At 42.5% G+C, this 286,894-nt stretch overlaps 7 protein-coding genes across 28 annotated transcripts in view; 5 read left to right on the top strand and 2 right to left on the bottom strand.

Moving 5' to 3' along the window:
* Positions 1-54,962: 54,962 nt before the first annotated feature.
* Positions 54,963-91,764, top strand: DPY19L4 (dpy-19 like 4). 4 transcript variants are annotated; one of them, XM_054816380.1, is made up of 19 exons: positions 54,972-55,395; positions 58,832-58,939; positions 59,924-60,048; positions 60,692-60,782; positions 62,552-62,673; positions 63,534-63,679; positions 65,516-65,639; positions 66,209-66,343; positions 67,627-67,758; positions 67,848-67,946; positions 69,161-69,234; positions 71,055-71,213; positions 72,891-73,010; positions 74,131-74,251; positions 76,780-76,836; positions 79,973-80,055; positions 81,848-81,980; positions 82,292-82,450; positions 85,489-91,764. In XM_054816380.1, the coding sequence occupies exons 1-19, from the start codon at positions 55,257-55,259 to the stop codon at positions 85,651-85,653; spliced, it is 2,292 nt and encodes a 763-aa protein (XP_054672355.1). In that variant the 5' UTR covers positions 54,972-55,256; the 3' UTR covers positions 85,654-91,764. The 4 variants fall into 4 exon arrangements, with proteins under 4 accessions (XP_054672356.1, XP_054672359.1, XP_054672355.1 ...); XM_054816381.1 differs by lacking the exons at positions 59,924-60,048; positions 60,692-60,782 and having other exon boundaries at positions 54,963-55,395; XM_054816383.1 differs by lacking the exons at positions 63,534-63,679; positions 65,516-65,639.
* A 4,987-nt stretch (positions 91,765-96,751) lies between these two features.
* Positions 96,752-156,868, top strand: LOC129203675 (neural-cadherin-like). Its single transcript, XM_054818495.1, has 33 exons — positions 96,752-97,196; positions 114,891-115,085; positions 115,535-115,760; positions 117,069-117,273; positions 117,664-117,775; positions 121,423-121,672; positions 122,596-122,738; positions 123,094-123,266; positions 123,608-123,776; positions 125,086-125,256; positions 128,572-128,744; positions 128,870-129,037; positions 129,983-130,232; positions 132,720-132,847; positions 134,031-134,217; positions 134,384-134,527; positions 136,268-136,551; positions 137,521-139,138; positions 141,076-141,169; positions 141,960-142,144; positions 142,757-142,989; positions 144,015-144,292; positions 145,704-145,918; positions 146,182-146,313; positions 147,152-147,275; positions 147,413-147,545; positions 147,628-147,808; positions 151,150-151,316; positions 151,980-152,244; positions 153,041-153,221; positions 154,639-154,892; positions 155,842-155,996; positions 156,413-156,868. Exons 2-33 carry the CDS (start codon positions 114,956-114,958, stop codon positions 156,812-156,814), a joined length of 7,530 nt encoding a protein of 2,509 aa, XP_054674470.1. The 5' UTR covers positions 96,752-97,196; positions 114,891-114,955; the 3' UTR covers positions 156,815-156,868.
* A 2,536-nt stretch (positions 156,869-159,404) lies between these two features.
* Positions 159,405-186,598, top strand: INTS8 (integrator complex subunit 8). 4 transcript variants are annotated; one of them, XM_054815419.1, is made up of 27 exons: positions 159,406-159,662; positions 161,215-161,389; positions 165,576-165,716; positions 166,128-166,199; positions 167,339-167,390; positions 168,387-168,569; positions 169,050-169,157; positions 169,866-170,021; positions 170,511-170,611; positions 172,049-172,190; positions 173,376-173,446; positions 173,585-173,760; positions 174,532-174,665; positions 175,277-175,387; positions 176,076-176,277; positions 176,831-176,952; positions 177,951-178,135; positions 179,620-179,653; positions 180,357-180,413; positions 180,497-180,558; positions 181,628-181,746; positions 183,422-183,525; positions 185,035-185,085; positions 185,785-185,858; positions 185,942-186,006; positions 186,111-186,154; positions 186,392-186,598. In XM_054815419.1, the coding sequence occupies exons 1-27, from the start codon at positions 159,533-159,535 to the stop codon at positions 186,506-186,508; spliced, it is 2,988 nt and encodes a 995-aa protein (XP_054671394.1). In that variant the 5' UTR covers positions 159,406-159,532; the 3' UTR covers positions 186,509-186,598. The 4 variants fall into 4 exon arrangements, 3 of the variants coding, with proteins under 3 accessions (XP_054671395.1, XP_054671394.1, XP_054671396.1); XM_054815421.1 differs by lacking the exon at positions 159,406-159,662 and adding an exon at positions 160,129-160,569; XM_054815420.1 differs by lacking the exons at positions 185,785-185,858; positions 185,942-186,006; positions 186,111-186,154; positions 186,392-186,598 and adding an exon at positions 185,591-185,778 and having other exon boundaries at positions 159,405-159,662.
* Positions 186,599-186,605: 7 nt separating this feature from the next.
* Positions 186,606-201,220, bottom strand: CCNE2 (cyclin E2). Of its 4 annotated transcripts, none has more exons than XM_054815423.1 (12): positions 199,863-199,895; positions 199,349-199,387; positions 199,147-199,255; positions 198,913-198,972; positions 196,790-196,941; positions 194,596-194,731; positions 192,001-192,147; positions 190,649-190,744; positions 189,765-189,899; positions 188,845-188,956; positions 188,325-188,479; positions 186,607-187,911 (listed from the first exon to the last, which is right to left on the bottom strand). In XM_054815423.1, the coding sequence occupies exons 2-12, from the start codon at positions 199,360-199,362 to the stop codon at positions 187,810-187,812; spliced, it is 1,218 nt and encodes a 405-aa protein (XP_054671398.1). In that variant the 5' UTR covers positions 199,363-199,387; positions 199,863-199,895; the 3' UTR covers positions 186,607-187,809. The 4 variants fall into 4 exon arrangements, with proteins under 4 accessions (XP_054671402.1, XP_054671401.1, XP_054671398.1 ...); XM_054815422.1 differs by lacking the exon at positions 199,863-199,895 and adding an exon at positions 201,167-201,220 and having other exon boundaries at positions 186,751-187,911; XM_054815427.1 differs by lacking the exon at positions 199,863-199,895 and having other exon boundaries at positions 186,606-187,911; positions 189,765-189,839; positions 199,349-199,535.
* Positions 201,221-209,672: 8,452 nt separating this feature from the next.
* TP53INP1 (tumor protein p53 inducible nuclear protein 1) lies at positions 209,673-221,962 on the bottom strand. 6 transcript variants are annotated; one of them, XM_054816434.1, is made up of 5 exons: positions 221,855-221,962; positions 218,550-218,833; positions 217,730-218,081; positions 215,535-215,568; positions 209,673-213,150 (listed from the first exon to the last, which is right to left on the bottom strand). In XM_054816434.1, exons 2-5 carry the CDS (start codon positions 218,659-218,661, stop codon positions 213,133-213,135), a joined length of 516 nt encoding a protein of 171 aa, XP_054672409.1. In that variant the 5' UTR covers positions 218,662-218,833; positions 221,855-221,962; the 3' UTR covers positions 209,673-213,132. The 6 variants fall into 6 exon arrangements, with proteins under 6 accessions (XP_054672409.1, XP_054672411.1, XP_054672407.1 ...); XM_054816436.1 differs by having other exon boundaries at positions 217,730-218,078; positions 221,855-221,934; XM_054816432.1 differs by lacking the exon at positions 215,535-215,568 and having other exon boundaries at positions 221,855-221,959.
* Positions 221,963-240,892: 18,930 nt separating this feature from the next.
* NDUFAF6 (NADH:ubiquinone oxidoreductase complex assembly factor 6) lies at positions 240,893-261,938 on the top strand. 7 transcript variants are annotated; one of them, XM_054815944.1, is made up of 9 exons: positions 240,893-241,109; positions 244,558-244,657; positions 245,550-245,672; positions 250,626-250,682; positions 252,241-252,343; positions 255,465-255,598; positions 257,385-257,486; positions 261,238-261,294; positions 261,795-261,938. In XM_054815944.1, exons 1-9 carry the CDS (start codon positions 240,928-240,930, stop codon positions 261,921-261,923), a joined length of 987 nt encoding a protein of 328 aa, XP_054671919.1. In that variant the 5' UTR covers positions 240,893-240,927; the 3' UTR covers positions 261,924-261,938. The 7 variants fall into 7 exon arrangements, with proteins under 7 accessions (XP_054671919.1, XP_054671920.1, XP_054671922.1 ...); XM_054815947.1 differs by having other exon boundaries at positions 240,947-241,083; positions 244,558-244,661; XM_054815950.1 differs by having other exon boundaries at positions 241,064-241,083.
* Positions 261,939-273,281: 11,343 nt separating this feature from the next.
* PLEKHF2 (pleckstrin homology and FYVE domain containing 2) overlaps positions 273,282-286,894 on the top strand; it is a 22,767-nt gene continuing 9,154 nt past the window's right edge. Inside the window, exon 1 of one of the 2 annotated variants that reach the window (XM_054817752.1) lies at positions 273,282-273,414. The gene's annotated coding sequence lies outside the window, so the exon portion shown is untranslated. Of the gene's footprint in view, positions 273,415-281,395; positions 281,415-286,894 lie in introns of those variants that run through there. The other variant, XM_054817753.1, reaches the window with a different exon arrangement.

The raw sequence follows: 286,894 nt of genomic DNA, 5'->3' as shown, positions 1-286,894 counted from the left end.
AGCCTCCGCTCAGATTCAGTTTTGAGATCAGAACACGTTCATACTACAGCGCCCGGTTCTGAGATCACAACGCGCCGCTGCGCTGCCTCCCGTTCACACACGCCGATCGCGGTTCTTCTGCTCGGTACGCTTGCCATGCCCTTGCATCCGGCAATGCATCTATTTGGGGTTTAACTCCTTGGCATAGAAATGCCTTTGGGATCTTACTTTCCATCAATAGAATTAGGAGACGTGAAGCAAATCTGTGCGAGCGCTCCTTCGGGTTTTCTACCTGCCTGGGGTTTACTTCATCACCTGGACCAAGGCTGTCCCGCCTTTTCCTGTCCCAGTCCCCCGTCCTTCCCTTGAATCCGTCACTACGTCCTTTAAGCGAGTGCTGAAGTTTCAACAATGAGCTTTAAATAACATTTTCTGGATGTCAAAATGCTGGGGGCATAGTCCAGAACACGCTCATTCACGTAACTGGGCATGCCGGGAAGCACTAGTAAAATGGAAGTTGCTCACATGCATAACTGCTATCAGCGCTGTGCCCTTGGTTAATCAGTAAGCAGGTGGCAAAGGTCTGTTTGTCCATGTTTTCCTGAGCTACTTTCACTTGCTGTACAAAATGAAAGAGACCCTGTGCGTGTGTGCACGTGTTTGTGAGCGTGCCTGTCACCTGAACATGTCACTGGTCACTACAGCCTGGGTGTCCAAGTCCATTGCTACGTCTCCAGGCTGGATTTCTGTGAGGAAGGCATAAAGCATGCTACCTAAATGCATATTATTTATTCATAAATATATATTTAATGTACTGATACTTTTCTTATTTTCAGCACCTTCTTGGTAACTGGCAACTAAAACTCAGATCATATTGTTCTACAGGTAATGAAAAAGTGCGATCTTGTTTCCCCATGCCAGAATATTTTAAAGAAAACACTTCTACCCTTATTCCCTAATTATGCAGTATCTTTTCAAGTGAAATAAAGGCAGGCCTACATAGATGCAGTAGATGGATCTACTTCAACTCCAAGGGAGATCTATATTCAGAGCACTTCTGAGGAGGTAATCTGGTATTCTGTACAAGCAAAACTGCAATAAACCAGTACAGCTTATTCCAGCCTTTTCTTCTCCTCCCACAAAAGCAAAATAAGCTATACCAGCAAAAGCTCAGTGCTGCTTGTGATTACATCTACACCTGGGGCTTTCATGAGCCCAGCAATGATAATCACAAATCGCGCTTCATTGCTTCCCTAACCAACAGCAGCGCTGGGAAAAGTTTGCAGGATAGAGCAGATCTGTGCCACAGATAGGGAGCTCAGAGCGCAGTCATTAGCAGAATCCTGATGTCCTCGGATCTTTTTTAATACAAAACTTTAGTGATGACTGATTGACAATCAACTGGGTAAGTATCTGCTGAGGATTTTAGGACTAAACCTACTGAAAATATTTACACTGAATGCTACTAATCAGGATTAATAATTTTACCACCTCAACAAAATGAGTGTCAATAGATTTGCCTATGTTAAGGAGTTATCACAAGAAGGGCCTTTCAGATTATGTTCTCCTAGAGGAATCAGGAACCTCAACCATTACTTCGGTATTCTAGCTGCTCTCTTCACAGTAAGAGTGGAAGACAAGAGAAAAGCTTAAACGCTGGAGAAGACAGGATACCCTATGTCAGATCTGAAGTTCTCCCACAAAGGTTTGTTTATGTAGGAAAAACTACACCAAGGTGGGCTCAGTATGAATTTACATCGTGCTCACATCTGTGGAGCAGATCTCGTCATGTCAGCACCCAGCGTCCTTTCTGGAGTCAAACCCCAGTCCATGCCAGGAGCAGGTCTAAGCTGTCTGCAGCCAGCAGCAGATGTTCCCAGCAGAAATCACTACAGCGGTTTATGAACTGTCAGCTGTTTGCTAGGGCCTCTCTGCAGAAATGAGAACAACAACGGGTTTTGCGATAAAGTGGCTGTCGTACATACAGGTGCCCTGATGTGGGGTTTGTGAGCACAAGCGGCAGGGTTGGCTGCCAGGAAGAGGTTGGGGCTTCTTCTGTTGTAGCCATCAGGTCATTTGGCCAGGTCCTGAGTTAGCTATAGCAATGTATTCTTATTTAGATTGAGAGAATCGCAGCCTGGTTATCGTACTTTGTCTTCTACTTCTGGTGATGAGTTCTGCAGCACTGCTTTTACTTTAGCAGTTTACCACAATAATTCCAATAAAAAAAAAAAAAACAAAACAACAAACAACCCCCAAACCATTAAGGATAGGGGCAGGTTCTTTTAAAAATAAAAGAATGAAAAGAGTTGCAAAACCGTTGACAAGATTTTTCTGACCACTGACACGTTTTTCTGAGCAATAGTTTCACAATGAGCATTGCCGCGATTCTTTTCTTTTTTCCTGATACATTTCTCTGTATTGTCTGTTTCTGTTCTGGGATTGCCAAAATTCCCACCTCAAACTGTTGCCTAAGTCATTCTATTAGCAAGATGTTACAGTTGCAAACAATAATTGGTTCCTTTATATTATTATTATTCATCTGCATTCTCACTTTATCTGTTCACATTTTTAGAAAACAGTCTTTAAGATATTTTTAGTATTTTAATATTTTTACTTGACTTTCAGATATCCCTAGCAGAAGACGAAGTCTGAGTTTCATAAACGAGTACTAATCGTATTGATTATGTGGCCATCTATAAAATTTTGATATGATTTTATAGCGTTTCCTGAGGATACATTTTACTTTCAGACTATAAAGGTCAATTTATGCATCTTACCTTTTGTACTGATCCTGACAAAGTGGACAACTGGATGTGAATTCTGAGCTTTAAACCTATTAAGGACAAAGAAAGAAAATGCTTAAATCTTTTGAAGTCCGCAATCCAGTGTAATCTCAGTCCTTCCACTACATGTATGTGTTCAGGATCGTGCACATGTTCTAACCTGTTAGGGAAACCCAGTAACGCAATCGATGTGAAATGAGAAATAATATTTAATTTGCGCAGGTGTTTACATTTCAAACCCTTATGCCGGAACTGCGTGATCTGTGATCTCAGACTTTGGTGTTGTGTATAGAAATAAATCAGATATTGATAAATTCGTGACAGAGACTATGTTGCATCGCAATGGTAAAGTATTTATAGTGTTGTTTACAAAACAGTAAGAGGGCTTCGAACTGGCTGAACCCAGTGACTAGGAGGTCCTCTCTAGTCCTTTCTTTCTCCCGGCATTTCTCACGTCTTTTATTTTCAACAGAAACTTTTGTCAAATCTATTCAATATGCAGAGCTTCTCTTCATAACAATAGTGTCAATGAAGGATGCTTGTGCAAAGTAAATTAATTTCCTGTGCACACTTTAAATGCAGAATGGGGAGAGGCCAGAATACCATCCAAATAAGACGAGATTAGATTCCCCAATAATTGTTTTGTAACGTGCGTTTAGAATAGATTTCCAAGAACAAAAGACATTCCTTTAGAAACAGCTGAGGTTGCTAAGTGACACAAAGGTATTTACTGTGTCATAACTTGTAAAAGCCAAACACATTAGAACAGGGGCATTAACAAGCAGAAATGTCGTGAGTCTTACCCTGACTCCCGGGGTAAATATAAACCTGTTGGCCAACAGTTTTACGTGGTTTTGGATGCCCAGCCTGAGACCTTAATGTGGGTGGGAAACACTAGTTGCCTTTGAAAATGCAGGCTTTCATCCTTAAGAAATTCAAACACAAGAACCTGAATTCAGATATATGGGATTTGTTTCTTTCAGGTATTGTTTCTGTTTATCCCCAGTCAATTACCTAAGAATTCGCATGTAGGGATACTGCTTCCTAGCAAGGCTGGGAACTACATCATCAGTTGTGAGGCTGTTACTTCTTTTTTGCTGAAGTTATCGCTGTTTCTTACATCTTTTAGACACAAAAAGCAGTCTCTAGGGGAAAAGCTAGACCTGACACCTTCTACCTTCTCACCTTCTTCTAGTGTCTGACACACCAAACTGCTGGATCCCAGCTCGTCCACGTGCTCGGGACACATTTTCCCTTTGGAGGGACCACAGGACCTTCCTTTGGCCTGATAAGCTGATCCTTCCCTTTCCCTAAGCTGCAAAACCTCTTCTCCCTCCTCTGACACGCACAAGACGCTGCAGATTCCCTGTGCCTGCCCCAAATGTGTAAAGGTGCCTGGTGTGCAGGGATTGCCTCAGAAGAGTGCATTAGGCTACCTGTTTATTAAGAGCTGTCAGGTTGCCTTGCCCAACAGCCTCTGCTAGTTTAGGAATGAGACAGCAGGCGTGGGAAACGAGCCTGCAGACGTCTCAGGGATGCACTAAGCTACGGGGCAACCAGGGCTTTGTTTGTTTATTCAAATAATTGACTCACTTCCAGCTTTCCTAATAACCGGAATGCATTTCAATGGTAACATTATATTATAAGCAATGGGACGGTGTAATCCATCGTGTGGGCTCTTATAGATTTTCCATATATGCAATTCCTGTGAATAATTTCCGTTTCTCTGATCTTTTCAAATATTAAAATATAGGAAGCTGAGATGAAAACGAAACATTGAACCGCCCCCAAAATCTATTCACCTTTTGTCAAAATTCCTTGCACATTTCCGTACGTCCTGACAAAATTCCCGTGTTTGCTGTTATATCTTCAATCGGCAGTTGTTTGTTAACCAGACGTGTCTCTTCACAGTTCTGTTAGAACAATCCTATCTACAGTCAATACTGAAAACCCGCAATCAATAAGCTAGTATATAATGATTACAAGTAATGCGTCTCACTCAGCATGTAGGCCAAAAAAGAAAAAAAAAAAAGCCTGTTGTCTAATTGTGTTTGAAGTAGATTTGTCTAAAATTAAGGGAGCACTTGTCCCACAAGGACCGGAGCCAATTCTGCTGAATCAATGGAACCTGGGCATGACTGCCAGCTTTCTTCATTGAAATCCCTCCTTCAAGCATACTTCTGACATTAAACCATTAGAAAAAGATGATTGTTAGTTAAAAAGAAAAAAGAAAACCAGGAACCACCTGAGATCTGATAACCCCTTCTTGTTTTGAATCAGAACTGTGATGTTTGCGTAATTCAGGGCCCAGACTTGCTCCTCGCAGAAGCATAATCAACCCTTGGATGAGAAACCTCTTGGGGCAGCTGCTGTGGTTACAGATACAGCTACATTTCCTTCTTTCTGCTGCCTGACCCACAGCTCGTCTATTTGTTCCTTTTCTTTGTGGTATTACTCATCTCATCGTGAATTCCTCAGTTTTCCTACTTGCTCTAGTCCTGCACAGCACTATGATGCCCAGTAGTGGTACTCAGTATCAAGGTTGATCTCTGCCATTTTTCTCTGCGAGACTCTGTGATTAGCAAAAGATTTTAAACCCAACAAACTTCATATCCATTTTTCTGAAGACATATTAGCCCCTCAGAACAACACAGGTAGGTCTAGCTTCTTGCAACATCTTCCCTTCTTTGCTCTAAAAAAATTCTGTGTGTGACAGCCTGATTCCACTGTACCACTCCCCTAATATAGTCCTTTTGGTCTGCTTGCAATCCTTTTTTTTGTGGTTTTTTTTTTTCCCCATTAACTTTTAAAAATCCACATGCATTTGTGAATAAGTGGCTTATTTCAAGCTTTTTTTTTTTCTACCCTGTCTGCTTACTTTATCTTCCAGCCACCTATTAGGTCAGCCTGATTTTCCCTTATTAAATCAAGCCAATATATTTAGACAATGAATTTCCCAATAGCAAAGTCAACAAACAAGATCTATAAATTATTACACAGTAATAATTTCCATCACATTAGCAACTGTGTTTTCCTGTATATTTTGTTTAGAGCTAAATTCACCCTCAGTGGATAATGAAAAACAGCCCTTTAGGTTGCAAACCTTTCAGCATACACTGCCCAACATAATAGATTTCATGAGATCCTTGGGTGCTATTATACATGCATAATTTAGAGTAAGTATCACAGGTCATGTCACCTCCTTCTGATGCAGGGCTCTCAAGACTTTTGGATAAAAAAAAATATCTCTGGCTTACAGTAAGAGGCATGTAGAGGTTCCTACCTCATGTACTTTTCCTCTCTTCAGGGTCCTGCTGAATGGCCACAGTTCACAGCCAAGGGCATCCACACAAACCAGCCGTGATTTTAAATCATAGAATACCAGGTTGGATGGGACCTCAAGGATCCAACCTTTCTTGGCAAAAGCACGGTCTAGACAAGATGGCCCAGCACCTCTGCAGCCTGTCCACATATTTTTTGTATAGCGGGAACAAAAACTGAACACAGTATTCCAGGTGTGGCCTGACAAGCGCCGAGTAGAGTAGGATAATGACTTATCTCTGCTGGTGATGCCCTTGTTGATGCAACCCAGCATCCTGTTGGCTTTCTTTGCCACAGCAGCACACTGTACACTCATATTGAGCTGCTTGTCCACCAGGACCCCCAGGTCCCATTCCACAGAGCTGCTGCCCATCTGGGTAGATCCCAGCTTGTGCTGCGCTCCTGGATTATGTTTTCCCAGGTGCGAGACCTTACATTTGTCCTTGTCGAACTTCATAAGGTTCTTGTTAGCCCACTCTTCCAGCCTGTTCAGGTCTTCCTGCAGGGTGGCTCTCCCTTCCAAAGCGTCCACTTCCCCACTCAGTTTGGTATCATCCGCAGACTTCATCAGGGTGCACTTGATCCCATCACCCAGATCACTTATGAAGATCTTAAATAGCATTGGGCCCAATACCAGTCCCTGGGGGACCCCACTTGTGTCCAGTTGCCAGTTTGAACAGGAGCTATTATTTACCACCACAGCTCACTGGCTCCCAGTGTGGCTTAACGCAGCTCTGCTAGCACAACCGTGAGAGCTCCAACGCTGGCATGGCAGCGGGCATGCGGGGTCAGAAACCTTAAAGCAATATTGTTCCTACACGTTTTGCATTGTGAAGCTGTGGCTACTGCAGCAGGCACAAGCAAAGGTATAAAGACGTGCGAGGCATAAAGGCTGCAAGTGTCCCTTTATATAGCACCAAGGGGCTTGAAGCAGCTACCGCAAGAGCACGTAGATCACTTGTAAATCCCAACAAAATGCAGTCAGTGCTCAGGGAGTATTGAGGAGGGCTAGCTGTAATTTTCCTGACAAAAAGCACTTGAATCTTTGTGACTCACCCCTCTGAAATACAGTCAGATCTTTCAGCAAAAAGAATGTAACGTGGGAATCAAGATGTCTGGTAGCAATGATCGTTGTGTTGTAGCAGTCTGCTGGAAAGAGGAAACCCAGCGTGAGGCAGGAAAGATTTCTATTTGGCTTTAAAGTATTGAAAAAGTTTCTTCATAAGCAGCAGGAATTTTGTTTTGCTGCTCTTAATTTAAATGATGCTATTGGGAGGGAAGAGGGGACAATTACTCCAGAATTGACTATATATCTTTTTCAGGACTCTAAAAATGCTGGATCAGCAGAAATAAGCAATGGTGGGGTAGAGGAGGGCAGGGCTGAGGGAAGATGATGGGACAGGAACACTGAAAGTGGGTTTTACCCATAAAAACTTCACACCATAAAACCACGGACTGAGATTTCTGGCAACCTTAATGGTTCTTAGCAGTACTGGCTGTGCTTTTAATTCTGTCCCAGGCGTGAACAGGAGACCTCCAGCAATAAGGAAGGAGGAATGGGAAGGCATTGGAAGACCAACAGCATTCAAATGGTGCAAAACTGTCCTCACAGTACAGAGTAGCTGACAAGATAGACACTTTAATATCAACCAGTATCTTCCTTTTCAACCCTGCCTCAAATCAAAAGCAATCGCAGGCCCACACTTCATATTTTTTAGGTAGAAAGGATTCCAGTTATAGCTGGAATAAGTTACAACTCAGGTTACCTTTGTGGTGAAATTAAGCCCAAAGAACTTATAAACAGAAGCCTTGATTGCAAAATTGATTTAAATCTGTATAAAGTAAATTTGCTGGCACAATTCTATGTCAGCCATGAAGACAGGACCCTGAAGGCCAACATTTCTAAGGCAATTTGTGCAAGGAAGAAACACCCTTTTCAATTAATGAACCATTTTATAAAGCACTTAATAATATTAACTTTCATTATAACTTTCCTATAAAATACACATTAGGTCACCATCTTCAGTTAGGAAGTCATCACTCAAGTTATGTACCATTGGCATTATGAGTTCATATATTTCAGAAGTTTCCTCCTTTGCTCTTTTCACAAATTTACCTACATGATCCATTTTAAAATGGTCCCTACTTTAAGTCTGTGTTTTTTTCTGAATGTCAAGCTGCAAGAGGAAAATTCCCCACCGCATTTGCCAAAATTCGTTGTTGTTGCAGCCTGGTGGGTTTTACTACGCTCACTTGAATAAGATAGTAAATTGGGCAAAACAGTGCTAAAACCAGAAGTTGCAACATGGTTTGTGAAGACACAAACCTATAAATGAGCAACAAAGCTAGGAACCAGGGAAGCTAGATATGATCTGTCTATATGCTGAGACTACCTCAAAATCATACCTGACCTGGAACACACCCACACAGCAGAACAAAAATAACTTTAAAATATCAAAAGGAGTAACTCCCGTGGCAGTTCCAGCTTTGTGATGACTTTCTTCCTCACAGCTTTCCTACTCTTCGTATTTATGCAGATTCTAATCAGCACTGGGCATTGCATAGTCTGCTACAGCAAATGGTGGTACATCGGACTAGGGATTGCACTGCAGAAAATAAAATGTTAATGATGATGATTAATGTTTTCCTGGAATTCCCATACGCACTCTTATTATCACTGCTGCCATCATTCAGCTGCTGAACTCTCCGTGCTATGCTCATTGATGCCTCTGCAACTGAAGTAGGTAGGATATTAAACTGGAGAAATTTCTTGAAGAGAGTGTGAATCTAAATTGCTCTTCATGAAATCATTCTGAAAGAACTGTGCAGTCCCAAAATCCCAAAAGAAAAGCTCTTCTCAGATACCAAAAGAGGAAGACGGTTGCATTGCTCAATAAGAAACCCCTTGACAATGACGAGCAGAAGGGAGTGACCACACGAATATTTCCTGTGCTGAGGTACCCCAGCTTTCGCGGGGGTGTTGTAAGGTGACTTGTGTAACTTGTGGGTAGTCTGGCCGGCACCTCATCATGGACATGCCATTTGATAATGGCCTAACCTGGCTAAGCCAACCTAATGGCAAGGTGCCTTTGGAAGCCCTCCCCCAGCTGCACCCCTCTCTGTGTTTCTAACACATCCCTTGTCCTGGCCCTGGGGCTCTTTGGAGCCACAGCCAGTCATACCAGAGGGCTCAGCCAGAAGAAAACTAAGCCTGCAAAAAAAGCAATGAGTTTTATATCAGTTTAGTTTTCCGCACTGGATTATTTATGTTTGATGCACGTCCCTAGGAAAGAGCTTGCAGAAAGCATGGCTGGCAGGCAGGAGCGGGAGCGGGACTTCTCCTTTCAGCTGTAAGTTTGGTTTAACTGAATTATAAACCTGCGGGTGGATTTTCCCCAAGACACTGACTTTGGCAGTGAAACTCTTTTAAGAAATGCCTGCCCTGCTCCGTGCCCAGCTGATTGCTCCCGCCCTCATGCTGAAGTTCACAGCCTCCTCAGATGGGCCCGTGCAATCATCCTCTATAGGGCTAGACTATAAATTGGACTGTGGCTCAAGGTACGTAACGTCTCACGCAACAGTGATGAGCTGTGGTGTAAGACCAGGAGTGAGTAGCTGGAGGTCATAGGGCAGGAACTTCTTTAACCAACGTGGTTGTTGGAGCCAGTCTCTCATGAAACTACAGTTGGAGGGATGTCAGAGGATCACGCTCCTTGAACTCATCAGCGCCTGCAATTCCTCTGTGCTTATTAATTAAAGAAAATGCTCTGTGTGGCGGCTACAGTAGTGGATTCAGTTTTCTCCACAGAAAACATTCTGCTGGGGGAACAAATTAACACATAGCTATTACGGCATAGCATCGTGGGCTTGTATGTGACAGCATGGTCGTACTTTATTCAGTCTTGCAGTGTAGACAGGCTTGCAGAAAGGACCCTAATACAATTGCAGTACAGTTACTAGGGCTTACTACTGCCACAGATCTTTGCAGAATGGAGCCATGCAGATCTGGTCAATGTAGACTCATTAGCTCATGTTACAATGAGCTTCAAAATCCATTGCTTTAATCATGACTTAGGAATAAACAGAAATCCAATTTCTTCCATGCTGACAATAAACCATACTTTATGTGGAGGGAAAAAAAAAGCCGTTAGGAGTGTTTATATTTAGAGTTGGGCCGAAGTGCCTGAGGGTGTGGTCTTCACAGGCAATCTCAGTGTTTCACTGGGAGTTTCTGTGCAGACAAGCCTCCAAAAGAGGTGTGATTCTCATGCAACCGTATGACTTGCAGAACTGGTGTCTGAGGCAAGAACCAATCACCACAAAAGAGCTATGTCGTTGAGGCTGGTGTAAGGGACGAGTGAGCTTTTCGGACCTCTCCTGCTGAGAAAACTTCATAAAATATTTTACTTATAAAACAATTTCTGCTTGGAGAGCGTGGCAAAGTTCAAACTAACTATTTTGAGTGAACTCTTTCTCCCATCCTTATATGTTTGAATTGCCCAGCTCACAATGAATGTCTTCTCTTACTACAACCCAGACAAAATATGTAATGGATTTTGGCAGATCCCCTCCCACCCCTGCCAATATCTAAAGGAGACTAATACTGCTGGTGAAAAAAGTATTAAGAACTTCACACACATAGTTTCTTATTCTGATAATAAGACAAACATGAGTATCATGGAAAGCATTTTCTTTCCGAACCGATTTGTTGTATATATATTGCTGTTTGGAGCAACAAAGAAGACACTGTAATGTAAAAATGTCAGTCCTCAAGTTGAATTTGTAGTTGCAGTTATCTGGTTATATAAAAGGAGATGCTGAAGAACTGTAAAACTCTCAGATATTTATTCAGCTGAATAAAAGGCTGAATCCCGTACACACTTTCCTAGCCATGTACATGTGCATGTTTCTCGTATGTCATTTAATGTGTGCTGCGTTTTATAGCATAGTTTGTGTAATTCTTAACTTTGATTTACTGTATGATTTCCTGAGTATGTAACAATCCCGAAATAAGTGCCATTTTGTGGGTAGCAAAGTATTTGAGTGCAGCTCACCACCACCACCACCGTGTCAGCTAGATCTATTGTGCCACTATTAATGGCATATTCAGAAGAACTCTTACTCTACTATTGAAATTCTTCTAAGACTGTATTTAGCTTTGGCAAATGTTTCCCACGTGTCTTTGAGTGGCAGTCCATCTTTTGATGTTTATATTTGCCATCTGGAGATGTCAGCTATGTTCTACAGAAGAACTATGAAATGGTGTAAGTAAATCTCAAGAAGTGAAAAAGAACATTTTTAAAAGGTTTACAAACAAATGTACCTATAAATAGTATAGAAAAATGAAAGTTTTATTCATGTGTAATGGTATGGACATACTTTTTTGGCAAGTCACTCTACTATCTGAATTTTTTTTCAATCCTATTGCTACAGATAACCAAAAAGGAATTGTAAGCAAATTCTTTAAGAGAAAGAATATATACTGTAGTTTTTAGCTTGTTCATTTTATGCATGTGATCTTATGTTCAGTACTTCTTGCAGTACACCTTATAATGAGGCAGATTTCCTGATTTTCGTGGATTTTCCACACACAAAATTTGTGGAAAATATTTAAACAAAGGATGATCTAGATGTAAAATATAAAAAACTCCTGGGTTCCTTGGACAGGCAGATGCAAGAATTATGCATTATTCTTATGGCTGTTGCCATTACTATTCATACTTGCAATGATTTGAATGCAGAATGTGTATTTCCTTGTACTCGGCTACAACTCAGATGATAAGCATCAGATGAGATTAAATATAACCGTGTAAAGGATGTAACCTCCTGTTATGCTGCAGTAGGTTTGTTTTGCCACCAGCTACAGCAGGATAACCGCTAACATGAAATTCAGATCTGGGCAGGTAAAATGCTTCCAGTTGAACTTCATAATTTCCATAATGTGGAATATTTGAAGCTATAACCATGTTAAATAGAACTAGACATAACCGATAGCAGTAAACCACAGAACAATTAAAACTCAGTTCCTAGAAATGTATTAATGTTCTTTTCAGTTATTTGTACTGTTGAGATAGGCAGGGCCGTATACAGTACTCAGAAGCGATACACATTCATCTATGTTTATATCGCCAGGAAAGGCACTGCCATCTGCCCTTAGCAATTCTCTCTCTACTCTTTGCTCTTTGTAAGATGAGCCCAGCTTCAACGTCATGTTAAGATTTATTGCTAGCGATCTGCTTCGAGTTGTTTTCTGGTCACCAGCAGTTTGTTTGGATTCCCTTTTCTCTTCGCTGTTGGCTAGTGGCACCGTGGGACTCGGGCTTGTCAGAGTTATTTTATACATCATTAGCTCAGCAGTGCAGGGGACGATTACTTTCCCATAGAAAAGTAATTCTTTCTCAGAATCTTGGCTGTTGAGACAATGGCTTTTGCAAATTTCCTTGAAAGCTGAATACTCAGGATTTTATTCTTCGCTGCCTCACACCTCTTGCTGTCATTTATAGTCCTGCCAAAGAGCACTCCTGAATCAGCGGCGCTGCATCTCCCAGCCTTTGAGACCACCTGCTTTGTAATCGTAACGCCCTTGTACACGAGTCTTATTTATTTATTTTAATATATAATTTCAAGTTCATTTCCTTTAATGATCAAAAGTCGGCGGCGTGGTTTAGCCCTGAAAAGGAACGATACCACAGCCCTTGCTGCATTACGGAGGGTAAGTAGGGCAGAGGCCAGCTGGGCGGCAGCCAGCGCCTGACTCCAGCGCTTGTAGGCTGGGAAGCTCCAAGGTGAAACATAATTGGACACGCTCGAAAACTAGAGGCCGTAAATAGAATAAAACAAATAAACACATTCAGAAAAATGAGGGCTGCAACAGCTGAGCTCTTTCCAAACATTCTTCCTGGTTTTGTGTTGTTTTTTTTTTTTACAAAGTCGTCATTTCATTTGTATGGTAATGCAAGTTCTAGCTCTCGGCGCTGCCCTTTCCACAGCCGGACACGTGCTCATTATTCTGCCCTATTCCTTCTTGTGATGTAATTTGCTGAAAGGCTCAGGTACAAGGCTGTTAGGGTCCATGAGTTTGGCCGGTGGGGTCAGGACACAGCGATTCTCCGAGCGTATTGGGGTGCTCGGTGGCCAGCTGCTGCCATTCGTGTGCCCGGGGACTCATTTTCAGAGCCTGAGAGCTGCTCTGTCCTTGAAACCTGTGAGAGCTCAGAGCATTCAGCACTGCCCCTGTGTTTCTCCAACATTAGGGTTTGATTTGTAGAGTAATTTCTCCAAAGTCCTGTTCTGTTCCTGCTTTGCAGGCGATCTGATACTACAGCCGTGCCTGCTGTTAAAGGGGAACCCAGGCTTGCAGGGAGCCAGGTACATTGTAATAGCAGCAAAGTTGTCAACCATCCCTCCGCACCCCAAACACTTCAACGCCCAGGTGGGCCCACATATGCGCTAATATTCGTTAGCACAGAAGTCTATTAACCAAGCTGTCAGTCTGACTCAAAGCATTTTCCATTCAATTTTTATGTTTATGTCCTCTGACTTGTCCACCTTTCATTTTTCCCCGATGAGCTCCTGCCCCATCGTGCAAGGTGTACATCAAATATTAGGAAGAGTGTATATATGGGATTTGGTAGCATTTTACCTTCATCCACAAAAACCTAAGGTGACCCAAAAGTCATGCCAGCAATACTGTACTTCTGGCCAAAGATGTCTTTTGGTGTGTTCCCACTTCCAGGGGTCACTGGGGTGCCTGTAGTGTAGAACTATGCTGGTAACCCTTCCAAGTGTACACCCTCCCTGAAGGACTAGACAAGTCACGACAGAGAATCAAAATTCATACCGATGGAGACCAAGCTGGTAACACCTAGAGCAACTCTTCCACATGCGTTTCAGAGAAGTTTATGCAGGTAAGTCTCCGTAAAGGACTTCTTAGGTTGAGATTTGGAAGGGGGCAGAGAGTCCTTTGGTGGAAGTGTCTAGGGAGTGAGTGCACCTCATAGCCAGTGGGATCTTTTTGTGATAGAGACAGGTCTCAGACCACAGCTCCACTAAGGGAAGCACCAAGGCACTGCTAATTACAGGTATTCCTTTCTCCGACAATTGTCTCTGCCCCTGCCAGTGCTGCTGCAGGCCGCCCCTTTGGTATGTCAGCTTAAAAAAGTAACCCTGGGGGAAAAAATGTGCTGACTTTTCAAAGCTGGACCAGGTTCTCAATCGGTCCCACAAAGAGCTGGGTTGGCTTCCCCGACGGGGCGGTGCATTGTGATTTTGGGACTGGGGACTTGTGGTCAGGACAGATGGAGAAGGATGGAGGGGGGACTCTGTGGTTTTCCTGCCCGTCTTCTTGGTGGTTACATTCCAGATATGGAAATATATTCTCACTGGAGCAGATTTACTGGGGCACTCGGGAGAGAATGACTGTTCTGGAGTTGGTGTGTAAGGGTGAATTACCGTATAACATGCACGGGAACTGTGGAATGAAATGTCCAAATGTATGAGCACCTCTGTTTATCCTTACAAACACACTCTAAAATATTACTTTGCGAGAGACTGCAAGAAAGAAGCCAGAGCAAAAGGAAAAACCAGAATCATTCACAACTGTCAATTAGAAAGTGATGCAGTACGTCAAAAAAGTAGAGGCTTTATGAAAGCCAACTACGCACTGCAGTCATTTGTGCTTAGTATCAGCTTGTATCTATTGCTATACGTAAAAGGATAGCAAATAATTAACATAAAACTGGTTAGTTATTACTTGGGCCTGGAGCCAAACAAACCATGTTATAGCTGATTTACCATAAAGGCTTATCTGCGCTCGCACTGTTCCCACCCGTGCTCCGGTACCAGAGCAGCCTTGGTTGTGGGAACAACTGCAGAAGCTCTTGTTGGACCAGGCAGGGGCATTTTTACTGCCATGTGGCCTAATCTGGTTGTGCAGCCATGTGTGTGCAGCGCACGGATGTGTGTTTTACGGCTTTTCCTCAGAAATGGCTTTAATATGCACGCCAACAGTCTGCGTATAAAAATCATTTCCATCGAGTGATTTTGGGATATAGGAAAGACAGATTTCAAGGCTTGTTATTATGCTACTGTGATGGGCTTTAAAAAGGAAACATTTTTCCTAGGATGTTATAAATATCTCATCATGCCATTACAATCACAGGCTAGGAAACTATCGCAGCTACGCATGAGAAAGGCAATACTGCAGTAATTAAAATCTCTCACTCTCTTTTGTTTTCCTGATGGAGAGCTGCAAGAAGGAAAACCTGCTAACGTCCAGACATTTTCTTGCCCTTTTTTTAAAACCGAAATTGCTTGTTGTTTACCTTAGAAACTGAGGCTTTGTTTATGGTGTGTTCTGTGCTGTGAAGCATATGGAAATGCAGGCAGTCCCTGCTTGAGAAGGCTCCTTTCTCGCTGAGCTACTCCGAGGCTACGTATTCACAGGGGGACCCAGATTCAGATTTGGGTGAATAACCCAGCATGCGCACGTGTCTCAGAGGACTCAGGCATTTGAAAACATAAGCCTAAGTTTCTAAAAGTAAGAAAGGAGTTAAACAATAAACCATATCAGGTAGCCTGTTTATTACCAGATGGCTATTTCCACTGCTGTTCTCCATAAAGTCGTGCCAGCACTTTCATTTTAAACACTGTTTTTCATTAGTTTATATAACACAGCTGTAAATATTTTTTCAGGCTGAAACTCGGCATTCAAAGTCACAAGGGAGAAACTGGGAAAAAAACCCCACCACTGGCTATGCTGCTTTTGAAGGATATAAAAGTGGAACTGCTGGGAGTGTTGCATGGGACAGGTACGTTCAACTCAATAAAAGCTTTGGATTAACAAGTGGAGGACGTACAAAACCGTCTCAGCAGAAGTCCTCCACAAGGCAACAGTCCTGGAAAAGGCCAGGGAATGGGCCTGTGCAGTGAATCTTCGACTGGAATGGAAGAGCTCAATAAACAAAATACCAATATAGTAGTGCTGAAAGAATATAATTAGTAACCACAGTCTTGACTTCTGCTCTCTGGTATTTCCATTGTAAACATGGATTGTCTCCATCAAGCATGGGATAGCCACGGATATGACTCCGTGTCCTTGTATAAGTAACACGGATCAAGGATCTGATCACTGAGGTTGAGATCATACAAGACAGCTAAGCCATCTAACAGCCTGGTAGAAAACTAGCCTCTTTTTTTTTTTTTCAGCCAGCCTAGTTTTCTGCCAGGTTAGTGAGCTCCGTGAAGCCTCCAAATGCTAGAGCCAACACAAGCGAAATGGCCGGAGCAAAGACCCTCTTCACAGTGCCTGTTGACGTTGCTCAGCCCCTTTGCATGACCAGCCTGGGAGCATCTTCCAAGGGGGACGTCTTCTCGGTAGCAGTGTTGAGCAGCTGCTTCTCCCTGCTCGTCCTGGACCCCGTGCCACCTCTCTGTTGGGCTGGCACAGCTGTTTGGGCAGCCAGGTGGTGAACTGCGCCGAGGAACATGCGTCGTTTTGCTGGGTTATTTCCTAAGGTGGTTTACTGCATGGTTACACAAACAGTTGGGCTGGGGCAACTCGGGAGGCTGTGGGGAGGCACGAGTGCTCAGCTGATGGGGACAGGGTAAACAGCAACTGCTTTAGCCAGTCCAAAGCGGTACTGACACCAGAAGCCAAACCACGGGCTCAAGTTATTACAGTTCTTTTCACTGGCTTCAGGTAACAATAATTAGTCCCCCTACTGCAACCCCAAATCTCAGTGAGGGTGAAATCAGTGAGCATTTTCCCCCATTATTTCAAATAGAATTGCGTTTAGAGTAAAAAACTCACCTGAGTTAGATGTTTATGAAGCTCCTATCTGAGGGCATTTGGAGCGGGTACTAAAAGGCCATTTGAGTAGAGTCTTCCCCATTTCCTGGCTTATTCACCAGCTTTATGTGATTATTTATATTCTACAAGAGCAGCTACTGGTCTCTGCTGTGACTAGGGATGATGTAAAATAATACTAAAGTACGTCCTTTCAATCCCAATCAAGGGAAAAAAAAAAATCTGTGGCTGATAGAGGCTCCTGAACACAGGCTGGGAAAAAAGCACTGGATGCCTGGGACACATCCGCTGAAAGCCAGCATCCAGCCCTCCTCTTCCCCATGCTTGGCCACATACTCCATGCTTGCGTAGCTTTAGCAGTTGTGCAGAGAAAGTCCCATGCTGGCTCCCCTAAAAGCCATCATGGACGTGCCCATCTGGGTTGGTCAGTACATCCATTAAAACCCCACTTGCTTTAAGCCAGAATGGAGAACAACTCCTTGGATGGTTATCCAAGGAGGTCCAACACCTGAGGATTAACACAACAGGCGTGTAGGTGTGTAGCAGGTGTGTAGCTCATGCTTTCAGCAGGATTACTAAAACCTCACTTATTTTTGGCTTGTTTTGGATCTAGGTGCCCAATATCCAGTGTAAGTATCGAAATTTTGGCCACGAACTCCCTAGGCGTGGCAATACTGAATGATAATTCCTGCTCAAACCTGCGAGGGTTTGGCTCTTTGAAAGGAACTTTCAGCACCCCTAGAAAAAAATCAGAGAAAACAACTTGATGTTTCTGGGAGGAAGATTTGTTTCCCAGTCCCTACATCTGAAAAATGCTTATAGTTACACCTAACCTCACAGAAAAGCTGTGAAGCTTAATCAGTGCATGCAAAGCCCGTCGGCGTGTACATGAAGACTGTTGCCCTGGCAAGGGAAGGGATGAGGTGGCCCAATAACTCTGTGATGAGTCAGTGACGTTACCTAATCCATAGTACAGCTGTGCCGCGTGGGATACTCGCTATAAACACGCTGCCTTATCACCTATTTACCGGGGAGGGTGAACTGGTTTGGGTAAAATAAGAACAGGAATAAACCTGTGTCCGACAGCACCTCAACCTTCCCTCCGCTTATGCTTTGGCACTCCCCGTCCTGGGTGAAATGAACTCCCAGAGGCTTTATTTTTTTTTCTTGAAGTATTAATTACTTAATTGAACAAAACGAGGAAGGATGAAAATAACCCAGAGAAACGTGGTTTTGTGCAGTGTTTCAACCAAAGTTTCCAAGCTGAAATACAGCAATAAATGTCAGGGACCAGCTGCTTCCTTTCTTACATGAGTCCATGTGGAGATGGTGATTCCCTCCAGATTTCCCCTTGGGAAACACTGGCTGAGAGCATTATTTACAAAAGAAATAAAGGATGTCAGCAAACAGAGGTCGACTTTATATTATTCCCTTCTCATTTTCCCCTTTCCAATCCACCAAGTGCTGTGGCTGCATTCAGGGGACTCATAAAACCATTTGGCCCGCAGAGGCTCTGGTTCCACTCCTCTCTGAAGTCACGTCCCACTTCCCACCACTGTGCGGGAAGGAGAATGAGGCCAAACATTTAAAGCATAGCAGAGGGGTTCAGCAGTTCAGCTTGGTTCTCCCCTCACCCTGTCCGTAGGGACACGTTACATGTCCTGTGGCACGTCACTGTTGCTCGTGTGTGGGTATGAGGATAAGAGCACCTTGTCACCTCTGGAGGATGCTCCGAGGTCCTTAGTGCTAGGTAAGGGAGATCATTAGAGAGAGATGCTTATGAAGTGCACAACTCCAGACATCCTAAGATTGCAGGCAATAAGGGCTTTATGTATTATTTTGATGATTATGTGGCGTTTATATTGCAGGAGCGATCAGACATGCTAGAAATTGTACATACTGATAGGGAAATATAGTCTCTGTCACTAGGGGACACTTTTAAAAGATAAAGGAGATGAAGCCTGGGGGAAAGTAATACTCTGTCTTACAAACATACACCAAGGTAATGATGAGAGCTCTTGCACACACTTATAGATCACACCCAGGGAAATACACTCATAGCAGAATTGTTAATCTTAGCTTTCCCGCTTGTTGTGTTTTGTTTAGAAACCCAGTTTTTGAGTCAGGAAAGGCTCATCAGAGTAGAAATGATGGAGGGAAAGGGGTAATCAGTAAGGGGATAAGAAAACTAAGGGAGACGGGGATAAAGAAGGAACAGAAAGAAAGAAGGTGAGTGCAATAGGAATGGGAAAACACACCAATGGAGAACGCTAGCATGAAGAGATGACAGGGTGCGGAGTTACGAGAAGAGCAGCATAAACTGCTGCCATTGGTAGTTTAGGAAAAGAGTGAAAAATAGCCAAAGTTTTAAACACATGTAAAGGCTGGGCTCAGGAGCTCTAGAGAGCATCAGAAGGGAACCAGTGACCACTGGGACTGAGGCAGGGATGCTACCTGAGCAAGGACAGAAGAGGATGCCGCTGCCCCCTCCCATGCTGCTTCCCCATCAGCACCTTTTTGTTAGGTCTGCTCTTAGAGTAGTTGTTCCCAAAACCACCAGTCTCAATCCGAGCAGTCCTGCACCCCGGTGCTAAGAAATGTGCAAAATACGGAGTCAAATCCATTTGCAGTTGTTCTTCATTTCAGTGAAGTCTGAAATTAAATTTGGGGCTACGTTTGGGTTTTAAGAGGCACTGATGCCAGGGTCAGGCGTTTCTTAGGTGCAGTCTGCCTTGTGCACAAAAAAGCTCTGCAAAGTCGTATCTCCCTGAGCACTCCAAGAAAGCCAAGCCTGCCTTTCCAGCAAACACCACTCCTGACTCTTAGTTTCTTCCTTACTTCCACTAGAGATGACACATCACCCCTTCTCTGATTTTTTCTCCTTTCTTTCCATTCCCCATGCACATGCACCCTCTGGTCTGTAATCGGTCCTAAGAAAGCTCTTTGATACTCAGAGTGATGCCTCCCATTCGCAACGCTCTGCAACCACACTACCCCTTCAGCCGTGTCATGGCTACTGCTGCAGTGCCAACCGCCGAGCAGGAGCAGGAAAATGATCCGGCTTTAAAGTAATGCTTTAAAATTGGGAGGAGAAGGGGAGAGAGGGAAGGAGAGGCACGGTTATTTTTAACCTGGATCGATTCCTTTACCCACTTCACGCTGCAACCTCAGAGACACTGGCAGCGGTGGAGCAGGCAACGGGAAAGAGCTGGTGCCTGGGGACTGTGTGCTGCTGAACCTTCCTTGCCAACAGGACAAGGGTGGCACACGCATGTGCTCTGCTCTGCGCAGCCCATGATGAGCTGGCCAGTGGCTTCTGTTGCTAACGCCTCAGAAATGTCTCCTTCGTTCCTCCTTCCACTCAGGGAGTTCAAGGCAGCAATCAGCTGGAGGTGAAAGCTTTTATTCCCACAGAAACCCAGGTGTGTATAAGCTCTATGTGACATTGTTTTAGCTGAGCTACGTTGGCCCGTCACACAGATGAGGGTCTGTTTGACTGTGCTGACTGCTCTTACAACATTATCTTGAGTTTTGTGATATCATGTGATGTTCATAGGGGCCAGCTGTTGGAATCAGATGATCATATGTGAAGCTCAGCTTTCTTTTTCCTTTCTTAAAGTAAGCTTGTAGCTGGAAAATGAGGGAAACCTGACAGCATGACACAGAGGCTGAAGCATTTGAAGGCCCATAAAACACGCTTCAAATGTACACATTTTGTAAAATCTCTTTATTTGTTGAGGCTTGATTCATGACTGCTGAATCCTCAGGACTGGCAATATTCATATAATGTAAAAGAGCTATAAACATTAAAGAAGTAAAAATGCACAAAGCTTCTACATCACCTGCCAGCTGCAGCCAAGTTATGCCTCATCGGGATTTATTGCAGCATCCTCAAGCAGAGCAAGTGGTGAAGTGGTACTATTACTTCTGATTACGAATGGACTGGGCAAGAGCATCGGCACTATAAACACCCCATTATAGAATGGGCTGCACGGTACAACACCTACTATATTAATAACATTCAATTCTTCAGTTTTAAAAATAATGCTCTCAGGAAGAAAAGCAATCGCATTCTAGTCTGACACCTGAAAGGAAATGTGGGAAGGAAATAACTGTAACTGGCACAGCTAATAATGGGTTATGATGTTACCCTTCTGGGAACCGGCGGGAATTGTCCTGCACTTTAGACTGGAATTAGCCTGATTTCTCAAACATAAATCTGTGTTAATCCTTCTAAAAGTTAAAAAAAAGCCCAGGCGAGCTTTTGGTTCCCACAGAGCTCCTCTGTGCCATTTTGATGGAAGAAAAGGGTCAGAAAGCTGCATCCACAGTTCATCTGAAGGTGCTCCTCATACAAGGGAGCCAGAGACATCCCTGCCATCCCTGCCCAGTCTCTCCCCACGTGTCGAGGGCAAGAAGAGGCTGGAGCAACCTGCCCTTCAGTAATCTTTACCTAACGTAATGGTCCCTCAAGGCCTTTGGCAACTCAAAGATTAGAGGGCTCATCTGAACACAGAAGCTGCACCACTTTAACATATCGTGGCTTTGATTTGCGTTCCCAGAGCCAGTTCAAGGTGTGGTTTCACAGTTTCCTATCTCTCTGTTCCCATCCCTCTGCCAGAGGTCTGTCCCTCACACTGGAACTGGTGGCCCTTGCTGTGGGTGCTCATCTTGGCTGCTTTTGTGCAAAAGCTGGGCAGTTTCCCACACACTCCATCAGCCACTTGTGGAAGGACATGGGACTTTCTCCCCAGAGGAGCTGGGGCATGGGGAAGTTCTGCCAGCTCGCTGCAGGAGGATGATGACCAGCACAAGTGCTGAGTAAACACCTGGGGTGGGGATTCCTCGAATGCAGCAGGGAGGGTTGTCAGCCTTTGTCAGTCAGCACTGCTGCTTCCACAGTCCCAGGGAGTTCAAACCCTCCTCTCCCACACCCCAGCAGCATGCCCAAGCCAGACAGCTGTGGGATAGCTGGAGGAGAAGGGGCACTCTGTCTCGTCCTGTGATTTTTTATCTGCTGATAAGAAAGAAATCAAGATTCAAGCAGAAGGAGCAAAGAGAGGCCTTAGATATCACGTCCTACTGGTGGATCTCAAAGTGGTTTTGGAGGTAAGATAGTTTTACACCCATTGCATAGACACTGCATCAATAGCATTGAGTAGGTGGTTGATTTGCTGAAGGTCACCTAGCAAACAAATGACATAACTGGGGAAAAATGTCAACTTAGACCCTTTCCAGTGACTCACTCACTTCATGACACTGCCTCCAGCTAAGAACCTCTCTGGCAGAGAGACACCATAGTTAAATGCTTGCATCTTCCTCCCATTCCCTGGCCAGGCATCAGATTTGAACTGAACCTGTCCTATCCCTGCCTAGGTCCCCTTCTACCACCCAGATCGTGCACAAGGGGACCTTAGATGACCCTCCTTGCACCCATACACCCACCCTGGAGGAGTGTGACGGGATGCACCCATGCTTCGAGACACACCAGTTTATCCATTCCAGGCTAACGTGGCTTCTTCGATTAAACTGATGCAACATTACACAAGGGCTACAACAGAAGCCCCCCCACAACCTCTGAGAAATAAGATAGCTGAAGGGGGGCCTAAAGCTTTGTTTAAACCTTTGTCCCCTTGCTTTTTCAGACTAAAAGTAGTGCACTAGCACAGCTGAAGATCCAACCTATTTTGTAGCAAGTGTAGATTGAATTAATCTGTCTCAACTCCATTTGTACAATGAGAGGCTTCTCTAATGGCAGGAAGTTGGCTGTTCCCATATTCTTCCCTGAGACAAAAGTTCTGGGCGCTGCTAGATGAGAAAATAGCTATGGCTTTTTCTAAAGAGCCAGTGAAATAAAATCACCGGAGGAAGTATTCCAAAGCCCTTTAATACAGCAAACTGTGTGGGCAAAGCAGTACAAGCAAAGATTACATCATCCCCAGAAACAACCAAACAGCTCTGTGAAGGTAATTACCAAGTATGATGTAAACAACTGGATAGGGGTATGTGTAAACTCTGCTAAATCAGAATACTGAGGGTGTTATCCTGGAGAACAGAATGAGAGCATTTCAAGGCATATGTTAATTCCTCAGCTCTCACCATTATTCCTGATCACGAGTGTTTCAATACTGTCTTGGGAAGCTGTGAACATCAAAGCCCAGAGATGCACACACACATCCATCCAGGTCCACCAGCTCTGCCGGGGAGGTATGAATCTCCAGCAAGCAGATGATAACAAATAGCAGGAAGCCCATGAAACTACATCTTAAGCCAGCTCTGGGAACGTGAATCAAAGCCATGATTTAAGTTACTTTGATTCAGCCCCTGTGTAGAGACTAGAAACTGAAAATCAAAGTGGGGCTTGGTACCTTTTTCAAGGAGGTAGCTCCATGGCCTAAATGAAAAGAGTTGGTAGCTCCCTCAGAAGCGCGGGTCCAAATCTCAGCCAAGATGCGGGGAGAAGCTCTGTTCTCTTTTCAGAGCTGGCTACACAAAGGAGTTTACTTTGAAATGTGGTGTCACAATGTAATTGTTTCATATAAACTCGTATGCAGGAGCAGTCTCCAAACAAACACGCAGCTTTTACTTCCTGAGTCGTTGTTTCCTCTTGGAGAAAGGGAGGGAGGAAACATCAGCCCATACGGTGAGTTGGGACCTCACAGTACCCGGTGGAGATGCTGGGCTGCAGGATGGCTCCCGTGGCACCCAGCGGGGCAGGTGACAGCGTAGCCAGAAGTCACCGATTTCCACCCAGACGTTCACATCGTCAGACCCCTGTGATTCACCTTTTTGGTAGTGTCATTGTTCAAGTACCCAGCAAATCACTATGAACAAACCAGCTCTCCCCGAGGTAACTGGGCCAGTAACTGGACGTAGGTGGCAATCAGCGTGGGCACATTTGGCGTGTCAGTGCTGGACAGCTGTGAGTTTTCTAACCAGGCACAACTCTCCCACACAATTTTGGCTGCCATTTTTCTGGCTTCCTCTTCCTCGCCGGCAGCAGTGCCAGAAGAATGAGGATGCAGAAGAGGAGCAGAAGGAGCTCAACATGGCTGAGCAAGGTGCTCTCCTGGAAAAACTGCCTTTCAAATGCCTTCTCTCCTCATCATGCGCTTTCCATTCCTGGTGGCAGAGCACCGTGCTGAGGGCTACCACTAGCCCACAGGACCTAGGCACTTTTCCTCATGCGGTTCACCTGAGAGTCACCACATCAGACTGCTTACTCAAAAGCAGACAGCCATCACCTTTCAGAAAAGTGTCGTTAGGGCAGCATGTGGAAATCCCCAGGTCCCGGGGTGTTGTTAGTCTCACCTATGAGGGTCCCTTATGTCACTGGCTTGGCTGGCAGCCCAGCCCTTGCTGTTGTTATCCATGAGCCAAGGCTCAAAGTTAATAAATACAACCAGGTATCCATAACTGAGTGCAGCCCTGGCCTCGATGGGGCAGACTGCACAAGTGCAGGATGACTCCTGCTCACCTGGGCCAGTCCCATCTTGGGCTACACCACTGATGGTACCTCAAGCCCTGCTGCTTTCCAGTAAAAGTTCATTTAGGGGCTGTCTGTTCTACTTCAGGCCTTGTGAAAAGCTTACAGAGGTCTTGGTCTTTACAGTGTATGCAGTTCACCTGCCTCCACTGCTGAAAAAAAAAGAGGACTGCCATCCCACTTAAGAGTGTCGTTAGCAGTGCCAGGGTTTCTCCTTTAGTTTCTGGAAGGTCCTGTCTGCACCCTCTCTGTATGGCTAAGACGTTGGTGGGACACCTGGATGATAGAAGAGTCCATTTAATGCCTGCAGGAGCAGCGAGAGGACAGCAGGATAGCAGTGCAGCACAGTGACAGGACAGCAGGACAGCAGTGCAGCACAGCTCCCCATCATCACAAGCTGTACAGAGACATCAGACAGGCTTCATGAGCTAAGCACCATCGGTCCACAGCTACGGCTGCCCCCTCACTGGACCAGAAAGAAAGAGGGACTCACCTCAGCTGGAGAGCAGAGGCTCAGATGCTTCTAGGCTGCCTTAGCAGCCTGTGTCGTGCACCCATTAGAGTGGCAATTTCCAGAGCATGCGTCAGACAGCCCTCCTACGCTGATGCCGAGAGCAACACCTTGGATACAGGCCTGACATAACACTAGGAATATTTGTCATGATTTGTGGTACATAGCATCACTGATACGGTGACATGACCTGCTGAGCTGTGTGGGACATTTCCTTTGCTATGAGGTGTGAGTCCTGCATGCTCGGCAAGCCTTTATTAATTTTAAATAGAATGGTGGATGTCAATTAACTGTGGGAGATATGTCAGCGTTTGTTAATGTACTCCTTTATTAATTTTTCATACCGTCATGGATGTGAGTCTGCGTTTCCCTGCAGGGCCCTGTGTTGGGAGGCAGGAGGTGGAGGAGAGGGGGAGACTCTGTATTATTGCTCGGTGAGATTTTTTTTTCCTGAGTGCATGAGTACGCTCATGAATGCATAAAATTGTGGAACTTGTGCATAACCAGTTTGAGTGCCTAAGTGCTGGTCTGTGGGGCTTCCCTCCCTGCCTGCAGCATCGTTCCTCAAGTTTTGTAGGCCTTTTCTAGGTCATGATCGATTTTATATGTTGGACTACATGTTGGATAATGCTGGTGTGTTAAAAAAAAAATAAAATTCAGCTTTAAAATGAAGACAAATATTAGACAAAACTTTTTCCCCCTGGAAAGTGCAATGCTTTAATGCTGTGCAAACAGAGCAAAGGGAAGGAGGGGAAATTAAAGGACAAGGGAGATTTCGGTATACAGAGCTGGGAGCTCTTGGCACATTGTGGAGAGTCTTCCAGTGTGTGTGACCAGCTTTCCCTATCTAGGAATCCTGGGAACTGTTATGGCATGGCTTTGTAATCTGCTCACAACATCAAAGGTGGATCCACCTCCACGAACCATTTTTGCACCGGTTCTTTGATCGGGAAGAGATCTGTCTTGCATTCCCCGACCTCTTGCTCCTCCCAGAGCATCACGCTCCTGTCCTGCACATTTCTGCATTTCTCAGAGCTTAAATGAGGTCACCAAACATTTCCTTCTTTGTTTTTCCCTTTCTTCACTCTCAGGTCCTCTCAGGATGCTTCAGGCATGGATCTCGTAGAGTCAGAGAAGTCAAAGGCAGACTTCATTCCTTCCCCACAGCAGCCAAGTTAAGGGAAAGGACTCACTGCGCCACATTTAGGTGCCACCTTGGAGCCTTGCCCCACTTTTAGGAGACTCATGAAATGGTGAACCCTTCCCACCTCTCCTCCTGCCTGATTTTGGACCTCAGAGCAGGATCCATAGCCATCATGGGGAAAAGGCAGCTGTCTCTGCCATAGGGGACGTGCTGGCTGTAGTCCAGCTGCATGGGCTGCAGTACAGACTGCGCTGCAGGACGAACAAATCACAAGAGGACAAGAAAAGCAGGTTTCTACAAAGGTTGGGGGGAACCCACTGAGATCCATATTTCTGTCAGATTATGTTAGAGAAGAGCTTGGCTGTAGTTCTGCTCTGCTGGTAGGAGATAGCTGCAAATTTGGGATCCCAGGGGAGGCAGCCAGGAGCTCCCCACTTTGGGCATCTGAAATGCCATCTTACCTCCCTTCTCCTTGCTCTGAGTCCCAACGGCCCTTAATGCTGCTTTGCGATGAATTTGAGGACTAGTGGAACTAACTATATCAAAGCCTTACTATTAGCATTCTGCAGCATATGTTCTACTCGGATGTCCTACAGTAGTTCTGAGAGAGAAATGCCACTTCAAAATTGTTAGCAATAGGAAATGCTCATCTGAGTTTCAAATGTTTTTGCACTGGCAGAGGTGGGCTGGCTGGCAGGCGAAAGGGCTGTATGAGGATTGAGCACGGCGACAGGGTGGTGGGAGAGGGAGGCAGAGAAGAGGATGGGGAGCTGGCTCTGGGGCAGGCAGGCTCCCTCTTGCATTCCGTCTTGGTAGAAAGGGAGATTGTAATGTGGGGTTGTTCTACAGTGGCATAAACCGGTCTAAAATGGGGCTGCCATGGGGTTCATCCTCCTCTCCAGCCATAGCTGTACTGGCCTTGCACACCCAGGGCTGGCAGGGAGGCAGTGCAGGGAGCTGAGCTGCCTGAATGCTACACCACGGGAAAAAAATGAGTCTTCAGACAAACCAGCTCCCTTACCCAGTCACTGTGTGGTTGCACTGGTACCAGTGCTAGTGCCAGGGCTGGGAGACAAGGAGGATGGCTGCAGCCCCAAATTACATCAAACTGAGGTCCAGCAGAGTTGTGTCCCAGCTTTGAAAGCTCCTTGAAAGACATCTGGCTCCCGGCTGACTTCTTCCTTCCTTGTCCATCCAATGTGCAGTGTGCTGCCGAAGGGGTGTTCTGTTCTCAAAGGCCACAGGTATGTTAATACATCAAATGGCTGGGGGCTTCTTCCTTGGCTCTAAGAGCAAGTGACATGGCTAAGCTCTGCTCATCCATCCTGCCTCTTGGGGAATGGTCCCTGTATTATTCATATCCCCCAAACTGGACTGGACCATAGTCTGCAGCCAAAATCATGCCAGGGAGTGCTCTAGTAGCATTTCAATGGTGTGACAGTGGGATGCAATGGCTTGGGAGGGCGGATGCCAGAGCAGGGGATGGTTCACATGCAAGGATCCAGCTGCTGAGGACCAGCTGCAACACAACATGGAGGTATGGGAGGAGGCCCACAGGGAGCCACTGCCTGCCACAGGGCAACTTATCCTGAAGGGTTATTCAGGGTCCTCTGAGATGCAATGTGCTCTGTAAGTATAGACACCCCCTGGCCCCAAAGTAAATATGTATCTGTAAAAATACTATGCGTTTCATTGGCGACATTGCTGTAAGGAACTGTGCCTTTCAGTGTTGTGAAGTGTTTGTGCAGCCCAAAGAGAACCAAGAGATGCTGCACAGACTGTTCTGTGAGGGGCTTTGGGGAAAGACCTTCAAATGTCCTGGCCACTCCACGCTGATATTTAAAGGTCAGTTGTATTCCAAAAGGTTACCTGGATGGGCATGGTGGAAATTTGTCTTTCTCATTAACTCACACATTCACTCAGCTGACAACTGAAAATGTGCATTTCCAGATTTGCCAGTTCAGGGTAAGATCAGCTGTGAAAGCCAGAGCAGCTTTTTGTGGGTCTCCCACCCTCTGCAGCGAGGGCTGCGTAAGAAAGGCTTGCAAGTCTGCAAATGGGGCTGGAGTTGGAGTAGAAATGCGCTATCTTGGGTGAGGAAGTTCTGCAGCCTTAGCAGGCACAAAATGTAACAAAACCTTATTTTAGTGAGTGAATTCCCCAGATGTGCCTGGGAACAAGTCGATTGACTACAAAAGATCTATTTATCCACAATCGCCATTTAGAGTAAAACGGTGCTTTGAAGTTTTGAAGGCACTTTCGCAATAGACGGGTTTGCCCTGGTGTCCTTGGCCAAAAATAGTCACTTCTTTTATTTTTGTCCTGCTAACATATGCCAGCTGGCTGCCACCCTCCATTCCTGACGCGGCTGCATTTCAGTTCTGTGTTTATGTAAAGTTTGTGCAGTGTGATTTAGGGTCCTTTGGGATGAAATGTACTGTGTAAATATAAACTTTTCTTTCCAAAGCCTTTCTGTAGCCATTAAGGGCCTAATTCATCCCACAAAGCAAGGGTTCACACCAATAGTTGACCAAACAGATGTGGCTCCTGGCATCTTCTGGCACCTAGTGGGTTCAGGCTCTGGAGGAAGTTTCCTTGACCAACTTCTGGAAATACTGCAGGGCTGCTCAGCGCTCCAGCACTTGGCTTTGGTTTGGACCAGGATTTTGAACATCCAAGTGGAAGGGTTGTTTGAATACAAGGGTTTCGTTTGGCATTTTACTACATAAATTGTCATTTGCAAAAAGATTGGAATCTGAATTTGGAGTTTTGCATGTTCCTTCACACTAGGCTGTGGGATAGTTTGGATCCATCTGGTTAATTTACCAATACGGCCGAGCAGGTGATAAGGAATAGGCTGGGCTACAACCATCTAAGTGATTCTCTTTCAACCTCATTATAAAGACTGAGATCAAATCTTAGCAATCGTCATGACTACTTCTTTTCTGGCTCTAGGTCAGATATCCCTGTAATTGGGAATAATGTGCAAATTTACTGCTTTCACAAACAAATCCAGCCCTGCTGAGGAATTGGGAGAAGTAAATCTGGTCCAGTGTGATTATATCTTGCCATCTATGACAAGTAGGGGCCTATCCCAGACTCTGTGCAACACATATCCACAACACACACTACACAATACAAAATGCAACAATTGCAACATAGCAAAGCAAATGATCTACAAGATATAGCTGCCTATTTAAATAGTGTCATGAATATTTCTCCATAGGAATTCCTGGGTTCCTTCAGCTGTAGAGGGAGTGGAAAAATGGGGACTGTCTAATACAGCTGGAAAGATAAAGAAAGTGGGAAGAAAAAAAAAAAAAGGTAAAGGTAAAGTTTGCAAATCCAGGGTGGTAAAGTCAAAGGTCCAGGATCACATACTTACGATATCCTTCCAGTGGTTTTTAATCAGGGATCTTCCACTGACTGCGGCAGGAATGACATTGAACAAAAAGAGATTTCCCTTAGTTTTTAGAAGCCACAAAGCATAAAGCAAAGCTCATGTGCCTTAACAGCAGGCAAAGCTGAAATTTCACCTGTGCCCAGCCAGCACCAGCTTCTGCCAGCCCAGGCTGAGCCTGTGACATGAAAGCCCGTGGGTAAGCAGGAAAGTCTGCAGCCCTCCAGCTACACCTCCCACTGCTGATTCAACTCAGATGAATGTCTCTGACTCCAAGAGCAGCAGTGGGGGGCAAAAATGAAAGTGGGTGTCTTTCTCCATGAATCTCGCAGCTTTGCGATGAATTCAGTTTCCAAAGGTGCAATGGCAGCAGCACATACTCTCAGGCTGGGCCTCTCATGTGCACTACGTATCGGCACCACAACCGCTGGAGCGGCAGGAAAGGGGAGCTGCTTCCAATAGACGCTGCTGAGGATGTCCTTGTCAAAACTCAAACATGAAAGGAGACTTGTGGGCATTTGTCCCCAGGCAAGAAAAATGAAGACCAGAAGGAACAGACTGACATCCACACTATGTCTAGTATAAAATGCTGGGAGCTGCTAATTAGAGGAGGGAAGTCTGCTCTGGCAGCCCTCCTCGCTTCTGGGAGCAAGTGCTGCTGAACGAACACCTCGGTCACCAGCAAAGCTTCTCGTAAACACTGGGATGCCATTTTGGAGATCACGAGATGCCTTTCTCAGACAGGCTGCTGGGACTTCACAAAGCAGGCGGGAACACTGCACCATGAATTAAAACCTGGAGCTGCTGAATTTACAAGCAGCAAGCCTAACCTGGACATTGAACAGTCGATATAATCCACATCTCCAGGCCAGAGTTGTAATCCTCCGTCATTTATGGGATGATGCACTTCTGCAGCCCACTGCAGCAGAGCCTGTCACTCTCCTGGCGAATAGACTCACCCCTTGTACCTGTCTGAAGGCAGAAGAGACCATCGGAGAGAAGAAGTCTTGGTGGTTGTACATGGCACTACCCCAAGTGAGGGCTGGAGGCAGTACAAGGCTGAGACACTGGATTTACCTTAGAAAGTAGAGACTGCAAGGCATTATTTGGGATTAGGGTGATTTGGGATTAGGCACTATTAGCAGTAGGCATTTTGCTGACGGGGTGTGTGTGACACCAGCGGGTGAGTGTGGGGCAGGGACAGTGATCATGGGGCAGGTCCCACCGGGCACCCCACAGCCCACAAATGGCCTGACTCTTCCCCACCGAGACAACATCGTGGAGCACATCAGTTCTCTCCTGGCTTTGTTATAGCTAAGTGACCACAGCATACACACTCTTTCCAGGAGACCTGGTGGGTTCATGAGAGGTGCCACCGCACCAGGGGTCCTCAGGCCAAGGTGAAAAGCAAAGCTCAGGGTCCCTTGGAGCAAAAGGAGGGGTGCTGGCAATTTCTTTGCAAGCTAGTGTGTGTGCGCATAGGAGGAAGTATACCCACACTGTTTACCTCGCTTTCTTTTAGTATGTTTTTGCCTTTCACCCCATCACTAATATCTCAATCCCCTACCCCAACCTTCCCACCACACATCCCAATTTCCCACACAGCATCCCAGATCCACAGCTCCTATTCTCCTACTGTCCATCTCCCCTAGGACATTTCTGTCCCGGGTCCAGCTCCCTCATGTCCATCAAACCTAGATCAACCCCATCCCCATCTCCATCTGCTGTCAAGTCCCACCAAAGCCCATGCAATCTCCTTTTGTGGTCTCCCTGGACCTGACTGGATTCCCACCGGGCTCCTGCAGCATGTGCTGGGAGGTAAGGTCTGCTCCCCATGTTACTCTCAACCAGCAGTACACAGGGTCTCTCTTGTTTTCCCTTGATAATTCAGGGAAAGAGGGATGTTTTTAAATTATTTTTTTCAAAGGTGCCCATGACCGTTTGAGGCTACCTAATCCCAGGGAAGAAGATGGAAGTGTTCTGCACCCTTCCCCAAGTTCTTTTTTGTCTTGGTGCCCACTACAGCTGCACCAACCTTACAGCACATTAGTTAAAGAGCAATTGCTGCAGAGGACCTTAGGAGACTACTTTGGGTCCCAATGGCTGGGCTCAGAACCAGTGAGGAGCAGGAACTGGCTGCAGGGGTGATGCTCACAGACCTCCAAGACTGGGGTGTCTGTGGGCATCATGCTGGTCCTTTTGCTCTAATGGGGCACTGTGAAATGTCAACCTGACATTAAAGCAAAACAAAAGAGTAAGCATTGACAGAACCCTGTCATATCCAGAGAGCGCTGAAAGACTGTACCACATATTATGCCCTTGTTGCTAGAGAGGTTGCTGCTTCACTCATGGTGAGTACATCATCATCACTGAAACATGGGACTGGTGCCAACGTGACGCATTTTTAGCGGAAGTGTATGAAAGGGAAACATCTCTTTTAAAACAACCCTCTTCCTCTCCCAGGAGCTCTCATATCTCACTTTTCCTCTCCAGGATCCCCTCTCCTCATTACACTCCCAATGTTTTCAGCTTTTTTTGCTTCCGATTTGGCAAAGAAAAGTTCATTGTTGTGTTGTTATTCCCGATGCGAGAGTTACGGCAGAAGAAGGTGCACCACAGGCTGGCAAAGGGGCCGTGGTATGTAGTTTGCCTATCTCTGGTATCAGCTGGGTTTGGGATGAGTCAAGGAGATAAGATAGGGAACAAACAAGTGGGAGAGTGAATAGGCTATTTGGTGGCGTGGTGAGGGTGCGTCTGCCGCTGACTCAGAGACCTAATCAATGTCTTATCATTTCTCACGCCTTCCAGCTCCAGCACCAAACCTCCAGGAGTTCTCACTGGGAGATGAATTCCTCCTCCTCATTGGGAAATGCACTTGAGCCCTCTGCATAGGAAACACCCGTGTCTTCTCCATGCGGCAGAAACACCCAGCCAATGATTACACACACCAGCTAATGGATGGACACGTGTATCCCAGCCGGTTGTACCTAGATACATAACGCAGATACATTATCCCAGGTTGCAAGCAGTATCAGCAGCCTAAGGAACAATTAGATATATTTTATAATGGAATTAGGAGATTATAAGGGAAATGGAGCCTCAAAGGAAGAAGTTCAGACATCCTGGAGAAAGCAAGCAGAGGTATGTAGGAGGACACATATTATGCTAAAACACGAGTCCATCAGAAGCAGCTGAGTCCTGTGTCACAAAGTTAAATGATCTCTTGGTGTCATTTTGCTAGAGCTATGAAGCTTCATCTGAAGATTCATTGTGAAGGTTGGAAGTCAGGTTGTCAAAGGAATCCTCCTGTCCTGAGAAGAAAGAGACAGGATGAGTGCTACCCCAGTGCCTTGCACGTGAACCTTGTTGGCTAGAAGGGAGCCGTACTGCAAGACTCCCTAGCACCAAGCTCAAGTGCGACCCTCTTTGGCTCCTTGGTGGGGCATCTCCTAAGGCTTTTTGTCTTCTCCTCCTCTTTTACTTCACCTGCTTTCTATGGCCCTTCAGTCTGGACAGGGCTATGGTGGTTGTTAGTGGTTGCTGATCACTTCAGACAGCCTTCTTTTCCTCCCTCAGGGCTCCTGACCCCTCCCCATCCTGGACCCGGCTATAAATGATGTTCCTTCTTCCTGCCTTGCTCCAACTTTTGTTCTCTTTGTTCTCCGTCCCTCTCACTCATTCTCCAAAGTGTTTGGCATATGTCTTTCATCTGCCTAGAGTGGGCTTCATGAGTATGCAATGAGCACAGAAGCTAATTAGTGACTGATGCCTCAGGGTTTTAATTTGAACCTCATGGTGCAGCCATGCCTTGAATGTAAATAAGGCACATGCTTTTGGGTGAGCAGGGGGGTCCTTTGAGAGCTTTTCAGTAGAGACCAACCTGCTGCTTAGGCCCAGGCATGACCTCTGCAAACAATCTCTGAAATACTCAGAAGACTTACTGTGCGCTACTCACAAACTGTTTTGAAAATTTCCTTCAGTGCTAGAACTTGCAAGACATTCCACTGGGAATATCAGTGAGCTACTTGAAACTGCACACGTGCATGAAAATTGTGGAATTTGCTATGAATCTTTAGAGAGGGAACTGTGGGCAAATTTGGCGGAGGTGGTCAAGCTTTCAGATGGCCAACTGACATCCATTTCTGACCTCACCTCTGACCCATATTTACTAAAAAAAAAAAAAGGAGTTTAAATAAAGGGAGTAAAATCAAGGAAAAGATGCTGCTAAAGCTAAAGACAAAGAAAACAAGACAACAAATCAAAATCAAATAAACGCATCAAGATGATCTCAATAATCTCAACATAAAACCAGTTAATCCTTATAAATGTTAAGAAAGGCTCTTTGGGAAGCAGCTGTGCCTTTGGTTACAAACATGCTAAAGTCAATTTGACATAGAAACTGGAGCTGCTTAAATAGTTTAGTTTTGAGACATTACTATCTAATGTTCACATCACAGAGCCAGTTATAAAGCCTCAGTCTTAGATTTCCGTTCTTGCAGAGTAGGTAACCCTTTCCTCCCCTCTGCAGGCAGACTAAATGACAGATTTCAACAGAACAACTCTAATAAACAATATTTTGACATGTATTATTAACCAGAAACTATATGGGGCAGCGCTGAGGGCTCTAGATTTTTTTTTAAAGCATAAAATACTTTTTCTTTATGAGCCAACATTTAATTCTAAAATATTTTCATCATAGTTCAGATTTTAGGGACGGACACATGCACGCATGCACAACAGCAACGTTTTCATGACATAGCGCGAAATCTAAAAAAGTCCAGACATTTCCTAGACATCAGACACAAACAGCAAACCTTGATAAAGAAGTCACTTCCCAGAGGACTGGGCCTGGAGCTGCAGTCACAGAGGCAGCAGATGTCCTCTTGGCTCAATGCTTCTCGTGAACAGACCTTGTTTGGGTGCTGGCAGGGAGGCAGGAGGCAGGGACCACATGACTGACAGAGTTTTGACTTCTTTTTAAAATGACTGTGCTTGGAGTTTTCTCTCAACAGGCTCATTGACCTTAAAGGTGAGATATCTCAGGCTGGTCCTTAAGGTTCATGAACTTTGCTTACTCTGCCTGGTGACATCTCCCCCCAGCCTGCAAGCAAATCCATTGCAAGACCTCACTTGGAGCTACCCCAGATTTGAACTTAGCAAGTGGCAGGTTTGGAAAACGTCCCATTTACGTCCACAGAATAAAAAGTATTTGGTGCCCTACAGAGCAGACACTGTATGTCTGCAAACATTCTCCTGAGCCTTCGTTCCCCTCCCTCCCCCCGTTTTTGTAAATAAAAAATTAAACGCGCAAGATGTTTCCTGAAGATTTTGGCATGGTCTTATCTGGATAAAAGGTCTCATGACGACTCTGTTGCCAACTTATAGAAATTTCAACACAAAACTATCCTATAAAAATAGCTGCTTGCCAGGGTTTGTTTGTTTTCTTCCCAACCATCGCTTGACATTCACCCATCTGCAAACTCAAAAATAAATGTGTACAATTTATTACTACTGTCATTGTTCTTCTCCTAAAGAAGGCAACTTACAGTCAACGTTCTATTTTGGAAATAAGCTAGAAGTAAAGCAATTCGTCTCTTGCTCTTTAAAAACCTGCCAGTTATTTCTTTGCTGACTTGGCCTCCAAGCAGTGCTGGGCAATGCTGCCTGACGCTTCCACAGCTGGTACCAAAAAACCTCCTGTACCCCACCAAGAACAGCATTTGCGGTATGCCTTTGGAGAAGGAGTGGCTGTGGGGTTTCTGAGGGGCTGGGATCTTACTGTCATCTCCCAAGGAGACTGGCCTGACTGCAGGGCAAGAGGACAAGGAGCAGGGGCTGAGCCCCAAGAGCTTTGCCCCAGGGCGATGCTGCCCTCGGCAGGGTGGCAGAGCCCTCGCCTCGTCTCCCTGTGCACAACCCTGCTGATGGGCACCGAGCGGCAGCGGAGCAGTACTGCCCCATTCCCCATTTTGGGGGAAAAGGGAAAGTGTCGTGGTGGGGGAGAGAGAGAAGGGAGCCATCATGTTCCTCCCTCCCCAGCTGCCCTCCCTTCCCACTTTTTGGAGGAGCAGTGACGGTAGCACCGCCCTAAACTGTCATTAGTTTATAGTAAATAGTAATAAAATTACATATTCTCTGTTCTGGGCTGCTGTGTCCTTGGCCTTGCCTGGCAGAGAGAAAGCCTTGTCCCTCATCTAGAAAGTTTGGAACCTGAGGGTGAACAATGCGGTGGGACTGGGAGGACCCACTTTTCTCCTCTCCATCACAGACTCATTTTGCAACAAGAAAAAGATGTCCAGAGCCATAGAGAAGCACCCAGTTGGCTCATCCTTTGAAAACTGGACCCTAAACCTTCTGCGCCTGAGCTCTCTGTCTCCAGTTGGCAATAAAAGCACTCCCCTGCGTCCTGTTGAGAAATGTATTAAAACATGAGGAGCACTTAGTGATGGGGCAACCAAGTCCCCATGATAACAACAGGGAGCAAGATGCTGCGGGGGAAGCTGTCCTAGCATGTCTGATTGATTGCTCTTGGTGGGACAGGACCACCATGCTGATGGAAACTGAGACCCTGCTGCCACATCGACTTTGCGGGGGCACAAGGAGCTGAGGGCTTTGGCCGGACAAAGCAAGTGGCAGGAGGTGAGCATCGCCTGGGGCTCGCAGCACCGGCAGCCCCAGCGAAGAGGAGGCAGGTCCATTGTTTTCTTGCTCTAAAGAGGAGGGAAAAGAGATCTGGATCCAGTCACTTGGTATAAACATTAAAGGGATTTTGCATGCTTATATTTTTTTCCTCGGAGACAAATTATGCTGCTTTGGGTTGCCATGGTTCCCGGTTTCCCTGGTTACCCCTCAGTATGGGGTGGGGGATGAGGCGAGGGAAGGAGGAGCCAAAAAAAGATGGGAGCCAATTGCAAAGATCCTGAACAAGGCAGATGACATCGGCAGGCTTTTTTCCCGGGAAAAAGAACACAAAGGCAGGATGGATGTCTCTTGGCAAAGACAGTGGCTGTGTTTTGCACCCTTTGATGTTTTATAATTCAAAAGGGGGAGAAGACTGTGCAACAAAATTAATCGTCAGTGAAAACTCACAGCCCAGTGTTTAATACTTCCTTAAACTTAGAAACAAGAGGCTCAGTGGGGGGAGGACCCTGATGCGAAAGAAGAAATCAGAGCGATGGGAGCACCTGGGGCCACGTGCGGGCTGGCAGGCGAGGCCAGGCTGCCTGTACCAGCTCTCACAAGGGGCCGGCACGGCCAGGCAGTAGAAGAGCGTTAATGTGACTCCAGGTCCAGAGAGAGCAGGTTGACACAGCTCTCCTCACCAGCCCCATCCCGCAGGGCCTCACGCAGACCGTCCCCTTCCAAAAATCAACAGGACAACGTGCGCAAGGAGAGCTTCCTTACATGGCCAAGCCCTCGGTCCTTAGTGAAGCCCCTATGTTGTTTTCAAGCAGTCAAGCTTTGAGTACGGACTAAATCAAGCCTGCCTGAACCCTCTTTATACAACCACATGTTTCAGTGGTTGGACAAGAAATCCAATCTGATCCCAGTGGCAGCGCGCCAATAATCCTCTCACCTTTCTCTTAATATCCTGTGACTCAGTGATATATGTCAGGCCATTTAAACCCTGGCAGTGGAGTTCAGGTGCTGTACCAATTATATTGAGTGGATGGGGAGACATGCTAGTTGAACGGGAAATAGGTCAGAGGAATGATTTAACTAATAAATTATATTAATGAAAAGTTCTTTAGGGAGCTGTTTGGTTTATAGTTCTGCAGAAGAGAAGAGGGTCAGCAGGAGCCAGGAGAAAAATGACAGAGTGGGTGGTGAGAGCACCTGGCAATAGACCCGGGTAGAGCGAGCGGCTGAGAAGATGGGAAACAAGATGAGCTGAGCACACCTGCTCTCTCCGGCACAGACCCGGCTGCACCGACACTGGAATTGTCTTCACATGGCACAGAGATGCTTGGGCTAGCTCACATCAGGAGGAAAACCACTGCCTTAACTGAGCTCTCTGCCCAGGTCAAAATAGGCAGTTTCTCGTCAAGGCTGATTAGCTGGGATACGGTGTCTCACCAGCACAGCAATACCGACCTCCAGCCCTGGCAGTAGCTCATTTAGACCCAGCCTGGGCGTCTTTACACAGCGTTGCATTCACCACATAGAAATACCTAAGGGCCTGTCCAAAATCCGCTGACGTCAAGTCTTCCCGGCGCTGGGCTTTGAATCCAGCCCAAGTCTGGTGTCTAGAAATAGAGTTAGCAAAACTGAAACCACTGCCAGGAACACATAGTATCCTTGGGTTGCCTTCATTAACAGTTCAATTTGAAACAATTCCTAAGGACTAATTTGCTGTGCTCTGATTGCTGGGGCTTGGAAGTGCAAGGGAGGGTTTCAGCAAAGCCGGGGGGGGGGGAGCAGAGATCCTGCTCCTTTTTGCAGGGTCCCGTGGCTGTATGTGTTGTACCTGCAGATAAATCAAGACAAGGCACGCTTTCAAAGGGTACTAATGGTAATTCATTAAATGTCCTACAGGGAGTGCAGGGCATTACTAGGTGTTGGGCAAAAATTACAACAACGAGTAAACAAGGTACCTTTGGAGTCTGGTCTCTGCCTGTAATAACAGAGAGATATCTTCAAAGTTATTTTGTCATCACTGCAAACGAAGACCTAGAGATTTGTGACATCTAATTTGAGCTGTTTTGAAGTTAGATGACTGTTGTCAGCCAGGGCCGTAGCTCCACTTGTGTTGAAGGGAGGAGGGTGGCTGGGACCACGTGCCTCACAGATGTCCCTCTTGGGCACCTCGCATAGGGTGGGATGAAGCCTCTCCTGGTGGTGCCTGTTTCTCTCCACCATTTTCAGACAAAGCCCAGCCAACTGATATCAGTTACCTGACTTCTGAGTGGACCGCATCAGGTGTACAAGCCCCACTTGTCCTGTCAGTGATGGCTGTTGGCAATGAAAGCTGTGTCCCCTGTCCCCAGAGCTCCTGATGAATGTGCCTGGGCCTGAAAGCCCTCCTGGCAGCTAAGGACATAACTGGTTGTGGAGGGAGACAGGCGCAGGATGGGACATCTCCCCACAGGGGAGACATTTTGGCTTTCTGGTTTCTCTCTGCTATACAGCATCCAGTCCACAGAGTTTATTTGTAGGTTGTGGGTGAATTTCATTTAGGGCTGATGCTGAGCAAACCACAGGAAAAGGGCCTTTATCACAGCAAATTTATTTTTGTAGCGAGATTTGAAGAAGTTTTACAGTACTAGCAGTTTGAAAAATAATCTTCAGCATTCATGAGATGTTATAAATTGGGGCTTTTATGTATTAGAGACAGGGTAATAAATGCCAAAGGGGATTTATTGGTTATTGCTGCTCTGATAAAAGGGTCATTAAGAGTTGTAAAAGTCTAAACGATAATGGGGAGATGTTGTAAATGCTGTAAGTGAATAGAATGAAAGAACATGATATACTCGTCAACTGAGGTCACTTCCTAGTAGTTTATAACCCTCTTCTAACCACTGAAGAGAAGTCTGTGTTTGCCCAGCCAGGCAACTGAAAATGCCCATTAGCCACTCCGGTTGTGGTACTGGGCTATCCGAACCAGCACCTTACTGACTAGCGTCCTGAGCAAGCCCAAGCCTATAGAGTAAGCCTATATAACATGTGGGGACTGGTCTCTGAAAGGGCACATATGGAGCACAGGTGTGCATCATATGTGGGACAGCAACAAGGGCCGTTCTGAGCGAGGCACTAAAACGGTCGCATGGGAAAACAGACCTACGTGCCCTGAATCTGCAGCTGTGATGGAGACAAACCCCATCCTCTTAAATGCAAAAGGAGTTTTGGCCAAAATACTCCTGCAGGACTGCCGACGACCTAGTAACACTATTTGCTTTATCTGCCCTGCACACAGTGTTTGGCCAATGAGTCCCATCAAAATTTAAATGTGAAAATGATTTAAAAATGAACACCATCAATTCCCACAGCTTATTATAAGCAGAGCTGCTGACAGCATCTGTTATTAAGGTCTCCAGCATGTCCCATTAGGAGCCTTGTTTTCTGTTGCTTATGATTTTGTCAAACTTGAACTGAAATTTTTCATTCCAAGTCTCTGTCTCCTGTTGAATTACTGTGGAAGATTTCAGGCAGATCAGCGCAGCTGTGTCCAGCTGTGAGGCTAGAGGAAAAGACATCATTCTGCCTATGTTAAAATAGACACCGGCAAATTTTCTTCAAGGAAGACTAATTTCTCTATACTCAGAAGTCTGTCATGGCAGTGTTATTTCTTCTCAGTGATCTGCTTTTTGCAATTTCATAGGAAAATTAAGGAAATCTGGTAAATTATGTTATCTGGGAGAAAAATAAATCAGCACATACCCAGTCAAGATGCTAGCACGTCACACCCAACTTCCCAGGGTGCTCCAGCCCAAGGTGGTCATGACTTTACCTGCAGTTACAGGTGGGAAGTGCTGTCAGTCCAGCACAGGTTATGCCAGAACTAAGGGGAAATGGTGATTTTAGGTCCTTAATGTGACCTGCCAATGCAGCCACGAAGAAGAATTCACCCCATTTGGATGCGGTGATTTATAGGATATAGGCAGAATAAATTACAGGAAGGAGGTAGAGGGAGAGGAGGATCACACCAGGGCAAAAAATTGCATATGGAGATGGAGTACCTGGACAGGAGGCTTCGAATTTTGCTGGTGAGTCGGGTGGGTTTCACTGCGATAGCGCCTGAGGGCATTGCCCGTGGTTTGCTTTCCCCACTCCCCTGCGTGGGTGAAGCCCCCACCCTCTTTCCCCTCCGCTCTGCGGCACAGTGGCGTTATTGCAGTCGCCAGGTTAAACATCCACAGATGGGAAATGCCAGGGACTCTGTGCACGTCTTCTATTTTTCTGAGCTACACCAGAGATACGATCATATGAAAAAACCCCGTAAGAATAAATAGCTCTGTTTTCAAAGCAGGGTTTGAAGAGTGTACAGTAAACACAGGCTGGGCACACTGAATACAGAGTAAACAAACTGCTCATCTTGGGCACCGGAGGAGGGGAAGACACCAGTGGGCGATTATGGGGCTAGAGATCATATCATAAATCATTTGCCACCGGGAAACAAATGTCGGTTGAGTAAGCATCTGTAATTCCAGCATTTCTTAACTTTCCCGTGTTTGCCTTTGCAACCTAATCGTGCTTTCGGCTCCTGTGATACATACGATATTGTGGCACGCTGTGTATCAAGACACTGCAGACTCCCTCTGACCTAGTAAGAGAGGCACGTCGCATTTATTCCCGTAACAAGACTTGAGCAGGCACACTGCAGACCTGTTCTCTGCAGCAGATGAGCTAAGGAGCTTGGCATTTCACCTGGCCTGATTTCCCCCCGTCGGCGCAGACCAGTCAAGGCTCCTTGTGGAACCTGATGGAATGCAGAAGCTCTACAGAGCCCAGCTTGGTTAGTAACTTATTTGCTCTGGCAGGTACCACAGCACCTTGAAATATTGATTTCACACGAGTAAACTAATCTGAAGAGGATTAAAAGACTGGCTGGCATTTGGGCAAACAGGATGGATATTTTTCTTCCTAGTGGGATCTATGAGTCATCTTTTATTTGACTAGTCAGACAACTTTCAGATATTAAAATACTTCTTGAAAATACTTTTTGAAAATACTTCTTGAAAATACTTCTGAACCCTTTACTTATTTTAATCAAAAGAGCATTGCTGTTGATTATACCTTGTTTCAAAAGCTTTTCATTTTCTGGTCAGGAGCCAGTACAATGATGCATTTTACAGCTATAAAACAGAAGGAATAAAGAATTTCTAAGCAACGCATGAAATGAGAAGTTATTCTCTGAATTGTTTGCAGAATACTCGCAAATAACAAATGTATGTAGAGAAAATAGGGATTGCTATGCATACTCAAAAGGGAAGAAGTTCATCAATGAAATAGTATGAGCAACTATAACTGTAAACAACATTTTAGAAACGAGCAACAGTATCAGAGCAGGCTTCTCAGACAAATATATTCAAGCAACCAAGCAATTATGACATTACTGAGAAAAAATCGGACAGGGCCCAGCACTGCAAAGGCCTCCGCAAATTATCAGCATCCTCAGAGAGGATAACCTCATTTCTAGGGCACTGCTGAGAACAGAAAGACAAGTTGGTTTTGTTTTCCATTTCGTTTTTGTCGTCTTGTTATTGTAAATGGTATGCTGTTGTTTTGGTTTCCAGCGCTTATGGTTAAGCTACTTATAAACAGCATGACTGTAACTTCACCCATGGAAATGATGGTGGATTTATTTACAAGATATTCATTTACACTTGGGTAATTGAGTGGAGAATTCTCCTCTGACCTGCATGTTCTCGCCCGGCATTCTTCCTGTTTGCTTGTTTTTAATTACTTCTAATATGCATACTAATGCTCTTAATAACTTTGCTCATGAAATCTACATCTGCAGTGGGCTTTTAATTTCCAGCTTGAATGTTATTGTTTTCATTTCCTTCTTTCCCATAACAAAGCAGCTACTGATGCTTCAGATGTGATCAGAGGATTTAAACGTCCCTTTGGTGTGCAATGGGATGCTCTCTGCTTTACCAGTACCTTCCTTTGGAGTGAGCCAGGAACACACATGGAAGAACCCCGTGCTTGTACCGGTCAGTACATTACCCACTGACAAGCCCTGAGCATCCTTCTCCATGAAGCCTAGGTGGGCCCTGAGTTAAGGTTACTAACTGCTGAAGCGCACTGTAAAAGGAAAATAAGGGGCTTTGTTCCAACCCATATTCTCTTCATCAGTTCTGTTTCTTGACTTCTGCATCCTTCTTTCCCTTTTCCCCAGTTAAAACAACCTCACAGCCTAGAAAGCAACCTACCACCTCTACCCTAAATCCTGACTGTGATTGTTGTTTCTTTGCTTATTCATATGGCAGTATGGGTTTCACAAATTACAGAGTAGCATGGAGCCTCCTATGCACTAACAAACCTCTCATCAGGAGACTAACTTAGAAGTCATGAGAGTAATATCATAGAATCAAGAATCATGGAATAGTTTGGGTTGGAAGGGACTTTTAAAGGTCATCTAGTCCACCCCCCCATGATAAGCAGGGACATCTTCAACTAGACCAGGTTGCTCAGAGCCCCGTCCAACCTGACCTTGAAAGTTTCCACGGAGGGGGCATCTACCAGCTCTCTGGGCAATTTATGCCAGTGTTTCGCCATCCTCATCATAAAAAATTTTCCCTATTCCTAGTCTAAATCTCCCCTCCTTCAGCTTAAAGCCATTCCCCCTTGTCCTATCACTCCATGCCCTTGTAAACAGCCCCTCTCCAGCTTTCCTGTAGGCCCCTTCAGGTACTGGAAGGCTGCTGTAAGGTCTCCCTGGAGCCTTCTCTTCTCCAGGCTGAACAACCCCAACTTTCAGCCTGTCTTCAGGCTGTCTTCTAATCATCTTCGTGGCCCTCCTCTGGACTCGCTCCAACAGCTCCACATCCTTCTTATGTTGGGGCCCCCAGAGCTGGACACAGTACTGCAGGTGGGGTCTCACTAGAGCACAGTAGAGGGGCAGAATCACATCCCTCAACCTGCTGGTCACAGGGATGTATTTAGGATACATTTGCCTTCATGGGTTTGAGTCTTTTCAAGTTTCTAGCTAATCATGAAACTTGGGGATTTGCTTTCTTAAAAAAAAACAACCCAAAGCAAAACAGAAAGATAACTGAGATTCTTCCCCAGGCACGTGACTTCTGGAATGTGAGTTAAAAGCAAGACATAAAATAAATATAAAGCTTTAGAAGTCACAAGAAGGAGAACCACTCCGAGGTCACATAGCAGATAATGATTGTGACAGATAACCTACACTGCAAAAAGCTCTAGGTTTGGTCCAGATTTTTAAACATAATCTAAATAATTTTCTGAGAAACTATGTTTAATATACATGCACTTTAAAAGCTCTTTAACTCTGCAGTACTATGTGGAATAAATAAGAATCAAACTCTATATTTACATACAGTAAATGTGCACAGTGATGTGTTTTGAAAAGGACGAGAGTTAATAATGCATGAAGGGTGCTACAGGTGGAGGAGGAAGTATTGGCCTGCGGTTGCTAAAAACTTTTGAGATGCAAAGGGAGTCATACAGATTTAACTGTTAGCTTTCCTGGGAGGTCCTTCTGGGGTTTGTTGGTAAAGTTGTGATTCACCTTGTTTTTAGCTGAAAATACAAAAAAAAAAAAAAAAAAAGGAGGTTTTCTGGAAAAAAAAATGAAAGAAGGGTTTTAATTTTTATTAACAATATACTAGACAATCCACATTGTAAAATCTCCTTTTTCTCCTGTGTTCATCCTATGTATCCATTACCTTCAATCCGTGCTTCTTGGTGTTAAGGCTTTTTCTCTCTTTCTATGCCCTGCCGTTGTGCTCCTCAGGCACGATTCATCTTGTGCACGTCCAGCTTCGGCAATAGCCCGGACTGCAGAGACGGGCACTTGCCGGGTGTGATTCCTCACACCTCTCCTAGCCAGCTCCCTCAGGGTGGGATGAACGGTCCCCAGGAGATGTCTCGCTCTGTCCATTAGCTCAGCTGGAGCTGGGATGATGAGCTGGAGGGGCATGCCAGACAGTCAGATGGCTCAAGATAGGGGTTAGGAATTCCACCCTTCTTCCCAGTAAGTCTCCTTTCCTGGTTTTCCCAGGATTACAAGGTGCCCAGGAGGAAAAGGAGGAACCAGAACAATCAAAGAAGAAATCTGATTCCACTGGGAGCTTCCAATGAAAAGCATTTAAGCCAAGCTCTAAAAATAGGGTGGAAATACTCCTTTGTGTCTCATTTTAAGTAACTCACATTTATAAAGCAGTGTAAAAGTGAAGGGCTTCACTGCCTTTCAGAGAGCAGAGTTTCCATGGAAAATGCTTTTAGTGATCACTGCCAGGTGGCATCGGATCAGATATGACAAGAGGCATTAAATCAATAAATTCTTATGAAACTGGAGGCCAGTGCTATTGGGAATAAAACACAAGAATAGCACAAGACTGGCTGAATTCTGCACTGATCGACTTGATGCAAATTAAGTGGCAAATTGAGGACTAATGAGGATTCAAAGAAGGTCCAAGTTCTCCCACAAGGCTGGCATCAGATGGTGCATGGTGCTCGCTAGGTGAGAAAGGCTGCCCTGCCCTTCTCCACCCTGAACCTGTTTGTGGGTAAATACATGAATGAATTCAACATCCCAAATGACTTCAGTATTTCAGGCTACTACCCTGACCCTCAACTCCATCTTTCTTGAAGCCTTGTTTATCAGTGCTAACGACCTATTTCAGGGGGCAAGTCTTTATCTTGGCTGATATACTGTGTTCCCAAAGGCTGATGTAACAAGGGTTGAAAATGTCTTGTGACAAATCTCTTCCATCCTCTCTAATTCCCATGTGAAATCAACTTGCATGTATCCTAGATTATATACCGCCGAGCAAGGAGACGGCGTCTTGGCACAAGCACGTTTAAATCCCCCAGGTGCAAGGAAGGAGAAACAAAGATTCATTACAGTAATAAAGTTTCAGCCTTCTAGGGATGAGGTCAAATGAGAGCAGCAGAGCGCTGGCAAACAGCAGAGGAGCATCTTATGTACATGCAAGCTATAAATAAGCCTTCCGATGTGCATCTGTTCAGCAGGATCCGTTGAGGGAAAATATCCACCCCATCACTGAACACTTCACAGGGCAAAAAATGTCCATTGGGTAGTGTTGTCGAAAAAAGATTTTTTTTTTTCTACCTGCATTTCCTTTCTTGGCTTATTTACCTTTGAACCTGGCCAGCAAGTGATGAGTCCTAACAATTTCTGTATGTTTAATCCAATGGAAAAATGCTATGTGTTACTGGTGCACTTAACAATTTTGTATTTACCGAGAATCCTTTCTTTGTAATGATGGAAATTCAGCATTTAGGGTAGGAACTGCTCACTGCAATCAAGTCTGGAAACGGCAAGGGTGCGCACCAGAATGCTGCCCACTTCTTTCGAGTCATTGAAAACACGCGTTCGTATCAATATGATTATATTACCACATATTAGTATGTTTTTGTTACAGAGTAAAAGCTACTGATCAAAATGACAAAGCAAACTGAAAAGTACAGCTAATATCTAGGTTGCAACATGTTGCCATAACATTTCCGAGAAATAGGAGCCTCCTGGGAGTGGTGTAGGTGGCATTCGCTCACCTCAGAGCCGCAACGTCTCTATCAAATTGCATTTCCCTGCCACTGCAAATGCCAGAGCCTGCCTTAATTTAGCCTCTGCTCTCTTAAGACCCTGAACTCCCTCCACTGCTCCCTATTGTGGGCACAAATGGCAGCCAGAATCTCCCAGGACCGGTCCCATCAGCCTCTTGCCCCTCCATTCAGTTCAGCGGAATTACATGACATACGCATTAGCTTGGATTTATTTTGGTATTTCTCCAAATGCCAACTGCAAAAACAGGGGTGAGGAGGAGGAAGGAAGAAAACTCCGCAAGCAAATGCAATACCTGCAGGCTGATACTTCCATTAACCTTTCTAAAGAAAGGCAGGCACACTCGTTTTCTAGCAGTCTATCTGTTTTCTCCCGATTTACATACGTAGTCTTTACCCTGGCCATAAAGTGTCTAAAACAAAAATTTATTGCAGGAGACTGGCTATTGATTTGCAATTCTGCACATCTGGAAGACATGAACCAAAAAAAGTCAATGCTTTGAACTAATGAAAATTTAAACTCTAGCCTAAGAAATTGTTTCAGGATAAAATTAACCAACATTTTGAACACTCACCATCTACGCTCAGTTTTAATTTATAGTCAAATCCTGTATACAAAACTCACCAGAGAAGTTTCAGTGATGTTTGTGGGACTATTTGAATTCAGTGAAGCCACATTGGGCCCTTACAGTGGTTAACTATACCCTCATGAAGCATATTCCAGGGAAGGGTTACGTGATTTCTGCTTCTCAGGGTCCCTAATGTCACTGGGATGGATACCGTATTCTCTCTTGAGGCTAGCCATAGTGTCTTGTGTGAATGAAACGAACTAGTCCATGACCAAGCAATTCAAGTAAGCTTTCTCTCCAGGATGGAATCCAGATTTCCCCCTCTGTCTCTTTGTGTTTTGTTCCTTCACATCTCTGCCAAAAATGACGAGTTCAAGGACTAAGCCTAAATTTCCTGTCAATTCCTGTCCAAGTCGTTGCTGTTGACATCTTGACTCACTGAAGAGGAAGGCATTATCTGCCTCCGTCAACAAACATCATTCACTTTGCAATTCCTAGGGCAGGACCAAACTCTTCACCTGTAAGGTCAGAGTTATGTAAAGCTGGGAAGGATGTTAACAAATGACTATAACATGATGTACACAGGAAAAAGTAGCGCAGCCAACTAAGCTCAGCCACAAAGCCTGGTTTCCCCAGATTCTCCCATCACAGAAACCATATAAACATTTGGCACTTTCACTAGCAATATGCACCAACACGTTGAATGTTTGCTTATCTGAACTCTCCATAAATTAATCTCTCCATAAATTAATCTCTTCATAAATTGCTCATTAATGATAGATCTCTCATCCACCTACCATCCAGGCTGTCTGTTTTACCTGTGCAGAAAGCACTTGCATCATCAACTCAAAAACGCCCAGAAAGATTTACAAGGAAGCAAAGAATCTGCTTTTATTTTGAGATGACTGTATTCAGATGAAACGTCAAGTTTAGCCACTTTTGCTTGAAGCAAATCCATAGCTTTCCTTCCTTCCTTCCCTCCACCTGCCAACGTGTATTTGCTTCTTGTGTAAGCATTGCAATAAGGTATTACAGTAACAGCCACTGTAACACCGGTAGTAACACCACTAATAATAAATATTTTGCACTAATATAGTGCCTTTTCTCTGGGGATCACACTGTGCCTTAAAAAAATCAATGTGGGCATCTCCTCCAGAGTTTCCATTTGAACAGAATAAGCTGAGAGCCCTGCCTAGCCAGCTCCTCTCTCTCATGGCATTGCTCCCTTTTGCTCCCCTCTCCATCTAGGCACGTTCATTCAACGCAATAAGGTTTCATCCCGAGCTAGCTGAATGAGCTAAGCAAGCTATAGGAGTTACCAGAAGTGGTACAACTACTTTCACTGGAAGCAGAGCACAAATTCAAGCACGGCGAGCGTTGCAGCAACGCAGCTGTGCTGCTTTCTGCGCTCAAGGTTTGACCAACTTGATGTGTATTGGATGGTGGGATTGTTCAAGGAGAAATATGCAACTGCGAAAATGAGTCCAAGGCGAGTGGCATAAATAGAAGGATGGGGAGACTTCAGATGGAGGAGGAAAATAAGAGCCAACCCATGGCTCGTATGCTTAGATTTGTAACCCCAGTTGATGGAAATGCACCTGGCAGGAAGAGGAAGAGTCGGTCTGCAAACAAGCTAGCAATATTCTAGTAACGTCGCGAGCTTTGACATGGGGTAAATCATTATTCTTCTTCAGATGACCCAGTTTTATCACTGGATCAATCTCTCATCTTCAGTAATTACTATTGAAATTGTAGGCAGTAACCCATTTACTCTAGAACAAGCAGGAAACAAACTATTCAAAGTATGATGAATCAGTGCTTTAACTAGCCCAAACACGATAGGCAAAGCTTGCTGCCGTCACGGGTGATTCCCCAAGAAAAGCATTTATGTAACTGTATAGTTATGCATCACTATACCGTGATGCGTGTCCTGCGTATGCGTTATGTCTATTTTTTCCATGCATTTTTCATAATGGCCCTGTCTCATAAAAGCAGTTATACAGACTGATGTAGGTGCCAGTAAAGGTAATAATTTCAAATGCAGCAGTTTCATTCAGACAGCACCAGTTCTGGACATGAAGTCAAAGCCCGGCAATGCCGACCAGGAGTCAAGAAAAGCTCAGGGAACAGCACTGCCCTTCCTAGAGGAATCACACCTCTCTCTAAAAAACTGCCTGGCTTACGTTTGCTCCTCAGAAAATTGCAGCTGGGATTTTCAGAGCTGCCTGAGAGTCGAGAATCCGCATCCCAGATGGAAGCTGCACCCTACATTAAGAGCAGCATATAGTGCCATTGACTTCCTTTCCTGCTGTCTAGGAAATCCTAGCAGACAACAAACAGTTCGGTAGCTTGGTAATAGCTAATCTGCCTGGTTGGAGTGTGTTTTGCCCTCATTGAAGTCTGTTTCTACTCACTCCACTGAAAAACAGCACCAGCTGCAGAGAGATGTTTGAGTCCAAGATGTTTTAATAACACTGGACGCAACTCCTGAGGAGGGATCTAGTGTCTGCTTAATGTTAGGGCCATGAGTTGTATTCCTGATTTATAATCTTCAAGCATCAGGCCAAACTCCCTCCTGCCTGAAGTTGGAAACCCATCAAAAGCAGTGATACTGCCATTCCTTCTGCCAGCAGTAACGCAGCCGGACAAGAACAGGGGACTAAAGGTGGGAGTTGCTGTGTTGGGATGGAGAGATGTGCCCGACTAGTGTATTTAATAGGACACTGAGCCACAAATACATTAACAATTGCACTGCACCACTTCTCTGAAAAATACTTAGGTGAAAAAACAAGCGTGATATTCCAAGAGCAATTTCCTGGATGTGATCAGTCATTCCTGCTGATGTCAGTGCCAGGGATGGGGCTTCAGCGACTTCCAGTCATGCTAGCCCTGCCCTGCAGAGACAACACACTGCCTGGGAAGTGACCTGGATTCTAGCGCTTGTTTTGCACCAGCTGAAGTGTTTGCTAAGCCCTCATTATCAGCACCTCTGCGATGCCACCAACTGCACTGTCATCGCACAAGTGTCACCGGGGACGCCGCTGGGAGCCGGGGAGGCTGCGCTGCTCACGGCCAAGCAGCTGATTAACGGTGATGATGCTGCACGGGGAGGCAAGGGGCCAGGCTGCCTTTCCCTCTTGGCAGGGCAGGCTGCGGTAGGAAGCAGCACCTTCTTCCTCAGAAATGCAGCCCCAACAGCCTGGCTCTGGAGACAAGAGAGCCTCCAGGTTCCAAAAGCTGCAGGGGATGGTTAAAAAAACAAAGGCTATCAAACCCAAGGGGAGGGAGAAAGGGGGAAATGCAGCTTTGACCAACCATAGGAAAACAAGCACAGGTCTGACTCAACAGAAGTGATGGTGAAAACAGAGATGAGAGCTGCTAGGAATGTCGTCATAAGCAATAAAAAAAAATAAACTGCGGTTTAGTAAGAGCTGACCAATGTCCTAGGTGGCAAAGCATGAGTCAAAGGAAGTGCCGAGCTGTGAGTCATCCACCTCAAAGGGCTTTATCCTTGGATAAAAGTCAAAGAGACAGCTCGGGGAGAAAAAAGGAGTGCAGGAAAGAACAGAGGCAATGGCAGAGCACTGGGCCTCCTCACAGAGCAGAGGCCAAGCAGAGGGCAAGGCTGCTATCGGCCAGTTACGCTCCCTTACAGCTATTTCTGGCCAGGCACATAATACGCTGCGTGTTTTACAAATACAAGGGTCAGGTTCCTGCCCTGGGGAACTTTGTCTACAGCACAAACAAGAACTGGAGCAAGAGTAGCAAGAGGGAAATGGTACAGAAAGGAAGTCACATCGCTAAGGGGGTGTGTGGGTGTTTAAATAAACAAACAAACAAAGAAATACCAAGGTTTTTTTCTCCTGCAGTCTTTTTACTGTGACTTTATTACTGATACAGTGCTCCACAGGCACTTGGCTGGAGGAACAATACAGCCATTAGCCAGCTGACGTTGCTTGGTCTTATGAAGAAAGATGAAAGCGAGAAACTAATACAGAAAATTACAGGTCAGATAAAGGCAACTATGATAAGGATCAATGCATTTTTGGAGGGTGAAAACACAAAGAAGGGTGAGGAGTTATTTAAGGTGGTACAAACAAGGGATGGAGAAGATGATGGGATTGTTAGAGGGAAGTAGAAGAGAAAGTGGACAGGATGAGAGGCTGTACAGCATCACACAAACACAGTCTGACTGAGTTAGTTCTAGATTACAGAGACGCATCAGAAGCGACAGGAAGAAGTAAAGAACACGAACATGCATGATCTCATGCTGCTCCAAGGACAATATTGGAAAATGCATCATTGAAGACAGGGTCAAAAAAGAGGCAAGGTAGAAGACAAAAGCGAAGAGAAAGGTGGATGTGGTAATCACATCAGTAGTGTCTGCCATTTTGGGGGGAGCTGCTACAAGGGATAAGAAAAAATTACAAAGGCCCCATTAGAAATCAAAACATAGATTTACCACCAGAGGATAGAAGCAAAAAGAGAACAGAGCCAAAGCATGCTTCCATGTCCCTAACTCCGTTTCAGTGTGCAAATCTAAATCTGCTCCGTTGATTCAATGATATTAACCGAGTTTTACAATGGAGCAGGTGACAATAGAACCTGACTCACTTATATCCTGGGCAAGGCAGGCAAGAGCTGAAGTGATCAAAAGCACTCAAAGCTGTGCTGAGATAAAGCAGGAAGAGAATTAAACAGATGGAAAAATCCCAAAGGTTCTACCTGGTTCTATATGGTTTGTGTAGTTTAATTTTCTGACTTCTTAGGTCCAGTTTTAAGTAGTGCTTCCCTACTGTCATTATCCCCAACATTCCCCCACTTATTTCCTTGCATTCCCCATATCATTCAGGAGAGCGCAGTGCAAAACCTTGGCCTTGCACACACTTCCATAGGCAGTATTTTTTACACCCTAGTAGAACATATACAGCTTTGGGGACAGAAGGGCCTGAAATAATTAAAATAAGCAAAACCTTGGGATACTGATAATCCAGAACCACAAGTTAGAAGACAGAAAATTAACCCCACAAAAGGCTGAAATTAGGAGAGCAGGTGAGATATCTGCAGTCATTACCTGATTATTGAAACTGAACTTTACAAAAAATTTTAGGCACGGGGTCTTCGACGTAGAAGAAAATATAATTTGTTTACAAAATAAAAAACACACATTCTTCACTTTTGAGTAATGACAAATATGCCCAGTATTAATGCTTTATACTAAAGTACATCTGTGTCTGTTTGCCTCCTGACGTCTCTAAAAGAGAGAAAGAAAGATTGTTAAACCAGAAAGCATCAATATTGCAGACTTGTAAACAAAAAGGAAAGTTATGTCTGTAGGGCTTAGAAATAATATGTACATAGAGAACGAATGCCATCATGCAGATACATGATGCATGTTTGTATAGAGAAAGCTTGGAAAAAGAACACAACATCCCCATATTTATTCATTGTTATATATTACAGCACAATGTTTAGGGCACATAATAAGCTGCCAAATGAAATAACTTTCATATAATATTAGTTACAGAAAGCATTTTGGAAGATTGAGGTGCAGCAGTAATAACATTTTCAACATTACTCTGAAAATTATTTCAGCGTATTCATTCTGGGAGAAAGAAACTTGCATGAAAGATGATTTTTGGTTCTCCCACCTTCAAATGTGCAATTTTTCCATAGAAGACCTTGGAGAAAAAATGAAAACCTAGTGAGCAGATTGGATTTTTCACTTTTTTGCTATCATCTGTACCGTTATGCATGTAAATAACTTGCGGTGCATTTATAGTTCTACTGAATTCAAGGTGTGGAATGATCCACATTGCTGGAGCATTAGTAGAAAACTGGAGTTGCACAAGAAACGTAACAAGGGACAGTATGAAACAGCGGGTACAAAGAAGGATTAAGAAAAACAAAATTTAGAGCATAACTGTGCAGTCATTTGGTTTATTCCTGTCCATGTATTGATGGTCTAAGAACAAATATTTAAAAGGATTATTGATGGTTTGATTGCAATGATTATTTGTGCATATTCCAGTAACTTACAACAGAATCAAGTTATGAAAAAAATAAACCACATCAAAACCAATTACATTAAAACCGCAATGCATAATTTATGGATCATTAAAACCATAAGCAACTCTTTTAACTATCCAATAAATCAACAATTGCAGAAATATTTTAGATTTTATTAAAAAATCCAGGAAATGTATAAATCTCATTTTACGCTCCAATAGGACACAGAAATTGGTTTAGTTTTTTCCTTGCAGCTGCTAGACAAGTAACCAAATCAGTTTCCAGCAGTTGATCGGCCACTGGCCCAACTGCACTGCAAAGACGCAGTCCCCAAGGGGCGATTCCCACAAACCTCTTCGACAGCTCCTCCAACAGTTTGCTTCCAAGAGGTTTAAATAAGCCCAGCTGCTCTGCTCAGCGATATACTCCTGCAGTGGATAGGGCCAGCTGCTGGGGTCACAGCCTCCCAACCCAAAATCGAGCCCGGGCAGCACGGCCCTTGGCAGACTGTGCCTGGGGAACTGCCTCCAGACACATAAACATGATGAGATGCAGACAGCACAGATCCTGGCAACCTCTCTTTATTTCACTCTGGTTATTTCTAAACCATTAGTTAGCAAATGTCCGGGTGTCTTCAGCAATCTTTCAATATTTGGTTGATACCATCCTGCTCCCAGAGATTACAATTCTGAACCAACAGTTCATGTTCAAGGCAAGACTCCCTCAAAGGGCAGCAGAATTTAGTCCAGAGCACTTACATGGGGAACGATGTGTGCACCCTGGTAGTGAACCTCGGTGCATCTCTAGACACATTAGAGATCCCCAACCTTTGATACCACAAGTCTGAATTAAGACGGAGAAAAATCTAAACTGATTTAGGTAAGCACCAGATCTTGCCCCAGCTCTCCAGCTTTTGCTAGAATGTATCTGCTAAGTCAACAGTCCTATAAACTCTAGACAGGGCCATATACACCACCTATTGAACAACTCACCGTGACCATGATGATGACTGGAGGTAAATCCCACACGAAAGGCTAGCCTGTAGTACAGCTGTGGTCTGTTGAGTGGCTGCCTGCCAACCCAAGACCATGCCTGTGCTCAGTCCATCCCCTAGAGCTGTAGCAAGACACTGGGAAGGAGACAACGTGGTGCGCCTTGGAAGATGTGCTGCTTGGGAGCACCCTTCCCCCTGGGCTGGGTCCTGCACCAGCTGTCTCGATCTTCTCTTTGCACAGCAGGTTTGGGCAAGGCTTGTAGGTCCACCCCAGCCCTCCCCAGGGCTGTGGCCAACCACCAAAACACAAATTCCTTCTGTGGTCCAAGCGGCCCACTCAGCCCTGAGCTCTCAGCCCATCACAGAGATCTGCAAGTGGATTTGGGGCACAGCAGGGTGAGAACTTCTGTCCTTGACAATCCCAACCCAAGAATCAAGCATTTGGGTCTCTGCAGTGGCAAATGCAATTAGTATCAGCAAGACTCCTTCTTAGTGGGACCTCCTGAGTCCTGCCCTGGCCTGGCATCCCAAATACAGCATAGAAGTAGCTTATATTGTCATAGCTGCAAGATCAGGGGATTGTCATATTGCAACAAACCCAGCTCCATGTACATAATCAGCTCAGCTTATTGTCATGGTCAGAACTCAGGACTTTCATTACCAAAAATCCAAGCTGCTACTTCTTTGGGGTGAAATCTGCTCTTTCTTGCAGCATCACTACTTGTGGACAGGTGCAACCAAACACTGTGCTTCACAGACTCCCGAAAATGACAAAGTTTTGACTGGGGGAGACCGTAAGGGCTCCTGCAATAAACAATGCAGGAGATGAGTGTCGTTGTAGATATATCATCCCATTCTTTGTCTCTTCCTTGGACCTCTATCTGTTGTCATTTCAAGCATAAAGTACATAACTTCACTTTAAAGATCCTTCATCACCAGTCCCGTCCTAACCTAGCTACTATCTCTAATCACATCCATCAGTGAACACACTGGCTTCCCCATCTCTTAAGTTACAGAAAACACTTTTCCATGCTATCCTTTATGCTCTGAAGGCATGCCCAGTTCACATTCACAAAATTACGCCATCCCTCCAAATCCTTCTTTTGCCAGGGTGCTGACAATAACCACCATCATCATTAGGTGGCTGGTATGCCAAGATGCCCACCTCTTCCTCTGCTTAAGGATGCTTCATCTCTTCCTTATACTTTTTCACTGGCCTCCCTTTACAAATACAGCTCTTTTTCCCTAAAAGGAGACTGTAACTCCATTGTGGGTGGGGGCAACTTTTATCCTGCATTTCTACAGCCTCTGCGACAATGGGGTGCTGGTACTGTGCTCTGGTAGTTCATCATGATGCAAAAAGAAACCCAGAACAGGTGCACATTGAGGCTCAACCAACCACTTCTCTCACCAGGCCCTTGCAGGTAGCCCAGAGTTTTGTGCATAAACATCAATCCCAGGCTCTCCAGATAATGCTGTACTGCTGAATTTGACACCTAAAAATCTGCACGGAGGGCAAAGCTGCGATGCTACAGCCTGAGAAGGTGGCCAGGAGGGAGATCTCCCCGCCTGGGGAGGGAGGCTCTTCTCGGAGGGCAGGCGGGGTGCCGAGCCAGCGGCACCCACCGCACACGCTCTGACTCGGGCCTCGCGGCCTGGGCAGGCCCTTCTGAAGGGGCACGGTCCCTCTGGAGCTGGGCTGGCGGGTGGGAGCAGCAGGGAACTGCTCTTCACTGCCCGTGTGATGTTAGTTTGGGGGCTGCGAGGCGGGGTGGCCTGACAGGAGGCCGGAGCTTCCCGCTTCCCGAGCGGGCCGGTGCGCCTGCAGCGGGAGCCCCGCTCCCTCCCGCCGGAAGCGCAGGCCAGGCGGCCGCCTGCGCCTCGGTACGCCGCGGTATGCCGCGGCTGCGCTCCGGCCTCCCCCCCCCCCCCCAGCTCTGCCACCACAGTTCCGCCGGAGAAGGCGCCCGACGGCGGGAGCAACAGCGGGGCGGCAGGAAGAGAGGGGCCGCTGCGCTCCGCTCGCCGTGTTATGCGAGAGCGCTCCCGCCCCCGGGGCCGACGAGAAGCGGGCGACGGCGGCAGGAGCGCGGGCGGGGCGGCATCGCCCCGGAGAGAACGGCGGAGGGCCCCGGTGGCGGGCGGCGGCCGCAGGCTGGCGATGGAGGAAGGTGAGGGGGGCGGCGGCGCGTGCGTCACCCTTATCCCGTTCCGCCGCTGTCGCCGGGGCCGCCCCGTCCCGTGCCCGGTGGTACCGTGTGAGGGGGCGCGCGCCCAACGGCCGTTTCGGCGGGGCCGCCGCCGCCTCAGGCCGCGGAGCTAGGGGGCGGGGAGGTCGGTCGGTGTGGCCCCGGCCGGCGCCTGCCCTGCCGTGCTGGGCCGGGGCCGGGGCCGCTTCTCCTGGCGCAGGTCGGCAGCGTGGCCGCAGCTGGGGCTCGCGGTTTGTGTGAGGTACGCGCCGGTAAAGTAACGCACGTACGAAGGTAGAACACTGGCCCGCAGGACACGGGGTTGGCCTCCCCCGGTAGTGCTGATCCCACCGCTGCAGCAGCTGGTGACAGTGCCGGCTCAGGCCAGGCCGATCCCTCCTCGGCGGACCCCTCGGGCCCCGCTGACGAGGCCTCCTCTTCCCCGCCCAGGGCAGCCCATCGTTTGCAGCACCAAGCGGGAGGAAGCTGGGTAGCTGGAAGCCCAGAAACTTGGGGTCTGTTTCTCTTTCCTCGCCTGGCATTGCCTCTGTGCAGAGCACCCCGGGGCAGCATCCATCAGCTCCGTGGATGCCTCCGTGAGTGTGCTTTTTTCTTTGGCATCCCTTTCGTTTCCCTGTTTCTATGTTTTAGTCTCTCTCCTCTCTTGTTTCACTTCTAGCCCCCCACACGATTTTTCACCAAGTCTCTTGTGCTAACCTCCTTTGTGGGCATTAGGAGATGGCATTTAGTTTTCTTGGGGAAATCAGCAGAAACATGACTGTAAGTAGGCACCCAGAGAAATGCAAGAGCAAAACAAGCACATGCGATACTGTCCCGTGCCATATTCCAGCCTCCCAACTGTTGTCAGCTCAGTTTATGAGCTGGACATGATTTCTGTGTATTTAGTAGTCTTTGGTTGTTTGTCCTCCATAAATATGTCCATCTTCTCTTGAATCTGTGTAAACTCTTCATTCACAGAGCATTCTTTGGGTAGGAGTGGTCTACACGAAGGTGATGTGCAATGAATTGGTTCCTTTTAGCCTGACTCACTGGGTTTGATAACTTCTTGTTCCAGTATTAGAAAAGAAGGTGAATCACTGCTTTCTATTCATCCTGTTTGTGCACTTCACTAGCTTGTAGACCTCTGGCATGTTTTTGTTGGTCATCCTCCTTTCCAGACTGAGGCATCCTCAACTTGGTTCCTTGTTCCTGGTATGGGAGCCATTGCACACTTTTGATCATCCTTGTGGCCCTTCTCTGAACGTTTCCCAGCTGTATCTTATCCTTCTTTAGGTGAGAGGACAAGAATTGCAGACACTGCTCAATTTGCAGGCGAAAAATGGATTAATATAGTGGCACACAGGAGCAATGAGTTATGCTTTTCTGCAACAGATACACAAAAATAAGTGGAATGCATGTTGTCTGAACAAGAGTTAAAAAAAAATGTACTGCGAACTTACAGGGAACTAGAAAGCAATCTCAGATGAAAAATTGCATGCTGTATAGAAAGGTACTAGAGGCTGTGTCATCAGTTCAAAATCCTAGATTACTTTTAGTTGTCACCTTGTCTGACTTTCATTTCACCCCATTTAAAGGATTCATAGAAGTGGAAACATTTTTCTTGTTTGAGGCAACTCCAAATGGAACAGAAGTAGCGTACTTGGATCTTTGTTACTGCTTTTAGAAGGGGAATATGTTGAGCAGTTTTCAAAACTGAGGTGAAGATCATTTGCTGACTGAGATGTAGCTGTTTCAGAATTAGAATTTTAAGTTGTTCTTTCTTCGGGAGTTTTCTATTACTGCTGCTAACTTGAGACTTTCTAAGTGCGTTACACTATATGGCTCACTTATCTGCAGAAAAGCAAAAGAAATTACTTTTCCTCCAGTGTTCTCACTGCCATTGCTTTGGTCATAACTAGAATGATAAGGGCAGGCTTTCCAAGCACATATCTGCCCATTCTAGTGATCTAGGGTTTTTTCCCCTCCATTTTATTTTGTGTGGTACAAGTGATTTTTAATTACAGTGCACTCAGTGTTTGTGCTGCTGATTAACTTCATACATGGCATGAAGTGATACTGGTGTATATTTCATTTTGGACTGACAGAATGATAAATGTGATACTGAACAGCCTAAACCTTGTTTTGTTTAATATCTTTCCAATTCTTGTCTTGTTTAAGAAGGTAGACATTTTCTGTTCATTCCATGAAAAATGTTATCATTGAGATCTTGGTTTGCTCAGAATAATTTATAAATCGCTTTGAAAATCCTGTTAAAACACAAATATAGGTGTCCTGATACAGGCAGACACCACTTTAACAGTTTATTTATATTACTATCTCTAGTTTCTAACTTTTAAATCTAATAGTTGGGAGTTAAAAGTAATCTGATTTAGACTTGAAGTAATATAGAATCAGAGTAATTAAAAACTTTATGGGATGTGAAGATTGACACATCAAGTTTGAAGCTGAATGGCTTTATGAAAGAGCTGTTTTAAGTCCAGAGTAAATCAGTGGCTACAAAATTTCAAGCAGTTGTTGGACAGTAGGTCAAACTGGAGAGCTAAAAATTCTGGGAGTGTCAGTTACGGTTAAACCTTTTCATCACACTTCTAAATCACATAAATGTTGTGGGATGTCATCTTTAATGTAGTAATTATAACAGACTTTTTGCGATGAGTTTTTGTATGGAGACTTGCACTCTGGTTAATTAATCTGATTGCTTTTCCGACTGTAAAATAAATGGACCAGGGCTTAGAACTGCCATTGTTAGTTGAGAAAAAACAGAAACCGAAGAAGCCCTGAAGTTATCTACGTGGCTTAGCGGACTGGGCTTTTTAATTATATGTTAGACTAAGAATTCATAAATCTACTTAGTTCCAGTAGATCTGGCAGGAAGAAAAAAGTGATATTATATTTACTTTATAAAAGCTTTCACCATATGCATAACAGGCAGCTTAATTAAAAATAATGGATTAGCCCAATTTTTATATTACAGTAACACACCTAGTATACTACTGTACTATATCAGCATAAAACCAGGATAAGAGTAGAATTAAATTGGCACCAATATCTCCCAGTGTCTGTATCAACATACAAACTACCACTTTCCTTCATTTATATAATATGTTCACTATGGAATAAATCTGTTAGCTTCCAGTTTGGGTTCTGGGTAATCCCAGAGTATGGCCTCAGGAGAAAACTGTTGGATTTTCTAAAGAATAAGATAGGAATTGATTTCTGTATTGTTATATTGTTATTTTAGTTATGCATATGACTTACTTTAATTGAGTCTTTTTGTCAAATATATCTGCTGTGGGGTTGAATCAGTAGCAATAACTGGCTGTTATGTGCTGCTGTGGATTTCTCAGAGTGCGATTTTAGGTATTGTGTTGCAATAACTTAAAAAAAATGTCTTCAGGGGCAGCAGACCTGCGACAGAGAAAGAAGCAAAACTGCACAGAATCTGACAAAATGGCTCCAGAGGAGAGAAACAAAGAAAACTCAAAGCTGGGAAGATCGCCAAAATGTAAGCTACAGAATTTTTAGCCAACTTCTGATTTTTTTTCATTATTCTTTTACATTTTATGGGAAGATATTTGTAGCACAGTAATTTATAACAGACTTATTTTGAATTAGGTTTTTGAATGTTTCAAAAAAAACTCAGGCATGCACATTAGAATTCTTTGATAATGACATTTTATGTGTTATATTTATTTTATGTATGTAAAATGGTAGTCCTGGATTGTTTCAGGTTGGATGGGAGAGGAAGGCGGAGAGGTAGAGGGGTTAAGAATCTTACTTTTATTACTACTTGAGTACAAATAAATATTTTAATTACGTCTGGAATGGTCTTTCGGTTGAGAAGCTGAAAGGCATGAAGTAATGGTACTGAAACAAGAACAGACAAAAAGTCCTTACAGCTTTTCAAGAAACAGAACTAAAACCGGGTGTAAGTTTAGGCAAGTGCTCACCAAGCTACCAAAAACTTTTATGTTAAACCTGCATACTGACTTGGAGCGACAGGTGAAGTAGATGCCCATTGAATGAGTTTGGTAAAATTCAGATTAGTTCCTTCCTCTTATATTTGAAAACAGAACAGGGAACAGAATGTCTCGGTATTGATGTTAGATGTGGTATTGCCACCTCTTTCTGTTAATGTCTTTAAGAAGTTTGTGGTGTTTTGGGTAAAATCCAGTTCACTCTGCTTATCTGGAAGACACTTTTCCTTCTTGGAATTAATTTGAAAATGAAGCTTACTAGAATGGAGATAAATTTTCAGTGTAGTGTGTATTTTATCTGAGAGTCCTATGAAGCAATGGTAACAGCTGGGAAAGAAAACTCTGCAGGACAGGAATAACAAACCAGTTCTCGATGTATCCGTGCTGACAATGGTGTGATAGTTCTGATGCCAGTAAGTTTACTTGCTGTTCAGAAATGAGTCTTATTTAGGGCAGACTGTTTGTTTCTAAGTCCTCTGGACTATTTTAGCTTTTTCACTGTCCCTTTTCAGATATGTTAATCCAGCGTTTTGCAAAACTTTTCTTTGGCTGTCTTGCGGCAGTCACTAGTGGAATGATGTATGCTGTGTACCTCTCAACATACCATGAACGGAAATTCTGGTTTTCCAGCAGGCAGGTAAAGAAAAAAGTTAAACTACTGAAACAAAAGCCAAATTGTGTCCTTGAAATCAAAGCTGATCCATGTCAGGTTGGAACTACTTGCTTGCAGAATCCCATGTCATTCTACTCAGGCCTCTTTTTCTTTTATATAGTCTCCTTTTTTTTGTTTTCTTTCTTTTTTTTTTAAGTATTTCTCCTACTAACAGTAGTCTTGTCTTGTCATGCTTTTGTATGTTTTTCCATGCCATCCTTTATCATTTAAATACCTTTCTAAAATTTGGAGAAAAAACCTGATGCATATTGGGATTGTATAAGCTAAACAACAGGAATGTATGGGTTGCGATTTTTAAGTACTGTATTGTTAAGTGAAGTACGGAAAGTTGAATGAAATTCAGGTTTGTGAATATGAAAAGATCCTGTGGATCTTGTGCTGACTTATGATGGGGATTTGAGTCGCTCTGAGTCCAAGCATGTTTGCTAAGTTATAGAGAGCTTTATGTACCTGACAGAGGTGCTATGAAGATTAATGTTTGTGGAATACTTTGAAGATGTACCATGGAGTCATAACCATGTGCTGTATTACAAAACCAGTCTATCTGAAATATATAGTCTTCTACGGGAAGAGATTGCAGGAGGTGAATATTATTTTTTTTTCCTAGGAACTTGAACGAGAAATTACATTTCAGGGTGACAGCGCCATTTATTACTCATTCTATAAAGAACTGCTAAAGGCTCCTTCCTTTGAAAGAGGTACAAGACCCGTTTGTTTTATTAACCTTGAGAAGTCCTGTTCCTTTTGGAGACAGTAAAAAAACTCCTGCAGACCGGCGAGCCTGGTTTTTGTACTCTTATATAGGTATATCAGTCAGATTAATTAAAAACTGTGTGCTGTCCCAACTTTTCAGTGCCTTTTAGAAGCCAATATTTAACTATCCTGTATTCCAGCAGATTGCCTTTAATCAGTACTCTGGAATAGGATGAATATTACTCTCATATTACCCCATATGGAAGTTATGGTTGGGTTTGCCAATGTTACATAGTGGATTTTCTGCCATGTAAGCATAACTGATGTTTAATTTGGGAATGGGGGATGGAAATAACTGGTTTCCATCCTCTGACAGAAGATGGAACAGTTTCTGTCAAGAGTTGATCTGCTCAATCCTGTCCCTGCCAGAGGTTTCTACTCCTGTCAGTTATGATGAATAGATGTTGACGAGCACTGAGTGATGGGGGCAGAAACAAACAGGAATGAGAACAAAATGGGTGGCAATGGTCTCTCCTCCCTTTGCGCTCCTGCTCTTTATCCTGCACAGGCTCTGCACCTCACTGGCCTAGGTCCCTAAACCAGCAGAAAACTAAAGCAATGAAAAGGAGATGGAACACTTCCATGACAGTTTAGTGAATTCAGAAGGGCACCTGGGCTAGCATGGGGAAAACGTGAGAACTCCAGGAGAGAAGAGGGATCAAACAGCCCTATCTTGCAGCAGTCAGCCACTGAATTTGTTCAGTCCTCTCATGAAACCTCGTCCGAAGCCAGTTAAGCTTTCTAGGTGTAGTTTTATTGGTTAAACAGTTTCCCAGCTGATGTGTAGCACATCAGCCATATATAATAAGTCTTTGGTACAGTCAGTTCCTCACTATCTCTGGGGAGATTACCCGTGCTGTGCATAAATGGACTGCCTCATTCAGGCATGCTGCCTCTGCAAACAGGCAGACTCATTGTGTCTACTAGGTATTATGGGGGCACCCAGTTTTCAAAAGTGTATCATAGCTGTGCTGAACCCAGTTATAAGTCCTGCAAGACCTGGTTTGGTCTGCAGAGAACCAGCTGCAGACCACACACCAAGATATGCTCAGAGCTGGAAACAGTTATCTTATTTGGCTGATGCATTATTGTTGGGGCTTTTTTTCCCCCCCCCCCCCCCCCCAATTTGGATTATTTTTCCTCTTCCCTCTATTGTCCTAAGGAACGACAAGTCTTTTCTTTAATTATGTCTCAGAATAATGTATCCTTCAAGTATGCCAGCTTCAATTTTATCTCAATCCCATATAAAGGTGTATTGTGTTAAGTGAGTGATTCTTAGAAGTCTCAGAAATGCAAGGGTGAAAAGAGTGATGAGCCCATCATATCTGACCTCTTCATGGAGACAGGTTTAATACATCCTGCTCATCCCTGTTACGTCTTTGTCTCAGTTCTTAAGAACCTCCTGTGAAGGTGATCTGTAGGTAGCTGGTTTCAGGGCTGCATCAGTATGTTTCTGAAAAGACTATGCTTCAGCTGGTTAGTTTGGGGCCTTCTATTTAAAGACTAGATCAAAAAATGAGAATAACTTTGTTGCTAAATTAGTAGAGTGGAATGGCATCTGGCACAGAAATTTCTCATTGCTTTAAAATTAGGAGTGGTCAGTCAGTCAGTAGTTTTAATGATCAAATCTCCCTACCTTTGAGTACACTTTGACCTCTTTTAAGAACAGCAATAATAAGTGATTCCAAGAATAATATATGGTTTTTGTCTATAGGTGTTTATGAGTTGACACACAACAATAAGACAATATCACTGAAGACGATAAATGCAGTCCAGCAAATGACTTTGTACCCAGAGTTGATTGCCAGTGTTTTATATCAAGCATCTGGTAGCGAAGTATGTGCATTTTCTCCTACTTTCTGTGGTTTTGTTATGGTTGTGTATGTGTATGACACTTTCTATGCTGTGTACAATAAATACATGCACTTTTTGTCAAATAAATTGAGCTAAGCCTCTCACCAGGTCCAGGTTCTCCTCACTTCTGATTGGTCTCTGGCATAGGATTTTGGGGGTTTATATGCACTAAACTTTTCTGTTATTCTTTACTTCTACAAACAGCTTAGAAATGTGGAGAGTATCTGTGCTATCCATTAAAACCAGGAAAGTTAGCTCCTTTGGAATATGGAAGTCTGTTGTAGTGGTACCTGTCTCTACGCATTCCCATATAGATAAATGGGAAAAGCACTTTTGTAGATAAACCTTTTGTCTCTTTCTGCTCTACTCAGGCTTTGTTATGCTTACATTGCATACTTGTGTCCTCTCATTTCTCATTCTTTTTTTGTTATTATTTATTTTATATATGCTTCTCTGTGTTTGGAACCATTTTTGCCACACCTTTACTTCTCCAAGTTTCTCCCCTACATAACTCATTCCAGTACTCCTATGAACTTTATATCTCACTGCAGTATAGATTTATTAAATCTGACACATACAATCTTCATGCTAAAGTAAATAGAAAAATCATGGCACTAGCAAGCTGAGTCCTGAAGTGTGCTCTTGATTCACACTGCTTTGTTCTCCCTGAGCCCAAAATAAAAGCATGCTCAATACTTTTCTAGAATAGGGGCTGTCTCTTACCTGTTTGTAAAGCATCTAGCACTAGCACACTGTTAGCAGTATGCAAATAGTAAATAGTAATCATTTCCAGCTTCAGCTCAGTTGCCGCTATGTCTCTTCGTTTTTATTTGTAATTTCAGGAAGTTATTGAACCAGTGTATTTCTACATTGGTATAGTTTTTGGACTGCAGGGAATTTATGTGACTGCATTGTTTGTAACCAGTTGGGTTATGAGTGGGACTTGGCTGGCAGGAATGCTGACTGTAGCATGGTTCATTATTAACAGGTAAGAAAAACATCTTTCTACAATCTAGTTTGTCAATAAGGCATTTTAAAATATTAGAGCGGATTGAAATACTTTCTATTAAACTTTGTGTTCTCATTGTGAGAGCGAGCTCTTATGCTGAAAACAAAACATCTCCCAGAGATGCACTGATTCTCATGATGCTTTATTAATGGAAAGGCCTTCTGTTGTCCAGACCATTCACGCTGCCAGTTGAACTGATTTTATGTATGTGTGTGAATACAGGACTATTCTCACACAATTCCATTTTGCAAAAACATTCATCAGAAGGTTTTGGTTTTGTGCTGGTGAAGAATGAAAACAAACTTCTGAAGTTGCTGTAAAACAGAATTGCTTTGTGGCCAGCTGTAAATATTGTGATGGGTGTTCTGTTGCTTAGAAGGAAATGACCAAGTGCATTTTTCTTGTAAAGAATCTTTGATATTTTTTTAAAAATCTGCTTCTTCTAATGAGTTTTTGTGCAAAGTGGAATCTTCTTAGATGATCCTGATCTCAAGATTTTTTTATTTAAAAATATTTCACTTGCAATAAAATGTCCCTTCCCTTTATGAAATACCACAGTAATAGGGAGCCTCATTTGGGCAATGAGAACTTCTGCTCAGATTCCTGGTTTGTCACCATGTAGCTCTGGGGCTTTCTGTGAACTTGAGAGCACTTGAAAGAAAAGAGCTATGGAGGAGCAAAATATTAGAGATATACCTTTAAAGTTGAACTGTTGGGAAGCATCTTTTAGGAGTGTGAAGTCATCATGACCAAATCTGCGATTAGTAGCTAAAAATACTGTTCATCAAGCAGGTGTGAACAGTGAAAAGTAAGAGAAATGATGAATAAACCTGTATTTTTTTTTTCAACAGCAAAGAAGATTGAACAATGTTAACAAATTGAAAGGTCCAGTAGTTAAAAAAACTCCAAATATGCCTCTGTAAGAGGCCTCAGAGGTAAAAATGAAAGGTGGCGCTTTCAAATATCTGAATGATAAAGGAGCTTGAGGCTCCTTTTTAAAAGCATAGTAGACACAAAGACGACTACATACCTCTGAAACCGATGCCTTTGATCACATTTGAAAGTGTGACTTGTGCTTCTAAGTCATTTTAGCACTTTTTAAAACTTTCTCGTACAGCTCTAATTGTGCAGATACTGTCAAGTCATTCCATGAGAAGACCCTGCTGCTGTTTCAGCCCATGCTTCCCATCTGTCTTTAATCTCTTGTTTTGCTGGGCAGAATTTTCCCTGTAAACAGAGTATCTGCTGGTGCTGCTGCTATGAGGGAGCACTACTTTGGATTCTAAGTATGTTGTGCTTGACCGCCTAAATCACTTATTTAAAACATATTGTATGAGGACTGAAAGGAGTCTTTTCTCGCAGCTGTGAGCTGATTTTCGTCGTAATGTGAAAAGCTGCTGTTATGGTAGTGGTCCCCTGTCCGTGGACATAAGACCATTGAGAACTGCTCGTAGCCAAAGAAGGCTCCATTGTCACAGTGCAGGTTGGCAGAAGCACTGCGTGATGCGTCCAGCTCACACAGTGTTGTGCTGGGTCAGAAAAGGTTGGAGGCAGATGCTTTTTGCCTTCAGTCCTATAAATGCCACCTAGTAAGGAGACCTGCTGAATAAATGAGTAAAGATTGGACCTTCTATGCTGATACTAAATTTGTGACTTGTATCAGCAGCGAAACTGTGTCAGTGTTACTTTACACCTAATACAGGAATAGTTTGCTTGCAAGGCCACGTTGATAACTGGAAGTGACATTAAGGCTTTCCTTGATATTTTTGTTCCATAAATCTTTTAATAATTTTGTTTGTCTGTACTTTATTCTAGGACAGATACAACAAGAATTGATTACTCCATACCATCAAGGGAAAATTGGGCTTTGCCATATTTTGCATGTCAAGTAGCAGCTCTCACAGGCTATTTAAAAAAAAACCTAAATTGTTCTGCTGAGGTAAAGCAAAATTAATTTCTTAATAAAGAGTTGCTGGTAGAACTGTGCTCTAGAGTAGTTACCTCTGTCACTATTGCCCCTCTCGGCAGAAAACAGTAGATGTTTTGTTCTTTTCAAAACAGCCACTTGGATTTCACCTGGGCATGTGCAGTTTTTGCTGAGTGACTCGTGCCCTGCCCTGTTATGCCCCCATGAGGGTTCAGAGAGAACAGTGTTGTAATAAGCTGTGTGCTGTCTTTTTACAAGAAACTGATGCAGAATTTTTCTCACGATGTTAACTATTTTGTTGCTCTTCCTGTTGCTTGGAGAAGATGGTGGTAACTTCCTTTCCCTGTGTCTCTGTCAATGATGTTTCTTCTGATTGGCTTTAAATGTTTTTGAATGTTTCAGTAATTACTCTCTTCCATTTGAGAACATGTTAAATATGTCTGAAGTCAGTATTTTACTTGTTTCCTAAAATAATAATTAATTTCCATAGTTTCTGTTTTAATGACCTCTCAGTTGCTTAATGACAGCGATGCATAGGTATGAAATTAATGCACTTTTTTTCTTCTTCTTTTTTTGTCTAGAAGTTTTGTTACCTTTTGGTGAGTGCTTCAACATACACCTTCATGATGATGTGGGAATACAGTCATTATCTCCTGTTTGTCCAGGCTGTTTCCCTTTTTCTGCTAGACAGCTTTGCCCTGGCACAGACGGAGAAGGTATTAAAACTCTTCAACCTACCGATAGTTGAGGACTTAAATACAGCCTCAGAGGTGCCTGCCATACTTACTGCTTAGGAGCTCCAAGGGGTGCAGACTGAGTGATGACTCGAGTGTCTTGCAGCCTGGGTCCAGCTGAAGTGCATGTCATGTCCATCACAAGAATAAAATGGCTTTAAACTCACTCTGTTTTGGACTACTGTGTGGGACAGCTTTCCTGACAAAAGGGTCAGAAGCTTCTGAGACCTGAAACATCCTTGGAGAGCTGAAAGAGTGATGACTGATACTCAGTCATGCATCCTTTTTGCCCTAGCTGCCTCTTGTTGCCCTTTCCCTATTCACAGTAGGGTGGGGCTGACCAAAAAACTGCTCTGTTGGCTCTGTACAGTTACAGGGCTCGCTTTCACCCTGTATGGCCCACCCTGTACTGATTCAGCCAGTAAATAGGCTAGGCAGATGCTGAAGGCCAGTTAATTTTTCAGTACAAGAAAGTATTTGAATTTATTCTGGAAAATGTTTCTTAGAAATGTTGCAACAATAAGGCATTTTTACTCTGCCTGTTGCAATGGTATACGTGCTACTTCGTACACATGTGCTTTCTTGTTTTATTAGATGTAACTTCATTGCAAACTGCATGCCATACTAATTCGTCACCTCTTCTTTCAGTTGTTTTGGGTTTTTTTTTCCTGTTCCTCAGCAGTGGGAAATGTTTGTTCTGTTTTAGTGCAAAGCAAGGTCCTTAAAATATAAGGGAGAAGATGGGTGTTTTGGTAAAAGTCTAAAGAATCAAGTGTCAGGGTTTATAAGATCTGCTTATCAATTAGTGAATAACAGAAAGTATCAGTAACGGTCTGTGTATTCCTGCAATAGATTAAATGAACAAGTTATTGTGAGGCCAAGGAAAGTGCATGTTTTCGGTAGTCAGTTCTCTCACACAAATTGTGTATTTTCATGCAGTTGCACTGTGGTTACTGTTTCATGCTGCATCACAGTGAGGTGTTACAGAATGGGGGGACCTTGTAAAATATTACTACTTTTGGCATTTTTACAGAATTTTTGTGAAGGAATTGTGCACTAGTTACTGAGGCTGACCAGGATCATTTTAATGTGAAATACTTTTCAGAGCCAAACAGTACCCTGCTAGATTCATGAGCCAGAGGATAAGAGATCCATTAATCCCCTGATTAACATAGGGATGGAGTAAGCTATCTACTGCTCTAAAAAGCAAGACTTATATCCACTGTAATTTTATTTTATTGTGTTTCATTTTATTTCTTCAACAGGTGCATGAAGTATACAAAATCTACTTGTTTTCTCTCTTCTTGGGGTACCTTTTGCAGTTTGAAAATTCAGCCTTACTAGTGTCACCATTACTGAGTCTTGTAGCAGCTTTAATGCTCTCTAAATGCCTTCAGGTAACTAGATTCTCCTCTAACTCCAAGTGTAGTTTTTATTATTTAAACTGAACTCCAAATGATATGGCATTCTTAAAATATTTTTGCAGATGAATATGAAAAAAGGTACATTTATGTCAAGATTGCTGAAAATAATGTACATTTATTTGGTACTTACAATAACAGTGACACTAAACTTCTTACTAAAGGTAAGATTTCTCTGTAAAAAGTGATTTTGTCAAAATCTAAATGGAAAGTTGCAGATGTATCTTGGAAAAATCTTTTGAAGTGTTGCTTATCTTATCGATCTGAGAGTTCATAGCTTAATTCATAGCAAGTTCAAGTACTAAAAATTGAGTCATTTTCTATCTATATAAAAAGTCTTAACTCAAGTAGCTGGTTTTTGTTGGAGTTTTGGTCTTTTGGCTTGAGGTTAAAACATCGTGTAGAAATACTCTTTAAATCACACTTCGCTATTTCATAAATGTGGGGTTTGTTATGACTGGGACGGCCTCTGCAAACTGGTCTGAATATTAACACAATATTCTTGTGCACAGAGAAGACCTAGTAGCCAGGTATGGGTATGAGTAGTCTCAGGGTAGATGTTAGTTTTCAATTGCATTTCAACTAGAACATGGGAACAGAGACTTTCACTTAGTGTAGGAGTCAGCTAGGAGCTGAGATTACACAGTGGGATTTTAGCCTGGTTTTGTATTTTGATCGGCAACTCCCTCTTGCTGGCTCTAGCCTTTTACATAATTTATTGTGCTTTTCCTCTATGTCTCAAACTCACTCTGGTTGTGTTAATTAACAGTGTTTACTTAAAAATGATGAACCTAGTGAACCCTAAAAAGTTTGAGAGGATGCTCAGAACTGATTGTTTTCTTGTGCCATTCAGATTGGCTAGCCTTGCTGTATCTCCAGGAAAATAAAACCTAACCTTGAAAAATATGAGTTAAATTACGTAGACAGTACACAGAACTTTTGGCTGCTCAAACAATTTATGTGATTACAAATGCTCGTAACTTTTGCTAGGATGCAGTCCTATTGTTTAGTGGAGCCAAACACAATGTTCTTTGGCTTGCTTGGGGGTAAGTTACGTCCATTTTTCATGATTCTTTTTATACCGCTTGGTAGTCTTTTGAAAACTTGTTGACAGCTTTTCACTTGCCTTCCTGTTGGGGTACATGAATGAAATTAAGGGAATGATATTCTCAAGGAAACCCGAAACACAGATTAATTTAAGTGAAGATTTACAATACTATACTCGTACCTTAATTGGCACGCTTAATCCAATTTATTAGTTTTAAATAAATCTTGAATAGTTGATTATTCCCTGCCATTTTGTAATCTGAATGAATTGACTACATGAAAGTTGTGTCCAGCACTTGATGAGATTTTTCTCTGCTAAATTAATTTTCAGATGTTTGTTCCTCATAAAGAAAATGAGCATTTGCTGAAGTTCATTGAAGTAAAACTTGGCTTAAACACAACTAAGTAAGTTTTTAAACTCTTTACAGCTTCTAAGATACCTGAATTTATGAAACTGCTCTGAGAAATAGAAAATTTCAATGGCTTGCGAGAATTTTATAGAGGAGTTAGGGGAACAATTTCTATTTGTCACCTGGTTTTAAGATTGAAGTGAAAAAAGACGCATATACAGAATTTACTTAGGATTTTGAGGTTTCTGAGATACCTCAATGTTTTTCATGCCTTGGGATGAAAGCATGTCTTAGATTTTAGTTTTCTTTTGATGTTGAAGAGCAAAAACTTTCTGTACCCTGTCTAGTGTTTCTAACAAGACTTGAAAGCAAAGATAATAGGATAAAGGTGGTGGTACTAACTTTTTATAGCCTGGAAAAGAAAGGGCTCTTCAGAGAGTCATGAACTATCGATACTATCTCAAAATAGGGTTGGGGTGTGGGGTTTTATTTTTAGTTTTGTAAGAATAACACCCCCCAAAAAAATGCTGTATGTCTTGGAAGAAATTAGGACAAGGGACAACTTAAAAGTCAGAGGAAATTGTTCTGATTCTAAGAAAAACTTTGCATCTGTAAAAGTTGAGTGTTGGTCTACAAGAAGACATCATGGCTACAGATTTTCTGGAAAACTTCAAATGGAGTATTGATAAGGACTGAGACGCTTCCTGGACCCAAGCCAATGCTTGCAGTTCTGTGCAAGAATTGAGACTCTCTCCTGGGAACTGCATCTCTCTTACAAAACTGCTTCACGGCCTTTCAAGGGAAGAAGTGGAAAGTGACATCACACATAATCAAATTGTGGGGAATTTTTGGAAGACAAGATGTAATGACGTCAACTAAGATACATTGTTTAACACACATACATGCATGTTCTTAAGTGTTTTGCAAGAAAAGGACTCCTTCTGGTCAGGATTTCAGTTTATTCAGCTACCAGGTATTATGGATTTTATTTTTTTTCCCCTGGGGACTTGCTACATGTTACTTTCCAGGCTGTTGAACTCTGCAGTGAAAGCAGTGATTGAGACAAACTGGGTGCAAGTATGCTTAGAAAATTGTGTAACCGTAGGTTGGAATTATGGTTTGCAGCACAAGAGCTTCAAGATCTGTCTTTTAAGGTCAGTTTGGACATGCCCAGCTGTTAATCTTTAAACTGATTCTGTCTAATTGAAAGTGGTTCAGTTCTCTAGTCTTCCCTTGGGGGGAAAAGAAAAAGAAAAGAGGGAGGAAAGTGAAACAAAATAAAACAAGACTGCGTTCACGGCGTCACATGCTGCACCAATTCCAGTTGAGAATACACACTGAAAATGCTTCTTGGCAGAGTATGTAGTCTTTCTGCTCGTTAATTGAGAGGGAAGAATGATCGAGTGGGTTCGGCTACAGAACTAGAATTTCAGCATTAAGGATTCTATTCTTGGCACTGCCTCGAGCTTGTTTGTGATCTCAGATGACCACTTTCCCTTCTTCATCTCCCTGTCTGGAATGAGGACAAGCATACCTACTTGCATCAATATCTCTAAAATCTTAATCCAGTGTGACAATGAAGTACTTTGTGGTCCCTGTAATGGAGTTACATGGCAGGTTGGGTTTTTGTGATATAAATTGTAGTCTGGTCTCTTCAGATCACAGATTCTTTTTTGGAAGATAAGCTTTTGACAGTTACTCTAAAGAGTACTTGCAAAGTGGTTTCAAATGATAAAAAGATAACTTTTCAAAGATGAATTTCAAATAGTTTCCTATGACGTGTAGGTTAAACTGTGATTGGTTGTGTGCTGGGTTTTTTTTTTCTAATCTGTGGTTATTGTTATTGGTTTTAATGGGATGTTTTTGCCTTACTAGGAATTTTACAATGAATTGGCTCCTTTGTCAAGAATCTCTGCAGGCACCCTCCCAAGACTTTTTTTTGCGACTAACACAGTCATCACTGTTGCCTTTCTATATTTTAGTATTAATTATCTGCCTTTTTTCTGTAACTCAGGTCATTTTTAGGAGAATTTGGTAAGTAACTTATTTATGCTGAAAAATAAGAAGTTATTGGATGTCTAGGTGAATGGTCATGATGTTTGTTGCACCATTGAGCTTGGCAGAGTGTGAGCACCAGTGGAAAAGCCCACCAGAGGCTGCTAAAGAAAGTGCTTTAGTGACAAGCTTCCTGAGCATCCCTCTAGTCAAGACAGAGAGTTGTCATTGTTTTTTTCCCCATGGGTGCAATTCCTGCAGAGCTCTGGCTAATGTTTTGTGATATGTTTATGTCTCTTCCCATTGCAAGGGAGAAAGATGTTTTGTCTGGTTTCCCCTTCTAACAGCAAAGTTATCTGATTGTTGCTACAGAATTTGTTTCTCTGTTTGGGTTTTTTTGGTTGGGTTTTTTTTTTTCAGGTTTATATACTGTGAAGGATGAGATGGGTGGAGTTGAGAGGATTTCAGATTTCTAAAGCTTTACTGTTTTTTTTTGTTTTTTAAAACTCTTGTTTACTGTCATAAGGTCCATCAGCCTTTGCTACTCAGAACAGAGCTGAAGTAAAATTGACTCAATTATTTTTAGTTTCACAGTGATTCACAGTTCCCCTGAGAGGAGGGGTAGTGGAGCGCTCTGTTTACTGACTAAGAATAGCACACTGTAGATCCTAGTGTAACTTGTCTTGGAAATGCAATGGCTAGGAAATTATCTCTTCGTGGAAGAAGATGAATGGTGTAACTGCTCAGGTATTAGGGAAAACTTCTCACTTGTCTGCAGCAAAAATCAATATTTTTTTTTTCAAGGACAGAGACTTATGATAGATTAAGATTATACAGCTATAAATGAAAATGTTTGTCATGTTGGATATGTGACAGTGTATTCAAAACAATGAAACAAACTTCCAATTTTTTGCTAGTGGTTGAAATTTACTACTTTGTAATGAGCAGTGACTCCAGTATGTCCAACAGCTTTTTAGAGAAAAACTTAAAATAAATCTTCTTCCTCTTAATTTTTATTTTTGTAATACGGAATCATTTAATAATCTCAAATATTTTTCCAGTTGTCATGAGGAAGCTTATTATAAAATTGTAACCGGAAATCACATCATAGTAGAATAAAATGTTATCTATTATGTGCCTTGCTATCTCATTTGTAGAAAAACATTTGTTGTAAAATTTTGGTTATTATTTTTATTTATAATATATTACTAGGTGTTATAATAATGTGACTAAAAACTAGTTTTGTTATCTTACTTTGCATAAAATGGTATGAAATGGTATATACATTCCATACACAAGTATCATCCTACAGATTCCATAATTCTTCACCAAGCTAATGATATGAAGAAACTTAGTTACAATGCATGTACAGCATGCTTCATCTAAATGTTTGCGGACTGTGCACACTCTTAAATTAGACTATCTCTTGTTGCTGAATTACCTTAAAATAGGATTTATGGTCGTAGGCAGTGATCCCATTGTATTAATTCACAGTCATCACTCCAGAGAGGTTACAATCTAAAACAAGAGACAGCAGGTACTGATAGAGCATTGATGAAGTACAAAAACCAAATAAGCAGTACAACAGCATTGTATAATATGATACGGAATGATCTCAGTGTACTGATGACTTAACAGTCATAAAAGTATTTTTATTGGCACCTTTGCCTGAGATAATGTCTGAATTAAGTGATGTCTCATTTTCTCCAACTGCAGTGGTGAACCACTGAAAGAGACAATTAAACTTGAGGATGGTCGAATTGGAGAGAGGCCAGAAATAGTTTATCATGTAATTCACACAATTTTACTTGGTTGTCTAGCGATGTGTTTGGAAGGGTAAGTCTGATTTTGATGTATCTCTTTTGAAAGCAACAGAATTCCTAACTGGACATGATACACCATTCACCCCTTTGAAATTCACCCCTTTTCGGAAATGTATTTGGCATATGGTAGTCCTAGTTAGTAGGCGAGAGAGCAAAGATAATTTTGACTATGAATTGGATACAAGGTATATGGTGAATTGTGCTTGGTCTCTTTAATGTGTTTTCCAAGCTTTAATGCAGTCAAAATCCGAGACAATAATTGAAGCAAATTTTAATCGCTTTCTTTATGGTATTTAAGTGTAGAACTGTGCTGTAATTCTTTTAATATTGTATTCTAGCAAGATCTTGTGTTGTGTTTTGATGAACAGTGTATGTTCTGGAATATTGGGATGTGGAAGATTATTTACCTGTCTTCTTGTGTCTAGGCTAGCATGAAATATACCTTTGCTTGACATGTTAAAGCAATAACAAAACTATTTTCAAAGGCATTGTGTTAGTCCTTAAAGCTACAGAAGTTAATGTTTGGAAGATATTATTGTTCTTATCTTGCCTCTCAGCTAAATCAGCTTGAAGGTGGCAGACTTGTGTTTGTATTACGCTCATCATCCTAAAATCTGAATATTGACAAATTCTTAAAGTAAGCAGACTGTTATGTTACAATGTAGTTGTCTTAATTTGACTAGTCTATCCTTAAGAGGCACACAATACCAGCAAATCGTAAATTGTTTATTAAATATTTTCCTTTCCTTTCTTCAGGAACTCCCTTATAGTACAGTGTCTGTACAGCTTTGCTGAATAGCTGCTTTTTATCCTTGCTTGGCTGGAAAACCGCAACAGCCAAGTGACTTTACTAGTCTCTTTGTTTTTCTTTCATCCTCCCCTGAACTCTGTGAAGGATTTTGTCATCTTTGACCTTGGATCTTGCTCCTACATCTTGCAGCAGATAATCAGGTGCCTGCTCTTCTGCTAGAGATTTCCTTGGTTTACCCTTCAGTGCCATCAAATTTATCTCAGATTGCTTGAACATCCAGACTGTGTTTAACATATGAAAAAAATCTGAATGTTTTTATAAATAGCTTGAATGCAGAGGCATGCACAGAGTTCCAACTAAGTTATTGCAATTTTTTTTTCAGAATGAAATATCTATGGACACCTTATGTTTGCATGCTTGCTGCATTTGGTGTGTGCTCTCCTGAACTTTGGATGACACTTTTCAAGTGGCTTCGACTGAAAGCTGTGCACCCAATATTGCTGGTGAGTTGCTATTGCCAGTGTCTTGGGAATTACAGTAGCAAGCTGTGATGGGTTGAGCCTGGCTTGGGGCCAGGTGCCCACCAGAGCTGCTCTCTCACTCCCCTCATTCACTAAACAGGGGAGAAAAGGCATAACGAAATGCTTGTAGGTCGAGATAAGGACAGGGAGAGATCACTCACTAGTTGTTCTCACGAGCAAAACAGACCAAACTTAGAGAGGGAATTCATCTGATTTATTACTAGGCAAAACAGAGTAGAGGAATGAGAAAATAAAATCAACTCTTAAAACACTTCCCCCCACCCCTCCCATCTTCCCGGGCTCAACTTCACTCCTGGCTTCAACCTTCCCCCCCTCAGCGGCACAGGGGGACAGGGAATGGGGGTTACGGTCAGTTCATCTCACGGTGTTTCTGCCGCTTCTTCATCCTCAGGGGGAGGACTCCTCTCATCGTTCCCCTGCTCCAGCATGGAGTCCCTCTCACGGGGTGCAGACCTTCAGGAGCAAACTGCTCCAGCGTGGGGTCCCCCACGGGGTCACAAGTCCTGCCAGCAAACCTGCCCTGGCGTGGGCTCCCCTCTTCACGGGTCTACCGGTCCGGCCAGGAGCTTGCTCCAGCGTGGGCTTCCCACGGGCCGCAGCCTCCTTCAGGTGCCTCCACCTGCTCTGGCGTGGGGTCCTCCACGGGCTGCAGGTGGAATCTCTACACCCCCTCATCCTTCCTCCATGGGCTGCAGGGGGACAGCCTGCTTCACCATGGCCTTCACCACGGGCTGCAGGGGGATCTCTGCTCCGGCACCTGGAGCTCCTCCTCCCCCTCCATCTGCACTGACCTTGGTGTCTGCAGAGTTTCTTACATCTTCTCACTCCTCTCTCCGGCTGCAAAAGCTCTCCCTCTAAGTGTTTTTCTACTTCTTAAATATGTTATCACAGAAGCGCCGATTGGCTTGGCCTTGGCCAGCGGCGGGCCCGTCTTAGAGCCGGCTGGCATTGGCTCTATCAGACACAGGGGGAGCTTCTAGCAGCTTCTCACAGAAGCCACCCCTGTAGCCCCCCCCGCTACCAAAACCTTGCCATGCAAACCCAACACACAAGCATATCACTTTTCAAAAAATAATTACCTAAGACCTGTAGAAGAACCCATTAAAAGAACATGTAGTTCGGTGAGCAGTGGATCTCACAGAGTCTGCTTTTTCTGTCTTTCGTTCTTAATATCACACTTTCACATGTGCTCTGGTTCCTGGTGATAAGGTTGTGTTCACACTACAGCCTTTCCTCATAGAAGCAGAACTGTCATCATCTCTGTCTCGTTCACTCATCTGTTTAATTTCTTTTAAAAAATCTTTGAGACCTCAAGCTCTCTGTCATATTTAGTTGAGATTGGCCAAGAAGGTCATGCACTTTTTAGGAGGACTACAGGAGAAAAAGTACAGGCATGCAGGCAAGCATTGATATAAACCTTGTTTCACTAGGAAATGAGGCTAAAATGTGGTAGTTAGGTGTATTTAGTTGCTGCAAGTAAAGCTGCTTCATAACAAGTGGTAAGCGCAATTACTTTGCATAAGATTTGTTCATGTGTGGCCATTATAGAGAAGCCTTGTGATTGAAGATGAGCTTGTGCTACAGTGCAGACAACTCCCCCACTTCCAACACTAGCTTTATTCTTAATGTGCTGAGAGTTGCTTTGTGCAATTTTTAGCAGCTTTGTGCATTGGTTTTATTAATAAAATAAAGGTAGGACATTACTTACATTAATTTTGAGAGGCTTACAGGAATAAATATTTTATACTTAAACAGAGATTCACTACATCACTTGTGAAAATGCCATACACTGTTACATCTGAAACATTGACAGTGTTCTTCCAATAAAGGAGTAACAACATGTACAAGGTAAACGTTCCTTTATACACCTCATACTTTCTGCTTTATAGACCTGCATTTTTACTGTTAACACAGTAGATGTGTTAATAGCTTATCATCAAGAGAATGCCTTGTGTGCATTCCTTACCAAATGCTTCCGGTGTCACGCAAGCTATTTTTTCCTTTTTACAAAGCAAAAATTGTATCAGCTAGAATGACGGTGTACTGAAGAATGGGTTTCTGGGTTTTGCATGTCAATATTGTTAATCTGAACAAAAACGTCAACAAGATCAGAGGTTTGAAATGCTCGTTTCATACTTTTTTCCCTTTCTCAGATTATCTTACTGCATTTGTATGTGAGGTTTACTTTTCTTCTGTTCCCTACATCATGTGCACATTGCCTCATTGTTATTTGAGTAGTAACTAACCATCCCTAACATTGATGGTAAAGTTATTGTGGGTCTAATAAGTTCTTCCATTCTTCTTTGCCTAAGTTAGGCAAATTCTTGTTTGCTGAGGATTTTTCGCCTCGTGGAAAGCCACAGTTTCACCATCACTCTAAGGTTTCAGGCATAAATGTAGTCTACTATATGAACAGAATCAACAGATAGTCCAAGGCTGGAGAACAGAGAACGGTCCATAATCCGTTTCTTCTAACATGTATTCTCTAGGCTCTTATTCTGAGTATGGCAGTTCCCACAATAATTGGATTCAGCTTGTGGAAAGAGGTAAGAAAAGCACCTTTGTGGTTTTTGTTTTGTATGTAGGCACAATATGAGTCAAAATGATGAGCAAATGTAATAAAATATACTTGGTGAAATGAAATATGTATGATGAAAACAAAGCTGTCATCCACTGAAAATATGTTTTGTTTTGGTGGGTTTTTTAAGCAAAACTGTTTACCTTTTCTCAGTATGAGGTATTTGATAATTTAATTTGTTAATGACTGCTTATTGTAATTAAGAAGTGTTTAAATTTAAATGAAGACCTTATTATATTTGGCTATTATGCTTTGGATATATAAACTGACTCAACAAATTAAATACTGCCAAATAAAAACTCAGGATATTAAAAACTGTGTTCCCCCAATTTTAGTTTTAGTGAGAGGGAGTGAGGTTAGATAGAAATAAAATTATGGGAGGCCATAAGCAAATAATCTCTTTGAAAAGCTCCCATCACATTATAATGGCATTAAATCATTCGTGCAGAGCACAGTGTAGAGGTATGTATGTACAGTAATACAGGGAAGAAAAGCTACAGATGTTTCCATGTTTAAAATAAATACTTAGTTCTTTATTGCAAGTCACAGACAGACTGAGGGGAAGAGTATTCAGAAATTATTTTATAAACTTCCATAAGTGCAAAAAATATGGGAAATATCCCATGAAGTATAAGCCTCTACTATACTGGCATAGCTTCAAAATAGTTTGAATAGTTTTATAAGAATTTAAATAATTATTTTTTAAAAAAGCATTCAAATATAAAAGCCAGTCTTGACCAACAATATTTTAACAGATTTTGTAACATCTATCTTATAATAGAAATTTTGATTGCAGTGCAATCTGACTCTACACATTTCTGCCTCAGCAATAGATATTCTCCTGAAAAAAAGCTACAGTTGTTCAAAAGAGTTATGAAATCTATTCCAGTAGAGGAAACTAGTTTAGTTGACCAAATAATTCTTTTTCGGATTATTTTTTAATAAAAGCAGTGTGGAGGTTTGGACTCTAGAGGGCTTCATCCATTGCAAATCCAGATTTTGCTTTTAAGCAGTGGTGAAGCAGTTTGCTCTCCAGGTTCATAACTCATCCCTGAGCTTGGAAACTTTGATTAATAGTAACGGGGTAGTGCTAATGCTGTGAAGCTCTTAATCTGTTACCACAGCTATAAATGGCTGAGCGTACAGCTCAGCATCTTTCTGCTTGGCTGCTTTCTGACTCAGTCTGGCACAGTCCCTCATCTAACTAGATTTTTCTAAGGGCTCTGATGGATAAGTGAAGTTGGTTCTCCTTGGGGTGGCAGTAGTGGTTCCTCTTTCTGTCATCTTCTGTTCCAGGGACAGTTCAGGCTTATGTGTAACAACACTGCCACAGCATTCAGCCCTGATATGAACATATGGCAGCTGTTCTTGTGCTACCCTAACATGTCTGGTTGTAGACTGCTATCGCTTGACAGCTGAATTGTCCAGGTAATGGGGGTGGAAACTCCTCAGTTAAAAGCAGGCTCCCATTTCCAGCTGTCTGTCCACTATGGCTGTCTCAAAGTAAGTTGTCTCTTCAGTCTGGCATATCCTGTAAACTTTGTCCTTTTTAAAAAGAGCTGGCATCCAGTAGCTTTCACTTAGCATTTACAACAGCATGAGCGTGCTCCAGCCCCTCAAGCCTGGCCAGCTTCTAGTCATGCCTTCTTCAGATAAATGCTCAAAATGTCTCTAGGACTTTAAAAATGGATGGATATGAGCCAGCAGTGTGCCCAGGTGGCCAAGAAGACCAACAGTGTCCTGGCTTGTATCAGAAATGGTGTGGCCAGCTGGAGTAGGGAAGTGATCATGCCCCTGTACTCAGCACTGGTGAGGTTGCGCCTTGAGTGCTGTGTTCAGTTTTGGGCCCTGTAGTACAAAAAAGACATTGAGGTGCTGGAGTGTGTCCAAAGAAGGGCAATGAAGCTGGTGAAGGGTCTAGAGCACAAGTCTTATGAAGAGTAGCTGAGGGAACTGGGGTTGTTTAGCCTGGAGAAGAGGAGGCTGAGGGGAGACCTTATCGCTCTCTACAGCTACCTGAAAGGAGGTTGTAATGAGGTGGGTGTTGGTCTCTTCTCCCAAGTAACAAGCAATAGGACAAGAGGAAACTGCCTCAAGTTGCACCAGGGGAGGTTTAGATTGGATATTAGAAAAAACGTCTTCACTGAAAGGATTGTCAAGCACTGGAAGAGGCTGCCCAGGGAAGTGGTGGAGTCACGATCCCTGGAGGTGTTGAAAAGCCATGTAGATGTGGTGCTTGGGGACATGGTTTAGTGGTGGACTTGGCCGTGTCAGGTTAACGGTTGAACTCAATGCTCTTAAGGGTCTTTTCCAAGCTAAATGATTCTGTGATTCTAAAATTGCCCATCTTAATACAGGACCTGTTGTTCCTTCACCCCCCAAACCTGACAGGATAGGGAAGCTGTGTTGCAGGCTTGCGATCTGGGCTAGTCTCAAGGGCTTGGCATTCTGTTTGACTACCCAGAATCCCTCCTTTTCCCAAAATGTTTTTCAAGAGCATAAACTGAGGTATCCTACTTCATACAGTATAGTGTACTTTCTTCACTGCAGTGGTTGAGGTAAAAGTTGGAGTGAAGTGCAGGGCAAATTACCCACATAATGCTCTTCCAGGAGATTTCTTCTCTCCTTTGCCACTTGCACAGCACGTTTAAATTGAGTCACAACAGTCCAACCTCCTCTGCTCAAGTGGGTTTAGCATGAGAGATTTGTCAGCTTCTTGGTTCAGTGCCCTTATTGATACGCTTTTGCATACGAAAACCTGAACTATGATTTTGATGCATTTTAGGCCAGTTAAAGGTGATGAATGTTGTTGCCACATAGGTTTTTTGGGGTTTTTTCCTTCATTTTTTTAATTATAAGTATTCTAATAAAATAGAGATGACAACTTGTGTTTAACATACTTATTTTGGAGAAGGTCTCCTGCTGTCAGGTAAGTATAAACAGTGTGTTTTGCAAAATATTCAATATTCAAACAAAAATACCAATCAAGAGGGAAAACTCAGCTGAAACCCTTTCCTGTTGTGTTATTTAAGGCCTTAATATAATGAGATGCTCTACAGATTATTTTTTTTAACTGTAAGTAACCAAAAATATGTTTCCATCAGTTTTTCCCTAGGATAATGACAGAGCTTTCAGAACTACAAGAATTCTATGATCCTGATACAGTAGAACTCATGACATGGATAAAGTACGTATGAAGTCCTGTGTTTCTATTTTATTTCTTTATGTCAGGGCATTTTTATCTCAGCATTTTGTGGAGCTACCTCTATGAATCTGAGTTTTCCCTTGCTAAGTCATTTCATAATGTAGGGGGAGATGGGAGAAGAAATGTATATTTAAAGTTTGGTATTATTCCTATGGAAAGAACCAAGAATTTATCATTGATTACAAGAGGATAAGATCCTGAAATACACAAGCAAATAATATTTAAGATCATTACTAGAGCTAATTTCCAAATAAAGGTGGACATCTTAGTACTTGGTTCTTTGCACACTAACTTCTCAGTAGATTAGAGGATTCACGTTGATTCTAATCCCATGGGGGACAGAAACACTGACATTTGTGTGTGCATGAGCTAGTAAAATGAAATGCCTGAATGTGAGGATTTAGAGACTTCAGTCAAGAAACATGCAGTGTAACATGTATGATTCAAACTTCCCCTTTGACCAGAAGGCTGGAAAGGTTCTTTTCAGGCTGGCTAGGCAGGGCGTAGCAAATGCTGACCTATGTTATATAGTTCTTACTGAGCTATATACATAGCTAATACTGAGTCAAGTTATTTCACAAATATATTTTTCTTCTCTCCAAAAGTTTCAGAACTGGATTCTGGCCTCATTCAATCTAACTTTGAACTATCTCATTAGGAAATGCACTTCTCTGAAAGTTAGACCCCATGTGTTCAGATAACTTCCTGACCTTTAACTGTACTTTTTTAGAATGTTATTTTCTGTATTTATGTAGTCTTTAATGTCAACCTGTTCATCTTCAGAAAAGACAAGGCTGGTAATTATGGAGTTCCAGCCAATTTCTTCTTTCTGTTAATAGTAGTGTATGTTGTTTGTCAATGCTGTAGCTCTTCAAGGCAGCAAGCAGAATAATGCCGAGTACCTAATGGCTTTTACATTAGTCTGCATATATTACACTTCAAGTACATAATTAATCATGGTGAATTGCATTGAAATTCACTCAGCTAAGAGAAATTTGACTACCCTTATTTGTAGCAGCTGTTCATATTTTTAATGAAAATAAGGAATTTTTTTTCCTTAAGGATATACTTAGATATCCATATTGGAATTTTAATTGAATGTCATTATTATAGTATATTTTCTTAAAATTTTCTCTGTGATAAAATGTATTTATTTTGAATTTTCTCTGCAGGAAAAGTTGCCCAAAGTCTGTCATAAAGTGTGACAATGACTGTTTTCTTTCACTAATGCAGGAATACGAATAGTCAAAAGATGAAACCAACCCCAGAAACATAATTACTGTAGACCTTATTCTGTATCATGACACTATTTACTCATAGATGATTAAATACATGGTCCTAGAGATCGAATTAAAATAATCACAAATCTTTCCCTTACAAGATAACATCATGTTGTTTCTGCTTCTACCTACCGTCCCTCTCAAGCTTGTTTTGTCACAAGTCAGCAACCATTCAGAAAAGCAATAGTTCAATCCATTCCAGGACCACTCTGAATGATGCTCCATGGATTGCAAGGAGGGGAGGAGAACGGCCATCAGCCCTTGCCCCAGCAGGAGACCTTCCTTGCAAACTCCGTGTTGCTGCAGGTCTGAGCTTCTCCTGGCAAGGAAACTACTGCCACTGCAGCGTTAACACCAATTATAATTAGACCCCCAATGATATCTTCGTGCACTCCGATTCATACCATTAAAAGATTCACACAGTGTTTAAAATTAAAAACATTTTGAGAAATTCATCGTGTACTCAGATGTGTACGTTGATGTTGCTTTTGCAGACGACAGGCTCCTGTGGCTGCTGTGTTTGCAGGCAGCCCACAGTTAATGGGTGTGATTAAGCTTTGTACCGGATGGATGGTATCAAGCTTGCCTTTATATAATGATGATGATCTTCTAAAAAGAAATGAAAATGTGAGTATCCAATTCCATAAATGTATGTGTGTTATCAGTGATTTATAGACTGTTCCATCCTGTAAGACTCAAGTGCCTGATTGAGATCTGTGGGAGTACTGTAAATGTTAATGCTCCAAAGAAGATGACCTTGTAACATTCCTCATGACACACGTTTGCATTGCATGGCCCTCTAGGCCACCTGGCAATGCAAATTATTTGTTTGCTGCAACTCCCACTACGTGTGACCGACATTCCAAATACTGTAACCCCCAAGTAGTTAATTTATCACCAGTTGTTGCATTGCATGAACATGTTTTCTTAATTTATAGATTTATCAGATCTATTCAAAGAGATCAGCAGAGGATATTTATAAGATACTCACATCTTACAAAGCCAATTTTCTGATTATTGAAGATTCAATTTGCAATGAAGTGGGACCTGTAAGAGGATGTAGAGTTAAAGATCTATTGGATATTGCTAATGGTCATGTAAGTACCAGTAAGAAAAAAATGAATGTTTGAATGCATAAATAATAAAAAGAAATCTTCTGATAATGCTGATCTTATTTTTCTGATTGTAATTGACATGTAGACAAAGATTCATAAATTTTGAAAGTGATCAATTAAGTTTTGTTCTGTCTGTTTCTTACACGCCTGTAATCTTACCCCATACTATTCTTTAACTGCCCTAATCCCTCCTAATACATTAGTATCTAGCTGTGCTGCTTTTCTGCCAATCACTAAATATCATTTAACTATCTGTAAACATTTAAGACTGTAAGACCTGGAGAGGTTATTACAAAAGCAGTAAAACCCTGCCTCAGAGAGCATTCTTTACTAGCTTTGAAGAAGAAATTTTAAAATGGATAAACTCAGTTCTTCTAAAACTCTGCCTGGGATGAGGACCAGCCTGCCATTCAGTTCAGTACAGCCTGTTTGGTACTGATGAGGGTACAAGTCTATTTGGTTCAGCCTTGCAGATGGGTTAGCACCCCAATAGATAGTTTAAGCCACAGCTGGTAGAAAGATTGGTTGAATAAACTGTAGAGTTATGAAGATACCTGTGAAAGCTACTTCAGTCATTGTCATGCTGTGTCTGTTCTGAATGCTGATAGCTGATTCCTTCTTGCTGCCAAAACAGGGAATGGGATGGGGTCTATAAAGTGATCTCATTACCACTTGTTCATCTGTTTCCTGGGAATCCAGCAAAAGTTTTGACTTTATAAAGGCAGGAGTGGCTGTAAATTCACTTAGGGTTTGGTTCCTTGTTCTCTCAGGTCAACAGGGGAGAAGGAGTCATCAGTTACTTCTAAGCAATCACAGGTTAGCTTCATTTAGTTGGTTTCCTGACTAAGAAAAGAACTTAAGCATGTTTGACATTTCAGCCTGTTGTATATTAACTATACCAAGTCAATTCTTGGTTTGAATGCGCTTTTTTTTAATGGGGAGGATGCATATGTTTCTTGTATATAGTCTTAGACTCCATTCTTGGGGAAAAATCCAAGCTGTTCATTGTGTTAGGTATTTTATAAACTCTAGTTTTGATGGTACACATTTCCAAAGAACTTGTAATGCAAGCATTTCATTTCTGTAGTTGCTTTCATTTGGGGGAGTAATTATAGGGGTGATATGTTTTTAGGGGATTACTCTTTCATATCCCCAGGAATCTACAGCTGGTGTTAGTTTCACTTGTAGGTTTCCTGGCCAGTTTATCCATGGAGGATATTGCCTCTGTTTTTCTACTAACCTCCTTACCATTGCTGAAATCTATCCTTTTTCTTTGCCTTGCTGCTAAAATCAGGTATGCCATGATTATTCCATGTTATAACCAATATTCTATACCATAACAGAGTGTGTATGTATGAATAACCGCCATCATTGATAACCTGCACATGTGATCTCTCAGTTTCTTCTCAGATCTGTTTTTGCATGAGTAAGTTCCTGTTCCCTCTTCACATTTAGGATGTCAGCTGGAGCAATTAAGCAGTTTCAGGATTCCATTCCCTCATACTCCTGCATCTCTCATCTCCACGCTTCCTGCATGCTTGCACATAATCCTGATCTCATCCTGACTTCAGCAGCACTGTTTTACTGTCAATTTTTTAAGTTTTTCTTTGATTCATATATCAGAATGAGTTTCTTTCTCCTTTAATTCCTAACACCCAGTTATTCAGCATTTCTTCCTAAGGAACACTTTGCAGTGCTTTTCAGAGTGACTGTTGCTTGCGATGATAACTTCAATCAAAGGGGGGGAAAAAACATTGAAAGACAGTATCCAATGCAAGGAACCTGTCTCTGATAAGTGCCAGACACAGCACTGTCAGTAAACAAAACCAGTCATTTATTATTTTTGTGTAATTAGGATTGTCAGAGTGGCAAGGGTTATCCTATTTAGAGTGGAGAGATTAAGAAGGGGAAAAGAAGGTTCATTATGAGAGTTTCAGTTAAAATCTGTTCTGCTGAATGTCTGTAATCTAAATCTGTAACAAAACAACTGGTATGTACATTTAAATGTAGACAACTGACTGTATAGTTTGTTCCTTAAAGTTGATATAGTGTGTTGTATCAGGAAACATTGAAACAAAACTCTGCTTGCTTGCTAACAAAAATTTTCTAAGTTATATTGAAAAATTATCAAGACTTTCCAAATAAATGGAAGCTAGTGCATATGTAGTTGGAGACTGCAGCATTTACTTATTTGCACAGTGAGACAGCGGACAGGCTGTTATGCTGTTGACAGGTCTCTGGGCGTGTTTTCCAAATTGCTGTATTTAAGAAGTACTACTTTCTATCTTGGACTATGTCCTATAGTCCTAGTCTGATATCTTGTGTCTGACACAGGCTGAGAGCATATGATTATTGACACGGCAAGACAGAGATGTTTTCCAGTAGTCTGTTGCTGAAGGACTGAAGCTCAGGGGAAATATTACTGTGTTTGGTAGCCACTGATAGATTTTTCTCCATGAATTTCTCCTACCACCTTTTTTTAAACCCATATAAACTTGTGCCATCAGGAGCAGCAAAGGGATTTCTTCAAGGATATCAAATAGTAGATGCTAAAATGCACAAGCAATTTGTTTCCAAGTCAATTGGTTGGAATTCATAGGGCAATACGTGTGTGTCTGCAGTCTTTATTAGGTATGTCAGGCTTACTTGGCCTGGAAAAGTTAGTTGAGAATTTCCTTCCCTACATAGGTGGTATGCCATGTGCAGGTCAGGTTTGAAGTACTGGGTAAATGGAGCACGTGGATAATTTCTGCTGCCATCGTTCTTTATTGTATGAATAAAGTACACTGGTTTTAATGTCTGCTATCCTGACAAAGCTATTAATTCACCAAAGCTATTTTAGGTGGTTAAACAAATTCTAGGAGAATATGTTTTCAGGTTATTGGAATCGTACAGTATGAAAATTAAATGTCTATCATAAATGAAATTTACAGAATACAGAATTAAATTAAATGTACAGAATTATGTTCTGTTACCACTTATCTTCAGTATTTTAATTAGATCATCTTCTTTTCTGACAGGTGGTTTGTGAGGAAGGCGACAGTTATGCCTACTCAAAATATGGACGATTTTGTCATGAAATCAAAATGAACTATTCTCCATATGTGAATTACTTTACTCGAGTATACTGGAATAGATCCTACTTTGTGTATAAAATCAACACTGTGATATCCTTCCAGTCATGAAAAAGCATGCGAGCTTCTTCCTGAGGATTCATTGTGAATGAAATTCACTTGGAAATGTTCCTTTTCATCAAGGAAGTTATTTTTGCAAATATCTGTGCGCACATGCAGTATGTTGACAACTTTATTTTACCAAACTGGAATTCTTTGAACTACAGATCAAGAGACACAGACACCGTCCTTGAAGGAAATGGGAAAATTTTACAGTCTCTACAAAGTGTGACAGTCTTCCACGTGTTTGCATTTTTCTTCCCATTATAAATCATCTTAATCTTCATGTAAATGAGATTTCTAACTTTAGTGTTAGAGAGCTGATGTGGGTAGACTTCAGTAAATGCAGAAAAATTGTTTAAAGAGCTCATTTAAGTGATACAGCTTTTATTGTCTATCAAGAAAGCAATTGGTGTCCTGAATCTTTTCAAGTAAGTGTTTGGGTTTTTGGGGTTTTTGTGTTGTTTTAATTCTTCCTGTCTTCCAATGTAAACATTTCTATGTTTATCAAACACACATTCATACATCTTATGTGTAGCTATAGTGTTTGTATAAATCAAATAAGGAAGATTTTATTTAAACACTTCCATAGGTTAAGGCACTGATCTCTACATTGTTAGAGACACGTTGGTGGAAGTGCTTGGACTTAGACCTAGCAGTAAGTAGTTGAAAAAGGTCAGATCTCCAGTTTGGAAAGAACTTGTCTGCAGGATTTTTCCATGCTTAAATGTGTATGTATGTATACATATTTGTGTCTTAGCAGCGATCAGAATGGGCCAGTATACAAAAGTATGCCATACTTGTTTTTAGGCAAGTGTAGCAGGACAACTAGGTTTGCTACTGAGACTTCTGCTCTTCTTTTTTACCCCCTCTGTGTGCGTGTTGGTGTATGTGTGTGTGTGTTTGGGGAGGGATGGGTGATAATTATTTCATTCAACTTATTATGTGATAGTTATATTCAGATAGTGCCATAACTGTAATTCAAAACACTATCATCACCACCATTAATAAATAGTGGTACAGTTGTTCATAGCTATTTTTATATCAATTATGCAACTACACTGACATCTTTGAAAATTTGGGAAAGTACTCTACAATCTTGCTTCCCTCTAAAATTGTCTTCCTTATATGACCCCCTTTGCCTCTACAGCTATTTTTCTTAAAAAATTATCTTTTCATCCTGTTTGTTGCTGGCTGATAGACTTTCAAGAGAATGAATGGTGCTTTAATTCCAACTCTGGGCCTAATCCTGGTGTTGCGAGTGGAAAATCCAATCAAAGGTAACAGTAACTTTGCTCACATAGGTGTAGCTGGACAAAAAGCCAGGGCGTAAGTTTTGGAAGAGGTTATTAAACTGTTAGGAGTTACCTGCAGTTACAGACTCTTGTAATGCCTGGACCAGTCTATCTGTGGGAATGATTCTTTGGAGCGCAGATGTCTTTAATGAAGGATCTGGCATAATAAGATGAACCTTCAACTGAAAAATCTGAAAACCATTCTGCAAACGAAAGTGGCAAAATGATCCTTACCGCACTTACTGATAACATGCAAATTCAGAGATTTTAACTCTGAAATTATTAGGAACTGCAGCATGTTGGTGTATACGCATGACTCCTGTCTGCTCTATGCAGATACAATTGCTAGCTTTACAGTAACAGGTAGTGCTGAGATTTTTTTAAAACCTATTATCACTATTGGAGTGATTTAAAAGAAAAAAGCTTTATTGTTGTAAAAGTCAACATGTCTGTAATCCGTTTTTTACTTCTGGTTATATTTTTAGGCCTATGACTCTTGAGAAGATGTTAAAGTATGCATTTTATTTGAAACCAGTGTTCAGATAAATTCATTGAATATAATGGCTGTGATCATTGAGAGAGACATTTATCCGTGTAACTGAGTTACAAGTTAAAAGTAAATATCCTTTCGGGGGATATTTCGTTGTGTTGAGGGTAGTGTGTATGTGTGTCTCTGGCCAAACACAGTCTGCATTTATTTGCTTAGGCACAAGTGCGTACATTTTACTGCACTGGACTGTTTCAGACTTTTCAGTTACCATATAACAAGAGAAGCTAGCGTATTAACTTGAGCTACGGCAGGCCTGCAGGAGCCTTCTCTGGATGTGCTAGTATGGATGTAGATGTAATATTTGGAAGTAAGTTTAGAGTTCCTTATACAAAGTAAGTTTGTTTGAATCACTATCAAGGAATTACATGTCTGTGTGTCAGTCATTTACTCGCCTGAAGTTAATCCTTCATGAATACCATTTCATAACAGCAATAAGGCATTCCAGGTAGCAAACTTCAGGGTTATAACTGCACTTGGGTGGATGAAGTCGCATAACGTACGGCTTCATGCCTTAGACTGCCATGCCAAGATGCAATATTTAACTATCCTTGACTGCCTGTTGTGTTTTACTGCAATGCTGTATGTATGTGTTACTACATAGAATGTAGTTTGAATACTTACATGTAGAGCACATGTGTTAAGAAAAACACAAACAAGGCCATCTGTACATCTGAAGAAAACTGTCTTGTAGCGCGTTGGCCTTTATACATGTTTAAACAAACATGTTGAACTTTATTTGAACTGTGACATAGTTGTTATTAGTTTTGTCATAGTTTTTAAGAGGTATTCTTGATACTTCGATTGATTCTGCTTTTGGAGAATCATTTAAGATTTTTACCTTGCTTTTTATATTAGAGAAAATTGTATTGCAGCACCATTGGCACAGCAGCCTTAAGTAACAGAAGGAGCCTTTTATGTGGGAGAAACATTGCTGTTTTACCAGTAAAAAGGCATAATTTTTAAAATGAGTGACTGGAAGAATCATATCTTACGAAGAAAATTATAAGCTTGAATTTCTTATCCAGCTATGGATTAGCAAAAATATTATTGTCTATCCTAATTTCCACCTTCTGTGAAAAAGAAACAGTAAGTTTCATGCTATCCCTCAGAAGGACAATAGTAGGGCATAATTACATCAGACTTGTATACACAACCCTAGCGTGGTTTTCAGCCAGGTCACAGGTTTAACTCCCTGAAAGGGCTGGGGGAGTGGTTTGCAAATTTCGATCTGTTTTGCTGTAGATGTTGCAATTCAGTTGAAACATGTGCCTTGCAAGCTTTTATTAAACAAACAAAAAACTCAGTTTGTGTTTCTTTTTGTGAAGATTTTTTTTAAAAATTCCTGTACCTCTGATTTCTAGAGCTTCCGTTGTGTCTTAACACCCCTGCCTCCAAGGATGCTTGTGTAGTAAGTGGTACAGCTAGGATGTATGCCAGCCACCTAAAAGCTGTTCAACAGGAAGAATGAGAATTTGTGTAGTGATTTGTGTTGCTATTTTACTGGCTTATTTCCTCCTTCACATTTCCAATTTCTGATATGCTTGATTTTAGTAAATGCAAAAAAAATTACATTGAAAGAATAAATTGAGTACAGTATTTTCAGGCACTCACCTGTTAGCGTTAGACTTGTGGATTAAAGTTTAATCAAGCCAGAGTTAAACTGACATGTACAGTTTTGTCTTAATACTAAAAAAACGCTCATTCACTTCCTGAATTACCACATACTTGAACTCAGTTGTTAGATTTGCCAGGAGATATTTGAGATTAATTAAGTAAAGGCATTTCAGAACATAAGCTTCTATTCATATTATTTTAAAAAGTACTGGATTTATTTCTTCCAAAGTAAATGCAAATAGAGTTTAATACAATATGATCTTAAATACATTTTCCACGGGGCGGGGGGTGTAAGGAGGAGATACAGAAATATGGAAGAAAGAGGACCAAAAGGTTTAACCAGGATTGAAAATCCTTCAAACCATTTGCTCTGGTGGCATTACTATTTACTGAAAGGCAGAAGCTTAGGGACCAAATCTTGTTCTTACCACCTTATTTTTACTAAGTCATCTGCAAACTTCCAAATCTTGTGAGTCTTCATCAGCTTTCCCATGCAGTTCACATGAATACGAGCTGTGAGATAAGGTTGTAGGGATTGTAAGCTGTCATTGGAACACTTCTTAATGACTGCTGTTAATGACATAACCTATCCTGTAACCAAAAATCTAACAGCAGAAAGCGTAGGCTATGTGAATGCGTGGGCATGCGTGTTGTATTTGCATTTAGAGATGTCTGGTTTACTGTTGTGATTTGGAGATGTGATGAGTAGCTTCCATTATTGCTGATGGTGGTCGAATCTATAAATCCCCTATATATTGATGGGTAGATGGATTCTAGAGTACTATGGTATTCGAGATGAAAGAAAAGCTGAGTTTGTTCCAACGCAAGCAATATTTAATGTGAAATAATACCTCAACATAAATCTGTGTAATCATACCTTTAGTACTCTTTTAAAAACTTAACTTTAGGGGTAAAAAAAGTGAAAATTCTAAAACATGCAGTGTGTGTCATTTCTACTCCAGCAGTGCAGCTAAAAGGAAATATCACCATTATGTTGCTGCGCTCTTACTATGCCAAATGCAGGGCTAGCAATGCCTAAAGGTCTTCTCAGTTGTTTGGTACCTCAACTAGGTGTTTAAATGTGTAATTAATCTGGCAATGTTTTTTGTTTCAGCGCAGTTAAATGTATGTAATTCTGCCTTTCACGTGATGTTTAAGGTTACCTATTTATTTGATGGAAAAGAGGTGGGTGTTTAATGCCTTTCAAAGTTTCAAACTTTGTTATTTCAGTAATGCAGAAGAATTATCGTTGGTGCTTTACTTGTTAACAGTGACATTTAGCAGTAGTGTATATGGCATATGGACGTATCTATGTGCAGTTATTTAATAACAAATATAAGGAATCCAATTCCTTTTATCCTGTTTGTTGTCTTGGACAGTTTTTTATCAGAATAATGTATACATAGTAAATATTTTTCTCTTGTGACAAACTTATTCTGTGAAAAAAAAAAATTGTAATAAAAGCCAAGTCTAGAAAGTATGGATTGTTTGGAACACAAACCACTTTATGCTTTCTTTCGAGAAGTCTGATACCCTTTCACAAAAAACATGTAGTTCATAATGAATTAACCTTCCTTTGTTGCGGTAATAAAGTGATTTTTGTATTCTGTTGTATTATTTGCATATGCAATTTTAGTCAAGTGAAGACTGCACAGAATAGCTCAAATATCTGTCTTAATGGGGCAGCATAAATGCTCTTAAAGCTCTTGAGGAGCAGCAACCTGCTCAGACTGGATCCATATGTCATGCTGGCTGGGACTGCCTGTTGAGACGTACTGGTGTGAGGATGAGTGGCAAAATATGAGGTGCTTCATATGGAATTATTGAACTGACTGTCTCCCTGAAGATCCTCCTACAGCAATGTTTTGGGTTTGCGTGGCAAGGTTTTGGTAGTTGGAGGGCTACAGGGCTTCTGTGAGAAGCTGCTAGAAGCTTCCCCCATGTCCAACAGAGCCAATGCCAGCCAGCTCTGAGATGGACCCGCCACTGGCCAAGGCCGAGGCCATCAGCAATGGTGGTAGCACCTCTGGGATAACATAGTTAAGAAGGGGAAAAAAACCTGCAGCAACACAGCAGCTGGAGAGAGGAGTGAGAAGATGTGAGGAACAATTCTGCAGACTCCAAGGTCAGTGAAGAAGGAGGTGCTCCAGGCACTGGAGCAGAGATTCCCCTGCAGCCCGTGGAGAAGACCATGGGTGAGGCAGGCTGTCCCCCTGCAGCCCATGGAGGAAGGATGAGGGGGTGTAGCGATTCCACCTGGAGCCTGTGGAGGACCCCACACCGGAGCAGGTGGAGGCACCTGAAGGAGGCTGTGACCCCATGGGAAGCCCATGCTGGAGCAGGCTCTTGGCAGGACCTGTGGCCCCATGGAGAGAGGAGCCCACGCTGGAGCAGGTTTGCTGGCAGGACTTGTGACCCCGTGGGGGACCCATGCTGGAGCAGCTTGTGAAGAACTGCAGCCCGTGGGAAGGACTCACGTTGGAGAAGTTAATGGAGGACTGTCTCCCATGGGAGGGACCCCATGCTGGAGCAGGGGAAGAGCGTGAGGAGTCCTCCCCCTGAGGAGGAAGGAGCGGCAGAGACAACGTGTGATGCACTGACCACAACCCCCATTCCCCATCCCCCTGTGCCGCTGCGGGGGAGGAGGGAGAGAAATGGGGAGTGAAGTTGAGCCAGGGAGGGGTGGGGGGAGGTGTTTTAAGATTTGGGTTTATTTCTCATTACTCAACTCTGGTTTGATTGGTAATAAATTAAATTATATTCCCCAAGTCGAGTCTGTTTTGCTTGTGATGGTAATTGATGAGTGATGTCTCTCTGCCCTTATCGCAAGCCAGGAGCCTCTCATTATATTTTCTCTCCCCTGTCCAGGTGAGGATGGACAGTGACAGAGCAGCTTTGGGGGGCACCTGGTGTCCAACCAGGGTCAACCCACCACAAGCAAGCATGTCCCCTGGAAATAAATCGCTATGCAACATCAAATGCTTACTGATTTATTTTTTTGTTTATCAACTAATGTATCATCTGTGTTGAATTTTTACAGATCATACAGATGATTATGTATATTGGAGCCTTCTATCATTTTGTGAGATATTATAAATACGACTGAAATCTTTGAATGGAGACTACTTTGTAATAATTTACCATGAAATGATATGAAAACCTTGAGATTATTTTAGTTAAATTCTGAAGATGACGGAAATATCTGATGAAGTGCTTCTCCAGAAATCAATCATACAGCACCTAAAAAATAAATATTTACTTCTTTAATTCTTAATAGTTCTGGGTTTGAACAATTCATCAGACTGATTCCTTTGAGACCAGTCAGGAAACAAGTTTAATCTTTTTCAAAAATGAAATGCGCTGATGCTGGAGTATTCACGTTTATCCTTGAATTCTTCGAGCACCCAGACTTTGTGTCTGCTTAGCTGAAAGAGGAGTGGAGCTTCCTGGCACCATGAAATACACGTTGGCATTCGTGTACTCTTCCATGTCTTTATCCAAAACTGAGACCATGGTTACCAGCTGTGAAATACAGAATATTCTATTATAGATAATAGAATTTATATTTATAGGTGTATATAAATAGAAATGTGTATATGTATTTTATGTGTGTGTGTATGTATCTTTATAAAATATATATTCTGATTATACTCAGTGTTTTGAGAGGTGTTAGGTAAAATTACTGTTGGTTTGGGAGTTGGGTTTTTTTCCCCTAAATGGTAGCTCTGTAATTTGCTTGTAAGACCTAGTTTCCCAGATTTTCCATTTTTTGCTGTGACCGAGTCTAGCATATTTCAATTCTTGTGTGCTTTCAGATTGTTTAGGTAACAAATGTGATAGATGTTTTTTAATAGCAATGAGATGAGATGCCTCTCATTATGAATTAAATTGCATACACAGAATACACAAACATAAAGCAATACAGTGTTATAGAACTAGTCAGTAGGTTATAACACACCAGCAGTATATATGTTTACCTTCAGAATTTTGAGTAGAATCATAGACTCATAGAATGGTTTGGGTTGGAAGGGACCTTAAAGATCATCTAGTTCCAACCCCCCTGCCATGGGCAGGGACACCCTCCACTAGACCACGTTGCCCAAAGCCCCATCCAACCTGGCCTTGAACGCTTCCAGGGAGGGGGCATCCACAGCTTCTCTGGGCAACCTGTGCCAGTGCCTCACCATCCTCATAGTAAAGAATTTCTTCCTAATATCTAGTCTAAATCTCCCCTCCTTCAGCTTAAAGCCCTTGTCCTATCACTCCATGCCCTTGTAAACAGCCCCTCTCCAGCTTTCCTGTAGGCCCCTTCAGGTACTGGAAGGCTGCTGTAAGGTCTCCCCGGAGCCTTCTCTTCTCCAGGCTGAACAACCCCAACTCTCTCAGCCTGTCCTCATAGGAGAGGTGCTCCAGCCTTCGGATCATCTTTGTGTAGTAGCTTTACAATGCGTTGGAGTTTCTTCTTGTTTCAAAGTTTTGACTGTAATCTCTGCTGTCAAGCCTTGAGTCCCAATGCTACTGTACTGACTGGTTATAGAAAACCCAAAACCATGTTCGACTGCCTTTTTTTTACACTGTTGCAATAAATAGCAGCAGATTCTATAAGGTGAGGTTGAATACAAAATGATGCCCTAAAGGCTGTGCTTTGACTTCCACAGTCCCTGTCAGCCGAACTGGACCCCCCCTCACCACCCCTCAATTCCAGAAGAAAAATAATTTTCATTGAAAAACTGATTGAGATGTTTAGTCTTTTCATCAATACTTTCATATTTCCAACAAAATAATACAGTTTAGTCCTTTGGTATAGCTTAAAAAACCCATCTAAACAGCTCATTATAAATAACTTTTACCATTTCAAGACAGGTATTTAATGTGTATACAGCTGCCTGACACCAGTAAGAGCAGTATTTCAGCTGTGCCTGCCTGGGATGCAGTCACATAATTTTAGAGCTGGTAATCAGAGTCAAACGCACCTCAAGTGTGGTTGTATCTCTTTAAATTGTAGGATAGGATGTGTGTCCACAGATATATATGTATATACTTGTTTTGTCATTGCACAGTTGTGCTAGTAAGTATCCATGGTGGCAAGGTTATCGCTTAGTTCTGCTCTGCAAGGTGTGCCCGAAATTCTGTCAATGGTGCAGCAGAAGCCTAAATTTACATCACCAAAATGATGTGTTAGCACACGTATTAACAATACATGGGTTCATATGTGTGAGGGAGCGCTGTGAATAAAATCCAGCTTGTGTGTCAACAGGCTGTAGACAAAACCACGTGTTTCTAAATGCGTGTGTGTGAATATAAGAGAAGAGAAAGGGCAGCGCATCTGGCAACGTAGGTTAAAATTGAGCGCTTGATTTTGAGAGGATTTAATTTGCCCGTTCAGAGTTTCTGTAAGGCCAGTAGGACACATCGTGTTTCAGAAGAGGGTACGTTGTGCTGTATCTCAGTGCTGATCTAAACTTGTCCTAAACTGAAAGCTCATTCGGGTGGTCTGGCTGGCTCATTAAGTGTTGTAAGTTAACGAGCTTTCTAGTGCCTTTGTGAGGCAGGGAATTACTCACATTTTATTTTTATGTAGGGCACAAAGAGTAAAGATGACACACTCAAAGCTTGCTATAGCACGTTAACCATGGGTGGATCTTGATGGCTTCTTTTCTGTTGTTACTGTAAACCATTCCTTAAAAATATTTGGGTTTACTTTCTGCGTTCCTAGTCTGAGATCTCACATCCTGCCGCTTTTTAGAAATTATTATCCTTTCACCTTTCTAGTGTAAAAAATAAAGGCTGGCAGTTTGTAATAACACGATGTGGTCACCCAGTGATCACCTCTCCTTAAAACTGGTGGTTCCCCAGGTGGCAGAGGTGCAGATCTAGCAGTTGGTTGTCACCTTTGACTGTTGCCCGTAATATTTGACTAAAGCTGATTGAAATGGTTTCTGGCTTTCTTGAGCAAAGCTTCGCTTCCAGCATAGGTATGTTATCACTGAAGTTACAACACCCCTGCCTTGCTAACAGCCTTCTACTAAAACTAGCAGACCTGTGTTCAAAACAGCAAGAGGGAATATTTCTAAATAAAAAAAGTATTAACACAGTTTGACCAAGCTCGGCAAAAGGCTGTTCCTAAGCCGTTGTTACCGTCACTATGTGAAGGGAGCTATTGTTGTTCCTGTTTATTAGCAGGGATGGAAGATGCTGCTGGGACTTGTACTTGGTTTGACGAGCAGTGGGTGAGTGACTGGCCTTGAGGTGGTCTGGCTTGGGTTTACGCTTCCATTGATTCCCACACCTAGATTGTTTTTACAAATATTTAGCAGGACTGATGCATTTGCTTCCCTAACTCAGAAGGACTGTTTCAGTATTGGTCTCAAGAGCAACTTCTTTTCCCAAATACATTTCACCCAAAGACTGAAATTTTAAATGCAATAATTGGTGCTACTGTTCATGTATTACGCTGAGACGTGTTTTGCTCTTCCCTCTTCTGCCAAAACCATCTTCCCTGAAGGAGCAGCAACTTGTCGATGCACTTCTGAGAGGCCGCACTGCCACGACAAGCCCAGCTCACATCAGAAAAATATGTCTCCTTGGTCACAACTATTTTTCAACGATTGAAGTATCCTAAGGCCCTCTCACCTATTGCCTTTTCTCCTCTGGTTCTTTTACTGATTGCTCTTTTAGCTTGGCCAGAGTTTTTCATACACACTCGGGAAAGCAGGAGGTTGCCCGTTTTCCCCGAAGACACCCCCCCGGGAAGCACTGCTGCTCCGTGTCCGCTTCGCTTGTGGAGGAGCGGGAGGGAGCAGCGGGACACGTTACAGGCAAGCGGAGAAAGCAAGCTCTGGAATCGGGGGAAATGAGGAATTTGCCCAGAATCGTTATACACTTTGCCAGGGACGAGGATCTGCCTCCACCCACGCGGGAGCGGGCTCGCCCTGTCCCCGCCCACGGCTCTGAGTGGCCGCGGCGGCGGGGGCGGGCCGGGTTTCCACGTGGCGTGGGTGTGCTCGGCAGGAGTGCGGCGCAGTGCCGCTCCGTGGGGTGCTCCGCTCCGCTCGGCGGGATGGGCCGGGAGCCGCTCGCAGCCGCTCCGTCGCGCCCGGCTCTGCTGGTCCGGCTGCTGCTGCTGCTGCCGCTCTGCGGGGCGGCGGGGCTGGGGCGCGGCGGCGCTCCCCGCCTGCTCCGCTTCTCCGGGCAGGTGCCCGAGAACAGCCCGGCAGGGACGCGGGTGCGGGGCTTGCGGGTGCCGCTGCGGAGGCTGCTGGGCCCCGGGGAGCCGGCCGGGGAGTGGGCGCTGGAAGGCGACGGCGCCTCCCGCTTCTCCCTCCAGCGGCGGCCGGGCGGCGGGCGGGGGCTGCTGCTGCTCCGCACGGCCGAGCGCCTGGACCGGGAGGCGCACCCCGAGTACGGGTTCCGGCTGCGGCGGCGGGCGGGACGGTGCCCCCGGGAGGCGCTGCTGCGGGTCCGGGTCCTGGACCGCAACGACCACCGGCCCCGCCTGCCACCGGCGCGGCCGCTGCAGGTGGACGAGCTGGCCCCGCTGGGCACGGAGGTGGCCCGGCTCCGCGCCTCGGACGGCGACGAGGGCGCCAACGCGCGTCTCACCTACCGCCCCTGGCCGCCGGGCGCCGGCAGCCGCCGGCTCTTCGTGGTGCCCCGCAGCGGGCAGGTGCTGACCGTGGGCTCGCTGCTGGGGCTGCGCCGGCTCCGCCTCTGCGTCGCGGCTCACGACCACGGCCGGCCGCGGCCGCTGCGCAGCTCCGCGCGGTGCCTGCGCCTGGCCGTGCGCGGCCGGCGGGCGGCGGGCGGTGCGGGGAGGCGGCGGCGGGCGCGCTCGCTGCCGCCGCCCGAGCGGCCGCCGGGACCCGGCTCCCGGCGCTACACGGCCCGCCAGCCCCCCGGGGCGCGGGTGGGCGACACCGGCTTCACCGTCCCGCGGAGCCGCGAGCGGGCGGCGGGCGGCTGGTTCGAGCTGGCGTCTCCCGGCGCCACCCCCGTGGGGGTCGACAGGGCGTCGGGGAAACTCTACCTCCGGCGGGAGCTGCGAGCGGGCGGCCGGGCGGAGGTGCTGGTCAAGGTGCACCGCGGCGGCGGACGAGGTAGGGGGCCGGGCCGGACGGCGGGGATGGGGCGCGTCTCCCCGCGGCGCTGGCCCGGGTGGGGCGGGACGGCCGCGAAATGGCCGGGTGGGGATGGAGGGTCGCCCCGAGGGAGCGGGCACGGCCGTGCCGGGCGCTTGTCACTCCAGGGGATGCGGCCGCGCTGATGCCGCCCTCCGTGGGGTGCGGGGAGCCGCGGGCGGCTGTGGGAGCTGCCCCCCCCGGGCTGGGTTTGGTGACTGGGGATGTGCCGGCTCTTCCCTGGTCCCGCCTGCACAGCTTTCGCCTCCTGTCTTTGAAGGAATAGACGAAAACGTGGGTAATGGTGTTTTGGTTATGCTGGCTTGTAAGGAATTCCCGTCACAGCAGGTTCACTTTGTGGGACCAGAGGGGTCTGCTCGTGGGTTAACAAGCAGTTAAAGCTTGTTTAAAAAAAGGGGGGGAGGGGCACATGACAACTTGTCTTATAGCAGGGAGAGTTCATAGGATCATAGAGTTAGTGGAGAACCTCTTCAGTTCACTGTTGTCCTCCGTGACCTGGGAAGGGAGAGGTGACATTGTCCTGGGGGTGCATGCTTACAGACCTACAGCTAAAGCCCACTGTGCTTGGAGATCCTTCTGTGGCTGCTGAACCCCGCTGAAGTGACGCTGGAAGTCAGCTACAGCAATGCAGGGCAGTGCACGGGAAGGGAAAGGAGCTGGTGCTCAGTAGATGTCAGTGGGCTTAGGACAAGCAAAAAAATAAGAAAAAACAAAACAAAAAACAACAACCCTGAATCTGTAATCATAGGAGTCGGTGTAGAGGTCAAAGTGGAGATATCATTATACCACTGTGTAAATCCTCCATGCATCAACAGCTTGTATACTGTATGTGCTTTCCCTAATAACAGCAACGAGAATGGCTAGACTTGTTAAACTCCGTAAACCATGTTAAGCTTTAGGTACATTATGGTTACTAAAGCCATCCTTTCCGCGTGTTACTTTCGTCTTACTCAGCCTAAGTTTGACAGTGCGTTTGTAACTGTAGCTCAGGTCTCTGATAATGTTACTCATTATCATTTGCTTGTATTTTTTTGTTTGATTTGTTTTTTTTTCTTAGATGTTTACAACTTTGTTGCAGGGGTAATAGTTACAGTTTTCTGTAAATGGGTTTTACAGCCTAATGCTCAGGAAACACAAAACAGAGCTGGGAGGGAAACAAATGAGTTGAAGAATGCTGGGGGCTATGATCTCCTTTACCATCCTGCACTGTGTGCAGTCTGAGAATCCCAGAGCTGCCCATCTGAGAAACTTATTCTTGCAGGAATGGGCTGTGTTATGCAAGCGAGAAACATTTAAAATAATAAAAAACACTGCACAGTATTTCTAGGTACTAACTTTAAACAAATCACCCAACATTGAAAGTAGAATGTCTCATTCAAGCTAAAGATGGAGTTGGAAAGGTGACGTGTTGCTTGACTGTCTTGCTTATTTATAATGAAAGCAAACAACTTTGTGAGCAGTGTTGTACAAACAATTAATCATGTTGTCCTCTCCAATCTGGTGCTGTACAACATGTTGTTATCGCTGTCTGTGCACTGATAATGTATTGACAAGAGATGAGCCTCAGGGAGAAAGGAATTCAATGATCAAGTGGGACAAGGTCATTTAGACACTCCTTTAAGCTACTTTTAAAATCAAAACTATCTCATAACTTTGTACAGTAACAAACTTGGGATCTTTTTTCTGGTGCTTGTTTTAGAGGAAGATGATGGAGCAGTGGGAGGCTTTGAGCATCCTCTTTTTCCTGAAGAAACGTGGTGAACTGTCTAAAGCCAAACAGAATTAACTTTGGTTTGCTCCTCGCTTCTCCTCATGCCTTTTACTAAATATAATTAACAGCGGGTCATATAGTAATCAATATTATGGAACACGTGCCAAAGTTTTAATCCTCTCATTAATTGAAAAACAAAATTATTGGACCCTTATTAATTGCCATCTCTTATGTAAAAGTCATGAATGGACTTAGGCGTTTCACAGGTGCTGCTTCTCCAGTGAAGCATGTGTCTTGGAGTTTTGGGTTTTTTCAAGAAAAGCAAAGATTTTTTGGCACTTAAAAATAATAAAAAAGAAGGTCAGATAGTAACTTAGAGCACCGTTTCTTGCACCTGTAGTCCTAGGAAGACAAGGTATTCATGCACACAGTTGAAATACTGAAATAAACTGAGCATAGAATAGGATAACTTTCTGAATCCTACCTGTTGCTCAGTTGTACTCGTAGCAGCGATGTGCATGGGGCTGCCATCTGTTCAGTAGGGACACTGTAGCTGGCACTGTGAAAATACAGTTCTTCTCCCATTGAATATACACTTGGTACATGGACTGTGCATCGCAAAGAGGTTCGCACAACTTCTGTGAATTGTCTTAATTACCTACACAAAGCAGTTAGCGTCTTCTTTAGGAATCTGGCAGGTTGCCTCTGTCTCTCAAAGCCTTGCTGTTCTGGGCTCTGCACGAGCACAGTTGTGGGATTGGGACCTGGAGTTCAGACGAGGATCTTACACAAAGATAGGAGCTACTAACCCGCCCTTTCCTCATCCACGTTTTCTTCTGACATTTAACATCCTGGAAACTCTGACCGTGCCTGCAGAAGGCTGAGGAACAGCACGTAGCCTGAGCGTGGAAAGGTTGGGGGTGTTGGGGAAAGGTTGAAAGGGCTGTAGCTCCCTTTCCCTTCCAAGCCTGCCTCTGTTCGTGCACACCTGCCCACACCTGCAAGCACCTACGTAGGTTACCGACTTACACAGGGTGGGACACGTGCGGTTACACAACTGTTGCCTCTTCCTCCAGACGGCCGCCCTTTCAGTAGCTGTGGGTACGTACTGGTGTGTCCTGTGTAGAAGCTTTATGTTTAGAACTTCGTCTGTCATATTTCAAAAAGTGAAGGAACGCAATTTCTTACGCCATGCATTGACTCAGTTTCAGCTCTGTTTTGTTGTTTAATCTTAAGAGCCTACCACAAATGGCTTATAGAGCACACGCTGCATTGGCTTGCAATAGTGAGACCCACAGGGTGATTTCCACGCTCCTGCGCACACCGACACTGCAGCTACAGCCCACGTGCTATCAAACTGAAAACACCCCTGGTAAGAAGTCACTCCATAAGCTACAAAGGTTATTTTTCTTTAACAACAAGGAAGACTCGAAAGCCCAGCCAGACAAATCTCTTCCCCCGCCAGCATGTCTGCAGTGCTCTGAAGTAAGCTTGAGGCTAGCAACCCTTCAAATCTGGGATGCCTCAAGACAGTGAAGTCAGGTAAACACCAGCAGTTAGTTTACGACTGAAAGGAATAAAAAAGTTGTAAGGCTCTTCAGTATTTCCATGTTTTGGAATTGAGATGGATCTCATCCCCTGTTCTCGTTCAGGGGCGATAGCAGCTCTTTACTACTGTAACTGAATTCCAAGGAGCTAGATCTTAAATCTGGCTGAGGAGGCTGTAGCATAATGCTGTTCCTCGGGTATAGTGTCTTATGACAGAATATGATCAGTATTTAATCCTTATGACTCACTGGAAGCAAGCTACATTTTAAAAAAGCATCTGTCAAATCTTGAAATTCCTGAAAGTACAGCCTAGACTGCACATGGAAACATTTATGTGGTTTGAGTCCCTTGCACTGTCTTAAAAAAACTTCCACCAGGATGCCTGCTGGGAAAGGAAAGCCTTTCAATCTATATGATACAGCTGCTGTAAAAACTAACAAGTAATCGGTGTATGTTGCTGGCTATGGTTTCAAATCAAGGTATAGATTAGGTTTGGGGGTGTTTTTTTATGGAGGCAGAAATGGCGCATTGCTTCCTGGCACCCCCTGACATTTTTAGAACAAAATAAATCTGACTCCAGAAACAGAAATCTGACCTGGCATTCAGGTTTGGAGGTCATACTATATGCTCCTTTCTTTTTTTGTTTTCCCTCCTGGTAGCACACTGATTAAAACCATCTGTGGATACCATTCCTATGCCTTCAAATTCAGGTGCCGACAGAGAAAACCATTTGCTTCAATTAAGCCGTGAAACCATTTTAATGGCCAGGGATCGTTAGACAAAACAGCAAGCTTCAGGATGAAGGTTATTGTGTTACCCTGTCTGTATGTATCTTTGGAAGAATCTTACTGTAAAAAAATGGATGTAAATCTATACAATGACCCAAAGGCAATAAATAAGTGGCAAGAATGTCTGTTAAAGTCTATAGCTGAGAAACCAACAAAAAGCTTAAAAACTGAAGAGGTAAATGTAAAGTTTATGTTACAAGTATTCTTAGTAAGGTACATAGGAAGCTATTTAAATGAGGAGAAAGCCTTTATCATAACAAGTTAAAGAGAAGAGCAATTCAAATCAGAATATTCAGCCCTTTATTCTTAAAGTTAACATATTAAATCCTTTTATACAGCCTATGATTTCATATTTCTGCATTTTTACTACATTACAACAGCAGGGAAGCATTTAAAAATCTGTTTTTGATGCAGATCAAAGCTGCACCATGCCAGAAATATCCCTGCATGCTCTCAGTGCTGTCTCACGCTCCAAGAGCACTGTGCAGCGCGCGGCAAGGTTTAATTTTTGTGTACAGGCAGGAGCTGGCTGATCTGCGGCTGCCTTTTCACACCTGCATTACACGTGGGAGGCCCAAAATTCACACATACCGTGTTTGCACAAGCAGTTTGTTCATGTACACATCCCTAGGCAGACGTGCGTGTAGCCTTCTCGTTTGGGAGTACGACTCTGAAGTGGAATTGAACTCGCTCCCGTTGGCGCGTCTCCGAGGGGCTTTGAAAGCTGTCCTCGCTGGAGAGCGGCGGGGGCTTCTCAGCAGGCATTTTGGTGCAGGCATTAGTGTTCCCTTGCTAAAGCGGTCAGACCCTGACTAGCGCATATCACAGCAGTACTGGAGTTTTAGCCTGAGCAGAGAGGTTGGCATGCTAGCGGACGCTGCCCAAAATTTACGAAGTTAAGCAGAAAGCTTAAGAAAAGCCTTTAAAAGCTTGGCCTTAGGAAGTGGGCTGATGGAAAGGACTTGGAATTCTGCTCCTGTAACTATACGCTTTTCCCTGTCTTGCGTGTTGCTGATGGAAGGACCTAAAAGCAGCGCTGGGTGACAGCAGAGCAAGGAGCAGTTTGTGCATATGCCTATGGATGCACTTGCTTTACATCAGATGGGTTGTCTGAGCTTTTGAGTGAGTAAACAAATGCTATACCTACGGGATAGACATCTGCTCTGTGAGAGACAAGTAGCAAAGTGGCGAGGGGTATGTCTGTGGAAGGGGAAGAGGATCTGTTTAGAAATTCAGTACATAAGGAGAACTGGAAGGAAGGCTATCCACTCTACCTTTTCATTTCTCAGGACACAGCACAGGAACAGGCACACTGCTCCTTCGGAGGCTGCTTCTCTGGTTCTTCCAAATGCACCTCTAAATGCTGCTGTCCACCTTTACACAGCTGCACGTCCTGCTGGGTTTGAGGTGCGTCTCTGGCAGTTGCATCCATTGGTGTTCACAAGAAATACTGCTACAACTTTTTTTGGCATCTCTTCGTACATATAATCACGATATTGCTACTGAAAAAAATACTGGTATTTTGCTGGTAATGATAACTTTTTAACTGCTTGGAAAGAAGTTAATACACTCAAATTATGGTCACAGGAACAGCTCTTATTGCATAAAGCCTCAGCAAGCAACTTTTTATTTTAAAACCATTTGAACAAACCTCAAGAAGAGACTTACTTATGTTCAAGGACAATGCTGACACAAGAACAAATGCCTGTAGCTTTTCTGCAGAAGGACTGGGACTGGAAGCGAGGTGATTCCTTACCACTGCAGCAATCGGATTCTACCTCTCAGGAAGAGGATCTTTTATGCCCCAGACAAACTACTTTAAACTTAGGAAGTGCCACTTTAATGAGGAAGAGTAGGTGCTGTGTTGTGTGGGACAACGGGAAGCAGAGGCAGCGATTGGGAGCTTGTCTAGTCGTAGGCTCTTCAAAGGATATTGGGTTTCTTTAATGATGCTGCCCGTATTAAAAATGGTTAGGAACCTTCCTAGAATTCGTGACTGTATGTTTTGAGCCTCTTTTTTACTGGCAGACAAGAGCCATTGCAGGTAATTTCACTTCAGTGACAAAAGTACAGTCTCAGAGTGTGCTGTACCACACAAATGTCTATTTTGTCTGTATTGTTTCACCTGCTTTGTGAAGTATTGACCAGAGAGTGGAGACGAAGTTGTGAGGGATGGAAACAAACCCAAAGAACATGCCTCTCCTGCCTATCAACAGTAAAAGCTGAATGATCTGCAAAGAGAAGCAACTTTTAAATGCCAAGATTGCAGCTGTGTTTTACAGCACTTTCCTTCTTTTTAAAAAAAAAAAAAAATTCAAAAAATCCCCCAAAATGTCCTCACTGCTGCTGATTCCTCAGCTATTCTTACTGTATCAGCATGGTCTGACTTCCTCACCGACTGACGCGCCTGCAAATAATTATGGGTTGCATAGGATTTAATAGCAACATTTAATGGTGATTAGTAGGCTGTTAACATGGCAAGCTGTAGTAAAAAACTTGTTTTATGGAGAATCTTGTCATCTGGAAGCTTTTGAGATCCTGTAAATAATTGTACTTCCCACCTTCTCTGCGATGCTGTGAAGGCTCCTGACCCTCGTGGCTGGGTGGTAACGGACAGCTCTTGGCAGACACAGCAGATTTAAGGATTGAGGCAAAGATACTACTTCTGCAATCACAGGTCTGACAGTGCTTCAGAGCCTTCCTCTGGAAACAAACAAAAAAAATTGAAACATTTTAAAAACTAGAGGATGACACCACAGTCAAGGTTTAAAGGCTAGGACAGGATGATGCGGTAGCAGAAAGGATACGATGGGTTTTGCAGTCCTGTTCCTGCATCTGCCTGAAGCTTTTCCTGTCATGTACAGGCACCAGCCTGTGGAGATGTCTTTGTTGCCCAACAAATGCCATAGGTGTCTCAGATACCCAGTGTGATGGAGGTACCTGCTGTACCTTGGCATTCCTACCAACAGTGAAAAATCGGCTGGAGATTTGTCTTTGCTGCCCAGGTGCGCAGTAGCACCTGCAATTGCCTTCTAGCTCTGATGGTCCCACTGGATAGGTCTACAGGTAGTATTGATGTAAGCAAGACCTTGCCTCCTAAAATTGGAGAGGTGGTGTATGAGTAGAAAACACGTCCAAGTGCTGGTGTGTATTAAGAAATACGTCATGAAAATAATGCAAGGCTGCTCTGTCATGCTTGCTGTCTGTGGTTAACCAAGGAGGCAAAATTGAAACCCGCTGACATAGCTTTAGACGAGGCAGTTGGTACAGTCGCATTGCCCAGCTGTTCTGTGGCTGTGGGCTGTTCATCCACAAGCTAATGTAGTGGTTCGTGGGCTTTCGAGGGAGTAGAGAGACCTATTTCTGTAACTGGGATAGTGAGGGTATTACCCTGCCTTCAAGACATGGCCCTTTCTACTTAGTCCAGCAGAGCCCGGTTGGTACGCTAGTCTGTTACAAGGGGATGTGATACCCCTGAGCATTGTGTACGAACCTTAGGAGTATTTTTGAGAAACCGAATCTGTTAATTAACAGAAACTTCACCCTCAGGAATCTCCCGTCAGTGTTTGGGGTGGAGCCGGTCCATCATTCTCGTGGCAGCAGACTAGCAGTACTAAAACTGCCCTATACAACTTTTCTTAAGGGAGTTGGAGAAAGGAAATTCAGAAAATTAAGGCTTTAGTTCTGGAGGGGGGACCCGTGCCATGAAGGCTCTCCCTTCCGTGAGAGCTCCTCCTCGCCCCGATGCTTCTCCCAGGAGGGATGACAGCACGTGTGGTAGCTGGGGCTGACTCGTGAGCATTGTAGGCATTGCTGACCAGTCTGCTCGTTGAGACCAAGCAAAAGCTGCTTCCCCTTTTCCTTTCCCTCAGCGGGAACCCTTATTTGGGATCCCCGTCTTCTGGCCAGCTGCTGACTTTCATAAAGCTTGTAGGAACAAACTGGCCACCAGATTCAAAAGCCACTTGGGCAGGAGAGAGGGGGCATGGCGGACAGCGTGACTGTGTAAATATCACTTCTTTAGGCTAAAAAGCATTTCTAAAAGTGATGCTGAACGCTGGTTAAACATTAATTACTGCTGTAAGACATTTTGTTGGAAGTTTCAGTACTTTTAAGTAGATTATTCCTACATATACTCTAGTTTCGGGGAAATTTCTGAAAGGCACAAAAATACACATGGAAGAGTTGTCATGAGGCATGTCCCTATGTATTTTAATTTTTTTTCAGATTCAGTACTTCACTGTTTGTAGGATACTGTGTCGTGGATGAGGACTGGATTGCAGGTGCTTTGAGGACAGGGATGTTTTAGATTTACTTTATGAGATAATTAACATGGTGACCCAATCTTGTCTGATCCTCAAGTAGTACTGGAGTACGTGACTGACCATAACTACAAAATAAAGACTGGAATGTTCAAAAGCAACTTGAATTTTAAAAATATCTGTTGTTAGTCAAGGTTAATCGTTAGAAACTGGGGCACCGGTGTGTGTCGCAACCATAGAGCATCTAGTTATGAAAAAGGCTGATGAACTGGCATTTATGATTTGCAAGGTGGTTTATGCAAAGCTGTTTTACAAAATCTGAATGAGGGAAGTGAACAGTTTGAAAGAAAAAAAAAAAGAACCCAAAACCAAAAACCCAAGAAAAAACCACCAAAGCAAGGAGACATTTTCATCTAATATCATGCCAGTGTTAGATGACAGTAGGGGGAACTGGTTGTCTAAGCATTTGAGGGGCATAAAAGCTGCTTCTCAGTGCTTCAGCCATCATGCCTGTGGTTTAAGTAACTCTGCTGGGTGGGTTTCACCCCAATTCTAGCCCTGACGACTTGCAGAGATGTCAGCGATGACAGCCAGGGCTTTTTCTCTGCTCCTCCGAAAAGCAGGAGGCCTTGTCTCCCTCTCCTCTTCGCTGGAGCCTCGTCAAGGGGATGGGGCTGCCAGCTAAGGGAAGGGAAGTATTCATCGGTGTCAGTGACTTGTCTTTCAATCACTCTGCGTTGGGGAGGGCTGCGAAGTGTAGTATCTTTAAACTCTAAGGATTACATTTCCAATTAGTCTTGCATTTTCTCTCCTCTTCCTGCACAAATCCCTGTTGTTTTCCTTCCCTTGATCTTTCCCGAGGCTCCTCAGATCTGTCAAATATTTGGGAGACTGGAGTGTGAGCTGCGTGTGGTAATCGCCGGTGACTATAACATTAAACATAAAAAAAAACCAAAAAGAAAAAAAACCAAAAAAAACATTTCTTGTGGCAAGCAGAGAGTCTGATCTTTGCTATAGATCTTGGAAATAGGTGGTGGTTTCTGCATCTTCACGCTGAAGTGCCATGTTAACGTGGTAACACATCATGTCAGCGATGTTCCTTGGGACGGCTGCTGCCTGCCGTCACCTTTTGTGCACGCTGCTGCCTGCGAAGCATTTTGCCGTACTGCCTCCATACCTGCCCTGTCTGCAGGGGGCTCTGGAGCCTGAAAGCAACTTAAGCTTAAATGATTTTTTTTTCTTTTTGCTTCTACCAAAACACACTGATCTTTTCATAGTCTTCAGTATATCAGATTACATTTAAAAACATTACTCTTAAAAATTGTAATTTATAAGGAAAATTGCAAATTTATAGGACAAGCATTTATAGGACTTCTAGGACAAGTTATATTTATATGTATGTATATATACAAGATTTTTCTATCTCAAATATAATTTTGTGTGATATTTGAAATAGAAGTTTATTAACTTATTCAGTGCACCAGGTGTTTTCTGGCAATTACATTCTTTTTAATTTGAGGAAATACAGGTCATTTGAAACTAATTTGGTGTTTCGCTGCCGAAGATGACAAAGGTTTCTTAGCCGTGATAGTAACCATTTCTCAGGTGTGCATTTCCTGGTGAGGGTTCAGTAGCGAGCCAAAGTTCCTGTTGTCTTCCCCTGCCACTGAGGGGTAACAGTGTGGCCTGACAGCACAATAAGGGACTGTGTAGGCACCCTGCCTTGATGTCCTATTTCAAGCTGGGTACTTCAGAAACGTCTTTGCATACCATGCTGTCTCTTTTACATTCAAATCATTCATTTCGCCAGAGGGGATATAAGCAAAACATAAACTGCCATTATTATGCACATTTTTTTACTTCTCAGCTTCCCAACATTAGTCCCATCAAACCCACATCAGTCAGTGCAGCTCTAATCCTCATCTCAGGAAAAGAAAATTACTTCGATCATGTTTCCTGGTTCTGTTAAGGGAAGAAAATAAATTATTAAAGGAACATGGAATAGCCACTTGCAGTTTAAAATCCTTTTCCAGTTCTTTCTTTGCTTTCACGCTCTTGTCCAAGGATGGTGTAGGTGTATCTGCTCTGATCTGCCGAAGTGCGTTTAGCCCTCGAAGACAGAAAGTTAGCAGCTCTCCGTTGCATGGATGGCCATGTAGTGAGTTCCCCCATCCTTGCACTTGCTACGTCCTAGCCCTTTTACTTAGGTTTCTCTTGGCTGGTGGTTGGTTGACATCCCTTTCATGCCATCCCTGACGTGCCTTTCTTATATGTAAACAAGAGGTAGAGCTGAAGTCATGGGGTACTGGTATCTCAAGCAAAACCAGCCCCTTAATGTTCTCTTCAGCTTGATCATACCAAGACTCTTTTTCCAATGCATAGTGCAGAGGCCAGGTCTTTTATCCTGTTGATAGTCTTGTTTCACAGGCTATAGAGCCTGGTTTCCTGATTATTTCCTTCCTTTCACTGGATGATTTATATTGACAAAATGGGTGAGCTGTAACATCACTGGGTGATGCTGCATTTTGATTTAATAGGATGCCGTGGTTGTGTCAGTGGAACAAAATAAACCACTATTGATTTCAGAGGCTTGATCTGTTAATGCCTTTGCAGTTATGACAGTTGAAAAACCAATGCATTGCTGGAAAAACACCCTACTTTATCAAGACTGGTTTTGTTTCACAGACTTGTTTCAATGCAATAATTTTCCATAGTATTTGATTGCCATGTATCTGTAACACTTTAAAATCCTTGAGTTTGTCACACCTGGTGTCTGTGCAAAGAGAAGACAGCTATCAGAACAGAAACGTTTGTACTCCTGAGCAGCAAAGGCTCAAAGTGCTGCTTCTGAACAGCTTTTCCTGAATGATAGGGCAGGATAGTGCTGGGTGACTGGCCTCCAGTTAGTCTCCAGTGCATGTTCAACACTGCTCTTTTTAGAGTTTGGGACTCGCTCCGACTTAGACTTGATGTTTATAACAATCTTTTCTTCATAGAATCATTTAGGTTGGAAAAGAACCTTAAGATCATGGAGTCCAGCCATTAACCTAACACTGCCACATCCAACCACTTAACCATGTCCCTAAGCACCACATCTACATGGCTTTTAAATACCTCCAGGGAAGGTGACTCCACCACTTCCCTGGGCAGCCTGTTCCAGTGCTTGACAACCCTTTTGGTGAAGACATTTTCCTTAATATCCAACCTAAACCTCCCCTGGCACAACTTGAGGCAGTTTCCTCTTGTCCTATTGCTTGTTACTTGGGAGAAGAGACCAACCCCCACCTTGCTACTTCCATTCACTCCCTGCCAGAATTAGAGCTCTGATGTCCGAAGCAGATAAACTGGCCTATTTTGTCAGCATGCTTGCAGGTGCTTCAGTTAAAGTTTCATTTACTTCCAGAGAGAACAGTTCTGCTCCTTCAAGCCTTAAAAGCAGAAATAAATGCTGAGGGGCTGAAGGAGTGAGGCAGGTCTCAGCTGCAGAAAGATGTTCCACCTGATATCTGAAGTTTATTGCCACCTGCTGCTATACCACAGCCCTCCAGGTTTGGCCTTATCCTGTGTTTTACCTTTCATGTGTGGTGCTGTCTGCTTCTAGAATGACGTTCACTCCTTCTCTCACTTCTTTTTTTTTTGCCTTTAAGCGAACGGCAAAGAAAAACACAAGGTCCAAAGAATGTTTATGCTAGAAATTCCCTCAGGCTGCTGGGGAACGAGTGACACGTGAACATGTAAGCTTCAGAAATCAATGAGATGCAAAAGCTGAAGGGCAGGGGGATTAAAGTGTGATGGAAAGGATTTAACAGTCTTGCTGGTATCGTGCCCCTGCCTAGAGGCAGGCTTTGCTGTAGTAAAGTGATTGCTGGAAGATATTTGTCTAGTCAGGTCTTAAAGATCTCATTGATGGATGATCTGTCACCTCTCCAGCCACTATCAAATGCTTCATTATCCTTATAATTCAAAAATTTCTGGGGGATTTCCCCCTCCCCCCCCCAACATCTAAAGCAAATCTTTGCCTTAGGAGTGAGAGTATGTTACTTTTTGTTTCATGGAGCAGGAAACAGCTGACTGACTTCATACATCAGTCCTTCGGCATCTTATAGCACTGTTAGCATATCCCTTGCAGTCTCCTGAAAATCTCCAGGCCTTTCCACCTTTCTTGACAGGCCATGTTTTTTGGTTGTCTTCTTAGCTCTCCTCTGGACACTTGCCAGCTGGTCCACATCTTTCTTGAAATCCAGTCCCCAGAACTTTAGTTCACTGGAACAGGATACCCAGGGAGGTTGTTCAGTCTCAGTCCTTACAGATATTTAAAACCCATGTGCACAGAGTCCTGAGCAACCAGTTCTAGGTGGCCCTGCTTGAGCAGGATGGTTGGACCAGATGACCTCCAGAGGTCCTGCCTACCTCAGCCATCCCATGAGTCTGTGATCTGAGGCTTTGCTATTGCCAATTTTACCAAGGTTCTGTGAGGGCTGAATATGAGCCAGCAGTGTGCCCAGGTGGCCAAGAAGGTCAACAGCATCCTGGCTTGTATCAGAAACAGTGTGGCCAGCAGGACTAGGGAAGTGATTGTCCCCCTGTACTCGGCACTGGTGAGGCCGCACCTCGAGTGCTGTGTTCAGTTTTGGGCCCCTCACTACAAGAAGGACATTGACATGCTGGAGTGTGTCCAGAGAAAGGCAACAAAGCTGGTGAAGGGTCTAGAGACCACAAGTCTTATGAGGAGCAGCTGAGGGAACTGGGGTTGTTTAGCCTGAGAAGAGGAGGCTGAGGGGAGACCTGATTGCTCTCTACAACTACCTGAAAGGAGGCTGTAATGAGGTGGGTGTTGGTCTCTTCTCCCAAGTAACAAGCAATAGAATCATAGAATCATAGAATGGTTTGGGTTGGAAGGGACCTTAAAGATCATCTAGTTCCAACCCCCTTACTGCGGGCAGGGACACCCTCCACTAGAACACGTTGCCCAAAGCCCCATCCAACCTGGTGTTGAACACTTCCAGGGAGGGGGCATCCACAACCTCTCTGGGCAACCTGTGCCAGTACCTCACCACCCTCACAGTAAAGAATTTCTTTCTAACATCTAATCTAAATCTACCCCATTTTAGCTTAAACCCATTACCCCTCCCTGATAAACAGTCCCTCGTCCCTCACCATCTTTCCTGTAGGCCCCTTCAGGTACTGGAAGGCTGCAATTAGATCTCCCCGGAGCCGCCTTTTCTCCAGGCTGAACAATCCCAACTCTCTCAGCCTGTCCTCATAGCAGAGGTGCTCCAGCCCTCCAATCAGCTTTGTGGCCCTCCTCTGGACTCGCTCCAACAGCTCCATGTCTCTCTTGTACTGGACGCAGTACTCCAGGTGGGGTCTCACAACAACGGAGTAGAGGGGCAGGATCACCTCCCTCGACCTGCTGGTCACGCCTCTTTTGATGCAGCCTGGGACACGGTTGGCTTTCTGGGCTGCAAGCGCACACTGCCGGCTCATGTTGAGCTTCTCATCAACCACCACCCCCAAGTCCTTCTCCTCAGGGCTGCTTTCAATCCATTCCTCGCCCAGCCTATAGTTGTGCTTGGGATTGCGCCGACCCATGTGCAGGACCTTGCACTTGGCCTTGTTGAACTTCATGCGGTTCGCACGGGCCCACCTCTCCAGCCTGTCAAGGTCCCTCTGGATGGCATCCCTTCCCTCCAGCGAGTTGTCGGCAAACTTGCTGAGGGTGCACTCGCTCCCACTGTCCCTGTCGCCGACAAAGATGTTAAACAGTGCAGGTCCCAGTACTGACCCCTGAGGAATGCCACTTGTCACCGTTCTCCACTTGGACAACAACTCTTTGAGTGTGACCATCCAGCCAATTCCTTATCCACTGAGTGGTCCATCCATCGAATCCATGTCTCTCCAATTTAGAGACAAGGATGTCATGCGGGACAGTGTCAAATGCCTTGCACAAGTCCAGGTAGATGACGTCAGTTGCCCTTCCCTTATCCACCAACGCTGTAACCCCATCATAGAAGGCCACCAAATTTGTCAGGCACGATTTGCCCTTAGTGAAGCCATGTTGGCTGTCACCAATCACCTCCTTGTTTTCCATGTGCCTGAGCATAGTCTCCAGGAGGGTCTGCTCCATAATCTTGCCAGGCACGGAGGTGAGACTGACCAGCCTGTAGTTCCCTGGGTCTTCCTTTTTTCCCCTACTTAAAAACGGGGGTTATGTTTCACCTCTTCCAGTCAGTGGGAACTTCGATGGATTGCCAGGACTTCTCAAATATGATGGCGAGTGGCCTGGCCACTTCATCTGCCAGTTCCCTCAAGACCCACGGATGCAACTCATCAGGTCCCATGGACTTGTGCACCTTCAGGTTCCTTAGATATTCTCGAACCTGATCTTCTCCTACAGTGGGCGGTTCTGCATTCTCCCAGTCCCTGCCTTCTGTGACCTGGGCAGTGTGGCTCAAGCATTTGCCAGTGAAGGCTGAGGCAAAGAAGTTGTTGAGTACCTCAAGGACAAGAGGAAACTGCCTCAAGTTGTGCTGGGGGAGGTTTAGATTGGATATTAGGGAAAATGTCTTCACCAAAAGGGTTGTCAAGCACTGGAACAGGCTGCCCAGGGAAGTGGTGGAGTCACCTTCCCTGGAGGTATTTAAAAGCCATGTAGATGTGGTGCTCAGGGACATGGTTAAGTGGTTGGATGTGGCAGTGTTAGGTTCATGGTTGGACTCAATGATCTTAAAGATCTTTTCCAACCTAAATGATTCTATGATTCTACTAGTCTATTTAAATATACATTTCAGAGAGGGAGGAGGTGAAGTTTTTGTAAAAGTCCATAAAATTATATTTAATTTGAACAGGACAAATATGTCCCCTGACATGGTGTTCTGAACGCAGTGAAATTTATTCCCTTGTCTGTCCTTTTATAAGGTCTGGTTTAGGGCTGACATTTTGACAGGGTGATGTTTTTTACAATTCTTACAGCAGGAGTAGGACTTCATTATTGATTGTTATTTAACACTTGGATCACCTACATGGGACAATATTAAGGAATAAGCCATATAATTATAATTCTTTGAAATCATTCTCTAGGCTTCACTAAATGGGAAAAACACTTGACTAGATACTCATTACTGCAGAAATTAGAACTGCCTTAATTAGACCAATGAATAAACAAAAATATTTTTTAATGTTGCGTGCCTACAAGTTTTCGTTCTGTTACTTGGCCCTAGCAAAATGACACTGTTGATAGCCGGATTAATTAAGACATGTGTTTCTCAGCCCTTCTGCTCGGCTATGGATAAAATACTAGACCTGTGCTTGTGAGCCACTAGCTTGTGCTGAGGGTCGTGCCTTGTGTTGCACTGAGCAATACAGAGGAAAAAAAATTCTTAGAAGAGCATGTTTACCAAATGTTCCCATGTACGTCATATCAGTACATTAGAAAACCAGAAACCATGTAATCTAAGAATTTCCTCTAGTTAAAGAAACCATGTCTTAAATTATTTTAAATATTTTAAATATTTTAAATACTTTAAAAAACAAAACTTTAATGAAGTCTTTTCCCTCCAGTGAGTGATTATCTCTGGTAAAACTATCCAGCACATATTTTTATTGTGGGGTAAGGCTGCTTGTAAATACAGATCTTGCGTGTCAGCCAATGTCTCTATCAGTGGGTAGTCTTTTATTAGTATTGGATCCCTGAGGTCTACAGTTAAAATTTGTTGGGAACTTCTAGCTTACTTCTTGCCTTTAGTGCTGGTTTTGTCCCCATGCTGCTGTCCTCTTCCATCCTATGTGAAATGTGGCCTTCCTGAAGGCAGATATCAAGCATTTCCTGTATGAGACATACGTACACCCAGGTGGGTGTTTCTTTGATAGTGGTGTAGCCCTTATCAAACCTGCAGCCTCAGTGCAGCTTGTTCAAGTGTGTGATCATATTTTATCAGGCAGACAATGTGCATTTCTCAAATGTACTTTTCTACTTCCCCCTCCTTCTACACTTAGTTTCTTTTTTTGAATCTGAACTTATTTTATATATTCAATAATATATTCATTTTTATTTGAAGTCAAATCTCAAGGTCACTTCTGGACCACAAATGTGCTTAGGAAAATTTCTTCAAGAAGCTCATAGGTACCTTTAGCATCTGTTAGCAAGTTGCTCAGAGTTCAAAAGCTTCGAATTTAGGTCTCCCAAGAGGTAAAAATACTGAGATTAAATCTCTACGAGTATCTTTGCAGTACAAGGTTCCTTCTCATTCTTCTCTGTGGACAGCCCTTCTGCATGTCAGGGGTTCACTCCTTTCCTTGGCCTGGCACTAGTGGTGGCAGATCTGGGGTGATCCCAGGCGTCGTCCCACTGACAGTCAATGCTGCTACCTGTATGCCCTCAGACTGTGCTACCAGTCGGAGATCAGAGAAGATCTGGGTCAGATACTCAGTGGTGCGGGTCCTTCCAGACTGCTCCCAAGTCTGACAGTCCAAGCTGGGCAGACGCAATCATCTGCACCCGTTGTTTTAGGTATGGGAGTTCATTTCTTACCGACAAAACAATACAGGCGCAGTCAACATACGTGCCGTTTTTCTCCAGGGATTCATGCAGGCGTGCTTGCTCCCAACCCCAGATCTTTCATGCCCAGCAGAGAGCAGTTTGTGCTCTGCTTCCCCTGCCACTGCAGAGGGTTTGCTGTCTCCCTGCAGCTGCTGGCTGACCTGCCCCTTCGCTTGCCTCTCCCCGCAGAACCAAAGCCCAAGGCTTTGCCTTAGGAGGCGGGGGGGTCCGTTTCAAAGCTGGTGTTTCACTCACCTGAGATGCAACCAGATGGGATGCTGGGGGCGGAAGGGGAAGGCATGTCTGCCTTTCCTTGAATATCCAGTCATTTGAGAAAACTAAACAAATTAGTGTTGGAGCAGGAAGAATTGTAGGGAGTTTGGAGTGCTTACCACTTCCACTGCATTTTGAGAGAAATATTTTAATACGCCCTAAACCTGATTTGGTAAAACGGGCAACGTTTATGCTGAATTTGTTGAAAATAAAAAGGCCAAATTTCATCCTAGTCTGGATAAGTACGCATTTAAAACTATGTCATAGCAAGTAGTATAACCGACATAGTATTTAATATGCATATCTAACTAATTAAAAGCTATTATTAAAAATATTTTAAATTACTTGTTAACTGCATTTGATGCACATCGAGCCACCAAAGTCTGTATCTGTACTGAATTTTTTGTGCATGCGATAGGATGGATGTGATGGGCAATCCAGTTTGTTTACAGATACTAACGGATAAGATCTTAAACATTCCTGACTAAAGTGTGTGAACAAGCTGTCTAGAAATCCACACATCTTTTGCAGATAATGACTGGTACCTCTGCCACGTGACACTCCTTGCTCCAGAAGAGGAACTTCTGTCCTGGGGCATGTACCCATACCCCTACCTGGCCCGTGTCGATCCAGACGCCCGAAAAGGCACTCTCATCTACCAGCTTGTCGCATATTACAGCAACAATGAAAACACCAGTGCTGGGATAACTTACACACTCATTGCAGGTAGGACTATTCTGAAAAAAAAAGGTAAAATTCTGTTAAATTGCAGATTTTTTTTAACAATTTCCCATTTTATCATTTCATTGATAGATTTTTTCCCCTGGGGAATCCTTAAAGATACAGCAGGTACAGCAAGTAGAAGCTGGAGGTGCTTTAAGTAAAACAGTTATGTGGATGGGAATCTTTCTTGCTGCCACTTTCTTTGCTTTACTTCTATTTTGAAACCGTTTGCAGCCTTACCGTGTTCTCACCTGCTCTCATCTCTTTTACACTGCGCTGGTCAGCAGAGCACGGTGTGAGTGCGAGATAAGGTGCACATCTGGAGAGCAAAAAAGAAGTGCATGCAAGCATATAAGTAGATGATTTGAGGATAGCTTACCTTAAAATAGTAAAGATGCAGACGTTCTTGCTGTGGGGCATTTTTCAGACCAGTTTTGTGCATATATTGATAGGTGGCGAAGAGCGATTCCGAGTAGATAAGGACACTGGCATTATCATGACGACTGGCTTGCCTTTGACGTGGAACAAGGAGTACGTGGTTACTGTGGAAGCCTCCGATGAGTACGGCAACAAAAGCCCCTACGCCTCCATTTCCATCCTGGCAGGCTCCCGACCTCCGCAGTTCACTAACATGTCCTACAGTGTGTTTGTCCCTGAAAACACTCCAGCAGGAGAAAAGTAAGTTTTACTTTGTTAGGTGAGGTCCCTCCCTGGAGTCTGAGAGGAACTTTACAGAGCGCAATAAAGTGAAATTTTTGTGTTGTTACTTCTCAGGGCTATGCATATGTGTTTGCCTGTTACACTTTAAAAATAGCATTGTGTTTTTTAAAAGAAATGATGCCTTTTCTGGTGTATGAAAGTCTCCAGTGTGGCATGTGGTGTAGTCTGGGATGCTGGAATTCTGCTGAAATTATTATTTTAATGCGCTTGAGGTCTCATTGCATTGCATCATCAATTAAAACAGCCAAACTCCTGGCTACACATCTCCTGGAACACTTCAGATATAAATGAGTGCTTGAAAAATGCTGTCTTTTAATTAACCAGATTTGGAGTTGTTTGTATCCCGTTTGACTTGTATTTACATTTTTAGAAAGGCAAGACATTGCCAGACTCTTGAGATAACAAGTGTGAAGTGCAAATAGATACAGCTCAGTCTCCAAGGGGCTCTGCCAGTGCGTGAAGAGTAGCTAAGCCAAGCCGCAGTGGGGAGATGCTGCTGAGCTGGATCTGGTTTTATTGTCGCTGTTCAGCTGCTTGAGAGCAGCATGGGCTTTTAAGGCATCAAGTAGCAGGTGGAGTAGTGCCATAGGGCCTTTAGGGAGGAGGAAGCCTCAAAATAAGGCTGAAGTAGGAAAAATTGCTGGAGATGTGCCACTTCTTAAAAGAGACTGAATGAGGAGGAGAAGGGAAAATCGTCTCCTTCCCTGGAGCTTTCACTGAGATAGGCTTACAGTATATTGTCACGCTGGCCAGAGACTGCTGCGAGAGATGGAGCTTCAAAGCACAAGTCACAGCAGGGACACAAACATTCGTTTCATGTCCTGACAAGGGGAACAGCAGGGTCTGGAAAGGCCCTGTGCTTTGTGGGTTTCCCATCCATCTCTGAACCAGTTTCTTTTCTGAATGTACAGCTTCAAAGAAAGTCAAAAGTGTAGTAGCACAGTTATCTCTGTAACTGAAGCTAAATGAGTTAACTGCTGTCAAGTATTTGGAAGGGAAGAAAAAGGTGTTTTCATGTTAGTAGGGGGTTGAAATGGGTTGTTATCCCAGCCCTGCTATGTCAGGGGATCAGTTTGGTGGGAGAAGAGAGGGTAGGTGGGCTCTCTGTAGCACCGGGATTTCCAGTCTGAATACAAAGCTAAACCCAACACTGACAGAGCGAGCAATTCACCTTTCATCGTCCTCATCTTTGTTTTCTTGGTGCTCAGGAGACAGCTTTTGTTGTTGTTGTTTTGACGCAAAGGGTTATTCTCTCATTCTTTACAGAGTAGCAGTTGTTGAGGCAGTTTCGTTCCAGAGCCAGCCTCTTTCGTACACTCTGCTGACGAACCCCAGCGGGCTCTTCAGGGTGAGGCAGGAGAGCGGAGAGCTCAGCCTGACCCACCCCGTGGACTACGAGAGTGAGCACCACCTCTATCACCTCTTACTGAAAGCCGTGGAAGTTGAGAGCACTCTTAGCAGCGTGACTGAGGTACGTGGATCACTTCACTTCCTACCCACTGCCTCTGCAATCTTTGTTACCTCGTTAACAGGACCGATTACACATCGGGATAGCCTAGAAAACTCGTGAAGATGCTCGGGAGGAAGGAGGGCTTTTGGTGCAGGCAGAAGGCTGGGCTCCGATCTGGGTTCAGATCTAGGCTCTGGAAATACCTCTTTGGCTTTGCTTCCCATCTGCTTGGGTCTTAAGGAGACGCTACTTCTCTGTGTTACAGCAGTGTGAGGAAAAGTTTAGCAGCAGAGGCGTAAGGACGGGACAGCAGCTAAAGCAATGACCGCCCAGGCAGTGTCCAGAACAAGGTGCCCCCTTTTCCTAAGCGTAGAAACTAAAATCCCCTCTCAGCATGTCCTTTTGTCTCAGGTCATGGTCCATATCACCGACGAAAATGACTGTTCTCCCGAATTCCAGCACTCCATTTACAGCAGAGACAACATTCCCGAAACCATTCCTGTCGGCACGTCTCTACTGCAAGGTGAGAATCATCCTGGTACCTTTCATTTCAGTCTTGCCATGGACCCGCCAGTTTTGTGTTACATGTTTGTGTTCTTACCGTGAGGAAGTGCCGGCTCCTCCGCAGCAGGCACTGCCTTTGTAAGATGTGGATGGCAGCCATCCTGGAGGTGTATAGGTGGCTTTTAGGTATCCTGGAAGTGGAGTCGAGAGTGTCTTGAGGTGAGGACCACCATGCTGGGTCACACAGCTGTGCCCGGGGAAGGATCCTGTGGTAGCCCCGGGAGCAGTTAAGGCAGCTGACAGGCAGTGACTTACTGGATCACCATAACTTGTTTCCTTTAAATCTTGTGGCTGTCTTTTAACTCAGCTTGGTCATCTTTTTGTGTCCAGGAAGCAACTGCAACTAGTTTTTCTTTTCATAGTGTGTTAAGAAAAAAAACATTTTTTTTTTTTAAATGGGCAGCTAGTTTTATCAAATACACATTAATGCTGTATAATTGACTTACAAAGCATTAAAGGAGAAACCTTTGGAAAGCTTGTGAACTTGTATATTTATGGCTGTGGCTTACCAGCCATCATTCCAAGTTTGTTGTGTTTGAGATGGCCACAGATCACTTGCACGTAATCCCTGAGTGCACAGATGACCTTTTTAGAGGCTAGAATAGTTTCCTGTTGAAAGATTAGATCTGCTGGAAATAATTTTAAGGCCTAAATTCCAACCAAAACTTCAAGGTCACTCTCAAAATACTGTGGTTGCATAAATATGGATTGAACTTGGATGATGCTGCATCTTTTGTCTCAGTCTACGGAGCCCAACAGACAAGGAATTAAAGTCCATTCTCCAACCTGTTTTACTGGTGTGAGTTAAATGCTTTCAAAGATGTCTCAAGATCCGATGTAGTCTGTCACGATGCGATACGTGCCACAGATGTGTTCTGCCTAAAACTGGGAGAACGCTTACAGGCGCACTGTCAGTATTCAAGCTGGAAGTAGGGGCAGTAACGGGAACACGAGCTGAGACCTCAGCAGGGTAATGAACCGTGTGAGGAACGGGTAAGCGCCAAGGCAAGACTTAGCAAAAATTAACATGTCTTTTGAAGACAACAATGTAAATTTCCTGAATTTGAAGCTGAACACGTGCAGGACACAGTGTTGATAAGAAGCTTAGCTTCCCTTGCGTAGCCACAAGCTGATAACAAGGGTCTGCTTTCTCTAAATACTTATCAAGAGAGTTCAGAGCTTGCTGTGGCTCATTTTTTTTGGTTTAATGGCTCTTGGCAAGAAATAAATTGATCAACTCCTAAAAATTCGTAAGCATGTGGTTTTTGCTAAAAAGATGAATGGTCTTCTCTCCAGGAGACTTGTAAAGCTGATCAAAATTCACCTGGTTGTGGGGAAGAAAAGTACACCCTGTGTCCAAAGCAAGCAGAACGGCAAAGCTGTGCAGTATGGTTTGCAATTCCATCCTGTTTGGTTGTCTTGCCATATGGGGTACATTTCAAGAGAAAGAGCCTTCTTAAAAAAGAAAATGTGAAGTGGAAGTATAGTGACAGTCAGTGAAAATGGGTGGGTGAAGGTCGAGCAGCGTTGGTAGTGGCCGCAAGGAAGCAGTACGTGCAGTCCTTGTGCCGGATGAGTGCTGCGCCATGAACTGTGACTGTCAAATCAACTATCATCTCAGGGAAAAAAAAAACCAAACAGCTCTTACCCTCGCTATAGCTCCTTGAGGGGCTATAAAAAAAGCAAATTCAGAACAACCTTTGCCATTCTGTGACTGACTGGGTTGCAATTGATGGCAGTGAAAAAGATACCATGACATATGCCATTTGTTAAAACTGGATAATGTAAATGTAGGTTTCAGTCATCAACCATTCTTATTTTAACACACTCAAAGTTTGGCTTATATCATATTTGTAGTGCTGATGCTACGCTAGCTGAGTCGGTCTGTCATTACAGGCAGATTTATGCTGACTGCATATGCATTAAAATGTCTGGATGCAAACAAGCTATGATCCGAAAAGCATGGAGGTATGGTCTCAGCAGGGGTTAATGTACTTCAGCTGCACCACTGTGCCAGCAAAACAAGGCTTAGAGTTGTGGTTGGCAACTTTGTGCTGACATACTAGGCTTTGAACTGGGCTTAGCTTGCACTAAGCTAGCTTAAAGCATGGGTAGAGCTAGCACAGACCTGCTTGTAGTTGCTATATGATCCTCGAAATACCTTTGCAATGCAGATCAGTTTGCAGGATGGAATGAAAATGGCAGGGGAATGGAATTCCCAGTTGCTATTGGGAAGTAAGGCATGCCTTTGTCACGTACAAGTAAGCATTGTGTTTCCTATTTGCCAGAAAACATCTGGGGGAAAAAAAGCATGATCTTTAAGCACATAAAATGTATTTTTGTGAATGATTACAATGTCTCGGTAATTACTCTAGATTAAATCAGAACTTTTCAAATCAAATGTTTATCACTTTCTGCACGTCTTTCTAAAACCAATAATTGACCACTAAACTTAATGAGGTTGTCACTTTCATTTCAGTCTTTCTTGGGTTTTTAATACATTTCATCTTTCAGTACAGCAAGAGAGTGATTAACTCTAAAGCCCTTGCTTTGGTAGTCTGTAACACACCCAAGTATTTATTCACAGCAGGATTTTGAGAGAAGTTAAACAAAATGTTACAACCATCCTAAATGTCTTTTTAAACCAGGATGAGTAACTAACACAGGCAGATAACAGGTAAAGATTTTTTGCAACTAAGCACAGCATTTTACTGCACTTCTTGAAATCCGTCTCTTCCCCTTTCCTGTTTTGAGTTGATATTCTGATTGTGACCAGTCATTGTTTCTTCATCTCATTTTTGGATGATGCTGTAGCTGTCTGCCAGCATGTCCATGTGCTTGTTACGGGCACTGAAATCCCTTCCGAAAGGCTTTGTGCTACCACCATGGCTGCATCTGTGTCCTCCTGGTAGAATAAGGAGTTTGTTTAATACCAGTGTGAGTATGATGTGACGCCTCATTGTTTGGCTAGAAAAATGGCAGGGTAATTACAGAGGTGAGCTCCTGCTCTTAAGAATCACTTTTGATGCTACACTGTGAGCTCTAGCTCTTTGTTCTGCTGATTTGCTGCTTCAGAGCAGATGGGACACCCAACCTACTGATTAAACACTTGCTGGGGAGGAATGTTTAATCACTCTTTGTACCTTGAAGTGCCAGGTAATTAAAAAGTACTTTAGCTATAACATAGCTGGGAGCTAATTAAATTCGAATGGCATCCCCCGGAGAGAGTGAGGACACAGTTTATGACTGATAACGTTCTACCAACGTGCATATTGATTGTGCGGTAATTACCAGTGTTGACTGTTATTTGTACAAAGCATGTTGTGTAGTATTGGGATCACAGCTCTCTTCCAAACTCACCTTGCTGCCATCTCTCAGGCTGGGTTGGAGCGGGGGGAAGTGTTGTTTTGCTTTTTTACTCCCAGCCTCCTGCTAAGTTCCCAGACTCTTACCACAAAAATAAGGCTTTTTATGGATAAAACAGATTTTAGGTGGCATCTGTTCTCAAAAAAAAAAAAAAAAGTATCTGAAGTTGACTTGGTAGGAAATATCATAACCAAACCTCTTTTGCCGCATGACTGTTCTGTTAAATGTGTTCTCTAATAGTGCTTGCAACAGACTGCGACTCTGGCTCCAACTCTGAGATCGCTTACTTCATCCAGAGCACTGATTTTTCCATCACGCATCATGGGGTCATCAATTCTAACCAGAGGCTGAACTTTGAGCGAGCAAACCATATGTATGAGTTTGTGGTGATAGCTGTCGATAAAGGACATCCGCCTCGGACAGGGACGGCGTCTGTGCGGATTCGAATGGCCAATGTGAATGACGAGGCTCCTGTCTTCTCCCAGTCTGTGTAAGCCAGCTTGAACACCTGCTTTGGTTTTTAAAGATGCTGTTCATACGTGTACCCTTAATAACGCCTGCCTAAAAGGTCACTTCTTGTTTTGTGCAGCTATAAGTACCAGTGAAATCAAAGGGTAATTTGTATGAAGAAAGGCTTTCGAAGTTGGCCTTTCATTTCTAGATTGTATAAAAAAAAATAAAATACACCATTTGTGATACCAGCATATTGACTTTATAAAGAACAGAATGAATAAAAGTCCTAACTCCATAGGGAATGATTTTGACTGTGTTGACTTCTAGGTCTCAAAGTGTTCGTCCATGTATAAATATATGACAGATGAAGATGGTAGTTAGCAAACATTAAAACTGAATTTTATCATCTGCAGATTGTATTGTAAGCTAATTTCATGAGGCCCTACTTGTTTAAAATGCCTTCTTTCCTTTCCTGAATGAATACAATTTCTATTTTTTGCACAAGGTTAAAGTACGAACATGTTTTAAAGACAAAATGTACATATATTTATTTCCAAAATGAAATACAGTTTTACATTCATCTCCAGTTTCTGATGCTTTCTCTTAGTATATGGGGATGTAAGAAACACTGCATGACAGATACTAGTCCTTTTTCTCATCTTTAGGAGATAAGTGATCCTGGTTTGCAGTGCGATGTAGTATGGAGCATACTGATATCTTCCAAAAGATCCTTGCAAATTACGTATACGAAAAATGCAGGATTGCAGTCCTAAAATGCATACCCTATACTGAACAAAGATGATCAGTCTTGTCTTAAACTGATTAAAGATTCCATGATTGCATGCCCAAAGCTTAAAAAAAATTACATTCATAATGAATGTATAATCTTGCCTGATGGTTAACATGGTGATGGTTATTCTGATACTGAATGTGGTGCCATTGCTCCCTTATGTCCATCAGTTACAGAACTTTCCTTTCGGAAGATGCTGGTCCCAGCACCTTAGTGGCTACTGTTCGGGCAAAGGACCCTGATGGAGATGGGCTGCTATATCTGATTACAGGAGGCAATGAGGAGGGCAACTTTGAACTGGATAGTCAGAAAGGTACGGAAAGAGGCTTTACAACACAGTTATTTACTGGTCTAATCTGTATTGACTGTGCTTCACCTGTGTGGCAAAAAACATAAGAAAGCACCATATTTATATAATCTGCAAATGGGGGGATGCTTTGTATCAGTGAGAATTAGCTCTTTGATATGATGGTTGTTCTCCAAATATCAACCAAAACCTGGCATCCTGGTCCAAGGACTGTACGGTCGGAGATGACTGATTCCTATGCTTTGCGACCAAAATACAAACTGAACCAACAATACAGCGGCAGACAAATGTGATGCTCACTTGATTTTGTTTGTTTGTTTACACAGTAAAATAAAATGACACCTTATGCTTCCAAATTTAGGTATCATTAAACTCCGCAGAAACCCACCACCCAACCTGAAAGGGCCACGATACACATTGAACATCACTGCGATAGATGACAATGCCTCGGGGGGACCCACCCCTCTCAGCAGTTTTGCTGAGGTTATTGTAGGAGTTAATGATATTAATAACAACAAGCCTGTCTTCAGAGAGGTAAGATGTCTTTCTGCAGATATTCTTTTCCCATCCGTAACTGGGGTTATAGACTCCTCTTGGCTACCGGTGATTGCTGGTGGGCTGAAGGGACTGTGTTGCAGAGCAAGACAAATCTGTAAAAGAACATGCAGACAGCTTGCTTCATACTTACAGATCAAAGTCTTTATTTTTTTTTCCTTCCTCTCCCTTAGAGCTTGATTTCTTTTGTGAGTATAAGTAATAGAAGTGATTTTCTTCTGAGTTTTTCTCAGATGTGCTGGAAAAAATATTGATGCTGTGCAGAGAATTCATGTGGCTCTGTGTAATAAATAGGGTTGGATCTTTGGGTGTATTTTTAGTGCGCTTACTACAGCGACAGCACCTGGGTTCTGGAGAATCAGCCTCCAGGCACGTATGTGCTACAGGTAGAAGCCTACGATGCAGACCTCGGCGTTAATGGAGAGGTGAAGTATGGGCTCATGCACCGAGATGGATCTTCCCTAGGTTTCAGCATTGATCCAGACACAGGTCAGTAGCTTTCAGGTTACTGAGATAAAAAGAAAATGCTGTTGTATCGTAATGAAAATGCCACTGTAGGAGTTAACCACGCAGAGTTTTGACTGGGAGAAGCAGAGGGAGCATGTAGCATCCATGTGGGCTCATGCTTTAACAGTGTAACTGCAGGGCTAGCTATAGCAGCTTGTAGAATAAACACTGGGAAAAGTTCTGACTATGTGGATAGTCGTGCACATAGTTTAAATTAAGATGATAGTGATTTAAATGACAAATTAAGTAGGGAAACAAACCCCAGTTCAATAAGAAGATAAAAAGCTATTCTGTATCAGTTATTTTCCTATTGGATCAAGCATAGCTATAAAAATACAGAGCAGAAAGTGTGACTCTAACAGATGGAGTTTGTTCTTCCCTTCAGTGTGGCCTGACAGTTCTTTAAAATGGTTTATTTCTCATCTCATGCACAAATAGGAGGTCCGGTGCAGTGTGTATAGAGGCAAAACCCTTCTACCAGAACAGGGCAGTGACAGACACTCTTGATGCATTTCAGATGAAGGAGTTATAAAAGTTGTTGAAGTTTCTATAGTCAAAACAGTAAGATGTGATATTTGCATGTCCAGGACTGCACAGGAAACTGGAAGGGCTGACAACAGAGCAGCAGAATCCAGGTCCCTAGCATAGAAGAGACACAGGTCTGGAAGTGGCCTCAAGAAGCCAGTTTAAAGTCTCCCAACCAGAAGAAAAGAGCTGAGACAGGGAGAGACCTGGACAGTAGAGAGGAAAAGCTGAAGATTTGGAGAAAATTGTTTGATTTATTAACTGAGCTACATGATTTTACCCTATTTTATTCTGTTCAACAAGGCAGCCTCCAGCTCCTGTAGTAGAGGTGACTTTGGTCACATCACTTGCGCCTTCTGTGTGTGTGTGACTCTTCCACAGAGTAATAATGAGCTGTCTGAAATTTTCAGTTACTTGGACTGTCACTGGAGTAAACCTAAGAGAGGCCTCCCGGTGAGGAGGAGAAAATCCTTCTCTGCTCCATGAGGAGCGAGATAAGCAGGTACTCAGACTGAAGCTCCTTATCAGGGCAGCAGGAGAGAAGGCTGTTGACCACTGGCAGTACATGGCATGTAGAAGAGGAGAGACAGGGGAATTGGAGTCGGTCTTGCCCAAGACACACATTGCAGGGTTGGTGTGAATTAAGCTTGACGCTTGTGCTGCGTGCGGTCAGAACTTCCTCTCGTGCGTGAGACGTGCTGGTCCCTTTCTGCAAATTCAGTCCCAAGGCTGTGAAGTGCAGAACAGGAGGTGTCTGTGTTCCCAGGAGTCATCACAACCACACAGAGTTTTGACCGGGAGAAGCAGAGGGAGTATACGCTGTCTGTTACTGCTACCGACCAGGCACAGGAACCGCTGATCGGCGTGTGTCAGATCACCGTCCTTATTGCTGACGTCAATGACAACGATCCCAAGTTTGAGAACAGTCGCTATCAGTGTGAGTGTGTCTGAAATACCTGTCCCAGTACTGCTACATGAACCTAGTTAATAGTTCCTGATAACTGTGATCAGTTTTTAGGTGATGAGTCTTTCTTTGCTGACCACTAAGCCAGTACTGCTTAATCCATCACCAGTGGAAATATGCAGAATTGATCAGTGTCCTCTTCATTCATTGCAATACTCTTAAATACATTGACAGTCTTCACTCTTACAGATTAGGCAGAGCCGATCCCTTCCCTTTGCGGCTTTGCCCTGCCCAGTTTTTTTGCATACTGAATTTTTATTCGATGTCCCAACACAAAACATGACATCCTAGCTGAGAAGTCATCAACCCCAACTAGAAGAGCAATTGTCATCTGTGTCTCTTTAACACAGCTCCTCTGTGCGAACAGGCTGGAGCGGTATTTATCTCTTGTCAAACAGCCCAAAATCCTTGGCTTACAGCCCGCGCTTGGCGGTGAGCTCCAATGCCTCCTGTAACTGTGCTGTTGAGCTAGCTTTTCCCTTTTGCTCTGGTGCCATTCCCTTTGTTGTTCCCACACGACGTGCTTTTCATCAGTCCTGGATTTAATTCCACTCGCCACTTCTCCAGTATAATCCTGCACCTAGTACGCTTGCACCCTCTACATTCGATGTCACCCACAAGTGACTGGCATACTCCCTAGCTGCTGGACTAGGACAAGCCCTTCCTTGCATAGTTGCCTCACCAAAGATGGTCAAAATGGTTGATGAAGCATGTGACAGCTGATCTGTTTTGGAGACATGTTCTATGGAAATGTCATGTAGGGCAAAGCAGTGACCAATGCCTTATTAAAAAGAATATGCCTCGTAAGTAAGTAGTTTTTAGCATCACGGAGGCCAGCATTTTAGCAGGATTCAAAAAGAGGTTGGATGCTTGCACGGCAGGATTTTAACAAGGAGGAGAAGTCACTGCTAGGATAGAGTCTAAGTATACATCTGCACTTCAGAGTTATGCACAAGGACAGAAAGAAAATTGTGTTGCACCTTTTAGAGTATCTTATAGTGACTAACTCCCAAGTGCCAAATTGGTTAAAATGTGCAGATTGGGAACAGCCATTTCTGCATTCCTACCAGGGGTTTCTGCAAACCTGGCCAAAGCAGTGCTGAGAAGTCAGGTGGGAGTGATCTCACTGGAGAGAAATATTTTAGGACGGAGCAGAGAAGTCCTTGAGATAAAGGTAATGTTTGTGCAAAAATGAACCTTTCTACTTACCTTCAAACATGTCCTTCAGGTGAAACTGCCTGGGATTTTTTTTTAATTATTATTTTTATTTTTATTTAAAAGTGGTGATGCTGAGAGGTTGTGTTTAGTAATTATGATTGCTTCAGCACTTCTGAGGAATGGGCAGATATTTTTTCTTTTTTCATGAACACAGGGAACCAGCAAAGGTCCTGAAGCAAAGGCAGTCCTTTGGGATGGGGAAACTGCAGATAATGAGGTCACTTCATGCATAGCACTTTTCCAGCATCTATACATAAGTAATCAATGTTTGTACGTCACAGAATTAAAAATAGCTTCTTCTCCAACAAGATCAAATGCTATTAGTCATAGGTTTCTATTCTTCCTGGAAACTGCTGGTTCTTTATTCCTCTGCATTAGGATGTTGGTCAAATCCCTGATTTAAGCCATGCATCTTATCATCTGCATGCAAAACAGACATTAAAGAAATGCTTAACTCTGTGCAGTAGGGATGGTATAGCAAGTGTTAGAGTTATGCCAGCAGCAAGCAGAAGTACATGAAATGAGAGAGTACGGCCCTTCCAAGTAATTTTGTATTTTTTCTTATAATGAGATTTAACAAGATTTGACTATAAAAGCACAAATTTAAACACACACAAAAAAAGGCTATTTTTACAGTGTTTCTTAGCAATAAATTCCATTTTCATTAATCTACTTTAGTGCCAGTGAATCTCTTCTGAGAGTAGCTTTGGCTGTTACTGACATACCAGGGACATGAATCCTAAGCCAATTACATGTCCTGGGGGATGAGGGAAGATAATTAAAGCTCAAATTGTTGTTCATGGAGCAAGCAGTTGTTGTGGTTTAAGGTTTTATTGCCCCACTGCCATAGCCTGTAGATATTAAGGGAGAAAACCAAAACAGAAAATATGACCACTTCACTTTATAAACAGTGTGTAATTCTGATTGTCCCACCTTGAAAATGCTAAAGGAGACTCATACGAGGGAGGTCAAAGATATGAAATGTTTTCTGAATAAGAAGTGATTAAATAGACTGACTGGGTTGTCTAAACCTAACTGTGACAGCCGTCCCACTGCCAAGACAGTTTCAATACAATGAGCTGATGGAGCCTTAGTGCATGGAAATGGCTCAAAAACCCGGTCAGGCAAGCACCCGTGGCTGCTTGGAGGAGGAATTGGGGCTGGATGGCTGAGGATGGAGGGAAGAGCAGGACCAAAGTCAGATCAGAGCAATCGAAAGACTCGGGTGTGGAAGAGAAGCAGCCGGCAGGATGCGATAGCTTTTCATGGAATTGTTGCCTCACAGAGAGGAGGGGAGTAGGAAATGATTGCTCATGATTTCCCATCATTTTGTTGGTGTTCCTGCCAGGAGTCAGGCTTTAGGAAGACAAAATTAATTACTCTTCTGTGCACTGAGTACTTCAGCCGTGTGACTCTTTGCCACTAGATTTTTAGATGATGTTTATAAAAGCAGGGTCAAGGAAGGACTGGTCTGTCTAGGACTACGGACACAAAGACACAGCCTCTGCCTCAGGTGGATTGCTGGGAACAGGGACTGAGACCTAAGGAAAGGGGCATGTATAAAATGCTCGTTGCACCCTTGCCCTGGGCAGCTCCTCCAAAACCTCCCTTCCTGGGAGGATCTTCACTATCACCTGAGTCTTCATGGCTTGGCGATTACCTACTGCCTCCCGCTGGCGATGCTGCTGCCGCCGCTCACGTTGGGCATTAATTCAATTCACACAGAATTCCTTTTGATGCCAACCTGCTTTTAGCAGCAGCTGAGCACAGCAGCCTGGGCTGCGACCTGAAGCACGGGGCGTGCGGGGTTTGCCAGCGCCGCCATGGAGAGGCACGAGTGCCGGCAGCGGCGTAGTCAGTAAACCTGCGTCACTAACAGCCCAGCGTGTCAGGGGACAGGGAGGGGGAAGCTGGGCACTCTGTTAGTGATGATACTTTATAACCTGCCTCATTACGGAAACATTTAATCTCCCCTGAAGGGGACTATGAGGTTTTACAGGAGTATTTCTATTACACACAGCCTGGTAAATCACAGCAAGACCTGCTGACAATACCTTTGTCTTTTCAAAGACTTCCTCAGCGAAGACACTCCAGTGGGGATGAGTTTCCTCCGTGTTGCCGCTCATGACAATGACCAAGGTGTGAATGCTGCCGTCACATACTCAATGTTAGAGCACCAAGTGGAATACTTCCAGATCAATCCCAGCACGGGCTGGGTATACGTGAACTGCCTGCTATCCCAGGTAAAGCAACTCTGCTTGGAACAGCACAACCTCTGACCCCTCAAATCCATTGCAAAGGGTTAATTGCAATCTCTTGATTTGCACAAAGTGGTTTGCAAGTATCCTCCATCTTCTTAATTTCATAGACAACGCGCATCAGTCGCTATATTGTAGCAACAGATGGAGGGAACAGAAGCAGCACTGTGGAGCTGATGGTAACTGTCACTAATGCACTCAGCCAGCCACCCCAGTGGGAGCAGAGCAGATACTGGGTAACCATCCCCGAAAACACCATTCGTGACACCAAGATAGTGGTATGTTAAAAGTGCGATTACTTCCCTCCCTCCTTCTTTTCAATTCCACTTCTTCCTCTGTTGTGCTCTGTCTCCGTGTTAAGAGTGCATGGGCGCTCACCCTGCAACCCTACCGCGCTGTGCTGTTTGCTGACCAGCCTTCACAGCTGTGTACCCAGCTAGCGTTTGTCAGCAGTACCTGTTGCAGAACAGGTCGGCGTTTCAGCTGGCAGCAGTTTTCCCAGTGACTTCTTAGAACAACGGCCCTCAGGGTGTGCTCCTGCAGGCAGTGGCTCTGCATGAGAAGCGAGACCCATGCCCTGCCTGTGTGGGAAATCCTCGAGCGTTCCCACCAAGGGCCGGCTCCTCACTCCTGCATCCTCAGTGGACTGTGCTGCCAGCCCGCATCTTTCCTACAGCTTTTCTCAGTTTAGTACTACAGCATGGGACAGCTGTAGTTTGCTTTGGGCCCTTCTAACCCAAGCCAATTCCTTTTTAACCTGCACGGACTTATTCTTTAAGGATAGCCTGTTGCATAAATTGCCAGATAATTCCTGCCTTCCTCCTCCTGCATGTAATATCCATTCACTTGCAAACAATTTAGGTTTTTCTGTATCTTGCCTGGTCAAATGTACCACTCAGTGGAGAAACAGTCTCCTTTTGGATTGCTTTTGTTTTGGAAGGAGGAGAGAGGAGGGATTTCCTTTAGCTAGTGATGCAGTTCTTGCTTGGCACATTTACAGGCAGGTAAATTTGCTGTTGATTAAAGACCTGCAGCAACCCTAAATGTTGTAAAATGAAACTCAGCTCTGTAAACTGTTTCTCTTCTGTCTGTTATCCAAGTCATACAGGCATGTATGTTCTTGAAGAACATATACGCATGTATGTTCTTGCCATCAAGCTGAACATTTACCATTTGCAACCCCACGCTTCATGAACATATGTGGTGGCTCTTTTCTTCTTCAGACCATCAAAGCCACATCCCCTCTTGGTGATCCCAGGGTTACGTATAATCTGGAGGAGGGTCAAGTTCCAGAGACTAACATGCCAGTTCGTTTCTATCTGAAGCCAAACAGAGCTGATGGATCTGCTTCTCTTCTAGTCGCTGAACCACTTGACTTTGAGACAACTAAGTTTTTCACCCTGACAGTCCGGGCGCAAAATGTAGCAATGACCCCTTTAGCTTCCTTTACCACTGTTTGTGTGAACATAACAGGTAAGCTTTGCTGCTCTTAGAACAGCTCATTCGGAACAATAGTCTTGTTATTTTAAGTATAACACTCCGAATTACGGTACCAACCATGAAATGCCAAGCCACCTAAGAATGCTTTGTACGTTTCTATCCTGTAAAAGGAAGTCGTGCAGTTATTAAAAAGGTCTGACTGAGACAATTTCTAAGTGCAACTGTAAAATGTGAAAATGTGATAATGCAAAAATGGGCTGTGTGAATGTTTACGCAACACTAGTGCCTGCTTTTATAAGTGTAATTGCAAAGATTTTCTTTTGATAGGAGGAAAAAAAAAATCTAGTAAATGCCCCAAGCTATTGAAAGGAGAGAAGTATTACTAGAAAAGTTCTGTGTTATTAGAAAGAGAAACAGCTCAGATATCAAACAGAAACCCAATCTGTTTAGGGGTTGTTGTTACATTTTCTATTTAACATTGAGGTTAAAACTGTAGAAATGGAAATGCAAGGGTCCTGACAATAGGTACAGTTTTCAAACATTTGATCCAACCCTCTTTATAGTGTGTTCTTTTTGTAAGGCTCTACTATAGATCCACATAAAACTATAAATCTGATTTTAATCCCTGCTTTTAGAAGAATTACTGGAGTTGCTTTCGATATGTAGACATTTAGATGAAAATATGAATAAATGAAGTCTCCAGCAAAAACATTTACCTCGCTCACCACCATGGAAATAAGACACCTACATGGTAATTTGAATGGGAATCCAACTTCCCTGCTTCGCTTTATCACAGCACTGTCCTGTCTTCCACAGTCCACCAATGCAAAAACCCTTCAGGTTTGTAGAGCAAGAGTGCTTCAAGTCAGGGTCTGAGCCTCATTTACATTATGGACCCTGTCCCAAAAGATTTTTCCTATAGTGCAGTTATTAGTGTCAGAATTTGGCAGAAACTTCATTTTGCTCACAAGCAAAAATCCATTTTCAATAAATTAGTATTTCATATGAAAAAAAGGTTTGCATACATGTATGTATTAGCTGGAGAAAAAAAAAAAGTTAAACACCTTTAAGAGAGAAATAACCACCAGAAAGTTTCATATGCAGAATTGTCCTTTATTTATGCATAAGCACACAGAAAAGGAAGTCTTTCATAGCATCATATTTTCCTTACCTTGCTCAGTGAATTTGCTGAAACTTATCTCTAACAAGACAGATTTTCTTCTATAAAATACGAAGAAAAAGCCTGTTAGAAAAGAAGTTTTCACAGACTATTATGCACATAAGAGAGAAAGAAAATTGGGGTTTAGGGGAGCCCACACCAACAACTTAAAAAAAAGTAATTTAGGACATTGTTCCTGCAAATAGTGATGTGTCAGAATCAATTGAGTCGTGTGGCAGCAGTAAAACTAAATGTGTGCATACGGATTTGCAGAATGAAATATTAAGACTTTTGTTTGCTCTTCATAAAGACAGATGGGTCTGAGGAACTGTCATTACAGCTCCTCTGTTTTGGTACTGTGCCACAACACAGGAAAATTACTTTCTTAAAATGTGGCTGTTAAACTGTGAGAAGTGCAAAAAGATGTAGAGGACTGACTATGCAGCATTTCTGAGTTTAGTCATCTTACAGACAAAGACAAACACTGGACTGGTTTGCTGTGGGTTGAGCAGGAGGATGTGATTCCAGAGCAGATTAAATAGATCCAAGTCAGTGCTACCATAGTTGTCCTGCCTGTCCCTTGTGCTCACCTGGTCCCACACAACAATTTTAGGGATAAAATGTGTCAGAAACTGGCCCTTCAAAACACTGGACATATTTTTTCCAGTTTAGGTCTCTACAGGGGTCAGGCAAGGAAGACAAGCAAGACGAGCACTGATATATGCTTAACGTGGCTTTGCATTGTGCCTAATCTGACCTGGCTGCAGCCCTTCCCTTCCCTCACCTGCCCAGTCCCACCATGTCCCTGGCATTGGATCTGGTGACTACGCAGCCGCAGAGCGTGTCAGATCACAGCTAGCCCTTTTCTCTCCAGAAAGTTAGTCTCTCTCAGAGAAACAAATGAGCACAGGGCCGCCACGCGATCCAGCTCATGGGAAGGAGGATCCCATGGCTTAGAGCAGGATGACAAGAGTGGGAAGATCAGCGTGCTTCCTTTGGACATTGGCCAGTAGTTAGATGAGAGGAGGCTAATGTGCAGCTGCACCCTAAATAATCATTGGGTCCTAATGATAAGCCTAACATAACTCTGGCTATACTGCCCTGCAATGGCCAGGAAAGACACGTTCTTCGTCAACTCTGCAATTTTCATTTCCATTGTATGTTAATCAGCCCTTAATAAAATATAAAAGGCTTCCTGACAGCTGCCATGAAAATGGGGAGACCCAAAGCAGGATTGCTTCTTACTGTGAACAATGAGAGTTCTTTCTCCAAGCAGAATTATGACTGTGGAAAAAAATACAGTAAAAAAAAAAAGTCTTCAAACATTTTCTCATTGTGGTCCTCATCACTTCCTTTTGCAGATGTCAATGATAATGTTCCATTCTTCGTGTCTTCTAACTACGAGGTGTCTGTGCCAGAAGGAGCCGATGTTGGCACATCTGTGGTTCAGGTGTTAGCTACGGACTTGGATTCTGGCCTACATGGAGAGGTTTGACCTTACATGCAATTCTTTTCCTCCCAATAGGCGAGTTTTAGTACTGTAATTAGTGAGAGTGCACAGACAGCAGATGACAGGGTAATGAGCCACAAACACTTCTTACAGCACTTGTCAAGCATTTGTCTAGCATATGCCTGATGTGCGTAATATGGGATGCAGGCAGAGAAGACGCTGTTCACAATCTTGGGATCCTGCATCATAGGAGCTTATCCTGATCCAGCAACTCTGACAAAGCACTGTTGCGTGATTCTCAGGGTTGCTCCCATGACAAGACAAGTGGAGGTGGCTGCAGAACATGTTTCCAAACTCTTGCCTCTTCAGCTCATTATTTAATTGACCATCAGTGACTATGATCAGTTAAACACAGCCATTTAAATATGGTCAATTAAATAACATTTCATTTCACCATCATTAGTCAAATGGTTGGTCAAATCAACATTTAACCATCATTGTCATAATGACCCAACTGTAGGAAAAAGCAGCTTTGTGAAGGAAACTGCTCATTTTCTGTGCATTTTCCTGAGCCTTTTCCAAATATACTACTAGCTGTTCTGGGAGGGAACTCTGGCTAGTAGAGATGTGCTCTTCTGTAACTGTCATTTTGCAACTTCTGAAGAGCAACCTGTCTGGTAGAACTGCCTGGCGGTGCTCCGTGCATGACTTGGAGGTGGGGGTGGAAATGTTTTTTTGAGAGGAGGAAGCCAAAACTTTGTTAAAGGGAAGAATGTGGATAGCTTTCATTAGTGGAGGTTTTCATTTGTTCAGTCCTGTTGAATAGGACTCAAACTCTCCGTTAGCTCCATTTTTTTTTTTAGATCATGGGTGGCTAGAAGCTGGGAAGTCACCAGGGAAGATTTCATTCCATACATTCTCTGTCCTTCTGTTATTCATGATCTTTCTTAATTGCTCCTGCTGGCCACTGTTGGAGATGAGATACTGGGCTTGATGGGCCTTGATATCACTGGTACAGATGTTCTTCTGTTTGAGAATTCTGGGGTTTTATATCAAAATGGGAAAAAGACAGAAAAATTATGTCCAGATGAACTGTCTTTCCTCAGAGTGTTGCTACTTTGCAGACAGACCCAGGAGGCTGCTGGAGGAGGGGGAAGTCACGGCACATGGTCATACAAATGAAAGTGGAAAATGCAACCTCTCTTAACTATTTCCTTTTTAGGTTCACTACTTAATATTGAAAGATGCTAGTGAGGATTACCAATTCTTCACCATTGAGCCTGAGACAGGAATTATTTCCACCCGTGCCTCTTTTGACAGAGAGAAAAGAGCCTCTTACTTGATTGAAATTCAGTCTCAGGACTCTTCAGAATCTGCTAGACCTGGTGTTCACGGGCAGCCCAACACAGGTAAAACTAGTAAGGAATTATATATTGGGTAAAAGACATCAGAGATTGGGTCCCTTAACATTTCTAGACTTGGGGGGAGGGGGGTATGTGAGCTGACTGGATTACAACAAGGTATTCCACCTCTGCCACTTCTAGTCTGCATGTTCCTCTTGCATCTCCTTCTTAGACACAGCCTACGTAAGGATTTTTGTCAGTGATGTGAATGACAACACTCCAGCATTTCTTCGGTCAGTGTATGAGGTCAGCATAGATGAGGACAGGGATGTTGGAAGTCCTGTTGTGACAGCAACAGCAGATGATAAAGATGAGGGTAAGTGGAACCTGCATGTATTTCTAAGTCCTCTTAATATTACTGTGTGTTGTGTAGGGTTACTTCCTTCATGGGCAAACAAATCTCTGCATTAAGGAGATGATTAAACATTTCAAGCATTTGCAAAAGTGAGGAGAGAAGTTCTGGGCACACAGGAGCATTTTCTTTTATTAGGTGCTCAGGTCTGCAATGCAAAGGTTAATTAAGCTAGCTGGCAGTCTCTTTGGGGCAGAATGAAATCTCCTGGAGTCACAACCCTGCTGTAACTTCACAAGAAGTAATATAAAAACTCACTCCTGAGCATGTGCTTACTTTGTGCTGACTCCCGTGCTTTTCAGATCTCCCTGGGAGTCAGTTTTACCTATTATTATTGCAAGAAAACCAAGCCTGTGTGCTTTTTGGTGAGTTAGTGGGTAGCATATGCTTGCAGAAGAATCAGACAGACGGTGGAAGATGTGGGATCACATAGCCAGAAATGCAGACAGGGAGAAGGCAGGAATAAGGCAGGATAAAAGAGAAAGCCAGACCTTCTTTAGGGGCTCGCTCTTTTGGGCTGACTTCTCATCAGCTCTCTCTGATGGTGTGAAACTGCCCCTACAGTGTGGTGAGACCAGAGGGGCTGAGCCAGCCCAACACCATGCACTGCTGGTCAGTTCTTGTCTTTGCTTCTGCTGCGGCATTTTTGCTCCTTTCACGAGTTGGTCCAGCTCAACTTGCTGGAGAAAAACAAACCCATTGAAAAAAAGAAGTCAAGCTGGTGTGTTGGTGACAGAGCCCAAAGAAGCACCAGAGGAACATGTTGCTGGGAGCAGGTGGGAGTTGACCATTCCCTTCGGTGGCAGTGCTGTAATGCCTGTGCCTCTTTAGTGCCCGTGATGAAGAAGTAAAGAGACCATTTAAAACAGGCTGCTGCATTTGAGAGAATTTGGCAAAAGTGACTAACAAGTGATGCTCAAACTCATGCTGCAAAGGCAGCCAAGTCCTCCCAAGCACTAATGTTCAGCATGGCCTTTCCACTTTCTTGCCATCCATGTTGCTCTAGTCTTCTCATCCACAGTTGACTCTTAACTTAAAATGCTGAATGTTCTTTTTACTCCTAGCAGTTCACCTATTTAATTTGGGAAATTACTTTCTATCCTGGAACACAATGTCATGTATTTTTTTCCTTTTCAAATAAGTAAACATGAAACACTAAACCATTTTTTTGTTGTTGTTGTTCCTAAACATTTTGCAGCAATCAAACAACTGTTGTTGTACAGGTGGAATGTTCTTCCGAGATTAATTCTTGCTCAAAATAGGGGACTTCTGCTATATTTTAGCACCATCCAGTGGTCAAAAAAAAGTTAAGGATTATTGGCGTTTTAAATGGGAGGCTTAGGAAACATTGAGCAAAAATCGCTTCTAATATTTTAATAGTATGTTACTTTTTTATTATTGGCAAGTGAATGCACAATGAATTAGAGGCACACAATTCCTTCATTATCAATAAATAGGTGCTTGTCTGTGACTGCAAATTATATTTGTAAATATAAAGGTAGACCTAAACCCCAATCTGCCATACACAGACCCTACAAATTACATACGTGGGTCATTTTGCTTGTGGCTGTGTTTATGTTTTATCTCCCCCACACACTGTAACAGTCTGGGCAAATAAGATTTCTCTTGGATACATGTCCACTGTGTATAGCTGGATTGAGCATGCAGAGGGTGGAAGCAGTGGTCATTTGCTTTCTCTTGTAGGTGCAAATGCCAAACTAAGGTATCAGATCACATCAGGAAATGTGAAAGGAGTTTTTGATGTGGAACCTGAGGTTGGAACTGTCTTCATTGCTCAGCCTCTGGATTATGAACAAGAACAACGTTATGAGCTCCGGCTTGTAGCTTCTGATGGAAAATGGGAAAACCACACTCTTATCATCATCAATGTCATCAATAAGAATGACGAAGCACCAGTCTTCACTCAGAATGAATACCAGGGCAATGTCTTGGAGGAGCTCACAGATCTGCCTGTACTTGTCCTAAAGGTAAAGCAATTTGCACAAAGCAGGGCAAAACCTGACTTTTTGTTCAGCTCAATGCCATCCATTCACACAAGTCCAAAAAGGTAGCTGCTTTAGGGTGGGTGAGCCCTGGTATTAGGATTTAGCTAGAAACTTTCTGTAAAAAAGAGAATAAGGAAAGCCTGGTTGGATTTGCATGATGGACTTGTTCCCTTGACCAGCATAAATAACGGTTGGACTCGATGATCTTAAGGGTCTTTTCCAACTTAAATGATTCTATGATTCCAAATGTGATGGTTTTCCTTTACAAAGCAGAGTCAGCATATTTTGAGTAACTGTATAAGCATAGCGTGGTTGGCACATGTACCTCATGCATTTAAGTCACAGAGTCTTTAACTACATTTATACTATCAAATAAACATTACCAGGGATTGTTCTTTGACTCTGGAACTTGATCATCTTCATTGTTTTGTTGTTAGAACAGTCCCTGGCATGAGGACTGCTTGGTTGGCCCACCTAGCAGTCTCCCAAACAATTCCTGGACGCAAATCAGGAGCTGGGAGTTCTCTCTGGCCCGTGCTGATAATCAGCTTGGATGTATGGCCACCCTGTTTTTGCAGCCTTCTGTTCACTCAGAGAGAAACAGCCCCTGTTTGCCTTTGTATTCCAGCTCCAAAAAGTTTCACAAGCAACATTTGCTCAGCAGATCTGTTATTACTTCCACTTGATTCTTGTGGCAGTTATTTCCTCTTTCCAAAATATACTGGGAAGTAGAATATATTTGTCTGTCTAAACGTGATCTTTTTGTTTCTCTAGGCCATGCATGATGTTTATTGAAAGAGTACTTGACCTGAATGACTCAAACCAATAGATATTTGCTGTTAAAATGCATGCTATTTATTTAGCCTGCACAATACTAACTGACATCAATAAAAGAATAGTGATTTCCCCTTTTCTTTTACATAAACACTTACCTGCTCTGGCTTGTTCTAGGTTTCTGCAACAGACCCTGACCAAGCGGCTGATCAAAATGCCATTAACTATTCCCTGCACGGACAGGGGGCCAGCAGCGAATTCAGCATCAATGAGAACACAGGCGAGATCAGCGCAAATAAAAGGTTAGACCGTGAGAAGCGATCAACGTGGCGCTTTCTTGTTCTTGCAACAGATGAGAGCGGAGAAGGACTGACTGGCTTTGCAGATGTGATCATAGAAGTGAGGGATGTGAACGACAATGAACCCCTTTTCCTCTGTGTGTTGGATGGCTGTTTCATGGGCCACGTACCTGAGGATTCTCCGGCAGACACTCCTGTCATGGAAATGACAGCAGTGGACCTTGATGACCCAAAGGCTGGTATGAATGCTGTGCTAACGTACAGCATCATTCAGAACGTCCAAAATGAAATTAATCTGAACTTGTTCTCAATTGACTCAGTTAGTGGCACCATCTATACAGTGCTCGGGTCCCTGGATCGGGAGAAGGCAGACAAATACCTAGTAGTGGTTGAGGCCAGAGATGGAGGAGGGCTCACTGGGACAGGCACCGCCACTATTTTAGTGACCGATGTAAATGATCATGCTCCAGTCTTTCTGCAAAGGATCTACACGGCATTTGTCTCTGAGAACGCGAGTATTAACACTGAGGTGGCAGTGGTGTCTGCTGTGGACAGAGATGAAGGAGAAAATGCCATGGTGACGTTCAGCATCCTTGATGGGGACAACGACCGCAAGTTCTCCATAGAGACAGATGAAGTCAACAACTGTGGGTTTATTCGACTACGAAAGCGGATTGACTTTGAGAAGCCTCATGAGAGGGTGTTCAATTTAACTGTGAAAGCAGAGGACATGGATTTCTTCAGCATCGCTCACTGCGTGATCTATGTGGAAGACTCCAATGACCATGCTCCTGTCTTCTACCCCCAGTTCTATGAAGTGGCTGCATTAGGGGAAGACGCGCTAGTTGGCACCAAAGTTGTTCAGGTTTCTGCTGTTGACTTGGATTCTGGCCTGAACGGAAGGTTTTCTTTCCACCTGCTAAACAAGTCTGACCCAGGTGGACAGTTCTCTGTGACTAGTGATGGGTGGGTGATGGTTGCAGGACTGCTGGATCATGAGACAGTGACACAGTACCAGCTCATCGTCATTGCCACTGATATGGGGCAGCCCCCTCTGACTGGCAGTGCCACTGTTTTAGTGACTTTGCAGGACATAAATGACAACGGGCCAGAGTTTGAGGCTCATTATAACCCAGTGGTCTGGGAAAACACAGCTTCTCCACAGGTCGTCCAAATGAACGAGACCTCTGTGTTGCTGTACGCTAAAGACCGAGACACTGCTGCTAATGGAGCACCTTTCTCCTTTCACCTTCTCAGTGATTTTGATAGTCTGACTAACTTCAACTTGCAGGACTTCCACAATGGCAGTGCCTTGCTCACCGCGCTGCGTACCTTTGACAGGGAAGTGCACAAGGTGTTCTACCTGCCCATCCTGATCACAGACAGCGGGATCCCGCCAATGAGCTCCACCAACACGCTGACTGTGAATATCGGGGACCAAAATGACCACCCGCATTCTGCTGGCTACATGGAATGTCTCATTTACAGCTATGATGGTAAATCGCTTCCTGATGCTTGCTTCCAAGTGTGACAGTAATGCCAAAGGAGCAGCTGTCACATTCACAGGCCTCTGTCCTGTTCCACATAAGCTAAGATCTTAGTAGAGGTGCTTCTGAAGTTTGCTTAAGCCCCACCAGAGAGCAGTAGGTGTGTGGGGCACAGGACTCTGGGCCATTTGGTTTGTAGAAGAAACTGAGCTGGCCTTGAAGGAAGAGCATAGCTCGCTGCTGCTCTATGTGTGTTTCTGTCAAACTTGAGTAATAGTCTCTTGTTTTCAGATGCAGTTTTCCAGCAGCATTAGCATTTCAGGGGGGAAAAAATAACAAAATTCATAATATTGCTGAGAAGTGGTGAGTCTGAATAGTGAGAACCCTCTTCTTCCTCCTCAAACTTTTTTTCTCCTCCAAACTGAATTCAGTTTTAGTGAATACTCTTAAGCTGAATTCATGTGTAAACTGCCTGAGACATTCATATAAACCTTCAGCTGGCAAATGCTGTTACGGGGGAATTTTCTGTGAATGCTAGCTGCAGGCAGTGCAAGAAAAGCCATCTTTCCCTTCTTGCTTTGGCAATCAGCTAGCAGTTCTCCTGTGATCCAAGGTCCCCACATAATAAGCCCAACAGCAAAATAAACCACACAGGTAAAAAGATTTTGGGATGCTTGCATCCATGTAGGCTCAGGTCGTTCCTTCCTCTTCTACTATGCTGTGTATCCCATGGTTTGATAGCACATTAAATAGATTGTCTGTTGTGGGCGCACTAGAAGCTACTTCTGTGTAGATGCTGTTGACCATTTATTTGTACTGAAATGTTGTTCTGCCTGTTGTGTGCTCACTCCCAAGTTCTGTTTATCGTAAAGTTGAAACTGAGTCTAGTTGCTATTTGCTAAGAAACTCTGCTTGTAGCCTAAGTTCCAGATCTTTTCATTAAGCCTGAATTCCCTTTTAGTTGCCTCTTTAAAGGTTAAACTCATCTGTACTGTTAATTTCTGGGAGGGACTATTCAAGCCTTCAGATCTTTGGTTAGGTAAAATATTAAGGAGAGACAGAATAAGGCTACTATCGTGTTTTGTGTTACATTCTTATAATGTAAGAGTCAAACACCAGGGCATCCTGTATACTGCTTCCTGCAAAATATCCAATGAACGTTGCCACAGTTGCAGGAGAGGTACAGTTTTCTCTCCTTTTTGCATGCCGTCCCTCAGCTGTCAGGGTTGTCAGTAACCTTGTGCTGTTCCCTCTCACAGGGTGAAGTCCTACATTTTTTCCTCTTCTTTGTGTATCCTTGATGAGTAGATATGTGAATTCAGATACCTGTGCATCTTTCCTTCAAAAATTGCTTTTGTAAAACAAAAAAATACTAATTTGTGAACTTTGCTGAGAGGATGCAAAGCAAAACCAGGAGAATACATGCTGCTTTCCATCTCACCCCAAAGTCTCACCATCTACTCAAAATAAGGCTGGTTACAGTATTTTGGACATCCTCTCTATCTTGCTGTAATTTCCTCCAAATTGCTATTGGTTTTGCCCTTTATAATCCAGCCAGCATTTTGGTTGTTTGTCGTGCCCAAGCCCTGTCTAAAGCACTCTGTGAGTTGGTTGGATACTGCAGCCAAAATAGTGAAAATGAGTAATTCTGATGTTGTTTCTGGATATCTCTTACATTTTCCCTCAGAGGTGGCTTGGTTTTTTTTTCCTTCTCATCTGCTTTTCATTGCAGCCACTAGTTGAATTAAATCTATGTAGACATACAGCAAACACCCAGTAAGCAGGACACCATGTGGTATTTGCAAAATGGTGCACCTCTTCTCTCAGGAACCATCATAACTATTTTTATAGAGGTTTTAGACATAAACCAGTAAAACCTGAATGGTCAACTGTTTGTGTAGGTGTGAGAGGTCTGACCGTGCCACTTATATGTTATGTTGTTTTAGGTATCCTCCCCACGACTGTACTGGGCCAGGTCCGTGCCCCTGATGATGATGACTGGGATCACAAAATCTACCAATTTGAAGGAAAAACATCAAGGTATTTGGAGAGAAAAAAGGAAATTGGGTGAAATGTATGGAAATCTTGCCCAAACACATAAAAACATAAAAAGTATTTAAACTGCCTTTTTTTAAAAAAAAAACAAGTGTGCAAAAGCATTTTGTTGGTTAGATACTTGTACATAGCTCTCCAAAAGCCCTTCCAAGTGTGAGACCACAGTAAATAATGCTGTATGCCAAACCAGTCCGCTTCCCGTTGCCTGATGGGCTAGAACACTACTCCAAATTCCTGTTCACAGTCATACCCATAATCAGTATCATTGAGCCACTACAGAAGAAATACCCATTAATTTCCATTCTCCTTCCTCCATGCTCCTGGAGAGTCGGTGTTTCCGTGTCACCACTGGTTTTAAGACCTTACTTGTATTGGATGTGTTCACATAAAGTGTCCAGATTGTGAATGTGGTTGAGATGTACGTGTGCCATTTGGAGGTTTTGACAGAGGTGTCACTTCCAATGAATGTATCTAAACTAGGAGTTTGCACTGTTTCCAAAATTACAGTTATAGTAACCGGAGTCTTCCTACACAGTTCCTATGCCACAGAAGCAGGAAGAAACCTTCTTGATATACTGGTGAAGAGTGATTAGGAGTCAACAGAAGGCAATGTGAAAAAGTTCTGTTCTGCCCTGTCCCTTCATGAGGGAACACATACACTTTCTTTGATAGCTTTCCCAAAATAAAGTGGATCAGAAAAAACAGCAGTGATGATAATTGCTACTCAGCTTTTGAACTTTTCATAGCTTGATCCTTGGTTTAACTCTTATTACAGGTACTTTATCCTTAATGATAACTCAGGTTTGCTGACTATTAAAGAAGGAATCCCACCAGGAACATACAACATAAGAGTCAGAGTCATTGATGGAGTCTGGCCAGATGTTGTCTCAACCGTAAAGGTTACAGTGAAGGAAATCAAAGATGATGGCCTCCGTAATGCTGGTTCTATACGAATAAAAGGTAAGCAATGATGTGGTGAAGTACGTTAGGATCGTAATACTGAAATCTACCTCTTTACTGTTATTGCTGCGTTGCTTAGAATTCTAATACTCTTAAACATGAGATGAAGGTGAATAGTTTTCTAGGTAAGGGTTTGAAAATGCATCTTTGTTTGTATGGTCCTCTGACACTGCATGTGAAGGTGCATCTATGGAGAAAAAAGACAGCAAGAAATACTTGTCTGATGCAGAAGACAAAGATGTGAAATTTCTACACCAACTTTTTAATAAAGCAGCAATTTGTATTTCAGAAAAAAAAAAACTTTTATTTGAATAATTGTCTGCCTGAACTTCACCAAGTTGTTTCATTCTTTGTGGAAAAGTAAAATCTTCTTAAACATGTTTCTGATTTAAAAGAATGAAAAAAGGAAATGAATGAGAGTCAAAAAGGTTGAGAACACAAACCCTGAGCAAAAGCCATCCTGGAGAATTTCAGAGCCTAAAAATGAAAATACTCCTGAATTTGCAGTTGAGTGCATTTTCTGCAACCTTGATATTATTCTGTGTTGCTCCTCTCTTATTGCTACAACAGTTGCAAGATATGTGTTTGTCAGGTTTTAAACTTTTATTACAGGTATCACTCCAGAGGAGTTCATATCCCAATCCCCTGAAAAACAGAGTAAATACTACCAGATGAAGAAGCTGCTTGCAGAAATTATATCAGTCCAAGTCGAAAACGTTCACATTTTCAGTGTATTAAATAGTGCAAGTCCAACCCAAGGGGTTGATGTTTGGTTTGCAGTTTATGGTCCACCCTATTATAAAGCAGAAAAACTTAATGGTAATGTAGCGGCCTCCAGAGCGTGGGTAAGTATCCATACTATGTATGAAACCGCAGCATCTTCTCATTGTGTCTATTCAGATAATGTCCATTGCCTAGTGAATGCACGTATTTAGAATGACTGAGGGAGTAATGTATGAGAAAAATGGATAATTTTAGTCAGTAAAGTCAAACAGTCCTTTAGCACTTATATTAAAAGTTTCAAATATGAGTGTTTTAAAAGCCAGCCTATAAATACATATTGAGTCATCTAAACACAATGAGCTTTTAGGAAAGTGAACATGTTCTTCCTATCGAAAAGACTGCTAAACTCTGTATAAAGGATGTGTTTGGCTGTTGCCTTTCTACATGGTATTTTAATGTTTCAATTTATAGTCTTCTACACAGAAATGTTCTGTAGCTGAAATTCACAAACCAGTCAAAAGTTCCAACTTTCTGATTTAAGAGGGCAAAGCAGTAAAATAACCATTCTCCAGTGGAAAACCAGGTTGGAAATGTGCATTGACAATTTAGTAAAGTTCCTGCCCCTCTTGCAAAAACAAAAAAAAGTTTTGATCAAAGTTAAATGACTCGCTCTGTTGGAAATGTGTCTGTTGATACACAGAGGCTGAAACAAGAATTATGTTTAGAAGCAGTGCTGCCGTACCAGCTCCCTCTTGCCAGAAAAGTTTTCTTCATTGCCCAATGTCTGTCCACCCTTCCCAATATTTTTAAGATGGAAGTCCAAATTAAGAATACAGATCAGATGCTATGTAAATAATCCATCACAACCATCAGAGATTAAAATGTATCCACTCATCTTATGATTAATATGATAATATTTTTGTCTTCTAAGTGCTTACTCAGACCGTAGTTGACTTATACCAAGGCTTTGACCTGAACAGATGCCAGGCTGAGCTGCCTTTGGCTGGATAGAGTGAGGTAGATGTTGGAAGGAAGTGGCATAGCAACCAGTTTTGAGAATAAATAAGACTGGGGCTTTTCATGGCTGTCATTGTAAGCTTCCTCTCTGTGGAAAAGTCAGATGAATGCAACTAATTGTTCTCCACAGCTGGAAAACATCTTGGATATAAATATCACCCAGATTGGCATTGATGAATGCGTGACCGCAAACTGCACTCATAGCAGTGGATGCATCAGCAAGCATGAACAGAATCATGTGCCAACAATAACCACAGCTGGAAGCATTTCACTGGTGTCTGTGACAGTCCTGAGTCATGCCCTGTGTGGCTGTGCAGCTCGGGAGAGTCCTCATCTCTCCTGCTCCTCATACCAGACAAACCCTTGTCTCAATGGTGGTACATGTGTGGATACTGATTTGGGCTACAGGTTGGTAAAGCTTTGTCTGCTGTGCAAGCAAAGTGCTTCTAGCTCAGTCTGTAAGAAGCAAGACCGGAAGCTTGGGGAGATATCACTGCTTTTTTGTTATACTCCATGTTTTGCAAACAATCCTCTATTTTCAGGTGGATGCTCTGGTTCATCATAGTCTCTGGGAAAACCTTGGGAAGTTTGTAGGCTGCACCAGTTCCTTTAATGTCATCCTGCAAAATGCTCTTGTTTTGTGCAACCTACCTTAATGTTGTTAAACATTTAAATCATCTCACTTAAGTCACTTAATTATCTCTTCCCCCATTCTCTGCCTCATTTTTTCTCAAAAAATGACATCTTGTAGACAAAATAGTATGAAAGTGAAAAAAAAGATGGGACTATAGTAGCTCAGAATGAGCCTGGTCCCCTTCCAGAAGGCAAGCCTCAAGCATATTTGCTTAAAAATGGTCATCCCAACATAGGAAAGCAGAAACAACTAACCAGCCTCTTCTGAGAACCCTTAATAGGGGTGACAGGACTCAGAATGAAGCTGCAGAAGCCCTGGTCATAGTAAAGATTTGTGTCTGACATTGCTGCTCAGATGCAATCAACCAGGGAAATTTTGCTGCCCAGAAACTCTTGGTAGGCTCCTCCACCTATCATTTGCTCAACTCTGAGGCTTCTTTACTTCCACTCCATTTTCAGTGGGTTTTTTGAGTGATCTTTTTCTGCATCCTACCGTGCCACTCTGCTCTCATTAGGTACTAGCAATCTATGGGATGCAGAACCTAAGAAATAGGGGCCCAGCTGTTCTCCCTTCCTGTCCTCCTGCCCTTTTCTGTTGCTCCTTTAGTTCGCCTCTTACAGTTTTTGTTATTGTCATGCTGTGGTTACTCTTTTCTACAAAATCCCCAGAGTATTAAGGAAAGAACGCCAAGCATCTGTTTTTGATAGTGAAATAGAGCAGTAAGTAGCTTGCAATACAAGTAAAGTTATCAAGATCTATGACTGTCATCCCTTTTCTCACTTTTTCTGGGTGATATTACCTTCCCACACCCTTCCTTTGCTTTCCCTGTCAACGCTATAAAGTCTTTAAACAAGCTGATAACTAATCCTAGCGAAAAGTGGGGTTTTTATCTTTGCTGAAAAGATTAGAGTTTCAGGTGCTTTGTGTATTACCATGTCTCCATCATTTGTTCACAGAATTATTCTTGCATAGACATATTATCACTTAGAACTAAAGCTCAACTGTGTTTGTACAAACAAGTCAATAGGGAACATTTTATGATGAGAGTTTTGCTAGTGCTTAATCCACACTATGGCCTAGGCAACACGGTCTTCTGTGTTTGAAGTGGAGAGTCCTGCTGTGGGAAGAGCCCTTCGTGACTTCTGCTTGGATGGTGGAATTTTGCTTTATTTATTTATTTAATAGATGCAAATGTTCTGCAAATTTCCATGGACCAGACTGCCAGCAGACAAAACACAGCTTCAGAGGCCATGGTTATGCGTGGTTCCCTCCTCTTAAGCCTTGCTTTGAGAGCCGCATCTCCTTAGAGTTTATCACTGAAGTCGCCGATGGACTTCTGCTGTACTATGGACCAGTGGCGCGAGGGCAGCCAGGAGAACGAGAAGATTTCATTGCATTAGGTTAGCACCTTAAAGAGTATTTGTGCTTGTTTGAAGGTGAGATTCTACTTACAGTTGATATTTAAAAAAAAAAAAAGTCCATAAAATTCCTTCTGGAGAATAAAGAAAAGTGGAACATTTGCCAGTATGCCCAGTTTGAAGTTGGATTTTTTTAAACTGACTAAACAATTCCTCCAACTAAAATCTAACTGTAACAATCAGTTGAACTGCGTTTGAGTGGGAACATGGTTCATGCGTATTCAATAAGAGTCTTTTCTTTGCAGAGCTCTCTGGTGGCATCCCGTCGCTAACCGTGAGCCACAGCTCTGGTGAGCTTTTCCTGCAGCTGTCACGAAAAGTTAACGTTGCAGATCGCCGCTGGCACAACATAAAAATTATAAATGATGGAAAGGCAAGTGTAAATATGGACAGTCCTGTGGAATCACTAATTCATATACATAGTTATCCCTTCTGAATCCTTCCTCCCTTCGGTAGAGCTCTTTTACCAATCAGTCTTTCATCATCTCTGCAACAGCAGGGATTGAAGTTTGTCAGCTCAGATGCCCCCTTAGTCTTGAGGCAGTGAAGCAGAACAAGGCCTGAAGAAGTCTGATCCAACTTTGAAATTGGCCATGCTGTTTTCTTTGTTTAATGATCCTATCCATAGCTTAGACCACAGAGTCGTGATAATCCAGGGCCTAAATGCTTCCTGGACTGATGGAAGGAAATATCCTTAATTTCTCTGAGTGGGAAACTCTGCCCCACCAAGTGACTTCAGACATGCAGCACAAAGGAGATAGTTATGCTTTCATGTAATGGGAACATCTTGCTGCTATAACACTGGTGAAGGCATCTGCTGGGTTGCCCCTTCCTCTCCCCCTGTAAGACAAACTGGGGATCATGTCAGGAACTGGGACAGGTAGCCTGGAAGACCATCTGCGCAGCTAGACTGTCTCTTTGGGTTCTGATTTAGCAGAAAACTCCAAGAAAATCCCATCTTTCCCCTACCATGTCAGTGACTTGGCATGGTCATGGCAGAGTCAGATCTTTCTTTTGTGTGGCTCCTTAGTTATACGCCACGTGCAAAAACCTTCCAGATTAGTATGTGGAAGTGTTTTATTATTTTAATAAAGTTTCCCACACTGTGACTGCTAGTTACTATTCCTCCTTCTGCTAAGTGAAAGAAAATGTGTAATTAAAATGTATGCATATCTCTGGATGCAATTGTTTTAAATAATGCCTTTCTCCAGACAGTGAAGCTGATTCTTGACCACTGCGTAAATGTCTCAATTAGAGGTGATGACAGTGTCATTAAGAAGCTCTCCCAAATGGATCTCTCTGCCTGTGAAGCCTCTAAAGAGACTGTGGGAATTCAGAGGTAAAAAAAACCCAAACAAACCAACATGAATTGAAAACATAATTGCTCAGAATAGCTGAGGAAAAAGGAAAAAAAACTCAGCCAAGTTTCTGTATTTTTCTTACCACTAATTCCTTCTTTCCCTCCCTTCCCTTCAGCATGGGTGGGCTCTTCAGCGGCCATCAGCCCCTGCAGCTGGGTGGAGTTAAGAAGACTTTGCCTTACCATGATTCACAAAGGCGCTTCAGAGGGTTTGTTGGCTGCATCCGCAATGTCATTGTTGATAGTAAGGTAAGGCTATTAATGTCAGTCTTGGGTTTACTGCTGTTAACTGTAAACACCTGATGTGACGCTTCTCTTTGTCCTTTTCCAGGTCTATGATTTAGAGCACCCTGCAGAGTCCCTGAACAGCGCTCCCGGCTGTGTCCGTACGGATGAGATGTGTCAGAGTGGTGGGATGGCCTCCTGTGGTGTCCATGGCAAGTGCGTTGGTGGTTGGGATTTCTTTCGCTGTGACTGTTCCCCGGGATATGCTGGACCAGCGTGTGAAAAAGGTACTGCAAGTTCTAGGGAGAAATTAATGGTGAGGATCTGTGGGAACAGCATCAAACATACTGTTTTAAATTTACCACAACTTTGAACTGAGTAGCCTAATAAGACCATGCTGTATTCTGGGAATGATTTAGATCTGCAATGATGTAAAGATCCTTCTAACTCTTGTTGAATAAAGATAATGCCACAGATGAGGGTCTTGTTGAGACCTGCTTTGCTTTACAGGGGAGGCAAGTGGTCAGATGGGTTGCTTTGTCCTTTTCATCACAACTTCTTATTTCTCAGTGGTGAAAGAGGAAACATTCTGTATTGTGCCTTCTTCCTCTGATCATAATGATCACAACATGTAGTTTAATGAACATGGTACTATTTGTATATATTTCCTTCTTGTATACAGAACAATAATACTCTATGCAGGCAGCCAGACCCTCTCTTCCTTTCTCCGTCTGCCACACAAGACTTAAAAGGTATGACAGTAAATTACTCAGTGGAAGCTCTGTCTGTCCAATGGGATGAGGACTGGAATCATAATTGGCACGCTCTAGGCTTGGAACCTTCACTATTTAAAGTGTTTATAATGACCACAGAAATGGTTAATATAGTTCAGCTATTTGTATTAATGTTTTGCAGACAGATGACACTAGTTTATAAATATCTGCCTAGATTTAAATATTATTCTGTTTTGCATTATCTTGGGATGCTGGTTCACAAGCCCAGCTTCTGTATTGGCTCCTTCCCCTCACCACTGCGGGACAAACCAAGTGCTCAGAAAGTAATTAGTTGAAATCCATAAGTCATATACTGATTTAATAGGAAAACTTTGATTGGTTCTAACTTCTTCTAATATATTTGGTTGAAAAATGCTGGTGTTCAGCTGATGCTTTATGAATGGCTGAGCCGTGTTCACAGCAAGGAGCAGACAGCTGGGGATAGGAGTCACTGCAGTGTCCCAAAAAAATCCATCCCTGCTCATCAGCTAGAGCCTGTAGCTGCAGACATAGTGAACAAGAGAGAACAGTGGGCTACAAAGAGTTATAGGAGGGCAATAAGCTAGAGGAGAAAAGAAAATATGCTTTAAAAAAGAGGAGAGAGGAGAAACAGTGAGGGGAAAAGAGAGTGTGGAAATTAAATCTCTTGATCATTGGATATATCATTTGATGTATCAATCTGAGTGGTGCAATTGACACTCCTGAGGGATGGCATGCCAATCAGAGGGACCTGGACAAGCTTGAGAAGTGGGCCCATGCGAACTTCATGAGGTTCAACAAGGCCAAATACCAAGTCCTGCACATGGGTCGGAGCAACTCCTGGTATCAATACAGGCTCGGGGATGAAGGGATTGAGAGCAGCCCTGAGGAGAAGGACTTGGGGGTACTGGGGGATGAAAAGCTGGACACAAACCAGCAATGTGTGCTCATAACCCAGAAAACCAACTGTATCCTGGGCCGCATCAAAAGAAGTGTGACCAGAAAGTCAAGACAGGTGATCCTGCCCCTCTACTCTGCTCTTATGAGACCCCACCTGGAGTACTGCATCCAGCTCTGCGGTCCTCAGCACAGGAAAGACATGGACCTGTTGGAGCAAGTCCAGAGGACGGCCACAAAGATGATCAGGGGGCTGGAACACCTCTCCTGTGAAGACAGGCTGAGAGAGTTGGGATTGTTCAGCCTGGAGAAGAGAAGGCTCTGGGGAGATCTAATTGTGGCCTTTTAATACTTAAAAGGGGCTTATAAGAAAGATGGGGACAGACTTTTTATTAGGTCCTGTAGTGACAGGACAAGGAGTAATGGTTTTAAACTAAAAGAGGGCAGATTTAGACTAGGAATAAGGGAGAAATTTTTTTATGATGAGGATGGCGAAACACTGGCATAAGTTGCCCAGAGAGGTGGCAGATGCCCCCTCCCTGGAAACATTCAAGGGCAGGTTGGACGGGGCTCTGAGCAACCTGATCTAGTTGAAGATGTCCCTGCTCATTGGACAGGAGTTGGACTAGATGATCTTTAAGGTCCCTTCCAACCCAAACCATTTGATCATTCTATGTCCTGGGAATCAGACTAAGTGCCCCAGCATCAACCGGGCACTTTCTGGATTTCTACTTGTGTGACACTGACCTCAGATTAGCTGTTGGTGATCCAGCATTCTTCCTGTCTCATCACTAACTTGGACTATGTATTTATTTGGTAAGAACAAACTTTTCTTTTCTTTTCTTTTCTTTTCTTTTCTCTTCTCTTCTCCTTTTCTTTTCTTCTTTTCTTTTCTTTTCTTTTCTTTTCTTTTCTTTTCTTTTCTTTTCTTTTCTCTCTTCTCTTCTCGTCTCTTTTCTTTTCTTTTCTTTTCTTTTCTTTTCTTTTCTTTTCTTTTCTTTTCTTTTCTTTTCTTTTCTTTTCTTTTCTTTTCTTTTCTTTTCTTTTCTTTTCTTTTCTTTTCTTTTCTTTTCTTTTCTTTTCTTTTCTTTTCTTTTCTTTTCTTTTCTTTTCTTTTCTTTTCTTTTCTTTTCTTTTCTTTTCTTTTCTTTTCTTTTCTTTTCTTTTCTTTTCTTTTCTTTTCTTTTCTTTTCTTTTCTTTTCTTTTCTTTTCTTCCAACTGAGCTGTGCCCAGAACAAGCAGATCTAGGACTGCTGTCAGGTAGTGAGACTGAAATGGGTGCTTGCTGCATAAAAGCACCAGGGTCTAGGTGGTTTAGTGGTTTTTGATTTCCACAAAAGTGCAGTGCAACTCTGCTGGATGACTCTCAGATGGATTCCCCAGGATGATGTGGAAAGAATTAATTTCAATGCATTTTCTCTAGTTCAGATAATAAACACTGACATAATCTCTCTTTGTAAATTAAAAAAAATACATATTATGACTTTTGACTCTGTGCCTGCCCTGAGGTTTTCTCTTGTGCCAACTGAAATGGGAAGTGCACATTTTCTAACAGTGAGGGTTATTAACCACAGGACTAAACTACTGAAAGGAATATTAGATTATCTTTTTTTTTTCCTTCAGATCAATACCATCTACTTCACTGGAAGAAATGTTTCAGATCTTAAAAAAATAAAAGAAGTTATTTGGCTCAGTGTAGGAGTAATTGGGTAGAATGTATAGCTTGTGATAGGCATAATGTTAGAGACATCATCTAATTGTCCCTTTCCTGCCTAAATTCTGTTTCCTTGATTTATTCTTTTCCTCTTAACTCCCTTGGCAGTGGGGGGATGCTTTCCATGATGCTTTATTACGCTGTCAAAGCTTCTTAAGAACTAAAATTCTGACATTCAGAACTGGTTAATTCTCAAGCAGTGGAGATCCCAGTGAGCAGTAATTTCTGAGATTTTTACTTTGATTTTGTGTGTGTTGTGCTTAGTTCTTCCAGAATGGGCTTTTGGAAGGGACAGTTGGATCCATTATGAGCCGAGAAGCATCCTCAGCACTCACAGCACTCAGATCCAGCTGATGGTGCGCACCCGTATCTCCCACAGCACCCTTCTCAGCTTGGCCTCTGTAGATGGGAATGGATATATCCGACTGGAGGTGAGCAGTCCAAAAGCCATTCTGTTTTAGTGCTCTTCATTTGTCATGGAGTACCGCAGTAAGAGGAAAGGATGCAGGTTCCAATTACGGAATTATTCTTTCATGTAATAAAAAGCAAGAATTTTCCACATGAGAGTAACTACTCTCATTTGTGTTGTCCTCAGTGTTACCCTTTCATAACATAGGTTCTAGCTGTTTCACTGCAAAAAGTACAGATGAGTGCATGTGATACATGTGAATGGGGAAGATTGTTTTGTCTTGTTTGCCTTTTCCATTTGCTTCTATCTGTCTCTGGCTATAAAACTTGTCTCTTCATTTTTCTTGCTGTTGAAAAAAAGCTATCTGGATTACATTGGCTAGACAAAGGCTAATTATTCCAATTGTAACAGGAGGGTCAGCTGGGAAGACTTAGAGGTAGACATCAATAGGGAGAAGATTGATAAAAAGGTTCATCTGAGTTAGAAGAGTGGCCAGTAAAGAAAAGAGTTGATAATTCCTGGACCTGCAGTTTTCTTGTAGTAATTTTTATCTGGGAATAAAGCACTTAAAAACAAGAGTGCCATTTTAATTTTAAAAACTCAGGTCCATTTCTTGAGGCAGGACTGTGTAATAGCATTTAGACGTGCATTTCTGTTATTAAAAGAATTTATTGTCTTCCTCTAGGTGGTTGAGGGTTTCTTTAGCGTTAACTTCAGCTTGGGGGACAAAAATCACTCTCTGAGAATGAGGACATTACGTATAAACAATGGCCAGTGGGTTCTTCTGACCATGGAGCGATACAACAATGAATTTACCCTGCGTGTTAACAGTGGTGGAGGTGATCAAGAAGTGACCTCTGCCTTGGGTACAAATAGATGGTTTGAAATGGATTGGGCAAGCATCGTGCTAGGAAACCACCTTCCTAATCATTCAGAGAGCGATTTCCAAGGTAAGTAACATGATGGGTTCCCAAAAGGAGGGAATTAAAGCCTAAAATTGGTATCCTTGAGTGTATTGGAGAGTCTAAAAGCCAGGTAAGAATTCCCATGGAGACTACAATGCCCATGAAATCCCACCTCCTCTACTAGAGGATTCAGAACTAATGTTCAACTCTTTATGTGCCATTGTATCTGGTTCTAGTGAAGCTGTGAGATTTCCTGTTGATATTGAAAAACAGCACTTCAAATTTTTATTTCCCATGCCAGAGGCCCCAAGTAGGGAACTCACGCTGCGATCTTCACTCCCTTTTTGCCTCAGAAAGGTTTAAGAAATAGGCACAACACCTCCTGGTAGGAGGAGAAGGATTTTCAAGGCAATTCACACCACACTCTTCATTTCCTGGTGTGGGGTGCTGGAACCGGAGATAGTGGCTCAACAGAAGACAACTTTTTCAATTCTGTTTCTTCCCATTCAGCCCTACTTGTAAGATTCTATTTTAACCATAGATTAATTTAGTGGAGCTGTTCTGGTTCATAGCACAGTTCTGCTAAATTGATGCATTGCTACAACCAAGCTGTCCTAGAGAAGTATTGTCAATCTGTAGATTGGTCAGAGCCCATAGCCACATGTTCTGTAGCTCTTCTTCTAAAATAAAACTGATAAGCAGTATTAGGATCCTTTTAAAAAATGTTTTAAGTTTTCTACAATGCTGTAAGGTCTCCTGCATATGCATCATGGGCAAGGCTTGAGGTGGGGAAGTTGCTAACTCAATGTATTTCTCTGTGTACTCCCCTGCTTTGATGCAGGTTGTATGCGTGATGTCCAGCTGAATGGTCAGCCACTTCTCGTGGAAGGCAAAAGCACGGAGTTTGGCTTAATTCTGAGGCGGCAAGGTGTCACGATGGGATGCCATTCCAGTGCCTGCAGCAGCCAGCCCTGTTACAGCCCTTTCCTTTGTGTAGACCTGTGGAGAAAACATGAATGCCGGTACATTACGCTTTTGTTTTCATCCAGGGGTCGTTGGGAAGCTCTTTCTTTCTACCTTAGTTCAGGCAACTTGCTTCTAACAATGAAGCTTCTAACTCCCTGCTGCTGGTCAGAGAGGGGCATCCCAAGGACAAATCCTGCTCTCCATCTCATCTCCCAGCAGGGGCCAAACTTGCCTTTTCCTGCAAGTCTGATATGGAACCTATTTACTCCACCATTTTTTCCATGGTGAGAAGATCACAGACCAGTGAGGAAGTGAAATGCCCTTTGATAAAAGGCAGGTTGCAAAAGCTTTGGTCTCTCCTTCTCTGTGTGAAAATATATATTCTGATATAGCATGTGTATACTTGGTACATATATGTGTAAAATATATATTGCATATACAATATATATTTACATCTATTTTCTGTGATGAAGTTGAAATTAATCATACTTTGTATGAAACAATGACACTTTCAAAATTAGACTGTCACAAAACTGGATTCTAAAATTGTCTGTCCAGGGTCAGAACCAAAGACCACCAGCTGGTATCCTACACAGTTAGTTCCTTGGAGAAGATCCACTCTTTCAAGAAAAAATTCAAAATATGTATATGAAAATATGCAAATCAAAATACAGGCATTTCTGTTAAAAACAAAACAAAACAAAACAAATATACATACATGCAGGACTGGGAGAAGGAACCACTTGAATTCCTTCAACTCAGCCAAAATTTAGCACTTCTGAAGCCTGGTGATTCATTGCTGCAACAGGCTGTGAGATGGTTTTAAGTGTGCCTTGGGACACTCCTTTCTTCAGTCTGCTAGTGAAAGAGCAATATGAAGGCTCTTCCATTTATTCATTAGTATTTCTTCTTTGGATTGCAGAAAGCAGGTCTGTGCTCCTCACGGTATTCCTACACTGCCTCTCCAATTACATATCAGAAGAAATCACTTTCTCTGCCAATTAAAGTCCTCAAAGACAAGATGGGTCATTCTGAGGAGGTCAATGACATCTCTTTCCCAAAGGCCCAGATGAACGTTGCAAAACTTATACTAAGTGCTTGCTAACCCCATTGATCTCAGGCATCTATTTCCTTCTAGGGGTTTTGAACATGTTTGTAGAAAAGGGGTTAGTCTATTCAGAGGCTGAACAGGCCCTTTCCTTTTTTAACAAACTCCTTCCTTTTTTAAGGAAGGAGTGAAGCTCTTCTGCATATCTTCTGGATGGGGAAAGCAGAACATATGTTCATGTTTTGATAGGCCTACTAGCTCACTATGTTAGAGTTTACATCTATTTCATACTCTCAGTGTGTATTTGGGATTGCTTGAAAAGACTTTATTTACCTTAAAGAAATAGTATCAAACTTTGCTCAGAACAATGTACAACTGCAGGTGCTTTGCCTGCCTAAAAGACATCTTCTGCTTTTGTTGTTCAGGTGTCCAGCTGGGAAAGTAGAAGTGACTGACAACCTTACAGGGCTCAGACACTGTACCTCATCACCTTGTGGACACTGGACCTGTAGGAATGGGGGCACCTGTGTGGCTCAATCCCAAGACAAGACCATCTGCCAATGCCCTGAAGGTTACAAGGGAAGATGGTGTGAAATTAGCCAAGTGAAGGCTGGAAGACCTGTTGGACTCAGCTCTGGCTCTATTCTGGCAATCAGCATGTGCCTCCTTGTCTTCCTAGGTAGGAAAGCAAGTACTTTTTGTCTTTCTTTTTAATCTTCCACCTTGCTCCATTGAATCATGCCTGCTTTACCCTTGGATGTAGTGATCAGTGTTTCACTTTTTCTGGAGATCACCAGTTGGGAGTTCATTTGAGGATGCTAAAAGACAGGCATCAGCACATAGTTACAGTTTACTTGTATTGAAGCCTTGTTACAGAACTTATATTGAAGTTCAAGCAAATTTAGGACTTCTCTCTTTCAGAATCACTTATTTTCAATCCTTCTTAAAAAAGAGCTTTCCATCTATGTATGCAAATCTGTGTGCAGCCACAGCCACCTGAAACTCCCACTTGCCCTGAGCCCTTACATTTGTATTAGGTAGGACCTACAGCTAGTACATGCTATTCACATATTAGGAAGGCAGAAATCTTTCTCTAGAAAGTTTATGATCTTAAGAGGCAAGCCTTGTTAAGAGTGTGGGGCAGAAAGAGATGTTCACTGTGTGTCCAGTTTCAGGCGCACTTTGGCTGAAAAGTTAATAACACCGTAAAACTGTTTCTCATATTGATAAAGAAAAACTGCATACACATCTCAGAACAGTAAAGACTCCATGATAATATTACACTTGTAACCTTCATTAAAACAGTGTTTTACTTACTTTGGGTATCTTATTTACTCAGGATTGGTGAAAGGCCAGAGATTGGCCAAAATGCCTTCTATTTAAATGGATTCCTTTAGGTAAGTAAAATACCCTTTTAATGAAGTTTATGATGTAATATACATAGATGATTCTTTACATTCCTGAATATAAGTTGTTTATATATTAACAATTACGCATTTCTTACCTGGGAAATTGGTTGTCAAATTAAGAGTTGATTTAATATCTCAGAAATCGTGTAACTTCTTGTTTATCATGCATTGTACTTTGTCATATGTCATACAACAAATACGTGTCTTTATTTCTTCCAGCACTCTTGGTCTCCTACACGGTGTGGAGTCAGTGGGGAAGCTCAGGGTTTCGGAAAGGAGGAATTTACCACATTCCTGAAGAGCGTGAAAGCTGGGAGGATATTAGAGAAAATGTCTTCAATTATAATGAAGAAGGAGGTGGAGAACGTGACCAGGTATGATGCAGCCTCAATCCAGTCTTTGCAAATCCAACCTCTCTTTCCCAGACTTCCACCTTCCACCTTCCTCTCCCAGACTTTTATTTATCTGATTGTCCTTAGCCAATTGATTATTTTTTTTTAACCTGAAGTACTCGTGAGTGGGAGGCTTCTATTTCAACCCAATTTGTACCTTTCATGATGCTGGTCATCTGTGGCCACCTTTGAGGGGGTTGCTCTGGACACAGCATTCTTGCTTTAGCTGAACTATCTTTACACAAAGGGATTTGGTGTGATCTGGACTAGGCCCTCTCTTCAGTTTGTAGAAAACTCACAGAATCCAGTTTTGTGTTGCATTGAGTTTTAAAACGTTTTTCGGAACCTGTTTCCTTTTGTGTTGTTTCTCTCAGGTATTTATATTTTTTTTTTTCCAGAATGCTTATGATATAGATGAGCTGAAGAAACCTCTCCATATGATTCCCCACTTTTCCTTGAAGGCAGCTGCTCCACACTCCAGGACACCCACCGGCCCAAAAAGAGACTCACTCCCAAAACATGCACATCAGAAACTATCGACATCAGCTGTTACCGGCGTCCCAGACTTCAAGGAATACGTTTCTCAAATCATTTGGGATGCAGACAATGATCTACAGAGTCTTCCAGCTGACACTATTCATTTTTACTGCTTGGAAGGGCAATGCTCTCTAGCGGGAAGCCTTAGTTCCTTAGACTCCATTTGTGGTGATGAAGATCTAAATTGTGATTGCCTCCAAGAGTGGGGGTCAAAGTTTGACAAGCTTAAAGAACTCTATAAGGTCTCAAACGAACATTTATAACTGGCTTAAAAAGAAATTTGACACATTGCCATGACATATGGACACTACTTTTAGAAATGCCCTTTTTTATATACAAGGTACATCAAGTAACTTGATGCAAGTTTTTAGTTACAGTAGTGTGTTATACTCGCTTTTCCCAGGAGTCTTTTTATATGCACTGTACAAACAGTTATTTAATGGTAGAAGTGCAAAGACTTTTAAACATGACTTTTCTTGAAAACTTTGGAAAGTAGGATTTGTATAGAATAGCAGTATAATATCCCTTTTTATTTGTGTAGACCACAGTGACTTACTAGAATTATCCTGGATGCAAGAACTTGAATTATTTTCTCCCTAGTATTAATATGCATCCTATCAGGTGGGTAGCAATGCGTAGGGCATTTTTTGAAAATTGCATTCATTTTAGACTGTGACATAACTATTACAAGTGTTAAATAGAAAACATCTTAAATTTCTGTTTTTCTTGTCAGCTTTTGTCTTATCTTCCTAAACTGTAATCTCCCTTGACATCACACACACCATGTCACTGTTACAGGCTGCCCAACCACGTGAGGCTTTTTCTATCTGACCTTTTTTTCTAATTACCCGTAAAGAGGGAAAAAGAGTGGAAAGATCCTAGCTGTGAATAGCACTTTGCTGGTGTGACAATTTTACACTCTTAAAAGTGGTTGTGAGACCTGGGAAAAGTTTCTGTTCAGTAAGGTTTTATGTCCAACTTTGCTTTCTACGTGGAACCTTTCTTCAAAGTCTGCAGCTGGAAAACAGAAGAGCTGATAGCAGGTGTGAAGAGAAGCTAGAAGGAAATCCAGGCAAAAGTTGGAACTGAATTCTTTCAATCAGGACAGTCATGGTAAAAATTGGGATCCTCAAGACAGAAAGTGTGGGAACCTGCCCTGTTCCCCTTTGCTTCCTCCTACTCCTACTCCCCCCAAAAAAGCACTGTGGTTTGAGCATGGAAAGGGAGCCAGGAGCATCTGAAATCTAATGTTGACTTGAACGCTCACCCCTGTGACCATGGGGAAATCACCTTTCTCTCTTTCTTACCTCTCGGGGGCAGCTCCCCGTGCCTGGCATGATGTGTGAACAGTAATAGTTGCTCACAGTGTGCTGCAAAGCTCTGAAGTGCTACGGGGGTTTTTTATTGTTTTCTATTCAGTGTTTTTTAAGTTACAAGGTTTGCTTCCTATTGAAGCATTGATGCTTCCTTTGATTTATAAATATTGCTTTAAAATTAGGTCTTTCATCACTGTTGATCACTTTACTTGGCATAAAAAATGCAAATGTAAATCTGTTTTGTACCTAGAAGGATGATTTTGATACCATTAGAACAAGTATAATTTACATTGAAAATTGATTGCACAAAAACACCATGTGAACTGAATAAAACAATCTGCATTCATGCCGTAAAATCATTTATGTAAATGATACTAAAATAGCAATATTATTAGAAAGATTTGGAGCAAAGGGTCAGTATGAGCCACTCCTTCATACCAAAGCCTCACATGGTTGGGCATTGATTCTTCTTACAAAGTCATAAAAAAAAGAAATATTGTAGCTATATTAACATATAGCCACATCTTGCTTAATGTACATTTTCCCTCCTTTCTAAAGACGTATGGTGTGGTAAGAAACTACAAAATCTTTTACATCTGGGGATATTACATATGCTGTGCTGCAAATGAAAACTGCTGAGCCCCAGAGCTTCAGTAAGGTGGCTGTTCCGAGTCTTGAACCCTTAGAACATTTTTCTGAAGTGCATATACATTTTATTGCTTTTTATTAAGTTGTGTCTTCTGAATGCGGTATAAAGTAAAGCTTAGTGTAATTATAGATAAACTATCTCTTCCAAAAGAGACTAATTTGAACAATGTGCTACGGATAATGCTGACAGGCTAACTACCATCTCCCAGAGGATTATTTCATAATTCATATTCTGAAATGGAACATTTTACATGTGGATGCATTAAACAATAACTCAGGAAAGTTGAAGCAGCAGTTAATTTTTTCCCCCTCAAATAACTGAAGACACAAAGTACCACGCATGACGGAAAACCAGTTGCCTTGTTGTCAATACATTTAATGGACTTGTGTCCTCAGGGAAGATGAGAAAGAGGAAAGTTCTTCTGTCTCCTTGGGTCACTTACAGCAAAATGCAGAATTTTTATGGCTGGCAGGTCACTGTCTAGCTACACAGTTACATGGACTGGGACTGAGAAAGGGCCACCCCGGGCACTATTTGACGCAATATCAGAATAACTGATACGGTTAAAAGCTTCTGCAGGTGCTGGAGGTGACGAGGGGAGCCAGCGCCACAGTGGAGCTGATATCAGCCCAGGCTCCCACCGATTTCGGGTGGAGGCTGGGCTGTTCTTCCACCGGGTTCCCTCCCAGGGGCGCGGGCAGCGTCAGGTCTCGGCAGGTAAAGCCTAAGGCGGAAGTGACGGGACTGAGCCCGATCCTCTCTGCCTGCTCTCCCCGCAGCCGCCATCTTCCCTCCTCGCCGCGGTGGGGGGAGCCTCAACCACAGGCCTGCCCCGGCGCAGCCCTATCGACCAGGGCTCCGCGCTGAGGGGCGGGGCTACACGCGGATCCGCCCCCTACACGCGCGGGGGTGGTGGCTGGCGGCCATCTTGTTCCCGCTACCGCCTCCTCGGGGGGAGGAAGTGATTTGCGCGGTCGTCGGTGTTTGCGGGGCTGCCTTCGGGGCAAGTGGCAGCGATGAGTGCGGAAGCGGCAGACCGGGAAGCCGCTACGTCCAGCCGGCCTTGCACGCCGCCGCAGACGTCCTGGTTCGAGTTCCTGCTGGAGGAGGCGCTGCTGGAGCAGCACCTGCAGAAGCCCTCTCCCGGTGCGTGTGGCGCGGCCCTGCTGGCGGCCACCTGCTCTCGGCTTTGGACGCGGCCTGGCGTTGCTCCCCGGCTCCTCGCTGGCCCTGGGAACGAACCGCTGTCTCGTTTCCCTACGGGCTCCTTTCCTCACCGCTGCGGCCTGCAGCTCGGCCGCTGCCTCCGCCTTCCCGGGGCCTGCTGCTGGCGCTGCCGGCCGCCCACCGGCGCCGCCTCCCGCCCGCTGGCTTCCCCCTTGGGGAGGCGCCGCGGGGCTTTGCTACCTCGGCGCTGGTTACGCGGTGGCAAACAAGCCCCCGCCCGAAGGGCAGCTCTGGGCACGGAGGGGCCGCCGGAGGGCTTGTGAGGAGGAGTCCGCTGCCGGGGGTTATGCGCTGTGGTACTGCGGGTCTAGGGGGGGGGGCTGCAGGGGGTGAGGCAGGGACGTCGGGCCCAGGGGTCGTGCAGCCACGGCTGTGCAGCGTTAGTTAACGCAACCAACAATGTGTTTTCCTATTGTTACATGAAATTTCTTATTTAATTTCTTCATTTTTCCGTTTTTCCTGTGTGGTAGATGACTTCTCATTTCGCATATGTGAATTTTGTTTGCGGAAATGTTACAAGTTCTTTGTTTTTACAGTGCAAAGTGCTGTTTGTAAAAATCATTACAATTTGCAGCTAGTTTTCTCTCATTGAAGTCTTGCTAGTGCCCAGTACTAGAGTCCTGCTAAAGGTTCAGTTCTGAAATTGCTTTGTCTTCTTAGACCTGGAATGAATAGAAACCTAGTCTGATGGCTTATAAGAAAGTGACAATATTTAAAAGTAGCTGATCTTTTGATGATCAGAAGTGAGAATTGTTTTTTTCAGTACCTGAATTCTACAAGCAGGTGGAAGAAACGAGAACCTGGGACAGTGTTGCTTCTACAAAAAGTAAATTTAAGCATAGTCAGGCTATATCTCTGTGCTTAGATCTTATACTGCTATTTTGCAATTAAAATAATGATTAATACTAGTCTTATGTTTCACAAAGTTCAGTGAGTGTGTAATAGTTATGATTTGGCTTCAGTTTTTCTAAGCAGCTCAAAGATAATGGAGAGACTGTCTTATTGTAAGGGAGAGATTTGGTTGGGGTTTTTTGTTGGGTTTTTTTTTCTTTAAACCAGTCTAAAACTATCTTCTAAATGTATTCGGAAGTACCAGCAGTTGCTTGTAAATATATTTTAAAATACAGAAGAGAATTACAAGTAGATATATATTTTTACAACAGCTGAGTTGTGATTTCAATAGGCAGCATTTATTTTTCTGTAGATGCAAGTACTGAAACATAATTATTACGAAGTAGTAAAAATAAATGTATGAGAGTGTGATTACCATGGTCAAGTAAACTTGAAGGTTAAACAAAGATATGTTATTAGTCTGATTTGAGTCAGCATAAGGAAGATACCCTTTGGAATTAGAATCTGTGAGGTGACAATGTCAGCTGTATAAATGACAATAAGATCCTCTTCATAGCTACAACAAAAAATTAATTTCTGGACTTATGAAGAATTTGAAGAGTGACTGTGTCTTTTGCAGATCCGCCACCTGTACAGCTGATTGTCCAGTTCTTGGAACAAGCTTCAAAACCGTCAGTGAATGAACAGAACCAAGTCCAGCCACCACCTGATAACAAAAGAAACCGCATTTTAAAACTTCTTGCTCTTAAAGTTGCTGCTCATCTGAAGTGGGATTTGGATGTATTAGAGAAAAGGTATAGTCTGTACGTCTTCATGTTGAAATTACTAAACTGAAGTGGCTTGAGATCTTTATTTTAACAGATGGAAATCTGTTTTGCTCCCTCTTCTGACAGCATCTTTCTTACATTGAGTCTTGAGTGTGACAACTGAAATCAAGTTCAGTTTCATCTGTGAGTTAGAAAAGGGTTTTGATAAAGGCAATGCCTCTCAGCAAATCAATACCATTCATAATTTAGAGAGGAAGAATAGTGGGTCTTAGGCAATAAGGTGTGCACATTTAAACTGCATAAAGATGAATTTTAGGTTACAAAATTTGAATTTTAGTGACAAAACTAGCTTAAGCTTCCCTTAAGTTAAGGTTGAAGTTGGAGGTCTTGCTCCAGTTTTGTTGATGTAAAGCACTCCGTTTATCTGTGGCCTAGATCACTGAACTGACTATGATTGAAACAGACAAACTCTACTTTTGCATTTTTTCCTTTGAATTTTCTTAGCCTGAATAATTTCAGCTACTGAATGATCTGATGAGGTATAACAGTTGGGAACTTGTTTACTCTGGCAGTGCTAAGCACATCAGGGAACTGCACTTTAGCAGTGTAAAATCAGTGGGACAATGCTTGCCCCAGCTGTAACTTTCATAGAATTGTTTAGGTTGGAAAGGATCTTTAAGATCATATAGTCCAACTGTTAACCTAGCACTGCCAAGTCCACCACCATGGAGCTGTTGGAGCGAGTCCAGAGGAGGGCCACGAAGCTGGTTGGAGGGATGGAGCACCTCTCCTATGAGGACAGGCTGAAAGAGTTGGGATTGTTCAGCCTGGAGAAGAGAAGGCTCTGGGGAGATCTAATTGCAGCCTTCCAGTACCTGAAGGGGCCTACAGGAAAGATGGTGAGGGACTGTTTATCAGGGAGTGTAGTGACAGGACAAGGGGTAATGGGTTTAAGCTAAAATGGGGTAGATTTAGATTAGGTGTTAGAAAGAAATTCTTTACTGTTAGAGTGGTGAGGCACTGGCACAGGTTGCCCAGAGAGGTTGTGGAGGCCCCATCCCTGGAAGTGCTCAAGGCCAGGTTGGATGAGGCTTTGGGCTACATGGTCTAGTGGAGGGTGTCCCTGCCCGCAGTAGGGGGGTTGGAACTAGATGGTCTTTAAGGTCCCTTCCAACCCAAACCATTCTATGATTCTATTGCTTGTTACTTGGGAGAAGAGACCAACACCCACCTCATTACAGCCTCCTTTCAGGTAGTTGTAGAGAGCGATCAGGTCTCCCCTCAGCCTCCTCTTCTCCAGGCTAAACAACCCCAGTTCCCTCAGCTGCTCCTCATAAGACTTGTGCTCTCTAGACCCTTCACCAGCTTTGTTGCCCTTCTCTGGACACACTCCAGCATGTCAATGTCCTTCTTGTAGTGAGGGGCCCAAAAGTGAACACAGCACTCAAGGTGTGGCCTCACCAGTGCCACGTCCAGGGGGACAATCACTTCCCTAGTCCTGCTGGCCACACCATTTCTGATACAAGCCAGGATGCTGTTGGCCTTCTTGGCCACCTGGGCACACTGCTGGCTCACATTTGGCCACCTATCAACCAGCACCCCCAGGTTCTTTTCTGCCAGGCAGCTTTCCAGTCACTCTTCCCCAAGCCTGTAGCGTTGCATGGGGTTGTTGTGACCCAAGTACAGGACCCAGCACTGAGCCTTGTTGAACTTCATACAGTTGGCCTTGACCCATCGATCCAGCCTGTCCAGACCCCTCTGTAGAGCTTTCCTGTCCTCCAGCAGATCAACACTCCTGCCCAGTTTGGTGTTGTCTGCAAACTTACTGAGGGTGCACTCAATCCCCTTGTCCAGATCACTGATAAAGATATTAAAACATTTGGCTTGCAGACACCTTGGAAGAAGAAAGTGTGGTTTAGGCCCAGCCGGCAGCTGAGCACCACGTGGCTGCTTGCTCTCCCCTCCCCCAGTGGGATGGGGAGGAGAATGGAAAAACAAGGGCACAGCCTCGAGGGTTGGGATAATGGGATAAGGGCAGTTTACTAGGACAGCAAGGGAGAGGGAAACAATCAACAACAGTGCTGATAACAGATATTAATAATGGGTGATAACAGAGAACAATTTATGCCTGACTAGCCCCCCCTTTTATGGTGAGCATGATGTCACATGGTATGGAATTGCCCCCCCCCCCCCAGCTTGGGTCACCTGTCCTGGCTCCTTGTGAAATTAACTCTATCCTTGCCAGAACCAGGACAGAAAGTTCTTCATTAAATAAAAGCTCCATTGACTCCGAGTGTTAAAATGAAAAAAAAAAAAATCATGCTATATTTTCTTATTTCTTTTGAGTTGATCTGAAAATCATATATTCTTTATGATGTTATAAAGAGATTTTTAAATTTCAGACATATTTGGAAAAAACAATATTCCTTCAAATTACTAGTATGGCTTGTTTCTTCCTATATGCTTTTGTTTGTATTTCTCACTTGTATTATACTTTCAGGTTTTTTATAATGTTGTATTTCTCACTTGTACTATAATAATTTTTTTTTTATAATGAGCCATAAAAGGAGTTTGGAATGAGATGTTCTTGGTTTTTACCTATGAAGTTATCTTGCTCTCCCTCCCCCCACAATAATATTTTTGTCATCTGTTAAGCTATGTCATATTTGTCTGCCTTAGTGAAATGTTGTGAGGTGGGATTATGACTTGCCGAAGTACCTTTGCAAGATACTGCACAACTGCAGAGAATGAACCGAAACCTTTATTGTGGTTAGTTGTGCAAATACTGTATGGACAAAAGTATCTGGTATACAATAGAGGTTTTTGTATGTACTTTAGTCGTGAAAGCAGATGTATGTGAATGTGTACAAGAGGGCTTTTTTTTTTCTTTAAGGCTGTTTCCCGTCTTGCAGAGGAAATTTATACTGACATTTATTCATGTTGTATTTTGACAATTAGTACCTTCTTAAAATGCAGGTATAATCCTGATTCAAAAATCAGCCCTACTGTATGACATTATTGGTCTGATTCTGGGTTTTGATTGTTTTGTCCATCTGTGATGTTTTTGTTGAGAACCAATCTGAAGTCATTTCAACTACTAATTTAGCATCTCTAGATAGTAGTTGGAGTTCTTGTTCTGTTAGCTCCTGAAGCCTAAGATTATTCTTAATTAAGAAACATGTTTGTTTTTTAACTGATTATACCCAGAGGTTCAGTCATGGTAGGTGAAAAGGAATAAAATAACAACTTGAGCCCAGCTTTTTTTCTAAAACTCCTGCTGTTATAAACAGTTGAATGATGTTCTACTCTTGCCAATGTAAACAAGATTCCTGGTCCTCACGTAGTAAAAACAGTATTTGTTAGTTTAAAATGATAGTTTGATGACAGACCTGGAGTCTGATATTACACAAAACCTGAAATTCGTTAAACAGGAATTCTGCCTCTAGTAGCTGCAAGTGTAGTTTCACTGGTTGTTTTCAGTGCTAGTTGCAAAGAATGCAAATTTTTCACAAGATCAAAGGTACTTTGGCAGTAGCTGATCACTTCTAATTTCAAAAAATGTCTAAATAGCAGTAGTGTTTCAGTTGTGTTAAATTTTACCTGAAAAGCTTGGAGTGATGCAGTCTAGCCTGCATGCCGCCTTATTTTATCAAGGCAGGTTCTGTCCCAGCCAATGTATGTTTTATGTAATACAGCTTACAGTGTTCTATTCCAGTTCCTAATCTTAACTTTCACTGTTTGCTAATGGATGCTGCAGAAAGGGAGATAAGCCATAATAGCACAGAGAAATACTCCCTTTGCGTGAGTGAAACTCCATTTGCAATGGAAAGGTGGCTGTTTACTTTCTGGAAGTATGATCTGGGAATACTTTGAAAAGAGTTTGTTATTAGTTGGAGCCTGCTGTTATAGGTGACTGGGTTATTCTGGGGATGTGTCTGTGTGGACTAATGCAGCAGTGCATTGTAGTAGTTTGGCTGTCAGGGCAACCTTCAACTTTGGCTTAGTTTATTCTGCTAATACTGGCAGCTGCTTTATATACCTGATCTAGAATGCCATCTGATACAGAGCATTTCATTATGCTAAATAAACATACTACCCTTACTTCCATGGGATGTTAAGTAATAATAGAGTACTTAGTAGTAGTGTATATTATTGAAACATTCCAGAAGTAGAATTACTATATGAAGTATCTGATTCTCTTTTTTTTTAATAGTTTGTCTGTTCCTGTATTGAACATGCTACTGAATGAACTCCTGTGTATCAGCAAAGTTCCCCCAGGAACTAAACATGTGGATGTAGACCTGTCCAGTTTACCCCCAACCACTGCAATGGCAATACTACTCTACAACAGATGGTAAACTAAGGCAATAATCTTAAAATCATGATAGAACAAAGCAATATTTTCTTCTGTCTATATACTTGAACATAGAAGGAAAAAGAATCTCGAATTAATACTAATTTTGTGATCTGTAGGTAGGTTATAGTGAGGGGCTGAGTCTGAAAAGCTATTCTACAGCTGGTTTTGTTCCCTAAAAAAATAGTCAAGGTAGTGGTTTGAACTGTCACCTTATAAAGATAAAAATCTTTGTCTTTTAGCTTTTTATGGACATAAGAGCATTTCTTCAATACTAGATGTGCTTTTGAGAAGATGTATTCTAATGGGATAATGTATCTGAAACAATAAACGTATTTTTAAGAGACGTGTAATCTGCTTATTACATTTCTGAGGCTAATACCATTCTTTGCTTATTTTTCCCCTATGTAGGGCCATAAGGACCATCGTTCAAAGTAGTTTTCCTGTAAAGCAAGCGAAACCTGGTCCACCTCAGTTAAATGTGTAAGTTACAGGCATAATTCATTTGAACTTCATGTGTATTTTGTAATCAGAAAATTAATTTCTAAGTGTATTAAATAATGTTAATAACATACAGTTGCTTAAAATGGCTAATTGTCGCATAGAGAACTTGTATTTATTTCAAGTATATTCTTATTATCCTGTCAGACATGCTTGATACAGACATTTTTTTCTGTCGTTCCACTCTTCTAATATGTTATAATCTCTGTGACTTTGTAGAGGCATGAAAAATCATGGGAGAAAGGGAGATGGCAATTTGCCTAGGCAGAATGTTTATTTTCTAGTTTAAGCAGGGTATGTTTCTTGCATCCTGTTTTAACTTACGGTAGCTTACTTAATAACAGTTGGTTTATTACAGCAATTTGCCACGTTACGTATGAAGTAATAATGAAGTATTTTTGTTTGCTTCATTAGGCAATAAATTGTAATTTAAAGTCAGTATTCATTTTGCATTCCAAAAATTATGTGGCTTTAGTTACAACCTGTCTTTGGAATTGACTTTTATGTTATAAATTTCTCTGATAAAGCTGGGAGTATCTTAGTGGTACTTTTCATGTGGTTTATGTTAATTTTATACTCTAGTATTTGGCCATACTTGTTTGAGAGAGTCTGTTAAATATGTTGATTAAAAATAATACTCCTCTTCCTCCTTTTACTATAGATCTTGTATTGTCCTATATGTTTCAGAGTCTGATCTTGAATAAAAAAATTAAAAATACTTTTAATTTTTACATAAAGACGTTAACACACTTCTGCCCTGACACATGCTCAGGAAGATTTAAATAGTGAAGCTTAAAGAAACTTAAGGCTGTGAAGCTGATTTCTTCATGATAGTTTAGCTAGTATTAACAATCTGATTTTTTTAAAGAAAAAAGCAATGAAAACTTCATAAGTTCTATTTTATTGAGCCACATTCTCATCCAAAACTATCTTTTCATAATATAATTCTGTTTTTCAGATACTGGTAGATAAGAACAGTCAGTGATCCTGCATAATGATGTTTAAAATGTAATTAAGCAAAACTTACTATGAATGACTTGTTGTGGTCTAGAATATGAAGTAAAGTAACATGCAAGTTTGCTTTATAATTGACATCTTGACCTCTTCTCTGTATTTTCCAGGATGAACCAGATGCAGCAAGAAAAGGAACTAACTGAAAATATTTTGAAAGTGGTGAGGCTTTTTTCCCCCCGTCTTATTTTTGCTTGAATTGACATGTAAATATGAATGGACAGGAAATAAACAATTGCATTACAGTTTTGTTGGGTTCAAAATATGAACCCATATTTGCCACTTTATAGTATTTGCTACAGTTCTGCTGTGTGCATTTTGGACAGTGTTGTCACTGCACGTAGTATGGAATTTGTTTTGTGATTGAAGTGTTCTTTCATCAGCCCATCCATGGAGCCATATGAATTGAGCAAGTCTCTACACAACCAGTATGTAATTAGTAATTAAGACCATACCATGCTTGAGCTGCAAAATTCAACACTTAAAATGTTTTGGGTTTTTTTAAGTATTTAGTGGCTGAGTGTTTTCTGTACATAGCTTTCAACAGAATGCTAGTTATGCCTAAAGAATTTCCCTTTGAGAGCAGCAGGAAAGAGGAAGAATAAACCCTCTACTTCCATAAGTAGCCTAGCTCATTTTCCTACTCTTGTACTACTTGGAATCAGTTAAAGAATTTGTATTACAGATTTTCTACAATTTTTTTTACTTTTTCATATTGTTTCGAATAGATGAGCATGAACGATGTTTAACTGTTCTACCAATTCATCAAAATTTTTGAAAAAATCTTGATGTTCACATAGAAGCTGGTTTTGTTTCAGCTATGAAATAACTTAAAATTTACAATTTGACTGTTGCATAACTTAATGCTCCAAAAATGGATAAGAAGGTGTAGGTGAAACAGAGAAATGTTTTGTTTCAATTGGAAGTTAGGGTTTGATCCTGTTTCTCTGAGTACCTGAAACTGAAGTAGAAGTCACAAATTTCTTTATTGTACAAGAAATACAGGAGCAGATTCTACATAGCAATAAGACAGGTGTAAAGGATGTGGGTTTTTTACTATCCTTTTACTGTACCGTTACATTTCTAGTGTTAATTTAAACCCAAAGCTAAACTCAAACCCAAAAGGTTAATTTTTTCAATGCATTTGAACTATTACAGCTGAAAGAGCAGGCCGCTGATTCCATCCTGGTCCTAGAAGGAGCACTTAAATTAAACAAAGATCTTTATGTCCACACTATAAGAACTCTGGATTTATTAGCCATGGAGCCTGGTATGGTGAATGGAGAAACAGAGAGTTCCACAGCTGGACTGAAAATCAGTGCAGAGGAGATACAGTGTCAGGTAGCTTACATTCTATACTAAAGCTTTCAATTTATATTTTTCTTCAGACAAAGGGTTAAGTAATATTTTTGAGATAAATTGCAGTATTTTTCTATTAGTATTTCCTGTGTTCTTTTTTTAATGCAATGAGATATTTACTTCATTTTTACATTATTAGAACTTTTTTCAACACTGTAAATACTGCTGCTTCCCCTTACCCCTAACCCCTCACTTTCCCCCCACCTCTGGAATAAACCATTATACGGCAAGGACAGCTTATTGCATTGTTCTTAACGATGATGTGGAAATCCTTCTGTAATTTTGTACTGCCTGTGCAGAATTACTCATACTGAGATCACAGTTAAAGAGGAAACAATTAAAGTATGTGGGGAAAGGTATGCAGTGTATGTCAGTACATTAGATAAAAATAGGAATAGTTTAAAGTATGCGTAAAGTTTGAGCTGAAATACTTAATCTTGTCTTTAAATGTGCTGTTTGCAGGTTTGCTATGACTTGGGTGCAATCTATTTTCAACAAGGATCTACAAATGCAGCTGTTCATGAAAATGCTAAAGAAAAGTTTTTCAAAACAAAGGAGTTGATTGCGAAGGTGAGTTTCATTAGCATGTGTGTTCAACTCTTCTCAGAAAACTTGTCTAAATTATTGCTTCCTTCTTTAGCAATTTAATAACTGTTAATGGAACACATGGTCTTTAAAGAAACTTCATGGGATTTTGACAGCAGTTTTTGTGTTTACACTTTGTGCCTTGTTTGAAATGATATTAATCGGCTGCAATATATCACTGCTTTGTTCTACATTTTGTGATGAATATTGTCTTACACAAATCGTATTGGTGAAGGAAATGCAAGAATAGTATCTCCGGTGCTAATATTGACTGAACAGTACATTCTGTGTCCGTTGTGGTATTTTGATCGTGACGATGTGTTTTTGAGGAAGGTAACCATAGAGCACTTACTATTCTTTTTTTTTATTTAACTTTCCCTTGGAGATCTATGGCCTGACCTTTTAAAAAAATACAATGTTTTAATTTACAGGTAAGGTATGCTTCCTTTTTTGTTTTGCTTCATATTTATATTCCCAAAACTGCAAAAGTCAAATTTTTATTTAAATAAACAAAACCTGATCTAAGCTGTAAAGAGCACATATAAAAGTGTGCTATGAAAAAAGAAGTGTGTACACACACATTCTTTTGTTCTTTTGCTGTTACTTGGGGAAACTGAGTTTCTGTTTGTGTTTCTGAATTAAGCTTATGTTTCATAATATTTTGGCCACTGAGATTTGATTAACTCTTTTCAGAACGGTTCATCATCGCCTCATTTTACCATCGATGAGGAACGGTTAGCTGGGTACTGTCAAGCTTGTGGAGTTCTTACCTCATCTTCTGATGATGCATCTCAACAGGCAACTCCTTATAGTCAAATCCACAGCTGTATGAAATCTGGCAACTATCAGGTAGGGTGCTTAAATAAATGCACATATATTTGAGGGTTTCTTTATCATTCCATGTGGATGATTCCACCTGAACTGATTGGGATTTAAATAAATTTAAGTGTTCTGGTTAGCCATTAACATACTGGTTTAGAACACACGTATATAGGAATATAACATATTCTGATACGTATTAGATTAAAATACCTTGGATTCCATACAATGTAAATAATTCCTGGTAGCTGATGTGTGAAATTTTCAGGTAGAATCTAATTCTTTGGGTTTCAGGGAATGTTGCTGCTGAGATGTGCAAGTTTGGTTTTTTTCAATTGATTCTCTGATGCTAGAGAACGGTTTTGTTGTTTGGTCCCTTTCTGGTTGTTTAATGAGTTCTAGTGTTACATACAGGTGCAAGCTGCTTCTATTAGCTTGATCTTTTTTACCAGAAAAAAATTATTTTATCTGTATCTTTTGCATTATCTATTGACTATTCCAACTGTGTTTGTGTTACAGGACGTAGTGAAGATATTCCTTGAAGATAATCTAACCCTCAGTTTACCTGTTCAGTTCAGGCAATCGGTGCTGAGAGAACTCTTCCAAAAAGCTCAACAGGGGTGAGACGTCAAATAATGATCTGTTCAATGATGATGAAAAGTAATTTTCATGAGTTTTATGTTTTTCATGGAAAGTATACAAAATCTTCTAACAGTGGATTACTGTCATCTAAGAAACTTCAGCCTTTATTTCTGTTAGCAATAGTCTAACCTGCATGTTCCAACTAAGGAGTTACATTGGGATGTTATCTCACTGGCCATAGATGGGGGAAAAGTTAATGAATATTAACACCACTTTATTGTTTTTTGTTTTGTTCTTTTTTAATTTATGTAAGAGTCATAATTGATCATATACATGTGTGTATTTATATATATAAAATTTATAACTAAGTTAATGCCTCTTTAGAGGTCTTCTAAAACTTGAAGTCAAAGCTGGTCAGGCTAACCATACTAAGCGGTAATATTGTAGGAGATTTGTACTGTGTTAGAAACACTGACAGCGTAGTGATCTGTGAGGAGGAGCCTTGTGCACTGCTGAACTAGCCCCGGGCTGAAGGATTAGTATGGTACGTTTATAATGAGAAAAAATGTGTATAATAAGCAGAGAGAATTAGGCACATTATAAGGGCAGCTTGTGGATGACTCTCAACTGAGAAATGCTGAGCATGTGGCCGCATCCAAAATTCAACCTTCTGTGGAGCTTAGGCACTTGAATCAGGGCTGTATGGAAAGCATCTCCATATGAACATGATGATAGTAATTCTTCTCCGAAGGGAAGATGCCTACAGGTATTTCAGTTGAAATGAGAGGGGCTCAGTTTTACAAACGCATGTATGAGGAAAAGGTAGTATGGATAGTGACAGCCTCTTGGGTAAGAGCTTAGTAGTTACTGAATTCAGCTTTCACTTCAGCCAGAGAGGAGTCAAATAACCATCTCTTAGAAGAGGATCTTGGAGGCTGTAGCGTAGCACTGTGTAGAGGCATTTTCATCTCTGATATGGCTGATACGGAGCACCTTCAGTGGTGAGTACTAGACAGAGGAGGATGGAGTAGCATGACTTTAAGGCGCACAGAGAAAGGTTAGGAGAAGGAAGCCATAGGTTCTGGTTATTTGTTTTGATTTTTGTCCAAGGATTGTGTAATCTGAGATGTGTAGATACTCCTGAAGTCTTTTGGGCTCTCAGTCATGCTCAGGGCATGCTTGCCAAGAGGTGATGCACCTTTGTGTCAGTCACACTGCTCTAATTGGAGTTCCAGTGGTGCTCAGGCTGAATGAAGTCTGTGTGTGGAACAGAGCTGTGGGCAGGGAGGGAATTTTCTTTTTTTTAAAAAAGTGAGGTCCTGAGTAAACTTAACTAGATCCTGAGTAAAGTTTTTTTCAGAGTGCAGTCTTGGACACAGGCATGTGCTCCAACCTTGGCAACTGGAGCTTTGCTGTGATATCAACTCTGTGTTTGTCAGAGAAGTTCTGTGATCTTTGGTTTTGTGTTCATGCAGGAATGATGCTTTGGATGAAGTTTGTTTCAAAGTCTGTGTATGCAACACAGTCTGCGATGTATTGCAGGGTCGAACAATTGATATTCAGTTTTGTCAGCTCTTCCTGAAACCCAGCAAAGAGAAAATAGACTTCCTCCTTGAGGTAAGAAATTATCTGAAATGAGAAGGGGAAATGGTATTTAGTGAGCTATCTCTTTCCCCGTATAACCAAATTATTGTTGCAAGTCATGCTCAAATTTTTGAAGCAGAGAAAAATACTTTCTGAAGTAATTTCTTTAACTTTATTCAACTTCTTTGCAGTTAGTACAGTTACACCCTATGTAATCAATCTTGCATCTATGTTCATAGCTCTGTTTCTATCTGTTGGGAAGGGACCAATGTTGACCTGTTGCATCAGCATGAATTTGAAATTGTTGCGATTCCTGACATCATTAAATTATATACAAATATTGTTGAATATTTGTTTTCAAGGAACAAAGAAACAAATTTTCCAAGACAGATATATCAGAAAAAGAAGTATCTGTTGAGGAGGACCGCTTTCCCTTACCAGCATTGTTGTAAAAGTTAGCATGTTGTGAAATGATCCTGAGTTACTGTATGTGTGAGACTTAAACTGTTGCCCTCAATGAAGCTTTTTAGAAAACTGTTACTGCTCAGCTCAAACTAAACTTAACTCCTTTTGTTGCTTTGCTGTTATTTTTGTAGCATCTTTGCTTAATTTCAGCCTTGTCTTTTGCTTGTCTCTTCAAGCACGTGGCAAAAATTGACTGACAGTACTCTACTTCATGAAGAGCAAGCAAAAGCTGTTCCATCAGCTGCTCATATTAGGACTTAAATGTTTCTCAAATCATTTCTTGCAAGCTGGCAATTAAATGCAACTAGTTACCTTTCAACTACTGCTTTTTGTTTTTTTAAACTGTTAGTCCTACTGAATCTTACGGTTTTGCACTTACAAATGCTGGTTCATTTTTAAAGTCATGTGAAATAACTTTGTTATGTACTTAATGATCTTGTGAGGCTGGCTGATACTGTGGCACTCAGCATCAGCCCCCCTGAATGTCAGATGTATAGGAAAATGGAATGTGACTCGTGTCTGAGGGAAGATTACAGTTGTCTGAAACAGCCTGTCTTGTGTACAGGTTCAAGGAAACTCTGATCCATCTGTGATGGCTACAATGTTTATCAGCTAATTTTGTTGCCTCCCTTGAGAGAGGGGCTTACTGTCTGGTACTAATTGCGAGTCACAAAACTGGGCAGTAACACTGTAACTTCAACATCTTCAGAGTTCTAGGGGGGCTGCTTAATTATTTACTGCTTTCTTTCCCAGGTTTGTTCAAGATCAATAAACTTGGAAAATGCTTCTGAAGCACTGAAGAGAAAAATGGCAGCATTTCTCAAGTATGTACCTGTATTAAGATAACATGAATTTACACTTTATAAGCAATGTAATATAGCACAATAAATGTTTTGAGAACTTATAACTGGAAAAATAAGCAGCTTCTTCCTGTTCATGTATTAATTTTTTTATTTGTTTAGAAACTTGTGTTTGGGTTTGGAAGATCTTCAGCTTGTCTTCATGATTTCATCTCATGAGCTGTTCATAAAACTGCTGAAAGATGATGAACGGAAGCTGCTCATTGATCAAATGCGGAAGAGATCTCCTCGAATCAACCTGTGCACAAAACCTGTAACTTCTTTTTATGATATTCCAGGTAATTTTCACAGCATTTCCATTAACTTACGCAGGCAGTTACCTGTTTCCATCCTTGAGGTTATTATGTGCAGGTCTGTTCTTAGAAAAAGTTTAGAGAGAATGTTTGCAGAGAGAATACTTCCCGTTTTTAGTTGGTGAATGCCCTTCTTCAAGAAAATGACTGTTATTTGCTTGTATCTCATATAATAGATATGCTCAAATGAATGTGTCCTAGTTGACCAAATGAAAGAGAGGTGTGGCCGTTGGTTTAAATCTGGCTGTGCAATGAACTGGATCAGGGTACCATCTGGATGAAGTTTTAAACCTACCAAAGTGAAACACAGATCTTTTTGGCCAATTCACTTCCCAGATATAGTTGGCTGGCTGTGCAGCTGCACAAGTCAAAGCTAGCATAAGAGGTGCCACATGGTGACTGGAGCTGGAAAGAACTTACCTTTTCAGCTCTAATACCGAGTCTTGCATTGACTTAAGCCAGTTGTGAAAATGTATATTCTTTTTGTGCAGATCTTGAACCTGTAGCGAGGGTAAGGGAATACTCAGAGCTGCTGGTGTGAGAAAAGGGGACACTGCAAGCAGCCCTTTAAGTCAGGGAGCTGGGAAGCTAGCACAAGGTGTTCATGGGAGGGCATGAAGGGATGTAAGTGGCCTACAAAAGCATCAATGTATCTGCCATTCTTACTGTGTTATGTTTAAAATGTTATATACTAAAGAAATGTAAGCATCTACAGTAAGAAGGAATGTGCTGGAGACCTGATTGCTTCTCTTCTAGCTTCAGCAAGTGTCAATATTGGCCAGCTTGAACATCAGCTCATATTGTCAGTAGATCCTTGGAGGATTCGCCAGATCTTAATTGAGTTGCATGGTATGACTTCAGAACGTCAATTCTGGACAATTTCGAATAAGGTATTTTATTTCACGTGGTCATGAGAGAGTGTAATTCAAGGTTGGTTAGGTATCATACTGCAATGAACAGTAAACATTTTGTCATAGATCCTCAATGTGGTTAATTTTTTTTGTTTGTTTCTTTCTCTACATAATGGTGGTTTAATAAGAATGATGATACATGCCTGAACTCACAGCCTCTATGAAAAGTATTACAACAAAACGTATAACCTTTGCTTTAAGGAATTACTATCACAAGCTTTCCTTGTGAGAAAACAAATTTCTGTAGCTTTTACTTTCAGTGTTCTGACTAATTGGCAATATTATTTTAGTTTAAATTCTTCTCATTAAAAGCAGGAGAGAGGAAGAACTTTTTTTAAGTACGGATTTCTTGTCTTTTTTGTTTTTTCCCCTCCCAGTTATTGCATATTGAGACTCTGAACAAAGTAGGGTAGCTAGCCTATTGTACTTCTATATAAGCAATACGTTACTTCTGATGAGATGTAAAAATGAAAGAGCACTTAGACGTCAATCATTTTCATTATTTGTTGGGGTTTTTTTAAATGTTATAACCAGTGATGTGAATTCTAAAACCTATTTCTGTGCAAATGTCCTATGTATTTCTCTCCCAGTGGGAAGTACCAAATGTTTACGGCAATGTTATTTTAGGAATCAAAGACAATCTGACTAGGGATTTGGTCTACATCCTTATGGCAAAGGGATTACACTGCTGTGCAATTAAGGTGAGCGAGCCATCTGAAGTTACTGGTGAGTTAGTTTGGGCAGTTGAATTTCAACTAATTGAAAATACAGAAGGCTCTTTATGAGAAAAAGAATTGAAAAACTGGTAGGTGAGGGAGTCATAGTAACAAGCTCCGTGTCTCATATAATGGTTAAATATTTGTCTCACAATGTGCCATCAGTAGAGCAGGGATAATGGCTTTCCAGTGAGTTGGGCCTGGAGATAATCAAAACTTGCTATGAATGAAGTTATGATATAGTAAATCACATTGCATCTAAACCCAGTGGTGATTTGACTTGCTGATATGAATTGCTGTTCTTTTGGCCATTTTACATACAGAATTTATTGGAATGTTATTTTATTTGCTATGTAATTGACAATAGTGTAGTTTGCTAAACTACAAGATAAAACCAAACTGTATCTAATATGCCAGTAGTTACTTCTGGTATGTTTTTGCTCAAACTTCTTGTTTTGTTTGAAAAATCTGGAATTGTTGGAACTGTTAAGCTTAATAGCAAGTCTGAAGAACTCAAAAATGTAAATAGTAATTGTGAGATGCTTGAGCAATGCTAATGATAATGGATCCTGAGGCTGGTTCAGCCAGGATAGAGCTGAACAGCACTTTAACTCTTAGTCTTTTCCCTTACAAATCCATTAGGAACCTTTAACGCATATCCTCTTTATTGCAGGATTTTGTTCATGCAAAACAGCTTTTTGCTGCTTGCTTGGAGCTTGTGACAGAGTTTTCTCCAAAACTCCGTCAAGTCATGCTGAATGAAATGCTACTTTTGGACATTTACACTCATGAAGCTGGAGCTGGTGTTTCTGGAGAACGTCCTCCTTCTGATCTCATAAGCAGAGTCCGAGGGTATTTGGAAATGAGAGTACCTGGTAAGTACATTACTGGCTTCCCTGGGACACAGTAAAAAGCACAAAGCCTGAAAGAAAGCACAAAGCCCAACTCTGTATTGTAAATCTACTCTTTAGGTGTATAATTGGAAAAACAATAGTGAAGTTTGACACTGGTTTTAGTGAGTCTTTAGAGGTTTGGTTAGCTTTTAGAAGCTGGAAGTGAGAACAGCAACATCCTGATGCCTCTACATTGCTAAACACTGGCAGTTTCTGTTTAGTGCCACTTAAAGGACTTGGACAGGATAAACGTGTCTGCATTTTTACCTGAAAAGTTTTGCTAGTTGTTAAGGCAGTCTGCGTGGTTTCACACTGAGGGAGTAACATAGTGCTGTTGTGGTTAGAGGAAGCTGGTGTTGCTCCTAGTTTTCAGAGGTGAAGTCCCTTGTAGGACTAAGCGTCCTGTTTTTCTGTGATAGAAGATATGGAACAGAAACGGCTAGTTACAGGGCAAGGGTTTAGCTTGTTTTCATATAACACTGTGTTTGCTTAACTACTATTTTTTTTTTTGAGAAAAGAACCCCTTTTCTTCCAGATATTCCTCTTCGACAAGTTATAGCTGAAGAATGTGTTGCCTTCCTGTTAAACTGGCGTGAGAATGAGTATTTGACCATGCAAGTTCCATTGCCTCTGGTTCAAACTAATCCCTATGTGAAGGTAATGAGTGCTCAGTCTCAAAGCCTTGTCAGACTGCAATTAACTTTTTCCTGTTGAAGTCTTTTATACCTTTAAAAGCAAGTACGCTTCTGTCTCAAGAGTTGGGTTTTGTGGCTATAATGAACTGTCTGGTGCAGAAGACAGCAGGGCTGAGCAACAAGTGTGTTTGATGGTTGGCAAAAGACATGGAGGCTGTGCTGCAAGAACAAGTAAACCAAACTGCATCTTCATCCTTGTCGACTGCCAACGGAGGTTGATTCCATAAGCTGATGGAAGTCCTATAGCACTTCCATAAAAGACTATCCTCTCACCTGGAACTCAGCCTAGATTCATGTAGGAGGTATGAGAAGTGTACGGATCTCAGGCTTCGTGCGTGGCTGTTGTTCTGTTCCTAAGACACTTGGTTCCTAAATGTGCTGTAACGATTCTGTTTTTGAACCCAACACCATGTTGAATTTCTGGAGACATTCAAGCGCCGCCTTTTTTGAAGCTTTACTTTCAAAATAGCTCTACAGCAATGTTTCTACTTCAGAGTCAGATATTGAAGCTGAATGCAGATCACATTACAGGACAGGGTAGTTTTTGACCTGTGGTGCTTCCATTTTGAGGTTCAACTTTTTCTGTATAGCAGAGGGCGCCAGTTTCAGTTCAGATTAATTATTGTATGAAAGTTAAGGGAGTTCTGGGGAACCAGTCTTTGTAAAAACCATATGGGTTTTAGGTTTTATGCAATATTAAGTAGAGTGTAAAGCTTGTTTTCTGGAGCCTGTAGGAATGAAATATACCCTAAGGAACCTAATAAAGGGAAAAATCCTCTGTTGTTTAATTCTTGTCTTCCAGGGTCCACATCAGTGTTCTCTGCTGCACAGTTTAGTCACATTGCTTTGTAGTTTGTAGCTTAAAATTGTGTAGCCATTTTAAATACCGATATTTCCTTTGCTGTAGTCAATATTCAGAGAAGCTGTAGTTACTGTATTTTTTTCTCTTGCGTTGCATAGCTGGGACAGTTGCTGGCTGCTACATGCAAAGAACTTCCAGGTCCCAAAGAAAGTAGACGGACAGCTAAAGACCTTTGGGAAGTCGTTGTACAAATCTGCAGCGTATCCAACCAGCACAAACGGGGGAACGATGGCAGAGTGAGTTTGATAAAGCACAGGGAGTCTACGCTAGGCATTATGTACAGGTGTGTTTTTCCTAAATTATGTTTAAAGATTGCTTGAATTGTATATTTGACACCATGTTCCCTTCAAGAATTGTCTGGATTCCACTATCGGAGTGGCAGCAGCAGCTAAAGATCTCTACTGAGTGAACAGTGCTCGCTGGCAGTGTTGGGTATTAGTGGTGATGTGTTGACTTTCCTTTTCAGAGAGAGAAAAGGAGTGTGTAGGATTTGGGTCAACATACAGACACCAAAGCACGTGTGCCTGTGCTCCCATTATAATCAGTGTAGATCTTCCAGGAAAGGTAATGGCATCTAGAGAGCACTTTAGCTGACCAACTGGAAATGTCTGCTTTACATTGAATAGAATTGCTCTGCAGAATCCTTTGACTGTATCAGTGAACTACTTTAACTGTATTAAACGCTTAGCTCACAGCATAGGTGTCTACACTTAGCTTTAGGTGTCTGAATCTAAAGCTAGATGTTATTCAGTCTTGAAATGTAATTCTCGTTCAGCTGAGCCCCTGGGAAGAGCGAAAGGAAGACAATATTGCTGACTGGAGTAATTTCACTATCGGTTACCTAACCTCTGCCAGCCTTAGCCTAACTCTGGTTGGTTGATTCAGGACTTTCTGATTTTTCCACACAGTAAATCTTTTCAGCTTGTTCTTAAGTCCAAGCTTGATTAGAAGTTGCCTATTACGGTAAATTCTGGAATGTATGATTATATCAAACAGCTTTCCATGTTGAAAAATGGGAAAAGGTGCCCTTGTCAAACTATTGACTTATTTCTTGGCCTTTCTTGAGCGAATCTGGTTAATGTGTGCCTAAAGGCCAGCTGCTTTTGTTCATGCTGCTGTGGGATGGGCGGAAGAGAGGGTATGTGCTTGCTGTGGGTTTCAGTTGTATACTCTGGCAACGAAAAGGAAGCAGTACAGATGTACTCTAGGATACTGAACCTTTTCCAGTCCCTCTGATTCAAACAGTAAAGGGCAGTGACCCTGATGTAATTATGGAAAAGAAGCAATAAAATCTTTTCCAAACAGGCTATGCTTGTCTGGATTGTCTTATAGTGACAATTTCTGATGTGACATGACAAGGAAATCAATGTGCATTATAAATGATCACTGCGTACCTTCTTCTGTAAGCCTGTAGGTTATTGTTGCAATCCTGGCTTAGAGAATTACAGTACGGTTCAATTGCTTTCCCTTTTAGAGTCAATGATTGACTTAGTACCAAGTCAATTTTTCATGCCTTTGATAGCTTGATGGAATAACAGATACATCTTATTTAAGCTGTTTTAAATGTAAAAGTAAAACTGCATTAAAAGTCAATGACCTGCTTGAGTGTTTTCACTTACATACCCTGCATTTGTAAACTTAGAGGTGACAGAGCATTTTGGTGGGTGAAGAATTTGCTTTACTGATTCTTGTTTCCAGTGTATTAAGTTTGCATATATCCTTTGCTGTGGACAATTACTTACATGGGTATCTGTGTCCCTAATTTAGGAGTGAATTGCTGTCCTTCATCAAAAAGCTTCGGGTAAGTTGTAGTCGTCTTGAGAATGTGTTTGCAACCAGGACTTTCTTTTGGTATCATATTTTTCTGGATTTTTTCCTGTTAAATTTAGAACATCTGATAGCTGTACAGGTGTTTTATATGGCTGAAGAACTTCTCAGCTTGCTATACCTGCCATATAGCAATTGGGAATAGCTTGTAAAAAAACCAAAAAAACAGATCCTGAATCCTGACAGCAGAGATCTGTTAACATTAGGAGTATATTTTATTGCAGCTATTGTGAAGTTAATTTTATTGCAGCTATCACAAAGCAAAGCATTCCTTTTGAAGGGAGAAGGAAGCTGCTACTTGCATTGTAACTAAGCAGAAGTAAGAGGAAGGGAAATTGTTTTATTATAGCTTGTGGGTTTGTAAATGCATAGAAAGTTGTCATATACCTAGCTTAAGTTTAAGGCTAGGCAGTACCCACAGAAAGATGTGTAAAACCTGAGTAAAGTTTATATCCAAGGAGTTATTCAGGAAAATCTGAAGTAATTAAAGACTTCCTACAGAATCTTTCTTGCAGTATTCCTGTGTTGCAGGATTCTCAACAAAATATTGCCCTCTTTCAATAGGAAGTTATAATGATGTCAGAACTTCTTACATAGCTTTAAAACTTAGGGTAAAAAGTGGAGTTTTGTTAGTTCATGGGAATACTCTTTTTCTCTTTTTTTTTTTCTCCTTACAGGAACCATTGGTTTTAACCACAATATTGTCCCTTTTTGTCAAGCTTCACAATGTTCGGGTTAGTATATATCATAAACAACTTACTCGGTTTTCTTTAAATGTTTCTCTTTGTAATTTCTCTTACCATCTTTCTACTCTTAGGAGGATATTGTGAATGATATTGCAGCAGAGCACATTTCCATCTGGCCCTCATCCATCCCCAAGTAAGATCATTAAAAAAATAATTTATAAAATACGTCTTTAAGCAATTGGTTTGGTTCCAGTTACTGTGTATTAGTTGTCATGTGTTAGGGTGGTTTCTGCCACGTAAGGGCATCACCAACCCCCGTTCTGTTTGTGGGCAGATTGCTCTGATTGCACAGAGGTTTTTGCTCCTGATTTGATGGTCCTGATGGAGGTGCAGGTACAAGAAGCTGAGAGGTTTTTAGCTGTGTATTTTACTGAGCTATATGTAACTGTGAACCGTATAATATTTTGATATGAAATAACTAAGATTTTTTGAGGTGTGTTTAGATAATTGCCTAAATATTAAATGACATATGGTATGTATGGATTTGTTCTGACTAGATTGAACTGTATTTTTCCAATGAGGTTTAGAGGCTTTGTGGGGCTAGAACCTCACTGGTTTAGATTCCATATATGGATCAAGAGATGACTCTCGTGAGAGAGTGTGCAATGTTTAGTGTGGTTAACCTGTCTTTAATTGGTCTGATTGAATAGTCTCATTGTTACTGATGTAGACTTCGGTGTATATTATAAGATCAAGCAGTTTTAATTTTACTGGAATTTGGCAGTAGGGTGAGAAAAAACATGTTTTTAAAAATGGAGATTCCACATGAGCTGGGAAAGGCCAGACCATTACCAGCCTTCCTTTCCAAGCTAGTTCCACAAGTTTCCAGAGATGCTGTCTGTGGACTTCTATGCAGATGCTGTGATAAATTTGTAGTGGTTTCAGGTGTTGTCTTCAAACTTCTTGAAACTGAGACCATATATTCTTGCACGGAACCCTTTTATGGTGTCAGCCACAGATAAAGTCCTGGCTTTTTGTCCAAGTCTGTGAAGGGTATAGTTGTTCTGTCAGTCAGATTTACTGTATTGAAACAATTCAACAGTAGTCTTAGTCAACACTAAGTTATTTCCTGGAGTTATTTTTGCCTGACATTTAATGCAAGGTGCTTTGGACTTAAACTAGATGTGATTAAACAGACTGCTGTTTAAAAAAAACCAAAACAATCATTTAGAAATTATTTTTCTTCCTTTTTTTTCCTGTAGTCTTCAGTCAGTGGACTTTGAAGCTGTGGCTGTTACAGTAAAAGAGCTGGTCAGCTATGCATTGACTATTAACGCAAACAACCACTTCTGGTTAATTATTCAGGCAGATATTTATTTTGGTAAGTGAAACCAATGTCTGTTGTTAGCATGTGTGTAGGGGTACCTTGCTTCTCTGAGATTTGCCTGACAATAACCCTCCTTGTATTTCCTCTTATGGAAAGAAGCTTAGGTGATATATCAGTTTAAAAGCTTTAGAAGTGATAGTGTAGGTGACTTAGTCTAAGCCCACAAAGAGACAGAGCTTTCAATGGGTTGTGTGGACTTGCTTGTAGGGTAGGGGAAACTTTGAGTCACTGTTAGCTTCGCTTTTTTAGTGGGTGCAGTTGGTCCTTACGTGGTATAACTATGCAAATCCCTAATATTCGAGTCTTTTATTAAGGGAATGGAAAGTTGTGTGACTAGTGGTTGCTCTTTAAATGTGGAGCTCAGCTCCACTGGAGCAGAAGATGAGCAGAGTAGAGATGATCTGTATTTTATATAGGGGAGTATCTAGGACTTGTAAATGAGGCAGCATGAGCTCCTGATCTGGTGATGGTTATTATGGGAAGCTCTTTCCTCTCGTTCTGTCCTCACTTGCCACTTTCCCAGTACTCCCCCTTGCTCCTCAGCTGAGAGCAGCCAGCAGAATTGGGACATAAAGCGTTTCTCATTCTGGGCACCATGACTTGCACCCAGACAAGTATGGTACTACCTGGTATATGTGCCAGGGAAGGATGTGGCCATAGCCATCCTCAAAGGTAGCTGGGCATTTCTGCCACTTAAATTATCTGTTGAGACCACTCTAGTGAAATTTAGCATTTAAGCCAGGTTGTTCTTTTCTGGCAATAGAACAGGGTATGTGCTGTGCCTCTGCCATCTACTTGCTGGTGCTTTGGCCTATTGCAGGAGGCATGGGTGTATGTTTCCAAATCTCTTTTTTTGGACTGGAAGGAGGTCTGTGGTGTGCAGTGAGATGTAGTGCAGAAATCCTAGCCTGCTGCTTCCAAAGGAGACAAATTGTCTAGAAGATGCTTTGTCACCCTTGGGGTGAGGGGAGGGTTCTTAATCCAGTGTTTAGCGCTGTCACCTTACACATGGGAGAGTGACTGAAGGTTATAAACTGACAGTATTTACAGCTCGTACAAAGTGGAGCAGCACCCCGGAAGGGAGGGTGTTTATGTAGGGAGCCTCAGAAGCTGGTACCTGAAAGAGCAACAGCTGAAGCATTCCTGGCATGTGTCCTCACAGCTTCTGAAACACAGACCTGACAAGCAGACGGCTCTCACCATAGAGCCCCTGACGGCTCTCGTCTTCACGTCAGTTCACTAAGAACTTACTGGGAGTGAAACTCGTGCTGAGCCACGAGAGGTGTGTGGTGGCATCAGCTGGCCCTCTCTAACTCACACTGACCAGACTCCTTCACTACTGCCCACATGCTAAGCTCAGTAAAGGCAAACTTCTTTTTCCACTCTAAGGCTGATGGATTTAAGATCAAATACCTGAAAAGTAAAAAGTAATTCTCAAAAGGCAGAACTTTGCCTGTGTTCCATGTTTTCCTGATTGTGTAGTTTTCTATCACTGTTTTACCACCTCCTGTGTGTGTGTGCTTTTTAAACAATGATATGCAAGTCACTTTCCCAGTAGAATTCAGCTATGAGATAAATGTATCTGAGTAATTCTATAAACAATTGATGTGAGTCTTAGAAAACTGCTGTGTTTACTTTTAAGACCTTATTTTGTTTTTTTCCACTGCAGCAACGAATCAGTACTCAGCTGCCCTTCACTACTATCTACAGGCAGGAGCTGTATGCTCAGACTTCTTTAATAAGATGGTTCCACCAGATGTGTACACAGACCAGGTGAGGTAAAATGTACAAAACCTCTCTTTGGATTCAGCCAGCATCCACATTCTCTGTAGACATAAAACTGCTAAACACGCACACATTCCTGTAGCCTGTACAATTTTCTATCTTAATGCATTTAGGGTTATGAATCCTCATAGATCCCATTTTTCTTTGCTTGTTGCTCAAAGGCAACATCTGAAGCTTCTCCTTTGCTGAAGCACAGACAGCTTTTCTATTCGTTTGTAGAGACTGAGTGTGCAGAGCTGCCAGCTGGGAAAGTGCTGGTACTGGGCTCCAGTGCGGTAGTGAGCAAATGAAAACGGGAAGAGCGCATGCATCACCGTCTGGTGTGGTGATCCCCCAGCTCATCCCTGCAAAGTGAGGCAGTGCAGCAGCACTTGCTCTGCCTCACTGGCGGTGCTGGAGTGCTGACCTGGGCCTCCGCCACTGGAAACGTCCGGCTCCTGCTGTGCTTCTGGTGCTGGTATTGCATGGATGGAGCCTGCTTGCTTACACCCATGGTGCAGATGAGCAGAAATGTGTTGTCTAAACGCTTCTGAAACATTCTCTGCTCTAGCTAACACATTGAGGGGTAGGAGTATGGATGACATTAGTAGTGAGATCCAGACAACGTTGGCTCCTTTTCACACACATGCGCGCACACACACACACGCAACTCTCCACTGTCAGAGCATGCCAGAGGCATGGCACTGTAAGTAGCATATACCTGTGTGCTTTGCAAGTTGGTGTAACAAACGGCTTGTCACTTGCAAGTGGGCTGTGGGTGAAAACCCCTTAATAACTCTGTGTTTTGGGGGGCAATCTTCAATCCCAGCCACAGGGTGTTCTGGTGAAATCTTGCAGCCTCTTTAGCCTTTATCCAGGCGTGTGCCTTGTTCATTAGGAAACCACTGTGTTAGCCACAAGGCTGCATTTCGGTAGGCAGTAGGGAATGGCTGCTTATGACTGTCTGGACCCAGGGGAGGAAGTTATTTACCTACCCTGCCCCATTGCTGCTCCTTTCATGTTCCCGTTCATATGGCAAGTGAGAGCTTCGCATGCTGTCTGGGATCCTGAAAGTTCACAGCCCAATCTAAGCTGTGCCTGTACCAGGCTGCTGCAAAGCAGGAGTGCGGGCTGGGACCACCGCCATGTCACACAGCAGCGCTGCTGTGTTGGCTGTGGTGGGAGAGCTTTTGTCCGTGAGCCCGCTCGCTGTGCTGTTCCCACCCAGGACAGGCCTTTTCTGTGGGCAGCAGGAGGTAACGGTGAAGCTTTTATCAGCCCACAGCTTGGCTCTTAGCAGGAACACAACGCTGTGTCCTGTAGTGCACATCATGCTCCTCTGAAGTCTCCAAACTGACAGAAGCTCAGTTGTTCAGTGGATGTGCTAGAACCAGGAATTATTGGCGGGGTCAGAATAGTTATTTAGCTGCTGCCTTGTATTTAAAAAACATAAGCTGCTGTTCATGTTCTAATACTAGCACTTCAAAACTTGTGTTTTGTTTTTTAACCATTCTGTAGGTGATAAAAAGAATGATCAAGTGTTGTTCTTTACTCAACTGTCACACACAGGTAAGAGGTGAAACATAGCATTAAGTAAAACATTAGTTTATAAATACTTTGATGTTAAAAGGGGAGAAGTTTCTAAAAAGTAAAACTGAACCCAACTTTCCTTTTAAATGCAATCTGCAATAAAATAGATTGTTGCTTCTAGGACATTAAAAGGATCCAAATTAAGGAGTAAACAAACACATACTTGGAAATGTTGTAAAAAGTAGAAACAGTTAGAGGAGGGTTGTCCCATTTTTTCTCTTAGGATATAGATTTGTTATGGTTTGGGGTTTTTTTGGTAGAGTTGAGAGAGGGTACGGTATCTGTGGAGTGGCATTGGGAACCCAGCCTTGTTCTTCATGATACCCACAGGTGGCCACTGCTGGTCAGTGGGATTTTTTGTTCCCCAGGAAGTAGCAAGGATTATAGTAGACTCTGATTGTAAGAGCTATTAAATGCATCTAGAAACCTGGAAGCCAGGTCAGTCCCTGCATACTTGAGTTAAAACCCTTTTTCTTCCTTTTAGCTACTACTCTTTGTTGGTATTTCAGAATGAGCTGTGTATGCTCTCGAAATTCGGGTGCTCAGAACTTGCTTGCTGTGGAAACAAGCACTTGGTGAGGTCTAGAAACAGGGTGGGATTACAGAGGCATTTTGTGGAAGATTTCAGTATTTGGGGAAGGCAGGCTGTGAAAATCACCTGTGAGCCTTTCCTTACAGGTAGCTATTTTATGCCAGTTCCTCAGAGAAGTAGACTATAAAACTGCGTTTAAGGCATTGCAGGAACAAAACAGGTAAATGTTCCAACCAAGCTTATCAATATGTACCCACAATGTATGAATGTGTTAGGTGGTCTAACCTGTATTCTTTCTTTCAGTCATGATGCCATGGATTCTTACTATGAATACATCTGGGATGTCACCATCTTGGAATATTTGACATGTATCCTTTCACTAGAAATCCCACTGCAGAGACCTCATACTGGATGTTCATGGCCAGAAAAAGTCCATTTCCTACCCAAGTGTCTTTTCTTAACTCGCCCTCAGATCTCCACCACAAAAGAGGCGAGACGGACAAGCGGCAGATAGCGGTAAGTTAACACAGGGTGCTTGGGGGGGGTGGGATTTTTCCTCCCTGATGCCATCTTTGAAAAGAATTGCCACTTCCAGTTTTAATTTTGTTGTGTAATTCTTAATAGAGGATGGATACTGATGGAAAGTTGTACTCAGATGGTTGTGGTGTGGCACAGCATTACAGAAAATGCCTTGTAACAAGACAGTTTTACTAGAGTGACTGCTGATAGTGCTGTCTCCTCTTTGGTTTTCAGATAAAAGCCATTGGGCAGACAGAGCTGAATGCCAGTAATCCTGAGGAAGTCTTGCAGCTTGCCGCACAGAGGAGAAAAAAGAAGTTTCTTCAAGCAATGGCAAAACTTTACTTCTAGGCTAATGCTGGAAGAGTATTATAAAATGTGTAAAGTGAAAAAATCTTTCAAGACTTTATTTTTTAAATTCATTTAAATTTTTATACAACATTTACAGTCTAGTATCTTTCTTTATAGAAATAGATGAAATCTTATAATAAACCCCTTATTTTTACAAACTGTACAGAAGGCTGGAAGCAACTTCAGCTGGTTCCACAATGGCTTGTTCTGAAGAAGACATGGATTCAAGTTTGCTAAGAGCACGAGTTTAATGTGGATGCGGGTGGCACTTGATGCTCTAGTGCAGCTTCACAGGCTGCTCAGTGCCATGTAAACCTTGTCCCTGGCAGTGGGGCACGGGTGGAAGCATCTGGAAGGTGGGAGGAGGACTGATACCCATCTTTCCCAGTACTGACCCTTCATCACAGAAGTGAAGCACCTCAGAGGCAGAGGTAGTGAATAGTCCAAGGAAAACACAGTAGTTAATGCTGTTTATAAACACTGATAAAGTACAGCTCCACAGTGAGTGGTTGTAGAGTACCAGCGGCTTTTTTTCCATACCCTCTCCAGTTCTCATTTTGTTTGTTCTTGTTGAAAGTTGGTGGCTAGGTTGTATAAAACAGAACTCATTCCTTCAAGGACTGTACTTCTTCCAGTTACGGTTATTTCAGCAGCAGGTTCTTTGCTTGTACTCTTACCTGAGGTCAGTGATACTTAGAACTGAAGTTCATGGTAGCCCTGAAGAGCCACCTTCAATTCATCAGCCTCATGTGGAGCTAGAGTTTGATACAGTGCTGGCTGCGCTGTACTGCAAGGGCAGAGTGGTTTCAGAGAAGTAAACTGCTACCCACTGACCTCTGTAATACTGCACCTGAGCTCATGGGTGACTGACAGGCCTTAAGCCCTTACCAAGAAAAGGAGGAAAAAAAAAAAAAGAAGAGGTAATATGTACAAGCTGTCATTAACTTCTGTATGGCTAGCCCAAGTTAAAGCAAGTTTGACATGTAAGTTGAGTGGACAAACTTTGCCACTCAGCCCTGTTTGCTTAAAAAGTTCTTGAAATGGGTAAGTTAGGAATGGTCAAAGTCGTGTCTGAGAATGGACCAAAGCAGTCCAGGCTCCTGTGGTAGCATGGAGGGATGCAGGCTCTAAATCTTCTGTCAAGTCTGTAGGAGGACATGGGTCTCAATTTCCAGCTGCTGCTCTGTGCTTGATGCTGCTTGTACTGCCCAAGTCTTGAATAGCAGTAAAGAGCAAATTCATCTTTAGTGTGGTCTTTTCTGAAGCACCAAGTCCTGTTTGTGATGTTGGTTGTCCATATTTCATTTCTTCTCTGTACTTTTGGGAGGGGTTATTATTCCTCCTGTTGACACAGGTGATAACTGGCCTGGGGCAGTAGATGCTACTCCACTGTTAACTTCTTCCTGTGGAGTGGGGAGGAGGAATGGAGTTACTACCTGTGACAAGTTGTACTTATTTGTTTCACTAGTACTATTCAGCAGTGCTTCTTCACACTGCTAGTACAATTCAAGTACTCCAGAGTTAGGATGCTGAACAAAAAAGCCAAAGCAAGGTTACACAACAAAGATGATGATTATCTTTTAAACACTTCAGCAGTGCTTCTAATCTGAGTCCTTGCTTGTGGCCTGCAAGTGTTATGGTAAAACACCTTTAGTTTACAGCATCCTCAAGCAGGAGCAAGAAACAAAAGGTTAGGCACTACTGACCGGGCTGGTTGAGACGAGCCAGGCCAGGTGGGAGCAGGAGGGTGTTTGGCCTCCCTTAGCAACCTCAGGAGGAGGGGTGTGTAATGCGTTCAACTCCACAAACCACCTACCAGCATGTCCAAATAATTTGTGTGTGTTTGGATATTATGTCGATCTTCTGCTGCAACCTTCTTAAAGTTCTTCAGCTTCACAGGGATTTTTTTTGCCACGTTCACAAAGGGACCCATCCATTCTACACACTCTGAAATGCTGTCCCAGTCTAAGCCTAGAGGTAGAACACAGCATTATAGTTAGAAATAGTGTTCCAATATGGACATTAATTTTTAAATTACAGTACTGCAGATAGACAGAAATTCAGAAACATCCTCCCAGAAACTCCCAGCATTTCCTTGTGCTTGTTACTTAAAAGTGTTGATGGGGAGCACAGCAGCTCCCTGGCCACGAGGGTTCCTGTTTGGCAGGGGAGGCCAAAGGGACAGCACATCCCCATGGAACAGAACAACCCTAGCGTCCACGTAGACTTTGCTCTTTGGCAGCCTGGTAAACCAATACACTCTTAGCAGTGTCAGGCATGTAACAGCTTTCAGAATTCCCAGCCTAACAAGACCAAGCTTTACAAAGGCTTCTTACCTGAAGCTTTCTTAACTACTTCAATTGAGGTATAGTGACAGAGCGCTGCAGCAGCTAGTGTTCTATACTGGAAGTCCAAAGAATTCACATCCAGAATACATAGGTCTAAGAGCTGAGGAAATAAAGAGTGGAGGAAATAAGTGTTACAAATTTTGACACAATGATACTTTAGTATAATCCTGTCTCGGAAACTGCTATGCATACAGCAGTCCTCCTACAGTCTATGCTCTGTAACACAGCTCTGCTTTTTCACATCACTTGCATGCAGCTATTTTATTTTTGGCACCAACTGCAGTTAAAGTGGGTCTCTCAGAGTTATGATGCAAGGCAGTAACATGCAAGACACTTGCACAAATTTAAGTACACCTTTAAACTCTTAGCAGAGCTCCAGGAAGGCATTTTCTTAAAATATTACCTAGAAGCTCAGTGACATAGACATGTCTGCTCTTCAGTAAGCCGCTGTAGGTTGGACACAACACATGCCCATAAAAATTGAACCACAGTAGTTTCAAGATACTCAAAACACTTCTCAGACTGCCTTCTAGGCAAATACACAGAGACACTGTTACAGATCAGAGAGGTAAAAACAGTTAACCATCTTAAATTATCTTAAATTATCCACCCTCCTCTCAGAGCTGTTGCCACTGCCTGCTGTAGTCATTAAAAAAAAAAAAGATGGATTTTTATTTTTCCAGTGTACAGAAAAGTCTTAAAGTATGTGAGAGCAGGGAGACGGGAAACACACGAGTGCTTCTCCTCAAAACTGAGTATGAAGTTATCTGGGAGTCTTAACGTTCCTTAACAAAGTAACAGGCGAGGTGAAACAAGGGAAAACCATTCTTTAATGGCTTTTAGGGCATAATGCTCAGTTGTGCTTTAATCACTTCAAAAAGCACTTTCCAATACAGTTTACTACCTACCTGTGCTATCTGAATGAATTTTTCCTGAGAATACTGAGGTAGCAGCACTTTCGGAACATCCTTCAGAGCATCCACCTGAAGATAGAGGTTCAGCCAAGAGACGATTGTCACTGGACAGAGTTCCCATTTTAAAGCCTGTGAATATTAAACAGTTAAGCATCTTAAACCACACAAGGATAGTTTTGTTTCTTTTCCCACACCTCCCCTTCTGAGTTTGCTCAGTTTATTGCACAGATCCTCAAAATACACTAAAGAGTATGTACAATTTCAACTACAACTGTGCATTTTAGATCGCATTCTCACTACTTTTTGAACAGGCTGTGTTACAATCAGCACCAAAGTGTATCTATCTCAACCCCCTTTCCTATGCCCGTGCAGTTGGATCCTCTATCTTCCCCATTCAGAAGCCGGGAAATCAGAGTATTTCCCCTGAGCCTAGCTGCCTGAACCTGCAGCTGGTATCTATCTACTAATGAAGTATAAATGTATAAGGAACTCTGTGATAGTAAAGATGGATCCTTTCCAACATAAGGAGCACTGAGAAGTGTTAGTTCTGTGTCTCGCTCTCCCGGAGGCCCCTGTTCCTGGACAGCAAAGGACCCTGGCAAGTGCACTACATTCCAGCAGCAGCCACCTAGTTTGCCCTGCGGCTGGCTGTACCCGTTAGGAGCCTTTACTTTCACACAAGGACGAGAAACCCGTCATTTTCTAACAGACAGGGATTTCACTCCAGCCAGGCTCGAGAGGTCCACTGCACATACAACGGAGGCTGCCTTGTTTTACAGAGAGAGGGACGTACTAAACACGTTCCCCTTCTAAGCAGATGAATGACATTAAAACACAAGACTCAGCTAGACCATCATTCAGCAAAGAAAAGTTATTACCTTTAACATAATAAGTTCCATTCTTACAATATCGTCTTCACTGCAAGCACCATCAGTGACGTAAGCAAATTCCTGTATTTTAGGAGCGTAGATTTCCTTTAAAGGGATGGAGGGAGGGGAAAAAGTGAAGATTAGAGTGCCTTATGATTCTAAGAAAGCTTGAGAAGTTACTGGCAAATACTTTTCAGTCTGTATTGGAATATTAACATTTCTTACACTAGAACAGTGTTTTTGTCGTTATATGAAATATAATTCATATCTACTAGATATGTAGATCTAGTAGATTCTCATTATATGAAATATAAGTAGATTTATCGCAACTTTAGCTTTTGGGGAAATAAATGCTGACCAAGCAATCAGAACAGCCTTTCATTTATACCACTTTCTACTCAGCTATTCCATTTGATGTAAAAATGCATACCATCCTAATTCTTGTACAGTGCACCACAGGATTAGAAAAGGTTTGCAGATACCAGTTATGCACAATGATGTCAGTTAGTGCTGATGCAGCCTCATTGATTTAAAAAAAAAAAAAAAAAGCTAGAAAAAGGTGAGAGAAAGTCCCACAGCCACTGTAGCTAGCAAAATCCATGGTGCAGAGATGGTTAACAAAGAAATGTGCCAACCCAGTCATGCCAGTTGGGGCCAGCATAGGTAGGTGTGTTAGTAAAAGAGAATTTGCCAGCAGAACTGCTTCTCTACCAGCCCCACACACTTTCTTAGGATAGACAACTGCTTGTAGTGCACTACCTTGGCCTTAGCAACAGCAGCTAGATTGGGGGGTTTCCAAGTATAAAAACTTAATATCCCAAATTTTCCTCTCAGTCCAACCTACCATGACCTACAAAAGGAGGCATGCAAAAATATGCTCTCGGCTCACAGCTGTAGTGTGCCATGTATCATATCGCCATCGCTGCACTGATTACATTATCTTTAAAAGAAAAAAAAATCTCCAGTAAATGGGTTTAAAGGAATATCAGCCTGATGTATAGGCAGTTTGAGACAGGCTTGGTTTTGTTCTAAGTCCCGCACCCATTCCTGAGATTGTTTGCCAATTGCTGTGTATGTGGAAAAAGACAAAACAAAACAAAACTACTCCTAGCACATTTGCATACCTTTTAAGTTTATGTGCTCTCCTTCCCTGCTGCTGAGGAAAGGGAGGACAAAGACTAGACTCCAAGAGATTGACATATGCACAACTGAAGGAAGAGAAAAACAACTCCCCTTCTGACCTTCAGGGTTGTATGTACACCACCAAGTTCAAAAGATTCAGACAGAAGAAATAAATGTTATCACTGTCTTTTTAGTTATTCCAAACTCAATATCCTCCTCCCTCTAACAGAGCTTCTTACCTCAAGTTTGGAGGCAATGAATAATGAGGTAATTCCTATGAGCTGAAGCATGCTCTTGTTAATGTTCTTTTGTGTCAACATGAATCTATCAAAAAAGTCTTGAGCTAGGTAGAAGGTTTCCCTGTGGAGTGCATACACCTCGCATACCTACAACAGGAAAAAAAAAAATCATTTTTCTATTAAAACCCTCTATGTACACACATTAGAGTATTCACACTTGAACAGTAAAACACAGTATGCACAGTTTTATCTTTTGCACACACCAACTATCACATACCTAGGTATATTAGGATGCAGCGGTTAGCATGAGACTGGGAAAAGTATTCCCCGTGCTCCCACCTAAACATGGATTGTCTATGATGCACAAGCATACTTCCAAAGTATATTTTTTCCAATCTTAACAGCATCCATTTTTCCTAAAAATGAGTACAAACAATTTTCTACTGAAAGAAGAAAGCCTCACTGAGGGGAAAAACACACCAAAACAAAACAGGAAAAAACCCCCACTAATTTGGGCTCAAACCTCAAGCTGAAGTCACTGAGCAGATCCTCCCTGTATTCCTAGCAGTTCTGTCCCTTTTATAGGGCAGAACCACTGTAAAACTTGAAGTTTTTTGCTTTACAGCAAGTAAGTCTGGAAGCTCCTGCTGGAGGGGGCTCTGCTGGCAAGCTAGGAGCCTGCCTGCAGCCCCTCAGGCACACTGACAGCCTCGCTAAGCAGGAACAAAACTGCAAGAATGGCCATCTGCTCCCTATAGTTGTGGGTTTCCCTGGCAGGGAGAACTTTTAATACTTTCATTGTATCAAAGTGGTTCAAATGCCAGTTCAACAAAAAAAGGAAAGGAGACTGTCCAGGCCTGGAGATCTTATGCAGGGGGGCTACTTTTTCCTCTAAACTCTTGAATTCGGGTGGGTCTACCACAAGTCCAGCTTATCTGCAACTCTGTATCCCTTCCACAACTAGAAACTAATTAGATATCTATAAATTACTTATAATCTACATACAGTCAATAGGAAAGAATATCTAAGAAATAGCTCTCAAGTCCAAGCTTCCTGCCCTGCTTCATTATGTCACTCGGATACAGAGTAAAATCTCACTACTACTAGCTATTTCCTAAAATAAGGTTGAAAGCCTATTTGTAAATTAAAACCCTTCCTGACCATCAAAAATGCAACTGGCTGACAGTAACACCACAGCTCATTCTTTTAGACTTGATCTAGTATTTGCCAATTGATGTGCTGCACTGATATTATTAACTACTGCTCCAAACAAGATTCAGAACTAAATAGGTACAGACCAGGCTCACCAATGAATAAATGTCACAATTTCTGTAAAAGTGTATTGCCCAAACATAAGCAATAGTGCTTGGTCATGCTAAATAATATCTCAGCTATGATGTTACAGAAGACAATGTTAGGAGCTACTGGAGGATTCTCAAAGTTGCTGGGATTTTAATCCACTGTGGCATATAGAACCACTGAGCTGGGCAACAACAGCAAGGCTCTTGTTGACATTTTTGTTTGGAAATCGAATGATTTCCTAAGAGTTCAAGATTTTAAAAAAAAAAAGCAGCAACAAAACACAATTTAATGGTGGTATGTAAATTACACATTAGAGGAAGTAGTGAAGTGCACAACTAGAATAGGTTTTAAATTCAGACTGTATTTAAAAAAAAAATATCCAAAAAAACAACCACATGATCCTTTCCTTTCTCTTGAAATTCCCTATTAGCACTGTTCCACCAAGACAGCAAGAGCGCCACTAACATCTGCTTCCCTGGAGTACTTGCTATGGAATTGGTAAACCTGGAAGCTCTCTTCTGCTGATGGGCAAGGATTGCATGAGTCAAAGGTTGCTTATGGCAGTGGTGATTGAATATGCACAATATAGAGTTCTTGGAAACGCCTCCAGAACATAGCTCTCTATTTATAACACTAATATTCCTTCACACAGGCTGCCAAGATTGAGAGCTTCCATTTTGTTCAGCAACTGGAATTCTCTGAAGTACAGTAATTAGACCGGAATACGGGTGATTTATTTGTAATCCTTTTTAAATAAGAACCTGTCTATATCAAGACCCTTCAGATGTCAGCCACCAATGCACTACTTGCTTCTGCTGTCTTCATAGGATAGAATTAAAAATTCACTAATAAGTTAGAAAATAGTGTTAGGCACTGACATCTAAGAGCTCTTGATGTAGACGGGGCCAGGGTGATAAGTCCTCAATACAGATACAGTTGTCTCATGGCTTAGATACATGCTGAGATGTAAAGGGAGCTATAGACAGATTAGTTATGGAGCCCTATTTCAATACAAGTATCCCAAATCTAGATTTCTCCCCTTCCCAGGTATGGCAAGAGCAAAAATCGTGCTACTGCTCACTGTCCTGTGTGGAAGGTTCAGATCTGCCAGGGAAGACTGAATGTAGCTCACCAAGAGGATCAAAAACAGTAACTTGTAACCCTTTTGTTGCAAACTAGTTTTAGCATTTATCATTACCATACATTTTGCTATTAGATCTTTACCTAAAAGCTGTGCTTTTATCTGCCTGCTTCACAGGCGTAACACATGGCAAAGTAACTAAAAGAACACACCTCTAAGAGCCAGTCCAGCAGTATTGATCTCATATGAGGTTGCAAACTAGAATGTAGTGATGTGAAATGTTTGCAATGAGCATATCTGTTCTCTTTCTTCAGGATGTTGAGCCAGACATCTTTGGAATTTCCCCAGCTATGGAAAAAAGTTATACAAAGCATTGTTAAGTATGTATATACCTTCACAAAAGGAGTATAAAAACATTATTTATTGTTTACAGATAATCAGGAACAAAAAGAAAAATCCTTATGGTAATTAGAAAACTGCAGGTATACTTTGAGTATTTTACATCACCACAACAGCAGCTTGCCAAGAGCATCAGCATGTCCAGTTTTACAGAACAGCCAATAAAACTGTGTGCATCCCCAAGTTGCACACACAACCAGAGTTTCCTATTTTGCCTAGTTAGGTGGCTGTCCAGAGAGCAAGATAAAAACCAAAACCTTCCCCCAAAAAAAAACCCCAGCCCACTCCCGAAGAAACACAAGACATACATGAAGTTGTCCGGTTTATTTTGGGAAAAACATTTACAGATGGTGTTTCAAAGTCACTCATCCATCCCTTCCTTTTCTAGCCTCCCTTAAGGCTCAGAAACCGGCTATTGTGAGAAAAACTGAGTTCTTGTTCATTGCTAACTTATAATTCATTAGCACTCAAGTCTACTTGGGAAGATGATGCCTATATCAGTAATATTGCTTGGTTTTCATTTGTAATTATTATTATGAATTGATGTGGGGTTTTGTCTTAGGTGTACTTCTCATCCTATAGTTACTAAGGGGGACAGCACGTTAACCAATGCCGTGCTGATTTCCTACTGAAATTTTTGGAGTTATATATTTAATCTCTCTCTGCTTCTGCTTGAGAAAAGGTAAACAGACCTGATCACTGGTATCACCTACAAATTCTAACCCAGATCAGTTTCATTCTGCTACCATCACAAGTTAAAAGCTGGAGAGATACTTGCTTGTTTAATGCACAATCTCCCCATTTAAGTGGCCAGGCATCAAGAAACCTCCTACCCTGCAGCAGTTAGGAAAGCAGGAGAGAGTAAATGATCCTCTTATTCAGCTAATCGGAAATGATGGAGCTCAGTGTTACCAGATGCCTATTGACAAGAAGTGAACAGCAAGGATCAAACTCCTTGCATGGAATTCTGTATCTGGACATATCTTTGGGATCCAGCAGTTTCCAACAACTTGCTAAAGGAGTGCATGAGATTCCCTCATTCACCATCTTTATTATTATTATTTTAAAAAAACTACTTTGCACTAAGCTTTCTAACACATACAAAAATGTGATTTGCTAGGTATAGAGAAGAGCTTACTGTTCTTGAAAGAACAGTTCAGCAAGCTTGGGAGTAATACTGAGAAGGAAGAGCAGTTGAGTTTGAAATTCAATGAGAGACTAAGAGACGTGTGGCTTTGCACTGAGGCAAAACATCACCATGCAGCATCTCCCAGTTCTGATCAAGTTCTGGCCAGAACAAATAAAAACATAGAGTATCTAGAAAGGGTCTCTTAAAGAAATGCTTCGCGTTTTGCTTCTCATTCGCCTCTACAGAAATTTTCCCTAATGCATTGCAGTAAATTTAACAACTCTTTCATTATACACCAGGCTGATACAAACAGCAACAAGGGTACTTCTCTAACACACCTGAATGGCTAAGAAATTTAGAAATCGAAAAATTCAATTTAGTCAGCTACTCTATCCCTCTGCAGAAGGGAAACTTTCTAGAACCATGACTGCACCAAGCATACTGCATTGCATTAGCAAGCTACCTGCACAGCACTATTGCCACGTTTATTTGCGTATTCATACATTTTTATGTTCTTAAAGAAAACTTTGCTTAGTATTTTTTGGTCACTCAGTTCCAATAGCACTGAAAGAAGTTTAGTTTAACCATTATGTGCCTCTTAACCACTTAAAGTCTCCAATGTTAAGTTATAAAAGGACAGCTCTGGAAGGTGAAAGTTATCTGTCTGGTGCGTTTATGAGATTGGGGAGGAAAAAAAAAACCCAGACAGACTTTCTGTCGGTTTTGGACATCAAATTGTTTGTGGGATGAAGAGACAAGTAGAAATATGCATTGAGTATTGTGTTTGTATAATAGTAGACAGTACAACAACAGATTTTACTACAGTAGTTCAGCATATTTGATAAAACATCAACAACCGCTGCATCTGGTAGACTTACTTGAGTTCTGGCAAAGGTGATGGATTTATGAAGAGGTTTCTGAACCTGTATTTTTTGAATCTTGAGAAGTCAGTGGTTACTGATTCTTTGTGAGGCGTTTCAATAATTATGCAAGGCGAGATGCCTCCTGTTATCGTGGGCGGCCAACAACTCTGCAACATAAACAAGGTATCTTTTAAATGCTGATTTTACTATGAGAGCAAAGAAAGGCAAGAAGTACATTACAGTAACAACGATATATGTAATGTATGTTAGTCTTTCTAGACCTCAACATTGATTCAAGTACTGAAACCAACGAAGACAGAGAGATTAAATGCCAACAAAGCCTTTCAGAGTGAAGGCGGAACACTTAGAAACAAATTTGATAAATTTGGGAAACTCAGCTTTGAGGAAGACCACTGTCTTTAGTTTATGAACCCACAAGTAACCTATCCATTGCTTGAGCTGCTCAGTTACAGTACAGAAGGCAAAGGTACTCATTGCTACTAAAACACAGGACATGAGCTTGCTGGTCCTATCTACTTATCTACTCAGAGGGAAAAGAAAGGAGAGGGTGGAGGTCCTACTGTCTCTCAGTGGAAATTCAGCACCTTCTTATCTTCCAATTAAGCACTCCAGAGAGGAGCCACCCATCTCAGCTCCAGCACTAGATACCCACTGAGCAAGCAGCAGCTGCGAACTATCTCTGAGCCTGCCAATGCCAAATATGGGATGTAATGACTCAAAAGGAGAAGAGTCCAAAGTTATTCATGTAAAAAGCTTTGAAGAAGGAATTCTAGATGACTTTAGTTAACTCTGTAACTTGTTTCACTAATACTTATTTGGTTGTACATAACCAATAGAAATAAGGTTGGATCAAATGCATGGAGCATATGCAATGCTGTAATGGCTGACAGCCTTCAAAATGGTGACACAGAACTTTAATCATGCTCTGTGGATTTAGAGGTTATCCAATTCCCAAAGAATGGCAATACCTGCCCCTGAACACAGAAATTTTTCCTATATAGCTGTTTTGGTAAGGTAAACTGCATACAATTTCCTTAGCATATCTAAATCTATTTATAGCCAGACTAAAGTACCCTAAAGAGTGAAGTTACATGTTTCAACAGAATTGATCTCAACAGGCACATAGCCATGAGAAAAGGGAAATCCTGCTCCTTCTTCTCTCCTGTGATCCCCACTGCCCAAGTCCCACCCCTTCCTTCTTCTGTCAGCTTTGGTGCTTGTCAGACTCTCTGCTGGGTTGATTCAACTCACTAACCTGGCAGAACATTAACTCATTTTGTAGTGCCAAATTAGCAAGCTGAACCTGCATACTGCTTCATTTAAAGAGAATCAAAAATGGAGCAAGGCGGGGGATGGAGCACATGGCCAGCTATGAAGGAAGGAAAGGGGAGCAGGATTTCCCTCTTTCGGCAAAGGTAAGTTGTGACACACAATTTCACCCTGAGTACAGCTGACATACTTACACAGCATTTTTCCCTATACAAAGTTTGCAAAGACAACTTCACAATCAGAACAGTTTCGCTTTGCCGTAGCTGTTAGTCTCATTTGCTTTACAAACAGAATAACTGCAAACAAGATTGTTTGCAAGAGAAAGCTACATTGTTTTACTAATCTGCTTTAAGTTAAACAACTGTAAAGCCCCACACTTGGTTTAGGAGTATCCCATGTTAGTTAAAACAGATTCCTAAATTGATTAAAATAATCAAAAGAACTGTTAAATGAAAGTAAAGAGGGCCTGCATGGTTATGAGTCTTAACTAAATGGCCGTGAAACCACACCTTAAGTTAGAACAAGTGCAATGATCTTGCCTCTAGGCCTTACCTGCTCTGCATGTGAAATTATTGAAATACCTGAGTTTGTTCTCATTTTTACACCTAACCTTACCCTGCAGTGGTTTCCACATTGAAGGACCCTTTATCTACAACAAAGCCACGCAAAAAAAGGAAAAACGTATAAAAAGACGCTAAGGTGCAAAGCTCACATAGTTTTTAATATCTGAAGGTAGAAACTTCCCCTATTCAATGCCTTCTAGTGTGGAATACATGACTTTACACCCATCAACATAAACCAGATGGACTCCCTCACCTAGTTTGAACCAGTAATCAGGACTGAATTACCTTAATCTCATATTGATGCTTTTTAGCAATTTTCCCATCTTCTCTTTTCTTAATCTCCTGCTGAGAAGAGACAGACACATCAATACACTGACAATGACCAGCACACCCACCTCTAAAGCTAGTGTTGCTACTCCTGCCCCACTTTCTAACTCCACAGAGTAAAGATTCTCCCAGGGAAATGCACTGGAGAACTTTCAATATTATTAAACTTTTCAAGTTGCCCAAACTGGTCACCTCTGCTGTTCTCCTTTTTCTGGTCTGGAGATGTTCTGGTGCCTGCAGTTCTTCTGGAGACTCTTCTTGACATGACAGTGGCTGCTGCTGCTTGGCTTGCAACCGGCTACTGCAGAAAGCAAAAATACATTAGATGTTAGGAAAGCAGCAGTTGCTAGATGAATACAGATAAACTCAGTGTATTACAACGCTAACAGTTTACCTGCGTCTTGACATCTTCTTTGGGTTGTAAGATCTCTACCTGGACCAAAAGAATAACATAAGCTCAGTTAATGTATCCTCAAGAAATTAGGACCAAATTCCGTACTTTGCATCGTAAGATCCGTCACAAAGAGCAGCATGGTTTACACAATTGAAATAGAAGGGCCCAAGTATTTTACTGGGGTGAGGAACGCCTTAGCAGAGGATGTCTGTGGTGTGTGTATATATATATATATATATATATATATATAAAAAAATAAATATAATCACAGGCAGCTCCGCATCCTGCTGGGAGTTACACTGCTGAAGCGGGTTACACAGGGATGCCCACGTATGCCAGCAGTCACTTTGGCTCAGACTAGCTGGGCTCATCTAGCCGGGGGGGATTGGGGGGTAGAAGCTGTAAAGGGACATTTCCCACGCAAGAGGATCGGGGGGGGGGGGTCTGGGTCCCTGGGGCTGTGACCTCCCCCACTCCCCCTACACCGTGCGTACTGCAGCCACCCGGCACCCACACACGTTCTGCCGGTGCAGCGGCTCCCTCCGGGGCGATTTCACCACCGGCCCCCCACACCTGCCGGGATGGGCCGTGCCGAGCTGAGCCGGGTCGGGCCGCCCGCCGCCGCCCGCGCTCCCGTCGCGCCGGTTCCGCGCCAATTTGCAGAGAGCGGGGAGGCGGCGGCCTGCGCTGCGCCGCGCCGAGCTGAGCTGGGCCGGGGGGGCGCCTCGGCCAGCCCTGGGGCGCAGCGGGGGTCAGGCTCCTGGGGGGGGGGGGGGGCACCACCGCTGCCCGCGCACGTTCTCCCTCCAAAAGGGGCCGAGCCGCCGTCTGCCCCCCTCCCCCCGGTCGAGGGGTGCTGAGGGGACGCGTGAGGGGGCAGGGAGCAGGGCAAGACCGCGGCACCCCCTCCCCCGCGCTCCCGCCTTGCTGCGAGCGAGGCTCCCTCCAAAACCTGAGAGGGAAGCGGGGGGGGTGGGCCTGCGGGACGGCAGCCCCACACACGGGGACACCCACACCCCCCCCAAGCCAGGACACCTTCCCTCGGGGGGGACTCCACACAAGCGCGGGTTGGGGCCGGAGCCCCGCAGGGATCGGCGGCTACAGTGCGAGGGGGTGTCCCCCCCCAGGCACTCCCCTCGCCAAACCCCCGTCCTGAGGGCCACGGCGGGGGGAGCCGGGACCCGCCGCCGGGGTGGGGTGAGGGCGGGCGGCGCGGGCCGGCAATCGGGGTCAGCCCGCCAAGCGGCTCGGCCGGCTTTCCCCGCCCCCACCGCGCCCGTCTCCCTCCAAAACCCGGCAGCCCGCCACCTCCACCGGGCTCCCCGCCGCCGGGCGGCCCCGGGGTAGGGTGGAGGAGTAGGGGGGAAGGCGATGGCGGGCTCCCGCCGACACCCCGGCCTGCCGCGCTGCGTCCCGCCGGCGGTGCCCGCCCGGAACCATCGCCTCACGCAGCGGCGCCCCGCCGGGGCGGGAGGGCACCGCGGGGGGCGGATGGGGCCGCGCGCGGACACCGACCTCCCGGCTCTCCTCAGCCGCTCTCCCTCCAAAACGGTGCCCGGGCCGGCAGCCCGCCTCACCGCTCCCGCTCCTGGCCGCTTGCCCGCGCCACCCCATCGCCCGCCACGACTGGGCCCCTCACACCCCCTCACATCGGCACCGGGTCTTGCCGGTACCGCCACCACCATTGCCACCGCTACTGCCATCATCACTATCATAACCACTGCCGCCACCATCGTCACCATCATCACCATCGCCATCATCATCACCGCCACCACGGCCGCCCACCGGCGGGACCCCCTTCTGCCACCCCTCACGCACCTCTGCCGCTGCCGCCCGGGCCGCGCTGCTCAGCTGGCGCCGGCGCCAAGTCGCTATATAGCGCGGCCCGGGCCCGCGCTGCGCATGTGCGAGGGCGGCAGACAGCTCTCCCGCCCGCCGCCCTCCCTCCGCCAGCGCCCGCGCCCCGCTCGCCCCAGCGCCGCCCCTTCGCTGCGGGGCCTCCCTGGGCCCAGCGGCTCCTCCGCCCGCCGCCGCTGCCGGGACACCCCCGCGTCCTTCCCGCCCGCCCGCCGCGACTCCCTTGGCGAAGGCGTCCCGAGAGAGCGGCGGACAGTGCCGGGAGGAGGGCTGCCACCCTGCAGGGAGAGCCGTTCACTGCCCTGTCCGCTCCCCACCCGCCCCGACCCCGCTGGCAGGGCACCCCTGGCACCGTCATCCCGATCCGCTGCATCAAGCCCCGGGTCCGCGCCCCACCGGGGCAGCTCCGCTGGCGGCCCCGCACAACGCGCGCCCGGCAGGGCGCAGTTGGCCCGCCCCGGGGCGGGGTCGCCGCCCGCTCTGGCCAATGGGAGCACACCGCTCCGCGGCAACGTGCAGCGGGCGGCGGAATGTAAACACGGCTCCGCCGCGCGCGCCCCGCCCCCGCCGCGGCCTGAGCGCGGGGCGGCTCCTCCCGCCCGCCGCGGCCGCCGGCAGCCCCTATCAGCGTTCCCCCGGCCCCACAGTCACCCCCTGCGGCTGCGGAGCGGCCCGCTGCCCGTCAGCGGCACCCCTGCCCGTCGGGGGTGTCAGCCCGCTGCCCCTCAGCGACTCCCCGTTTCTCTATGTGGCACCAGCCTCCTGACCAACCGACAGCCCGCTGCTGTGGGACCAGGCCCCTGACACCCCACCGACATCCCGCGTCACTGGTGAGGGGTGTCAGCCCGCCACCCCATGGCTGTCACACCCGGATGGCCTTCACCCAGCTGTGCCCATGAAGGCAGCCGGCTCTGCCATGAGGGGCCTGGGCCTTCATGTCCAGGACCTTCCCTGAGGTCCCTTCTTTCTCCTTCCATTTTTGCAGTGTGTTTAGCCACAGAGAAATTTGTCCCAGTAGAAAACAGGTCTCCCCCAAGCACAGCCTTCGTGGTCTCCCATGAACAGTCCCCTTTCCCCACCTGTCAGCAGGCTCACCACTGCTCCTTGGGGTCCACCGAGTCCCAGGGCAGCAGTGCCCACCATGGGACCGCCCACCCTGCAATCCCCTTCTCTATCAGGAGATGATGCTGAAGCTTACCCTCAGTGCCAGGCACACCTCCTACTCACTGGTAACATCGCTCAAGGGTTGTGTGGAGCTTTCTTAATAAATACCCAAAAAAAAAAATAAATCCACACCGCACCAAAAGCGGCCAAACCCCACAGCATCATGTACTTATCACTGCTCTGAGTGCACGCTTTTCTTTAAAACACCCACAGCAGGGGCTGTGTGTGGAGGCAGGGCCTCACCTCAGCACAGGGCACCTGCAGCCATTTTGCTGTTGGGAAGCAGCTGGTACTTTCCCTCTCCTCTCTCACAGCACAGGGCACACGTGCTGCAAAACAGCACGAAGAGAAGCTGCAACTGCCTTCAAGTAAATCCACCTCATCAGCATTTTTCTCACTTCTGCTTTTTCTTTTCCCAAGTGTAACGCTATTAAAGAGTAAACATAGTTTTCACCTCCAAATATGTATTATAGTAATTAAACAAAATAACCAGGTTTTCATGCCTACCTTCTCATAGCTTTGCCATTTTAAAGGGCAAGGGAAAAGGCAGCAGAGCCCACCAAAGGCTCTGTTACAGTAGGGTTGCTAACTGCAATTTAACAGGTCACAAGTTTTGGTCAGTAAGGGCCATCCCTCAGCTGTGGGTGCTTACAGCACCTGGCAGAGCAAGGTCAACAATTCCTGCAAACTTCAAGTAAAGCAGCATGCATGACAGACACGTGAGATGGACATTGCAGCCACCCAGCCTCTTCAGCTTTGCAAAATGCCTGTTCCAGTCTTTATCATGAAGAAATCTGCCAGCTGTGGCTCAAAAGAGATGTAAAAAAATACAAACTACTGTCATCTGTTCAAGCCCATTGGCACTTTGAAACAATTGTTGTCAACTGTCTATATAGCACCAGAAATCTAACTCATGTCATAGTTTGGGATGCCTGAAGCAGACGTAGCCTTCAGGCAGGTAGCTCTGTTAGGTATCTCCACTGAAGCAAAATACATCCTGCTGCCTGGAAGTGCATCTTCTGCTCTCCCAACTACAGAGAGAAGGTTGTCCGCTGAATTTGGGCAAACTTGACCTAACTCTAACCTTGGGCCTTTAACCAACTTGCTGAAGTTGAAACCCTACCATAGACAAATTGTTAAAAAGAACTGGAACTTCATGAAAGAGCTAGCAAGAGAGGAGAAACAAAGTATCTTTCACCCTAAAAAAACCCTCCACACCTCACAGATACCAAATTGGGGCTTGGTGGCAGCCAGCCTCCAAGCAGCAAAGCTGGTTTGGTGCATCAGGAATAAATTCCATGGCACATCGTGAAAGGAGAATACTGCAAAGTGAAGTTGTAGCTAAAAATTGAATGAATCAGGTCTGCCATTAATAGATCTTGGCACAAAGACTGTAATGACTACGCTGCTCATTTTTCCACACCTTTTGATGTGAGGTGCTGCAGGTTGCATGCCACCGTATGTGTGGTTTTGCCTCAGTATTGGAAAATGCACCAGGTCCTGTAAGCATTCTCCACCCTTTCAGCAACATCTCCTGTAAAAACCCAGAAGCTAGTGTGTAATAAAATCCTGCTGCAGACAATGAAAATATGATTTTAATGCAAGCTAACGTGCCACCTTTTGATGTGGCAATAAAACTAAAGTGACTTAGTCCACACTGGGACAATTCCAAGTGAGCTAACACGCAATACATCCTCTTTCATTATGTGGATGCCTCCTTAGGGGTGACGAGTGTAAAAGAGAAGAATTTTTAGGCTTCTAGAAATACACAACTGCTAAGCAGTATTTATGCTAGGATCTGGTAAGTCCTTTTAGATTATCTAGTGGTTTTGATTTTTTTTTGCCAATTACCACTTCTAGATATGTTCCAGAGGTGTGAACCCCATTGGAAAGGTAGGAATTACAGGGCCTTCCTTACAAGTTTACACAGCTGAGGTTGCTTTTCTTAGTTATTCTTTTATAGATCTCTTTGAAGGAGCCCAGAATCTACTAGGGATATATAAAGCACAGATCAAAAGCCATGAGGATCAGTCCATTTACCTAGTGTGCTTAATACTGCTCTTCTCCCAGAGCTTCTGAATCCACCTGGTTATTCCCAAGGAAGGGAGCAGTATTTCATTATAAACATTTGTACACAGCTCCACTGTGATCCAAGCACAAAATAACACAGATTATCGCTCCCCATATTCCTACTTCATTGCAGTAAATATTTTACTACAGTCACTCACTTGTGCTCCTAGGCTTTGTCCTTTTGAGTCACAGCCATGTTGTCACAGCTATTCTATAACCCAGTTAAGGAAAAGGCCTTCTCCAGGACTCTTGTGTGGATGAACTTCATTGTTTTTAAGAGGAGTTTTAAGCTTATTTATGGCAGAATGGCTCCAGCTACATAGTCTAAGCAAAGCACCGTTAAATCTTTACACCACTTCCTGAAGAAGAATCCTTTAGCTGGAAGTTGCACCCTTCCCAAACTATAGTTTTGGGGTTGTTTTTTTTTTTCTGTTGAACAACATGGGATAAGTTGAAACTCTGAAGTTTCAAAACCCTTATTTTCTATCTGAACCTATAACATGCCACTGCTTTCCTGCTTGTTTCATCTCAGAGGCTTTTTCAAGCAAGGCATGATCCAGTTTAATATGCATTAATGAATATTTTTAAGATCTTACTAGATTAACTTCTTTTAGTTTGGTGTGTCGTCCCCCCCCCCAATCTGGAGTGGAAAGAGCCCATATTACAGTTATTAAGAACCTGTGAGGTAACATAACAGAGTAAACCTTTTAGTCATAAGCATGTGAATATGTCTTTCTAAGGTCAATACCAGCAAGAGAAAGCATAGGCAACAACCAGCTATTGATAAGCAGCCTGTATGACAATCAAGTCAGCTTAAGACAACCAATATTAAGAGTTATAATAGAGGAAGAAAACTCAAGCAGAGAACAAGTTAACAGTTCCCTTACAATCTGCAGGGTCAGATCTACAACGATATAGCATGATACAAGGATTTCCTCTGTGACTTCATTTTTTCAAGGCACACTTTTAAGGGGGGGCAGAGAGAGACTTACTGACCTTTTAAACCTGCTTTCAGAAGTAGATGCCATCACTTCCCAGCAGTCATAAAGCAAACCAACAGACTGCGTCCGCCTAGCTCTTGTTAGTAGCCTCTTTCTTTCTTCTTAAGATGATGTACATTTCTCAGCAGTAAGAAGCTTGGAATATCTTGCCCTGAAAGCCCTCTAATGCAGGAGACACTTTATCCATGTCCTGTCAGAAAACCATATCCTGTCCTGGACATGAACATTTAAACTCCCACTTCTGACGCACCAAGGGTGAAACACCTTTAAAGTACAAACCTTACGGTTGAACTCCTGAACGAAGCCCACAGTCATGCCCCAGTAAGGACAGCACCTCTGCAGTAAAAAGAAGCACCTGTAACTAATAGCCAAGCATTGAATCTATCTTCACCTACCCCTGTGTTGAATCTCCTGTTTTCAGCTCAAAGAAATAACAAGATGCACCTTCCTCATGTTTTCCAGCATCACTTCACCACTGGGCTGTAAACGTGACACCTTTTGGACCAGAAAATAAGTGTAGGTAGAAAAAAAGAAGGAATCTCAGGTCACAGAAAAGAGCCACATAGAACACAAGTAGGACAATAATACAGTATTTTTAAAAAACAAACCAGATTAATTTATGCTCACCATGACCTCCAAGGATGGACAGCATGTTAGGAGAACCCCCTTTCCCCTGCTGCTGCCAGGAGAAGTAGGCAGGTGGCTGCAGGGGAAGGCCCTCTTCTCCCTGGCTCAGCCCCTGACTTGGGGTCCATGCGGTTCCTCGTTCAGGTGACTCACATCACCAGGTCAAACCTACAGCTGCTGAGCCCTGGGCTTTCCCTCTGAAGCATGCAAAGTGGAAGAGCTGATGCTCCAGCTTCCAAGCACTGCAACAAACATGTTTTCAACACTTGGGGACCAAGGCTTATGATCCTCCATAGCCCTGATCTTGGCTATGTTTAGGGCACATCAGATGATGTGCAGGAAATAATACCCCATACCAAACTGCCCACCATTAGTAGATATATCTTTACCAAATATCTGCTAACTCAGCTGTTTAATGGCTTGTCATGAGCCACAGAAACCAAACACCTCTCTCTCCTCCCCTTTTAATAGAAGACACATCCATCTCTTTTCCCTCAGTCTCACATCACAGACAGAAGAACTAGAGCTGCAATTCACTCCTGGGAGTAGACAAGGGGATACCTCTGCCCATGTCAGTCCCCCCTTTCTTAATAATGATCTCATCTTCTTTATTCACCTAGCAAAAATTGACAGCCATTGGCCATTACCCACATACCCCCAAAAGCCTGAGGCCTCCCTTCTCTTTCTCACCTCTCTTTGCCTCTACTAATTCTCTGTAGAGCCCTGTTTCAGGGAATTTGTGATTCTTTTAGCACTCAGGCTGATTTTTGGGCATAAATACATCTCTCATTATATTGCCTGACTAGGCCATCTTGTTTGGACACAACAAGGCTGCACTTCAGGAGAAAGTATAGACTTACGGCACAGTCCACATCTGCAAGTTGAGATCTGAAGTCTGCTCGTGGCCAATAACCTAGTTTTGTTGCTCTTATCTGGGTTTTATTTTTTGGCTATTATTCTTTTTCTCCTTAGCTTGCCCATTAAATTACAATATAGTTATCTGTTTAAGGTATTTGCATGTTTAACTATCAATCTGTCCAGAAAACTTCAGAACAACTCCAGAGACTTTAATTTCTGAAATATTAGTTACACAGCTGGAGCGCCAGGAGAGTATTTTCATGAAGAAAAAGGCTGGCTGAGAAACAAAACTTTTTACTCATCCTGTTAAGTCTCAGTTTGGTCCCATTTATTCTAAGACTCATCTATCGTGATCACATCATGCACTGCCACAGCATCACCGGTCTGTTCTTTTGATTAGTCATTTCTATGTGTGTCAAAAGGCCTGAACTCCACTTGCAAATATCACTGAATAACGGAGGTGACAACATTTTGTGGTTGTGAACATGCACCAAAAGAATTCAATGTGACAAAGAAAACAGATACTGAATGACTCAATGAGGAAACAGAGTGCTTCTATCAGTGTTAAGTGTCAGAGAACAATAATTAGTGTGCTAGCTTCATCAGAGATTTACAAGAATTTATATAAACAGGAAAACTAGAATGTAAAGCGAGAAGCTAAGTCAATATGGTTATATTGAAGCGACCCTTTATATGAACATTTTTGGCATTGGCATGGATAAGTTTTAAGAAAAACAAACCACAAGTTCATGATGTTTTGGGAAGTATCCAACCTAAATTAAGAAAAGCTGCATTAAGTATGAAATAAGCACCCCCAAGAGGAACATTATCAGTATAGTTATGTTAGGTTATCTGTATGGATACAATTATACAAGCATAATTGGTCAAACTTTCTCCTGCAGAATACTGTACAGCTCTCAGCACAGACTGTCTGTTTCGATAAATGTATGTGTCACAAATGAAAAGGAAAAGTTTTACTCAGTGCTTCCTCTGGTAAGATGGATGCTTTGCTGCACAAATTCTGTTTCACCACTGTCAGTTAGAGAGATCATTTTGTCATGCAATTTGTTTGGTGGATGAGAATCAAGTCAGGGACTACTTACAACTCAACCCATATAAGTCCACGGGGCCCAGCAGCCTGCATCCAATGGGCTGAGAGAGCTGTCTGATGTCCTTGCAAGGCCCCTCTCCATCATCTTTGGAAAACCAAGGATCTCTGATGAGTGCAGGAAAAAAAAAAATAAAATATATTCACACACATTTTCAGAAAAAGCCAAAAGAACAACCCAGAGGAGATCAGTTTATTTCTGATTTTATTTAAATGGAATTTACCATATTTCAGCTTGCACCCATTGCCTTTTGTCCTTTCACTGGGCACCACTAGAGAAGAGTTTGGCCCTGTCTTCTTTACTGTCCCCATCAGGTATTGATACACATTGACAATATGCCCCTGAGCCTTTTCTTTTCCACCCTAAACAATCCCAACTCTCAGCCTCTCCCCATTATCTCAGTCTTCAATCCTATTATCATCTCCCTGGCCTCTTGCTGCATACACTCCAATATGTCCATGTCTCTCTTGTGCTGTGAAGCTCAGCACTGGACACAGCATGCAGATGTGTCTTGCCAGCACTGGGCAGAGGGGAAGGATCACTTCCCTCCACTTGCTGGCAATGCTCTGCCTGATGCAGCCCAAGAAACTTTTAGTTTTTGAGGCCACAAGGGTGCACTGCTGGTTCATGGTCAACTTGGTGTCCACCCAGGACCCTCAGAGCCTTTTCTGCCAAGGTGCTTTCCAACCATTTGACCCCCAGGCATGAGACTCCACATTTCCCCTTGTTGAACTTCATGAGGTTCCCATCAGCCCATTTCTCCAGTCTGCCAAGGTCCTTACCTTTAAGGTGATTGAGAACAGCTTCATAAGGACATGAGCCAGTTCCTTTGCCAGTCATGGATGGGTCCCATATATCTGTTCATACCCCATCTCTAAGCATTTCTTAACTTGATCCTTCCCAACCAAGGGTTGATCTTCCTTGCTCTAGCCTTTTCCACTGGTCACAGGGGCCTGCAATTCCCAAAGGCTGATCTTATCAGTAGAGACCAAAGCAAAGAAGACACGGAGTACCTCAGCCTTCTCCATGTCCTTTGTCATGAGGACTCCTGCCTCATTTTTCAGCAGCAGGCCTACATTTTCTTTAATTTTCCTTTTGCAGTTGATATACCTCTGGAAGGCCTGTTGTCCTCTACATCCCTTGCCAGGTTCAACTGCAGATGACTTGGCCTTGTCCTTCCTAACCCCACCCCTGGACATTTGCGTGGAATCTCTATGTCCCTCACAGGTTACCTGTCCCTTCTTCCACCTCTTGACCACAACAGCCACCTTCCATACAGATTTTTCATGGTGGTGCACGGCAGGAGGATGAAACACAATGGGTATGTGTTGAAACAAGAGAGGTTCAGCCTAGAAGAGGAAAAACCTTTCCCCCACCCCATGCACACTTTAAGTGGCAACATGTTTTTATCTGTCCTGTTTACCTACGGCACTTCTGCACGTTGATCAGGACACATAGCTGTTGGCAGTGATGTAAAACACTACTTACACCATGCGTTGTCACTTGATCAGCAATGCAAACTGATTCCCAGAGGAACTTCTGTACTAGAGCAAGCATTTTGAGATACACAGTACTTGTACCTACCACACCTGAACTGGATTTTGACCAACCTATAACATAAAAAGAACAGACTGACAATTGTTAATAGGCCATTTTTTATTGAGAGTTAAGATCATGTCTCCCCATGGTGCGCAGAACGCACTGTGAAAACAAAATACAGAAGATCGCTTTAGTAAATACACACTGGTTAAGCAATGCTACTTTTTGGCAAAGTGCTGTATTTTGTCGGTTTTCAGCTTGTGTTAAACTATTAAAAATAAGAGCCAGACATTCTTCCATATCAAAAGGACTGCTACAAATAGAGAAATGGCTCTGGAAAGAAGCTGCCATATATGCATAGACTGATTTACAGTATTAATCCTAAATGAAATGTCCCTTTTCAATCTTCAAGTTTGCTGTGTAGAAGGCACAGTTTAAAATGCAAATCTGTCTATTGACCAATACATATGAAAATACGGTTTCAGCAAGATTCATGAATATCAATCAGTATGAGACAGTGCAAGGCCTCCACTTTTACAAGAAAAAAACCACACACTTTAATACAATTCAAAAACCATATAAAAAGCCACACCGCTCACTATTAAAACAGAAAACCAAAACAAATCTAATTGCCCAATTGCTCCAGGCACAAAACAGGGCTAGACCAACATAAATACATAAAACAAATTAATAAAAAGCCATTGATGCAGTACTATCTCACACAATAATATGGTTTCCAATATTACAAATTGAGAAGCACAGCTTTGTGCAACAAAACAGTTTATATCCTGAAAGATATAGGTTTTCATCACCAGAAAGTCATCTAGTAATGTAGTATAAAAAGATCAGTATCTCCCAATTCTAGGAGCAGTCTAAAGTTGCATTCACTTGCCTACTGAGAAGAACGGACCAAGGCTCTCATCATAATGCCTGGGAGCCTTATACTCTCCACTCCATCTCCCCGTTAAGAGTTAAAGGATTACTTGCTCCTTCCAACATGGGGAGGTGGAGACTCCATCTTCCTTCATTTCACTTTAAGAAAATTAAAGCTGAAGGAAAGAAGTTACTTTTATATGAAGAAAAATACAGGAAAGGAAAGAATTTTCCTGAGCTAGAAAGTTGGCAGTGAGGAGAAAGAAGTTTAAGCCAGGCAAAAAGTTGGAGTGATAAAGGTAGATAATCTGAGGCAAGTAAGAGTATTCATGAACAGACAAGAGACTGGTGAAACTACAGCTATTTGCAGATAAACCAGAGTATTTGGACCACAAGAGAATTGTATGGACATGGGCCTGTACTGCTGAAGAGAGTAGTAACAAAACCTCTGTTTTGGAAACTCATGATGTGACCATTTGTGTTTTCTTTCACTGTCCATGTGAATTCAATGTGTCTTAAAAAACCCCAAACAAACTAGTGTATCCAGGAAAGCACCACTTGCTTTTATACATTTAACTATTTATCAACATCCCTTTGCAACAATCCTAACTAATCCCAGTGAAGCAGCACAAAAACGTCTGCAGTAAAGCAGAGGTTGTAAATGCTATTTCCTGTATACTAAATACATTCCGCAACGATTCCAGCTGCAGAATGTGCAACAGTATCACTACGTCAAGGTCAATCCAAATTGTTGGGGTTCTGCTTCAGTGAAATGGAAGCATTTTGCCAAATTTAAAATACTTCATAGGTCTGGAATAATTCACATTATTGATCTTGCCTAATTTCAAAGACTCCTCACATGACACCTTATACTAACTTCTGTAATAAGGACTACTGGAAGACATAGTTCAATGTAATGTTAACACTTTAATGCCCTAGGCACTAAACACAAGGAAAAAAACAGTAAGTCACATTAAGCACCAACAGAAAGGGGGATAAGTTTACTTATACTTCCCCCCTTCTTTCGGTGCAGATTTCTGCTGCCTCACCTCCATAGCCATTTAATCTACTTCCCAGATTGAGCTATCAGGGTTTGGCAAGCCACGTGGCTGCTGTGTAATACATGCTCTTTGTTAACAGGTGAACTTGACATTTTTTTTCAGTGCCTGCCAACTTCCAAAATATCTTGCACAGTGTTCTTAAAAAAACCTACTTGTTAGTTTTGAATGGCTTTTCTTTCCTGTTGGCCCACAGAATTGCTATCCAGTCCTTCTGCCCCCAATGGGCCAGAAGAAAAACCAAGGCTGATCTTAATTTTTTTTTATACATCCTGCTATCACTGTTTAGTTCCATAAGACTGTTTCTCAGCATGCTCTTCTCCCTGCCACACACTGCCCTTCATTTCCAGTCACAATTAACTGAGACTTCATTTTCATACAAAGAAAGAGAGAACATTAGGAGAACTTCTGATAAAAATCTTCCTTCAAGCTACTTTTGAGCTACTCTCAATCTGTAAATACAATACAATCCAACAGCAATTAGCAGCTCAGAAATAGCTATCCATCAGCCTGACTTCTTTAAAGAGCAGTCAGCTACTGATGGGATTAGAAGAATGGTGAATCCACCATCTTTTTCCTTTAACTAGACTAGAGATTAAGTGAAATAGGGTAGGGGAAATAACACCTTTCAAAGACAGAAAGAGTTAGAGAAAAGGAGTAAGAACTCAAACTGTACCAAGTAAAACCCAGTTGAGCTCTCTGGGTTGTGCATCTGCATTTAACCCATAGGTCCACTTTTCCTTCCACTCCACTGAGGTACTACATCTGTAACACCAGCGCCATATCATACTGCAACAATATTGCAGGGGGGAACATTTAACCCTTTTCTGATACCCATTTAAGTACCCAACACACCTACACAGACTCTACTAACACAAGTAGGTACTAGGCAATTTAGATTAGATGTCCTTCTTGTAAGAGTTCAGCATAGCTCTATATAATACCCACTGGCAGCTATAGTATTTCCCTGTTAGAAAGTAATCATATATGCTGAATACAGACAGATAAACAAGCTGTCAAGTACTGGTCATTAAAGCATACGGCTAACCTCAAATTTTCTAACTCCACTTTGATTAATGCAAAATGCAACCGATTTCCATCTCAGTTAAGTTTCTTTAAAATACCAACTAAGAACCCATCTATACATCATAGTTTATAAAACAGCACACAAACTATTGTACTGATAGGCTTCCAAGACATTGATATTTATCATCAATGTTTAGGATTTGCTGCACGATGTTTGGAGATTTATGTATCATTTCAAATGAATGCAACACTAGTTATGATTGTGTTTGAGGGATTGACGATCAGCTTCAGATTGACCACACTTACCTACGCATGAAAACAAGAGCAAACTAAAAACCATTTAGACCATAGAATAAAACCACGAGAGCCATCAGTAATTGAACTGACGCTGGCAAGGCTGGTGAACAAACAGTCCGTTGTGCTTGATTTGCCGAGAGTGGCAATCCCTGGTAAGGTTTTGGCGACGGAGACTGTTTCTGTTGAGATAGTGTCTTTCATTATGTTCTTTTATCCAGTGGGTAGGACGAAAGCCCTTGTTTTTTTCCAGAAAAGTTGAACGACTAGCAAGAGCTGTGACGTAGCAGTGAACACGCTGTCCTGTTTCATTTCGGGCCTCCAGTCTAGAACCATAACAAGCAGATATCAGTCATTACTGAGTTGCATTGGAAAGATATGTGAACTATGGAGGGCAGGAAAACATGGACATCAACACCTAGCATTTCAAAAGGACACCCTTATTCTACTGGGCAGAGATTTGGGCTGAGGTGAGGTCAAGCCACTTTAGGAAAACCACCCTGGTAAGTAATGCGTAGTGCTGCTAACTCACTTGCAGAATGAGGGCACCACAATAACCTTTGGACTACTATTACGCTATTGCGCCCTTCCTTCCCCACCCCACCTCCCTAAGCCCAAGACGCAATATAGATCAGAAATACAAGGGCATGTGTGTCACACTGCTCCAGCTTTAGAAGACTTGGGAGTTATCTACTACGCAAAGTTTGTTTTAAAAATCTTCTTGAACATAGGTGTTTTAGCCTGAAAACAGAAGCACACTAATGAAAGTGTGCTTGGATTGCCAGCCACACAGGTAAATCCAAACAATGTTCATGCAGAGGAATGGGAAAGATAGACCAATTGTGACACACACAGGAAATTACTTAGAAGGATTTTTCCTCAACCAGACCTCTAGATTTCATGAGCAAAGAGTCAGCAGTTTTGGCAAACCCTTACTCCATCATGCACTAGTGAAAAAACAAACCAGCAGCCTATGCAAGCAGGGACTGACATATTGAAAAAGGACTTCCCTACTTGACAGAACAATCACTGGTGTTTCCTGAAACTTCCAGAGTAAAGCTAAAAATAGCCTGGCAGTTTTAAAAGCTAAACAAATCCCAAGTCTGAGTGCCACAGCTGGTGTGAGACCAGCAGCATCAGAGTTGCTTGCCTCCTCCCTCCCCACCCAGGACCCAACTACTAGCTGTCAACTCAGTGGTGCCCAGGAAAGATATCTGCAAAACCAGGCATAAGCAAGAAGTCTCCTGGAAGTGAGCACTAGCATGCCTCTAATAAAATCTCTTCTTGCATTTATTACATGCTGTCTCTGTAGATGTCAATCTGGTCTGCTGTGCCCACAGAACACCCTTGCAGCCTTGATCTTGAGGTCCTGCAGGTACCTGGCACAGAACTGAGCTCTTCTGCCCCCCCCCCCCCCCCCCCCCCCGCCACCACACACTGGAGCAAAGTACTCCCTGTCAGCAAGGGACTACTCCCTCCCCTCTACTTTTCTTTTAAATATCCAAATCCACTTGCTTTTAGCTCCTTGGCTAGCTTGAGATGACTGACTGAAGCCTACAGCCTCCAGAACAGTCATGTGTGACATGTTGTTTTTTCCCCTGTTCATTCACTGGATATTATCCCAAACCCAGTGCTTTAAATACAAAGCAAGAAATAAGTGAATAAAAGAGCACAAATCACAGTGCCTTGTAAACACTTTTTCTATGCAGATTATACCAGTTTAATTTGCATGAGTGTGCCTGCAAATATGGGGCTACTGTTTGCCATTGTTTACATATTGCCAAATATGGGGCAGTCCCTTGACATGTGCAGAAGTGCTGGAACTTCAAACAAAGGCTTTCTGGGGAAAGCTGTAAGGAGCTGGGAAGCCACACCACACTCTGTTACTAGAGCCTGTATTTCCTAAGCATGCCCTTGCTGCAAGTCATTAGCTAGTGAAGAGCATCAATGCTAATACAAAGTATTGCAGTTTGTTATGGAAAAATATGACTAACTTGAACAGGGGAAAGTTTATACAACATCCTTTTGCTTTGAAAGGAATTTAAAAGGAGCAAATAGATTTCCTCTGCAAAAGGAGAAAAACTGGTTTAACATTGATGGTTGAAGAGATTTAAGCTTTCGCCCCTTTTATCAAATACCCTTCCAGCACCAGTTTGCAAACCAACATTCTTCTACTTGCCATCTTAAAGTGAAACTGGGATAGCAGAGGTGGTTTGAATTAGCTAGAAGGCCACGTACTCTTCCAAAATGTAGCATTTTGGTATCTTAGTAGTTGCCTTTGGTAGTCTGGCACTAGCGAGCCCTGGACACTGAGAGAACAGGGCCGATGAGCCTCCCTCGGTGTTGTCAAAACATCATTTTAGAGGGGCTGTGCCTATAGCCAGACCGCTGCTACATATGTTTGCTGCTATGCCCCAGCATCTATTTTGCTAGAAAGCGTAAGTGTCCTGCTAGTTGCACTATAGAGCCAGACCTCACAAGAAATATTAAAGGCTTCAGACCCCATCCCAATTAATATTTAAGTAATTTTTCTGCACTTAGCATTTTGGCTTGTTAAAGCAGAAGTAGTTAGGCTTGATCGAGTAACATCATTTGGCACAAAGGTTAGTCTTAAAACCAGTATTGTTTTGGCAGACAAGGCTCTAGAGGAAGCAGTGTTGCTAGCAGCCTGATCAAACAAAAAGCACTGTCCCAAAACAGTAGTACTTACTGTGCCAGTGTGCCTTAAGCAGCTTTTCTTGGCCCTACAATGTTAAATGGCCAACCATTAAACCACTAGAGACTTCAAAACAGCTTTTGAAACTTACTGCATTATCAGTGTCATTGATTTTCCCAGTTTCTGGGAAATTCACCTCAGCTTCAGACTTAAGTCTACTCCCAGTTCTGCCACCCAAAATAATGCTTATAGAAAAGTCTAGATCCTCTGACAAAGCAACAGCACAGAATTAAGTGTGAAGAGATTCACACACCAGCTGAGGATCATCGCACGTTTAGCTTCCCAACACAGTAAAGCAGCTTAAATGTACAGTATAATATAACACAAGGTTCTTCTCCAGAGGACTTTATACCAGTAACCCTAGTTCACAAGTCACTGAGAAAAGTCAGAATCTTACTTTGCATGTTACTATCCACTATAATTGGCATTTTAGATAAACTGATCTACTGTCTTTCACTGCCTTACAGCCTACAGTTCTCTTGCAGATTCCTTCAGACCCTCATTTTAAAGGTGCTGTGCACTCCTACCTTCCCCCCAATTTAAGCTAGATCCTCAATGCTTAACACCACAAACTGCCCTCCCAAAATACTTATACAAATCCCCCATTCTCTAAGATTAATGGTATCAGCACTGTACTTCAATATTATACAGCAACATGTCATCTCAGTCATCCATTTCTTTGAACTAAGAACTTTAAATATGACAAGGAGGTGATCTGAAAAGACAATGGGCATCTACCTGCAGCAACTCTAGCACTACACTCAAATTTTTTTCCCCGTGTAACAAAGCTTACTATACTACGACGATTATTTTTTCCAATTGTTTCTAAGTGTAGGCACCAAATGGGAGGAAAAGTCAGTGTTTGTTGTTAACCAGGACTCACAAAACACCCAATTATTTCCAAATCAATGAATGCATGGGCAAATGTGGAGTCATGATGGCAAAACCACTCTATTTGTGTACATCTATGTATACCTGATTACATCTTGAATCCATTCAGAGGGCAACAAAGCTGGTAAAAGGGCTGGAAGGAGTGTCCTGTGAGGAGCAGTTAAGGACTTTGGGCTTGTCTAGTTTGGAGAAAAGGAGGCTGAGGGGCGACCTCATTGCTCTCTACAGCTTCCTGGGATGTGGAGAGGGAGGTGCTGATCTCTTCTCCCTGGGATCCAGTGATAGGACACATGGGAATGGTTCAAAGCTGCTCTAGGGGAGGTTCAGACTGGAGATGAGGATGCATTTCTTTACTGAGAGGGTGGTCAAACTCTGGAACAGGCTTCCTAGAGAGGTGGTCGATACCCCAAGCCTGTCCATGTTTAAGAGGCATTTGGACAATTCTCTTAAGAACATGCTTTAAGTTTTGGTCAGCCTTCAAGTGGTCAGACAGTTGGACTAGATGATCATTGTAGGTCCTTTCCAACTGGAACAATTCTAGTCTATTTTATCATATATCACTACACTCATATAGCTGTATGTACTGGGCAGTTACCACTAAAGCAGCAGTGCACACCAAACATGCACCTGCAATAATTCCACATGGGTGGATATTTAGGACACACACAAAAAAAAGAAACAGCACAACTTCTTACCTTGCTAAAAGTAGAAATTTGCAGCACAATTTCTACCTCGAGGGGAGTAAGTTTAATGGAATATTTCAGTTTGCTTTTATTCCACAAGCCACCTGTGGAAAAATTTAATCCTGTCCTAATCTATCACTAGGTTGAGGAACAAAAAAATACCAAAATAGACTTCCCTGTCAGGATAGTTAAAGTAGTTATTTTTTCATCTCATGAGGTGACTAAAAGGGTACTGACTAACAGTTATGAAAAATATACACAGCTATGGAGGGGGCAAAGTGCTTTCAAATCTACGTTATCAGCTATACAGTTAACTGCCACTGTTTCAGCAGAACTGGAGCATATTCTGTGAGGGACCAATTAGGCTCCATAAATATTCATTGCAGTGTCAAGGCAGCATACCCAACTGTTTCCTGACACGGTCAGCTTGTATAACATTTTTCTAAGCAGACAGGCAGGCAGCCCTGACCACCCTACCCACCTTGTGTAGTATTCATGCTTTATTCACTTGCTCTGAAATAAGCTGGAAAATTCAGTATTAAGTGTCTAAGCTAATCAAGCAGAAACCAGATATTTTCAGCAACAGAGCTCCTTGATAAGAGTAGTCAGACATACCTAGGACTACCTGGGCCATGAAACTCCTCATCTCCACATCCAGTCTCATTAAGGCTGTGACAGGTATTGTGGACAGCATACACAGACATGCTGGGATGCTCTATTAGGAGGTTCTCCATCGGACTGGTTTCCACTTTGATAGTGGTTAATCCACCTGCAGTAAAACATGGGGGCGGGGTGATAAACCAGCTCTCCTCCATGGGACACGACTCGAACTGGATGAAGCAAGACTCGCTGGCCTCCGGCAAGTGTTCCAAGGGAGACGGTAAACAAGAGAAGACAGGCGAGCCGTCCACGGCTGATGCTTCAGCGATGTCCACTTCTTCGGCGGAGCAACTAGTGCAAGTGTCTGCTGTAGGTGGCCATTAGTCAGTTGAGAGGAACCCATGGATGTTGGTGATTAAAGGAGGTCGAAAACAACAAGGTTGCACAGAGCCAGAAACAGGATATATATATAAAAAAACAACAAAGAAACAAATAAACCCCTATCAGCATGTACACAGATTTTTTTTTTTTTAAAGGCAAGAGGAGGGGAAGAGGGAGTTCCCTGACAAGCCATGCTAGACATGTAAAACAACAGTTATCAGTAAAGCAATACAATTGCATAATAAGTCAAACATTTTATCTGTACAAGTGGTTCTGTTGAAGCCTGTGTCAGGCTTATAAACCTGACATCATTTTTCTCATCAGTTTGCATAACATGTTTCAGTACATTTGTTTGGAAGACACCCTACGCTCTAATCCACACTGGTTTTGCTTAGGTAATGTTTCTCCTAAGCTACTGTTTCTAGGCAGAGCTTACGTTTGACAGAGATCTTACCTATAAAGTCAACCAGAATCCACTCGTCATCTTCTTTCTCACTGAACTCTGGTTCTTGGCTGGACAAGCTATCAATCTCTCCCATGAGCATGTTATTTAACCTCTGGAACATTACTAAGGCAGGAACAAGACTTTGGCTGGTAGGTCTTTATATCCAAGGTTCAAGGCACAGCTCACACTGTACTAGCAGAGTAGCATAGACTTGAGATTAAAGTGCATAGATGCTTTATCAGCTTAGGTACGGGACATGCAGAGGCATGACTGGTAAACAGATTATGTGAAACCTGCAAAAAATGATGACAAGGGTCTTAATGACAAAGCAATCTGTAACATCCCCAGGGAATAAATTACAAACCCTCTTGTTAGTGCAGTCTGAGGTACCAGTGAACATTTTTTTCCCCTAAGATGAGAGGCAGCTTCACCAGCATTCACTGTTCCCTCCCAGCTAGATACACACAGAAGAAGCCTAGGTTTCTCCTCAGAGCTCACCAACTTCCTCCTAGAACCTCCTCCCCGTGCAAAGGTCTGTTCAGCTGTCAGTCCCCACCTTCTCCTATGGGAGGAGAGGACTTTTGCACAGAAGTCTTGTGCCTAGGCTCACCAGGGTGCTCCCCCAGCTCCCTATCTCTCATCCCATCACACACAGTTCGGGGCCACCACCTACAAGTTAAGACAGTAGGAAGGTACATCCCCTCTTCAGGTTCAAAGTGCACCACGTAGCTACCAGTGAGAATAATTTTCACAGCAAGTGCCCAACCAGCAGTGAATGGTAAGTCTAAGTAACACGGAAGAGTAACTCGTATACTTAATTAAAACCAATGTTTATTTCTCAGTACACTTCCCTAAATCTACATGTAATTAGTCACCATAAGCCTGAACTCCACATTTGGCAGTTAAGATGAAAAAATCCCATGACTACTGAGAAACTGAACGTTCAACCACCTCAGATCAGCATGCTTACAGTCTTTGAGTGTTTATGTATGAGCCAATAAATAGAAGCCATTAAAGTAGCCAAATAAGTAAAGACTATATGTGAAAAATATTCACCAATGTAACTACAAGTTAATTTCACCATAGTAATATTTGAACTATCACGGCCTGTCAGAATTATTACAGATTAAATATCTGTTTATTAATTAAATAGAGAAGAAGATACGCATGTAAGAACATATGAATGTCTGCATTCAGAAAGGAGTAAGACACACTACATCAGGCAAACCCAGCCATTAAAAGAAGATGCAACCCATAAAGAATATTATTTAAGGCCAGTATACCCTGCTTCACCCTACAACTCTTGGGCCACACTAGAGGGTTATTTTGGACTCCTACATCATCTTACCCCAGGACACCAGACCCCATCACCTACTTGTTCAATGCAAGGACAAGCACCTGCTCTGTACAGTACTGCTTCTACAAACATTTAGGCAGCTACTTCCTTATTCAGATAGCACAAAAAGATAGGATTAGAATTTAAAGTAGTCTTCTGAAGCAATATGAAAAGGTACAGTGTAACTCCCAAAGTTATGCATTCTAGTTCTTCGACAGAAACCATCAGCTGCAGGAAAATACAAGACTAGGAACAACTGGCTCAGCTGCAGTAGTGATAAAAGGCCATTTTTTAGGACCACACTTGAAAATGAAACATCTGGGGTCTCTTTAAGAGAGCTAGAAAAATGATCAGAAAACTAAAGAAAAATGCTAAAATTTAAGAAATGGAAAGGCTTAACAGAGGGAAGGAAAAAATGATAACAGTAGTCAGTTACATGAAGAAAGAGACAAACATTTATTTCCTTCTACATTCACAGCAAGCAGAAGTGGCTTTTAACTGCAGTAAAGTTCATTTTTCAGTGGTTACCAGCAGGAAACGCTTTTAACCATTAAGGTTGCTAAGCCGTGGATGGGTTACCTAAGGAAACACCAAATACCCACAGTGTTCCTAAGCATCTTACTGAGAAGGTTTGAGTGCTCCAATTCTAGACAGAGCTTGCTACAGATGAGGAAGTGGACTCTGAAGCCTGTAGCTTTCCAGTTATCTTCCACATCCATCCCTAACCCTCCTCTGACACAAGGCCTAGGAACAAAAGAGCTTGTTTTTTCTCTAGGTTAACTAGCAAGCCATAGCGTAACTACCCATCAGTGCTGGCTTTCCCCATACTCCCACTGCCACACACGTGTTGCCTCTTTCCCAGATCTAGACTGGAAGTACCTTCAGGCAAGGGCTGGTTTTTTGTCCTGCGTGTGGAACAGAGCAAGACGAGAGCTCACACTCCTATATTAAGTCTCCACAGGCATCACAGCAACATCAAATAATTAACTTCTAACAAGGAAAAGGGAGTTGACTGTTCCTGAGAATATAAGCTAAGCAAACTACAGCTTTTGACCCATAAATGTCTTTCTGCAGATCAAAAGCAGGTTGTCCCATTTTACCCCTTCCCCCATCCCAAGGAGGATCCAAAAAAAATAAATCTGAATCTTTAGAAACTGGTTGATGTTTTGATATCCTTTTGGACAAGTGCCTTTAGAAATGCCACACTTGCATGCTATTGTATAAATCAGATGGGGACCAAGAGGTGACACTGTTATCAAGGGCCATCGTTAGGGGAGGCAAACAGGACAGAGGCTGAAGGAGAGGTACACCAGTCCTTCAACAGGAACTATCAGCTGCAAGAAAAGACAAGACTAGGAACAACTGACTCAGCTACAGCAGCGATAAAAGGCTGATACAGATAACACACCCAATATACGTCAACAATATTGTATTGCTGCATAATAAAAGTATTTTTTCTTTTTTTTCCTCTTTCTGTCTTAGCAGAGGAGATGGGATGTACACTAAACAAGAAAACCTGAAAAAAAAAACCCAGCCACTCCTCCCAAATCGTTTCTGCAGTTCTGTTAGCGCTTGGCTGCTGATCTTCCCGTGCCCGCAGCTCTCAGCCTTTTAATTGCCACCAGGAGGCTCCAAAAAGCCGCTTTCAGCGGAGCCGGCGGGTGACCCGGCAGAGCCCGCAGCAGCTGCGCACCTTCCCGGCTGCGCTCCGGAGCCCAGCCCCGCCACTGGGGAGGGGGGGCAGGGAGTGAAAAGGACACGACTACCGGCTGCTCGACAGCCGGGAAAACAGCAAAACCCTCCCGGCCGCGGTGTTTTCCGAGGAGAGAGAAGCCGGGATGGATTCACGGGGAGACGAAAGCTCCGATGCTGCTTTTCACCGCCTCTCCCGGACCACAGGATACCATTACACCCCCACCGTGCATGAAGGGGGAACACCGGCAGCGTGCTCGGTCCCAGCGCCGCTAAACAAACTCACCCGAACCGTGTTGCTCCCAGCTCCACGGCTGTACCGACTCCGCGCTCCGCGGAGCCCTTTGTTGTTATAGCCGCGGCGCGCAGCTGACGGCCCGGCCGCCCCGGCCCCGCCCCTCCCTTCCCCTCCGCCAATGGGCGCCGCCGTCGACTGTCGCTAACGCACGTGACGGGCGGGCAGGGACGCGGGGGGGGGGAGCGAGGGGGCGGGGCGGGGCCGAACGGCCCCGCCCCGCCCCCTCGCTCCCCCCCCCCCCGCGCGTTACCAGAGCCGGTGGCTACGGATAAATTTGCTAATTTGGTGGAAATAAAGTGCTGAAAGCACCGAGGGAGGAGGGGAAATTCCGTTAAAGGTGGTAGTGACCTGATTAAATATGTACAATCTTGATCTATAGAGTGGTTTGGGTCGAGAGGGTTCTTCAAAGATCATCTAGCTCCAACCCCCCTGCCATGGGCAGGGACACCCTCCACCAGACCAGGTTGCCCAAAGCTCCATCCAACCTGGCCTTGAACACTTCCAGGGAGGGGGCATCCACAGCTTCTCTGGGCAACATGTGCCAGTGCCTCACCATCCTCATAGTAAAGAATTTTTTCCTGGTATCTAAATCTAAATCTCCCCTCCTTCAGCTTAAACCCATTCCCCCTTGTCCTATCACTCCATGCCCTTGTAAACAGTCCCTCTCCAGCTTTCCTGTAGGCCCCTTCAGGTACTGGAAGGCTGCTGTAAGGTGTCCCCAGAGCCTTCTCTTCTCCAGGCTGAACAGCCCCAACTCTCTCAGCCTGTCCTCACAGGAGAGGTGCTCCAGCCCTCTGATCAACTTCATGGCCTCCTCTGGACTCACTCCAACAGCTCCGTGTTGGGGCCCCCACAGCTGGACGCAGTACTCCAGGTGGGGTCTCACCAGAGCGGAGTAGAGGGGCAGAATCACCTCCCTTGACACCTTAGCTGGGCTGTAAAGTTTCCAAGTCACACATCTGAAGCCCTAGAAAACTTGCGCATTAGGACACCTACCCCATCCACTCCCTGTTTTTCTCTAAAGAAAAAAAAAAAGAAGAGGTGATGAACATAAATGCAGTGCTCTTCTGAGAGGTGAGCAGCTAAAAGGAAAGGAATCTCCAGGCGGTAAAGTTACAGTCCAGGAGAGCTGGCGTAGCTGTGCTGCACACCTTCAGCTGCTTAATAGAACTCTGAATATATCAGCATATTGATAGTCACTTCAGACTGCAGTGAATGCCGGCTGGGCAAATATCTGTGTCCTTTGGAAAACACTGAAATAAATGGGCGATGTGCAGCCAAACTGTTTTACATGCAACACATCTTAACAATTTAGGATTTTTCATGGTTTCACTAGTACTGAGTAACTTGATTTGTAGCAAGCAATAATATTTTCTACTAAAATACAAGGTGTGCAACATGAGTGTGTTACAGTTGCTGAGGTCCAGATAAACTGCTTGATCTTTTAACCTCTGGGTTTAATGATCTTTTTTTTGTACATTTGCTTGTTTGTTTTTTTTTTCTGAAAAGTGTCTTCCTGCAGCTGGGAATAGGCTGTGTAATTTGACTGACAAACTGACTCGCTGTACAATTTGCAATATTTTTGCAAAACCTTCAGATGACTAGTATTTGAAGATATTTTTCTAGGCTGAACTAACCCTTCCTGAATTATGAGATCCAACTTTATAACATCAGCACTATCAAGGGGTGTAAACCGATTGTACGTTTGACTGAACTTTCAGTTTATAAATTGAAGCAACTCGGGAAAAAACCTACAAAGTCTCTTCAACTGTCAACGATTGAGGCTCCAAGATTGAAGGGGGAAGACGAGATGGCAGAAGCAGCGCGTGTCTGTGAATTCAAGATAGGCAAGACAGAAAATTAAATTTACAGAATAAATGCCCCAAAGGATTTATCTGTATTGCAAAATTACATTGTGTTAGAACACGTTAATTAAGGCAATACAAAGCATTTAGTGTAGACAAGAACTGTCATGTTTGGCATCTGGGTTACCTTGGGTCAACAACAAAAAATGTTAAACATCATAGTCTTTGTTTATATTGACTGTTATATTAAGCATTATGTGTTAATCAATTAACATAATGTATTTTTCCAGTGTAGGCAAGCCTTAGGAAGGCTTGGGTTGTATTTGAGATACAGTCTCATAATGAAGTTAAAAGGCCAGTGTTTATATTTTTTGAAGTCCCCTGAGAAGTAGTTAAAGCGATAGAAGCTCTCCTCTTTCTGCAGTGCTGCTCTCAATTTCTTTCCTCTCCATTTCACTTATTTCTTAATTCCCTATTGTCACAAAATGGTGGAAACAATGGACTTGCTTATTCTTTCCTCCAAATCGCATCGCTGTTGGTAGGAGAGGAGAGGGGCAGTTCTGAAAGCTACCCTTCTTCTCAACCTGGCAACCAGCACACTTTTGGTCCAGAGCCGACAAGTACTTAGACATGTGAATGGTTACAAATGAAATAAATTACGTGCATGTACTTAAGCACGTGCTGACCAAGAGTCCGGGTATTTCATCCTGCACTCACTGAGGTCAACCACAAATTTTCCGGTGATTGCAATGGCGCAGGTTGTGGCCTCAGATGCTTCATCTGAAGTCTTTCAAATCAATTGAAAGACTTTCTATTGATTCTAATGGTTGTTAGATCAGGCCCTCAGACAGCAGAAGAAATACAGTCACTGTGGCCTGGGGCTACAGGACACAAAGTTGACTCAGAGGCTGGCTTTCCCTTGAGGAATTTGACTTTTAGATTTGCATTGCAGAAAAAAAAATCTGAAGAGATCTCTGGAGCAAGGGAACCATTCATCTTTCCAATAATATGTGCCCTTGCATGATTCTGAATTATTGGTAGGAGTTAGCAGAGTCCGTTGTGCTTTCTGTGTGCTCGGTGGCAGCTTAATGGCACAGCCATTGCTGTGCCTGCAAAAATTCCCCTGTGCGTCCAGAGTGCTCTGTGTGTCACAGGAATAGTAAATGACTGGGCAGCGTTCCTCTGTTACTTGAACTGTATTGATTTTTCAAGATTCTATGCATTAATGCAAGGCACGACCTATTGTCCGGGTTCCCACTGCGATGAACTACTACAGCAGTATTTAGCAGGCACACTATACGTCTAGCCACGGAGTACAGAAACACTGACCTTCCTACCACAAGACCTGTGAGTTACAATGAGCGCATTGAGCTTGTAACAAAGCACTGCCATGTGTCGTGCCTCTTGGAGAGGCCCTACTCCGCAGACGTGCCTGTTTAAATGGTAGGTGAGAATGCAGATCAATCTCCCTATTAGTAACATTGAGTAGCAGGAGGGAGAACGACGCCAAATAGAGCTTGCACAGACTAAAAAAATAAACTCCCTCTAAACTATGAAGAAGATATATTCTCCAGATAAAGAGAAATAAAAATTCTTTCCAAACGATGTGTAACGAACCACTTGATATCACTGTGAGGTACTTGCATGAACAAATCCATCGTTCCCATGCAGCATGAACCTGGCGTATCTGAACAGGAACCTCCACACCGTTCATCTTTGCTGATACGTGTGTCATTGGTTTAAGTTCAGTGCAGCACAGCTACCAAACCCAAAGTTTCAGTTTAATGTTCAGTTAAAAACTGATGCCCTGAACCTAATCATGACCAAAACCAAGTTTAACACCTTCTGCTCCACAGAAGACAGCCTCCATCTGGCTGTGGCAGAAAGTCCTGTGCTGCTTAGGAAGAGATGCTGTGTGATTCTGCAAGACCACCACTGTTGGTAGGTCTCGGCCTGTCCTGCTAAATTCAATATGCAGAAATAGTGGGGCATTATGATTTTAAAAATATCTCAAATTTATGATTAACCATAATGAATTTTTTTTTTTCTCCCTATGGAAAAGATACTAGCTACTGTTGAAGAGTCCAAGCTTTTCTGTCCAAATTTAGGCACAAACACTTCAAACCTGTTGTTTAAATCACAAGCAGTCTGAACAGATCCAAGCTTAAAAAAGCAGTCTAACATTTGTGTCCTTGCACAAATGTCAATCCCTTTTTTGAAAGAAGACCTCTAGATCTAAACATCAATCTCGATTAAAACGGGCACTGCCTTTTCTGTTTTTCTTCCTCTGACTTTAGTTCATGCAAAGGTTTCTGCAACATTGGCTTAAAGATACCAGATTGATAGTTCCTGCCATAAGTCACAAGTTTCTAATGCTATTTTCCCAAACAGCAATTTGAAATTTTGAGTAAGAGCAGGCCTTTCCAGACTTTTATGCAAAACAGGTGTTAGAGACCTGTTTCTGTATTACTAGAGCATGAACTCAGCAAATTCAAGAATCCAATTTTGACATGACTAGGAGCCTCATGATTTGGCTGAGTGAGATCCAAGGAGGCAGAAATTACTGGATGTGATTCTCCAAACCAGACTGAAAGAGTTGGTTCAGTTTTCTGTGGAAAAACTATTCTTAAAACATTAAACCTGTCGCCCTTTTCAGAAAAGAGTCCTCACTTAGAAAAAACTCTTTTTCCTTAGAATCTGTCAAAATGCAATTCCTGCTTTTCATATTGTTCGAGAGCAAACCCAGGTATAATTCTGTCTTCAAATTGCCATTGGCAGGAAGCCATTGTAAATCATAGCCAGATTAAAAAAATAATGGTAAGCTTTAGCTACACATTGAGCTCTTTTCCTCCGTTCTGTCAAAACAAAAATCCTCTCAGAAGTCAGTATAGATTTCCAGGGTCTGAATAACTCCGCTTTTTTCTAGAGCACCTTTGGTGACTGCATTTGAATCGTTAGCTTGGGCTGGAGTGCGCCGGGCATCTCAGCAGGTAGTGCTGTACCGCAGTGCCAGCCAGCAGAAAGTCAGAGGCAGATGCCTCTTCTTCTGTCATTATGTGAACGATTTTTCTCCTGAGCCCAGAGGCATTCATCAAACATTTTCTATCGGGATTGTCTGTCCTCTCTCATGTTTGTCTATTGTACTCGAAAAAGTCCAGCATATTTGCACTGCTCTTGCCTGAACCTGTCCTCTGCTTCAGCACTCAGTAATAAAAGACCCTATTGTACCTCCGGGTACAAGCAGGAATCGTGCTCTTCTGCTGTTTTCTTCTTTGCCCTGTGATTAGAGAGGCTTTCCAGAAGCACACCTGCCACCTAACACAGTCAAGTAAAGTGTTCTTATCATCCAAAGGACAAAATGACCCCTGAATTTTTGACTATGGCATTGAACATGCATTTGTTACATTTATGAAATTCCTACATGCTTCAGATGTTTGATGGGTTATTACCATGGTTATTGTTGTCCTCCATTTTTTTTGTTCTTTATTTCAGTAGTGATGTCAGGATGATGGGCATCCCACAGTCAACATACAGGCAAGCCTGCTTGATCAACTACTGCAGGTTGAGTTTAGGAGGAACTTACCTTGGTGCCAGAATTTATTTTCCTATGCTGGATTTATCTTTGTAACGATTGCCAGTTAATGTTCAGTGAGAGGATATGTAGATTTCTCTGTCTGTAGCATATCTGTGCTTTAAATCATGTGGGAAGGACAGACAGCATGCAAGACAGCTTCCTCCTTAAATTGTCAGCCCAAAGCAGGTTTTGTTGTGTGGCTAGCCATGCTTAAAACCCTTCTGCACAACCACACAGTCAGCAGACACACACTGTTCGCATCTCTGAGGCATTTTTAGTCTCACCAGCAATCCATTTGTTTCCCTTCGTCTCTCCCACTGATTCATATGCTTCCTAAAATAGTGAGCACTATCTTTGTTCTGTTGTGACGAGTTACAAAAGAATTAGCAACATCAGTTTAGCACCAAGTAATATGAATCACATCATATGCTTGGATGTGCTTGGATTTCAGCTGTAAGACTCTATCCAATCACAAATTACCATTATTTGTGAAAGATCTCTTAGTCTTTGCAGAGTACAAAGCCACACACTCTGATTCTGCATTGTTTTTCTTTTCAGCCATGGAAGTTTCTTGCAAATACTGAGCCCAACATTTCTCAACATAGCTCAGACTGGCCCCAACAGATTAAAAAAAAAAAAAAAAAGCCAAGTACTTTCGCAAGAAGATCAAATAATGTCTATTGCAATGGAGCTTGAGGTGATCACAGTGGATAAGAAAGACGTGATCTTTCCTGCTCCCAGGTCTCAGGTACTGCATCAGCAGTAAAGACAATCAATAAATTAATACTTTACAATGTCCTTAGCTTGTATGTTCAAACCTAATTTTAGCATGGTATATATACAAATATATATGTGTGTCTCTGTGTATTTCATAAATTAGTTATACAATGTATTACAGTATATATGTATGTATATGTAGTTACACATGGAGGAACTGACTTGTGATCCCAAGAACTTATTGACAGGTTCCCTTTCTTGCTTAGGTCAGACATGATGAGCACCAGCACTCTGTGCCAGCTGAGCTCTGCTGAATGAATAAATAGCATGGGAGGTCTTGTCTGTTGGGCTAAGCATTTCATAGAAGCCAGGTGCAAGAGTCATCGTTGCATACCGCATCGCTGCAACTCAGAATATTACAGTCATCCAAAGAACTTTTTTCAGATAGCATTTTAAAGCTGGCTCTGGGCAATAACAAATTAATGAGGTCTCAGTCTCTGCAAGATATATGCTAATGACACCTCCAGGCAAGAGACAGATCCTGCACATGCCCTTCCAGTCTGGAAAAGTTAGTGTTTGCAGAAAGGTATAGCTTCCCTGCATAACAACATAACTCCCCAGGTGACAGCAAAGATGTTAGTAAAACTTGCCAGCAAGATCGTCTTGTCCAGCCATCACAGCAAGAAACCTGCAGTTCCAGGTTTAGTTGTTAACCTGTCGCGTGGCTTTGGACAGACTACGTAACTCTGCCTAAGTTCCTCATACGTAGGATGTGGTCAGGTAGCCAGGCACTCCACCAGGATGATGCAAGAGAGTTGTTTGCACTTAACCCTTTTTTCTATAGCCTAAGAACTTTTCAAATAGCTCTAAGTTGTTGGAAAGGTTCTTGGATAAGATGAAGGAGAGCTGCTCTGGGGGTATTATTCCAGCTGATGGGTCAGCTGGTGTGTGATCCAAACCCTAGGGAAAGTAAGTTAGTATGCTTCAATTCTTAAACATATACACCAGAACAGCACTTCTCAGCTATGAGTGACTGTGACAGAATGTGACAGTCATGTCCTCGGTCTCCAGGCACCTGGTACCCCCCAGGGCTCGACCCCAACAGCTGATGTGCTACGAGCCATTTGCCTCACCTGTGCCAGTGCTTCTAAACATGCTACCTGATGTATTTTAAATATACATCTTTCATCCTGCTGTGGTGAAAGTATTAGAAACAATGTTTTATAACAAAATTCCTGGCAGAAGCAGGGCCTTAGAGTGTCTTCCAGGGTTTTTGGAAAAACATCATGACTGGTTGTGACAGACTGAGGAATGTGTTGTGAGAAAACAGGCAGTTCAAGAGCAGAGCTAAATAGAAGACGCTGAAGTTGAAAGAACTCTTTTTCTCTGTGCCTGAATTTTAGACGTATTATCACTCAAATGTCAGTGCTTGAATAATTAAGGTGGTGTAATGAGATGTAATTGCCAGAGCGGCAAGGACAGTAAACATAACTGTGCTATTATCAGGACAAGCTGAGCTTCCAATGGTGCAACAGGTCAAACAGCTATTATCATGCCACCCTACCTGGAATAGGATAAGTGAAAGGGCCACGTGCATGCTGAACATGAACATACTGTACCTGGGCCCTGGAACTATAATTAGAGCAAAGCTGAAGGTTTATAGAACCCAGGCACAAAATAGCATGATAAAGCTTAAAAAAAATTTGAAAGTAAGTTGGAAGAAATGTAATTTTGCTATTCAACAGATCAATGTCATGTTAATGAACTTCATAGCTGGGACTGTTAGTGAAAAAAAAAATGACATGCTATTTAAGAATAGGAAATCCAAGATTCTATGTCTGGTCAAGAATAATCCACTGCAAAAATACAGACTGAGGAGCAAATGAGTAGGGAGCAGCCCTGCAGAAATATTCTGGAGGTTGCATACTCTTTCAAAAAAAGCAAACTACAGACTGAGAGGTACAAATATAAACAGAGGCTACAAAATACGTGAAGTAATTCTTCCCCTTTTCTCAGTACTGGCAAAGCTCAGCTGGACCTCAGTGAGCCTGGCTTGGGGCACCATGCTCGGGAGAGATAAAACACTCATTGGGCTACACAGGAGAGCAATGTGTATGATCAAAGCTCTGGAAAAACACAACTTACATGGGAAGACTGGAGAAATAGGGGGTGCTGGCTCTAGTGAAGAGAAACCTGACAGAAATATGAGACTAGTCTTCAAAAATAAAGATATTGCAGATTAATAAGACATTCTGTTGCAGCAGAAATAGACTTTGGTTAGACATTAGGAAAAACTTTCTAAAAATAAGGCTAGCAATGCATTAAGCTAGATTGCCTGGGGATTGTAAATCTTTTTAAAAAGAGATCAGATAAAACTTAGTCAGGAATGACAGAGATAAAATTAATCCATCTGTAGCGAGTGGGGTGGTATAGATGACTTCTTGAGATCCCTTTTCATCTGTGTTTTCCATGATCATCCAAAAGATGAGCGTTTGGTTTTTTTCAGACTTGTTTATTCATGCTATTCACTTGCTTCTTCATCTTGCAGATGGAAATCCCATTGTTCAGTCCCAGTCAGCAATGACTTCAGGTTCTTCTTGTACTCCACAGCAACACAAGTTGCAAAAACATTAAGACAAAGTTTAAAATGGTACTAGTTAACTTTGAAGCAACAATCATACTAGTCAAAATACTTATAATTGGCTTCAAATCAAAAGATTTCATGAAAACAAGTCCTAAGTCATGAGTCTCAGGTAATTTGCGTGGTCCCTTTGGCACTTCAAAGAGATCATGCTGTTTGAAGTGTGCAAGTTTACTGGGACGGGCAAGATGGAGTCAGGAATAAACCCATTTGGATCCACTCTGCAAAGCAGCTGTTCCCATTCTGGCATGCCACAGGGGAAGCAGGAGACCTGTTACCGTTTCACTAGGCTGCTGGGGCCCATCGACACTTGCATACATATCCATATCCACTGCCAACAACTCAGAGTGACTTGGAGTCCCTCTGACACAAAGGAGGTGGCAGGTGGATTTAAAGTCTGCCCACAGCGCTCTCACTGAACGACTGGGCTCCTCCGTAGGATAAATCTGAGACAAGCTCAGCAATTTAGGCCTCCTCCTGCTTCCATGGATGCCTTTGGTGTTTTTCTTCCCCCAGTGTTCCTACAGCGGCAGAATCAAAGCCTTGAACAGCTAATCCTCCTGCCTATATCCTGGGAGATTTGGGCAACATTTGACTATGTTTCTGTCTCCATGTAATTTTGGTTATTACTAAGAGAATTTTAGCTCGCCTTCAAATTATTTCAACTCCATTACAGTGATCCTTGTTGCAACATGCTAAGGCACTTGGCTCCTGAGCAAGTGCCTTATAAAAAGGAAAAAGTGCTTCTACCTATTATGATTAATATTATTTTGCTAAATGTGGAGGGCACTTTGGCTTCTCTCCCCCCAGGTTGCTACAGCAACACACATCTGTAAGGAGTCATTCTTCTAATTGTGTCAGTTAGGCTTATATAAGTGTAATTCAGTGATCCAAATGCTGTGGAAAGCACGGCTTGAGGTCTGGCTGAAGATGAACCTCATGTTCCAAACACTAACGAAATTATTTTAAACTTCCTTCTGGTGTAATTGTGTTAGTCATGGCGAGCAGGAAGCAGCGCAGGGCTTGCTGAGCGGGGTGGGTTTGCTTGCTTCTCCGATGGAAAGGAGCACAACAGGCGGCTTCAGAAATGCATCTCTAGAACAGAGGAAACAAAAAGTGAGCTTGCATTCTGTTTGCAATACATTATTTTATGATCAAGCAAAGGAAATTAGAATGCAAACCCAGCATGTGACAATGGCAGATTAACGATTAGTACTTTACAGCTAAATGGTGCCAGATTAATGACTAATACTTTACAGCTATACATTGCTTTTCACATAAAGCCAATCTGTGAAATACATATAGATGTACAAGTCAACAACAGGGAAAGTACAGCAAAAGTCTGATTGACACCTTTGACTGGAGCAATTTGAAAGCTGCAGGGCCATATGGAAACTTTCCAGACAACAACAGTGCCTTTCTCATGCAAGAAAACTTCTCTTCTTTCCACACAATAAAATTAAATGAAGAACTTTGTACTAACTAGCTGCTTATTTTATTAGCTCTGTCCTCCAATGGTGTTTTTGCAACCCAGATTATTATATGCGAATAACAAGCTCTTCATGAAAACTTGGTCTACATGAGGTGGTTGTCATTAAAATATTAGTAGAAGACACTGACTTGCTGTTACATGACATTACACCACCACACTTGCCATGTTTTGCTGATGGTGTGACTCATCGTAGGAGTTTGCTAGACTGGCTATTGAAATGCCATCCAATTACAATAATTGTGGGGTGAAACCCCATGAAACAAAGAAAACGGTATCTTTAAAGTGAGACAACTATGTCTAATTACAGCCTATAATGGTCATGCAATAATATAACTGTCCAAACATAACAGTATGATTGTTCAAATATGTAACTATTCATCCAAAAGAAATTTAAAAGTTTCAAAAATCAACACGCTAACTCTTCCCAGATTCTCATCCTGTGTTGCAATGGAATTACAGATCAGGCTGGAATATTACTTATTGTGTAGAATACGGAGTAGCGGTCTTTTCACACAATGCTTTCAGATTACAGGAACGTGTAGAAACAGTACTTTGAACAAAAGTTTTCCTCGCTTCATTTTTAATGCAGCTACCGGTGGGCCACAAAGTAAGTCACAGTTGTGTATGAGTAACTCACAGCTGTGTATGTGTATGAGATTGATCTTGAAATGTTTTTATGTTAAAAGATGATAGTAGCCTATATAGGATAAAAGGTGAGAAAAGGACCCCCTACACTCACAAATGCCACATCCCAACATCAGCCACATTAAATAACTTGCTAACTCTAGGCTAAAATAAGAATCACCATATACAGAGTAACTTATTTTATCTTTGCATCAGGTTGCTGAGTGCTGGAGTCTTTGGTGAGGAATTAGACCATGGAGCTGAATGCTCAGTACATGAAATGGCAACACCGAAATGCACTGGCTTCCCTTTGTCAAAGAGGGGGTGGGGAGGGTGCAATGCGGTGGAAGGAGGTGACGAGAGAAGTTCCCCAGCTTAGCATTTCCAGTGGAAGTGTTGACCTACGTTGACCTGCCTCCCAGAACTGAAGCTGTGCCATACTGATGCAGAAAGGATTACGTCCCCATGGTTTTTAGTCGTCAATCTTCAAACCTAAAGCTCCTTTCTCCTTAAGGTTCTCAATAATTCTTCTGTTTCAGCAACCAGAGAATTGCCATAAATCACCTTTCTACATCAGCACTTTTTCCTCTTCTGTGCTCTCTAAGGGTGTTTTGTCACTGATCTTGTCTGCCCTGCAACTCCTTTCACTATTTTAGCTGCATTTAATTAGCACGACTATTTATAATGCTCAGAAACTGAACTCTGGACTGTTTGTGGATTTGAAAACAGTTGGGTTTTAAAAGGTGTTTTAGAAATGCTTTGAGATCCCACATCACCAGAAAAATGTGGAGAAGTGAAAAGCAGGGCAGTAGCTAGGCATCTCATTTTTCCAGCAACTGCTGTACTTTCCTTGTTATTATGGTTGGCTGATAAGGGGCACTTTTGGGGGAGAATGTTTCTACCTACCACTGCAGATTTCAGTATCAAAATTCCTACGTATGTTTGTGCCCTGAAGTCCTCTGCAGAAGATCCTCCCAGTTCCTGCCCAAGTATGTCCCCTCTCCTAGGCCCCCTGGACCGGACAAATGGCTTTGGCCAAGCAGAGCTGGGGGGGATTCTCTTCGAGGAGTAAGAATGCCATCTGTAAACCCAGGATGTTAACTGCTGAACAATGTGAAGTTTCCCTATCTGTGATAGCTCTGCTTTGCAGATTCCTCACATGCTCAGGGCTGGGAGATGCAAAATAAAAACCTTGAAAATAAAGTTGGCATTATTCCCTGGCTACATGCATATTTTACTATCTGTCCGCTTCCCTGAAGCACTTTGTAAGTTACTTCAGTTTGGTGTGCGCAACCAAAACGTCAGCTTCCTTGTTTCCTCTGCAGTTTTCTTCAGTACTTTCCATTTCTACTACATCATACGTACTCTTCCCAAGGATACTCAAGTGTTTTCTGTTGATCCAGTGAGGACTGGTACTATCATTTACATTTTTCACAGTCACAGAATGATAGAATCAGTGGATTCTGTCAGAGTCTGGGAGGTGCCTCTAGACATTGTCTGGTGCGTCCCCCCTGTTCAAAGCAGAGCCAACTAGAGCTATTCTCTACCCCATGCTTAGGCTTCCCTCTGTCATGTAAGGGGAAACTGTGCAACAGTTGAAACAGTGGGATCCTGATGTGAGATGGAGCAGAGCAATGTGACAGGGTGGAAGCACTCCGTGTGACCTCTAAGGAACCACGCTGATGTTCAGAAGGGAACATGGTTGCCTAAAGACTAGGCAGAAAGCAGTTTGAGTGGGCATTCAGGCCCTGCTTGCTGATCTGAGGAGCTGTAAGTGCCCAAGGTTTTGCCGGGAAAAAATACTTAGACACCCAAGATCTTGTTTCCACGCGTGGCTGTAGGTGCCACTATCTCGGTAGAGCTGGCTGTCATACCATCTCTGGCACATCAGCATCCCTTACCTCAGGGACCAACCCCAGGAAAGCCTGTATCCTCTCAACACTACTTTTAAAAGGAGTATAAATAGAACAAGCACTGCAGTGTCTCAGGAGCCTACATGGGTGTCTCTACACTATATTCTGCAGTCCTGTCCCCACAATTGTTCCCTATGGTCTGCACTGTATGAAATTGTCAAATCATTTAAGGATATTTCAGTTGGGTTGGCAGCCCTGCACCCTTGCACAATGAGTTTCAAGAAGAAACTTTTTTTTCAACAAGAAGCTTGCAGGGTTTGGGGCACTATCCTGCTAAGCAGCTGACTGCACGACCTGGTCTCACTGGGACTGTCTGGCATTGGACAGGAGGGGCTGGGATGAAGAAGGAGAGAGAAGAGGCTAGTCTCATACCATGAGCAGGGAAGGAGGCTGCCACCGGAGCGCAGAGAGCAAAAGTTGAGGTGGAATGAATCCATGTCTCTGTCCTTGCAGGTCTATAACTTTCGGACATGTTACTGCCAGCCATTGGTTACAGGTGAGCTTCCCAAAGCGTTGTCTCATCCCCGGAGACTGGCACACTGCCTGGCCTGCAACACCCCAGGAGTGCCTGTTCTGCACAGAGTTTTCTCTGAGCCCTTTTACAAGCTGTTACAAGGGCCTTGGAAGCAGCAAAGGTGCCTGGGATGCTGTAGCACTGCCAGCAAATCTGTAATGTTTTGCTCAGCTGCCTGGGAGCACACTCAACCCTGCAGGAGTTTGGAGCCTGGTTAAAGTTCCTGGACAGGTCAGGGGTCAGGCTGAATTGACCATAATGAAGAGGGATCCCCTCAGGCCACCAGTTTTTGAAACAGCAGAAGACAGCAGAAATTCCTGGCTTGTGCGTGGTGGAATGTACCCAAGCGCCAAAAGACACCGTCATCTTGGCCTCTGCCAGGGTAACCAGTTTATGAATTACCCTGTTTGACTGACAAGGCTTGGGCAGATTGGGGTGCAGCATCCTTCCTTGTTCTTGCCAATATAGACCCTCTGTGGCAGGCAGCAAAAGGAACATGGGTCCTACTTCTGTCTCTTGTTTTGGTGAAACGGCAAACTCCCTTACAGCTCAAGGTGTAGGACAGGGCACTCACAATGCCAAGTGCTACCCTTTACCTCACTCTAACACACCAAAGCAGCAGGCACCAGCATGCCTGCACAGGGAGCGCAAGGCAGTGGACGAATGGCAGAAGAGGGAGCAGTCCATACCCAGCCACAGCAAGTGCTGCTGGCCTCATCCTCTCTGTCTCAGGTAGCAAAGGTGGAAACAGGCTTGTAGATGTTTCCCCAGTGGGACAGGTCTCGTACCACCTTGTGTCCCTGCTAACATGGTAGTGATGTGCCCTGTGCACCCAAAAGGCCTTGAGATGTGAACACTAAAGATGCAAGTCAATTAAAATGACTCGGCCCAGGGACCATGAAGTGTCAGCCACTCTGAGACGTGACCACTGCAGACAGTGCACATGTTGCCACAGGAATGCAATGAGAGGACTTCAGAAGCCAAGCTGCCAGCCTTGTGCTTTAATTACTCAATAATGATCCTTCCTGTAAGTTCCTAGAAAAAAGAAAAAAAAAACATAGGAAAATCTAGAGACCTTGGTAGAACATGATAAGGTTCTGGAACAAGTTGTTCTCCTCTACTATTGCCTCTTTGCTGAAATGCCTGAGGGGTCTCTCACCTTGCTATATCTGCTCTCATTTCTTTCCAGAGTTGTCAGGGACAAATCCTAGTGATGGACTTTCCCATTATCCACCTTCCCTCCTTCTGAGCACTAGTCTGGTTTGCAGGGGTCCAAGCAAAAAGATATAAACAAGAGCAGTGTTCACAACAAATACACCTGCCTCCAACACAGCAGACACAACATTTAGTTCTATTTTGGCTCTGGTGAAAACACATTAACTTGGTGGATTCCATTGAAATCCTTGTTATATTTGCAGTTGACTTCACCTGCCTGCCAAAAATGAGTTTGCACACCCCTAGCTTCCTCTCTCTCTCTCATCACCCTCCCAACAACTTCACAAGAATTTCAAACAAGAAAAGGTTGGCAACTTCTTGAAAGAACACAAACACCTTGTCCTTGCTAGCCATAGAAACAGCACTGGTACCTGTCCCTCAAGAATTTGTGGCTTTTCGGTTTGCAAGTTTCTTGCTAACTCTGTTTATCCAGGTAGCACAGAGGGGGTGTGTCATTTGGCAAGCTTACCCCTTCGCTTTTTACAACAAAGATGATAACAGGTGCAAGATAAGGGACACATACAAAAACAAGAGTTCATTAGAAATACATTTGCATCCAAAGCAGCAGCAGCAGGACTTGGCTCTACTTTATCTTAAAAGCATACACTTTGTGAATTCTATTCAAATACTCACTGTATTTGCATCTGATATTGTATGCATGTCACCCCAGGCAACAACATGGAACCAAACTGTGTTTGTGTGGGCCTGCGCTTCTGTGCAAGGGCAGCCAGATAAGTCATCTCTTCTCATGACAGTATGGAGGTTTTAGGATGGCTCTTGAAGCACTAGACACAAAATTCTGAAGAGAGTCTATTGTCCTCACAGAGGATTTTCAAAGGAACTCGTGAGATTAATAGCGAAGGTTTCTTAATTCTGAAGATTATTTTGATGTCAAAGTGGAAGCTGGGCAGTTCGAATGCACTAAGCCCTTGAAAATTTGTCCTCAATTTCTGCTTCTGCCTGTTTATGTGTTCAGAGAACATGGCACAGCTGTGGAGAGGTTCCTGGTCAGAGAGGGTCAGTAACTTGCAACCAGTAGAGACACTAAGGTTAATTAGCATGATCTGAGTGCTGAAGCTGTGTCCTTGTTCTGGACTACTCTCTGTAGAAGTCCTATTTTACTCCACTGGCTAAAAAGATATAAGAGACTATCCTAACAAAAGATAGGTATCAAAAGGTATCATGCAATAAAAGTTGCATGACCTGAATACCCACTGTTTCACTCACAAATCTGCAGTCTGAATCAGGAGTAATTGAAAGTTGGTAATATCTGGCCTTTACTTGATGTTGTATGTAAAGTGCCTTGACAGATTCATCTGTTTCATGGAGTAAAACTGAATCTCAGGTAAAATCACCTGAAGGCTTGAGAATATCAAGATGAGCAGCAATTCCTATTGAGTGCAGTGGAGTATGCAAAGGTGTCGGTGGATAAGGAAAAAACTCTTTCCTTTTACTCTGAGACAAGTCACTCCAGGTCAGTCCTGCGGCACACAGCCAAAGCAGCATGCAGTGGTCCTCATCCTCCATAAATCACTGAGACCTTTGTTTCCCGCTGCTGCTAGCATAACACCTTTTACAACCTTTATTTGTGTTTGAAACCAGGGAATGAAAGAGCACAATGGTAACAAGAAATAAATGAAAGTTCACTGGCACATTTACCTACAAACAAAACTACAAAAAATAAACAAATGCAGCAGCAACAAAGATGAAACCCCTTCACTGCAACATCCTTTTTGAACTTTCCATCTACTTTGTAATTAAAGACATAGATGTATAAGCCACAGAAAAAGGGTAAACTGTGTTTTAAAGTGGTCCAGTGCTTGTTACCACATGTATTAATGTATTATTCTGTGGCTGGGAGCAGAATGACTGCAGTTAGACATGTTTTCTTAGTGTACTCCTATAAACAAAGATTTTTGGTCGAATATTTTTAGTAGTCCAGGTAAAAATAACTGTATATGCCTGTTCACTGTGGCATGGAACTAGACAGGAAACACTATTATTACTATACACAGATTTTTCCTTAACTCTGATACTGGAATGAATCCAGGATTATTCAGAAGAGGAAAATTAGAGAGAGGGAGAATACATCCTCGCCCATGTAAGCATAGAGAACAGACCTGTCAGATCACTCTTCGTATTTCTGCTCTTATTGCTACAGATGAGGGATCCTGGTGCCAGTCTCCCAGATCCCAGTGAATACCTCAGCCACCTGCCCTTGGATAGTCTGAGGCGGGTCTCTCCTCTGTTTTCACCTGCATGAAGGCTTTTTTTGGTACAAGCACGTCAATATACATAGACTTCCTAAACCTCAGCCTCTGTTTGGCCATCATGGGACAGATGAGGGTCTCTTTTTCTCATTTATATGTTGACAAATAATATCTGGATGTTCTTTTAACAAGGGTTGGCTATAACTGATCAGTATTGCCTGACTTGGTTTTTTGCCAGGAATTCTAGGTTAGAGTAATAACTGATTTATCTCTACCTAAACCAGTCATTGCTGTCACTAGCATTGCTGCCCAAGGATTTCAGAGTCTTATCTGAGGAGTCAGCGGGACAAAATACTTCAGTAAGAAATATGCATCAGAGAGACAATCGTCTTTCAGCTTCTGAGAGGAATATTGAAAAAGGTGATGAAATGTGCTCTTTAACACAATGACATCATTTTAAAAAGTCTGTAGACGCCCCTTGCTAAGCTTAAATTTCCATATACAGTGTCAAAAACTCACTAAAACATTAAGCTAAATAATTACTACCACTATGTTGGCAACACAAAAGGCTAACTTATTAGAATCAATGCAGACTTGAAGAAGCTTCTCAATAACTATACATGATACATGAAATATTTGGTTGAAGAAAAAAATTGTAATTTAATGAGAACAGTAGAGGTACAGAACAGTAAGAAACAAATGTCAGCACACTGGGAAAGGGGTCAGGATTATTGTTTTTTACATGACACCTGGTTTATTCTTTTCTTACTAAGGGTTTAAATCAGTTTAGCACCATTTTGGTTCATTCAGAGATTAACAAAAGTTAATATTTTATAGGATTTATTTATAATACCCTTGAGGGTTAGAGTATGTTTATGTAACCCTTCTGCCAGGAATTGGCAGCAGCTGAAAGAGCTGGATTCATTTATCTAGGGGTTCTCTCTGAAAACTTAAACAGCAGCAGTTTCAGCCTCCACCCAAAGCTAAATGACCTCCTTTGGGTGCCCTAACAAACAATAAATCCTGCTCAAGGCATAGCAAGGGTTTAAAACAAGGTCCAGCGTTTCAAGACAAAGAGAACTTTAGAGATGAGGGAAAGGGAAGAAGAAAGGCTCAGGGAAAACCTGCAAGAGCCACTAATAGATAAAATAAATAATGCTTAAGTGAGATCCCTAACCTCCCTCTCCTCCTCGTATCTGTGACACAAAATAAAGGCTCGCTCTCATTTCCAAACAGATGCTTTATCACTTGAATGCCACTGCCCACTCAAAACTCTCCTTGTATTTACTGCGTGGCTTCACTTTACAGCTAAGCTAATGAACATATGTACTACTGTCCACAACATGGGAGATCCTACCCTCTCTGCAGCCCACAGCCCCTTGCTCATGCTAACACCCTATGCTAGCACTGATCCTCAACTGACTGTGCAGTGAACTGATTCAAGGCACCAAACTGGTAGAAAATGAACTCTGGAAAACCAAAACCAAGCAGTGGATGTGTTTCTGCTGGTTTAACTCCCTGAATCCATGCTATAAAATGAAGGTCAAAGCTGGCACCAGGGAAGGGGATGGCAAGGCTGGGGATAGAAAGAAAAGCCAGACTGCTGTTGTTTCTAGTAGTAACTAGGTTTGGATAGTTACTAATAGGTTGGGCTGGCATAGTTTTAAGATAAACTGCTCTTAAGCATGGTGGCACCGTTGTATGCATTTGCTGCCTTATCCCCATATAGGCCAAACTTTGAGGGAGCACGGCTACTCTGTCCACGACTACAGGACTAACCCTTCTGTCTCTATATAAACTCCAGCCATCCTGTACAGTATGGAGTCCCTCTGCCAGCCAAGAGGAGGAAATAGAGCCTTTGTTGCAAAACTTACACAAACCATTTTAGAGGACTGAGCCCTGTGGTCAGCTGTGCTGCCCAGGCAGCCCCTGCTCTGGTCCTTCATACAGCAAACCGGCTCAGAGGCTTTTTCCCAGTCAGTCCTACAGCTACGCCTGTAAGTCTCCTATACCACACTGCCTATAACTAGGAGATTTTTACCATTCAGCTTCCTCATTTTTGGGGGGGGCTACCTGTTTAAAAACCCAAGTGTCTATTTTGCCAGGGAGCAGAGGAATTCACCTCAAACCACTACCAGCAGCGCCTACCTCGGGAGCCCGGAGAAACTGAGGCAAAAGCGGCACAACGGACGCCATTTGCAGGACAACAAAAGGCCGTATGGCTCCCAACAAATCCCCGGGCCGAAACCGCGCATTCTCGGGTGCCATCTACCGGTACTTTCTCCGTTAAACGTTTACACCGTGCAGGCCCCTCGGGGTTGGGGTGACTGACAGGAGGGGCGGAGCGGCGGGCACTATGGCGGCCGCCGCCATGGCGCGGGGGGAGCTGCGGCACAGGCCTTGTCACCGCATGCTGAGGGCGGCGGGCTCCCGTGGCCGGCTCCTGTGGCCAGGGCTTAGCGGCGGGAGGGCGGCAGCGGCAGGCTGGAGCCGCCCGGCGCCCGGAGGAGAGGTGCAGTACTGCGCTGAGCTGGTGCGGTGAGTGCCTGGGGTTGGGGGAGGCCTGCAAACGCGTGGGTTTCCCTCTCCTCAGGGGTCAGGGAGTCTGTCTGAGGAAGGGCTGCGAGCGCTTCCCTCCTGACGGAAAGGCTGCCGAGTTTCCTGCAAAAGCTGACTGGGGTTTCCCCCCGGCGGCCCTCGGCCCTGCCTGGGCATGTCTGGCCGCGAAAATAACCACGGCGGCCCTGAGGTGAACGGCGCCGGTGGATGGGGTTGCTCCGGGAGCTCGCCTTTTCGGGGGGAGCAACGGAAACTAGATAAATACTTGAGCTACGTGGATGATATAACCTGTAAACGGCAATTTTCCTCCTCCTGCTTCTTTCATAGCTGCTTTTCTTCTGAAATATTGAATGTTTCCATTTCTTTTTCTCAGCTTTTTGGAGAGAAAGATGAGTGAAGTGGATGTTTAAAAATAATGGATGTTTTCAGATCTTCTTGGACACTGGGAGATAGCCAAGCTTCCCAAGTACTCCTTGGAAATAAGCACAAACAGAGGAAGTCCGACAGCTGGACAGACAGCTCAAATAGCTTCTCCGACCTGAATGCAGGAGGGAGAGGAAGTCTAGTTTTCAAAAGTATCCATTTTTGGTCAAATCCAAAATGCCCTAAGAGGAGCAGGAGCATTGCTCAGGCACTTCCAGGCCATGTGATGTTTCCTGTTTGGCTTCTAGGCTGTAAACAATGTGCAAGACCCCTTAGCTGCTTTCTAGTCCATGAGAGTTCAGAGGTACAAAATAAAAAAACAAGTCTCTTTGCAAAGACTTAAGTAATTTCTCAGTAGTCCTAGATGACTCACAAAAGCAAGGAGAAGGCTTCCAAGCATGTATAGAAGTGGAACAGAATCATCTTCTCCAGACTGATGCTTGTAAAAGATACAAAGGTTCTGTGTGGTCAGCAGTGATGTTTGTCACATTTCTTTCCATTAGTTTTCCTACTTCAGTCTTAAACTTTCTGTGCAGCACCCAGCAACAGACCTTTACAGACGCATTAGAATGCATAGCCAGGTTGCATTGTCCTTGATAAAACTTCATATTACAGCTTTGTTTTCCTAGTTATACTACCCAGAATTTGTTTACCTTTTATGCAGGAGATCAGAGGCTGCATGTACAGTTAATATACAGGTAAAGTTAACATATACAGGTAAAGCATTTACAGTAACAAACAACTGTGAACAGAATAGTTACATTCTAAGGCACAGAAGCCGAGATGGTTGAATTAAAACTTTTTGTTATTTTTGTTAAAACATAAAACTTATATAAACTTATAAAAACACAAGGGCGTTCAAAATAATAAAATGAGAGATGGTGATGCTTTTGGCATCATTTAATTGAAGCTGCTGTTCACAGTAGCTCATATATTGCATGGAAATTATAAAAAATGAAGAGGAAGGAGTTACTGTTCAGTAAGAAATAAAACACTTGAGGCTATACAAGCGTCAGCAACTCCCCAGTCCTGAATGTGCATCTCCCACACATCAGGAAGAACAACTGAGTTATGCTTTAACAATGTAGATTTGTGCAACTTTTTGCAATGTGCAAGATGTCCTTTCTCTTGGGGTTTCCTTTTTCTGTTAAACAACTCTTTAAAGTAGCTTTAAGCTATTTGATTAAAAATACATTTCCCTAGTAGGTGTGTGTTCTCTCTCTTGCTGTTTATGATGTATGCTCTGGAAGACATGCTTATGGCTTGATGGTATTATGGAGTTTTATAACATGGAATAAATTCATTATACTGAAAGTCCAGTAATGGTCATATTCAACTTTTCTTCCATGTGTGGGTTCATATGTAAGCTTATACTTATTTGGGAGGGAAACTATGAAAAATAGTCCATACCAGACTTAAAGTCATTCCCTCCTTTCTTCATTCCTTACACTAATACATGAAGAGAGTTGGGGTGGAACATGATCTATAGCAATATCAGTTTTATTTTACAGGCTGAAGCTTAATGGATTTGCTTTTCTACTGTTAGGTCCAAGAGTGCACTGTCAGCATAAAATTCACATTTCCTTCTGGTGTTTTTTTTCTTAACTATTTTTTGCTACACTTAATTTTTAAGCTTAGAATAATTGAAAAACAAAACAACCAACATTCCAGCACCATTACTAGAAGGAAGACATCTCTCTCTTTTGCTGCTGTATACTTTGTGTAATGTGTTTCTTTGTTTCCTTTATGGAAATAGAGGTGGTTCAGTGTTGTGTGAACAACCCAGGCAAACTGCATAGCTAGAACTGGGAAAATGTGGCTGTAAACCTTGCAGGTCTGCCCAGGGTGGGCAATACTGGGTATTACTACAATCAGCCTTGAAAAAAATGCTAGGTTTTGAGCTGATAATACTTTCCAGAAGGTGTCTTAATTGAGGGAGGTTCGATGCCTCTGTTCTTTAATATGGTGACCTTTAAAGCCTGCTAAAATTCACAAATGATACATTTTTTTTTTGTTGATGCTTCTGGATTTGCATCAAGCTCTAAAACAAGTTTCACAACTGTTGTGAAAGCTTTAAGCATTTGCTAGTTATCAGCTGCTGTGTATTGTAGGGGTAAGAATCTCTGTAATCTTACTTCCTTTTTGTTTGCTGCTAAAAGTAGCAACCTGAATAGCCTGTGGTTTAAGCTTTGCTATTTTAAGCTCACATTCAAAAGAAATATGAGTACATGTAAGAACAGCAAACCATGAAAATGAGTAAATGTGTTTTACTTGTCCACCTGCATCTCCACTCTCAAGGTGACACTTGGAGTTGCTGGTCTTGTTCTAATGAAGAATCAGGTTACAGGCTTATCAGAAGGTACCCAAGAATGTTGTTCAAAACAAGCAGTTTAGCTTTTCAGAGGTGACCAAGTGTTTTTGTTAGCTACAGTTATGTATGATTTTGCAATTTATGATTCTGTGCACTGTGATTGTTTTTAATTTAATGGCACACCCAAGTGGCCAAACAAAGGCATATCACTCTAGATTGGCAACAAGTTACCTGCAGCAAAACTGCCAAGACCTGGAGTTTTTGTCCTTTGAATATAGTTGCCAGTAAACAACAACTTAGTGGTTAAGCAAGCGTTCTTCTGCCAAGCTCCCAAGCACAATCTTTTAAAGAAATGTGGTTTCATGTTTGGAACAGAAGTCTGGAAGTTGGACAATCTGGATTCTATTTGCAGTTCTGTCACAGCCTTGTTCCATGCCTTAGCCAAATATGTAGAGATCTGGATTTGAGAGGTGCACTGGGAGTTGAGACAGCATCCCCTATCTCTTGGAGTTTATCTTATTTTAAAATAAGCTTAAAAGCTGCTACTTTTGCAAAGTCAGAGTTTTGAACTATAACTTACTGCTTCTATTTTAGCAGTTCAGTGCTAAGTAATAGCACACCTAGTTTACATAGAGCTACACCCAAGTTACATAGAGCTATAAATAATATATGTATTTTTTCATCCTCTTATAGAAAGCGTGACTATGAAGGGTTTCTGTGTTCTCTGCTGTTACCTGCGGAATCTCGAACCTCTGCTTTAGCCTTGAGAGCCTTCAATGTGGAACTGGCTCAGGCAGGTATTAAAATATATTTGTGAACTCTGGAAATGTAAAATAACAGTTTTGATATACTAAATTACACTAGTAGGTGGAGTTTTGCCAAGATTAACTTTTTGCACTATAAGGGCCAATGAATAAATAGTGCAAGACAAGCCTCTAGTTTTGAATGGCCCTTGGAAAGTAGCCAGCCTCCCCCAATTTTTTTTTTTGTGTACCGGTTTTCTGACTGTCCTCTTTGTCGTGCATTTTAAAATTAAATGATAACAAACAGGCGGTGGTCCTTGATACTGTTACGTGATTGCATATATGTCCTGGCTTCAAGTGCAGCCACTGCATCCTATCTGTAGGTCTGTCAAAAGCTTGGATAATATAGTAAGTCCCAGGTCTTTGTTGGCAGAAGCTAGGTGATGGAAAGGCTGCCAAGAGGGAAGTTTGTAATTACAGAGTTATGGGAGGGGAGTGGCTGCAGTCTCTCCCCTTTGCTAGGTGGCCTGAAACTGCCAGTGCAACCAGGAAAGTTGGTAATGCTTGCCAGAAAGGAGTAATCTGGGAAATGTGCTGAGCAAGCAGAATCCAAGATCAACTTCTGTGGGCTGCGCTTCTGCCAACCTGTGGCGCTGCCCTCGCTGCTGTTACCGCTGCTGCTTTTCCTGCTGGGAAGCAAGCCAACGTGAGGATCGCCCAGAACTTAATTTCTCTGGGTTTCAAAGTCAGGTTGTAGTGAAGATTTTTTTTTTTTTTTTTTAACTCTCTGTAGTGTTTATATGCTTTGAAGAGTAAACAGAAATTCAGAACTGAGCACTTTCCCTACTGAGTTTGGCTGTGTCCTGTGTCTGTCTTTCCAGTGTTGATAGACCAAGTGCTTTAAAGACACTGTGAATTTCACTCCAGATGTATCCTTTCCAGATTAAAGACTCCATAACTCAGAAGACTACGGGTTTGATGCGAATGCAGTTCTGGAGGGAGGCTGTGGAAGATATATACTGCGACAACCCACCACATCAGCCAGTTGCTACAGAGCTGTGGAGGGTAAAATATACCTTTATTGTCCTAAGATTCACTTAAGTAAAATGTTACTGTGGGGAATAATGTCATTCTTTTGTGTGTGCTGTGTTGCACAGTTAACAGCATTATTTTATATGAAATAGATAATGTAATGTAAATTGTGTTTGTGTGTGATGGAGCTGGTGCTGGAGCTTGTCCAAAGAAGTGCAATGAAGCTGGTGAAGGGTGTAGAGCAACAAGTCTTACGAGGAGCAGCTGAGGGAACTGGGGTTGTTTAGCCTGGAGAAAAGGAGGCTGAGGGGAGACCTTATTGCTCTCTACAACTACCTGAAAGGAGGTTGTAATGAGGTGGGTGTTGGTCTCTTCTCCCAAGTAAGAAGCAATAGGACAAGAGGAAATGGCCTCAGGTTATGCTAGGGGAGGTTTAGGTTAGATATTAGGAAAAATGTCTTCACCGAAAGGGCTGTCAATCATTGGAACAGGCTGCCCAGGGAAGTGGTGGAGTCACCATCCCTGGAGGTATGTAAAAGCCATGTAGATGTGGTGCTTAGGGACATGATTTAGTGGTTGGACTTGGCAGTGCTGGGTTAACGGTTGGACTCGATGATCTTAAAGATCTTTTCCAACCAAAATGATTCTATAATTCTATGTTTTCAGTTACCTACAACCAAAGAGCAGAGTGGGAGAAGGAGGATATTTAGTTAGGACCTACTTGGAGGGTCAGAATCTGCTTTTTTCTTTTCTGTTTAGGTGAAGGACAGAGTAAATTGTAGCACGCTGTAAGCTGATAGCAAGTGAAGTGCATAAGTATACTTTCGTGAGCCAGTGCTAGTCCTGCCTGAAGAGATTAAGCTGTACAAAAAGACAGGAGACTAAGCACAGAGGTTAAACTAGTAAATAGGATATGAGGAAAAGCCCAAGACCTTCAGACCTAGTTACTGAATAATAGGAAGAATCTTAATACAGTCTTCTCCTTGCATGAAGAGTTGCTTGATGACTTCTATTTATGCATTATGTTTTGCACAGATCCTTCTGTGTGCATTGAGTAACGGGGAATATACTTGTGAACTTAACAGTTTATTTTTACCAAGATGCCTCAGTTCTGCTGGCAGTAGAACATCACACATAAAGTACACCTACAGATCTGTTCCTCTGCTGCTCATGGCCAGAGAAACAGACTTTCTTGCAAAATTTTTTTGTTTCTAGTTAGGACTGTCATTGATATGTTTCGTGGATGATTGAAGGTCTGAAGGCAGTGTAAATGGATTTCCCCTTGATGCTGACACAAAACCACAGAATAATTCAATTTATAGGGATCTCTGGTTGTTTTGTAGTCCAACTTGCCACTTGAAGGACTAATGTCAAAGTTAAGATTAGGTTGTCAGGGTCACATCAAGTTGAATTTTTAATTTCTTCAGGGATGGAAATTCCATACATTGCTAACTTGTCATCTTAGGGCCATGGACCACAGCAAGTCTTAGAACCTTCCAAAAAGAGCAGCTACCATAAGGCCTCTAGTTTGTAAGATAAGAACTTGCATTTAAACTAAAGATCTCTGAGCTCCTGGACAGGAAAAGCTGCAGTTTGTCTACATCTCAATAGCTGAACACAGTAAACATAGATCCCACCGGTAGTTAGGTTTATGGACCTGCTGAAAAACAGTCAGTAAAATGTGGAGTCCTCATCCAAGTATTCATCTGCATTGTTCCTGTTAAAAGCCTGGGAAAAAGCAGGACGCATTGGGTTAGAATAATGCAGTTCCTGCGGGATTAGAGTATTTCACTTGTTGCTATTTGCATCCACTCTGCTGCACCTCTGAGACCACAAAAATGAGTCCTTTCTGAATCCTCTTTCAATGATTTTTGGCAGTGCTGAAACTGTGGCCTCTCCCTGACTCTTCCTCCTTCATATGTGAAATAAAGCATAAGTGAGCATTTGTTCCTGTCTGTCAGTGCTCATGTTTAGATTAAAATTGGGATTTAAAGGAGATAGTTTGTTTAACTAAGAGGAAACATAGGTAAAGCCAAGAAATAAAATAAAATAAAAACACCTGTTACAGTCACTTTTAGGAGGACCAGAGCTATTCATAGGTGTCTCCAGCTCAGATAAAGTGTGTGCCTTAGCCACAACAAAGCGTTCGTACAGTTAGAATGAAGACTGGCAAAGGCTGTGAGCCTTTTTATGGGATTGTGGGAGTTGAAGATGCGCCTAGGGTGATATTTTAATGCAGACATTAAAATGCAGAATTGGTCGTTTTGCATGTCAACCTGTCTGTGCCTTTGCTTTTTATTTCTTTCTTTCTGTCTCTCTTCCAGCATATGGCAAACTTCCCAGGAACAAGATCGTTTTCTGCCCAAATGCTTTTGTCTCCTTTCCAAGGAGGAACTTGCTTTAGTGTAGTTTGACTTATCTTTGTTTCTGAAGATATCCTCTCATTTAGTTGTCTGAGTGGGTTAGGTACAAGTTAGTTTTGGGTATGATTGTATATATTCTGTTCTTTTGACCGCTTTTAATTTCAGGCTGCTTGTGTGTGTATTAATGCCAGGCAGAAATGTTTATTACCAGAAGAGTAACTTATAAAAAACTCTGAAACATTGTCATGGTTTAACCCCAGCCGGCAACTAAGCACCACACAGCTGCTTGCTCACTGCCCCCCTCCGTGGTGGGATGGGGCAGAGAATCAGAAAGATAAAAAACTGGTGGGTTGAGATAAAAACCAGTTTCGTAATTAAAAAAAATAACAATAATAAAAATGAAATTTGTAAGGAAAAGAGGAAACAAGAAAGAAAAATAAACCCCAAGAAAGACAAGCGATGCAAATGAACACAATTGCTCACCACCAACCAACCAATGTCCAACCAGTCCCTGAGCAGCAGCTCCCCCCCCAGGCCAACCTTCCCCCTAGTTTTATTGTTGAGCATGATGTCATATGGTATGGAATATCCTTTGGTCAGTTGGGGTCAGCTGTCCTAACTGTGTCCACTCCCAACTTTTTGTGCACCTCCAACCTACTCACTGGCAGGGCAGTGTGAGGAGCAGAGAGGCCTTGATGGCACCATGGAAGCACTGCTTCACAGTAACTAAAACATCAGTGTGTTATCGACACTGTTTTCAGCACAAATCCAAAACATGGGCCCATACAAGCTGCTGTGAAGAAATTTAACTCTATCCCAGCCAAAACCAGTACAATATTCAGATGTAAATTATTCAGATACTGAGATATCAATTGCAACCCTTTCCAACAGCTAAGACTGCTGGTCATACTCCTTTCTCACAAACAGAAAGTTGGTTATGAAGTGGAAGAAAGAATTGACCTATCTCTGTGGTAAGATTTTACCTTACATATGATTTCTCTAAAGGAAGACCCATATAAGACAATCCAAACAGAACTGGTTGTGAAATAAGATGCTGAAAAAAATAATTCAGAAAGTATTTCCAGGAGCTCTTATAGCTCTGAACACTGCAGAGCGCTGGAGCAAACTAACAATCCAACCTGACCTAGTGACTTTTGCACTCAAGATGTGATTTTATTTCTCCATTTCAGCAAATAGCCCAAGAATGACCTATTTGAAGAGTACAGCTTCACAAATGTCCAGGAATGTCACTGCAATTCTTAGAAAGAAGGATTTGGAAAGTTTTGCACAGCATATTTTCTGTATACTCTTTTCTTGATCTTGAGTTTGTCTGAGGACAATTTTCATTTTTGAGAAGAAATACTAATTTATCATGTTAAATGTGTTCCTGAAGTTTTGTATATCCCAGAGTACTGAAATTTGGATTCCATGAGTTTTGTGCACTAGTAAAGTATATAAATAGCCTTTAATAGTATTTCTAGAATTATTAATAGCTCAACTCTCAGTGACTAATATAAACTTACATGGCAGCTGTATGATATTTGGTTTTATTTACCTGTCCATTTTGAACATATGAAAAATGAGGCCTCTCCATTTCTGTGGAATAAGCCGATTTTCAAAACTTCTGAAAAATGGGGACCTGTGTGTTTGAAGGAAGGTAGCTCAAAATGGATGTAATGTACAAATTGGATAATTTAGCACAACTCAGTTTGGTGCTTTGAGTCTTGACCTATGACTATTTCAAGGATTTCATTTACAAAATGATACTCAAGATGAACAAAAGAGAAGCAAAGCTGACATTTGTAGTTGTAACTTAAAATTTGCATTTTCACATACCAAGTACTTCCTCAAGCAGATTTTGTTGAATCAACAAGAAGATCTAGTCTTGTCAAACCTTGAAAAAATACTTACAAATATAATGGATGTAAAAAAGAGACTGAAAAAAAGGCTAAGATTGTGAGAAATCTGCTCCATACGTTTTGTTTATAAATATTTATGTGTGTTTGTAGCTTTTCTGACAATGTGATCTGCAAAATTCAGTGTGTGTAAGTAAGTGGATTGAAGGTAAGTTGATAGAATGGTACAGGAAGGAAGTCAAATACAAGATAAGAGTCAAAGGAAGAATGTGTGAATATGAGATGCTGTGGGATACTTTTTTAAACAAAACCATAATAGGATGCTGTGTTTACAGTACGTATTGGTATGTTGTACTGACGTTTTCTTGAAAATGTACAGGAGAAATCTTTTTATTGTTTGACTCCGGAGGAAACTGTGTTCTCTTTGGACAGTCAACATAGTGATCTGCAAATATTTTGTGGGACCGTATGGCTCCGTGAAAGAATAAATTACTTTCAAAAATATTTTTAAAGAAATGCTTTTAGTTAACTGGCTTGACATCCAAGATTTCATTTTTTATGTGCAACAACTTGTAACAAATGCCAGTTGAAAATTTTTGTGTTTCAAGAAGATTCTCATTTTCCACTGACATGCCACTTTTGATTTAACCCAGTGAATACAATCCCTGTAAGAAAAGGATTATCTAAAATATATTTTAGCCTTCAGAATGCAGAAGTACTATCACTTTGTATACATTGACATGGATGTTCTATTTCATAATTTTCAGGCTGTCAAGAGGCACAACTTGACTAAAATGTGGTTCATGAAGATCATTGATGAAAGAGTAAGTATTTACCATTCAAAGTGTGATTCTGTTTTTCATCGTATTTGGTTTTTTTCCCTCCTTATTTTTATGTGCTTGTGTGTAAAACAAAAGCTTTTCTGGACAGTAGTATTTCTCTTTAAGAATGGTATTGCTATATTTCCTTTTAATTCTCCCTTGATGCCCCTACTCATAATTTCTGCTCTTTCTGGCCAAAATGGCTAATAGAATCCTTTGTTTATTTTTGCTTTAAAATAGATGTAGTTTGTGAGTCCACATCTTTCTTGTTCCCTGCTCTGATAATCAGTGTATCTGTGTTCGTGTTTTCTATTGCCTGTCTCTGTTCCTGCTTTAAAGTGGTTACCCCTAGAGGCAATCCATTGGGAGTTACACTTAGATACCTTTTTGTATGTAATGGGGTATGTTCCATCCTTTGGGATTAAGTATTATGGTCTCCATATGCAACTGTTAAGAATTCTGGAAAACTACATGTTAATAGAAATGGAAATCAAGGTGTGCAAGAAGAGAAACTCATACATGGTCTCTTTTTGTGCCATTGCAATCCTGCCCCAAGAGAAAGGACATCTTCCATATTGCAAAAGGTTGCACAAATTTACATCATTGGCATCATCTTACTCCTCCTCACCTCTTTTCTTACCTTGTCAATTTTGCCCCTAAATAGGCTTCTCTTGTGATGAGTCATGGATCTAAAATCTCAAAAATTAAATGACCCATCCGAACCTTTCTGTTACACTTTGCTGCTTCTCCTTATGATGGCTGTGGAGTTTTTTTCTAAGCAGTGCTGTAAATTGGAGCATTCCCCTTTTTCTGGGGAAAAAACAAGAGGAAGAATTTCACTGGTACAGTGATGCTGCCACCAACTCTTGACACAAGGGCAAGAATGAACAGCTGAGGGCAGGAATTTCTTACGCTAGCTTTGCTGCTAGAGTTGGTGTCTTGTAAAGTTAGACCTTGAAAAAATTGATTGTCAATTACTTGTGGAGTGTCATTGCTATGAAAGACTTCAGAGTTTTTTTAATCTTCAGATTGGTTTTTAATCTTAAGACTGGTATGCTTTAACCACAAAAGCCCCTAGGGACAGGAAGAATGATGGAGGGTGTTACATTTTTTGGGATATTTGCATATGACTTTGAAACTTATATGTGTATTTGATGGATTGATTTTTGTGCATGTTTTAAAAATTACATTCCTATTTATCTAAATTTCTCTGTGCCTCAGATGCAATTTAAGTATTAAAATTGGCAACCCTGTAGTTTAAGAATACCATATGATGTTTTGGTTTGGCTGTATTTTTTATGAAGAATTCAAATTTCTTATTATTGCAGAAGTTATTTTTGCTCCAGCTTGGCTGCAGTTGCATGTTGTTATTTGGTGAAATTAGACTTGCTGTAAGCTTTAATGACTACTTCTATCTGAGTTTATACTCTTTCTATCTCTTAATTATGTCCTTTTTTTTTTTTTTTCTAATAGTGGATTAGGCTGACCTGGCTGTAATAATAAACTTGCACAAATAGCAGTTATATTTACATTTTACTGAAGTTCTGTGTTCATATTACAGGAGAAAAATTTGGATGATAGAGCGTACCGTAACATCCAGGAGCTTGAAATGTATGCTGAGAACACTCAGAGCGCTCTCTTGTACCTCACCTTGGAAATGCTGGGTAGGTGTTTTCCCCTTTTTAGATTTTGTTGATGACTCATTAGTGCAGGTACAATATTTATTGATGTTTCAAAAAAACTCACTCTTTTTGCACTGTAGTTTAATTTCAGTAAAAGTTGTCTTAGGTAATACTTCAGATGTCTTTTGAACGCTCAACCATAAATTTGGAATCTTAATGTACCTGTCCTAGAACTACATACTTTCCTTAGAAGCTGCTCAGTGGAAAGCTCATCGAAGTGCGGTTTCCTACCGCTCTTTTCTGTGCGGCTTAACACTTTTTTCTTGCTCCTGTTACAGACTGTGGTAAATGCAGCTCTTCACCGTGTTTTCCAATTGTCCCACTTAGAATCACAGAATCTTAAGGTTGGAAAAGACCTCTAAGATCATTAAGTCCAACTGTCGACCCAGCACCACCATGTCTACTAAACCATGTCCTGAAGTGCCACACCTACACGTTTTTTGAACACGTCCAGGGATGGTGACTCCACCACCTCTCTGGGCAGCCTGTTCCAATGATTGACAGCCCTTTCGGTGAAGACATTTTTCCTAATGTCCAATCTAAACCTCCCCTGACACAACTTGAGACCATTTCCTCTTGTCCTATTGCTTGTTACTTGGGAGAAAAGACCAACACCCACCTCGTTATGACCTCCTTTCAGGTAGTTGTAGAGAGCAATCAGGTCTCCCCTCAGCCTCCTGTTCTCCAGGCTAAACAACCCCAGTTCCCTTAGCTGCTCTTCATAAGACTTGTGCTCCAGAACTTGTCAGAATACAAAATGCTGTAGTCATTCTGCAGCTGTTGTTCTATATTGCAGTGATGTACACTGGTTATCTTGAAACAGGTGACTTGACAACCTATAAGCTTCCCTTGGTCATGTTGTAAATTTGGGTCCAAATCCTCTCCCCTTCTTAAAAGTAGGTTAAATATCAATAATCGAATAGCTAGAAGAATTGCAACAAAGGTAATAGGATCCTTGTGGTTAAGAGCTAGTATCTGTGTCACGTCTAATATGAGAGTCACAGATTGGGAAAGAACTCTTTGTTTGCAGTGAAGAAAAGGATGACTTTCTTCTAGGTATCTGTTGCATTAGGGAAGTATTCCCTATATGAGCTCCAATGTAAACAAAGCATGAGAATTATTATTATTTGATAATATTTAGTATTATAGTAGCAATATTTTCCTTTTGCTTATCGGAGTAGCCTGATGGAAGGCCAATGCTGAGGTTAAGAGTTTAAAAAGTAGGGAGATATGGTGAGCACATTCTTAGGAAGAAATGAGGAACCTGTCTCTTAACATCTGATGTTCTCTTCCTCAGTAGGAAATCAGTGAAATGTTGCAAGTGTCTTTCTGAACTTCTGACTGAAAAAATGTAGAAGTATGAGAAATATCAGCATCTTCCATTCTGAGAAATGTCTTCGATCCTGAAGAAGTTCTGTCATGCTTGGGTCACTCCTGATACAAGTCAGATGATCCTCCTCTTGAAAATCTGTTATGAGGGCTCTGGATTTTCTAGGTGCCCTATTGTCGTGTTTATCTTCTCTTAAATATACCAATGTAACAAAATATCTAAGCAAAAATCTCCTTCACTGCATATTAAACAGTTAACTTCTGCAGGGTTTTTTTCCATAAATGGAGAAAATAATTGAACACAGCCCTTTTCTTGGTGTTTCCCATCAGCAGTCTTTTCTAGATGAGGGGGACCTAGTTTCATTATAGGCCATGTTTGCCAAATTTCTTGTGCTTTTTAGTTTCTTTATTCCTGACCTGTCTCCAGTTTGTGTGTACCTCTCCCAGTAGTAGTGCTGCTTTATTCTTACCGATTTTGGGTCACTTCTTTTGTCAAGCGCATTCTGACCGGTAATCTTGTTATCCAAAATCCTGGTACTTCCTCCCAGGTCCTGTCATTTAAAAATATTAATATTGTGCTCTGATTCATTGCCTAAGTAGTTAGGAATCTGGTACTACTCAAGAATTTTGTTAAACCTCTTCAGAACCTCATTTTTGGGATGTATTCCCAGGTTGAGCATGAGTACCTGCTAACTTAAGCTTTTTTTTTTTTTTTTTTAATTCCTAGTTATATGTAAAGCCTGAGCTGCCCAGACAGTATCAATAAGTTATATCTGTTGCTTCCTCCAAGCCACACTGCTTTCTGCTGCCATTGCCAAAATAAGTCCATGTAGTCTACCTATAGTCACTGTTTCACAAAGGGCTCTGAGACCCACGCAAGGCTGAGGCAGGCTTGGGCAGTGAATCTGGCATGCCCAGTATCATTTTCCGATGTCAGTTAGGCTCTTGGTCTATAATTCCTGTATCCTCATTTCTTTCTTTGTAGAATGCTGCTTCTCTTAGAGTTTTTGTGAATTTAATTTCAGTTCCTTTAAATTTTCATTTTATCCCAGGTCAGTCCTCTGAAAACATTATGGCTTTATGATCAGTCTAAGCCAATCTTGCATGGTCTTGCCATGAGGAGTGATGGTGCTGCTCTGCCCCATTCATCTCCCTCTTCCAGTTCTCACGGTTGTGTGACCATGTAGTAACTAAAGTTAGTTTTCCATTGCTTTGGTGATCTGATTCAATTTGCCATTCTGCTGCCTCATTGCCCGTGACAGCACAAGGGAGGTGGCAGAAATACAGGTTCGCAGAGGGGGGAAGCATAGGATCATTCTGTCTGGCTTCAGTACACTGCTGAATCAGCTGCAGCTAATCATGAAACCACGCTGTAAGCATTAATGCTTGTCAGGAATCTCACACTTGAATGACTTTTTCTGGCAAGAAAAACAGTTCTTGGAATACTGTTATCCTGGGAGGGAACATGCCAATGAAAATGAGTTTGTGTACTGATGTATTATATCTGAATAGGTGCCACTCTGCTAAGTATACCCTTTGCAGAAACTGCAACAAGCTAAGAGGCATCTTGCTCCTGAATGTGAAAATCAATGAATTTGCCTGCTGCTTTGCACCTCAGATGAGATCTCAAGGCAATTTATGAACATACACAGTCCTGTCATGGACCAATGCACTTAGCTTTCCTTAAATATGACTCTGATATGCATCAGGGAAGACTATACCTCTCAAAACGCCTGCCAGTATGTTTCTAAACATATTATTTCTGCAATTTTAGGTGTGAGGGACATCCATGCTGACCATGCAGCCAGTCACATTGGGAAAGCGCAAGGCATAGTTACCTGTTTAAGAGCAACTCCCTATCACAGTACAAGACAAAAGGTCTTTCTTCCCATGGACATTTGTATGTTGGTAAGAGAAACAAGTTATCTGGAATTGAACAGTATAGGGTTTCGAACTGTGTCTCTCAACGCTACATATTAGATCATAATTTATTAGGCCAGAAACAGAACACCTTTTTTCTTTAACTCTTTCTGATATGGCCTAGTAATATGCCATTGTCATGGTTTTATGTCTTGTGGGAGGTAAGAGGAGTCACCTTCATGAAACTCTAGGATTTCTGGTTTGGTTTTTCTTTTTATTCTTTTAATTAAATGTAGTAGTATGTTAGCTTTCAGGAGTTTTTCCATTAATGTGTAGTAATACACATGTGGAATGGGGCTTGGGTTTTGGGGGATTTTTTTTTTTTCTTTTTTCTTTTCCTACCCCCATGAAGGAAGCACTGTGAAAAATTTTACTTCTCAACAACATTCTCGGGTTTCTCTTTACTACCTTTTCATAAATGTGCTAGTGGTTTTGGCTTTTTGGATTTTTGGGTGGTGGGGGTTTTTTTTGTTATATATTTGATAGCTATAAGCATACATTCCATACATTGCTGTAGGAGATGGTATAGTCCTCCAATTTAAACTGTACACGTAATTTGCATTGGAATTAAGCAGATCTTGCAATTTGGATAAAATGGGATTAAAGCTCAAATTTTTTCATTAATGTTCTCTGGCTAGACCTGTAGGCATCGCAGCTGTTATTCCTTCATCTCCAGTCTTTATTTTTAAATGTTAATGCTGTTCTTTTTATACTTTAACCAAAATTTATGTAATTATGGTGATGCTTAAGGCAGTTGTGTTAGTATTTTCCGAGTATCAATACAATTGAAAGTTTTGATTTGAAGTTTAGTAGTTTAGGCAGTTGTAAAAACCGCAGATACTAATATAGGTAAGGGTTATAAGACTGCAGAAAGGAGCTGCTCCCTGCTTTCAGCCCTTCTGGGACTGGATTGTATGGGAGGCCTTCCAAGTTTTTAGCTTTTCAAACATAGCCTGAAAATTCACAGTCATTCCTTGCCACGGAAGGTGTTTTATAGCGAAACTGTAAAAACAGCTTGCATCCCTTCTGTGCAGACTGAGCATCTCGTAAGCATTGCCAGCGCAAGTATCACAGAGTTCTAGTGATCTCCTGTGAAGCCTATTTACCTGCCTGCCTTTACATAGCTTTCACGTGCCTGAGTGTTGTTGAGAACAATGGGCAACTGGTGCAATTCTGAATATACCATATTATGTCTTACATTGGTCACTATAGTCAAAGAATAAGTTTGGGGTTTTTTTTTTGGGGGGTGGTGGGTTTATTCTGTTGGGTTTGGGTTTTTTTGTTTGGTTTTGTGGAGTGGGTTTGTTTGGGGTTTTTGGTTTTCTTTGGTTTTTTTGCAAGCCTGGTGGTGCACACCAATTACAAGATAATGACTTCATAAACCAGATTGGCATCTGTGTTAGTTGTTCCTGTCTTCTGCTTAACGTTGATTCTTGGATTATGGTTTTAAAAATTGGGCATCTAAACTGATCTAAATTCCCAAAACTTTAAAATCAGACTTGGTTATCTGACTGACCACAAAGTCTTTAGAGAGCAAACTCATGCAGAGAGAGTCTGTACCAACTGTTCTCTTTGTTCTCTTGATTTTTTTTTTTTCAAAATGATTGACAAAAAGGGAAATAAAAAAGGAGGCGGCAGTGGTAAAACATTTAGGCTGTTTCAGTCTTGTGTCATTAGTTTGGTTGCTGGGACAGGTTTTTGAGAAGCTAAAATGGAAACGATATTTATTGAGGGTTTTTTCTCTGTGATTTTTTTTTTTCCTTCCTATGTCTAGCATGGAGTTTCACAAGAGGATTTCATAAGAGGCAAGCAAGAGAAAAATGTGAGAGATGTAATTTATGACATTGCCAGCCAGGCCCATATTCATCTAGAACATGTGAGACTCTTTCCCTTTTATTTATTTAAATAAACATAATTGATGCTAATCTTCACAAAGCATTGTGCATATGTGTTGTTAGAAGACTTACAGCTGCATACTTAATTTTAAATATTTTACCTTTAATTACTTTGTTTAAATTAAAAAAAAAAAACAACAAACCACCACACAAAACCTTTAAATATTACAACTACTTCTGTACGAATATTATATTTATCTGTATGTACAGGAGGCAATTTACTCACAGCCAGGTCCAATTGCATAGATATAAATACTGCCTAAAAGCTTTATTACTGGAAGAGAAACTTCAAGCAGACTTTTACAAATGCAACTACATGCCAGCATGGGATCAGCACCATAGAAAGCATTTTTGCATATGGCATTTCACAGCCCAGTGGAATGGCTGCCAGGAAAGGAGAGCACGTTGCCTTTAACTGCTGGTTAGTCTGTGTGGGAGGGGGAGATTCATTCCCTAACATGACCAGCCATACTCAAAGCTATGTTGGGAAAAGTGCTTTCTGTTTATTTCTTTCCTGGCTCACAGCCAAGTGAATTAGGAAAGACTTTATTTGCTTGGAACAGTGGATAATGAATCCCGAAGAACTGCAGAGTCCTATTCTATTTTTATTTTATGCTCTTATTTTAGCTACACTCTGAATTGCTTGTTGGTACATAATACAAAAGCAAAAGAATGTTTCATCAGCAATGCTGTGTCTGCCTTTATCTGGAAAACAAAACTTGCAAGAAGCACTGTGAAGGGTTTCTTATGTCTGCAAGAATATGTACGCGTATACTTTGAGTATTGCACCCAATATTTCCAATCAAGGTAGTCTGAAAAGATAACCACTTCAAAGTAAATGCAGAGACAAATCTGGCATTTCTTTACACCATTAATATAATCCTCAATTGCAGTGTTACCTGTGATCACAGCGTTTTATGCAATAGAGGTAGAAGAGCCTTTCTTCATTTTTCTGAAGGTAAAATGAGGCATCCCTGGTTTGTCCAGTCAGTGGTTAGTTAGTTGATTAATGGGGGGTTTTTTTGTTAATAATATGTAGCCTTGGGCTTTATTTTTGATACAGACTATTTATAATTTGCATTTAATGCATTCCTGTTCATGTTGTTTCATCTGATGTCTCAGGTTTTGTTGTCACATGCCCAGGGAAACTGCTTATTCCATTTAGAAGCAGGGAACAGAGACAAAGAAAATGCAAGGTCAAAACTGTCCGCTCCCTTTGTTCAAGCTGAAATATTTTGATTTTTTTTTTTATTCCCTACCCCTCAACCCATAATGCACAGCATATAAAACCAGTTGACTTTGGTTGCAGCTGTGGCTTTCAAAAATGCCAAGTGCCTGGCCTGAAATGCTTCATATCAGGGATGGGAGGCATGGAAAATGAGCAATATGTATTTATTGTCCAGCTGTTTAAAATTTGGTTGCTGGTATTGCATGGAAACTTTGGGACAGAAGCAGGGAGAGAATTCAGTTCTTCAGATCCTTTCAGATAATTTGATAATTCCAAGCGTGTTGGTCCCCTGGCTCCCAACGCACCAACCAGCTTCTGAAGAGAACGGGCAGAACCTTACCACCCCTTCCTTCCCACTCCGTTCCTAGAGTCCTGCCCATGTTATGCACTGGAAGGGTCCTATGGAAAATATGCAATGTGATCATGTACTTGGAGGCTATTCAGAAAAGTATAAACACAAGGAAACCAGATCAGGGCAGCATTAGCATTTTATTCAATTGAATGTTGATCTTGGCATTCTCCCTACCCACTTTTTTTTTTTTTTAAATGGATGGGTTATCATCAGCTTAATTAAAATAAAAAGTTCCTCTTTGAATACTTGTTTCCAGCTTCCATCATCAGTGAAGAATAATTGGCAGTGCAGGTTCTCTAAAGTGTTCAAATCACTTGAACTGGCAATAACTGGCAGTAATAGCAGGGTATTAGCCTCCTTGATAATCAGATGGTCTTTGTTAATGCAAGGATAAAGATACTTTCTCCCCTAATGGATGAAATGGGCTTTTGCTGGCAACATTTGCTGCGTATTTCAAGACTTTAGGTGAACGTAATGGGCTGATGCCTTCAAACACATCGTGTTCTCCCATATAAAATCGCCCTCTTGTTTTGCCTGAGTGTCTTTTCAGCCACTTACCCTCTGTCTTAGTTGGAATTACAGGGTAGGGTAAAGTTTAAACCTGCAGAGAGGCTTCAACAATCTCAGTGTTTGTTACACAAACCACATATTTTGGAGGATGAGGGTAACAGTTACCAGGCCCATTTCACAGTCAGAAGAAATATAATCCTTAAATGCTAAATTAAGGATTAATGATGTTACATGAAGCATATTGTAGTAATGTGGCACTTAATCTTGGAAGAAAAGTTTCTGAATTGTGGTCAGCTCTTCCTGATGCTGCAACTGATGACCAGCAGAGGGCAAAATAAGGTAATGAAGATTGCAGTTTTCTTTAGGAATTGTGTATTTTATTAGAACAAAAGCATATAATAAAAGTGGTCTGCCAGTCCCACAGTGATCCTTTTGAAAGCCTGTGAATACATTTACATGTTCCCCCTCTTTCTCTTAAGTACTCCCTCTCCCATTCCTCTATAAAAAGAAGGTTTCCTTTTGGCTTTTTGCATTTATCTCAATTATGTTAGATCATTATGGACTCAATCTACCAAGGAAGATAACATGCTTTCTGCAACCCATTCCAGGTTAAGAAGGTCAAGCAAGGGTACTTTCTTTTTTCATCTCATAATTAATAATAGTAAGGCAGAGCATTAGATCAGGGAAGAGCATTTTTATTTTTATATATATATATATACACACACACATGCATGCACTCACACACTCTCTCTCACTCTGCTACATCTTGAAGTTTTAAAATAATTTGCCCTCTGAAAAGATTCAGTATTTTTCCCTACTAAAGTTTCAGCCTGATTTTCTCAGTTGTCTGGAAACATCCATGGAAAACTACCAGAAACTCATTCATACTCATCAGTATTCATAAAGGGTTGGTTGGGTTGGTTGGGTTTTTTTAACATGTAAGAAAAGACAAAACAAGGAGGGATTTTGTATTTATAAATAAGCATTACAGGAAGATTTGCTTCAGCTCTGTTACATGTACCTGAGTTGTGCGTGGGTTTAAATTGTAGATTTGATTCAGCCATGGTTTAGACTCTGTTTATACATAGATACTGAGGACCCGAGGCATTGAGATCCTTTCAGAGTCTCATAAATGTAAATGGAGCATAACTGGGCTTCTGGGAATGATGGGAACACTGGACCAAAAAGATGCACTCAGAGAAATGCATTTCTGGTCTTCCATTATTTCTGTCTCTTGGGAAGAGTTATTTGGCAGGGGAAAAAAAGTGTTAAACCATATTTATTAAATCAGATGCAACTTGGAACTTTGTCAGAACGAGGGATGCTAATTTACTTTGGTTTATTATATGTAAACTGTAAGGTTGTCAAAACACAGAAGAATTTTAGCAGGCCTCTCCCAGTATTACGTACTTTCTGTGTAATTTTGTGTACAAGGAGGGATGATGCTAGCTTGAACGTAATGAAAAGTTATAGTTTCAGAATGTCAAAATAAAAAGGAATGAAGTTTGTAATACAGTCTGTTGGCTCTAACCATTATATATAGTACTTGATGTTTAATCTGAAATGTTAAATTCTCCTGATAAGCACATTTGTTTTTTGTGATTTTTTTTTTTTTCTCCCATCTTACCCCATTTACTTTCAGGCTAGGTCTTTCAGTAAGAAAGTTCCTGTGAAGGCATACCCTGCTTTTTTCTGTACGGTGGGTGTGATATCATGCAATCTTTAAGTGATGGACTCATTTCTGTGCTAATATGTTTGTGAAGAGTATCAAATTAAGCATGGTTAACTAATGCTTCATGTGTCTATTTTGGGAGGATGTAATACCTAAAACTTGTGAAAATCATACTGTGCGCCTCACTCTGGAACCTCGTAGTTTTGATGAACGCTTTAATCCTTCTTCTTTAACTACCTCATTTCGCCCAAGATGTCTGTATATTCATAGACCATTGTTCCAAGGGCCCAAAATCTTGTCTATTTTTATAAGTTGCTGTTTGGTCTAGTAGAAGATAATGCTTCTCTTCACAAAACCTGCCTTTTTTGTATCCTTTGAATGTGGTGGTTATGCTGCCAGTTAGTAAAACAGGCAAATTCTCAAGCCTTTTTGTGGTTCCTCATTTGGTTTCATGTATTGCTTTTTAAACTTAATGCCCAATTATTTATATGCACCATATGGACTAAGCTTTTTTCCTTCTTTTCTAGGTTGCTTTAGATGATTATTTATGTAATATGCGAAAAGTGGACTTCAATATATTTCATCCAAGTTTACAAAAGAAGAGTACGTTATTACCACTGCATTTATATATTAGATCTTGGAAAAAAACATATTAAAGTTGGTTTTCTTTTAATATGCGTTCAGAGTGCTGCATTTTTTCTTTCATATATTAACTTGTTAGAATTGTTAAGTGTCTAACTTCACACTTCTGCAAAGTGCAGTTCCTGGGAACGGCAGATGCACATGAACTGTAGCTGTCAGCTTGCTGGCACTAGTTAAGTTTGTTCTTGGAATATTAGGCTGATATCTCTGCTTCGCATGTCTGCCAAGTCATATGTCCTTGTCTGAGATTGCTGTTATTACAGGAAAGACAAGAAAAGCAATACGATAGAATTCTTCTTGGACAAATTCTATGCTAATGGATACTTCTGACAGTTCTGACGCTTTACTGAAAAAGGAAAAAAAAAAAAAAAAAGACTGCTTTGTTTGTGCCCAAAAGCAGTTACAGTAAATGCCTTATAAATCAGCCAAGCAATTCTGTTTAGTGCAAGGAGCAGACTTCTTGCAAGTACTAATGATGCTTCATAGTTGGAAGAATGAGCACATATATATATATATATATGAGTGCAAGAAAACTGTCAGGGAAGGCTTTAGCTGTTTTAATTATGTAGTGTTTATGTAGAATTTCAGAATGGTGAAATAGAGCTGTAATACAGAAATTACTTAACCGCGTGTTGAGATGGAGCATTGAAGTGACTATAGGTAGTGGGAGGATAGCTGTACAACATAGGAAGAGAATCCTTATATGGTCTTTATCTCCAGCTCAGCCAGAGGATTTTTCACTTTGCTCTTGGCCTGGCTGTATCTTCCTCCTGGCCTCTGTTCTCTGTTGTTGCCCACAGCTGTCAGTGCAACCTGAGTTCGACTGCCCCTTTGTTCACATGCACCGCGTCTCTCAGGACACCCTCCCACGTGGCTTTCCTGCAGTCCTTTTCTTTGGTACTGTGAAGAAACATAGTCCTGAATGTTCCAGGTCATTTGAGTCCTCCCTCTCTGTAAAGATACTGCTTTTTTTTTTCTTTTTTTCTTTTTTTTTTTTTTTGGTGGGGAATTACTGGGAGCTTTGTACTCTGCATCTCTTAGGATCAAGGTAAATATTTCTGTTTCATTTGTTATTTAGTAAAATAATACTTGCTAACATCCAACTTGATTCAGTTGCACAAATCCGGTAGTTTATTCTGCCGTCATCCTTGTTCTATTAAATAGCTGCTTTTCCCAGAGATTTTTTCTTTTAATCGGAATTAATCTCCCCAGATGCTTGGTTGTATAACAGCATCCTGTATTTTAGTGTACAATGCTACATAATGAATTTCTGAGAACAAGATTCATGTCTCTTTAAATCACAGAAACTGTCAGCATGGTAGAAGTCTTAGGAACCCAACACTGAATCCTTCATTTGGTGATTTTATTTTAAGTGTTTGAAGTCAGTTTGTGATCCAGATTTTTGTTAATTCTGCAGTTTCCTATTCCTAAGACAGACATTTCTCTTTGAATTTGTTCAGCTCAGGATCTTGGTTTCTGTATTACTAGAGCTGGAATAATCAAGGTTGATAACGAACCTAGAAAAATCCATGTATACTGGATTGGGAGTATACCAGCTATTTTGTAAAAGTAAAATCTTAACAGGCTCTGTCCACCTTGAAACTCAACTGCTGTATCTTACCAGTGGTGTTCTTGAATGTGGCAAAGAGGTTGGGTGAAAAGAAAATATTTCCTTCCTAGGCAGGCACCGCAGCTCTTCCTGCCAAATGAAGAGCGAAGCCTTAGGCTCTGTTGCTGCTACCAGGCCAGCTGCACATTTGCTCTGTTTGTGTTCTGGAGAAAGTGTTACAAATGTCTCTTTCTGCAGTTGGTCCTCGTTTTGTTTCGAGCTTGCTGAGCCAGGACAATAGAGGCAGCCCTGTCCTCTCAAAAGGAATCGCGCTTGTGTAAAGTTAACTTTCAGCAGGAGTGCAGTACAGTAAGGAGGAAGAGAAGGGAAACCATGCAGTATCACCAGTGCATCGAGTTGTTACAGTGATATCTTGCTTCCAGGCCACAGGGCCAGCTCTTTGCTTTCGGTGTTGAAGTGGAACAAATCTTGACAATGTGCTTACAAATGCATCAATGGAAGGGCTGATTTGTTCTAGTGTAGAAAAGAAGCCATGTGACGCGGTGAATGGTTAGCATGGTGAGAAGGACTTACCAGTGAATTAGTAAACAGGATATGGAATAAATAAATTCAAGTTATGACTTCAGTCACAAGAGAGTTTTGAGTGACCTCAGAAAGTAAAGCAGCACTTTGAATTGCAAATGACAGGAGTCTGCTTGAATAAGCAATCTATGTCTCCTTTTGTATCCTTCAGGGAACAGCTCTCTTGGCTGGTCCTGCCTGATTCTGCCCTTAGGGACAATGTTGTGAATGGAGGCATTAAATACCTGTCAAACAAGGTAGTCTTAATTTGTCTGCTTTCACTAGTGTTATCTCCTTTTATTTCTCCATAGCAATTGGTGCCATATAAGAAATTCCATTCATCAGTTCTGATAATTTATAGTTCCACATCCTACAAAAATTCATCTTATTTCCCCTTTTTTTTTGTTGTGGGGTGTTTTTTTTGTTGTTGTATCTGACAAAATATTTTCTCATATTGGTGCTAACCTACTGGTCGTTCCTATCAGAAAAGCAATTAGCAAATCTGTTGCTAGCTGCTAATTACATGTTTGAAATTAATTTCCATAGCCTGGTCCACATAAAGTAGCAGTCTAGTGACCTTATATGTTTTGTGTCTCTTTGATCTTTATGGTCTTGCTTGCTTTTGGTTAAGCACAGAATTGTATCTCCATCTTTCTCTTAGAGCAGTTCACTGGAGTCTGTTTCCAGAGTCTCTTTCCACTTAGACTTGCAGATTTAAGCTAGCAAAACATACCAGTCCTGTAACAGATCGTATTTTGTCCATGGTAGGTAACAGCTATGGGATCAAAAGTCTCGAAAGAATTGAAACACATCAGACATCACTTGCAGTTTAATTGGCTTCCCACTTAGCTGTGTAATGGTCTTCGTAAAAGCAAGCAAAAAAAATATTAATTTTCAAGGAAAAATGCAAAAAATCTCAATCATTGCTTTTGAGAAATGCATCGTCCTGATTGTCCCTGTTTCCCTCACAGCTTAGCATCTGAATATCTGCATCTGATTTTGGTCCTCTCTCGTGTCAAAACATTCAACAGTACCAGAAAATGCTTTCCAGCCATAAACATAGGAAGTGCTATAGTGCAGAAGGGGAGGGCTGTGCACTTCTGTCTTTGCGTTTTTCAAACCCACATTTGTCTGTGTTTTTCAAAGGAAGATACAAGAGGAACCATTTAGATGATTGTGAGCAGCCTGCCAAAGTAGTGAGGATTTATTTTCCTAACTGCTCTGATGCCGTGTTAAGAACTACAAACATTTAGTTACAAAAGGATTTAGAAGGGGATACAGTGTTATGCTGACTGTTCTCAGAACCTGTTTTCCATTGTGTTTGCTGATGGCAGTTGTGTGTTGTCAAAACTACATTTGTCTTTCTATCTCAAAACATCCCCATCTTTTTTTCAGCTTTCATGAATCTTGATCTAAGCCTACAGATTTATTTTTTTTTAATGTGGCTGATCCTCAACCACTTTGAATCCATTGAAGTTGATCCAGTCAAAAATTGTGATAAATAACATTCGCACATACATAAATCAGGACAAAATATACAAGCAATCCTTTAAGCTTTGGGCTATACATTGATGGGTATTTACCTTTATAGACAGGCAACAATTTGCAGACAATCATTCACTGATTTATGTTCTCAGCTGAAGCAAATGGTGTTCAGCCTTCTGCTCCAATAGGGGCAAGTTATATATTCAGTGGGTTTATCTATGGATATTTTAGAGTCCCTCTTTTAGGATAGGCCCCTCTGTCTCTGCACAAAGTCAGAAAGGCAGGATAGATGTGCATTTCTGTTTTGTGGATAAAAAAGCTGGGAGTCTTTAAAAGAGGATGCTGGGTTTCTTTCGTCATACTAGAGGGGGGACTTCTGAAACCTTTAATTGCGCAGTAGTAAGTGGTTGAGGAGTTTTTGTCAAGTCAGCAGTAGAAAACAACTTGTAAGTGGTAGCTACTCCTGTATAACCTCCAGTAAGGTCTAGGAGCAGCTACCCAAGCACTGCTCTCTGGAGCTGAGGATTGTTTTGTTCTGTGCGTCTTGGGCTGAGCACACTCCCTTCTTACTCAAGCTGTTCAAGCTTTGTATTTTATTAATCTGAAGATTCCAAAGGAACAAGAAAAAAATATGTAAAGCTGTCAGTCATCATCCAGAAGGCTGGAATTTGCCTAAAAACACAAATCCTTTTTTTTGGTAGTGTTGTCCATAATGCACAAAATCCGCAGCTTATTTCAAGTCGCAGGTAGGCAATGTGTGACAAGACAAGGCATTTTGTCCTTTCATTAAATTAGCTCAGCTGTAGTTCATCAGCCTAAACATATATTTTTTCTTTAGCACCTAATGAATCTGTATGCCCACTTAACCTTCGTCTTCACTGACAACTCCAGAGATCTCCTTTTCCCAAATAGCCACAAATGCGTGTCTTCCGTTTGCTTCTCCCTCGGGGCAGTATCTCAGCAGGAACAAATGGGGTCAATTGGGCATACAGATCTGTAATGCAAACATCTTGATGATTTCACTCAGATATTCAGTACAGCATCTTAAAAATAGGGCCGAAAGGGACCCTGGGAAGTAATTACAGTACCAGTCCATCTATTAGCAGAATCAAGTGTAGCCAGAGCATCCAGTTACCCATTTTATGGATGAAATGTTATGCATAAATGGATTATGTTATGCATTAAATAACAGCATTTTTTTATTGTTGGAATTTATAATTTATTATAATATGTATAATATATATATTTTGCTTTCGGTTTTTCAGGATTTACAGCTATTCTCCAGGATTATTTTAAAGCAACAGAAAGGATGTTTTAAATCATAGTGGGTTGCCAGTGGAGCGAGGAGGGCAATACATCCATCCACAGGTGACCTCAGTCATATAGCGACTGTCACCATGTTTGCTGCCTACCACTGCTCAATCCTTAATTTGTGCCAACGGGGAAGGGGCTGTAATAAGGAGGAGAAATTTTGTATGCTGATGCAGCTTGTATGGTTTTCTACATCAGAATGACAGTGCTCTGGAGAATCAAAGTCAAAATGTTGGAGGTAGGATGGGGAGATTGCTTCAACTTCTCTCAGTCTATAGTTTTCAAAAAACCCCAAACCCTCAAACACTTAAAAATTCATAGCGCATGTCTAGTTTTGCCAGAGTGTATGTAGATACTGTTCCTTTACATATTACTGCATATAATTGGTTAAGGCTGAAGCGTGAAAGCTTAGATTTTGTAATTTCACACCTTCTTTAGTTACCCGAGGCAGAGCAGAACATTGTGGTCTAGGACATCCATGCCTATTTAGATTGCCATGCTTAAATAAGCATAAAATTAAATGAAGGGGAAAAAAAAATAGTTAAGATATAACTCTTGGGCTTCTTCAGTGTCAGAAAGACCACGTTCCTTCAACAAAGTTTTTGCATATGGCATTCTGGTTTAGAAGTCTGGTCTCTGTTCTAACCAAAAAGCCAAAGCAAAGGTTGGCTGCTCTTTACACGCTGTACAAATCTAAAGATTCACAGAGTCAGTCAGACTCCCCAGATATTTTTACTCTAACTGTAGCTGCAGAAGTTGCATGAAATCTGCCTGCCTGCCTGCAAATACTGCTTGTTATGTAATGTAAGTAAAGGACATAAGCAACTAATGTGAGGCAGAGGAGAAATTCACCCCATAAATTTAAAATCACAATGCAAATAACTGCTGTCCAACAGCTGCCACTAACCTTTACAGACCCCTGTCTTTTAAGTTCTGGAGGTGCCTGCAGCTGCGTCTCTGGGCAGGCTCAGAGCTCTCCCAGTATGGGTAGTTTGATGTTTCTCTCGTACAGACTCTGGATAGCGTCCTTGTACTGAGGCCCCCTGAGCCCCTCATCAAGCCAAGGACGTAACAGCATGGCTGGGCTGTTGCAGAATACAGCCGTGGCTGCGGTCCTTCATGGGCATCCCAGGAGTGGAGACCCCAACCCAGCTTGCCTCTAGCTTGTAGCACTTTCAAGACCTCATTGTGCAGAGGGGTGCCTTATCCACCAGGAGATAACTAGCCTGAAGCTGTTGGAGATTATAGGATCATGGAATAGTTTGGGTCGGAAGGGACCTCAAAGATCATCTAGTTCCAACCCCCCTGCCATGGGGAGGGACACCCTCCGCTAGACCAGGTTGCCCAAAGCCCCATCCAACCTGGCCTTGAACACTTCCAGGGAGGGGGCATCCACAACCTCTCTGGTGTAAATAGATGTAAATAGGCTGCTCTGTGTGACTTGGCTCTTTCCACAGGAGTTACTCTGTGATGCAGCACAGGATTCACAGTGCATTTGGAAAGAGGTGAGAGGGACAGTGACCGTATAGGCCTAGCAGTTGTATTTGTCACCTCTGAGAGGAGAGCAAGAAGCTTTGGTGTCTGCTTCTGAGGCTGGGAACTAGGCATTGATGTGGATCCTTTAAGATGTGGATTTGGGCCTCTGTCTGTTGGGAAGCTTCATTGCAAACCGTTCCTGGAGGGACGGAGCTCCAAAACTCCTTCCCTGCCAGCCCATGGTCAGACACTATTATCACTGCTTAAAAATCCCTGGAGATTCAAATACAGTGTAACATCCGTTTGTTGTCTTCTAATGTCAGGAGATGTAAAAGCACCCTAAAGATTTGTCCATCCACACTTTCTGAATTGAGCTATTGCTCGTTTCTGCCCCAGCTGAACACAGGCATGCATCCTCTTAAACCATAGCTCACAGTTTAAGGATGGAATTGCAAATTTTGGCAAATGGTTTCTTCAGAAATGAACACATGGGACTGAACTCTTTCAGTGCTTTGTAGAACCCTCCGCAAAGCCGGATTAATATGATTTGTATACTTAACAAATCCTATAGTCTAAACTTTTAGTAAGGTAATATGCTTTGAACTGCAAAAATGCTCTGCCTTTATGGCACCTGGAAAGCCAAAAAGTACAAAACTTAGCACCTATTGAAGTTTTTGCCTTAAAAAAATCTATCTTAACAGATTTATTTCTAATAAGGAGTAGAGAACCATCTTTTGCTTTCAATGGTGCATGTTTAGAATTCAGCATTATGGATTATTTAATGAAAGCTAAAGTTAAAAATGACATGAATATTTGCAGGGATGGAATGGGACACATCCATCCCTAGGAAATGAAGAGTTATTTCTGGTTCAGCTTCTGAGCCCTTTTCTCAGCTGTTGGCTAGCTGTTTGCCTGTGGAAACTGAGGAAAAAGAACACCATTTGGAAGAGAACTGTTTCTGCAATGAAAATGGGATGAACACCAAATAAGTAAAAGGTGGTTCTATGTTTATATGAATTTCTATCATAAACATTACTTATAGAGAAAGGGCATGCTTGTTGTAGCTACTTCCTTGCCAAATTCTTTCATACCTTAGGCATACAATGAGTGCAGCCTCTTGGTTATGATGAATTTTCATCATATGAAAACTCAAAGCACAAATGATGGATTTTGTTAATTTTTCCTTGGCAAATCCAAAATTGCCCTCAAGTAGTTCCAAAGAGATTTTTGAATCTACAGATGGTGAGCAGAAATCCTTGCTGTGTCAAAACCAGCGATCCCTTTCTGTCAGTGTCAGAGAAGCCATCCATCAGAAAATGAGCTTGGCTTGAGCCTTTCCGGCTCTGGTATTTGTTAAGATACAGCGTTAAATGGTTATTGTGAGTCTCATCTGTGCGGTACATATAGCAGAGAGGCACAAAGAAAGAGCACTGCGTCGTAATCTATCTTGATCTCACATCAAAATAACCTATCAATCTGCAATTTAGCTTTTAAGGTAGGTTAAAATGTTAAACTCTGGTAATAGTTGTAACACGGACAGAGCTCAACCAAAAACTGAGACAAAAACTACAGGTAACCATCTGAATTCGAGCTCACAGCTTGGGGCCAAATTTACAGAACACACTTAAGCAATTTTAGCCCAGAGAGGTTGAGAATCAATCTGCAGTCTTGAATTTGAGTCCCCAGGTTTAGTTTCTATTGTACGTGCACAGATACTGGCTCTCACAATAATACATCAGTGCAAGTTCTTCATTATGCAACAAGATATGTAATTTTAATGCAACTCTCAAAACCTTTGCAACAATTTTTTGGGGAAGATACCTAACAAAAAGAAATTCATGTTACTAACATAAGCTTCACAAAATATTTTAAAGTGATATAAAATTACAGATGGTCCTGGCTTACTGGACATGTTTATAATACATGACATAGACAAATGTGCTTTTCCACAGAAAAAAAAAAGCCCATACATTTACATGTTTTTTATGTTAAAAGGGAAATACTTAAAGCCAGTTACTGAATTATGTTCGTCTGCCTTTTCTCATTAATGTTACATGGCAAATAGGAACCAAAATATATCAATTTTATGAGTCTTAAATGCAGTTCCATAAAAATGGCGTGAGAATCCTTGTCACTTGGCTATTTCCATTACAACTATTTTCTGTTTGCTACTAACAAGGTTTTTTTTTCCTGTGCCAAGAGTAAAATTCTAACCCCATGTTGGCCCAACTGACGGTAAAACACTCGTTGACCTGAGTTCTGTTTAGAGAACCAAGGTGTTCAGAAATGATTAACAGCAAGTTTCCGGAGTTCATCTTTGGCTCTAGTCAGCTGCTTAGTTGGCTGTGGTGGGTTTGCCGAGTACTAACTGCTCAAAGGTTATCAAGCAGGTCTGATAATTTTCCAAATACAAACTATGCTCTTAGGTGTGCCGGATCCTATAAAATGAATAGAAATAGATGGTGGCAAAATTTTCATAATGTATGTTTGTAGATAATATATCTTTTAATTTATTTTGAAATAATGAATTGAATCAAGCATTGAATAATGAATTTTCAAAGAATAAATAAATTGACATGAAGGTGAAAAAAGGAATTAGGGATTAAATTTAGGGATTCATTATTAGCTGGTATCTATTAAGGAACATATTAACTGCAACCTCTATCATGCAAAGCCCACATTCCTCCTCCTCCTTGCCCCCAAAAGAAGACTTACTAGAAGCTCAGTTAATGAGATAAATACGTAATTGCTCTATTTTTACTTGTTTTTCTTAAGCCTCTACTAGTGGGGACAGGGCACAAAGTTAAACGGACATCAAACACCACTTATGACCACCGTTGAGTTTCAAGAACAGAGTGGTGTCTTGAGTTTTTTAATTTTTTAAGTCTTTTATTTGTTGTTTTTTTGTTTTCTTCTATTTTTTTGTCTACAACAAAATGAACAGATCCCCCAAAAAGAGGGAGGAAGTGATAAGAGTGAAAAAGAAAACTCACATATTTTGCAGAAATGCTCTAAAAACATAAAATTCTTGCTGACACACAACATATATGGGTCTACATCAGGGCTCAAAAAGCTACCACAATATTGTTTAGAGAAAGAAAAAGCATTAACAAAAAAATGTTTTTCATGCTTGCTTGGTTTTCTAGCTATTGCTTGCTTTCTGCATAGAATCCAAGTGTCTCACCATGGATTTTCTTGTCTCGGGGGGAGATTTGCTCTCCTTCACTAGGTGCTTTCTCTTTAGCACTGTTCATTAGCTCTTTATCAGGGAACACTGGAAGGGGTCAGATCCGTTACTTGCAGAAGAGATGTGGGTTCAGCAGTCCTGCTTGCTTTGGTTCTGGAGGAAATTCACTCACGGAGCTGCAAACTTATGCTAGTGGTCTTTCACAGCTGCCCATGTCACCTGTCACAACCCATGCAGAAGCCTTGAATGTACCCCATTTCAGAAGCTGCATCTGTCACAACAAGAGTGCTTTTCCTTCATTACTTTCCTTCAGTAAACCCTTAGGGCAGCATTCAGCTTGGGCTGAGCGCCGGGTGGGTTTGAGGGAAGAGGCAGATGGCCAGGCTGCCATGCTGTAGGGTGGGAGGACACGGGTGCTCAGCCCTCAGTCTCCTGCTCCCTTCCCTGTGTCCCTCTCCCACAGCAGGACAGACCCAGCTTGGTGACATGGCTCTCCCAGGCTCTCGTCTATCCATGCCCCCATCTAAGCTGGGATAAAAAATTCAGATGAAATTCAGAAACTTCAGCGGGTTCATTATTACCACTGGAAAGCCCCACTGCCTAACTATTTTTTTCCCCAGAAAAGCTACCCGCATTATTGCCCAATAATGTGAAATTTGGAAAATGAAACCCTGCTGTATTGCATCTAAGTGAAACTGTCTTTAAAAAAAAAATCCTCAGGCCGTTTTCCAGATGGCAGACTTGGGCACCGGAGCGGCACTGTAGCAGTGCACAGCACTACTGCCAAAATGGGGGAGCTGTGCCCCCTTACCTCCCACTCCACTGCTCCCCAGGACACTCCAGCGACCCTCCCACTTGGTAGCACCCATTGACATCTGGCTTATTAGAAAGACGGGGACAAACTTTTTAGCAGGGCCTGTTGTGATAGAACAAGGGGTAACGGTTTTAAACCAAGAGGGCAGGTTTAGACTAGATATAAAGAAGACATTTTTTACAGTGAGGGTGGTGAGGCACTGGCACAGGTTGCCAAGAGATGCAGTAGATGTCCCCTCCCTGCAAACATTCAAGGTCAGGTTGGACAGGGCTCTGAGCAACCTGATCTAGTTGAAGATGTCCCTGCTCATTGCAGGCGGGGTGGACTAGATGACCTTTAAAAGTCCCTTCCAACCCAAACTATTCTATGATTCTATGAAATTTTGGAAGGACTAGGTTAGCTGCTGATCAGCAGGTTAGATTTGGAAAATATTGCTCTGGATGGCTTGATGTGTAGATGATGACAATACAGAGGAGGGAAGGGGCTCCTCGTGTTTATGAGACTGCTGGTGTTTCTGGTGGCAGTTTACTAGCAGACCTGCTGTAGTTTCTACAAGCTGACCAGCAACTGTTCACACTAAAACACATTAGCAACTCCCTTCTGTGGGCTGTAAAAGGTTTATGCAGAGAGAGGTAATAAAAAACTTGACCATCCTTATTTACTTATGGGAGAACATGCTTGGAGCCACGGACATAAAACACGGGCCTGGGATGGTGCACAAAGAATGGAATTTTTTTAAAAAAAAACAAACCAAAACAAAACATTGAGGTAATGCTCTCGTGTCCTGAGAATCCCTCTATCCACGACAGGCCACTCGTGGGTTTAGAGCCGCCGGGCCCTCCCCTGCTCTCCCCACGCAGGACGGCTCCCCGGGCCCCGTCCCACAGCGAAACCGCCTGCCACAGAGTGAGCGATGATGCCGCCTCAGCCCTTCCCGCCGCCTGGCTCCTCCCAAGATGGCGGCGGCCCCGCCCCGCGCGGGCGGTGTCCCGGAGCCCGTCCCCCGCCGGCGGGGTGTATGACCGCGGTGGTACGGGGAGAGGGCGGTGGGGCTGGCGGTAGCCGGGCTCTGGGGCGGCCAGCCGGAGTGAAGCGTACCGGGTGAGCAGCGCGGGCTCGGTCGCGTCTTGGTGGAGGCGGTTTGGCCGTTCGGGCCGGTCGGGGAGGGAGAGGGAAACTTTCCTTGCGGAGCCTTTCCCCGCCGGGGCTCCGGCCGCTTTTCCGCGGCCATGTTGGGAGCCGGGGGCTGCCTGGCGGGGAAGGAGCTCCGCCGGTGGGAGACGACGCCGTCCCGTCGCGGGGCTAGGGCGCTCCCGGCCGTCCGCGGGGGTACTGCTGCTTCCCGCCAGGAGGCAGGCGGTGGGGCGGGAAGGACCCGAGGAAGAAAGGGGCGGCGGGTGCTGGCTTGTCCCAGGGTACTGAGAGAGTTGTGGGGCCTCGGAAGCGAGTTCGCCTTCAGGAGGGGGGGAAAAACTAACATCGGTCCCGCGGTGTTACATAAGTGCCTGAAACTCCCCAACTCGTGACTGGCGCCGAGGCCCGGGCGGCGGCGGTCGCTCGCCGTGGGGCGGCGGGACGGTACAGGGCGGAGGGCGCTTCCTTCCCCGGCGGGCGCCCCGGGGCAGCCCGCCGCCGCCGCTGCGCTCCCCCGCAGGCTTTGCCCGCCGCGGGAAAGCGCCTTTCTCGCTGTTCTAAACTCCTCGTCGTTCTCGGAGCGAGTCGCCTGAAAAGTCTTGATGCTGTGGTAAAAAAACCCCACAGAGTGGCGCGGCTGCAAGCATAAGGTGCTATTTTTTTTATGTGAAATTCGCTTATTTTGGAGAGGAACGTGACTGGTCTGCTTAAGATGCATGTGGCACATAAGCTGTTGTCTGAAAGCGGTTCAGGAAAAGACAGCCACATGTTTTTCCTCTCGCCTCATTTGAAATACTGTGTGCATAGACAGCGATATTTATAAATGGCAAAACTGCTCATCACGGCACGAAAGCATTGAGTGAGTCTGCTGAGCAGTGCGTCTTGGCATTGACTCTGTTGCTGCTAAGAGAAGACGGCTGTAGCCCAAATTTTGACATAAAGCATCAGTGCATTAGTTGTTGATAGCCAAAATGACCTGTTATCTCATTAACCGTAGATTAAGAGGATTCCTTTGCCTATATTCTGGTTGAATTGATGAGAGTGGTTCCAGAACCATCATTAAGTCCTAACTCAGGCTGTCCAGTGTGCTGAATAGTTACTCTAGGTGTTGATGCTTATCTGACAAGCACTACATCCGAGGCTGTGATGTGCCTGATGGCTTCAGTTTGGACAAGGTTAATACAGTAGGCAAAGTGAGTCTAAAATCAAACCCATAACACTGGAATCAGTTTCAGAACTGAGACTGCTAATTCCTTTCTCTCCTGAAATAAAGAGAACCTAAATACTCAGATTTCAAATTCTAAGACTTGTGTATTGAATTATTTTAGAGATGGCTATCTGAAAGAAGGGAAGTATTTAAACATGGCAAGTACTTAAAGATAGTAGTGTAATCAGTGCTGAGATGCTACAGATGATTTGCTTTGTACGCACTCATCAACATGCAGAAAGGAATCATTTCAGAAAAGCAATGTTTTTGCTCTTAAACTATATAATCTAAATACTGTGGCCTAATAAAGTGACAAATAAGAATCTTTATGTAGTTAAATGTCATGTATATCAGCTCAGTTTGTTAAATAACATTTTCCGAGTTGCATTAGGGCTGCACTACTTATGCTGAAAACGGCAGTGAAAGTGAAGCGTTGTGAGCCCGAGTCCCAAATTCCTGTTTCTGAATGCAAATTGGCCATGTGCCTTTTGGAGTGTCTATGAGTTCTACCCTGCATAGAAGCCCACACAGAGGAAGTCCCATAAATGCTAAATGAAAACCGATCAGTAAAAAATTGGAGCTGGGGACACTGGATCAGTTTCTTCTGTCATATCATCTAAAAAGAAACAGAGCAGTGTCTTTTCACCTAGAAGCAAGTTTTCATTAGCTGCAGTGATGAAATCATTATTTAGCAAGAGCTGCATTCCGTTTCCCTTAAATTGTGGGCTGAGACTTACTTCTAGTATTGCATATGTCCTTGGATGAACAGAAGATCTACCTGTAACATCCTGAAGCCCATTATTTTACAAAAATTATTATCAGTAAAATTGTCTTTATGTTCAAACAGCATTGTGGCTTTTAAGTTTCACCATTGTGGTAAGTGGATGCAGGAAGGTTTCATCTCTCCTGCATCAGTGCAGTAGAGAGAGATGGAACTGCCGTTTCAGGTGAATCATAGAATGGTTTGGGTTGGAAGGGACCTCAAAGACCATCTAGTTCCAACCCCCCTGCCATGGGCAGGGACACCCTCCACTAGACCAGGTTGCCCAAAGCCCCATCCAACCTGGCCTTGAACGCTTCCAGGGAGGGGGCATCCACAACTTCTCTGGGCAACCTGTGCCAGTGCCTCACCACTCTTAACAGTAAAGAATTTCTTCCTAATATCTAATCTAAATCTACTCTCCTTCAGTTTAAACCCATTACCCCTTGTCCTATCACTACACTGCCTGATAAACAGTCCCTCTCCATGATATGACAGAGCTTAGCATATCTCATTTACCTTGGCAAGAGCCAAGTGAGGGCAATAAATCCAGGGTGCTGTCTACAGGCAGGGTACAAACACTGGATTTGTTACACTTGCAGCATTTTTGGTGACTTGTCCTCGGCAAAGAGGGCTAGAGGTGTTAAAGTGAAGGCTTAGCGTAAAACATGGCACGTAGATGAGGGAGAATTGAGGGTTTTAATGTTTGCAGATATAATTTTCAGAAGCAGTCTCTGTTAGCTAAAATGTTAGAAGCAAACAAATGGCATGCAAGTTTTTGCTCTTAAAGGCCATTTATTAGCGGGTGATGTGAAATAAAGAAACCCCAGCATTAATGATGGATAAGTTTCTTAGATGTTGTAGGTAAGAAAGTTAACATCTTGATTTTTGTATTAAGAAATTAAAACTTTTTCTGTACTACTACAAGTTCTAAAGGTATGTTTGTGACTTAATCCAAACTGTTAATAGTCAAGCTTACTTTTCCATTTAATTCTTGTGCTTTTTTTAATGATAGATGATGCTTGTATATGCATATTTTACTACTTTCAAGGATTGAGTAATTTGATGGAAGTGTGATAATTGGGATTGTTCTGAAAGAGAATAAATAACGTGCAAAAATAGGCTTTTGAAATAGAACCACATATTTAAAACTTTGCATTTGCTGCACAGGGAGAAAGTTGGCTGTTGTAGAATAACTTTGGTTTTCCTGATTTAGCAGAGGACTTGTTTTTGCAGTTGAGGGGAGTGAAAAGGTACTCTGTAGATAGGTGTGGTAGAACACATTTACCATACTAAAGATTATTTTAGCATTGTCATAAGCTATAAGATGTGATGACAACTGTGTTAGCAAGTAGAGTCCTGCAAATTCTGAGCCACATGAGTAGTTCTGTTGAAATAAGTGTCTGCTCGCATGAGAAGTGGCTTAACTGGGAGTTGTAGGACAAAAATTCTCCTTTTATGAAAATAAATATTAATGTGCCTAAGTGTTATTGAACAGAAGAGTACTTCATGTTTTTCAGCCTGACACTTTAGTATTACATAGTCAAAAATACACTCATGTGTGTACTTTGATTTTCTGAAGTTACGTAAATAGGTAAGAGTGCTACTGCCTTGGATGTAATGATGCTTTTTTTTTAACCTACTAGTGATGATAAATAAATAACTTAAGGATTTTAAAAATTATTTTGAAGGGTGGCTTTTTTTTCCTTTGCATTGTTATGTTTTACAATAAGACAGTGTTAAGCATATTCTATATGTAATAAAGTAGGATTTTGACATTTTATGTAAGTGTAAAAGAAGAAAAACCAGTTGAAAGTTAAGGATTTCAAATATGGGAATGTACCTGCCCCCCCATTCCTGAATGTAATAAGATGACATGCAAGCAGTTAGTTACTGTGACAAGATGCAATCTCTTGAGAAGTTGTACTGATGCAAGCAGATAAAGAGGGGTTGTTAGTGATGTATCTGATCTTTCTGTCAGCAGCTTTAGCTTTCACTAGATACCTCTTGTACCTCAAACATATCATCTAGAGGTAACCGTTTTGCTTTTAAGCACTTAGTATGCCTTCTGCAAAAGGAAAAGTTACAGCATGTTCTCTGACATTTGCATTTCTAAAGTGTGTGCATAATTTGTTAATGCAAATTAATATTAAAGAGTGTACAGTACACACTGCCGTTCAGGTTGTCAGATAGCATCTTTCTCAGAACAGTGAGCTGTGCAGGTTAACTTCAGTGCAAACCTTTGTGCAGTTTTAAAAGTTTCCTCTAGATTGTGCCATCTTTGCTGCAGCAGTAAGGGCCTAAGAGCAAGGGAGAATGGCCTGCTGGATGAGAATCACGTGGACCACGAGCCCCTGTGGTATTCTGGACGCTGTTTATTGCGCTCAGAGGACAGGGTTGTGCTGAGCGCTTTAATGTCTGTACTCCAAATGCTTTCCGTATAACTTTAAAATACATCAAACACATTTAACAAGCAGTAAAAGGGGGGAAAAGGCCAGTGAGTGCACTTCCCAGGAAGGCCACCTACAGTAAGCTGTTGTAATTACGGGGTTCTTTCAGGAAATTACTCTTTTTTTTTTTTTCCTTTTTTTTTCTTCTCATTCTGCTTTAAATTTCTCCTCACTTAGGTGTCAATACTTGGTAATGTAAAACTTCTGCTGAAACTGATTTTTCAATGTACTTCTGTTCTGAAAGCTGTGTGTGACAGTGATTCCCATCCCTCCAGCCCTGATTCTGGTCTGGGTTAGCAGCGTGGAGGCAAGTGACCTGCCCTTTTAACACACAGGTTATGGCTGAAAAGCTGGTTATGTTGAAGACTGACAAATTCTATTTACAATTCAATTGTTAAAGCTTTCCTTTTCACTTTTGTCGATAGCTGTCAGATGTCGGTTTTCTAGACTTTCACCATCCACCCTTATGTCACCAGGTAGCAGCATTTGATATTAAAAAAGGGCTTATGTCCCTTGCTTAAGAAAGAGCAAGTTAACACTTGGCTTATATGTTTTAGGTATTGCTGGATAAATAAATTTTAAATATTGCTGGGGGGGTGACAGGTCCATGATTGCAGCACTTCAGTGTTGTCAAGCTTCCTGAAAATCACAACATGTGGTTTGGTTCCAAGCCCCGAGCTGTGTTTTGGCTGCAGGCGAGCCCTGGGTTTCTGCTGGGCTGGTGGTTTGCAGCCTGATGACAGTCCTGCTGTGTGCGTGGTTACTGGGGCTTCAGCCATTTTTTGGTACCAATTTGAGCCACTTCTTTCAGGAGGCTTAAATGGTAGGAAGAAGATTCCCTGCAGCCAGCCATACTTGCCCTTAGTCTGTTCTTGCTGGTGAACTAGTGGTAGAAATTTTGGCGCTTTTTTTTTTTTTAAGGAGGTCAGAATTTTAAGGAACTATGAGTATTCTAGTTTTCCTACTATAATATTGAAAATGTGCTGCAGCAGTGCTTTATTTCACCCTGTTAGGTAGTGGCCACCTGCCTAGCCTCCTCAAAGTATTTCTACAGTGTAATATAGTATCAGGATTGCCCCCTGTAGCAGAGATTTCTTAACTTACATGGGTCATGAGCAGCAGAAAGTTGAGGCGATTGCACCTGGTCAGAGGAGGAGTTTGAGTGTTGTTACTTGGCTTGTGTCTTGTTTAGTTTTGTGGAAATGCCTGGAATTGCTGAGCTGGTAAAAGAAACCTGTTTATCATGCAGCTTCTTTTCCTATAACAGGATATCTGAATTTAACGGACATGTGCATGTGAAAGCAATGAATATTGATATAATAAAAAATGAAATAGTGATGATGTGGTTATGCTGCTGTGCTTGTAAATTGTCAGACTGCATGGGAAAACTTTGCTCTGTTTTAAAACACAGCTGGCTAAAAGCAAAAGGTCTTTTGTGTTGCACTAATTTGTAGGAAGTTAATGGCTCTTGCCTAGCTTTGACTACTTGGTAACTCTCTATAGCTTGGTCATGCTATAATCAATTACCTATAGTCTAGTTCTGTTAGTAAAATTCAGTACCTTTTCTCATAATGGTAGTAAACTAAAGAAAACTTAAACCAGAAAGCTTTTCTTTACACTGACTGTTTTAAGTACCTGTGCATAGTAAAAAGACATAAGCCAGTAAACAGGCAGATGTGTCATAAGTATGCATCCATGAAGAAAAGGAAAATAAAATTCTCTTAACTCGAGGAAGCTCACTTGAGAGCTACCAGCACAGCTACATGTTCAAGTGCTAAAACATGCAGGTGTTCTGAAATCTAGGAGGGGCTATTTTTAGCGTATGCTTGTGTACAAGAGATACACATTGGAAATCCTTCCATAAATGTTCTCTACTTGTAGGTTAAAGATGATGCAAGAAGTATGTTGGCAAATACTATTTATTTCAGTCACCGAAGACCAAATCCTCTTTTTCACAGTGACTGAGAGACGATGTAGCTAGCCGTTAGCAAGTTGCCTCCATGTGTGCTCTAAATACAATAATCCATAACAACAGACTGCACAATGATCTGGTTTTGGAGAGCTGCTTGCAAGATGGATTTGGCAACACTTCCTGTAGAACAGCTGTATCTAGATCTGTTTTTTTTAATACTAATGATACTGTGTCCCTTCTGCAAAAGAATTTAAATACATCTGTCTATTTCAAGACTTAAAAGGTATGATGATGCTGTGAATTCTCTTCATTGTGCTGGGTTAGCAAAACTTCAGGCAGGATCTAGCTTGTTCTGAAACTGGTTATATCCTTTTGATTGACTTTCTTTTCTTCTTTTTTTTTTTTTCCCCTGTGTCCCTCACCCAATGTCCATTTAATGTTAAGTGTGGTAGTATTTGTAAATGTCAAGTTATTTGCTAGCCCAGATGGGTGCCCCAGTGCTGCCGAAGGGGCTGTTGTCAATTAAGCCCTTCCTTCACAGGCGAGCATATCAGATGGGAAGGGCACACCCGGTGCCTGTCCAGGCAGCCTGGAAGGGAGGGGTAAGTCACTGCTGCCAAACTGGAAAAAAACATTTGCTGGGAGAGTCTCTTCAAACAGCTAAACAATTAGAGTAGAAAAACATCAAATTGTAAACAGAAAAACATATTTGGTATCGGAGCCTGGTTGAGTGATCCTTTAGGAACCAGCCCAGCATGTGGGGTTAAATGTCTGCTGGAGCTTCTCGAGCCGGAGCAGGATCCCAGGCTCCTGTCCTCTGCCCTTGACTCTTCTGGCACATTTCTAAGCTGTTGGTCTGTTGTTTGCTGTTCTTCTGATGGCTTTTAGCTACTTGGAGCTGCAGAGAACTTTGGAAGAAACTTGAACATTTTTGGGCTCAAGATCAGTGGAAGTTGGTTTTGAAACTGTATTCTGGTGTATGTTCCCAGTACTTTGGTTAAGATGAAAGATCCAGTTTGCTAGTACCAGAGACTAGGCTAACCACAGCTAGTGCTCCTAAATACATGCAAATGGAAAGTTGAAATACTGGAGTATTTTCCCATGACAGCAAAGATTTGATCTGAATATTGGGTTTTTTTCAGTTAATTGTTGATTAATTTAAAAGGACACATGTGTGTTAATAGTTTATAAATATATAGTTTTTATATATGTATCTATGAAACATCTGCCTTTTTATTTATACCCATTTCAGTGTGCTGACAGCTGCAAATGTTTGATATGCCCATAGCTGCCTGGATCTTGCTTTCTGTGCTTCGACAGATGAGTTTGATGTCAAATTGGAAACACTGTTCGTGGTGGGTTAGGCCTACCTGTTCACCTCTGCAGAGCTCAAGCTTTCAGGGTTGTGTGGCAGTATGCTGTGGGGATTATTTTTTTTTTTTAATTTCTTTAATTTTAGCCAGTACCTGGTTTCCACATGCACGTGCTGGCTACCTCCTTCACATCTCAGAAGGCATTAAGAATTTTCTCATCTAAATGGCAGCAGTTCGGCTGGCAGTACGGTGTTTTACAAGTGCTGTTCAGAGCCGTGTAAGCCTGCATCACTGCTTAGTGAGCACGCAGCTTGTTGGCAGACAGGTAAGGACTCAGAGATGAACCAAGTTTAGGAAGTTGCTCCCTTTGTTGCTCCAACCCTTGACTACTAGGTGGAGGATGGAGAACTGCCTATTTCTTTCCAGCAGCAGCTCTGTCCCTATCATGCCAGGAAACAAAACCAATATCAGCTACCATGGTTTATTATAAATAGAAGCCTGATGGTGATAATAAGCAGCTGATTTCATTAAAAAGCTGGATCTGTCTTGCTCCTGGGCTTCTGCAGTGAGCTCTTTTCTCCCCTAAGAGGCATTCAGGGACTTTTTCCAGTGAACTTGGGGACAGAAGGGAAATACAGCTGCTTCTAGTTGGTCTAGGAGTGGATTGAGGCTGTCCTGATCGTGTACATCCCTGTGGTATGAACCCTTTAGTACTGTCTGGGTTTCCATCTTCCATATTTTGTGTTACTGCCAAGGGGAAAAAGGTAGTGGGAACAGCTTTGGGACTCCACAATTCTGGATTTCTGTGTGTCTTTAATGGGTGCTGCATGTTTCTTGCTCGGAGCAGGGGTGCTGATGTTACGGCACGTGGCAGTCTAGCCAAGGTGGTTCCTCTCATCCTTTGCGTGGGGCAGGCTCCAAGCTGGCTGAACTCGTCTGGTGGGGCAGCCCACTTCCGCATGCCTTTATTTTCCTCAGGTCTCCTCTATGATTATTTAGCATTACAACTCATTTGGGATGTGGGAGCTAGTCTTTCTGTTTACAAGCAGGTGAAATTGTTGCTCTCTTTCTGGATGAGATTTATTGTGTTAAATACCAAACCTTGCGAGAAGCTGATGTGCAGAAATTGGATGGTTTTGCCTGCGTACAGCAGCACGGGCAGTGTGCTAACTGTTCAGCATAGTAGCCTGGATAGTAAGCAGCCCTTGTTGTGCTGATACGCATGCTGCTTGGCAAAACACATAATCTTCTGTTAAAAATAGTTTCCTGTACCCCAACTAGCTTCTGAGTGGGTTGGGAAATACGAGGTCATACATCTTGAAAGAGCTATCTGGAAGTCATCTCCATCCCCCAAGTGGAATTGCCCTTTCTAGGCATTCCTAGCTCAGTTGGATAATGGCTATTGCTTGAAGAGTAGTGTGCTTGCCATGCAGGTTTGATAATAAAGTTTTTGTTTTTTAGTCATTTATGTTCTTTGAGCAATTCTTGCACAACTGGTCAATTAAAGGGAAACAGCAATCCTCTCTTGTAAGTTGGATATTAGAATATACTAAAATTAATTGTAATGCCTTGGAAGAATTACTAAATTGTAAGGTGTTAGGCAGTTAAAATAGGGATTTCTACCTTGTACCCTCAAGAAGAGTTTTAGTGGCACTAGACTTGTGACAGTCACTTGCAGCAGTTTAAAGACAAAACCCAAACAGATCTGTCTGGGTTATTATGGTAATTATAGGTTTATGATGGCATCTGACTAGACAAATGCATGGATTTGCTTTCATGATGCATTTGGACATGACTAAATGCTGGACTGAGAAATAATATAAAGATTTCTAAAATATCGTCAAGGTAGAGTATTCACAGGTCGCACAGTATGAAGTAATGTGGTTGCTGTTAACCTATTTCCAGCATGGTTTCTGTGAGTCTGTGGCCAATGCCAGAACGCTAACCAACAGGTTGAGACAAATGAAAGGTTAAGACTGCTGGTTTGTACTGGATGTACCAGTAAGGGAGTGAGTGAGCTCATCTATTTCCCCATGCCATAGCCATTGCTCCACAGGCTTATGCAATGCAGGAAGCCATGTCTTCACAGTGGGGAAGAAAAAATAAAAAATAACATTCATGTAGAAAACATTACACTGAGAATCATAGAAATGAGACTTGGGAGAGGTCCACAGTATCATTTATTCTGCTTTTCTGCCAGCGTAGTATTGATCGATGCTTACGCTATGGTTTCTCTATAGTGTTGGGATGAAAATGTCACAAGCATCTTTGCTTCCTTTAGAGTAATCCACAGCAGCCATGGCATTGCCATCATCCTTTTCCAGTGTTTTATCTTGTTACTTTTTTTTTTATTCTATTAAATGCCAATAATTAAAAGGGTGTGAAAAATGGTGCAAAAGTACAGCATATATTGCCCTAAGGAAAAGGTAATATTTTTTTGGTCTAAATCAGGTCAGAGTTTCTGTCCTGCTACCTTTCTCAATGCTGCAGCCATTAACCAGATTAAGTCAAAAGTAATTTTGGGTAAAGACTATGTTGAAGTTCAGAGGGATCTTACTGCTTCCTTTCCTGCTGTCATCTCTAACTTGATGTAGTCTCTTTAATCTCTTGGTCCTTATTTCTTTGCCGTATCATGATGTAGTTTTTTGTCATTCTTGATACTCATATATTTCAGATATCATCAAGTTATCTTCTTCATCCTTACCAGCTCATTACAGTAGCGATAGCAAGACGGTTTGTTAAATGCAACAGTTTCAAGAATACTTTTATGAAGAGAATTATTAGAGAACTGCTTGTTAGGAGGCTGTATTTCTCTTTAAGTGACAGTTGTTGTCTTATGTTTTAAATAGCATCTAGGGCAGCTAGCTCCAGCACAGTACAGGCATTTAGTTGCTACTGTCATGTCAGCTTTTAGCAGTGATGAAGACCTTTAGAAAGCGTTTGTCATACTCTTATCTCCTCTCAACATAATATTTTTTGGGGTGAAATTTCTTTTAATTTCACTTAACTTTATGGTCAAATTGGTCTTTTTACTGTTTTATATATTGCCATTATTTGCCAGTTGCTTTTTATAATGAATATTAAAAATCCATGCAGTTAATTGTTATAGATGTATTTAACTGTAAAATATAGAATGAAATATTAATTAATTCATAAATGGGTTAATGGATACTTAAAAAGTTTCCTCAATATTTTATTCTACATACTGAATGATAGAAATAAAGTTTAATTAAGTCTGTCTTGCTGTTATTTCTATATCATCTTTAATCCAGCTCTTGTTATTACCTTTATGGTCCTTGACAGGTAGTGCTGACTTCTGCATGAACACTCGAATTCTGATTACAGCTAATCAGATCTAAGTGCATAAAAAGCTTAATTTTGCCAACAAAGATGACATAGCGAAACATTGAGGACAAGCAATGGTATCATCCTTCTCTGCATGTATTGAAGGAGGCTGTGTGGGAGGTGGTAGTAGTGAGGCCAAAGGAAGACTTAAAATTTATGCTGATCTCTTTTCTGACCTGTGTCAGAAATGTAGAATATCTGCTGTGCGTGTGTTCAGCAATTTTCCACACTAAAACTATTTTCATAGCATTAGATGTGGATAAGTGTCCTTCAACAGGTTGCACTTCAGAAATTTACACTGTTTTACTTGGCAGTGGTGCAAAAAGACAAGTGTTGTTCTTGAGAGCAGTACATATAATATTAATAGAGGTTAGAGTACTGTCTTACAGTACTGAGATGCCTTCATGGCTGAAAGTTTGTCCACAAAAAGTAGTGATATTAGTATTTGACAGAGCTTTTAAATCAGAGAGATGTATGAGGGATCTGGGTAAGCCAATTGTTTGTGTTTATTCAACTGTAAGTCAAATTAGCATGTCTTTCTTGCATAGGCAAAGTGCAAGGGGAAAGCTGAATGAGTCTGATGTGATAATATAATGTATAACAATTATTTGAAACCTATTACTAAAAAAAACCCCCACGTAACTATGTACTAAATGACTATTTATGCCTGATGAACTCTTTTTAAGGAGAGTGTGGTATTTTCCTCTGTAGATCCAAAAGATGAGTCATCTTACAAATCAGTCATTTAATGCACATTTGATACCTGGTCTGCAGATAGTCCTTTTCTGTCTTAGGTGTACAATTTACTTGTTTCTGTCTCGTAAAAGTTTTACTGATCTTCTGTACTTTTTATGTCTGTTTAATTTGTGTGATTAAGTATAATAAAACAAGATTCAGTTCTATTTGAAATCTCTATTATTCAGAGCCTTCGAGTTGTGGAGTCAGACATGATAAAACCTTTAACTTTTGCCTTTTATTAAGGGAGTCTAAATAGAAACTTTTATTATGAAACCTATGTTACCCTTAGGCAAGAAGGAGAATGGGTTAGTTTGAAGGTATGTGGTGGAACATAGTTGCTGATGTTGTTTGTATGTGTAAATGCAGGTGTGACAACAAGGGCTCTATGATGACTGGCTAATTATTTACAAGTTTATTGGGTGGCAAGGTATAATGTGCTTTCCTTTAGATCTAATTTCTACCTTTTCTTTCTTTATTCCTTTTGTATCCCTCCATTTCTGAGTCTTCTGTTTCTTGTTCTCTACACTTGCTTCCCTGCAACAATATCTAGATCTCATGTCATCCGTTCTAATGGTGTGATCAGATACTGTGGTTAGTGACATTTTTTTAATTGGACTTGTGTTACTGAATCTGCCTTGGAAACATCCAGGATCTGCTACTGCTTTAGAACTGGATGGACCTCTGTGGTTAGTTTTGAGCTTTTATACTTTTTCCAGCAGCTTAAATACACTTTTTTTTAAAAGCTGTCACCTTAACTGTGAATGTATGTAGTAATGGATGAGCTGCCTGCATCCTGATACCATGGCTCTGAGAATCTAGACTGCTTGGTTTGTAGTAATGCAATGTGTTAAATGTAATTGTTAACAGCCTAATTACTAATTGTAAAGATGATGATAGATGAACTGGAAATTATCGCAAAGCCAGTAGCATTTTCCTCCCTTGAAGGAGCATTGAAGAAAAATAATGCTAAAAATTAGATGCTTATTAATTAATGTTTGTTGGCAGGGACTGTGTACTGGATGAGATTTGTTCTTGTCCAGACCTGAAAGTAATGGAGCACTGCTGTTTTCTGCTGTACTGCTGTAGAAACTTGGGAGTTCAGGCTGTCCCCCTCTCCTGCATACTTTTTGTGCCTGTCCTGCAGTCTAAGGGGAGTGCTGATTGTCATGGTAGTACACACTGAGCTGGGGTGAGGAAATGTTTCTGTGCTGAGCTGTACGCAGTCTGCATCACTACGCTATAATAGCTTTTTTTCATCTCATTTCTCCCCTCCAGCACCTTTGTGTTATCTATGGTTCTGCTCTGTGGTGATCGTGTCAGCTGCTACAGTCCTAACATAGAAGAGTTTCCTGGCAGTCTTGAATTAGGTGTAGCTATGTCAGTCAAGATTGCTTTCTTTTTAGTTGATTCCTAATGTCTGTCTTCAACTACAGCTATTCTTCTGTGCGGTTTAGTTTGGCCTCTATCAAGAACAGAGCTAGCATATAAAATAACATTCTCCTCTTTTAAAAAAGACCTGTATAAGCATTGATTCCTGGTAGATGTTCAGTTTGGTCACCAGGATACAGTGGCAGAAAGAAACAATTACGTGGGAAGTGACTTGTCAGTGTGCAGCAACCCTAACAGAATTATTTTCCTGTTGTAGTAGTCTGGAATGTTAATAACAGTAATAAATACATGACTTCCTCAACATAAGTTGTGTTTTAGGTAAGTGGGTAACTT

This window comes from Grus americana, chromosome 2 (assembly GCF_028858705.1).
Source record: "Grus americana isolate bGruAme1 chromosome 2, bGruAme1.mat, whole genome shotgun sequence".
Classification (NCBI taxonomy): Eukaryota; Metazoa; Chordata; class Aves; order Gruiformes; family Gruidae; genus Grus; species Grus americana.
Note: the sequence above shows the minus strand (reverse complement) of the source record. Positions and strands in the feature narration are given on the sequence as shown.

Coding starts and splice junctions, on each gene's coding strand:
- TP53INP1 (XM_054816432.1), bottom strand. CDS start 218,661: ATGTTCCAGAGGTTAAATAACATGCTCATGGGAGAGATTGATAGCTTG. Junction 218,082..218,549: donor GATTCTGGTTGACTTTATAG/GTAAGATCTCTG, acceptor GGCCACCTACAG/CAGACACTTGCACTAGTTGC. Junction 213,151..217,729: donor CATGGCCCAGGTAGTCCTAG/GTATGTCTGACT, acceptor TTATGGTTCTAG/ACTGGAGGCCCGAAATGAAA.
- DPY19L4 (XM_054816380.1), top strand. CDS start 55,257: ATGCGAGAGCGCTCCCGCCCCCGGGGCCGACGAGAAGCGGGCGACGGC. Junction 65,640..66,208: donor ACCTAAATTGTTCTGCTGAG/GTAAAGCAAAAT, acceptor TTTTTTGTCTAG/AAGTTTTGTTACCTTTTGGT. Junction 73,011..74,130: donor CTAGCGATGTGTTTGGAAGG/GTAAGTCTGATT, acceptor TTTTTTTTTCAG/AATGAAATATCTATGGACAC.
- INTS8 (XM_054815419.1), top strand. CDS start 159,533: ATGAGTGCGGAAGCGGCAGACCGGGAAGCCGCTACGTCCAGCCGGCCT. Junction 168,570..169,049: donor CAGAGGAGATACAGTGTCAG/GTAGCTTACATT, acceptor TGCTGTTTGCAG/GTTTGCTATGACTTGGGTGC. Junction 170,612..172,048: donor TTCCAAAAAGCTCAACAGGG/GTGAGACGTCAA, acceptor GTGTTCATGCAG/GAATGATGCTTTGGATGAAG.
- NDUFAF6 (XM_054815944.1), top strand. CDS start 240,928: ATGGCGGCCGCCGCCATGGCGCGGGGGGAGCTGCGGCACAGGCCTTGT. Junction 245,673..250,625: donor TTGCTACAGAGCTGTGGAGG/GTAAAATATACC, acceptor CATAATTTTCAG/GCTGTCAAGAGGCACAACTT. Junction 257,487..261,237: donor CCCATATTCATCTAGAACAT/GTGAGACTCTTT, acceptor ATTTACTTTCAG/GCTAGGTCTTTCAGTAAGAA.
- LOC129203675 (XM_054818495.1), top strand. CDS start 114,956: ATGTACCCATACCCCTACCTGGCCCGTGTCGATCCAGACGCCCGAAAA. Junction 141,170..141,959: donor TTTGAAGGAAAAACATCAAG/GTATTTGGAGAG, acceptor CTCTTATTACAG/GTACTTTATCCTTAATGATA. Junction 142,990..144,014: donor TAGCGGCCTCCAGAGCGTGG/GTAAGTATCCAT, acceptor TGTTCTCCACAG/CTGGAAAACATCTTGGATAT.
- CCNE2 (XM_054815422.1), bottom strand. Junction 192,148..194,595: donor TGCTGGACTGGCTCTTAGAG/GTGTGTTCTTTT, acceptor TTCCTGTTGTAG/GTATGCGAGGTGTATGCACT. Junction 188,957..189,764: donor AATTCATTCAGATAGCACAG/GTAGGTAGTAAA, acceptor TTATTTCCTCAG/CTCTTAGACCTATGTATTCT.